Below are 266,935 nucleotides of genomic sequence, written 5' to 3'. Positions count from 1 at the left end.
TTCAAAGGTTTCACTCTGCGTTTCGTTTACTTCTCATGAAATCTGGGCTGTGTGAAACGTGACGTGCGCCACCTCGGCAGACAGATGTTTGCCCGTTCTTAATCAGCTGCAGTTCTTAAGGGAGCGTCGCTGAGTCTTCCGGGCCGCCTGTTTTCTTGTTTGTTTTCTTTCGCTTTATTATAACAACTTTTTGTTTGTTTGTTTGAATTTCCGAGGAGAGGAATACGGCTTCATTTCCCCCAGCACCTGGCTTACTTCATATAGACGAGGCATCCGATATCAATCACCCGAGTGAGAGGAGTCATATACGGCCGCCTCCGAGATGCAATTAGCGCAACGTTTAATTGGCTCAGATTAAAGGTAGCGGCTGGATTGTCTGCAGGACAGTCTGCCGCCCGCTAATGATTTCCAGGTAACGCGTTTTAGACAACTTTATGATTAAAGGGGTATTCTGGCTTTTCTGTCAAGCTTAATCACTGTATAATGCTCCTTCTCATTGAGGAGATGCAGCTGGTGTATGGAGGAAACATCACTAGTCATGCTTTAAAGGGGAACTCCAGGTAGAGGTAAAAATATCAACCTTCTGCAGAGGCATAAAGCATTACTTACCCATCTATTCCAGTTTGGAAACTACCAAAAATCCATTTGCTTTGGGGGGGTTTGTTCTGTATTGTGTGGCTGTACTTCCTGGTTGAGCAGTTGTACATAGTACTACAGGTTCCAGAATGCAATGCTTTCCCTCAGCAGTTCATCACAGTCCCCCATCCTGCCCAAAGCTGTTGCAGAACATCTAGGCTGTGTTCACACCATACAGCACGCAGTATTCTCTACCTGTAACACCACACAGCACACTGTATTCTCTACCTGTAACACCACACAGCACGCTGTATCCTCTACCTGTAACACCACACAGCACGCTGTATTATTTACCTGTAATACCACACAGCACGCTGTATCCTCTACCTGTAACACCACACAGCACGCTGTATCCTCTACCTGTAACACCACACAGCGCGCTGTATTCTCTACCTGTAACACCACACAGCACACAGTATTCTCTACCTGTAACACCACACAGCACGCTGTACTCTCTACCTGTAACACCACGCAGCACGCTGTATTCCCTACCTGTAACACCACACAATACGCTGTATTCTCTACCTGTAACACCACACAGCACACTGTATTCTCTACCTGTAACACCACACAGCACACTGTATTCTCTTCCTGTAACACCACACAGCACACTGTATTCTCTACCTGTAATACCACACAGCACACTGTATACTCTACCTGTAACACCACACAGCACGCTGTATTCTCTACCTGTAACACCACATAGCACGCTGTATTCTCTACCTGTAACACCACACAGCACGCTGTATTCTCTACCTGTAACACCACACAGCACGCTGTATTCTCTACCTGTAACACCACACAGCACACTGTATTCTCTACCTGTAACACCACACAGCACGCTGTATTCTCTACATGTAACACCACACAGTACGCTGTATTCTCTACCTGTAACACCACACAGCACTGTATTCTCTACCTGTAACACCACACAGCACACAGTATTCTCTACATGTAACACCACACAGCACACTGTATTCTCTACCTGTAACACCACACAGCACGCTGTATTCTCTACCTGTAACACCACACAGCACGCTGTATCCTCTACCTGTAACACCACACAGCACACTGTATTCTCTACCTGTAACACCACACAGCACACTGTATTCTCTACCTGTAACACCACACAGCACACTGTATTTTTTACCTGTAACACCACACAGCTCGCTGTATTCTCTACCTGTAACACCACACAGCACACTGTATTCTCTACCTGTAACACCACACAGCACACTGTATTCTCTACCTGTAACACCACACAGCACGCTGTATTCTCTACCTGTAACATCACACAGCACACTGTATTCTCTACCTGTAATACCACACAGCACACTGTATTCTCTACCTGTAACACCGCACAGCACGCTGTATTCTCTACCTGTAACACCACACAGCACGCTGTATTCTCTACCTGTAACACCGCACAGCACGCTGTATTCTCTACCTGTAACACTACACAGCACACTGTATTGTATACCTGTAACACCACACAGCATGCTGTATTCTCTACCTGTAACACCACACAGCACACTGTATTCTCTACCTGTAACACCACACAGCACGCTGTATTCTCTACCTGTAACACCACACAGCACGCTGTATTCTCTACCTGTAACACCACACAGCACACTGTATTGTATACCTGTAACACCACACAGCACACTGTATTCTCTACCTGTAACACCACACAGCACACTGTATTCTCTACCTGTAACACCGCACAGCACATTGTATTGTATACCTGTAACACCGCACAGCACATTGTATTCTACACCTGTAACACCACACAGTACGATGTATTCTCTTTAATCAGCTACCAGTGTGGCAGAACCGCACAGATATGGTAATATATTGTATAGACACATCTATATAACTTTTAATGTACTTTAAAAAAGAAAAGTTTTTCTTATGTAGAGTTCCCCTTTAAGGCTCTTCAATGGGGCAATGTTCCTCAATCTGTGTCCCTCCAGCCATCGCAAAACTACAACTCCCATCATGCCCTGACTGTCATGGGCTGCGCTGATACATTGAAACAAACCACCAGGAGCAGAAGGAGTATTGTCATGTTTAGGCCTTGTATAGACTGGACACAATCCTGAGATCCTGATGAAGGGTTATCAATCCGTAGAGGTCACGTCAGGTCAGGAAGTAGATTCCGTAGCTGGAGAGTTTCCTCTGGAGCGGAATGTAAGAACGTTGTCGGTGTGTATGGAGCTGTGCCATATGGAGGCCGCCATTTCTGTATATAGGGGAGATCTGGCTGGTTCTGTATATGGGGGAGAGCTGGCTGGTTCCTTATATTGGGGAAGTGGGGGGGGCTCTGACTGGTTCTGTATATGCGGGGAAGTCTATGGCTGGTTCTGTATGGGATGACTCCGGCTGGTTTTGTATATGGGGGGTCTCTGGCTGGTTGTGTATATGGGAGGTCTCTGGTTGGCTCTGTATAGGCGGACGCTGGCTGGTTCTATATATAGAACAGGGGTCTCTGGTTCTGTATATGGCTGGTTCTGTGTGTGTGGGGGGGGGAGAGACTCTGGCTGTTTGTGTATATGGGGGGACTTTGGCTGTTTGTGTATATTGGGGGGTCTCTGGCTGGTTCTGTGTGGGGGAGGGGTCCCTATCTGGTTGTGTATATGGGGGGACTTTGGCTGTTTGTGTATATTGGGGGTCTCTGGCTGGTTCTGTGTGGGGGAGGGGTCCCTATCTGGTTGTGTATATGGGGGGGGGGTTGGGGGGCTATGGCTGGTTGTGTATACGGGAGGTCTCTGGTTGGCTCTGTACAGGGGGACGCTGGCTGGTTCTATATATGGGACGGGGGTCTCTGGTTCTGTATATGTGTGTGTGGGGGGGGGGACTCTGGCTCTTTGTGTATAGGGGGGGGGGGCTCTGGCTGGTTCTGTATGAGGGAGGGGTCCCTATCTGGTTGTGCATATGGGGGGGGGCTATGGTTGGTTGTGTATATGGGGGGGGCTCTGCCTGGTTGTATATATGGGGGGTCTCTGGTTGTGTATAAGGAGGAGGGGTCCCTATCTGGTTGTGCATATGGGGGGGCTATGGCTGGTTGTGTATATGGGGGGGCTCTGCCTGGTTGTATATATGGGGGGTCTCTGGTTGTGTATAAGGAGGAGGGGTCCCTATCTGGTTGTGTATATGGGGAGGGGGGTTGGGGGACTCCCTCTTTGTGTATATGAGGGGAATCTGCCTGGTTGTGTATATGGGGGGACTCTGCCTGGTTCTGTAAGGGGTAGGGGTCCCTATCAGGTAGTGTATAGGGGGGGGCTATGGCTGGTTGTGTATATGGGGGGGTCTCTGGCTGGTTCTGTAAGGGGTAGGGGTCCCTATCAGGTAGTGTATAGGAGGGGGGGGGTCTCTGGCTGGTTCTGTGTGGGGGAGGGGTCCCTATCTGGTTGTGTATATGGGGGGACTTTGGCTGTTTGTGTATATTGGGGGGTCTCTGGCTGGTTCTGTGTGGGGGAGGGGTCCCTATCTGGTTGTGTATATGGGGGGACTTTGGCTGTTTGTGTATATTGGGGGGTCTCTGGCTGGTTCTGTGTGGGGGAGGGGTCCCTATCTGGTTGTGTATATGGGGGGGTTGGGGGGCTATGGCTGGTTGTGTATACGGGAGGTCTCTGGTTGGCTCTGTACAGGGGGACGCTGGCTGGTTCTATATATGGGACGGGGGTCTCTGGTTCTGTATATGTGTGTGTGTGTGTGTGTGTGTGTGGGGACTCTGGCTCTTTGTGTATAGGGGGGGGCTCTGGCTGGTTCTGTATGAGGGAGGGGTCCCTATCTGGTTGTGCATATGGGGGGGCTATGGTTGTTTGTGTATATGGAGGGGCTCTGCCTGGTTGTATATATGGGGGGACTCTGGTTGTGTATAAGGAGGAGGGGTCCCTATCTGGTTGTGCATATGGGGGGGGGCTATGGCTGGTTGTGTATATGGGGGGGCTCTGCCTGGTTGTATATATGGGGGGTCTCTGTGTATAAGGAGGAGGGGTCCCTATCTGGTTGTGTATATGGGGAGGGGGGTTGGGGGACTCCTTCTTTGTGTATATGAGGGGAATCTGCCTGGTTGTGTATATGGGGGGAATCTGCCTGGTTGTGTATATGGGGGGACTCTGCCTGGTTGTGTATATGGGGGGACTCTGCCTGGTTGTGTATATGGGGGGACTCTGCCTGGTTCTGTAAGGGGTAGGGGTTAGGGTTAGGGTGGGGGGGGAGAGACTCTGGCTGTTTGTGTATATGGGGGGGCTATGGCTGGTTGTATATATGGGGGGTCTCTGTGTATAAGGAGGAGGGGTCCCTATCTGGTTGTGTATATGGGGAGGGGGGTTGGGGGACTCCCTCTTTGTGTATATGAGGGGAATCTGCCTGGTTGTGTATATGGGGGGACTCTGCCTGGTTCTGTAAGGGGTAGGGGTCCCTATCAGGTAGTGTATAAGGGGGGTGGGGTTATGGCTGGTTGTGTATATGGGGGGATCTCTGGCTGGTTCTGTAAGGGGTAGGGGTCCCTATCAGGTAGTGTATAAGGGGGGTGGGGTTATGGCTGGTTGTGTATATGGGGGGAATCTGCCTGGTTCTGTAAGGGGTAGGGGTCCCTATCAGGTAGTGTATAAGGGGGGTGGGGTTATGGCTGGTTGTGTATATGGGGGGGTCTCTGGCTGCTTCTGTAAGGGGTAGGGGTCCCTATCAGGTAGTGTATAAGGGGGGGCTATGGCTGGTTGTGTATATGGGGGGAATCTGGTTCTGTATATGGGGGAGGGCTGTGGCTAGTTGTGTGTATGAGGGTCTCTGGATGGGTATATACATTAAGGGGGGCTCTGGCTGATACATATATATTGGTGAGCTATTCAATGATTCTATACAGTGACGCCAGGAATTACATAACCACACAGGACGTATTATTGCTGGATATATAATCGCCGTATTTCCTTATGGAAGTTGTAGTTCCCCAGCAGGTGCACACAATACCGCAGCCGCCGTCTAGAACTACAACTCCCAGGCCTCGCGGAGGTGGCGACAGAAGTCATGTGACCAACCAAGAAGAGGCTGTCCAATCAGGAACCTCATACTGTCTCGGGAAACAAGCAGCCAATCAGACGCGTAGAGCAGTTGGCGCGGTTTGTGTGGGCGGTGTCTGGCGGCGTCAGTGCGCGCAGTGTGCTGTGAGGTGAGGCGGCTCTGTGAGGTAACGCGTTATATAGGGGGAGCTCATGTGTATAAGGCTCGGTTCACACCACCAGAGTGACCATGGATTAAGTGGCTTTGGATAGAAGGAATGGCCCAGCGGCGTTTTTTATTGCCATGACAGTGTGAACAGGGCTGAGGCCCGCCTCATACATAACTCTTTATCGCAGAGGAAACTGAGCGTGTGAATGAAGGTTTAGAAGTGCTCTGTCGTGTCCCTGACTTCTGCCTGTCGGCCTAGTGTCTCCCAGACTGAGATTAAAGGGGTTATGCAGAATTAGATAAACATTGCTGCTTTGTTCTAGAAACAGCGCCCCTCATAGTCTCAGGTTGTGTTTGGGTTTGCAGTTCAGTTCCTTTGAAGAGAGCTGCGCTGTGATACCACACACAACCTGAGACAGGGGTGGTGCTGTTTTTGTAAGAAAGTAGCTGTGTTGTTTTTACTAATCCCAACCATTAGGGCTTCTCCTGTATCCACAGACTAGGGGATGAGTATAGTCACAGGGCTAATAACCGCCAGGACCCCACAGTATTGGGAATGGAGATCCGGAGCCCCCGCTGGTAGTCACAGACGGTCTGAGTAACTATAATCTCTCTAATAAGTGGTGTTATTTTTCTACTTTGCAGGATATTGTGGGGAAAAACGTTAAAGGGGTACTCCAGACGAGAGGCTTTTTTTTTTTTTTTTTTTAGTATTGCCAGGGAGGGGGTGGATAAAGACAATGACACATACCTTCTCAGCTCCAGCATCTTCCTTCCCTCAGAGAGGGTTGGTGGTAGTAGGGCTGGGCGATAATGGCCTAAATCAATATCGCGGTTTATCGTACATGTAGCCGCGGTAACGATAAATTAAACGATAATTATGACACGCCCCCTTTAAAAGCCACACCCCTTTGAAAACCCCATTTTCCGATGGTAATACAAACGTGAATTTACTCCATAGAACAATGTGCAGCAAACTTCACAAGTAATACACAATGTTTTGGCACCTCCTACACCATTTTCAAGTGGCATTTGAAAATGGTGTAGGAGACGCCAAAACATTGTATATTACTTGTGAAGTTTGCTGCACATTGTTCTATGGAGTAAATTCACGTTTTCACGTTTGTATTACCATCGGAGTATTTTTTACTAGCTGACTTGATCCAAGGTCTGGGATTCGTCTGCTGGCACCCACAGTTTGTTTATTGTGCTGCCTATATTTTTTGCTATATCTATCTTTATACTGTGGGGAGATTTATCAAACATGGTGTAAAGTGAAACTGGCTGTTGCCCCTAGCAACCAATCAGATTCCACCTTTCATTTTCCGGGGGCAAGTGTGTGTGTGTGTATATATATTATATATATATATATATATATATATATATATATATATATATATATACACACACACGTCCAAAATTAGGGTACCGGCACTCCAAATGAAGAATAAGTGTTTTATTTCAGCTCACAGGAACAAACTAGCCAAGGCTAGTTTGTTCCTGTGAGCTGAAATAAAACACTTATTCTTCATTTGGAGTGCCGGTACCCTAATTTTGGACGTGTATATTCTGCACTCGAGGATCCACAGTGCAGGGGTGGCACCCACTCTCCTTATTTACTGCCCGGGTGCCGTGGACTTTTGTTGTTTGTGTAGGAGATAGGAGATAGATAGGAGATAGATAGATAGATAGATAGATAGATAGGAGATAGATAGAGAGATAGATAGATAGATAGATAGATAGATAGATAGATAGATAGATAGATAGGAGATAGATAGATAGGAGATAGATAGATAGAAGATAGATAGATAGATAGGAGATAGATAGATAGATAGATAGAAGATAGATAGATAGAGAGATAGATAGATAGGAGATAGATAGATAGATAGGAGATAGATAGATAGATAGGAGATAGATAGATAGATAGATAGATAGGAGATAGATAGATAGGAGATAGATAGATAGGACTCCTATCTATCTGTCTATCTATCTCTTTCTACCCAATATCTGCCCCCAGTCACAAGCTGTTCTGGCCCCCCCCCCCCCCTCTCCCGCACATACACTTGGGGTCAGGTATAGGTCGGCACCTCCATGCTCCACCGGGCACCTCTCTCTCTCTCTCTCTCTCTCTCTCTCCTGCACAGCTACTTTGCATATCCTTTCTTCTCTCCTGCACAGGAATCCTCTGCCCCGTACCTCAGTGTTGTAGCACATATATCTGCCGGCAGCGTCACCGGCAGAGCGTCACACACGGCTGCTTCCAGCACTGCCAAAAGATAACGGGACGCCGAGGATTCCTGTGCGGGACAGAGTGCGGTGCCTGGTGGGGGGGGGATGTGCCGACCCATACCTGACCCCAGCAGCCACTTTATGTACGGGAGAGGGGAGGCAGGGCACACCGTGCAGCTTCCAGAGCCGCCCGGAAGCAGCGACAGCGCTGAGCACACAGCACGCCTGTGCGCAGCCTGTCACATCTCCAGTCTTCCTCCTCAGGAAGATTAAACGGAGTGGAGCAGAGCATGCGGCCGCCGGTGAGGAGGGAGGGGGGAAATACCGCAGATACCGTCCTGGCAGAGTTGAGGTCGGTTAACCGACGCCAGAGACGGTATCGGTATTTTTGCGGTATACCGCCCAGCCCTAGGTGGTAGTAATAAAAACACCTCCCGTCCGGAAGACCCCATTAAAGGGGTACTCCAGCGGGGGGGGGGGGCTATTTTGGGATCTGGCCGGGGAGGAGGTGGCTGAGAAAAAAGACGTCCACTCACCTCCCCGGATCCAGTGGCGGGTCTCGTATCGCAGCGCTCCGGTCCCCGATTCCCGGCCGCTTCCTGGTGTCGTGACGTCACTGAGCGGGCTTGAGACGTCACGTCTCGAGCCCGTATCAGACACCAGGAAGCTGCCGGGAACCGGGGAGGTGAGTGGACGTCTTTTCTCTCAGCCACCTCCTCCCCGGCCAGGATCCCAAAATAGCCCCCCCGCTGGAGTACCCCTTTAAAGAAACATGTCTGGGGTGCTGATAAAATAAATACTATTATACTACTCTACTATTACAGCTGCGGGGTAAGTGATTCAAAAACTATGCATCACCTCGACAACTTTTTTTGCCCCTACATAGAGCGTCATCAGGTTCAATCAAATTATGTGCGGGATTCTGTGCGGAGGTCAGGGTTCATCAGTGCATGAAGCATCGGTCTCCTGCTCTTTCACCATTTCTGTGTTGCAGCATGGAAGGGCCCTATTACACGGAACGATAATCGTCCCTATCCGTACGATTATCGCTACATGTAATAAACACAACTCACAGGCCAGAGCGGCCTGTCAGCTGAGACAGGAGCTGGAGCGTACGGGATACGGGGAGAAACTGCGCAAGAGGAGCCCTGCAGCATGGATAGGTAATGTATACAGTTTAAGCAAGGGCTGCAAGGTCATCTGTAACGATGTCCATGCAACCCTTGTTAAACAATTATCGGGCAGTGTTATAGGACCCTAAGTAAAGTTTGTGTCACATGCTGCAGCACGGAAAGAGTTAAAAGTAGCAAAACACTACCAGGGGTGGTCGGGCAAGTGGCGCATTACTCAGCCGCTAAGCTCCTAATAAGCCCTTATAGGTAAATACAGTACGCTCTCAGAAGTAAGGCTTCTTGACCTGCCAGGTTGGGTTCACATTGCGTTTTTGCAGTCCTTTTAACGTAATTGTTTTTTAATGGTTACTTTTAACGCACACAAGAACAGGGGAAAACATCTGTTTTGATTCATAATTTTTTAATAATAATAGAACTTAATGTAAAAACAGATCTAAACAGAAGCACACAATTGGATCCATTTTTACATAAAACTTATACATTAAATGGACTGCAAAAATGCTGTGTGCTGCCGGCAGCATTCTTCTTCCGGCCACTAGAAGCAGCTCCTCGGTGCAAGCTCCTCGGTGCAGGGGTGACAGAAGTGAAGTCGGGGGACTAGCCGGAAGCCAGGTGAGTATGTGTTGGTTTTTTTTTTCCCACAAAGTAAGTGATGGCTACAAAGGGGGAACTACCTACAGGGGAGAGTACTTACTGCTTGGGTGAGTGTGTGGGGGTCTCTTACAGAAGGATTGACGTGAGGTGGGTGGTTTACTGCAGGGAGAATTACTTACACAAAGGCAGCTTACTACACATACAAGGGGATAATCTTTATGGGGAATACAATTTACCTGGGGTGGGGGAAGGTAATTAACTAGTATTGACTATTGTCAAAGTCAAATATACAGTGTGACAAAATTGAAAACTTGGACAAAGTTGCTGGCAAACCTTGATATTTAAGCAAAATGAGAAAAAGACCAGGCACTCACCCATCAACGTGTCAGTTTCTTCTTTATTATCGATACAAAATCATAAAAACGCAGGGAGAGGGAGCATGGCAAAGAGGTCTCAGCGACGCACATTTCGTGTTACACAAACACTTCCTCTAGCTGATGATTGTCAACGTGCGTCGCTGAGACCTGTTTGCCATGCTCCCTCTCCCTGCGTTTTTATGATTTTGTATCGATAATAAAGAAGAAACTGACACGTTGATGGGTGAGTGCCTGGTCTTTTTCTCATTTTGCTTAAGTTGGATGAAACTATAATACCATTGAGCACCACACGGACGTGTTTTTTATGTGTCTATACACAGTGACTCTGCATGCAGGATCTGTAGTGCCGAGTTGTATCTATTAGACGGACAATTGGAGAAACCTTGATATTTATTGCAGTGTGCGAGAAGCATTTCTGGCACTTGCAGAGCGGCATGCAATGTTCCTGGCACTGTCAAAACAGGGCGTCATCCAGCTCTTCACTGTACGGTAAATTATATGGTAAATCCCTACAATGGTGCCCCATATAGAAATCAACTTCCCCCACTGGTGCACCATTTAGTGCCTCTCATATAGTGCCAGCCCCCACAATAGTGCCTCATATACGAGCCAGTCTCCACATTAGTGATTTAGTGTCCCAAATGGTAGCCAATCCCCTACTGCAAGAGTGGTCTAGACTTAACTTTCCTGGCTTCTCTGGCTGCAGGACGTCCCTTGCACAGGAAGTGTATATGATGAGGTTGCCATGCTTATATTAAGAAAGCGACGGCGTCGCGTCCTGGCACATATTCCACTTACTTTTTGTGCCAGGCTTGTTCTAGGCCGCAGGTCTGAAACTGTCTGCAGCCTAGAAGTTAGAACATTGTAATATTGATGTCACGATACTAGAGTTTTGAGTTCGATACCAATACCAACTTTTTTTTTTATTAATGCTCGATACCAATTCGATACTCAATAAATTATATTAAAAAAAAACACAGGAATAGAAATGCCCCCCCAACCCCACCCCGGCCAGGTCAGTATGAACCAAGTTTAGTTCCTTTAATTTTATTGCTTTAAAAATAAAGTTTTCATTATTTCAAATAAATGTGCTTAAAAAATTGCCCTACTCTAACTCCTAAAACTTTGTTATCTTTTAGGCTATATGGCTGTGATTTTTTGTGGCATGATCTGTAGTTTTATTCAGTAGCATGTTTTTATGTGGTACTGAATTTGGTAGGTTTTTGGGCTTGCTCTGTTTACCGTGCGTGATCAGGAAGGTGATAATTTTATAGTAAGGACAGTAACACTCCACCTATCTGGGGACAATGGGGTTTGTGGTCATGTAACACACATTTCAACTATCAGGGGGATGATGGGGATTGCAGTCATGTAATACACTTCAGCTATTTGGGGATGGTGGGAGTTGTAGTCATGTAACACTTCAGCTATCAGGGGGATGATGGGGATTGTAGTAATGTAACACACACTTCAGCTATTAGGGGGATGATGGGTTCTCTGGTCATGTAACACTTCAGCTATCAGGGGGATGATGGGGTATCTAGTCATGTAACACTTCAGCTATCGGGGATGATGGGGATTGTAGTAATGTAACACACACTTCAGCTATCAGGGGGATGATGGGGTCTCTAGTCATGTAACACTTCAGCTATCAGGGGGATGATGGGGATTGTAGTAATGTAACACACACTTCAGCTATCAGGGGGATGATGGGGTCTCTAGTCATGTAACACTTCAGCTATCAAGGGGATTATGGGAACTGTAGTCATGTAACACTTCAGCTATCAGGGGGATGATGGGGTCTCTAGTCATGTAACACTTCAGCTATCAGAGGGATGATGGAGATTGTAGTAATGTAACACACACTTCAGCTATCGGGGATGATGGGGTCTCTAGTCATGTAACACTTCAGCTATCAGGGGGATGATGGGGTCTCTAGTCATGTAACACTTCAGCTATCAGGGGGATGATGGGAACTGTAGTCTTGTAACGCACACTTCAGCTATCAGGGGGATGATGGGGATTGCAGTCATGTAATACACTTCTGCTATTGGGATGGTGGGGGTTGTAGTCATGTAACGCCAGCTATTTGGGGATAATGGGGGTTGTAGTCATGTAACACACTTCAGCTATCAGGGGGATGATGGGGGTTATAGTCATGTAACACTAGCTATCAGGTGGATGATGGGGACTGTAGTCATGTAATACACACTTCAGTTATTGGGATGATTAGGGTTGTAGTTGCACTTTTACTGCTGTCCAGGCATGGTGACCTGGATTTGGGCGGCAGGGTAATTTGAAGGTTACAGCCCCCTCCCCCCGTCAGAGAAAGGTCGCCCTCCTGTTCATCCCCCACTGATGTCTGCCCCGGGAGTAGGGATGGTCCGAACCCTCGGTAATGATTCCCGCTGTCTGCCCGCTCCGTGGAACGGGAGGACCGCCTGGAGAACTGGGATATAGCCATAGCCTGTATCCCAGTTTTCAGGGCGTTACTCTCGCTGGATCCGCCCGCTCCGTGGGAACCTGCTGCCGAGCGTTCGGGTTCATACGAACCCGAACCTCGGCAGGTTCAGACCATCCCTGCCCGGGAGTTATCTGAGGGCCCCCGGCCTGCTGCTCCTCCACATAATCCTGCCGCCCCCACCTCACAGTGCAGCCAGATGTAGTGGCCGCATCTCCTCCTCAACTCCAGCCTTCTCCTCTGACCTCCTCTCGTGGACCTCCGCTCTCCCTCTTCAGCCTCCTCATCTCCCCACCTCCAGCCTTCTCCTCCGTCCTCCTCTCCTGGGCCAGCTCTAGGGAATCAATAGATGGTTTTACTCAATGGGCCAAAATTTTTTTGACATGTCTGTACTAGGGGCACTACCTACATTGTGTATAGGAATAAAATGAAGATTAAAAAGGAATTCCCATAAAAAATAAGGGAGGGCAGGGGGGGTGCGTGAACACAATAAAATAAGGTATATTTACCTGTCCCTGTGCCTCCATTTTGTGGCTTGAAGTAATTTTTGGGCGACTTCTCCATACGTCACGGCTCCTGCTGCTGGACCGTCATAGCCCTGCTGATGGAGTGCCCCTTCAGCCAGTCATTGACTGCATTGAGTACACAAGGGGAGACATGGCCTCTATGCTGCCACCAATGGTGTGTTAGGGTCTGGGTCTGTGAACTCCAGTAGTTTCCGGCAGAAACATAATCACATGATCATCAGAGCGGGAAGCAGGAAGCCTTATGGTTGTGTATAGGGAGGATCAGTAGTACACTAGCAGTGTCTTCTCCCTTTTCCTCCTAGCTGTCTCTCCCAGGGGCCTTTCAGGAACGTCTCTGGAGATTAATTGTGGAGAGATCGGGCTCAGCAGCCTTTACGTTAATATTTTCTGATGTTGCTAATCTTTATTCATTCTTTTATTGATTTTACTTATATTTTCTTTGTAGAGACTTCAGTCATGTCATTTTCTGACGTCATGGAGGAGCTGGAGTGCTCCATCTGCCTCGACACATTCAGAGACCCTGTAACACTGAGGTGCGGACACAGTTTCTGCAACCGATGTATCCGAGAAGTGCTGAAAAGCCAGAAAACCTCCAAAACTTACTTGTGTCCCACATGTAGGAAAAGATTTAAGTCACGACCATCTCCTCGTAGGAACACCACCTTGTGTAACATAGTAAAACGCCTGAAATTTGACAAATCAGAGCAGCCCATGGACAACATCTTCTGCACGCATTGTGTAGAGACGCCAGTGCCTGCTGCTAAATCCTGCCTCCTGTGTAAGACTTTTCTGTGCGATAGTCACCTCCTCGCTCACAGCAAGTCACCGGAACATGTGCTCATTCCCCTATCGCAAAATATGAAAGAAATGCTGGAGAGGCTGACCTCAGAAAGAGAGGCCACTGTGAAGCACATCCAGAGTCTCCTGGTGCACAGGCAGGAAGTGCAAAACACTGCGGATAGTTACACCAAAGACACATACGTTTTGTTTCAAGAACTTCAAAGAAGTTTATTTTCCCTGGAGCAGCGTATCCTGAATGAGATCCTGAGGCAGAAGAAGCAAGTTTCCTTGTCAGTCGATAATCATATCAGACAGCTTGAGGTAAGAAAGGACAATCTGTCCATGCGAATCGCAGGCATGGAGGAGATCTGCAGTCCTCCAGAATTGGAGCCTGAGATCCAAGGCCGTGGTAATGGTGAGGGAACCAGTCATGAATGCCAGATAAGCGATGGGGGATTCCGTGTAGATCCTTTTGTTCCCATCCTCATTTCGGAGACCATACAGAGAGACCTACATGATATTATAACCAACATAAAACCTCTCTATGTAGGGACAGAGGCCGTAGATGTCTCACTCGATGCAAACACGGCCGGAAATAACATAGTTGTCTCCACAGACCAGAAAGCTACATATTGGTCTCGAGTAAAGCGGAAATTAAACAAAAGTCCACGGAGATTTCAAGCCTGCAACCAGGTGCTGAGTATCGAGAGGTTTCCTCCAGGGAGATATTACTGGGAAGTTGATACCTGTGACAGCCGGACATGGAGAATCGGGGTGATCTATCCGAGCATAGACAGGAGAAGTCCTAATGCCAGGGTAGGAGACAACAAGGAGTCCTGGTGCTTGTGTCGCTATAAGGACTCGTATTCAGTAAGACATGACAATAAGAAAACTACACTGTCTCAGAAGATTCTGGCCCTCAGACTTGGAGTTTATGTGGACAGCTGCGTCGGGGCACTGTCCTTCTATGAGCTTGGTGACCCCATTGAGGAGCTCTACACCTTTTCCGCCACCTTCTCTGAACCTCTCCATGTGGTATTGTGTTTAGGAGGGAAAGGCTGCTTAAGAATTAGGGAGACTCACTAACCCCCCTGGTTTACTAACATGGTAGATTTGGTAGTATAATAGGTACAGTAGACTTGTCTTCCTACAGATCTTGTTTATATGCTGCATGTAAGGGACAATGGGGGGATATGCAGACACCAGAGCAGTTTAGCTTTGGCTCAACATTAAGGGTATGTTCACATGTACGTTATCGGTTGTGTTTTTCATGATTGCAAGTTATTAGCTGAAATCTGCAGCATCAGATCTGCACTGGAATAAGTGTGGACGTACCCCAACAGCCTTTTATAGTTAGGTTCTGCATTTTTATGGTTGTTAACATAATGGTCAATGGGTTGTCGGGCAGCAAAGTCCAAATGTGATCTGTAGGTGGGGTGCCTTGTCTCAGTAGTTCATCTTCTCACTACCTTAAAGAAGCATTTCTCCCAAAATGTTTTATTTGCTCCATGGCTGCAGGCTGGCACATGTACTCACTCATGATGATCGCTTACCCATGGTGCGGCTTCATTCTAGTGCTATGGCGCCATTTGGATCCTGCTGACGCTGATGTCACAGCTCTTATGACCCAGAAGGCCAGAAATCAGGGTCTTTAATGCCTCTCTATGAGAGCACCTCATAAAGATGCATAGAAAATTCTGACTTCTCACCTCTGAAGATGCAGGATAGCCAGAAGAGAAGGTCACTTGGACGGCAGCATGATTTGAACGGCATTGTTCCAGAATGAAGCTGCGCCACCGAAAAGCATTTGGGGGGTTGCTTCTTTAAGGGCAATTCATGGATCAGTGTAAAGACTTTGTTTTACACCCATGTTACAGAAAATGTAAATTTACCGATACAGTTTTGGGGAAAGCCCTTCATCAGGCAGAACAATGACCGTGCTGTTCTGAACCGGCTTCTGAGAGCGCAATTACCGCATTTTTCAGCCTAATGAAGAGCTTTGCCCTAAACATTGCAGAATAGCACTGTATCGGCAGTTACAGATATAAGGTCTTCAGCGGGTGTGCAGTCTCTCCTGGTGCGTGAATTGACGTGCACAGACATAGATCTAAGTTTGAGTGTCAAACTTGTCAGAAAGTGACCTTTATTTAGTCACATTGTTGTTGGTAAACCTGGTTTCTGATCTTTTATTTATATATTTTTTTCTGTACTTTTCCATGTTGTTTTACTATTTTTGATAGAGAGTATTATGATGACCTCCATAGGCTGGAGGCAGATAACCGAGGTGAAGGGCACAGCTCACCCCCTAACCTATTTTGCATGTGTCACATGTCTGAACGCTCTCCCATAAGTTTGTTTTATGACTGAGGTGTGTTACAAGATGGCTGCCCAGAGCATACAGAAGAAATACACAAGCAGAAGAAAATGGATGAAAGTTCCAGTATGTGGTTTTAAAGGGGTATTCCTATCACAGACCTCTCCAGCAGGATATGTGGTTCCCACATCTAGAACTGAGTGAGCGTGCTCGAGTGTCTTCGTGAATATAGAGGATTGAGCACACGAGTGGCCACATACGTATGCAGCAGCCACGTCGCTAAGTTTGGGGGGTATCCCTGTTCTCGACACAGAGACTGGTCTTTGAGGTGGGACTGGGATCTATATTATGGCTTTTCCTGTCTGTAATGGGAATACCACTTGAAGTCACTCAGAGCAATAAAATGTTGTGTACAGTGAGCGCCACTTACTGGTGGTTGTGCGCTGCATGAAATATTTAATTTTCTTCTGATAGGGGTATGAATCTCAGTAATAGAGGAACAGAGCCCTGACCCCAATATAGATATAATAGGATATGGGACCTGTCCAGGTTTGGTTCTTCTCGTCTTTACCTTTTAGGCTCACTAAGAGCATTTCATAAACTGCCCAAGAACCCTTTTAGTACAAAGTTTTGTTGAACGAGGATGGGACTGCTGCCCCAAAGTAAAATGCTGCGTTGTTCAGTCTTGCAGTAAACGTTTGATGTTGCTGATTTATGTATGTTGGAAAGTGTTACCTGTATGTCATGCCTGGGGTGGGACACAGCAGTGTTTCTTAGTATTTTTTTCCAGTCGCTCTGTGTCCTTTTGTTTTGCCCCTCAGATTCTACGTTAATTTTAAAATACTGTAATAAAAGTTCCATCGTTCAGCCAGTCTGATTCCTGCTTTTTTTCTTTTTAAGAGCAGTTTTGATTAGTTATGTTGTTGTAATTATTGAGATTTGCTGTGTACATCCCTCTGTGCACTTTATATTGTGCTGCCATCTTGTAGTGCAAAACCTGGGAAGGGCATCACCAGTGAGTCTTATCCTGCCCCTGAGGGTATGTTCACACTTAGGAATAAGCCAGGAACTTCAAGCTGAAACTGCACTTAATTTTACATGTATTCTGTTAGAGAAATCCCATAGAAGTCATTGAGTAAATTTCCGCTTTCTGCCTGAATTCTGTGCCTATTCCACCAGAACTGAAGAAGAGGGAATTTGAAGCAGAAAATTTTCCTCTTCAATTCCTCACCTATTCCTCAGTGTGAACATACCCTAAGACTGTTATGGTGTAGGCGGATCTCCAGCTGTTGTACAAGCAGCATGGGACAGTATACAACAGCTCAGGAGCCATAGGCTGTCATATGACCTCCTTCATATGTAGTGCGGTCTTCTCTATAAGGAGAGCTCTGCTGTAAGACCGGTGATAGTAGCAGACCCATACAAAGCCTGGGGATGTTGTCTAAAAGTTTCCCAATGTCTTTCACCCTCTGGCTTTGTCCTTTTCTGTCTCCTTTCCTTACAGTCAGGACGGAGCGCTCTCTTGTAGAATCAGTGTTCGGCCATGCTTAATTAATCAACGGCAAGAACCAAATTTATCTGGATTATTTCTTACAAGACAGATTCTCCGCTGTAACCAATACAGGGGAAGGGAGAGCGCCGCGCAGTTAGGGAGAGAACCTGCCCAGAATTCCTATCGCGGATCCTGAGTTATTACCCAGCAGTGATGTATGTGGTGTGATCATGTGTAATAATGGGGCATCATAACAGACAGGTGGAAGTGTATCGGTTGTGGTGCGTGTACACAGACATTATCTGTCAGATTTTTGAAGCCAAAGCCAGGAATGGATTTGAAAAGAGGAGAAATCTCAGTCTTTCCTTTATGTTCTGTTCTCTGTTTATAGTCCATTCCTGGCTTTGGCTTCAAAACTCTGTCCGGTAGTCTGTGTAAACACACTGGTAAGTACACAATCTTGTGGTGTTGTTATTCCAACATTGTGTGTTCTGGAGGGGAATGGGTTTGTAAAGCCAATATACAACTTTATGATTTTGTTATACTTATATCTTGTTGGTTTAGTGGTGAATAACATTGAGACCATATCCACACATAGGAGGACAGTTTACTAACGCTGTCTAAGGCTATGTTCACACATCGTAAGAGACCGGTCTCTGAAAAGATCTTCCCGGCAGGTACTGCAGTACGAGCTGGATGATCTTTATGGCTGCAGAGTTTTGATTTGCATCCGTGTTCTCCCACATCAGAACTCCCCACGGCACCCCGGCCGTCTGCTCCACAGTGTGCACTGACATGGTTTCTATGTCAGAAAACTGACATGTCAGTTGTTTGCGGCGCCGCTAGGGATCCCGGCCGGAGCGCATAAATCCATAAACAGCAATGCAAAGTATATTCTCATAATAATCATGGCCGCTGTACAACGGCCGTGATTTTACGAAAATATACGTTGTGTGAACATAGCCTAAGGGTGTGTGCACACTGCGAAATGGCGGTGGATAACCTGTTGCACATTCCGCAGCACACACCCGCTGGCAGACTGATGCTGGCGTGTGTCTTCGCCCATGTCATAGACTCTATGACTTCTATGCACGAGCGGATTCCGTGGTCTGTCCAAAGAATGAACATGTAATTCTTTGGACGGATGAAGGAATCTGCCAGTGCATAGAATAGAGTCTGACATGGGCTGAGACGCGCGCCTGGCATCAATCTGCCGTCCGGTGCGGGCTGCGGAATGTGCAACGGGTTATCTGCCGCCATTCCGCAGTGTGCACGCACTCTAATTCTTAATGCAAACCTATACCTGGAATGTTTAAAGACTGTGCTTAAGTGCCATTAATTCAGTGGTTCAGGCCAGTAGATCTGTAGAGTGAAAATAATGGCCAGCACATTTAATACAATGATTTTCCCTATGCTGGTGCCGATACAATGGCTAAAATACAGACACAAAAACCAGAATGCAACAGCACACTGCAAATACTGAGAGATACTGTGTACGTAATGGGGGAGATTTATCAAACATGGTGTAAAGTGAAACTGGCCCAGCTGCCCCCGGCAACCAATCAGATTCCACCTTTCATTTTCCAAAGAGTCTGTGAGGAATGAAAGGTGGAATCTGATTGGTTGCTAGGGGCAGCTGGGCCAGTCTCACTTTACACCATGTTTGATAAATCTCCCCCAATATGCATATTTAGAATGGCAAAACTGCTCTAGAGAAAATGAGGTTCTTAGAAAACTATCTGACCAAATAGTGTGTACCATCCCACTACATTACAGTGTATGTTCCGTCCTCCTGTGAGGTCACCTTAACTTGGGATGGTACACGCTATATCAGGGGTCCTCAACTGGCGGACCGCGGTCCGAACCCGGACCGCGGAGGCCAGCTGTCCGGACCCCTGGTCAGACCTCCTAACCGCCCGGGACGGACCGGATCCGGGGCGGTTAGGAGGTCCCTCTCCCCACCGCACTGCCTCCCGCCCCATAGGCGTACTGTCCTTAGATGTCAGTACGCCTGTGGGGCTGGGGGCAGTGTCGGTCCGGCCCCCGGCTGATACGCGCTCTGTAGGGATGTCCCGGGGATTCCCCAGCAGAGCGTGCACTACAGACCTCAGTGTACGCCGTCGGCCTGAACTTCCGGGAAGTACAGGCCAGCGGCGTACACTGAGGTCTGTAGTGCGCGCTCTGCTGGGGAATCCCCGGGACATCCCTACAGAGCGCGTATCAGCCGGGGGCCGGACCGACAGGAAAAGAGGAGACAGCTGCAGCGGGGAACGAGGTGCTAGGTGAGTTGTGGGTTGTTTTATTTTTTTTGTCTGGGGGCCATCTATAAGGGGAGAGTGCACTGGGGCGCTATATACTACTGGGGGGAGTGCACAGGGGGGCTATATACTATTGGGGGGAGAGTACACAGGGGGGCTATATACTATTGGGGGGAGAGTGCACAGGGGGGGCTATATACTACTGGGGGGAGCTCAGATGGGCCTATATACTACAGGGGGAGAGAACAGGGGGCTATATACTACTTGGGGGGCTAAATACTACTGGGGGAGCTCACAGGGGGGCTATATACTACTGGGGGGGGCTATATACTACTGGGGGGAGCTCAGAGGGGGCTATATACTACAGAGGGAGAGTGCACAGGGGGGGCTATATACTACTGGGGGGAGCGCACAGGGGGGCTATATACTACTGTGGGGAGCTCACAGGGGGCTATATACTACAGGGGGAGAGCACAGTGGGGCTATATACTACTGGGGGGACCTCACAGGGGGGGCTACATACTACTTGGGGAGAGCACAGGGGGGGCTATATACTACTGGGGGACCTCACAGGGGGGGCTATATACTACTTGGGGATAGCACAGGGGGGCTATATACTACTGGGGGAAGCTCACAGGGGGGCTATAAACTACTGGCGGAAGCTCACAGGGGGCTATATACTACAGGGGGAGAGCGCACAGGGGGGCTATATACTACTGGGGGAGCAACAGTGGGCTATAAACTACTGGGGGAGAGCGCACAGGGGGGCTATACACTACTGGGGGAGCAACGGGGGGGTTATATACTACCAGGGCAGTCACCCCCTTTGTACCTAATATCAAAGGGCTGTTGAGAGAGAAAAAATGCCAGTTTTTCTGCTAACAAGCAGCAATTGTGTATGTAAATAGTTGAACGTTTGTGAAAATTAACAAAACACGTTTCCTATTGATGTTTAGCTCGGACCTTCACCTGACAATAGACCCCGGTAAGTGGACCCTCACTAAAAGTTGTTGAGTACCCCTGCGCTATATGATCAAATGGTTGCTAAGAATCTTGCTTTTTCTACAGCAGTTTTGCCATTCTAAATATGTATATTATGTACATCTTAGCTGTATACTGGGTAGTCTAAAAGGACCCCATACACTTCAGACTTATGACAGCTGTGCCCGCCCTCGCAGCATCAGTTAATAAAGGTGTATGGCCAACTTTAGTTTAGACCAATTCTGCTTATGTTTAAGCCAGAATTATATGCCAACACTTTGCAATGTCCCAGGTAAATCTAGAAGCAGTAATTGTCACTATGGGTCAGTTCACACATACAGACTTGCAGCATAAATCTCGCTGCGAGTCTGGCAGGTCCTGGCAGTTCACGGTCACTACATACTCGCAGCTGTCTGAACGACCGCTGTGTGTATGTAATTCTGCCGGCCCCTTAACCCCTTCGGCTCCCGCTCTGTATACATACCTCTCCTCGCTGCACAGGGTCCCAGCGTACTGCTCTCCTGCCCGGCCAATCAGTGGCTGCGGCTGGGCAACACACTGATTGGCCGGGCAGGAGAGCAGTACGCCGGGACCCCGTGCAGCGAGGAGAGGTAATGTATACAGAGCGGGAGCCGGGTGGCAGCTGAAGGGGTTGGCAGAATTACATACATGCAGCGGTCGTTCAGACAGCTGCGAGTATGTAGTGACAGTGAACTGCCAGGACCTGACAGACTCGCAGCGAGATTTACACTGCAAGTCTGTACATGTGAACTGACCCTAAAGATTTAATGGAGGTGAAGTCGATCATCCTGTGTCATGTTTTTTTACTCTTATCCAAATATATTTTTTGTCATCTCAGGTTTGCAAGGGGCCTACTCATAGTTTAGTGTAAAACATTCAGTGGTTGTTTCGCTGATCAGCTATAGGACAGTATTGTGCTTTAGGTCGTCTACCAGAGCAGCTTATATCACATCACATACTAGTCACTGCTGCAGTCTCAAGTCTCCAGTTTTCTAGGAACTCTGAGGCACAAGACTTCTCACTCATACACTTGTTTCATTTAGGATTTAGGGGCAGTGATTGCCTTAAAATGAGTCACTATATACATATATATATACACTTGTAGGTATACTGGGCTGTATATATATTATGGTATGCTGGGGTGTATAGCCTGATGTATAACCAGTAGGAAGAGGAGATTGTGATCCTGTTATATAGAGCTCTGGTGACATCACATCTGGGATACTTTGTCCAGTTCTGGAGACCTCACCTACAGAAAGATATTGATAAAATAGAACAGGTCCAAAGATGGGCTACAAAATGGTGGAGGGTGTCCGGCATAAACCGTATCAGGAAAGACTTAAAGGGGTTATCCAGCGCTACAAAAACATGGCCACTTTCCCCCTACTGTTGTCTCTAGTTCAGGTGCAGTTTGCAATTAAGCTCGATTTACTTCAATTGAACTGAGTTTCAAAACCCCACCCAAACTGGAGACAACAGTAGGGGGAAAGTGGCCATGTTTTTGTAGCACTGGATAACCCCTAAGGCTATGTTCACACTATGTAAAACTACGGCAGTAGTTCTTGACGCAGAACTACGGCGGTAGTTTTGCGGGGTGGGACATAGCTTTATTTTTAATGGGATCCCGGCCGGAGCGTACACACATCGTATACGCTCCTGCCGGGATCCCATGCGGCGCCGGAAAAAACTGACAGGTCAGTTTTCTGCGGCCGGAATTCAGTGAATTCTGGCTGCAGAAAGACCTGTCAGCTCACACAGTGAAGCGAGCGGCTCCAGCCGCTTGCTTCACTGTGGGCTATGGGAAGCTCTGATGCGGGCGCTCCGCGGCCGGAAAGATCACCCGGACGGTACTTAAGTACTGGCCAGGATGATCCGGGCTAAGACCGGCCGTTCCGTGACCCGGCCGGGGTCATGGAACGTCCGGTTGTTCACGTAGTGTGAACATAGCCTAAGGATGTAAAGCTGTATAGTCTGTAGGAAAAAAGAGACATGGTAGAAACCTTTATATATGGTGAAGGCTAAATAAGGCTTAGGAGGGAAGAAACTGAACACAAGAACAAGGGGACACATTCAGTAGCAACACAAGAAAATGTTACATTACTGAAATAGTAGTAGATACTCTGAACAAACTTAAAGCAGATGCGGTAGATAAATGTGCAATAACTGAATTTAAATCAGCCTGACATAAACATATCCTAAGCTAATAAGAAAGGAAATACTAAAAGGGGAGACTAGATGGAGCAGGGGGCTTATTCTGCCGACAATCTACTATGGTCTGAGGAGACAAAACACTTCTATGAGAGAAGAAAATTCTTTATTAGAACAGATTTACAAATAACTTATAACTGAGGCTTTATGGCTCATTTTCTTTGGGATTCTTAAAGGGGTACCCTGGAGACTAGAATTTTTTTTTTTTTTTTTGCTAATACATTGCTTTTATAGAGGTAGATTACTTTGTAATATAAATTCATTAAAATAAATGTATAGTTTTTTTTTTTCTTTACATTTGCACTTCTGTTGTGTTTATTTTAACTGAAGGTATATTACAAAGTAATATAACTTTATTAAAGCAATGTATGAGCAAAAAAAATGTTAGTTTTAGCCTCTGACATACCCCTTTGAGGGTACGTGCACATTGCGGAATGGCGGTGGATAACCTGTTGTGCATTACGCAGCTCGCACCCGCCGGTCGACTGATGCGGCCTCGCCTGTGTCATATACTCCATTCTATGCACGGGCAGATTCCTTTATCTGTCTAAAGAATGAACATGTTCAGTCTTCGGAAGGACGACGGAATCCGCCTGTGCATAGAATGGAGTCTATGACACAGGCGAGCCCGCATCAGTCGACCGGCGGGTGCGAGCTGCGTAATGCACAACGAGTTATCTGTCGCCATTCCGCAGTGTGCACGTACCCTAATACTGGACTTTCTCACAAGGTGCAAAGTGTCCTCCTCTTAGTGCAATGAAAGCTGAAAAGTGTCTGATAAAAGAACAACGTCAATAACCAGTTTATCATCTAAATCTGTAACAGTAGGGCCACCCCGGCCAGGACCCATTTTGAGGGGTTCTCCTTAGTCTTGAGGTTGAATGTCCAGACGTAGGTGGGTCCTCTCTGCCGTGTCTTATACACAGGACAGGCGTAGACGTTGCGGGTATCTTGTTTATCCACAGGGATGGCCTTGATGAAGATGACAGGCATTGCTGGGGTCAGATCCTTGAGTCTGGCATCTGTGATGATGCTGGTCTATAGAGGAGAGAGAACAAATAGCGTCAGGCACCTACAAGGCTGCTGCACCCTCACTCTACAATACTACAAGTCCCAGCATGCCCTGCTTGCAGTGACTGGAGCACACCGTTCTCATAAGAACTTTTCATGGGGATGAGGTCACTTTAAATGCGCTTTTTCATTAAGTAGTAAAATGTCATCTTCTCTAGCAAAAGGTTTATAAATCTTTTTTTTTTCTTCCCCTCTTCCTGAAACAGAATTACATCACATCTGATTATAAATCACCATGGAAACAATATCCGGAGAACTCGACTTTATATATTCAGCTCAAACACCCAAAAGAACGGCCTTATTTCAGGATAAATGATCTGATAATATTGAGATGAATGTGAGGAGACGCAGATTTCTGGGTCTTAAGCACAACAGATACTTTAATGATAAATGATGGTGTGCGGATGCCGGTGCTGGGACGGTTATTAATGTGTTTACCAGCCACCGGAGCTTAAATAGTTTTTTTTTTTTCCTTGGGAAATTTGTCAGATTGTTATAAATTGTTGAGGCTGTCGCCATCATCTTGCAGAAGAATTATCTGGAATTACCGGCAGATTACCCCTTGTCCTCACCCTTGGGGGATATTTTTTTATGTGAATAAGGTTTGTTGCATATTTGTGTTAATGTGACATAAACCTTCCCGCAATCGTCATTGATCCCGATCACTGACAACAAGCTCAGATTGTGAAACTAATAATAACCAGATGTTGTCTGAGCCAGAACTGCAGCTCCAACTGAGAGAGTATTATCACGTACCATATTATTGGTATTGGAATCACACACAGTATTTTACCAGACGCAGGAGTGCTTTCAAAACACAAAGTGGGACATTTACTATTGTGCCCCTATCTTACACCAGGGAGAAGGCTCAGATTCACCCCTTCTCCCTGTAGTACGCCTGCCATTTACCCCCACTCACCTGATGGGCGAACAAGGGGACGTGGCAAGGAGGAGGTGTAGAAGCAAGTGTAGATTTGTTGCGCAGGGCCAGCTGGGATTACTAAGAGGAGCGTGCCTCTTAGTAAATCCGTCCAGGAAAAAGGGGGTGGTACTTTATTTTAGACCGCCATACATGAATGTCCCCCAAAGCGTGCACATCTTTCCACTAAATTTCTTCTTGTCAGTTCCAGTCTAAAATCTTTAGCTTGTTCTGTCATTCTGTGCTGCCAATAACAGAGCTGCTGAGCAGATTATTGAAAGGTGACAACTAATGTAACTGTAATTGTCACTTTAGCATAAAAGAAATAGGCTGCCACAATGCAAGCAAAAAAGAACTACGTGTAAAAAGATTTCAGCGGCATCTGATTTCCTTGTAAAAAAAAAAAAAAGTACTGTCGTGTGAAATAAACTATGACGTTAAAAGTTACTGATTGCACTGGGTCTCACTACTGAGATCCACTGGGATCCTCAGATACAGCCGGGGGAAGAGTACAAACAGTGTGCATTGGTTCCACTCTTCTGCTTCATTATAGTCTATTAGGAGTGGAGTGCACTAACGCACTGGAAATCTGGGAATTTGCCTTCAGGAGACTGGACCTGGATTTCTGGTAAGTTCAGCCTTGTTTTACAGCAGAATAATGACATTATCAATGTATATTGCAAACTTGCTTCATTTCACAACTACCGTTGAATTTAAAAGTTATAACAACAGTGACACTTTGGTATTGGACACCTTTTTACAATATCTAATGGTTGGGCAGGATAAATTCCCCAGTGTAATCTGTGACAGACTGCTTCCTAGGGACATGATACCTGACTTAATCCCTAGTAACCAGCAGCATGGCCGCAGTCCCCTATGTCCTGACTTCCCTACTTGCGCTCAGTATGTAGTGCCGCCATCACACGCTGATAATTAGGAGCAGATTTATATTTTCACTTGGGTCTAAATAGCTTTTTGAGTCCATAAAAATCAAAGCAGAATTCCTCCCATGCTTCATCTTCTTTATGTCTGACAATGAGGCCTTGGTCTCGTACAGAGGAAAAGTTTGACGCCTCCATTGTCTTTGTGTTGAATCTTCACCTTGAAGCTCGTCCTTTGTTAATTAGCGATCGAGCTCGGCGCTCCTCCGCGTACGTTCAAAGAACGCTTACTTAGATATAAAAGGCGATCGGGGGAGGGGACAACTAATCGCTCAGATAATGTGCCAGATGACCCACTTTGATCAGTCCTTTACAATTGTAATGAAGCTTCTTGAAGATCATTGGCAAAGAGAGAAGAAAAGAGGAGACAATAGCCTGTCCGGAGTATTGCTCTACTCTCCTGATTGGGGGGGTGGGGGGCTTAGGCCTTCAAAGGCCATTACCCAAAACAGTTTTAACATCATTTTAAGGTCACTCTCTTTTAATCAGAATGTTCCTAAAGCTATGTTTCCATTTGAATTTAAACGCCAGAAAAATGCACCAAGATGCAATAAATCAGCTTTAGCCCCCCCCCCCCAAATACCTTGTGTGAACATAGCCTACATGGTCTACTGCAGAAATTGATGTATAGAGTGGTACAGTATAGCCACCATATGACTTTCTTGTGCCTCAGTTGTCATCTTTGATGCCTTTTGCTCTCTTTCAGCATACCATAGGAGGCTGAATGTCCCGCTTTGTCTTCATTTAGAGACCAAGCACCATAGACTATGGGTCCTTTAACACAGCCTGATATGGGTCTGTGTACAGCCACAAACAAGAGCCGATCAGCCCTCACTTACATTGCTTTTCAAGGCACGAATAATCGCGTGGCTGCACCAATAATCACTATCATTTGTGCGCCCATTGTGCGACCTTTACATACTTACAGATGGAGCGGGACACTGTCTTCTAAGGTTCCACTGTATGTAGCCAGGAGAAGGGTGTCGGGAATAGATGTGCAAAACATGGAGCCAGATCTGGGGTTGGAACGAGGGCTCCAGCATCTCATCCAGACATTACTATATGACATTATTGAGCTGGAAGAGATTCTAGTCTTTGTCTCTCACTTTTCACAAGATAGTCCATGACTTTGTGACCCAGTCTCTTTCAGCTCAATAATGACAATGAGGAAGGAAGCTCCAACCAAATCCATGTAGCTACAAATACAGGAGTTTTTATCCTGGGTCTTCAGCATGAGAGGCAGCAAGCACATACCCTGCACTCATGCTGACTGTGAATAGACTACACATGACAAAGACCTGAGGATGACTATGCTATTGAGGAAGATAAAGAGGAGCCTCTCCAGGGCTTTCACCCTATATCGGTATCAAATCAGCCCTTGATGTTTCACGTTCGTACAAATAAACCATCTGTAAGACCAGTTTTTCTCCACTTTCCCAACACTGCGAGTTATTTACGTAGCATTAGGCAACCGAGCCGAGAGGCAACTACTCTGAGGAGCGGATATCGAGTGCAACCAGGAAACAAGTCTTAACAAGTTTTAGATGTCTTAAGGCCGTATTAGACGGGCTGATGCGGGAGATAAGCAAGCGCCAATCTGCTAGTTTGCTGCTCACTTACCAAGCCTATTACACGGCTTGATAATCGTGCAGCCAATCAGATAATAATTGCTGTAATCAGATATTCACTCCGTGTAATAAGGCTTTTACCCAAGTAAAAGTAGGATTTACAATTAAAAAGATTATTATGAACAATTTAAGAAAAAAGGGAGGTCTGGATTAGAGGCACTTGGGCTCCTAATATTGGTGATCCCCCAATGCTGTGATCTTACATACATTATACTGTGATAGACACTGGATGTGCACTAACCCAGTTGATATCCATTTATCCAGACATGGGATTCAAAGGCCGAGCCAGGGTACTGCCCGGAATTCCGGGATTTAGTCTAGGTAATAGGCTGAATACCAGAATTTCAGGCGGTACCCGGGCTGTCTCCTCCTTTCCCACAGACCGGGAAGGCATCGGGAATCAAAAGCGGAAGGTTCGACAAGGTTCGAGTTCAATAGAACCTAAGATTTTCTGATGTTCGATCATCATCCAGTTGTCTGTAAATCAAGCAGGGATGGGAGGGGAAGCTAGGAGACATTACAGCTTCCCATCCTTCAGGAACGTGGGAACGCCCCTCTGACTCTTAGCACCAGAAACGAAAAAGACCTTTTGAAACACTATGGGCGCACAGACAGATGCTGTTAGGTCAAGGAGACATGGTACATTGAGTGTTTTCCATGTAGCACCATGTGGGCCTTTATCAGATCTTCGCTAAGTTTTTGGAGGTGCTGAGGAACTAGAGTGTATGGCAAGTAAAGCAGAGTATAATATACCATTATTTATCCTGTCACATGATCTACACAAGCAGACGATGCATTCACCAGCAGAAGTATCTTACCTGTGTGTCCCAGCGTGCACCCTCCATGAACAGTCCGTGGACATAGGCGCCCTCTCGCGGTGGACTGCTAAAGTCCTCTCTGTTCTTCTTAGTCACATCACACTGCAGGGTCATCTTATCCAGCGGCCACTCATTCTTCCTGGCCATAGACTGCATGATGGCTGTAAGGAACGACTGGGGGTTAAAGAAGCCAGCCAGCCACACAGCAGAAGGCAGAGCAAAGTCTCCTGTCCAGGTCTCTAACTCCTTGATGCGGCTGAGGAGGTCAACAAACCAGCCTGCTAGGCCGGCCATGGATGGGTAGGCTCTCTTGGTCCAGGAATCAGGTACCATGTCCAGGAAAATGGCATTCTGTAGATTCTCCATGTCGCTAGTCATGGTCAGTTCACCCTGATGGACGAGGAGAAAAACAAGTCAGTATTTCCACATCACAACGGATGCAGCTGTGGAGATACACTTTACATCACGTGAAGCCCCCATAATAGGGCAGGTTGGGACCACCCCTGCACAGCAACCACTCATGTACTTTCTATTTCCCAACTGCACTGAAAAAGATAAAACCATGAACTTGCTTTGTATGGCCAACATTAACCCTTAGAGTCAGAGTTGAGCAATGGCGCTAAACCAGGGTGTCTGCTAAGGCATCTGCTCAACCACCTGATTACCAAGGATCCATCTGAGGAATGATATGGAGTCCAAGAGGAGAATGGACAGCCCCACAGTAACATATATGACAGATGTTCTGTCTCTATGATAGTGGAGACCCCCTTTCCCTCCGCTCTGTAATGTGACTAAGATCCTTTTACCTTCAGTCCCAGGTCGAGCTCTTTCAGAGAGCGTTTGATCTCACTGGTGAGCATGTTCATCCTCTCACATTCCTGGAAGGCGACCACAATGTACGGCGTCCTCTCTTCCGCTTTCGCCATCAGTTCTGTGATATTGAACTCCTCTGGGAGTTTTTCGAGGATCTCATCCAGTGTGGCTTTGACCTGTCAAAGAATCACACATTTTAGTGTTAACAACAGGTTTACACTGTTCTGCAATGTCTAGCGGTGGTCCCTGAAGAAACGGACAATGGTCTGGTGTCACAACACTATCTGTGCTCGACCTCCATGTACCAACCCGGTAAACGGAGCGAGCAGAGCTCCACAGCTCTATTACTGCACACAATAGGCTCCATTAGCCGTAAACAGAGATTCATTATCCCAGAGCGAGAAGACGCGGTAACCTCATCGCCACGAGCGCAGCAGCGGGCATGATCTGGATAGAAGGCTCTTCCTTTTTAATAAAGTCCTAAGATTTCCAGCAGCAGCTTCTTAGCTTACGGAAATTATATTGCCATCCGCTAATACAAACAAAGCCGGTGTGAGTCTATCATAGCCGCTCAATAATTCAGCGCATCTCTCTAGTAAGGTAACGCGCTGCGGCTGGGGAATGTCTTGTCCTAACAAATGTTTTCATGTGCATTGATCCCGTGTATTGTGGGGGTTACAAAGCAGTAATACAGGCCGTGTCCCAGAACACCGCTATGAAGAAGAAGAAGCAGCTACAGTCCAGGTATCAGGGAGGGAGATGCGTCTATAATACACACGTCTTCATTTTATTTATTTTTTTTACTCATTCCTGAGAACTAATATTCCTGTTACTGGTTTCGCAGACGTCATATATGAGCTGACATGGCGGCTTCTCAAGACGTACAGATTGTCATCATTAAGGCCAAGTGTCACACTGATGCAAGTCTGGAACAATGTGATGTAACACTAAGAAGACTGGGAGCAGCAGTGAAGGATTCTGGGAGGCGATTGCTCTTGCACGCTCCGGCTCCCGTGTTGTGTCAGGATAAGATAGATTCAGGGTCTCAGATCTCTGACAGGCCTGCAGATGAGGCAGTGACAGAGTTGTGAGCACCCCCGTACTAACAAGGACTGTGTGTGCGCAGTCAGGCTAAGATCATTACTTTTCTGTGAGTCATATTATATAAGCTGTGGCCTTATCCCCAGTAAATACACATCCTCCGGGAGTCTACTGCTGTTTCTTAAGAACACTGTTACATCTGTTTTTGGGAAACCAATAAGAACATCGCTACTACAGCCGATGCCCCTCAGCGTTCCTGAGTCATGAACGTCGTCTCTAACATCGACTCCCTCGCTATTTGCTGCTGTGTAACCTTCGTTTAAAATTCTAGGAAAAGTCTTTGGGCCTTTCTGGACCAGAAACACGCTAGTCCTTCTTCCCTCATTCACTTTTACATACCTTCTCCTCCCGAGTGACTCCTCCACCCTCGCCCATGCTGCTATCGCGCGGTTGCATCTCCAGTACAGTGCGGAACAGCTTCTCCGATGTCTGGGTCAAGAAGCCAATCTCTGCATTTGGGTGTAGGCCGTACAGGTATGGAGACTCAGCGGGAAGGACGTCATCAATATACTGGAATTAGATGCAGGACAACACTGAATAGTGGAGGGGTCCACAAATTGTGACCTTTGAGGATGAGAACACCCCCTGCCTCATCATGGGCCACATTGCATGTACTCAAACCTGATCGATCAGCTGTTGATTAGTGCTGCCAGGAAAAGATGGATACAGTCATAGGTCTGCTAGGGCTGCATCAATCTTTTCCAGGCAGCATTAATCAACGACCAAACAATCAGATTGGGGTTTGGCCAAACATACTGTTCGCCCATGTCTGTTTCTCAGTTGCCTTTAATGGCTCTGAATCTCAGGATGTCCGGCAATGAGAACCATGTAAAGGAAGCAAAGTGTCCATCGCTGGCCAGGTAATGCCACCACCCCGAAACATCAACCTCTGAATACCTGATGGTAACCATTGTAATCCATGTTTCCGGGAAGAGGGAACCCAGGGGCCAGGTACAGCTCGCCTTCCATCATTTCCGGCTTTATGAACTCCTCCAGATATGTCCTGCACAGTCGACGGTCCCAATCATCCGTAATGTGACCGCCGTACATGATCTCACCAAACAGATAGCGCAGATCGTCATAGGGGACCTGAAAGAAAGTAAATAGGGCGTAAACGACGCAGAACAGCCGTCAATCAGACAGCGAGGCTCGGCACCAAGTTCTCTGTTATTTGGCAGCAAAGCTTGGGGATTAGTCTTGAATAGAGGACTGGAAGAGTCACTGAGCTAAATGCCCCTCACAGAGCTGCCAAGGAGGAGGATGCATCACCCAGACATGATGAATCATCTGTAGCAGAACTACACATCCCAGCTGCCACTCTGAGCAGGCTGGATGACATTTTATAATCTGTTTTAGGCTAAGTTCACACTACGTATGAGACAGGCCATTCCGTGATCCCGGCCTGGTCACGGAACGGCCGGTCTCTGGCCGGATCAACTCGGCCGGTACTTAAGTACTGGACGGATGATCTTTCCGGCCGCAGAGCTCTGATGTGGGCGCATCAGAGCTTACCATAGCACACATTAAAGCGAGTGTGTGAACTGACGGGGCTTTCTGCGGCCGGAATTCACTGAACGGAATTCACTGAGCCCCGTATGGGATCCCGGCCGGAGCGCACACGATGTGTGTACGCTCCGGCCGGGATCCTATTGCAAATAAAGCTATGTTCCACCCTCAAAACTACGGCCGTAGTTCTGCGGCGAGAACTACGGCCATAGTTTTACATAGTGTGAACATAGGTGATCTCTAAAGATATATTGGGTGTGGGTTTTGCTGCTCAGTTCCATTGAGATGAATACAGAGCAAATGTAATACCACACACAACCTAAGAACAGGGGTGGCGCTGTTTTTCCAAAAAATAGCTGTGCTTTTTCTAATTCTGGTTAACACCTTCAGTGCTGGTCAGAGAACAGCATAATTTTCTATATGGATAAAACACAGTTCTACCACCAAGACATTTCAGTCTAAGAAGCTTACACTTCACACACCTGCCAGGCTTTCACTTCACCTTCTGCAGCGTGCATTTATATTACTGGTGCCTGCCATAAGCCATGAAATAAAAAAAATACGCTGTCAGATGCCATCTAGAGGTCAGTCTGCACATTACCAGTGACATGTCTAGCATGAGTCACTACAAATCTGTTGCATTTCTTGTCCGGATTATGAGTTACTGCCCAGATTACACGTCAGAGATCTCCCAGCATTCCCTAACTGCTCAGTGTCTGCACAGAGGTTGCTCTGGTGCTGTGCATTCTGGGAACCTCATACCCCAACCCTCTTCACAATCTTCTGATGGAGTGATGCTGCAGATTTTCCCAATTAATTTCGAAAGGGGTACAAAAATCTGCAGTAAATCCTCCACATGTGAACTTATACTAAAACAGCGTCTGTCAGAGTCTTACCTTGGCATTGGCTTCCAGATAGTTGTACAGTACATTGACTGAAATTGTGAGGTCACCAGTGTTAAAGGGATAAGAGCGGTTCCAGCCCTGAGGTCCGAACTTCCTCCTCTCAGCCACCACGGCGTGGAAGTAACACAGAGCGAACAGAATGCTCTTGAACTCTGTTTCACGTGCGCACATCTCCAGGGTGTCCTGTATGTGAAAGCAAAGGAGAAAATGGGATGTAAGATGCCACTTACCCATCAGCTGGATACATATTGTGGCCGGTATGGTATTAATGCACACACAGGACCGAATTTGGGGATTCTTGTAGCAGATGGAGCTACGTAAGTCCAGCAGCAGACGTTACCTGGTTAAAGTTATCCAGTGCTTTGTGCAGGTTGGCATGCATGCCGGTTGGAGGCTCGTTGGTGATTTTGATGGAGTTCTCGAGGATACCCTGAGGAATGATGTGACCATCGGGTGAACCCGCAGGCTCGGCACTGATGAACACGCGGAAGTTCGGATGGCTGCCTTCACTGTTATGTTCCAGCTTCTTCTCCAGCGTGCTCAGCCACTTGGCCACTAGATGAATATTCTGTTACATATAATGAACATGTCAGTATGACACGGGCCATTGACAGCTCCATCAACGTACCGAGCGGCACAGAATACATTACAGATGTCAAACTCGCGGCACTTCAGCTGTTGCAAAACAATTCCAAAGTGGCTGTCCAGGCATGATGGGAATTGTAGTTTTACAACAGCCGGAGGGGCGTGAGTTTGACACCCCTAGATTACATGGAACTCTTATTTTATTTTTATTATGGCACCCCCACTGATCAGGTGACTGTCAAACAGTAGAGGACATGGGAGAGTATGTGGCCTTTCAGTCACAGCTTTGAACATGAAGTAGGGTTAGGCCTGGTAAACAATAAAGCCCCTTGGATCAGGTGATCACTGAAGATACCAAATCCAATAATCTGACACCGATCAATGGTCTACCATCCTTTCAAAAGGCCATCAAAGTGCTGGAAAAATCTGTTAATAAAAAATTTGAAGAAAAATATCTACAAAGTTTCTAAATGTTTCACGTAGCTCTAGGCAGACATTTTCTTATGTGTCTTTATCCATCCTTATGATAAACATTCAGTGAAGGAAGGGCCGGCATCACAAGGGCAGATCCACGTTACCAGTCACAGGTTAGTCATGAGAGGCTTCATCACCCCATCCCAGTAACTAATATGGACTTCACCAACCCTCCAGCAATGCAGACGGCTCAGTATAACCATTAAGGAAAACTTCTGCGCCTCAATTTACAACCTGATTGTAGCTCAGCGAAGCAACAATGTATGAAAATGAAGAAACTCCAGGATTAATTTAAGCGGCCTCTAACACAACTCAAGTGGCATTTCAGCTAATAGAGGCCGACGGCTCTTCAGATGGGAAATACACATTATGTCTTGTTCTACTGACTGGAAAAGAAAGTTAAAGTGCAAGGCCTGATGCACAGCGCCTCCAAATAGACATCATACACAAGATCACTTGTAAGAAATTGCCCTCGTCCTGGGAACAGCTGGATGTGATGTAGACAGAAGAGGATGACTTGGGGATTAGTCACATAAGTGACCATCAGGACAGAGCTGCCTCACATACTCGGGTCAAACTGGGACAGAGCTGCCCCCGTAATAAATGTCACTCCAGGACCACCCCTAATGCAGCAGGCTCCCTGGGGTGTTGTATACACTGTATTGTGGTTGCAGGCAATATCTATATTATCTAGTGTAGTAGACGCATGTGGCCAGAGAGCAACAGGCGCAGATCTCATCCATGTAATCCACATACTGGAGGCTTAATGTAACATCTGGGCTTGGAGAGCAGCTGGGACGCAGAACTGACACTTGGCCGAACATCATAGGACTTCTGCATAATACGGCCATGTCCCCGGCTGCTACAAGCTTTGTTTATGTTTTTTATCCAGAGCGGTCACAGATGTTACTGGAATTGGGTTATGCCAGAAGGTCAGTCAGTCAGTGACTGCAGTCTCATCGCCTTCAAAGAAATAAGGGAATGAACAGGGAAGAAGCTCAGTACCTGCAGGATGACCCAGTGTCCTTCTCGGGCCGCCAGATCCAGTGCTTGTTCAGCCACAATCTCCTGTCCCTGCCCCAGAGACACGTTATGGAGGTTGCAATTGTCAAATGTATAACCAAGTTTTCTTCCTGTGTGGAGGAAAAATAGTCAAGCACAACTCTTCTGGTGGGGTCACTGTGTACACACCAGTAGTGGATTACAATAGGGGCGTTTCGGGCGGCAGCCCGGGGCCTTGAGCTCCTGGGGGGCCCATGACCACCCAAAAAGACTTATACTTTCAGTGGTCTCCTGGCTACACTTCCGCCATGATTTGCAAAAAATCACAGTTTTTTTATGGCAATTTTGCACAAATCAGGACATCATGACATTATCTGTCCTGTACTATGAACGCCAGGCTAGTGCTGCCATAGTTACAGTGGGGTGGGGGGGGGCCCAGGCTTGGTGAACAGCCCGGGGCCTGTGGGAAAGTTAATCCGCCCCTGGACTACACACATTATATTACTGATCCTGTACTGATCCTGAGTTACATCCTGTAATATACTCCAGAGCTGCGCTCACTATTCTGCTGGTGGGGTCACTGTGTACATACTGTACATTACTGATCCTATACTGATCCTGAGTTACATCCTGTATTATACTCCAGAGCTGCACTCACTATTCTGCTGGTGGGGTCACTGTGTACATACATTACTGATCCTGAGTTACATCCTGTATTATACTCCAGAGCTGCACTCACTATTCTGCTGTTGGGGTCACTGTGTACATACATTACATTACTGATCCTATACTGATTCCCGAAGCAATCACCGGGATGAATAACACCTCCCTAACATCTTAGCTCTTCTAAGGCTGTTGACCATATCAGTGATTTATGAAGTAAAAAGCCACTTCGATGCCTGTGTAACGAGACATATGCCAGGGTCTTGTATGGTTTTGGGTGTGTGATTATTTATATTGTATCCCTCAATAAACTAATAGACTGAATATACTAGTTGACAGAAATAACATTACAACCATAGAGGAAGTATCATTACCTTGTTTCTCAACATCTTTAAGAGGGTCTACACCAGGAGACAGGATAAAGAACATTGGCGTGCTCGGCCCAGACTCTTCGAACGATGTTGCAAAATCGAGGGCTCTGCCCACCACATATTTACTGCCTAGCTTCTCCTCCACAAAGTCCCTGGAAAAAAAGAAATATCGAAAAATGATCTGCTGTATTTCACTACAGGATATGTACCACTTATAAATCAGTCTGTACTGTGTGTACACTACATGTACCACAATGCATCACAACAGGCTGTACAACCATGAGTGAGCCTGAGAGCTAACCGGAAATCAGCAGAAATGTACACAGGATAGATGTACAGACATGATGAGAAGTAATACAGTGACACACATTAAATGAGATGATGTGTCTGTGCCTGGCAGTGAGGGGCAGCCGTGCTGTGTACAGCTGTGCTTGCGACAGGCAGTCTCTCTGGAGATGGAGGACTGTACGGTAACCTTAGTCACGTCTACTCAGCTGCACACTTGGAAAATTTCCTTAGCTGCAGGCCGCCAGCTCCTCTGCTCAGCTGCAGCCTGGTTAAGTCTCTATACTCATAAGGTTATATGTTAGATGAGCTGAGCACAGACCTCAGGGGGGCGCTATAGCATATAGAAGCTGTTGTGACATTTTCACAATCTCAGGATAGCAAACCTTGCCCCTTATCGAATACATGAATGTTGTGTCTGAAATGTGGTGTCTACATCATGGCGTAGCCCTCACCTAACAGCGTAAGTCATGCGGTCAGGGCGCAGCGCCCTCATCATACACAGTCTTTGCAGAGCCGTCTTATTCTTCCATTCTTGAGGGAACTTTTCTTTTTCTGGACACTCAGACTCCACAAACTTCTTCCAGCGCTTGGCCGACCCTTCTATGTCTCGATCCAAGTTCCGGAACTCGTCCATGGATGAAAGAGCCTATGGAGGAGAAGAGAAGTGCGTAAGGAGAGGGGAATATGCTATAGACCACCCCACTTCTGTATGACCAACTGTATAACCTATGAGGGGAATAAAGCAATTAAAGAGTTTGTCGTGTTATGACCTATCCATAGGTTGAATGCTGGGGTCCAGCTGCAGGGTCCCCCCCAAGATGAATAAGGCAGCAGCAGGCATGCTCAGCCACCACTCTATTTGGCTTTTCAGGGAAGAGAAACTCTATACTCCATCATTGGAGTTCCCTTAGAGTAAATGGTGTAGCAGCATAGATGTGTATATATATATATATATATATATGTACCGGAGCACTGTATTTGATAGCGGATACAACTCTTCAACGTCCTATTTTATCCAAGAGAAAAATGGATTAGACTCACGTTTAGTCGTTCATTTTCTTACTTTATTTTCTGATATATTGGCATGCTGGTGTGCAATGGTAGCTCTGGGCTCTTTCAGGTGTGCATAGAACGGAGTGGGCGTTCCTTACTGCCGTGACGCAACGTTTTGGAGTCGCCCCCTTACTCATGCGTGTAGTTGAAGAGTTGTATCCGCTATCAAGTACAGTGTTCCGGTACATATATATATATACATGTTGAGATACAGGCTTGTGGCAGCCTAGATGACCGAGAGCACACCGGTATTATATATACGCCAATAAGAGACACTTTTTCTCTTGTAGCAGCATAGATGTTTGGCCTCCACTTCAGTCATGGGATTTCAGGTCAAGGAGCCCTATACTCTGCCATCATAACAGGTCCCATAGAGGTTGAATGGGGCAGCGTCTTTCATGTATCACAAGGATAAGTAATGATCCCTTTACATTTATGTTCTTCTCGTCTAGTGATGAACAAATGGCAACTTCTCCAAACACACTGCATTTTAACTCCCTGTATCTGGAAAAGTTGGTTGCTATCCTAGGGCTGTCAGGAAAGCATGGATATAGTCTATGGCCATATCCGTGTTTTACAGGACTCCTGAAGGCAGCAACCTACTTTTCCAGCCAGGCAGAGTTAAATGTCGAGAAGTTGCCAAACCCGGACCTAAACTTAAAGTTTGCTTATCTCTACTGTCATCCTTTGAGCTGTGCTTAACTTTATCCCATGTATCATAGTTTTAATCATCCTGAACTTCCTGATGCATGAATTGAATACCTGGACTACAGTAAGACGGAAGAGGAAGCATGGGACTGCTGCTCAAGGTTTATGGAGAGTTGGCTGAGAATTACTATGAGCTATATAATTGGGGGGTGTCTTTAGTAGACATGATCGAACACCGGATAAAGTTAGGTTCTATCGAACTTGAACCTTGTTGAACCTTCCGCATTTGATTCCTGATTCCTTCCTGTTCTGTGGGGAAGGAGGAGACAGCCCGGGTACCGCCTGGAATTCCGGGATACATCCTAGGTATTAGGCTATATTCCGGAATTCCAGGTGGTACCCGGACTGTCTCCTCCTTCCCCACGGAACAAGAAGGCATCGGGAATTAAATGCGGAAGGTTCGACAAGGTTCGAGTTCGATAGAACCTAACTTTATCCGGTGTTCGATCATCTCTAGTCTTTAGTAGCTGTCCGCCGCTGTCTGATACCCGTATATAAATCACAAGTGAGGGAGTAAAACATGAAGAGAGGGATTCAGGGTTATAGTTCAGTGATAAGAAGCGATACATAGATGTGAGTATCTGTCATGTGCTCCTGGCTCAGAGGTGGCCTTGTCTCTGGGTTAGTGCAGCGGCAGCCATCGGAGTGTAATAACGTTCTACAGACAGGAAGGATGCGCTTTTATCAGAATCTCCTGCCAAAGGCAACGTTACAGACAGGGAGTGAGAACAGCACCGCAGCTGTGCGACATGTCGGACGTGCTTCATTCACAATAACCAAGGGGAGAGTGGACATCTCCGGGACACCCACTGCTTACTAAGCAGGGAGCAAGCAAGGAGATGGGGGAAGGGGGGCATATTTAACCATTTAAAAGTGTATTATTCCCTCTGCAGTCTGAAAGCTCTTAAGGCCCTATTCCACGGAACTTTTTCGAACGATTATCGTTCATAAAATCGTTCAAACGACCGCTCGTTAACGATATTCGTTCTGTGGAATAGCTGTAAACGAGCGAACGACAACAGCGAAATCGTCGTTGAGTCGTTCACTATTTTTTTTCAACATGTCGAAAAAAAATCGTTGGTCTTTCAACAATAATTCGCTAATTTGGTTGAATAAAAAAATCTTTCAGTCGTTCTTGAAATGTCTACCTACATTTCCCCACGTTTTAAACGACCATGTAACGATGTAACGACCGCAAAAAAATCGTTACACTACAGATATTGTTCACGTTCCCACACGTATTATGTGTTATTGTTTGCTTAAAAAAAATCGTTAAGTGCTCGTTAACTAGTGGTCGTTGGAGCAAGTCTATGAACGATAATCGTTCCGTGAAATAGGGCTATTAGGGTCAGTTGTTTTGGTGGTAAATAGGCTAGACCACAATACAGCTCCCCACGCTGGTCAATTACATGGTAACTTGGCTGATACTAACCAAGCACTTAAAGGGGTTGGCCCAATAATTTTTTTTTTGTTTAATACACTTGCCCTGCCTAGCCCTTCTACACTCTACTTGGTTTCTTTTGCCAATTCTTTGTAGTTTTCTCGAGTAATCTCGTAGGAATTAGCTCCATCTGGTTGTTCAACCCCAGGGCCCGTATTCCTGGATCTGGCAATCCGTGATCTATTCCGGCAATAGGCGTTATTCTCTAAACCGTGAGTACAGGTAATCTTCTATCAGGTCTCAGGCCCAAACTCCGACAGCATTCTGAACTGACTAGACAAATCCCCCTCTTGTAGCCCCCTAGCTGCTCTATGAAGCCCTTCTACTTAAAGCCTACTTACAAGTCAAGCCTATGCTATCCAAAACTATCTTCAAGTATTCCAAGTGGCAATAATATTCAAGCACAAGCTGTTGTATTCTAATTTGCTTTAAAAATAACCCTGTACTGTCACTTTAAGATCTGTTCAGTAAAAGATTAATTTAAAGTGGTTAAGTTAACCTGGACTCAGTGGTTCATCTGCACTAAACCTACAACCTTTTTAAAGAGTATGTGATTGGGATCCGGAGAGGACATATACCACTTACACCCCGTGCCACAAGTGCTTAGCGCTACACCAATACCTGCCCTTGCAAGTTCCACCTAGCAACCCCCGCTCACCACACATATTACACCACACATAGAGTATTCATATGGAGCCTGCCATCATGTGCTCTGTCCCACTCCAGAAGTTATCTCTGCCTGGGGCTGCTCCTATGTATTCTCTCAGCAGCAGGGAGGACTTTCCTTCTCTGCTCAGACACACCCTGTACATGTAATGTCATTGGCGTGACCTATTGTGTACATGACGGGACATTTAAACTAGTAAACAAGCTGGGCCGCAGCTCTTTGACGCCACTGTGTCACCTGACCCCAAAACTACACAGAGTTGGCAAGAGAAGCCAATTAGAGTTTAGAAGGGCTAGGTATAGGGCAAGTGTATTAAAAAAAATAAATAACTTGGCCGACCCTTCAAAGTAAATGTACTCAGAGGTTAACTTCTCTATATGCAAAAGAAGAGTCAGTGGAGCCTCATCAAAGAGTCTCGAAACACAGGACTAGACAGATATCCCTCCGGGAAGGACCCAGCCAAGGGGTGGCTCCTGTAAGGAAACCACCAAAACCATCATATTAAGTGGCCCTATAAGTCAATGTAATGACAAGGGATAAACCAAGGCCAGGTAACAATCCACATACAGCTGTTTCTGGGTGTTGCTCCTCATCAGTGTGGAGCAGGATTCTGGCTAGGTGGGAGCAATGCCTAGTAGAGCCACAAGAGAAACAGATCGCCGATCTCAGGGAGAACAGCCAAACGACAACACTGCCGGCTGCTAGTGAAAGCGCTCAATGCAGTGAAGTCCAAGGTGCATTGCCCCCTGGGAAACATGAATATGCAAAAGAAGAGCCCGTGGAGCCTCATCAAACAGTCTCAAAACACAGAACTAGCCACCCAGCCTTCTCTATATAACCGCTTGCTCTCCCTGGAAATAATCCTGGTCTTACTACGTCTATCCAGGAGAGCTTCTCCTTGCATAGGACTTGTTCTGAGGCAAAGTGGCAATGCTCTAGCTGTACTGTAGGTGGTAGCAGTAAGGTGCTGTACAATCATTTTATAGGGTAACATGTATACACGGTATTCCTGAAGGCTCAGGCTTCACAGCAACCAATCCCCCCCCCCAGTGCTCAGACAGGGCTGTATCGTGACTTTTCCCCTCGCACCTTGTGCATACAGCCATTAACCTTTGCCACCCCCTCTGCCAGTAGAGCATTAGCAGAGCAGTCTGAAAGCAGCTTTCTGCATGTGCTGCCATATACATATAAAGCAGGGCTTTATAGAACATCACTACATCCCCCTGAACTGATGTTCTTTTTGGTTGCATGTGGCCCAGCTTTGATTGCAAGCTCCTTTGCCATTCCTCAGAGGAGTAAGCAGTGTGAGCTGTGATCTAATACTGGGAAGGGAGGGGTAAGCCAACTACTGAGCCATCACGTTGTTATAACACACAAAATGCCTACAGCTTCCTAACCTGGCCCTGGGGCATCTCCTCTTCCTAGAACGAGAGCTCACGTGACGTGACTGGTGGTGTCCCAGTTTAGTCGTCCTTGAGCGGTGACAGTGACAGAAGGCACACAGTCCAGATATATGACATCCGCAGCAGCAGGGGGCGCCCTGTGTCAGTCATATACTCACCTTGATGCCACCCCAGGACTGATTGGAGAGGAAATCTACTGGACTTGTCAGGCCGGGCTGGGCTGGGTATCTCAGCAGGAAGTCTAACTCGGCCGCGTTTATCTCCTTATTCATCAGCAGGATCTGAAATGGCAAAGAAGGAAAACAATCAGGTGGGTCAGGGCCAATACCCCAGGCCAGGAATATAAGTGGACCAGGCACCAACCTGAAAGGCGACTTGGGCAGTATACGTCAGCTTGTCACACTCAAAGAGACCCCTGGTTGTGTACTGGAAGACTGAGAAGGTGATGCTGTCAATGAGGTTGGTGACACGCTGCTTTAGAACCTCGTCTGCCGGAGCCTTCTGGACAGCCTGCTGGAAAACTACGCTGAATGCCTGGAAAGACAAAAGCCATGTTACAGAGAAGTTTCGACTACTGTTTGAATGCAGTGTGTGGTCATGACTGGTGGTGGTGCGTATATACATCATACAAGAGGCTTAATTGCAGCAAAAAACTGGCTAATGTTCTGTGTTATCGGTCATTTCAGTTTTGTCCCTGTTTCAGTGGTAGATGGGAAACCTCTAAAACCCCACAGGTCATGTGAGCCCTACCTACAGGACCCTCCAGATTAGTTAGGTGCCCATTGTGATATTTGCTAAGGGTTCCCACAGAATCCGCCCATACAATGAAGATTCTGACCTTTAGTGAGAACTGGTACATGGGATGGATCTTGTTGAGGTCGTTCATTATGAAGTAGAGCAGGGAGGCGCGGGCAGCGGCAGGGCGATAGTGCTCACGGGCTTCGTTCAGCTTTACTTCAGTCACTTTGGCTTCTTGAACCTGGAAGAAAAAAAAGACTTAAAAATTCATGGATAGTTTATGACAGCTCTATAGACAACACAGGTCAGAGATAAGACCACCTGTTATGACGAATCCCCTCCCAGTGTCTATAACCAGATACTACCATCCCATAAAGGAGCAGTGAAACGTGACTAGACTACCCGCCAACCAGACCCCCATCTGTAGGCTGCTGTTTTGGCGTTCTCATCCCTCATCACTACAGAGTAAGGTGCTGGTTAGGTGGATTTAAGGCTTCTGATACAGCTCTGGAGGTTCAGATTTGGCGTAAAGAATGGCACAGCAAGGCTTTTCTTTTCGTCAAACAGAAAACCCACTAGTCATCAGTAGGGACAGTCAATCTCTACTGGTGTCTGTGCGGCCAGTTTCTATGGTGTGAACACGGCCTCCATGGCAGTCCCTGATGGGAAATATATGCAAATAGTAGTATTCTACAAGAACTCACCTTCTCCTCTATTTCAGCCGCCGTCTTCTTGGTGATTTCAAGGTTCTCCACCAGTTCTATGTCCCCCAGGAAGTTTCCGGAGGCGGATGAAAGGCGAGACAGCAGATTGTCTTCCAGGGTCTTCAGGGTGATCTTGAACCCGTTCTGCTGCTTGGTTAGATTTGACTGGAAAAAAAAAAAAAATCTAAATTTTGGTAAATTTATTGAAAAGGAGGGATACAGGGCTCCTGGTGTTCTATGATTAGATTAACATGAAATAATTTTTGCCTCCCAATAGACATTTAAAGGCAGCTGTCATAGTGAGTGGTCAGATTGGATTTTATCAGCTTCATAGCATTAATGTATAGTCATTCAGCCATTGTTGGCTAAACAATAATTATTCCACTCCAGCGTAACCCTTCACGTTCTGCTGATTATAAGATGTGTTCACGTTCTGTCCTCACAGCAAACTGGAAAGTGAGATGTTCTTGTTTTACCAGAGAGGAGGGTACTGCACTGACATCTAGTGGTAAATGTAAAAACTAAAATGATTCTCATCACAAAATGGTTTAAAGGGGTTATCCAGTGCTACAACAACATGGCCACTTTCTTTCAGAGACAACACGACTCTTGTCTCCAGTTCAGGTGCGGTTTGCAATTGTGGCCATGTTTTTGTAGCGCTGGATAACCCCTTCAAAACCCACTTCTGGTGACTGTGTCCCTTTAAGGAACATCCTACCTTTAGATCTAACCAAAGGTATAGCTTGGGCCCTGATGATAACTCTTTATCAAGTGTCACAGGGCATTAGATCCTGGAATGATCGCACCTTCTACGCTCCCTGGGTACATGCCAAGTTTACAGAGTGCACTACAAGTCACAGCAGATACGACGCTGCTTATACAGGAGTACAGCGCTGCATGATTCCATTAAAGCGCCTTCGCTTCATGAAACTTTACTTTTAAGCAGTAGAACAAAGAAATTTGATAAAAATCAAGAGATTCAAGAAGTGCGGCGGCCTGGGCTGCGGACGTGAGTCCTAATCTGAACATCTACCCGGGCTGATTGCAGCCACATCTCCTGGATACGTTTGTATTGAAATAAAGAAGAAAAGAAAAAAAAAAAGAAAAAGAATTCCAATTTATCATCCGTCCTGCGCGGCTGATTACTGCAGATAAGGAACTTCTCACAAAGGAGAATTAGCCGTGTGCTGCAGTCACTGTCTCAGGCGGGAGGTTTCATCTTCATCATCCCCCCTCCTCCTCCTCACACATCTATTAGAAGGGCCCGCACAGTGATGGGCAGGACAGAGTTTGGGTTTTTGTAATTATTTTAAACGTTTTAAAGGGAAAGTCCCATCATTTTCTTACTGAGAAGCATGGGTGGAAAGCAACCTGGATCAACCATCTTATGGAACCTAATTCTGTGTCTGCGCCATGTCAGGTCACAACACTACACCGCTGTCCTCATTACCTTCAGCTCCTCCAGGTCCGGCCGCTCCATGCTCACTACCGCCGCCAGCAGCTGGTCCTCCAGGCCGTCTCGGGTGACGGTGAAGTTGATGAGGGTGCACTGTGCCTGCATCTCAGGCTGGTAATGTGGGTTGGCAAGCTTTGTGTGCAGAATCAAGCGGAAATTAGGACTGTACTCACACTCCTTGTCTCCAATCTTAATGTATCTGAAAGAGAGAGGTCACTGTAATGAAGACTTCTGCAAACTTTTCAAATAAGGGAGTTATACTCCCTTGTCATGTACAGTATATGGTGGCTGCTCACTATACTGTATGTCAGGGTAATATATTCCCTATTGTCAGTGTAATTTATTCCCTATTGTCAGTGTAATATCTTACCTATTCCTGTGATTGCTGGAGTTATACTTCCATGTCCTGTGCAGGGTATGGCGGCTGCTCACTATATGTCGGTGTAGTAGACTCCTATCCTGATGATGGCTGAGCTTATACTCCCATGTCCTGTGCAGGATATGGCGGCTGCTCACTATATGTTGGTGTAGTAGATTCCTATTAGGGTGATGGCTGGGGTTATACTCCCATGTCCTGTGCAGGATATGGCGGCTGCTCACTATATGTTGGTGGAGTAGATTCCTATCCTGGTGATGGCTGAGCTTATACTCCCATGTCCTGTGCAGGATATGGCGGCTGCTCACTATATGTCGGTGTAGTAGATTCCTATCCTGGTGATGGCTGAGCTTATACTCCCATGTCCTGTGCAAGGTATGGCAGCTGCTCACTATATGTTGGTGTAGTAGATTCCTATTAGGGTGATGGCTGTGGTTATACTCCCATGTCCTGTGCAGGATATGGCGGCTGCTCACTATATGTCGGTGTATGAAATTCCAATCCTGGTGATGGCTGAGCTTATACTCCCATGTCCTGTGCAGGGTATGGCAGCTGCTCACTATATGTCGGTGTAGTAGTTTCGCATTACTGTGAACTGCACATCATGTGAGTGCCTGTGGGTAATTTCTGATGTCTAAGTGCCTCTCGCTCCCACGCGTAGCAGCCTGCCGCTGAGAACACCATTGTCTCTTTAGCTGCCAGGGAAATGGGTTTCACTGCGACAGGAGCCAGAATGGATTTAGTGTGAGAGCGCAGCTTTTATGGAATAAAAAAAAGAAAAGAAAGAGCCTAGTTTATTGTGTGTGTTGTGTCTGCAGGCAGTGGAGTGCAGAGGCCGCCGGTTATCTGCTCCTGCAGACGTCTCTGCCGGTGTCCTCGGTCTTCCCGCTGCCGTCACATAACACAGTCATGGTAACGCAGTTAAAGGGCCCCAGAAATACAAGTTCTGCGACTTTCTATTATAACCTGCCCTCACTGTTTCCAAGAACTCTGCTTGTTTTCAGCTATTGGGAAGAGTCTTCAGCAACTACAAAAATCTCTCCTGCAACAGTGGTGGCAACTGGTGGGACAGACTGAACTGGAACTTATAACCTGCAGAGACATTACATCATATGTGACTGATATCAGCCGCTGCTCTTATAACGCTCCAGTACTGATATAACCTCCAGACATTACATCATATGTGACTGATATAAGCCGCACCTCTTATAATGCTCCAGCACTGATATAACCCTCAGAGACATTACATCATATGTGACTGATATAAGCCGCACCTCTTATAATGCTCCAGCACTGATATAACCCTCAGAGACATTACATCATATGTGACTGATATAAGCCGCACCTCTTATAATCCTCCAGTACTGATATAACCCGCAGAGACATTACATCATGTGACTGATATCAGCCGCTGCTCTTATAACGCTCCAGTACTGATATAACCTCCAGACATTACATCATATGTGACTGATATCAGCCGCTCCTCTTATAACGCTCCAGCACTGATATAACCTCCAGAGACATTATATCATATGTGACTGATATAAGCCGCACCTCTTATAATCCTCCAGTACTGATATAACCCGCAGAGACATTACATCATGTGACTGATATCAGCCGTTCCTCTTATAATGCTCCAGCACTGATATAACCTCCAGACATTACATCATATGTGACTGATATCAGCCGCTGCTCTTATAACGCTCCAGTACTGATATAACCTCCAGACATTACATCATATGTGACTGATATCAGCAGCTCCTCTTATAACGCTCCAGTACTGATATAACCTCCAGACATTACATCATATGTGACTGATATCAGCCGCTCCTCTTATAACGCTCCAGCACTGATATAACCTCCAGAGACATTATATCATATGTGACTGATATAAGCCGCACCTCTTATAATGCTCCAGCACTGATATAACCCTCAGAGACATTACATCATATGTGACTGATATAAGCCGCACCTCTTATAATCCTCCAGTACTGATATAACCCGCAGAGACATTACATCATGTGACTGATATCAGCCGCTGCTCTTATAACGCTCCAGTACTGATATAACCTCCAGACATTACATCATATGTGACTGATATCAGCCGCTCCTCTTATAACGCTCCAGCACTGATATAACCTCCAGAGACATTATATCATATGTGACTGATATAAGCCGCACCTCTTATAATCCTCCAGTACTGATATAACCCGCAGAGACATTACATCATGTGACTGATATCAGCCGTTCCTCTTATAATGCTCCAGCACTGATATAACCTCCAGACATTACATCATATGTGACTGATATCAGCCGCTGCTCTTATAACGCTCCAGTACTGATATAACCTCCAGACATTACATCATATGTGACTGATATCAGCAGCTCCTCTTATAACGCTCCAGCACTGCTAAACTTCCAGATATTCTATCATATGTGACTGATATCAGCCGTTTCTCTTATAACGCTCCAGTACTGATATAACCCGCAGAGACATTACATCATGTGACTGATATTAGCCTCTCCTCTTATAATGCTCCAGCACTGATATAACCTCCAGATATTCTATCATATGTGACGGATATCAGTCGTTTCTCTTATAACGCTTAAACACTGATATAACCTTCAGATATTATATCATATGTGACTGATCTTAGTTGCTCAGCTTATAATGCTCCAGTACTGATATAACCTCCAGAGACATTACAACATGTGACTGATATCAGCCTCTCCTCTTATAATCCTCCAGTACTGATATAACCTCCAGATATTATATCATATGTGACTGATATCAGCCTCTCCTCTTATAACGCTCCAGTAATGATATAACCTCCAGATATTATATCATATGTGACTGATATCAGTTGCTCAGCTTATAATGCTCCAGTACTGATATAACCTTTAGACATTACATCACATGTGACGGATATCAGTCGTTTCTCTTATAATGCTCAAACACTGATATAACCTTCAGATATATCATATGTGACTGATATCAGCTGCTCCTCTTATAATGCTCCAGCACTGATATAACCTCCAGAGACATTACATCATATGATATCAGTGGCTCCTCTTATAACGCTCCAGTACTGATATAACCTGCAGATATTACATTATATGTGACTGATATCAGCCGCTCCTCTTATAACGCTCCTGTACTAATATAACCTCAAGATATTACGTATCAGCCGCTCCTCTTATAACACTCCAGTACTCCAGTAACCGCCAGAGACCAAACATCATATGCAACCAATATCAGCTGCTCCTCTTATAACGTATGTAGTCCCCTCAGGAATCCACTAGTCATGCTGAATATTATATGACAGGAGGACGGCCATAGATGAAGCTCTGTGCATCTCATTCTCCCCCCATAATGAGCGGTGAGAGGTCGCTGCCATCCTCCTCCTCCTCACCCGCAGGGATGGCTGCTGACAGCTTAGTGAATGGGTGTCATTACATTAACATCCCTTCCCTTAATGATGGGGCTGCTTTTCCCTTTCTATTAATCAGCGATTCAGGACTCTGTCATCACGTCTCAGGTTCTGTCTACTGAGGTGTTAAAAAGCTGCGGTTAAAGGGAGCGTCTGTGATCTTCCTGCGGCTTGGCTCTGGCATTATCAACCTGACAACAATCCTATGGCACCCTGCATATGATGGCCCGTCTGCCATGTCACTTTCTGCCTGTGGGACTCGCCAACTGCAGCAGCTAAACAGCCATTTACAGCACTGAGAAGGAGGCCTGTCCTTGTCCCCCGACCAGTGACCTCGCATTGGTATATATAACCATTAACCTGTGGTTCTCCAGCTGTTGCTAAACTAACCAGACAACTTTAAGAAAGTGTTTCCCAACTTCCTGATTTTCAGCTGCTGCAACACTACAATTCCCAGTGTCCCCCGACAGTCCTTGGCCAATGTGTCCCAGTCTGTGGCTCACCCGCTGTTGCAGAAGTAAAACTTCCAGCTTGACCTGACCATGACAAATCGGTAATATGACGTCTGTGTGATGAGGCCGGGTGATGGCCCCTTATGGCATAGAGTAATATGACGTCTGTGTGATGAGGCCGGGTGATGGCCCCTTATGGCATAGAGTAATATGACGTCTGTGTGATGAGGCCGGGTGATGGCCCCTTATGGCATAGAGTAATATGACGTCTGTGTGATGAGGCCGGGTGATGGCCCCTTATGGCATAGAGTAATATGACGTCTGTGTGATGAGGCCGGGTGATGGCCCCTTATGGCATAGAGTAATATGACGTCAGTGTGATGAGGCCGGGTGATGGCCCCTTATGGCATAGAGTAATATGACGTCTGTGTGATGAGGCCGGGTGATGGCCCCTTATGGCATAGAGTAATATGACGTCTGTGTGATGAGGCCGGGTGATGGCCCCTTATGGCATAGAGTAATATGACGTCTGTGTGATGAGGCCGGGTGATGGCCCCTTATGGCATAGAGTAATATGACGTCTGTGTGATGAGGCCGGGTGATGGCCCCTTATGGCATAGAGTAATATGACGTCAGTGTGATGAGGCCGGGTGATGGCCCCTTATGGCATAGAGTAATATGACGTCTGTGTGATGAGGCCGGGTGATGGCCCCTTATGGCATAGAGTAATATGACGTCTGTGTGATGAGGCCGGGTGATGGCCCCTTATGGCATAGAGTAATATGACGTCTGTGTGATGAGGCCGGGTGATGGCCCCTTATGGCATAGAGTAATATGACGTCTGTGTGATGAGGCCGGGTGATGGCCCCTTATGGCATAGAGTAATATGACGTCTGTGTGATGAGGCCGGGTGATGGCCCCTTATGGCATGAGCTGACCACACAATGATCTGCCTGTTATCAATGTCATAAAACGATATGACGTTATAACCAGACTCATCACTTCTGGGATTTACCTTCCTTTCTTGATGGTTTCTCTGCCCAGCAAAGGTCCCAAGACCGGGTCCACGGTCTCCTCTAAATTCTCAATCAGCACCACATCCCCTCCACCGAGGGCTCGCTCTAGGGTGTCCAGGTATCTGCAAGAAGTCAGACAATGTCCTCTTTTATATAAACCAGATGATAGGGACACAGATATGAGAGTAGGACTCTGGACGGCCTGGGGGGGGGGGGGGGGGGGGGGGTCTCTGTACGGTCTGGGAGGGGACTCTGGGCGGTCTGGATGGCATTGGATGGGACAGTTTTGGAGGTGGTGGGGGGGGGGGGGGGACTCAGGAGGGTCTTATGGCTCTGAGTGTGACTAATTTCCAGCACTTGGGTGCTTAGTCCAGGGTTAGCCAGGCCTCAAGGGGCCTGTCCTAGTAACATACGTTCATACGAACCCTCTCTGTCCGATCCTGATCACTCGCAGGTCTTCTCCATACTTGGTCTTGATCCACTTGATCCCCTGTAACTGCGGGTCCACCATCAGAGGCCATCTCTCACAGTTGGTGAGGATGGTGGCGTTCTCTGTTGACATGCGATCGGCAGGAAGCCCTTCATTTTGCCAGGCTGCGATATCAGCGTCATCGGTTAGCATGGTTAGGGGGTCCAAAGACTCCGTCACTGGAATGGGTACCTGGAGACAAAACACAGGTAGTGGGGACCACAGCTGGCATCAGTGTCTAAGAGGAGAAAATGGACCAATGCTGTACCCACTCTGGCAAAGACTGCAGCCATTCTTCTGATAGGGACAGAAAAACCATGGAGGGCAAAGGCTGAGGTTTACATATAGAAAGCAACAGGGTTCACAGTAGGACAGAGTATTTCAGGAAAGAAGAGTGCTCAGCAGAGAGGTCATAGACTATTACACAATAGAAGGGGCTGAGCCTCCCAGCAGCACAGAGGATATCAGGGAGGACTGTGCTCATGTTGTGGCAGTTTAAAAAGAGTGAGAGTTACATAGAGGAAGGAGCAGGGTCCCAGCAGCACAGAGGATGTCAGGAGAGGAGTGTGCTGATTTTATGGTAGAGGTCATAGGGTAAGAGTTACATAGAGGAAGGAGCAGGGTCCCAGCAGCACAGAGGATGTCAGGAGAGGAGTGTGCTGATCTTATGGGGGAGGTCACAGGGTAAGAGTTACATAGAGGAAGGAGCAGGGTCCCAGCAGCACAGAGGATGTCAGGAGAGGAGTGTGCTGATCTTATGGGGGAGGTCACAGGGTAAGAGTTACATAGAGGAAGTAGCAGGGTCCCAGCAGCACAGAGGATGTCAGGAGAGGAGTGTGCTGATCTTATGGGGGAGGTCACAGGGTAAGAGTTACATAGAGGAAGTAGCAGGGTCCCAGCAGCACAGAGGATGTCACAGGAGAGGATTGTGCTGATCTTATAGGAGGGTAGCGAGTGAGTTTCATAGTGTCTTCCAGCAGCACAGAGCAACTCAAAGAACTGTGCTGTTGATATATTGGGGATTGATGCATATGGAATACATTGGTGCATTTTTCCTTAATTTCCTTAACAGCGAAGCCGCTATTATTGCTAGGGTTTGTATTCCCCCGACACTGGCTCTTACTTCCCATTCTGTAAAGCCGGATTTGACTGATACACTGCAGCAGAAGCCCCAACTGCGAGACACTTAAAGATCTGACCTCCTCTGTTCTGTCTTATTCCTCTCATGCATAACCAACAAACAAAGCCAACAAACCCCGGCGTCTCACTCAGCGCCCGCTGATCTTCTGCACACACAGCTCTGTCCCAGCGTGGCCCTCGAATGCAGAGTATTATCTGGAAACCCTGCTGACTCTGCCACCATTGTAAAGAGCCTTAAAAAATCTACAATGTGCCAGAGATGGCGTCTGCGCAGGCCGATCCCTCATCTTCATCATCCAGGTTTATGGTCTGACTATTAACATGGAAAGTATTATGAAATATAATAGACAACATCAGACGTGAAGGAAGGAGCAGCCTCATCACACCGGCCCCCTCCATTTAGTTCCAACATTTATACTGATACTGAAGTACACTGAAGCACTATACATCACAATTCTGCTAGTTTCCAGTTTGCATTAAAACTCCAAGGGCCCAAATCTCACTACTGCCTTATGCAGGGCTCCTCAGTTCTCTGCTTACAAAAGGCATTAAGGAATTGAACACAGAAAAAAAAAAAAAAAAAAAAAAGACAAATTTGATCAGCTCTCCTAAAACACCATTCACACTAGGCAGGAGCACGTTGCTACGGCTGAAGTTGCAAACACACAAAAAAAATGCAACAGCTCACCGCAATGGCAAGATACAGACCCACTACAGTAAATGAAAATAGTTAAAAGCAGCCCCCCCCCCCAACTGCCAAAAAAAAAACTTCCACAAAAATAATGAGGCTCTTGGTTACCATTTGAAAATGGTGTAAACTACCCCACCACGTTACGGTGGCCTCATGCTCGGGACAGTCCTTCTCTGTACCATGGCCTCTCCATGGCGTACAATACACCTATGCTCTGGGCATGCAAGATCCGTCTAATACCGGCACAAGTAATTACACCACCTGGGTGGGATGGGTGGAGTGCACGACCAAGTAGAGGCAGCCACTCCCCCATCTGGAACACAGAAAAAAAAAAAAAAAGACAAATTTGGTCAGCTCTCCTAGAACAGTGATTTTCAACCAGTGCGCCGCGACACATGGTTGGGTGTGCCGCGGGGAAAGTTCCCCAAACTATGGTGCCCCTGCAGATCGCCCCGCTGCTGCTGTCCGCCTCACCTACTGGCCGCCTGTAGCACCCGGACGTGCTCCTCCTATCCAATCAGCGAAGACCAGGAGAGTGGTGCGCCGCAGCACACCACGCTCCCTGTCTCCGCTGATTGGAAGAGCACGTCTGGGCCCTACGGGCGTCCAGTAGGTGAGGCGGACAGCAGCGGGGACCATTTCAGAGGAGGTGGGGGGGGGAGAGAAACCTGGGGATGGGGGAGAGAAACAGGAGAAAACAATGGGGGAGAGAAACCTGGGGATGGGGGAGAGAAACCTGGGGATGGGGGAGAGAAGAATGGGGGAGAAACAGGGGGGGGGAGAGAAGCATGGGGGAGAGAAACCTGGGGATGGGGGAGAGAAACAGCGGAGAGAAGCAGGGGGAGAGAAGTTTGGTGGAGAGAAGCAGGGGGGAGAGAAGCACAGGAGAGAAGCAGGGGGGAGAGAAGCACAGGAGAGAAGCAGGGGGGAGAAGTATGGTGGAGAGAAGCAGGGGGGAGAAGTATGGTGGAGAGAAGCATGGGGGAGAGAAGCACAGGAGAGAAGCAGGGGGGAGAAGTATGGTGGAGAGAAGCAGGGGGGAGAAGTATGGTGGAGAGAAGCAGGGGGGAGAGAAGCATGGGGGAGAGAAGCACAGGAGAGAAGCAGGGGGGAGAAGTATGGTGGAGAGAAGCATGGTGGAGAGAAGCATGGTGGAGAGAAGCATGGGGGAGAGAAGCACAGGGGGGAGAAGAAAACAGGCCCAGGTTTATAAATATATAAATACATTAAGAATCTATATTTTTAACTATATGTATAATATGTACTGTTTTAGTGTCATTTTGTGCCATTTTGGTTGGTGGTGTGCCCCGGGATTTTTTTAAGCATAAAAAGTGTGCCGCGGCTCAAAAAAGGTTGAAAATCACTGTCCTAGAACACCATTCACAATAGGCAGGAGCGCGTTGCTATGGCTGAAGTTGCAAACACACAAAAACACAAAAAGAATTGTACACACAGCTTTAGATGTGACCACAAAATAAATAAACCATAGTTGATGTTCACAAGCCGAGCTGCATCTAAAGGGGTATTCCACTCAAACATAACTTTTGAGAGGGTCTCAACGTTTCAATCCCACAAGAGACATTTGGTGTGGTCAGGGCCTCCTTTCCTTTTCAGTGGCATGCGGACTCTATTGTATATCTTGGTGTTAGAGTCCCCTCCGCTCTTAGCTCTCTCTTTGCCTTGAATTACACTCCCCTGCTGAATAAGGTCTTGTCGGAAATGACCTCCTACTTCTTAAAACCAGCTTCCTGGTTTGGGCGGATGGCTATTGTAAAAATGGATGTCCTTCCAAAGCTGCTGTACATCTTCCAGACTGTACCCATTGTCGTGCCGGTGGCCTTTTTCAGGACCCTGCGCCGTGCCATCTCAAAATTTATCTGGGGCAAGAGCAGGCCACGGATCAAATACTCCACTCTCACACAGTCCAGATCCCTGGGTGGCATGGGTCTCCCTGATTTACGCTCTTATCATGAGGCAGCGGTTCTGCGTGGGGTCCTGGACTGGGTACACGGCAGGGGTCTGAAGAGATGGGTGGACCTGATGTTTTCCCTGTGCCCGGTTGACCCCCCTGTCCTTCCCTGGATACTTCCTGAAGACCGTCAGGTTTTCTCCGGTCTCCCTTTTCTGATGTCTCATACACTTTGTGTCTGGGATAGATGGGTCGCTAAGTGGGGGTTATCTGTTACCCCTGGGCCGCTCTCCCCTATTCTCCAGAATCCGAAATTCCAGCCCGGACGGCAGACACACACGTTCCTGTTATGGGACCGATCTGTCAGTCCTAGAATACGTGACTGCATGACGGGCAGGACAGTTTCTTCTTTGGCTTCTCTCCAAGCCCAGTCTGCGAGAGGTCGGCTGTCCTGGCTGGAACATAATCAGTTGGTCTCTTTCATTCAGGCCCTCTTCCCGCGGGACACTTACAACCCGACACTCACTGACTTCGACAACCTAGTTGTCTCCACATCTGCCATTCCGCATTGCATCTCAGTTATTTACCAGATCTTGCTCAATACCGCTAACCCTGACAGAGCTTCTTTCTTTGATAAATGGGAAGCAGACCTCAACACCTCTTTTGATTCGCAGTCTGTCCAGACGATATGCGAACTAACCCACGGCATTTCCATGGCTGCTAAAGCTAAGGAAAAGAACTACAAAATTATCTCGAGGTGGTATTACTGCCCGGTCACCTTGCATAAAATGTTCCCTGAGGCTTCGGATCGCTGCTGGCGGTGCCTAACGGAGGCTGGTGATATGTTGCACGTTTGGTGGGCTTGCCCGGGGATCCGTGACTTCTGGGACAAAGTCTTGGGAATCTACAATGCGTACTCTGGACAGACTGTTGTCAACTCTCCTCAACTGACTTTACTATCTAAACTACCGGGTTCTCTCTCTAAGTCCAAAAAGGGACTCTTGCGACACTTTCTGACTGCTGCTCGCATGGTTATCCCCCGGCACTGGAAGACTCCCCTTGTACCTACCCTGGCAGAATGGATGAGTGAGCTTAGAGACCTTGGCAGAATGGAAGAGTTAGTGGCTGAGGCCCATGACCGATCTGACAAATTTGAGAAAATATGGTTTCCTTGGCGCTTGTTCATGGATTCAGAGGAGTTTTTTGTTCTTACCCGCTAAATCCTGACACCCGGAGATTCTGTGGTTCTGGGATTGGCGAGTCTAACTGACTGTAGTGGTCATTTTCCTCCCCCTGCCATCCCCCTCCCTCCCTCTGCTCTTCTTTTCATCTTTGTTTTCCCTTTGTCTTTCTTTTCCCTTCCCTTTTTCTTTTTTCCTACATGCATATCCATCAATGTTACTTTTTGCTGACTGTTGGTTCTGTTTGGTGCCATGTGCACCTCTAGCAGCATTATGCTATAATTGATAGCTGCTTCTATTTGTATTCTTTTATAATATTAGAAAACCTGACACCATGCGACTTGCAGGTCGCAGTTTATTGCGTGTGATTTAATGTGTATCTGTTCTTCTGCATGGTTGCCAATAAAATCAGATTATACATAAACATAACTTTTGATATGTTGCTGCCCATGGTGAGACTTACAATTAATTCCATACTTGTTATCATCTATTTAGTCTCCTTCTCCAAGTTCTGAGCTGCTGCTTTCTCTGTCTTCGCCTCCTCCCTTCTAAGATGGCTGATGTAAACAAGTCCCTGTTTGGCTTTATCTGCAACTTTGTAGCTTCTTTGTAATGCTGGGAGGGTTATTCTGAGTCAAGTTGCTAATGAACTCATTGTGATTAACCCTCCCAGCATTACAAAAAAGTTTCAGTGTTGCGGATACAGCCAGTCAAGGACTTGTTTACATCAGCTGTCTCAGAAGGGAGGGGGAGGAAGGGGAGACAGAGAGAAGGGCTCACACACAAATTTTAGTGTCTTCAGCAGAAAGCAGCAGCTCGGAACTGGGAGAAGGAGACTAAATAGATAATAACAAGTATGGAAGGAATTGTTAGTCTCACCATGGGCAGCAACATATCAGAAGTTATGTTTGAGTGGAATACCCCTTTATGAAGGAATGATGAACTCACCTTAAGCTGCTGGAGATATGGTTTCCAGGTGCGATCCATAAGGTCTTGTCTGTACTTTTTGGTGAAGTAGCCAAGGTATGAGACGAAGGCGGTGATGAGGAGGACGTCCCCGCACAGGGTGCTCTCCTGCAGCTTGAAGTTCCTGACGGCTTCAGCCCATCTGACATTCTCTGAGGCGAGTCCTCCGACCTAACGCAGAGAGAAGTGAGAAATGACAGGAGATTTGTGTCAGTGATAGACCCCAATATCAGTCACTCTCTCTGTTATCCATTTGTGTCCAGATTTCATATCTTGCTGACCATAGTAGCATCAGAGCCTATATTGTATCACCTACAGGTGTGTATGGAAATGAGACTGATGGAGAGATTTGGGGGGGGGGCACCATCCCAATTCTGCATGTCCTATTATGAAGGAAGTTTCTCTACATATGTTATGTGCATTACACAGACGGGCCCATTGATTGCAGCAGATGCCATGTAATGCTTCATCTTCCCGGCCCCAATCAACATTCAACACCAGCATCAGGAGGACCATGAGAACACTACAACTCATGATGTCAGAGACAGACTTACAACACACACAGTGAGCGCACATCAATGAGCCGGGTAATAACCATAACCTGTCACTTACCAGCCGGTTAGCGAGAGAGATGGTGAGAGCGGTGGCATCAGCTTCCTGCTGACATTTCAGCTTGTCGGCTGTTGCCTTCTCAAACTTTGCTGTTAGTTTGGCAAGATTCTCATTCAGGAGCTAAGAGCAAAAACCAGCAGATATTATAGCATATAGGATTATAATGATTATATGTGTACCTAGGAGGCAGAGTTATATTCTCGTATATAGGGAGCAGTATTATAGTAGTTATATTCTTGTATATAGGGAGCAGTATTATAGTAGTTATATTCTTGTATATAGTAGCAGTAATATAGTAGATATATTTTTGTATATAGGGGGCAGTATTATAGTAGTTATATTCTTGTATATAGGAGCAGTATTATAGTAGTTATATTCTTGTATATAGGGGACAGTATTATAGTAGTTATATTCTTGTATATAGGAGCAGTATTATAGTAGTTATATTCTTGTATATAGGAGCAGTATTATAGTAGTTATAGTCTTGTATATAGGAGCAGTATTATAGTAGTTATATTCTTGTATATAGGGAGCAGTATTATAGTAGTTATATTCTTGTATATAGTAGCAGTAATATAGTAGATATATTTTTGTATATAGGGGGCAGTACATTTTATCCATCCTATAGAAAATAACTTACAGCAATCTTGGCTTTGATGGTGGACAGTTTCTCTTGTGCGGCTGCCAGGTCAGCGTTTGCCTTGTTCAAAGCCTGGCGTTTTGGCTCCACCTCACAGTAAACCTCATAGAACTTGACAATGTTGATAACCCAGGAGCAGAGTCCAGCAGCAGCAAGGGATTTGGAAGTAATGAATTCTGGATTGAACTCAGGGTCTTGCAGGTAGGGCTGGATGGCTTTTATGCAATTTTCATGAATGTTCTCCTTATTAAAGTTTATTAAGGAGTCTAAGAAGCTATCTACTTTTCCCATCACCACTCTGGCAGCCTTCCAGCTCCTGTCTTTTGGAACTTTACCACCAGGGGCTGCGAGGACCATGACTGCTGCTGTGACGTTGGTGACGGCTGAAGGTGGGGAACCAAAGGACTTGAGTTCTGTCAAATTGTTCTGTAAAGACATATAATAGGCTCAGTTATTGTATAAATGACATGCAAGATGTGATTAGTGGGATTTCCCTATCATTAGTCAGGTGAGGCCTGTACTGAAAGACTTCCGAACCAGATGATGTTCATATCAAAGAGAAAAATCTATGGTGGATTCCTACTTTAGGTGTCAGCACCAAATTGTGTACAAGTGAAGTGTTATTACTGCGATATGATAGGACAGGGTGCCAATGTATGGTAAATAGACTCTGTAATATGGGTCTTCTTCATCACAATCCAGGCAAAACAAATAGGGTAGATTTGCACTACTGGACATGTATGTACTCACATAGTAAATGAGCAAATACTACAATGGTCATCTTGTATTGGTAAATCTCAGTTTTAGTCATGTAAACTGTACACAATTGTACCTTGTTGAGGGTGTTCAGGGCTTCTTGAGCAGCCACTAAAGCCGGTTCTGCTTTGGCCAAATCTGTCTCGCAATCTCTCTGCTTCTTTCCGACCTCTTCAGCTATGACGGCCACCTTCTTTTCCTCCTCATCGGCCACGGCCTTCTCCTTGCCCACTTTCTCAGTCTCCACACCGACCACCTGGATGAGTTTATCTGCATCCTCGTTCTTCTGTTTTAGCTCCACCTCTTGCGCTGCTAGTTTGGCTTTTAGGTCGTCCACCTTTAATGATAGACATTGTTATTACTGCATAAGTAACCAATATCTAAAGTGATCGTCCTTAGTTAACAAACTAGAGCCTGAACAGAGCGGACCAACCATCTAGTGTGAATGGCGGCCAGGCTATGTGCAGACAGCAAAAAAAAAAAGTCAGGCTCTTTTTTTTTGCATTTTGGTTGTTGTATCCTTAATTGTACAGTCATATTAATTCTGTCTGTATATTATACTAGTAAACAAACAGCTGTTTTACCAAGGATCACCTCTGTACTAATAGTTGCTTGTGAGACCTCATCATCTTCCTTCGTCTTAAATCCATAAGGCAATACAAGGCTACGCTGTGATTTTAGCAATTACAGTGAAAACATACGTCTACATTTTTTTTAACCTATGGAGACCACATAGAAATTGAAATGTTGGTTGTGGAGGAATAAGGGGCGAGGTGCGTCATGCCCGGCCGCGGCGGTGAGGTGCTCTGGAATCATGTAGGAGACGGAGATTAAAAGGGTAGAGAGTCATATGGGATTAACCTTATGGCCGTACTGCATTGTTAGAACAATTACTGTGAGGAGATGCTGGCTGTCGAGCGTCTCGGGGGGAATCTTTAAGGTTCTGGAACAGAGTATATTACTTGTTCTTGAGATATATATATATTTCTTTTATTAAATTAATTCCTTTCCAGTTGTCTTGTACAACCATATTGTCTTTATACAGGGTGAGATGGAGCAGTGAGTGGTCACCTTATAGCGGCTCTGGACTCCTGACCCTCCTGATGACCAAATGAGAAGAGTCCAGGAATCTTTGAAACTTGTCTATTCCGGTGCTGATCTCTGGTTGAAGAGACTGACACGGGTAGAGATCAGTGCTTATTTGTGTCACTTCCTGTTAGAGGGGTAGGAAGGAGAAAGCCAAAGGCGGCATCGACTTGGAAAATACTGTGTGGGTTCTATTGGATGAATCAATACTGGGCCACAGCAGGAGCCACTATTAGTGCAGAGGACAGGGATGGAACCAGGGTTGGGGTCAGGGGCTACATATAAAAAATCTGATGTAGCACATTATTTATTGTATTATACAATGCAAGGATCACATACCTGGGCAGAGGTGCTGTTCAATTTTTCCAAGCCATTCTCAAGACGCTCCATCTTGGCTGCCAGTTCCTTGCGTTTCTTACTCAGCAGGTTCTGGTAGAGCTTGATCTGCTCAAGAAAAGACTTGGGGGTGGTGTAGTTGTAGCGACGCTCGTTGCTCAGGTAGGATTTGGACATCTCATTCACGCTGGTGTGCACATAGGCCATGAATTTACTGATGGAGTCCTTGACAGGTGCCTAAGGTGAAGGGAAAGAGAAATAAACAACAAAATAAATCTCTTACCTGTTACGTAATGTTTCTGGCTATAAAACAAATCACAAAACGCTGCTGGTGGAGCCCAGATCTCACCTCAATGTTTTCTGTCTCTTGGAGGAAACGCAGGCTGACAGATTCCAGCGCCTCCTGTGGCCACTCGTGGAACCAATCGATCGCTGTGCAGTTTACCACTGCAGGGAATTTTCTGCTCCGAACGCGAAGCTTATTACCAACAGGGGAGAAGCACAAAGCAACCTGGGGAGAGATGAGGAATATCAGCAAAACTGTATAAAATAAGGGAAATCCAAGAAAAGTGGATCCTAGATACGGTAGTTATCTATACAGAGAATCAGATTGTCTTTTCTATCTGTAAGAAGCAGTATTATAGTAGTTATATTCCTGTATATAGGAGCAGTATTATAGGAGTTATGCCAGAGGAAGATACAGCTGGCCCGCACCACTATGTAAGGCAGCAATGTCTGGGGGTCTGCGGTTATGGACGTGCAGAGCAGGTGGCAGGTATTCGGCTGAAAGTCGGGGGTGCAAGACGGTATGGTAGCAATACAAACTGTGAATGTATTGCGCGTCCGCACCTTCCCCTCCCCGCCATCGCTGGCAGATGAAATAAAGTGAGCTGATACAAGCCATCGGGTGAGTGCTGATTTATCTACATTCACAGATTATAGGAGTTATATTCTTGTATATAGGGACAGTATTATAGAAGTTTTATTCCTGTATATAGGAGCAGTATTATAGTAGTTATATTCTTGTATATAGGAGCAGTATTATAGAAGTTATATTCTTGTATATAGGAGCAGTATTATAGTAGTTATATTCCTGTATATAGGGGGCAGTATTATAGTAGTTATATTCTTGTATATAGGAGCAGTATTATAGTAGTTATATTCCTGTATATAGGAGCAGTATTATAGTAGTTATATTCTTGTATATAGGAGCAGTATTATAGAAGTTATATTCTTGTATATAGGAGCAGTATTATAGTAGTTATATTCTTGTATATAGGAGCAGTATTATAGTAGTTATATTCCTGAATATAGGAGCAGTATTATAGTAGTTATATCCCTGTATATAGGAGGCAGTATTATATTAGTTATATTCCTGTATATAGGAGCAGTATTATAGTAGTTATATTCTTGTATATAGGAGCAGTATTATAGTAGTTATATTCTTGTATATAGGAAGCAGTATTAAAATAGTGTATGTATGTATGTATGTATGTAATTATGGGGTGGGTAGAGCCATATGAACAATCAATGGATTGTTAGTGCAGTCTTTTACTTCCATCATAGTCAATTGCACCTCCCTTGTTACACAGGGACTTGTTCGAACAACAAACAAGGATTTTTTAGCCTGCTTTAAATGAATGAACAAATAAATGGCTGATTGCCAGGCCTATAACATAGGGCAAGATCAGCCTATTTGGCTGCTAATCGCCCAGTGTAACCTTAGGGACGCATCATATTGTATTATATTCATTCCTGAGATAATGCTGTTTTACACAGGCTGACTTTTGGGCAAATAGCAGGTGCTGTAATTCTAATAGACATAGGAGATGACACCCAACACCCTGAATGTTAAATACGATGAGTCTGCACTGCTATGTGGGTATTCTCCGGCTGCCTCCCTCCTCTATCTGTGTGTCACTATATTCTGTAGTTCTGATTTTCTATTCATGGAAAGGGAGCTCTTGATTGCAGATTTATAGAATTATGGGGAGATTAAAAAAAGAATTTATATAGAAGAATAAATATTTTTGAGAATAAACCCTGTGATTATCATCAGTAAGATCAGCAGCATCTGTGGGGGCTGCCCCTGAGTAACCGGTTGAGAAGTTCATCTTCATCATCTGGGACTCGGGGTTCCCCGCTTTTAAGCAGATTCTTAGTTTTTTTTTTTTCAAGATTTGTAATATTTAAAGACGTTCTTTAAAAACACAAACATTTGTGCGATCGGAAGCATCGGAATCCCTTCTGCAGGAATAATGGCTGTCTGTGGCGTCTGAATGGGCTAATCATTGTTTCAGTCTTTTCTAAGGGATTGTGGTTGTGTAATCATGTTTAAGACGCGTCTTCAGAAAATGTATTGATTGGGTAATCACATTTCTACGTGCTTTTTTTTCTATATCAGGCGTTTGCACGTTGCCGCCACCATCTGTCGCCCCCCGCCTTCTCCATTATAAGCAGTGTGCGCAAAGAAAAGCGAGGCCGCCAGGCACTCCAATAATGCTGCCTCTCAGTGCTGAGGACCGGACGACTACATCTGCTCAGATCCTTTCTACAGAGGGAAGAATCCAACAAAGCTCGTACGTGACTGGTGCAAATTTATTCAAAGGCTTACTGATTACATGTCTGAACGGTGAATGGATATAAGTCTGTTGTCAGGGAAAAGCAGATGGAAAATAAGGACGTTAGAAGTTTAAAGAGGTTATCCGGCATTAGAAAAACATGGCCACTTTTTTCCATAGACAGCACCACTCTTGTCTCCAGTTCAGGTGTGGTTTGCAATTAAGCTCCATTCACTTCAATGGAACCGAGTTGCAAAACCTGCACCCAAACAAGAGACAAGAGTTGTATTGACTCTCGAAGAAAGTGGCCATGTACAGGCTTCACTTATGTGGATGTATATAGGCTCCAGTCTGTCTTTTCTGCTTCCTGTCCCTTTGCGGCTGGGAACCCTGCTCCTCCTACTATCCAAATTATCAGCAAACCAATCTCCTGAAATACTCTATGCTGCTGTAGGTCCTCCTGCTCTATAAAGCTATTACACAGGGCAATCTCTGGGAGCAAGCGTGCGCCTACCTGTCAGGTCAGCGCTCGCTTGCTCCTCGTTCCCTGCTCGCTCCTGGTGCTGTTACACGTGCTGACAGGGAGTGAGTAACGGCCTATTCCACGGAGCGATAATCAGCTGAATCGACGATTACACAAACAGCATACTTTACCTAACCATGCTGCAGGGCTTTTCCTGCGCTCCTTCTTCCTCCCGGTCCCCCGTGCAGCAGCAGCAGCAGCTGCGGTGCGGCCTGTCTGAGCTGCTGCTGCGTGCAGGACCGGGAGGAAGAAGGAGCGCAGTAGAAGCCCTGCAGCATGGTTAGGTAAAGTATGCTGTTTAAACAAGGGCTGCAAGGACATTGGTAACGATGTCCCTGCAGCCCTCGCTAAACGATTATCGGGCCGTGGAATAGGCCCAGTAAACGAGCGCCGATCTAGCAGATCGGCACTCGTTTACATTATTGATCGGGCCTGTGGAATAGGATCCTAAGTGCAGGGCGAGGGGGTTTGGGCTGTGTTGTGCTGCATAAGGGCTAAAGATTGTCCAGGGAGTCCATAGGAGATAGCGGCCTGTTACATGGAGCGGTGTCAGCAGATCGTCACTATGCTGATCGTTTGTGTTTAAACACGTTGAAAGACAATGATTATCTGAAATTGTGCATGTCGACTGATTATTGCCTTTTATGACACAAAGCGACTATCGGCCGTAATGGTCGGTAATCGGCTAAATACGGTCAATAACCGCTTTGTGTAATAAAGCCTACTCTCAGTCTGTGACTACATGTCTCTCAAGTTACTCTGTGCTGCTAGAGGACTTTGCTCTGACCAATATGCAACGCTCAGTCTGTGACCTCCCACAAGATGAGCACACTGTTCTTCAGCAGCACAGAGTATTTCAGATGTCCCTTCTCCTGCTGGGGATGAGAAGCCATGCTCAGGTGCAGACTCACTTTTAGTTGTCTCCGCACTCTGTCAATGAAGAATTTCCAGCAGTTTTCTCTTGTATCCAGCAAGCCTTGACTCTTCACTTCATTCCTGACACTTCCAATGATGTTTTCCACTTCATCGTCTGGGAACAGATCTGGGATCTCACCTTGTGGGAAAAGGAAGTCTTTCTCAGTTTATATTTCAGAGGTGGTCATCTGTTAGTTGAAAGCCCATAGAGGTATCCACTACACAGACTACAGGGAGTAGAAGGTATGACATGAGCATCTTCTGCTGTTTGTAACTTTACTCTTTTCTGCATGGCCACATCTAATGCAGGAATATAGGGTTAGGGGGCACCATTGTCCTTAGATTGTATTGAGCTCCCACCAATCTGCTTCACCAGGTCATGAAAGTCTATGGTAATAAGCCCCCGTATATTGGTTATAGATAAATAACAGACATCCAGAAAGTGATACTGGTGGTACATCCAGTTCTCCTATAAACATGTCTTAAGCTGGCAATACAGCTTCAATAACGGACAGCCGAATGATTGTTTGACCGTCAGTTATCTCTCCCTTTCTCCCCATATGCAGGAATCTACGGCATGGCCAAGCCATCCTCTGTTCTCTATAGGTAGGTGTAAGCTGCAGCCAGAGCACTCACTGCGGCTGTGATTTTCCATTGGGTGGTCATTTGGGAGAGCCCCATACACCTTATCCTGACAGCCAAATCAGCTGCGAACAGCGCGTAGGGCCGACAAAAGGTGTATGAGGACTTTTATGGTTCAGCTATACGGGGTAGAGAATAGACAGCTGCCTTTAGCACTCTAGACATGAGTATGGTAGCCTTGTGATAACTACTGGGGATAAGCAGGTCAGGTTGCAACTGCCTGATCCTTTTTTTCATGATGATAAAGCTGGTAGTGGTTTTCACTTATTTGCTGAGAAAGGCTGAGCATGTATGTGTATGGGGTGAGATATCTGCCAGTGGAATGAGCTTTAGGCTTATGTGTGACATGCTTACCAGATGCCAGCAGGTCATTGACTAGCACAAGGAACTTCTCATCAGCCACTTGAGCATCAGTCATGAGGAATACAGTCCCCACATTCTTCACACCTGCTTTAATGTATTGGTTTGCCAGGTCAGCCTGCGGATACAAGAAGGCAAAGAATAGATGATGTGGTGGATGAAGGTGGCACTGGTGAGAAAATGTCTACAGGTGCCATTGCTGACAGCATTTATCTCCATTGATCTCATCACACTCCATGGCAGCCTCCCAGTGACCTGGCATCACACTGGTACATAATGGGCTATAGGAGCTACTTCTCTGTATAGATCTGGACACAGAGATGAGATCAGAAAGCGACTCTCCCCCATACAGAACAGCTGGCTCACCGCCTTCCTCTCAGTGACAGCACCCGATGTAGCTGTGTGGGCCGGGAGCTGCATAGTAATGTGGAGCGCAGGATTCCTGTGAAGGTTGTGATAAGTCTCTTGTAAGTGGGAATCCATGCAGAATATTCTCTCCTATTCAGACTCTAATTATTATGCCAGGAAGGATGAGTAACCACAGACCGCCATTATGGGGAATGCAAAACGTTAACAACTGAGAATGAGCGACTTGTCTTGCTGCCATTCTCCTGTATCGGGGACTAAAAGCAGGGGTTTAGCCAATGAGCCACAACACTCTGCTTCATATAGGGTTTGTCACAATGTATCTGGCGTAGACAATCCTTACAATTGTCTTGGTGGTTTGTTACAATGTATCAGTATCAGACTGGAGTATAGGCCGTTCAACTCACTAAGGATTGTCTAGACTGGATACAATCCCTCAGCTGTGAGAAGTTTAGTGTTGTTTTTCAGGCTCTGGAGGCAAAATAAAAATGTGTCGAATCACTGACATTAAAGAGGGGGATTAAAATGGTCAAAATGGAGACCTGAAGTACACTCGAAAGTGGTCACACCGTGGTCTAGCTTAAGGGTATGTCCACGCTAAGAAATTCTCTTGGATAACTTGGCGCGGATGCCGTCACTCGTCCTCCCGCGCTCCCGCTTCACTCTCCACCAGTCCCATAGACTCCATTCTGTGGTCAGGCACATTCCACCATCCGCCCAAAGAATGAACACGTTTATTATTCGGACTGACGGTGAAATCTGCCTGACCATAGAATGGAGTCTATGGGACTGGCGGAACTTCAAACGGGAGGGGGCCAGCGACGGAATCTGCGCCAAGTTATCCGGGAGAATTCCTTAGTGTGGACATACTCTCACTCAGCAGTATGTGTATAGAGGCCAGCACACCAGAATGTGAGAGGGACATAGATGACGGTTGTAAAAAGTATTGGCCTTAAATATAAGATTTATATTTAGGTTATATATATAAGGTTTACAGTGTCTTCCTCTGTTGGTATTTGCAGATACCATACTATAGGTAGCAGTGGTGCAGGGTACTGTAGAGCTGTCCAGTTTACTTTGCTGGGACATTGCATCAGCAATACTAATAGTATGGTGACTGCAAACACTAATGGTGGGTTTACACAGACAGATTCATTTGCCAGATTTTTGAAGCCAAAGCCAGGAATGGATTTGAAAAGAGGAGAAATCTCAATCTTTTCTTTATGACCTGTTCTCTGTTTGTAGTCTGTTCCTGGCTTTGGCTTCAAAAATCTGTCAGATAAATTTGTCTGTGTAAACCCACCATAAGAGAGGTAAGTACGACTGTAGTGTTTACAAGGGTGCAGGGCCCAACTCCTGACACCCCCTACCAATCTTATATTGATGGCCTATCCTAACAAGCCATTCATTTTTAAATGTGGGCACATCTCGAGTTCCATATTACAGGGATATGTAAAAGTATAATCTCATTTATTGTTACTGTTCCCTCCATCCTTTATCTCGTGTGCCTTCACCCCTGAACATTGCTCGGTACCTTGAGATCCGGGATGCCGTAGCCTTTTCTGAGAGTGATCTGAAAGACCTCCAAGGAGCTGATATAAGCCGCCAGTCTCGTCAGACTCTGCTTCCCGCTTCCCCCGACGCCGACCAGCAGAGCGTTCCCCCTCGGGGACTCCAGAATGCGGTTGATTCTGCAACTATATCAGTGAAGAACAAAAAGAAAATGATGAAACCCTTCACTGAACACAAGTCTGAAAGAAATAGAAGAACACGTTTCCAAGTCTCTGGCGGCATGCCATGTAACCATTAAATAGCAGGACATTAACAGCCACCAAAGGTGGCTCCTAGACACCAGGCCATGCTTGGATCTATAGTCCCACAATAGCAGAAGAACCATGGACATGGACCTGTATAATGCTCATGTCAAGTCATATCTCTCTCTGGGAAAGCTGGGTAACTATCACTTATGTCACCAAGCTTTCCTACATGTAAAAACAGTCATTCAGTGATGTACATAGCATTAGATGTGGTTGACACCCTCTGTGGCGGCCATGTTTGTTGTCACCCAGAAACAAATAATAGAGGGCAGAAGAATACCTGAAACCCCACTAGGATGACAGGTGTGTATATGTGTGATATTATTTCTATGGAGCACTATAGGGAATGATAAAAAAAAATAAACTTGTGTTTTCATATAAGAATAGAAGCTTTTGCGGGTTATCTGTAGGGAGGTCATCCACTGATCCCTGAGCCAGAATCATGTTCCTTCTGAAGAAAAGATTTACTCTTTGGAGAGAGTGGAGAGATATTAAGGTGTCTCAAATCCAGTCACCGGCAGTACGTCACCTCCTCCAGGGAAATTACCAAGCGGCGTTTCCCAATATGATGACTCTGCACTTTGTTCCTGCGTGTATTTAGGCGATCAGAGAAGAGGGGGGAAAAGTGCAGAGAATCTCTATTACACTGACACATCCAATAAGTGCAGTTCCCCTTCAGATCCGAGCTATTGATCACTTCATGATATTACTGGTATGACGCTTTATTCTTACATGTGACTCATGGCGTCCTCAAACAGCACCAGGTTCATCGCTGCATTGACTTCATTGTGGTTGTCCAGAGCGTCCACAAGGATTTTGTTCAGTGACTGCCAAGATTGGACCGGCATATACTTGGGCTCTCCAACACCATTGGCGAAATGGCAAAACATGTTCATAGACCTTACTTGTTCCAGCGTTTCATCGATATCCTATGAGACACATCAGCAAACAATCAATACTGTTAATAAATTGCTAATACATGATGGGGGCTATAAAACAATGCCCTAAAAATGGCATCAAAATGGCAGCAGAAAGTCACTTAGGCAGAGTAGTCTGTTCTACTCACGTCATAGAACTTCTTCACCATGTCGGTCTGAATCTTATCGAACGTGTCAAAGTCCTTCTCTTCCACCATTTTGTCACGGTAAACGCGGTTCGACTCGTGCAGATAGAGCTTCACTAGGTCCTGAGGGGTTTTCAGGCAGTCCGGGGTGGAGAACAAGATGCCCTGAAACAAGACAAGGCTGGATTACAAATCCATAGTAATCTGTAGGGCTCCTATGCTTTTCTATACATGACATGCGGGTAAGCGCTGTACACAGAGGCATGTTTTATTAGTTGCCCTTATAAACCAGGAATATCCACAAAAATACACCTAAGAGTTAAGACTCATGTTCCAATTTGGGTTTTGGCAGTACACACATATGGCATGTACCATACTAGTCATTGGGTTAATGGCTGTTCCCAAATCCCCTATATGCCGTTACGACATGCGTAAAAGTACAGTTCCTCAACGCAGCAGTCACTTTAGTAACAGGCCATGGCCAAGTATATATATATAGCTTACCCAAAAGATGGGAGAATAACCCCTTTAGTTATGTAGGTGCCCCAGCAAATAGTATGGGGTCTTGGTATCGGATGTTGCAGGTAAAAAATTAAGCTGTGTACCAAGGGTGGGGAACCTGCAGGCCTTCTACAGTTGCAAAACTACAATTCCCTACAATAGTTTTGCAACAGCTGGAGGGCTGCAGGTTCCCCATCCCTGATGTATACATACAAGAAGAAGATGCTCTGGCTTAAAGATTGGGGGCCCTTAATTGGCCCTTGCGGACTACCCACCTCAAATAATACAACTTTACAGGGAAAGAGGGGAAAGTTTTTCCAACTGCAAAAGGTGCTTCTGGGAAATACGTTTTTAGTTTGTAGCTATAGTCTGACATTCCCAGTTAATTTCCTCATTATCCCCAGCACATTGGGTCAGGAGAAGGTGAATGTTTCCTCAACAAGCCAACAAGTCTGTAATATCTATATAAATGCGCTGTCATCGTGTCACAGAGTCGCTTATATCTGTCAGCCGCTGTTTGGGAGTTTTGTTCGCGCTGTCGCTTGAAAAGCCTAAATTGATTAAAGAGGAGCGCGGCGACGTCCGGAGGAGCCCAAGACCCGGACTGACAGCAGATTGCTAGATAAGTTTTTATTACAAAGTAATCCTGAATGACAGCGTGCTGTGAAGTGTAATAATCAGCCGGGGAGACGAGGAGAGACAGGCGGAGGCGGCGGATAATATGCTAATGATACAACGAGGGACAGAGGAAGCGCCGGAACAATGTACAAAGCCTTCTGCTGCCTCCAGGGCGGTCACCATACACCCAGGCTATGATTTTAAAGCTAATAATAAGCTAGATTAAGAGTCTATGGAAAAAAGCTGGAATTTATATATATATATATATATATATATATATATATATATATATATATTTTATTTTTTTTTGTACAATAAATGCACAGACTGACATTTTTTCATTTAATATAGCACATTATTAGATACAAAATATGGCTTCATTGTCTACTGTGTGAACATAACCATAGCGTTAACCCATATAGAAGCACTGTAAGGCTATGTGCACACTTTGTAAGAGACCAGCCAGGTCACGGAACGGCCGGTCTCTGAAAAGATCATTCCAGGCAGTACTGCAGTACGGGCCGGATGATCTCTAGGGCCGAAGGGTTCTGATGCGGGCGCATCCGTGCTCGCCCGCATCAGAACTCCCCACTGCACGCTCGCTCCACTGTGTGCACTGACAGGGTTATCTGCGGCCGCTATTCAATGAATAGCGGTCACAGAAAACTGACATGTCAGTTGTTTGCGGCGCCGCTAGGGATCCCGGCCGGAGCGTATACTATGTGTATAGGCTCTGGACAGGATCCCATAGACAGCAAGGTAACGTATATTTCCGTAATAATCACGGCCGTTGGTTTTACGAAAACATACGTTGTGTAAACATGGCGTAAATCTGTAAATGCATTACATTACCAAGTTACATCTTGTATTATACTCCAGAGCTGCACTCACTATTCTGCTGGTAGGTTTAGTGTGTATATACATTACATTACTGATCCCGAGCTACATCCTGTTTTATACCACAGAGCTGCACTCACTATTCTGCTGGTGGGGTCACTGTGTACATACATTACATTACTTATTCTGTACTGATCCTGAGTAACATCCTGTATTATATTCCAGAGCTGCACTTACTATTTTGCTGGTGGGGTCACTGTGTACATACATTACATTACTGATCCTGAGTTACATCCTGTATTACATTATACTCCAGAGCTGCACTCACTATTCTGCTTGTCTTTGGACCAGCAGAATAGTGAAAGTTTCAGATAATTGGTGTGGTACGTTGTACTATGTCCTATCAGCCCTGAGCTCTTGGCACCAGACGCCCCCATGTGGAGGGATCCCGTACAGGCGGACGTTCTGCTCTCCACCATTTCTTCTTATCAGGAATTTCCTGGAGCAGAATGTGATTTCCCATCTCCAGGATGTTCTGCTGGTGATTTATGACCCTTTGTGTGTGGAGGTGATTACTGACAGATTGCTGCCTGTTCCTCCATCTGCGATCAGTTGTCTGGTGACGGCCTCTTGCAGGATTAATACTTTTCTGTGAGGGTTCAGTGGTGACGGGAAGGCCCAACGCGATTCGCCTTGTCAAAACAGGTTGACAGTCCCCTCCGTTACAAATAGGTCTATGCTAATTGTCTCATTACCACACGGGCGAAAATCAGAGGCTCAATTAGCGATGCTGATGAAGGGGAAGAGGCAAGTGTCCCGGCAATGGCGGATCTGAATATGTATGAAACTTGACAAGTCACAAAACGCTTATAAGAAACCGGTGAGAAAACAACCCATGTTCCAGAGACAGCGGGATGAATGACTAACAGGTTTTTATTAAAAAAACCTGTAATTTATGTTACATAAGAGGAGCCCATTTCCAATTATTTGATCTCTGCTTGCCATCAGTGAATGCGTGCATCCAGAGTCTGACAGATCCTCAGGTGTGAGAGGGGTCCCAGTCCCAGCAGTGAAGAGTTTAGTTCTCAAAACTAACCACCTCACCCAATCCCCATATGCACGCTCAGCCGACAACTATATCTCCTGATCCCCACATATACATGCACACTCAGCTGACAACTATATCTCCTGATCCCCCATACACATGCACGCTCAGCCGACAACTATATCTCCTGATCCCCCATACACATGCACACTCAGCTGACAACTATATCTCCTGATCCCCAATACACATGCACACTCAGCTGACAACTATATCTCCTGATCCCCCATACACATGCACACTCAGCTGACAACTATATCTCCTGATCCCCAATACACATGCACACTCAGCTGACAACTATATCTTCTGATCCCCCATACACATGCACACTCAGCTGACAACTATATCTCCTGATCCCCCATACACATGCATACTCAGCTGACAACTATATCTCCTGATCCCCACATATACATGCACACTCCGCTGATAACTATATCTCCTGATCCCCCATACACATGCACACTAAGCTGACAACTATATCTCCTGATCCCCCATAAACATGCACACACAGCTGGCAACTATATCTCCTGATCCCCCATATACATGCACACTCAGCTGACAACTATATCTCCTGATCCCCAATACACATGCACACTCAGCTGACAACTATATCTCCTGATCCCCAATACACATGCACACTCAGCTGACAACTATATCTCCTGATCCCCCATACACATGCATACTCAGCTGACAACTATATCTCCTGATCCCCACATATACATGCACACTCAGCTGACAACTATATCTCCTGATCCCCCATAAACATGCACACTCAGCTGACAACTATATCTCCTGATCCCCCATACACATGCACACTCAGCTGACAACTATATCTCCTGATCCCCCATACACATGCACACTCAGCTGACAACTATATCTCCTGATCCCCCATACACATGCACACTCAGCTGACAACTGTATCTCCTGATCCCCCATACACATGCACACTCAGCTGACAACTATATCTCCTGATCCCCCATACACATGCACACTCAGCTGACAACTATATCTCCTGATCCCCCATACACACTCAGCTGACAACTATATCTCCTGATCCCCATACACATGCACACTCAGCTGACAACTATATCTCCTGATCCCCAATACACATGCACACTCAGCTGACAACTATATCTTCTGATCCCCAATACACATGCACACTCAGCTGACAACTATATCTCCTGATCCCCCATAAACATGCACGCTCAGCTGACAACTATATCTCCTGATCCCCCATACACACTCAGCTGACAACTATATCTCCTGATCCCCATACACATGCACACTCAGCTGACAACTATATCTCCTGATCCCCATGCACGCTCAGCTGACAACTATATCTCCTGATCCACAATATACATGCACACTCAGCTGACAACTATATCTCCTGATCCCCCATATACATGCACACTCAGCTGACAACTATATCTCCTGATCCCCCATACACATGCACACTCAGCTGATAACTATATCTCCTGATCCCCAATACACATGCACACTCAGCTGACAACTATATCTCCTGATCCCCCATAAACATGCACGCTCAGCTGACAACTATATCTCCTGATCCCCCATACACATGCACACTTAGCTGACAACTATATCTCCTGATCCCCCATACACACTCAGCTGACAACTATATCTCCTGATCCACAATATACATGCACACTCAGCTGACAACTATATCTCCTGATCCCCCATATACATGCACACTCAGCTGACAACTATATCTCCTGATCCCCCATACACATGCACACTCAGCTGACAACTATATCTCCTGATCCCCCATACACATGCACACTCAGCTGACAACTATATCTCCTGATCCCCCATATACATGCACACTCAGCTGACAACTATATCTCCTTATCCCCCATATACATGCACACTCAGCTGACAACTATATCTCTTGATCCCCCATACACACTCAGCTGACAACTATATCTCCTGATCCCCATACACATGCACACTCAGCTGACAACTATATCTCCTGATCCCCATGCACGCTCAGCTGACAACTATATCTCCTGATCCACAATATACATGCACACTCAGCTGACAACTATATCTCCTGATCCCCCATATACATGCACACTCAGCTGACAACTATATCTCCTGATCCCCCCCATACACATGCACACTCAGCTGACAACTATATCTCCTAATCCCCCAATACACATGCACACTCAGCTGACAACTATATCTCCTGATCCCCCATACACATGCACACTCAGCTGACAACTATATCTCCTGATCCCCCATACACATGCACACTCAGCTGACAACTATATCTCCTGATCCCCCATATACATGGACACTCAGCTGGCAACTATATCTCCTGATCCCCCATATACATGCACACTCAGCTGACAACTATATCTCCTGATCCCCCATATACATGGACACTCAGCTGACAACTATATCTCCTTATCCCCCATATACATGCACACTCAGCTGACAACTATATCTCTTGATCCCCCATACACATGCACACTCAGCTGACAACTACATCTCCTGATCCCTCATATACATGCACACTCAGCTGACAACTATATCTCCTGATCCCCACATATACATGCACACTCAGCTGACAACTATATCTCCTGATCCCCCATACACATGCACACTCAGCTGACAACTATATCTCCTGATCCCCCATACACATGCACACTCAGCTGACAACTATATCTCCTGATCCCCCATATACATGGACACTCAGCTGGCAACTATATCTCCTGATCCCCCATATACATGCACACTCAGCTGACAACTATATCTCCTGATCCCCCATATACATGGACACTCAGCTGACAACTATATCTCCTGATCCCCCATATACATGCACACTCAGCTGACAACTATATCTCTTGATCCCCCATACACATGCACACTCAGCTGACAACTACATCTCCTGATCCCTCATATACATGCACACTCAGCTGACAACTATATCTCCTGATCCCCACATATACATGCACACTCAGCTGACAACTATATCTCCTGATCCCCCATACACATGCACACTCAGCTGACAACTATATCTCCTGATCCCCACATATACATGCACACTCAGCTGACAACTATATCTCCTGATCCCCCATACACATGCACACTCAGCTGACAACTATATATCCTGATCCCCCATATACATGCACACTCAGCTGACAACTATATATCCTGATCCCCCCATACACATGCACACTCAGCTGACAACTATATCTCCTGATCCCCCATACACATGCACACTCAGCTGACAACTATATCTCCTGATCCCCAATACACATGCACACTCAGCTGACAACTATATCTCCTGATCCCCCATACACATGCACACTCAGCTGACAACTATATCTCCTGATCCCCCATATACATGGAGACTCAGCTGACAACTATATCTCTTGATCCCCCATATACATGCACACTCAGCTGACAACTATATCTCCTGATCCCCCCCATACACATGCATACTCAGCTGACAACTATATCTCCTGATCCCCCATATACATGCACACTCAGCTGACAACTATATCTCCTGATCCCCCCCCATACACATGCATACTCAGCTGACAACTATATCTCCTGATCCCCCATATACATGCACACTCAGCTGACAACTATATCTCCTGATCCCCCCCATACACATGCATACTCAGCTGACAACTATATCTCCTGATCCCCCATATACATGCACACTCAGCTGACAACTATATTTCCTGATCCCCCATACACATGCATACTCAGCTGACAACTATTGTATATCTCCTGATCCCCATGTGCATGCTCAGATTAGTTCATATATTCTGAACCTCTGCCATAAAGCCTTGTCAGCGGCCGTAGAACAAAAGAATTGGATATGTTGAAATCCAACACGCCTGACTGTTCTCTCCACTGACATATGTTGTTAGAGGAGAGTCAGGAGGCAACCGTGCATCTTAGATGGCTGACTGGTCTCAATAAAATCGATGGATCCGTCTGACATCTAATGTGTATGGCAAGAATCAGAAGTATGAAATCAGAAGTGTTTTTTATCCTATGTTAATAACAATGATGCCATTTACTGGTAGCAACAGAGATCTGAAGAATGGTGAAGAGCTGATACAGATTTTGCTGTGTCCATTCATCTCGGAGGACCCATGAAATAATCTGTTGGGATTATAATCCTTGGTGTTGGATTTTCCCTGTGAAAGTTCAGCTGTTCTCCTCTATAGAGGAGCATGCAGTCATCAGTTGGATTTACATCTCTAGGCTTCACAGGAAAACCTGCAGCTGCTCCATCCAAGTCTGTTTCCATCTACTGTCAATGGCTTCTCCATTACACAGATGTCCCTGGTGGTTATCACATAAATGGCTCATGGAGGACTGAGGACAGAAGACTCACCTGGAAGATGTTGGACAGGTCCCGCAGGTTAAAGATGTAGTGGAACTTGATGGCGGTGGGCAGGAAGGTGGAGGTGACTTTCTGGTGGAGGGACAGGGCCAGGTTGATCAGCTGTTGGGTGGTCTTCTGCAGAGCAGCGGGGAAGTTGCCCACCTTCAGATGCTGGGTTAGGATGGTGCTATAGATGGTAGAGAGGGCATCCGTGCCGGGGAAAGACAGAGCAAACACACTGAAGTGTCTCTGCAGGGAGACAAAAATTAGTAAATGTTAGGATTTATCTTGACAGTTTAAAAAATAAATAGTATCATGTGTGATACTGCCCGATGAGTCTCTATAACCAAACATGTGATACTGCCCGATGAGTCTCTATAACCAAACATGTGATACAGCCCAATGGGTCTCTATAACCAAACATGTGATACTGCCCGATGAGTCTCTATAACCAAACATGTGATACAGCCCAATGGGTCTCTATAACCAAACATGTGATACTGCCCGATGGGTCTCTATAACCAAACATGTGTGATACTGCCCAATGGGTCTCTATAACCTTACATGTGTGATACTGCCCCATGGGTCTCTATAACCAAACGTGTGATACTGCCCAATGGGTCTCTATAACCTTACATGTGTGATACTGCCCCATGGGTCTCTATAACCTTACATGTGTGATAATGCCCGATGGGTCTCTATAACCAAACGTGTGTGATACTGCCCAATGGTCTCTATAGCCTTACATGTGTGATACTGCCCGATGAGTCTCTATAACCAAACATGTGTGATACTGCCCAATGGTCTCTATAGCCTTACATGTGTGATACTGCCCGATGAGTCTCTATAACCAAACGTGTATGATACTGCCCAATGGTCTCTATAGCCTTACATGTGTGATACTGCCCAATGGTCTCTATAGCCTTACATGTGTCATACTTCCCGATGGGTCTCTATAACCTTACATGTGTGATAATGCCCGATGGGTCTCTATAACCTTACATGTGTGATAATGCCCGATGGGTCTCTATAACCTTACATGTGTGATAATGCCCGATGGGTCTCTATAACCTTACATGTGTGATAATGCCCGATGGGTCTCTATAACCAAACGTGTGTGATAATGCCCGATGGGTCTCTATAACCAAACGTGTGTGATAATGCCCGATGGGTCTCTATAACCTTACATGTGTGATGCTGCCCGATGGGTCTCTATAACCAAACGTGTGTGATAATGCCCGATGGGTCTCTATAACCTTACATGTGTGATACTGCCCCATGGGTCTCTATAACCAAACGTGTGTGATAGTGTCCGATGGGTCTCTATAACCTTACATGTGTGATACTGCCCCATGGGTCTCTATAACCTTACATGTGTGATACTTCCCGATAGGTCTCTATAACTAACATGTGTGATACTGCCCAATGGGTTTCTATAACCTTACATGTGTGATACTGCCCGATGGGTCTCTATAACCTTACATGTGTGATACTGCCCGATGGGTCTCTATAACCAAACGTGTGATACTGCCCGATGGGTCTCTATAAATAACATGTGTGATACTGCCCGATGGGTCTCTATAACCTTACATGTGTGATACTGCCCGATGGGTCTCTATAACCAAACGTGTGATACTGCCCGATGGGTCTCTATAAGTAACATGTGTGATACTGCCCGATGGGTCTCTATAACCTTACATGTGTGATACTGCCCGATGGGTCTCTATAACCAAACGTGTGATACTGCCTGATGGGTCTCTATAAATAACATGTGTGATACTGCCCGATGGGTCTCTATAACCTTACATGTGTGATACTGCCCGATGGGTCTCTATAACTAACATGTGTGATACTGTCCGATGGGTCTCTATAACTAACATCTAACACTGTGGTATCCTGCATAGATCATACTGACCCCCCCCCCCCCGCGCCCCCCTCATCTCTATCATAGCGGTATCCAGTCATCCTACTCAGACCATACTAGACCCTCATCTCTATCACTGTGGTATCCTGCATAGATCATACTGACCCCTCCTCCCCCATCTCCATCACTGTGGTATCCTGCATAGATCATACTGACCCCTCCTCCCCCATCTCCATCACTGTGGTATCCTGCATAGATCATACTGACCCCCCCTATCTCCATCACTGTGGTATCCTGCATAGATCATACTGACCCCTCCTCCCCCATCTCCATCTCTGTGGTATCCTGCATAGACCATACTGAACCCTTCTGGATGACTTGAGGTTTTTAAATAGTAATAGTAATTTACAAATCTATATGACTTTCTGGTACCTGCTGATTTGAAATTTTCGATGAAGTTCCCCTTTAAAAAGGAGCCTGACCTGGCCATGTGAGCCCCTTAAAAGATATTAAGTGTACTGCATCAGTGTGTTGTATCTGACCTGTAGCCGGGGGTTGATGGTGAAGCTGCCGGCGGTGGGGTTCATGCAGGACACATACTGGACGTTCATTATCTCTTTCATGGTCAGCTTGGTCCGGTCGTACCTTCGAAAAAAGTGAAATTGTTAAGACTCTGACTATATGGTGACTGCGACACATATCGTGATGCCAGGGATGGTAGTGTAGCTGTGCCCGTAGGCACCAGTCATCTCCCAACTTCTATGTCAGATATTCATGAAATGACCCAAAGGACTGCAGCAACAGATTCTCAGCACAGGCCCAGGGGTCGGAGCTCCTTACCAGTGGCTGTAGTCCATGTGTTGCCGGATCAGAGTGTGCGGCTGCACCGTCCCATACGTGTCCACCTCTGGCATGTTCATATCATCAATGAAGTAGATCAGCTTCTTGGTTCCCGGGGGACCGTAGTTCCTACCAGATTTCTTTTCTAATGGTTTCTCTAGAATGGCTGGAGGCAGAGAGGGTAATAGTATATCATCAGTATATATGAAAGACTCTGATCACATCACCGCCATGGAGTTTCTAACAATGGACCCACTACACAACAGGCACCAACTGTGCTGGACAGATCCCACTAATTTATAAAGGGGTAGATGGGAACTGGCCTGGTGTCTATCATTTCAAGCAGCATTATATTAGTAATATACTTGTACATAGGGGCAGTATTATAGTAGTTATATTCTTGTATATAGGAGCAGTATTATAGCAGATATATTCTTGTACATAGGAGGCAGTATTATAGTAGTTACATTCTTGTATATAGAAGCAGTATTATAGTAGTTATATTCTTGTATATAGGAGCAGTATTATAGCAGATATATTCTTGTACATAGGAGGCAGTATTATAGTAGTTATATTCTTGTATATAGGAGCAGTATTATAGTAGTTATATTCTTGTATATAGGAGCAGTATTATAGTAGTTATATTCTTGTATATAGGAGCAGTATTATAGTAGTTATATTCTTGTATATAGGAGCAGTATTATAGTAGTTATATTCTTGTATATAGGAGCAGTATTATAGTAGTTATATTCCTGTATATAGGAGCAGTATTATAGTAGTTATATTCCTGTATATAGGAGCAGTATTATAGTAGTTATATTCCTGTATATAGGAGCAGTATTATAGTAGTTATATTCTTGTATATAGGAGCAGTATTATAGTAGTTATATTCCTGTATATAGGAGCAGTATTATAGTAGTTATATTCTTGTATATAGGAGCAGTATTATAGTAGTTATAGTCTTGTATATAGGAGCAGTATTATAGTAGTGATATTCTTGTATATAGGGGCAGTATTATAATAGTTATATTCTTGTATATAGCAGTATTATAGCAGTTATATTCTTGTACATAGGAGCAGTATTATAGTAGTTATACAATACGGGGTAGGAGAATCAAAGAATGGGCACTCACCATAACAAAGCTATGTCTCTTTAATCATGATGCATATTTATTAGTTGCAGGGAGGGAAGGTGAAGGAGCAGGCACGCTCTCACTGCATCTACTGTGCACACCACACTGCTCACTCTAGAGCCCAGGTGCACGAGACACGTTTGGAGTGCTCCCCCACCTACTCTACTTGCCTGGATTATAGTAGTTATATTCTTGTATATAGGAGCAGTATTATAGCAGATATATTCTTGTACATAGGAGGCAGTATTATAGTAGTTATATTCTTGTATATAGGAGCAGTATAATAGTACTTATATTCTTGTATATAGGAGCAGTATTATAGTAGTTATATTTCTGTATATAGGTGTAGTATTATAGTAGTTCTATAGTTGTATATGGGGGCAATATTATAGTAGTTATATTCCTGTATATAGAGGCAGTATTATAGTAGTTATATTGTATATAGGGGGCAGTATTATAGTAGTTATATTCTTGTATATAGGAACAGTATTATAGTAGTTATATTCTTGTATATAGGGGCAGTATTATAGTAGTTATATTCTTGTATATAGGAGCAGTATTATAGTAGTTATATTCTTGTATATAGGGGCAGTATTATAGTAGTTATATTCTTGTATATAGGAGCAGTAATATAGTAGTTATATTCCTGTATATAGGGGCAGTATTATAGTAGTTATATTCTTGTATATAGGAGCAGTATTATAGGAGTTATATTCCTGTGTATAGGAGCAGTATTATAGTAGTTATATTCCTGTATATAGTGGGCAGTATTATAGTAGTTATATTCCTGTATATAGGGGGCAGTATTATAGTAGTTTTATTCTTGTATATAGGAGCAGTATTATAGTAGTTATATTCCTGTATATAGGGGCAGTATTATAGTAGTTATATTCCTGTATATAGGAGCAGTATTATAGTAGTTATGTGGCTCAGGGAAGAAACAGAGTGCTGCACATCACACCTATGGCTGATACTAGTGCCGCTTGGCTAAATAAAAAACACATCAGAATTTTGTGTATGAATTGATCAAGCCATACTGCCCCATGTACCTCGTGCCGGTATCTGATACACATGGGTCCCTACACTAAGTCCACACCGTGCCAGTCAGTGGCCACCAACCCCGCAGGCGTGCACAGCCAGGGAACGGGGGCCATGGGACGGCCCTGCGACCCCCATGCCACAGGACCAGACCCAAAAACACCACACCAGAACCCGGCCAGCACCGCCGGCGGAGAAGGTCGCCCCCAAGCAGCACAAGTTTGGATAAGGTATTGCGCTCACCATAGCTGCAGCAAACAGAATGGGAAAAAAACAGGAGGGATTAAAACCATGTGCACTCAGGTGTCTCCTGCTAATTGCGGTCATGTGGGTCTCACCAGGAGGAGTGCAAAACACGGAGAAAAGAGAGAAACAAAATGTGGCTCAGGGAAGAAACAGAGTGCTGCACATCACACCTATGGCTGATACTAGTGCCGCTTGGCTAAATAAAAAACACATCAGAATTTTGTGTATGAATTGGGATGTGCAGCGGTTCCATTCTCTCCAGTTCGTATTATAGTAGTTATATTCCTGTATATAGGGGCAGTATTATAGTAGTTATATTCTTGTATATAGGAGCAGTATTATAGTAGTTCTATAGTTGTATATGGGGAAGTATTATAGTAATTACAGCTGACTGATTATGTGTGACTGCTTAACCCTTTATTTCCATCACATAGAACATGCTGGAACATGTAGTTTATAATTAATTGGCAAACACAATAACTAACAGAACAATGTATAATATATTTAAAACACAAAAACATGAAAAACAAAATCCATGTGTTAACTTGATCTTTCCCCACAGCTTTGACAGGAGACCAGTGACTTGTTGGACTTGTGGGATTCAGCTTCTGATGAACTATGCGTTGGCTTTTGCTGTTTGTTGAGCAAATTGAGTCTAATTACGTTTTTTTTGTGAAGTTCAGGCTTTTTTGCCTCTCGAGTGTGTGATGTTCTTCCAGACAGTGATATGAGCGCGCTCTAAATTAAGGCGCTTGTACTTCTGCCAGGGGCTCATAAAGAATATTGCAGCCAGAGATGTGCAGAATGAGGTAGAAAACTGCAGACTAAGCAGATACCTGGGGCCTGCTGTGAGCAGAGGAAGTGGCACGCTCCTCATTCGGGAACTTAACCTACATTTGTGCAAAGGGTTGTAAATGAGGAACATAGCACTGAATGAAGAAGCTTCATAAGACGAGCTGTCACTGACATAGAGAGGAGGCGAAGGCCGGGGCAAGGTCAGGACGTACATCTTTAATAAATAAGCAAACACTGACCATTTACTGTACATGGAACTAAGATCCATGACACACTGACACTTGGGATAGACGATAATGATGCGCTGACACTTAGGGTAGAGAATAATGACACACTGACACTTGGGGTACAGGATAGTGACCCTCGGAGTACATGATAGTAACACGCTGACATTTGGGGTACAAGATAATGACACTTGGGGTACAGGATAGTGACACGCTGACACTTGGGGTACAGGATAATGACATGCTGACACTTGGGGTACAGGATAGTGACACCCTGACACTTGGGGTACAGGATAGTGACACTTGGGGTACAGGATAGTGACACTTGGGGTACAGGATAATGACACGCTGACACTTGGGGTACAGGATAATAACACACTGATACTTGGGGTACAGGATAATGACACGCTGACACTTGGGGTACAGGATAGTGACACCCTGACACTTGGGGTACAGGATAATGACACACTGACACTTGAGGTACAGGATAGTGACACCCTGACACTTGGGGTACAGGATAATGACACACTGACACTTGGGGTACAGAACAAGGACATGCTGACACTTGTGGTTCTAGGTGAATGTGTGCACTAATAATGGCAGGACGCTATAGAAAGGGATATATATATGTTTTGTTTTTAGGTATATGAGTACATAACACACAGAGCTCTCAGCACCACCCGCCTCTAGAAGAGAAGACAGACCACAGAGCCTGGTTGCCGTTTAGCAGTAAGCAGGGCATTTAAAGCAGACCTGTCATCTGTCATTACTGCTCTGTGTCCTCTCTCCAGCGCACTGCTCGCTGCGTTATATAACACTGCCATCTGCTGTATGTACTAGGTATTGCTCTCACAATGTGCATTTTAATTCTTACATCCCCAAAGATGTGGAGTTTACCTACTACTGGGATACATTGACACTCAGGACACAGAGCACACATTACCTTGCAGCATGGCAGATGTAGTGTAGTAGTTGAAAGGAACATTCTTGATCAGATACTCATCGGGGTCCAGAGATGACAGCTTCTCTCCCACCAGTACTGATTTCCCAGTGCCGGCATTGCCCACCAGCATGACTGGCCTCCTGTTGTCCAGTAGTTTGTCCATAAAGTAGCGGACGCGGATTGTCTCAGTGGTGTGGACCAAACAGGCCTGAAAATCACAGGGTAAAACTCTTATTAGATAAAATATAGAGGATGGAGCCTTTAAAGAGTCACTCTCATATATATATATATATATATATATATATATATATATTTATTTTTTTTTTTTGCAGCGATTTTAAAGTGACTGTACCACCAGGCCCAGGCTGAAGCACTGGAGGCGGGCCGACCCACCTTTAGTAGGAGGAAACCCCAGCCCCTCTATGATAGGGTTCCATAGCCTCCAGTGCTTCAGCCTTGGCCTGGTGGTACAGTCGCTTTAAGAAAGTTTGTAATTGGGTTTATTAGGCAGATATGCCATTATCTGCATTCAAAAAGACTTTCCCCAGGTCACCCCCCTCCTCTCTCTCATCCACTGCTCATTATCAAGAAATCTCGACTAGTTTACATCAGTCAAGCCCTGTGTAACCTATGGAGAGGGGAGGGGGGAGGAGGGAGATTAGTCGGCAGCAGAGAGCAGAGAACAAAGGCTTACACAGCGGGACCTGTATGAAAGCCGGTATTCTGAGGTCAGAGATGTCAGTGCTGACTTTAGAGGAGATAGCCCAGTGATGTAGCTGTCTTTGTTGCCCTGTTTTGGTGCCTCATCTCCCTCCACTCCTCCCCTCTCCATAAGAGGTCCATGAAGACAGGGGGGAGAGCTTCAAATTGCTTTTTCATGATAAAAATGCATTTTTCGGGTAATAAACCCAATTACAAAGTTTCTTAAAATCGCAAAAACTATTGATTTCTGTAAAAAAAAAAAAATTAAACCACAGTGACACTTTAACTGCGGTCAAGTAAAGAATAAACATTTCCTAAACTTTCTAACATACTTTATATAGTGTTTCTTCTTTTAACAAAGCAAGAAGAGATGTTGAAAACAGCAATGTCATAGTGTAATGGTAATAAGCATTTCTCACTCAATCTAATAGAGATGTGGTAGGGAATCTTGGCTCTCCAGCTGTTGCAAAACTACAGCTCCCATGAGGCCTGGACAACCAAAGCTAAAGCTGATGGGAATTGTAGTTTTGCAACAGCTGGAGAGCCAAGATTCCTTACCCCTGTAATAGAGGGTAGAAAGAAACTGCAAATCCCAAAGAGGTCCCACGGCAGCCATCTTTGATCATCTGTACACTAAAAGTGAACGAGACATCAAAACTGTGAACATATATGAAAAAAAAAATCTTGGGTCTCGAGACAAAAGGGGGTCGATGTGCAAACAATAGCGATCGGGGAGATGGATCCATCAAGCTTTGTGCTGCGCACACAATGGTTCCGGCTCTCCCTCTTGCGTTTCATCAGGCCTCTTTCAGAAATCTGAGCAGCATTTAACTGGTCTCAAGAGCGATAAAAGCAAAACGCAGCTGTATTGTGCGCTACCCTCTCTGTTGTATATATACAATAAGATTTTCAAATCATTTCCCTGCTGAGAATAATGTGATGTATATCAACAGTGCGGAGCCTGCGGATGAGCGGAGGAAGAGGTCACTCGGCAGAGTGTGGGGAACAAGCACAGCAAAATGTGTGGCGCTTTTCTCTTTTGTGCAGAACAGATCTACATATGAATGTTAAGTCGCTGCGTAAAACATTTGATTCCTTGAATGGTACAGATCAGTAGAGTCAGAATCTTTCGTACTAGTCACATTCAGAGCTGCATTCATAATGCTGCAGGGCTCCAGTTAAAGGGCTTGTTCACAAAAAAAAAAAAAATCTTTTAAATTAACTGGTACCAGAGATGTGTAATTTACTTCTATTAAAATCAGCTGCTGTATGTCCTGCAGGAAGTGGAGTCTGGAGAGCAGGAAAGGTTTTCTATGGGGATTTACTACTGCTCTATACAGTTACTGACATGGACAGAGGTGGCAGCAGAGAGCACTGTGTCAGACTGGAAAGAATCCACCACTTACTGCAGGACATACACCAGCTGATAAGTACTGGAAGAATTGAAATTTTCTAATAGAAGTAGATTACAAATTTCTGGCACTTGCTGGGACTAGTTGATTTGAAAGAAATTTTTTTTTTGCTAAAGAACCCCTTTAACTCTCAGCCAACAGATGACATTTTGCTACCAGTACAGAGATCAAATGCGAGCACTAATCCTAAGTAAACTGCATCTCCCTCTTTAAAATAATGAAGAGAATTTCCATGGAGCCGACCTGCAGGGGCATATCCGGATCAAACTCAAACTTGGGGATAAGTTTAGACCACGGCTCAAACTTCTTGGTCTCTGGGTCGATGTAATAGTCGAAGACGGTGCCCTGGGACGGAAACTTGATAGTCTTGAATTCTGTTGTCCACCATTTACTGAACTCCACTCTGTAGTCGATCAGCTGAGGAGCAGAAATAGGGAAACAATAATTGTTACAATGTGATTTCACGGGCATCAGAATATAATCACCAACCATACAACCATTATTAGAGGGGCCTAGACCATGGGAAGCTGGGGAGACATTTTCATCCAGGGAACGGACATGGATGAGACCCTCGAGGTGTGGCAGAAAAGGACCTGGAGGCTAAGCCATCAGTCATACAGTAAGGAGTAATGAGGAGGTATACAACACGTTACATATACGTTATACATAGTATATTTAGGGGAAAGGGTTCATTTGCGTATTCATGAAAAAACAGGACTCTGTACCCACAATCTGACCCCCCCCCCCCCCCCCCCAAACCGCTTGTATCTTCAGGTAGCTTTTAATCCAAGGTCTGTCCTGAGGTCTGTTCGGCAGGTGATGCAGTTATTGTCCTAAAAAAACAACTTTTAAACTTGCAGCCCTGAGTCAAATTGGTGTGGCCTAGATTGTGTATGCATTAGACTTGCACCAGCCCTCCGCTGTGCCCTGGGGTGGGGTGGGGTGGGGGGGGGGTGAGTGGTAGCAGGCCGTTTGGAGTCCCTGCTGGTTGGGGCAGCTCCAGGGGGTGACCTCCATTATACTGACTACTATACAAGATGCTAGGGAAGCGGGATGACCCCATTATACAGGATACCAGGGAGACTGACTGACCCCATTATACAGGATACCAGGGAGGCTGACTGACCCCATTATACAGGATACCAGGGAGACTGACTGACCCCATTATACAGGATACCAGGGAAGCTGAGTGACCCCATTATACAGGATACCAGGGAGACTGACTGACCCCATTATACAGGATGCATGGAAGCTGAGTGACCCCATTATACAGGATGCCAGGAAAGCTGACTGACCCCATTATACAGGATACCAGGGAGGCTGACTGACCCATTATACAGGATACCAGGGAAGCTGAGTGACCCCATTATACAGGATGCCAGGGAAGCTGGTGACCCCCATTATACAGGATGCCAGGGAAGCTGAGCCTGAGTGACCCCCATTATACAGGATGCCAGGGAAGCTGAGCCTGAGTGACCCCCATTATACAGGATGCCAGGGAAGCTGAGCCTGAGTGACCCCCATTATACAGGATGCCAGGGAAGCTGGTGACCCCCATTATACAGGATGCCAGGGAAGCTGAGCCTGAGTGACCCCCATTATACAGGATGCCAGGGAAGCTGAGCCTGAGTGTCCCCCATTATACAGGATGCCAGGGAAGCTGAGCCTGAGTGACCCCCATTATACAGGATGCCAGGGAAGCTGGTGACTTCCAGCTGGCAGTGATAGTTACCATCTTCCTGCTGTGTCTCCTCCTCAGGCCATGTGCGATGAGCGAATATCCCACCCGCGGTGGGCGTTGGGGGCGGGTCTTGCCGCGATGGGGCGGGGCTTAGCGGAACACATCGGGACTGTTCCACTTGTGGAGAGGGGGACACTGGTGCAGGACGCTCTGAGCCTGTGTCAGGGGGAGGTGCGGAGGTGTTTCAGAGGGGATTGCAGACGCTCCCTTCTGCGTCTCTGGCAGGGTGCTTAACCATCAGTAGCGTAGCTACCTTGAAGACAGGGGAGACAGGCCAGACGGGCCCCCAGGCCCCCTGCAGTGCAGGGCCCTATAGCAACTGCCTTCCCTGCCTTCATGGTAGCTACGCCACTGCATCTGTGCAATGTTCAGACAAGTGATGAATAGAAAAAAACCTGCCCTGGGGCATTCCTAATGGTGAAAAAGGCGGGGAGGAGGAACGGAGAGGCGGTGCAAGCCTGGGCACAGACACTCTAGGCCATGCCAATTTGACAAACTATTTTTTTAGGACAACAACTGTATCACCTGCCGAACGGACCCAGGACAGATCTTGGATTAAAAGCAGCTATCCTAAAGTACAAGTGGTTAGGAGGGGGCAGATTGTGGGTACAGAGTCCCTTTAATGTCTGTAAATGTCTTCCATGTTTGATTTATTGGAGGCATACTTGTGGGCCTGATTGGTTGCCAGAGGGTTTAGCTCTGGGTAAGATGGCAGCTTGGTCTTTGGCTAGAAAGGCCCATAGCTTAGGGGAAATTCTCCTACAATGCATTATTGTCTGTTCTCATGTCCTCTACCTAAACTTTATCCCTGGAGTATTCTGAGAATCAAAGGGTCCATCTTTAACCCTTCTACATGACTACTTGCTGACGGTCTCCACCACTGGCTGTGGTCTTCCGGCTTGTAGCCAGTGATCTTCCAGTCCAGCAGTACCACATGTGAGTGAAATGCTTACTATCTTTTCATACAAGGTGAGAGTCCAGTTGTAACTGGGAAGTCTCACCAGGTGAGATTCACCACTACAGGGCTACATGAGACACTGTCCTCCTATCTCACGTTTTATAGGAGTGGGGTCTGGAGGCTGTAACAGCTTGGACGCCTATGGCGGTGCATGATGCTCTGTATTGGGAGCTGTGAGCAAATGAGACAGGTGCCAGGGCCTAGGTGACAGGAGGTACCAAACAGCACTCTGACCAGATGCAATAGATTCATGCATGACAAACACATAAAGCGACTCTGTACCCACAATCTGAACCGCCCAAACCGCTTGTACCTTCGGATAGCTGCTTTTAATCCAAGATCTGTCCTGGGGTCCGTTCGGCAGGTGATGCAGTTATTGTCCAAAAAAACAACTTTTAAATTTGCAGCCCTGTGTCAAATTGGCGTGGCCTAGAGTATCCGTACCCTAGGCCTGCGCCGCCTCTCCTTCCCTCCTGCCCACCCTCTTCATCATTAGGAAAGCCCCAAGAACAATTTCTGCTATTTATCACCTATGTGAACACTGCACATGGGCTGGATCGTTAAGGCACCTGTGCAGTGTTCAGACAGGTGATGAATAGGAAAAATCCTGCCCGGGGGCACTCCTAGTGATGAGGAGGGCAGGGAGGATGGGTGGAGAGGCGCGGCAGGCCTAGGGCATGGGTACTCTAGGCCACGCCAATTTGACACAGGGCTGCAAGTTTAAAAGTTGTTTTTTTAGGACAAAAACTGCATCACGTGCTGAACGGACCCCAGGACAGATCTTGGATCAAAAGCAGCTATCCAAAGGTACAAGTGGTTGGGGGGGGGCAGATTGAGGGTACAGAGTCCCTTTAAAGGGGTAGATTTGTAATTTATTTCTATGTAAAAATCCCATACTAGCTGCGGCAAATCCCCATAGAAAACCTCTCCTACTCTGCACAGTTCCTGACAAGGACAGAGGTGGCAGCAGAGAGCACTGTGTCAGACTGGAAAGAGAAAAATGCACCTACCTGCAGGACATACAGAAGCTCATAAGTACTGGAAGACTGGAGATTTTTAAATAGAAGTAAATTACAAATACCCCTTTATGTGTTATTAACCCTGCATGTACGCCATGTTCTACTGCTGCTGCATTGAGGTCCTTGGGGGGTATTCTGGTGGTGTAGGAGCAGCGAGGTGCCGCAGAGGTCAGTGAGTGAAGTGCTGCAGAGTCATGACCTGGAGGACCAGAAGAATAACCTGCGTCCTGTCTATGTGATCTCTCAATTGTAAGAGAACTGTATATCTAAAGCCTTTCTTTCTCTTATCTGGGAGACATGTCAAGTAAAGCACCAGGTAAAGTTGTCCTAGAGTCACTGTACTCTGACCAGGTCAAGCAAATTATGTCCCTGGGGGCTGGAGCCTCAACCAGGCTTCCTGGTTCTTATAGTCCTACCCATATTCAGATGCTCACACTGTGAACACAGGAAACAACTATTTTTTAACCTTCCTTTATTAAACAACAAAGGGGCTGCCAGGTGGGCTGTCCTGTAGCGGCAGCATTACTGGAGACCCCCTTATACATAGATTGGCCACTATTCTACCGTCTATGAATACAGCGGCTGCTTCTCCCCCCGTGATCCCGGGATTAGCCGTCCTTCATCCAGGTGTTAAAGGGCCGGTGTTTGAGGATATGAGCGTTCTGCAGACGGGAGCTGCCGGCCCGATAAAGGGCTTAAAGTCATTTTATTTGCAGAAGCCGGTTTTAACCTTTTTTTTTCCCTTTCCCTTTTTACAACAAAAGCCTTGACATTTGCAAGCTTCTTAATATCGATTTAATGGGTTGGCAAGAGATTAAAACTTAAAGCACGGAATTGAAATGAGCGACCTTAGGCCGATCCGCTGGGAGGAACCGGAGCTGGGAAGAAATGCTATTTTCATTCAATATTTTTTTTTTCTTCTTTTAACATGAAATCCCAGGTGAATGAAAGGGAGGGGGGGTTGGTGTAAGTTTCTGCGCAGAAGGCATGTGCTCAGAGATTCCCTGTGATCTATGTCCTGCGGTCAGTCTGAGAATGCCTGTGCACAACTGACCCTAATAAAGGCCCCCTCCCCCATATAACAGATAGGGGGCTCTGATATATGCATATATAGGAGACTCTTCATTGCATCCTGCGACCACTCCCGGCTACGCTGAAAAGCTGTGAGACCTCTTTTGGGTTACAAATTAGCACAAGGATCAATTCAGTAAAAAATTCAGGACTCTGCTCCCCCTCCTCAGACTGCTCATTTTGTAGATACTATTTCCCCATTATAAATAGTGCCACCCTCTCTCCTACTGTAACTGCCCTTACTGTAGATAATGCCTCAATCCCTCTTCTTCCTGCTGTGACTATTGTCATTGTAAAGAAAGGCACACGTCCTCTCTTACCCATTGTCGTTGGTCTTCTAGTAGAAAACTCTGGAACCATTCTCCTACAGGATGTGACTACCCTTGCTGTGAAGAATAGCAACCACCACCCATTGTAACTGCTTTAACTGAAAAAAAAAAAAAAAAAACCCCTCTCCCTCCTGGTGATCTTACTGTAGAGGATGGTGTCCCCTCTGTGTCACAGTAACTGCTCGTACTATAGACAATGGTGTCGCCTCTCTATCACAGTAACTGCTTGTACTGTAGAGAATGGTGTCCTCTCTCTATCACAGTAACTGCTCGTACTATAGACAATGGTGTCCCCTCTCTATCAAAGTAACTGCTTGTACTGTAGAGGATGGTGTCGCCTCTCTATCACAGTAACTGCTTGTACTGTAGAGAATGGTGTCCCCCCTCTCTGTCACACTAACTGCTCATACTGTAGAGAATGGTGTCCCCTTTCTATCACAGTAACTGCTCGTACTGTAGAGAATGGTGTCCCCTCTCTATCACAGTAACTGCTTGTACTGTAGAGAATGGTGCCCCCTCTCTATCAAAGTATCAGGTCGTACTGTAAACAATGGTGCCCCCTCTCTATCACAGTAACTGCTCGTACTGTAGAGAATGGTGTCCCCTCTCTATCACAGTAACTGCTTGTACTGTAGAGAATGGTGCCCCCTCTCTATCACAGTATCAGGTCGTACTGTAGACAATGGTGCCCCCTCTCTATCACAGTAACTGCTCGTACTGTAGTGAATGGTGTCCCCTCTCTATCACAGTAACTGCTCGTACTGTAGAAAACCACTCTCCTGACCTATACAGGACCCTACCCTGTCTATTAAAACTTTGTGCAGTCATCTGTCCTTTTAACAAGATTATAGGAGGAGAACAGTTCCTGTCATTTTGGCTGGAGTTGATGCCTTGTTGTCCCATCCTTCCTCTCTTCTCCTCTGTAATCCCATTATCTCTATTGCCTCGGCCCGGCCTCTAGATTAAAGTTGTGTTGAAAGCGGAAGAAAATTGTAGCTAAATGGAAATACTACATGCCGGTTACAGTAATCCCCATCATTCTTCTATATTGTGAGCAGCCAATAATCTTGTGCCGAGAGCCGAGCCCGCCGCCGTGCCATAAGATTACATCTAAACAAGTGGTAAAACATTAGCCGGGGCTGGAAGACAATGGAATCACCTCCAGACAACAAGCCAATGCCCGCTGCGTACAGACCAGATATGTCATTAATACTGTGCGGGATTTCTAGTACACAATAGCAAAGGGAAGTGGTACTGTGCAGTGTATATATATACAGAATAAGAGCAGATACTGAGGATTACACCCAGTATACAGGACAGGAGAAGTGGTACTGTGCAGTGTATATATATACAGAATAAGAGCAGATACTGAGGATTACACCCAGTATACAGGACAGGAGAAGTGGTACTGTGCAGTGTATATATACAGAATAAGAGCAGATACTGAGGATTACACCCAGTATACAGGACAGGAGAAGTGGTACTGTGCAGTGTATATATACAGAATAAGAGCAGATACTGAGGATTACACCCAGTATACAGGACAGGAGAAGTGGTACTGTGCAGTGTCCATATATACAGAATAAGAGCAGATACTGAGGATTACACCCAGCATACAGGACAGGAGAAGTGGTACTGTGCAGTGTATATATACTGAATAAGAGCAGATACTAAGGATTACACCCAGTATACAGGACAGGAGAAGTGGTACTGTGCAGTGTATATATACACAGAATAAGAGCAGATACTAAGGATTACACCCAGTATACAGGACAGGAGAAGTGGTACTGTGCAGTGTATATATACTGAGGATTACACCCAGTATACAGGACAGGAGAAGTGGTACTGTGCACTGTCCATATATACAGAATAAGAGCGGATACTGAGGATTACACCCAGCATACAGGACATGAGAAGTGGTACTGTGCAGTGTCCATATATACAGAATAAGAGCGGATACTGAGGATTACACCCAGCATACAGGACATGAGAAGTGGTACTGTGCGCTGTATATATATACTGAGGATTACACCCAGTATACAGGACAGGAGAAGTGGTACTGTGCAGTGTACATATACACAGAATAAGAGCAGATACTAAGGATTACACCCAGTATACAGGACAGGAGAAGTGGTACTGTGCAGTGTATATATACTGAGGATTACACCCAGCATACAGGACAGGAGAAGTGGTACTGTGCAGTGTCCATATATACAGAATAAGAGCGGATACTGAGGATTACACCCAGCATACAGGACAGGAGAAGTGGTACTGTGCAGTGTCCATATATACAGAATAAGAGCGGATACTGAGGATTACACCCAGCATACAGGACATGAGAAGTGGTACTGTGCAGTGTCCATATATACAGAATAAGAGCGGATACTGAGGATTACACCCAGCATACAGGACAGGAGAAGTGGTACTGTGCAGTGTATATATATATATACAGAATAAGAGCGGATACTGAGGGTTACACCCAGCATACAAGACAGGAGAAGTGGTACTGTGCAGTGTATATACAGTATATACAGGGCCGATTCTGGGGTTTCGCCCGCCTGAGGCAAACCTCAGGCGGCCGCCCCGACCCGATCACCCCAGCGCGTCCCCCACGACCCCGGGCACTCACCACAGCCTGGAGGTCCGTGACAGCTGCAGGGTGACATCGCGGGACCTGACTGGATGTGGAAAGCGCGGGCGACGGGACAGGTGAGCGGCCGCTGTCATTTTTGTTAAGTGATACTTAACAAAAATGACAGCAAGGGGGACATAATGCCGCCCCCCTGCCGGACCGCAAAATCTGCCGCCTGAGGCGGAAGGCTCATTCCGCCTCATGGCAGAAGCGGGCCTGAGTATATATATACAGAATAAGGCTGGGTTCACACACAGTATATTTCAGGCAGTATTTGGTCCTCATGTCAGGTCCTCATTGCAACCAAAACCAGGAGTGGATGGAAAGCACAGAAAGGCTATGCTCACACAATGTTGTAATTGAGTGGCCCCCATTTAATGGCAAATATTTGCTGTTATTTTAAGACCATGGCTGTTGTATTGAAATAATGGCAGTTATTTACCGTTATATGGCGGCCATCCACTCAATTACAACATTATGTGATCATAGCCTTTCTGTGTTTTCAATCCACTCCTGGTTTTGGTTGCAATGAGGACCTGACATGAAGACCAAATACTGCCTGAAATATACTGTGTGTGAACCCAGCCTTAGAGCGGATACTGAGGATTACACCCAGCATACAGGACAGGAGAAGTGGTACTGTGCGCTGTATATATATACTGAGGATTACACCCAGCATACAGGACAGGAGAAGTGGTACTGTGTGTATATATATATACACTGAGGATTACACCCAGCATACAGGACAGGAGAAGTGGTACTGTGCACTGTCCATATATACAGAATAAGAGCAGATACTGAAGGGCCTATTACACGGGTCGTTTAGAGGAGCAAACGAGCGCTCTCAGCGCTCGTTTGCTCCTCGTTCCCCGCTCGCTGCCGCCGCTATTCAATGCGGCTGCAGTGAGCGGGTGAGTGCGGGAGGGGGCGCCGGGGAGCTGCGGGGGGGCTGCTCGGAGGATCGCTGATCGTCCGGGCAGCCCATAGGATATAGCAGCGTCTGCTGCTGATGCTCCTAATCAACGGAGTGCTGGCAGCAGATGGCTGCTATATCAGTCGCTTGTTTTTCAACATGTTGAAAAACAAGCAACTGCAACGATCAGCCGACATGAACGATGTTGGCTGATCGTTGCACTCTATTCCACGGGACGATTATCGTCCGTAGCGGCCGATATCGGCAGAATACGGACGATAATCGTTCCGTGGAATAGGGCCTTTAGGATTACACCCAGCATACAGGACAGGAGAAGTGGTACTGTGCAGTGTCCATATATACAGAATAAGAGCGGATACTGAGGGTTACACCCAGCATACAGGACAGGAGAAGTGGTACTGTGCAGTGTCCATATATACAGAATAAGAGCGGATACTGAGGGTTACACCCAGCATACAGGACAGGAGAAGTGGTACTGTGCAGTGTCCATATATACAGAATAAGAGCGGATACTGAGGGTTACACCCAGCATACATGACAGGAGAAGTGGTACTGTGCAGTGTATATATACTGAGGATTACACCCAGCATACAGGACAGGAGAAGTGGTACTGTGCAGTGTATATATACTGAGGATTACACCCAGCATACAGGACATGAGAAGTGGTACTGTGCAGTGTATATATACTGAGGATTACACCCAGCATACAGGACATGAGAAGTGGTACTGTGCAGTGTCCATATATACTGAGGATTACACCCAGCATACAGGACAGGAGAAGTGGTACTGTGCAGTGTCCATATATACAGAATAAGAGCAGGTACTGAGGATTACACCCAGCATACAGGACAGGAGAAGTGGTACTGAGCAGTGTATACATACTGAGGATTACACCCAGCATACAGGACAGGAGAAGTGGTACTGAGCAGTGTCCATACAGTACATACTGAGGATTACACCCAGTATATAGGACAGGAGAAGTGGTACTATGCACTGTATATATATACTGAGGATTACACCCAGTATACAGGACAGGAGAAGTGGTACTGTGCAGTGTATATATACTGAGGATTACACCCAGTATACAGGACAGGAGAAGTGGTACTGTGCAGTGTATATATACTGAGGATTACACCCAGTATACAGGACAGGAGAAGTGGTACTGTGCACTGTATGTATATATATATATATATATATATATATATATATACTGAGGATTCCACCCAGCATACAGGACAGGAGAAGTGGTACTGTGCACTGTATATATATACTGAGGATTACACCCAGCATACAGGACAGGAGAAGTTGTACTGTGCACTGTATATATATACTGAGGATTACACCCAGTATACAGGACAGGAGAAGTGGTACTGTGCACTGTCCATATATACAGAATAACAGCAGATACTGAGGATTACACCCAACATACAGGACAGGAGAAGTGGTACTGTGCACTGTCCATATATACAGAATAACAGCAGATACTGAGGATTACACCCAGTATACAGGACAGAAGAAGTGGTACTGTGCACTGTATATAGATGCTGAGGATTACACCCAGCATGCAGGACAGGAGAAGTGGTACTGTGCACTGTGTATAGATGCTGAGGATTACACCCAGCATACAGGACAGGAAAAGTGGTACTGTGCACTGTGTATAGATGCTGAGGATTACACCCAGCATACAGGACAGGAAAAGTGGTACTGTGCAGTATAGTGTGGTCACTTTTTTGATTGTTGATGTTTACTTGGGACAGACTGATGTGCACCCCAGGTTTAAACTTTGCACATCATGCAGTTTAGTGTAAGACACAAAAACAAGCTCCCTACCTGATCCTGGAACATGGCTCCTCCAAAGGCCCACACCGCTGCAAAGACAAAATACAACTCATAGAGCTCCTTGGGGCAGTCAGGGGGTGTGTTTTCTTTGGTCAGGAGACACTCCAGTAGGTAACACAGCATCTGCACCATGCTCTGCTCTGGAACGGGTATAATCTTCTTGAATCTGGTTTGTGGGAGCAATGAATATAAAATAAAGTTTAACATCAATTACAGCCTCTAATTCTTCAGCATTCAATCCAATTCCAGGAATAATTAACAAATGCACCATCACAGGCTGTAATCCTACCACCGGCAACTATACGACGACACAGACAGCCAAAGCTCCACAGATAGCCACACCTCCAGATAGCCACACCTCCAGATAGCCACACCCCACAGCCGCACCCCACAGACAGCCACACCCCCACAGACAGCCACACCCCCACAGACAGCCACACCCCCACAGACAGCCACACCTCCACAGACAGCCACACCTCCACAGACAGCCACACCTCCAGATAGCCACACCCCCACAGACAGCCACACCCCACAGACAGCCACACCCCCACAGACAGCCACACCCCACAGACAGCCACAACTCCACAGACAGCCACACCCCACAGACAGCCACACCTCCACAGACAGCCACAGCTCCACAGAACTCCACTACTCTACAGACAGCCACAACTCCACAGACAGCCACACCTCCACAGACAGCCACACCCCCACAGACAGCCACACCCCCACAGACAGCCACAGCTACACAGACAACCTTACCTCCACAGACAGCCACACCTCCACAGACAGCCACAGCTACACAGAACTCCACTACTCTACAGACAGCCACACCTCCACAGACAGCCACACCCCCACAGACAGCCACACCCCCACAGACAGCCACAGCTCCACAGACAGCCAAAGCGCCACAGACAGCCACACCCCCACAGACAGCCACACCCCCACAGACAGCCACACCCCCACAGACTGCCACACCCCCACAGACAGCTACACCTCCACAGACAGCCAAAGCACCACAGACAGCCACACCTCCAGACAGCCACACCTCCACAGACAGCCACACCTCCACAGACAGCCACACCCCCAAAGACAGCCACACCTCCACAGAACTCCACTACTCTACAGACAGCCACAACTCCACAGACAGCCACACCCCCACAGATAGCCACACCCCCAGATACAGCCACACCCCCAGAGACAGCCACACCCCCACAGATAGCCACAGCTCCACAGCCACAACTCCACAGACAGCCACACCTCCACAGACAGCCAAAGTGCCACAGACAGCCATACCTCCAACAGCCACACCTTCACAGACAGCCACAACTCCACAGAACTCCACAGACAGCCACACCTCCACAGACAGCCACACCCCCACAGACAGCCACACCCCCACAGACAGCCAAACCCTCACAGACAGCCACACCCCCACAGACAGCCAAACCCTCACAGACAGCCACTACTCCACAGACAGCCACAGCTCCACAGACAGCCACACCTCCACAGACAGCCACATCTCCACAGACAGCCACACCTTCACAGACAGCCACAGCTCCACAGACAGCCACACCCCCACAGACAGCCACATCTCCACAGACAGCCACACCTTCACAGACAGCCACAGCTCCACAGACAGCCACATCCCCACAGACAGCCACACCCCCACAGACAGCCACAGCTCCACAGACAGCCACATCTCCACAGACAGCCACACCCCCACAGACAGCCACATCTCCACAGCCACACCTTCACAGACAGCCACGCCTTCTCAGACAGCCACTGCTCCACAGATAGCCACACCTCCACAGACAGCCACACCGCCACAGACTGCCACACCTCCACAGATAGCCACACCTCCACAGACAGCCACACCTCCACAGATAGCCACAGACAGTTCAGTCCATTGCCTGAATGCACACTGTTTCTGCACAGGACTCATGCAGATGACCACTATGCATTTGGGTCCCACACCCAAACAGTATGTGTTCAGGAAGAGGTCACCAGTAAACTATTGTCATTCCATTAGATTCCAAGGGCTACTAGATGTCATATGCATGCATACAGTTATGATAGTGTCATAATACAGGATGTCAGTACTCACTATGGGAGATTTTATGAATCCTTATGAAGATGGTATTCCACAATGTTCCAGGGATCTGTTTGGTGTATAGTCCGATTGGTTGTGTGTTTGCTGGGAGCGTGCCCCGGCCGGCGGCACCGCTTCTACCAGCACACAATATCCATTGTAAACTGTTAATGACATCACTAGATTGTGCTACAGAGGTTGGTGTGGGTCAGAAAGCTGACCCTACGCATTTCTGCAGTCACTATTACCTGAACGCAGAAACATGTAGGATCAGCTTTCGCTCCCAGTACACATAACCCATTGGACTTTACACCAAATAGATCTTGTGGAATATCATCTTCATAAGATTTCCCATAGTGAGTACTGACATCTGTTATTATATATAGCAATATATTATTATATCTTATTATATATAGCGATATATCGCAACTCAATCTGCATGCATACATATGACATCTAGTGGCCAGACTGTATAACACACTTTATAGTACACAGTCAGTGGGGCGCTTAATGCAATATTAAATATCTCTGTATTTCCCTTATATTGCCAGCACGGGAATGGCAAACGGCATTTAGCAGTGTACATGTACTGTGAGCAGAGAGCTGTGTATAGACCTTTACCTTGTGTATTTATCCCTTTGCTGATATACTGACCTAAACCCTTTGTGTACGGCCCAGACGTGATGTGAATAAAGCCTAGGCTGTGTGGTGACTCTAGTGTTAAAGATACTGTGCAACTACAAACATCTGACATGAGTCTGTAACAACTTGGCAATAGTGAGCGGCTGGAGGACCATTAGTCTTTGATTATTTGCAGATTTCCTCAGTTTAGCACAGAGGACCTTAGAGAGACGGCTTTATACTGGGATATACTGTATGTGTCACTGGAGGAACATAATAAGCAGATGTTGGTTTCCTGTCTTTATGGAGAAATAAATGGAAGCTATAACGCTGATATGTCCGGTGAGGCGCGGGTGTGTGCCGAGACGCCTGGAGAACAGGTGCCTGTGATCACGGATCTGGGAACTGTAACCGGGAAGACGTCTGATGATTGTTCCTATTCTGTAAATGTCCCTGCTGTGCGTTCAGCGGAGAAATACGGAATCTGGATGCTGGGAAATACATTCTGTATCTAATAATCAGCCGTTCATCCCCCATCCACCCCCTCTACTCATGGCGGCTCCAGTACCGGGTTAATGGGTGGAAAAAATGAACCAGGGCGGCACATGTACTGATGTATGGTTATAAGAGGCCGCGTGATGTAAACAGCCAGAATTAGAAATACATTTCCTTTGTCCTTTTTCCACGATGGGAATAATTTAGACTTCACTCGCTGGCAGCAGAAAGTGGCTGTGTGGGCGCACGGCGGTGAGCGATAGTAAAAAACGTCAGGCAATCAGCTGTGCCGTTTAGCGAGTGAGGGGGGGGGGATAAGAGAATTATATGGGAACAATGAAGAGAAGAAAATAAAAGGCCGATCTTATTATGTATTATCACTCGCAAAACATTATTTTATACATTAACATAATCCAACAAGTAGGCAATTCAATGCTTTCTCCGAGCACTATCCTCTGCTGTAATACCCTGCAATACTCTGTGCTGCTGTGGGGGATGTGCCTACTACTGTCAGTACAATTCTTTTCTGAAATGCTCTGTGCTGCTGTGGGGGATGTGCCTACTACTGTCAGTACAATTCTTTTCTGAAATGCTCTGCGCTGCTGTGGGTCATGTGCCTACTACTGTCAGTACAATTCTCTTCTGAAATGCTCTGCGCTGCTGTGGTTCATGTGCCTACTACTATCAATTAACAATACTTTAACTTTACTTTACTTTACTTTTACTTTAACAATACTCTGAAATGCTCTGTGCTGCTGTGGATGATGCGCAGCATACTCTTATGACAGTACTTTCTTTTCATGGCATTACCTGGTCCGAAGAGTGTCCAGGCACCCAGGCAGATACTTGTCAAACAGAATGGTCAGGTTGGCTCTCTCCGACTGGACCTCTCGCTTGTCTATCCAGCTGGTGACTGGTGGATTCCAGCCCAGGTCTGCAGGGTTGATGTACAGGATCCCTATAGGAATAAAATGACAATCGGGTGTGAATGGAGTGTAGGATGCGGCATCAGGCATTATATCAGTGAACAGATCCGTTTTCACTTCTTAAGGTGCCCACACACTTACAATATTTCTCTCAGGTTCCCCTTACATAAAAATGGTTGACATGGCCGAAGGATAGGGGTAAAGTCTAGCCAGACAGCTCTGGTGATGGCTTATTGCTCCTAGGACCAAAGGGCAAAGCAACAGAAATCTATCATGTCCAACCCTTCTCTCCTCTGGCATCATCTGTCAGTGAAGAGTCAGGAGGCCCCATACATCTTATACTGGCATCCAAAATCACTGGTGGTGGCAGGTCTAGAGGACTTTAATGTAAGGTTTATGGGAATCTTAGGTGAGGACTCGGGTGGGGGGTCCTGTCTGTGGAAATGTGGTGTTTTGTGTCCCATATTCAGCTATTGTTATTGTATGGAACACAGTCACATACAATGTGTAGACAGGAGCATCAATCAAAGCCCCTACAGGCTCTGTGAAGGGGACACAATGTTCAGGACTTGAAGACCTATTCTAAAGACAGAACGCTAATTTCTGATTGGGGTCGTGGCACCCTGGACTGATAAAACCGAAGGCTCCAGCAAGTGATGTGGCCTCTGTATTATTTAGCAGGCATAGCGCTATACATGTTGTAGTGGCTGTGCCTGGTATTGCAGCTCACTTGAATGGGATTTGAGGAAAGCAGTACAGGTACTGTCATGATGGAAAGAAAACTACTGTAACTTGTATGACGGGAACCCTGCATCTCCTCTATATCACATTCATATACTGAACGTCCCTGCACTGCACCATAGATACCACTAAGGATGGTGACAGAATGATCTCCTCAATGAGCCCCTTTGGAACAATCTTAGATAAATGGCCTCACTTTTCATGTAGAATTGCTGAGGGTCAGCAAGTATTATCTGCACAACGGCCAATGGATCATCCCAATACCAATCTGCTGCAGTTCATCGCTATGTAGGATTTATTGATTCTTTAGGATTATTACAGCCATTGATTCTCCTGTGGACCAGGCTGCGGCAACAATCCATAAGGACAGTCCCAAGAAGAGAATTTTCTCTAAACAAAGTTTGATCACTATATCATGGAAAGCTCTGCAACTTTCTAATAGGGGAGAATGTATCATTCCTTGCAGCAGCCATTGCCACTCCTCAATAGTACATGGTAAAGTATATCCCCCTCTTTATGTTTTAATTGCTCACAGTTAAGATGCTTGCTGTCAATCAATAGGAACATTCTTGTTTACACAACACTTGAATCCCTTCACGTTATATACACCCAGAGCTTGAAAAAAATAAAAAGGGCTTAAAGTATCACTGTCGTTGTAGTACAGGCGATTATAAGAAACTTTGTAATTGGGTTTATTAACCAAAAAATGCATTTTTATTATGAGAAAGCAGTTTGAAGCTCTCTCCCTCGTCTTCATTGTTCTCTATGGAGAGGGCAGGGGTGGAGGGAGAAGAGGCACCAAAACAGGACAACAAAGAGTTAATTTACAGCTACATCACCGGGATATCTCCTCTGAGGTCAGCACTGACCTCTCTGACCTCTGAATAGAGGCTTTCACACAGCTCCCGCTGTGTAATCCTTTGTTCTCTGCTCTCTGTTGCCCCTTCTTCCAAGGCTTGGCCTTCTGTGGCATGTGAAGGAACTGCTGGTGCAGGGATAGGGACAGTTATGGTCCCTTTACATGGAACAATTTATCACTTAATCGTTTATTCCTAAATTATTTAGCCGATTTTTTAACAATCAGCGTTTACACGTTACAATCGTTCCAAACTGTCACCATTACAGACGTTTCAAGATCGTTCGTGCCTTTTAAACACACCCACACTGCTGCTGAAATCGCTGAAAGACTCTTTAGACGAAGCGATCGGAGAATCCAAAGCTAATGACCAACAACGAATTTAGGACAGGATGAAAGATCACGATCAGCGATTTATCGATCGTTGCTTGATCCTTTGCAGCCTTTACACGAGCAGATAATGGCTCACATACGATAGTTATCAAACAGATTTGCACCATCATTGTTCTGTGTAAAGGGACCATTAGCTATAAGTTAGGCTCCAAGCAATCTGACAGTGATTTCAGGAGGGATAGGGCCGAAAAATTCTCAATTCTGATTAAATAGGTATGTTTAAAAAAAATAAGAAACAACTCACTATAATGATGAATTTAACCACAACATCAACTGATAAGCGGGTATTTTTCCATCCGCCAGCTGATCACTTGCACTTATACACAGACTGATTAAATGGCCGAAAAAACGTTTCTAGGAATACTCGTTCCCATGTAAAAGGGTCTTAAGGATGCTATCAAGGTCAGAGTAAAAAACATTATGAGCCGGCACTGCTATAATCCACTGGGGTAGAGTGTGAGCAACTTGCAAATAATGGTACTTATAAAGATGGAAGGAGGTGCTCTGCAGTAAAGATTTGGACAAAATACCAAAATATAATCTCAAGGTCAATAGAAGAAAAAAATACAATGCGGCACTCATCAGTGGACGTAACTTTTTTTTATTTTATATGTTGCAAGGAAACTGAAACAAAACAATCAGCTGTGAGGCTGACTTGACTACAGCTGTTTCGCGGGAATGACCCTGCCAAGTCAGCCTCACAGCTGATTGTTTTGTTTCAGTTTCCTTGCAACATATAAAATAAAAAAAAGTTAGGTCCACTGGTGAGTGCCGCATTGCATCCTTTTCTTCGACTGAACTTGAGATTACCTTAAGGATACTATAACTGGGGCTGGCCAGATTGGAATATTTACATGCTGAAAACCCACTCAGTGCCAGTCATGTGCTTCATTACTTTAAGAAATCTCTTTCGCACTTAGGAGAAAAATTCCACTAAAAATACATGCATAACTTGATCTATAGTGCCCTTGTCACTTTAAAAAAGCTCGGTCGGAGTCCAAGGGTTCACACCCCCACTGATCATTAGAGGCAGCAAAAGCATTCAGCTAAGCGCTTCACTCCCAGCTTGCTGCAGGACATGGTCTCCATCGTTATAAGGGCCCTATTACACGGAACGATAATCGGCCCTATCCGGCCGATTATCAATCCGTGTAATAAACACAATGATCAGCCGATGACAATGATCATCAGCTGATCGTTAATATAGGCTTGGATCTTTAATTGTAGGGCGCCGATCGCACATCGCCACGTGTAAGAGCAATGTGCGGCCGGCGGCTGACGATTTCAAACCGTATACATTACCTATCCATGCTGCAGGGCTCTTCTTGCGCTCTGCTTCTCCCCGGGTCCTGCGCGCTGCAGCTTCAGAGCGGCCAGTCTGAGTTGACCGGCCGCTCAGCCAATCACAGGCCAGAACCGCAGCGGCCAGTAATTGGCTGAGTGGCCTGACAGCTCTGACAGGCCGCTCTGAAGCTGGAGCGCGTGGGACCCAGGAAGAAGCAGAGCGCAAGAGGAGCCCTGCAGCCTGGACAGGTAATGTATACAGTTTAAGCAAGGGCTGCAAGGACATCAGTAACAATGTCCATGCAGCCCTTGTTAAACGACTATCGGGCCGTGTAATGGGCCCAGCAAACAAACGCCGATTGAGCAAATTGACTCTCATTTACAGTTATTATCGGGCCCCCATTGGCCCTTGTAATACTACCCTAGTCTCTGGAGACCTATCTCAACTCTATTAAAATGTTTGACATCTGTGCACATCAAAATCCACGCAATGTTGTATGGATTTTCCGCTACAACTAATTGTCATTTACAACCAAGGTGAAAACACAGTAGGCTTTGCACCTTTACACAATTTTAGACCTCTTCGTATATAAAGAGCATTCAGGAGCCGATGGAGATATTACCTGCTCTGGACACTGTAGCTGGGGTGGCAGTCCTCAGGTGACTGATCTCAAACACCAGCCTCATGGTCGGGTTTAGTGGGATTCGCTCATTACTGGCCAGCGTTAGAACCTGAGAGGAGATTAGAAGAGAACAAGACCTGTTATCATCACATCATGGCACGTCACAATCCTGCACAAAGGTGCAGGATTATTTTTCCATCATTTCCATTAATGAACGTTGTGGAGTATGATTCTTAGAATGCAGGTTGGTGCAGCAGTGCTGTAGTTCTCTACATAGTATGTGCCTATGGCTCTTATTTTGCTCAGAAATACAGTGGTGCCTTGGATTATGAGCATAATTCGTTCCGGGACTGTGCTTGTAATCCAAATCCACTCTTAAACCAAAGCAAATTTTCCCATAAGAAATCATAGAAATGCAGACAATTGGTTCCACACCCCAAAAATAATGATTTATTATTCTGAATAACATGTAAAACAGATCAAACAAACATTCAGAAACAGCAGAATCTGTGATAATATAAGTTACTGTACAGTAATGGAGAGGATGGGAAACACAAGGGCTGACAGAAACTGCAGGGAGCATGAAGGAATGAGCAGGGCAGATGTGGGCACATACACGCAGCACTCTCTGTCTGGGGAGAGAGGGGTTACAGCTATGGAGAGATTACCCCCACAGTTCTGTCCCCTAATGCAAGCCCCAGCCTGAAGTGGGTCTGCTATGATTTGGAAGGTGAGGGAGACTTCCTGGGTCAGAGTACAGGGCTGTAGACCCCGCTATGCAGACCATGCCCCTCCCCCTTCCCCCCAGTACAGGGAGCTCTTAAACCAAAGCAATGCTCTTACACAAAGTCACAATTTTGAAAAACTGTGAGCTCTTTAATCAAAACGCTCTTAAACCAAATTACTCATAAACCAAGGTACCACTGTACTATGAAGCAGTCCTGACCATGTAATTAATAGAAACTAAAATGGCCGCTGGATTATTTGCTGACACACTGCCACAGACAGAAACTGTGAATGGAAGATGGATTTGACATTGCCATGCTCTCATCGTCATCACGTACCTTATTATCATCCATGACTGTATTCAAGGACTCGATCCACATTGGATCAATATCTCCATCAAGTACTATCCACTTGGGTCCATCATGTGTAACGTTGGCCAGTTCACGCATAACTGAGGAAAAGAGACCTACAACACATACAGAATATTAATGGCGGCGATCAGGGGCATGATGTCTCCTAAGAAGAACAAACTCATCTCCCCAATCTCATCTGCTTTCTATTCTGCAGAAACTGGAAATCTCAGCCTAGTTCTATAACATCAGGCAATTGCTGCAATGCCCCATATATTCCATTATAAGCGCTATCTACAGGGTCCAGGCCTATGTATACTTTCCTTATAACTGAGCTCATTGGGGACACCATTACAATACTCACAAATATATCTGGTTTCTAAATGAGATTTAAGTATCTAAAATTATATGTTCACAGGACTTATAGGGTTATTCTGTACTAAAACATCGACGCCGCTTTCATCCTTACAACAACAATTACTATGTTAGCCATAGAGGCTATACAGTGTGTACTTACCGTCTTTCCACTCCCGTGTGGCCGGATTTATAATGCCGAAGAGCTCATCATTGGTGACAGCTTTTGGATTCAGGTCGGTCCACACTGGACGCCTCTTCATGATGCCGTAAGTCTTGTTCAGGGACTTCAGCACTTGAGATTTCCCAGTTCCAGCATTGCCAACGATGAACACGGAATGTCGAACGGCAAGCAACTCCTCCAGCTGGACAACCTAAGGGGGACAAGTGGAATTACATCCGGACCCCTGTGATACCAAAGGTAAGCAATGAAAATACACAGAGGATAGAGTAGGGGCCTGCTTTCTTTATTTTATCTTAGTTAATTCAATGAAATTGCAGATATTTACGCTTTAACTTACACTGTCCTATTACAGTGTTATCTGACCTGTATGTCTTCAGTTGTTAGAAAACTGCAATTCCCAGCATGCTCTGACAGCCATGCCACAGTTTAAGGCTGGGTTCACACTACGTATATTTTAGTCAGTATTGTGGTCCTCATATTGCAACCAAAACCAGGAGTGGATTGAAAACACAGAAAGGCTCTGTTCACACAATAGTGAAATTGAGTGGATGGCCGCCATATAACAGTAAATAACAGCCATTATTTCAATACAACAGCCGTTGTTTTAAAATACCAGCAAATATTTGCCATTATATGGCGGCCATCCACTCAATTTCAACATTGTGTGAACAGAGCCTTTCTGTGTTTTCAATCCACTCCTGGTTTTGGTTGCAATATGAGGACCACAATACTGACTGAAATATACGTAGTGTGAACCCAGCCTAAGCTTGGGGCCCTATTACATGGGATGATTACATCGAGGAAACAGGCCAATAATCACTGTGTAATAGGCAAAGGCTTGTTTTTCGGCTGATCGCTTGGCTTTGACCTATCAAAAAAGCCACACTTGTTGGCCACACATGTCTGCGTGTAATAGGAGACCTGAAGCCAATTCCTATCCAAAGTTGAGAGTAAGGGTAGCTTCACACGTACCGGATCCGAAGCGGATTTCACGCTACGAGTTTACACTGGATCTGCTGCATGTATGGGACCCGGCCCCTTTAATCCCCCAGCCGCCGGCCACCTGCAGCCCCGGCCCTGAGCATACATTACCTGTTCGGCGCCGTGGCTGTGTCTGACTCTCCCGGGCTCCCCTCTCCCCATCAGCCAATCAGTGCTGCCTGATTGGCTGATGAGAAGCGAGGGGAGCCGGGAGCGTCATACACAGCCTCGGGGCCGAGCAGGTAATGCATGCTCGGGCCAGGGCTGCAGGCGGCCGTTGCGTGTATAGGACCCATTCCGCTTCACACTACAGGATCCGCAGCGGATTTCGCTGCAATCTCACAGCGTGAAATCCGCTGGGGATCCGATATGCGTGAAGCTACCCTTAAAGAGTAAAGTAAAGGGCTGCGTGAACAATCCGGCTATTATTTGTTTGGCCCTGCTTGTCCAATATTAAGCCATGTAGTTTTGATCCAGTTTAGATCTAGTTGGGGTTTTTCTGTTTTATACCAATAAAGCTAGAATGTTGCATAATGACTTGTGGTTTTGTAAAAGAATTGTAATTCAGTTCAGTTCAATTTCAGTCGTCTCTGTAACCAGTGAATGGGGATAATGTTGTTGTGCTCTTTCCGGTTACAGGGTATCAGTGTAATATGGTAACTGGCTGCTATTTGACTCCATAATGTTTACAGATATTTTACCTTCAATATGAAGTTGTCCTCCGCCTGCAATTTAAGGTCCAAAACCGCCTGTTTTACGAAGGACTCAAACTCCATGTCTCTCTTCCTGGGCACATCCAGTGCTGGGAAGAGATCTCCGATCAGACCCATGAAGACAGGCATGTCATCAGTGACTATCTTGGGGATGTTGAAGTCACGCAGAGCTCTCATAAGGACCTGATCTTCTGGGCGATCAGGGTCTCCTCTCTTCAAGGAACCAGCTACCACCAGTACAGATTTGATAGCTCTCAGACCCCAGTCGTAATGATCCTGAATAAAGCGAACAATTGAAAATATACAGTAAACAACATGTCACCTAAGTGATCAAAACAAGAGGACAACACAAACCCTTAGAGGAGCCTTTCATAGTTTTGTATTAAGAATAAGGTGTGTAAAACTATAAACTGATCACTTGCCAATGCAAACGTTAAAGGGGTTTCAGAAAAACTGGTTTCAGAAAAATATATAGATTTGTAATTTACTTCTATTTAAAAATCTCCAGCCACCTCTGTCCATGTCAGGAACTGTCTAGAGCAGCAGCAAACCCCCATAGAAAACCTCTTCTGCTCTGGACAGTTTCTGACATGGACAGAGGTGGCAGCAGAGAGCAGTGTGTCACACTGGAGAGAATACACCACTTCCTGCAGGACATACATCTGCTGATAAGTAATTGAAGACTGAAGATTTTTAAATAAAAGTAAATTACAAATCTATATAACTTTATAAAAACCAGTTGATTTGAAGGAAAAAGATTTTCACCAGAATATTAAGGTTTGCTGCATTGTGATTAGGGATGGTCCGAACCTGCCGAGGTTCGGGTTCGTATGAACCCGAACGCTCGGCAGCAGATTCCCGCTGTCTGCTCGCTCCGTGCAGCGGGTGGATACAGCGGGAGTAACGCCTGGAAAACTGGGATACAGCCTATGGCTATGGCTGTATCCCAGTTTTCCAGGTGGTCCTCCTGCTGGATCCGCCCGCTGCACGGAGCAGGCAGACAGCGGGAATCATTACCGAGGGATCGGGTTCGTACGAACCCGAACCGAACTCGGTTCGGACCATCCCTAATTGTAATGTGTTATTAATGTGTTCCCATTCAACCACAGCAAGCAGAGTACATGAATACATAACGTATGTTAAAAAATTACCCTCTGAACTTAGTAAATGCAGTAAAAATCATCCCAGTACAGATCCCAGCCATGTGATGTAGATCTCCTGACGCCCAGCTGCGATCATTATTTCATAGTCATCCTCACTTTAGCTCCCGGTAAAACTGGAAACACTATAAACTTGAGACAACCTTTAACCGGCCGTACTCGTTTCCCTCACAAAAGTGTCTGCTTTAAATCAATGGGACCTTTTGTCATATACAGTATTGTACTAAAGCGGCAGGACTGGTCGCTTCATTGAGCCACGGAAAAAAGGATAGATTGTTCTGCTCCGGTGCTAAATTACAATGTCACACCGGCCCCAGCAAATCGGGTTGGATACTGTAACCTTTATGTAGCAGAAGAAAGATGAACGAAGTTACAGATTCAGCATTAAAATACAGGAGTGACTGTCTGGCCAAGCATGCCGCCTGGTAATGAGTCCTTTCAAGTGTGTTCCGCCAGGCTTAGCATTACACGAAGGACGTGGTGTGCATTAACGGAAGAAGGAGAATCGCAAATACTGGGGGGATGGGGCCCACAATAAAAATGTCATATGTCTGTAATAGAGTAATGAAATGGAATGTGAGCACAACTGAGGGGTGAAGATACTCAGACAGGGGTGCTTAGTGATTACAGGAACATGGATTAACCATTATGTACTACAGACAAATGACGTGCTAGAATGTGCACTACGGGGATCAGTGTGATGTAACACTTTATTTATATATATATATATATATATATATATATAGTGACATTCTGTATTAGTGTGAAGATAATGACATCACTTACCAGACCCTGTCCCCATATGGCTTACCCAAAGGGAATCCCAACAAAGAAATATTACTTAGTATACTCCAGAGCTGCACTCACTATTCTGCTGGTGAGGTCACTGTGTACATACATTACATTACTGATCCTGAGTTGCATCCAGGAACCAGATATGAGACAAGCCCCAGCTGCTGAGACTTGTAGTGCACACATACCTGTTTAGAGAGAAGTTCCTTGCACAGTTGGTAGAGAGTTATAAACTTCCTGGCCAGAAGTCTGGCTTCAATAAATCCTTCGGCCACCAACATAATCTCACAGATCAGCTCAAAATCAGGGACCACCATAGCACAGGGCCTGGAGGAAAGAGACACAGAGGTAACACAACTATTGGTAGCATAATCTTGGAAAAAAGAAGTATATAGAGGGCACTCACCATTTAAAATTCAATCTTTAATCAAAAATCATCATTAAAAATCTCAAAGCAGGACAAGCACGGAGCAGAACGCCAACCCCTCAAAATCAGCGCGGCAGCGTGACAGCTGTTTCGCATGACGTCAGCACGCTTCTACAGACGCGCCTGTAGAAGCTTGCTGACGTCACGCGAAACAGCTGTCACGCTGCCGCTCTGATTGTGAGGAGTTGGCGTTCTGCTCCATGCTCGTCCTGCCACGAGATTTTTAATGAAGATTTTTGATTAAAGATTGAAGTTTAAATGGTGAGTGCCCTCTATATACTTCTTTTTTCCAATATTGTGCACCAAAGACTGTCTTTTCTATAGAAGTGAGCACCCCATATCTACAAGAACGAATTCATATCCACAATACTATAGTCTGCGGACACAGACAGTGGGAAAAACATTGTTCTAGTAGTGCCGGTGGCTGTTCCTGTGATAGAACTATTGGTAGAATGAAGTGACCTCTCCTCATAGTCTGCAAGCTCTTGTGAGCAGGGCCCTCACTCCTCATGTCTTGATAATTACATGTGTATCTATGGAATGTCTGAGTTTTGTCTATGTATGTACCCCCAGAATTGTAGGATCTGTTGGCGCTATATAAGTAAAAATTATTATTACTATTATTATTATCATCATCATTACTACTACTACTACATAGCAGCAATCTACTGGGGAATGTGCCCCTTTCACTATGTCAATGGCACCAGCAATAGTAATTACAAAAAGCAATAATCATCCCATTTGGCCAATCGGTGGCCTGGCAGGACTAATGACCAGGAAGTGTTGTCATAGGGACCTAATAATAGAGAAACTAGGAAAAAAATAAAGATTTATAAAAAAAGATAAACTAAAGAGATGCTGTAGGCGGCTGTTACTGATAGATCACAGGTGACTGGTCACAACACAGAGACACATTGTGGGACCCTATGTCTACATGGATCCATTAGCTTCCCTGTATACTAAGGCTCTATTATAAGCTCTTGCTTTACATGGGATAGCTAATACCTAAACAGAGCCTTGAGGTTTTCTGGAAGCTCGGTACGGCCGGCATAGCCTGGATTCATAGTGATGAAGATCCCCACAGACGGAATGAGATTGATCTCTTCTCCAAGGAAGTTAAATCTCTTTTTCTTGTCCCTGATGGCATCTTGTATACACTTCACCTGTTGATGAGATCAGATACAGCAATGTTTATAAGGATGGATTCTTGTTTAGGCTGGGTTCACACTACGTATATTTCAGTCAGTATTGTGGTCCTCATATTGCAACCAAAACCAGGAGTGGATTAAAAACACAGAAAGGATCTGTTCACATAATGTTGAAATTGAGTGGATGGCCGCCATATAATGGCAAATATTTGCTGTTATTTTAAAACAACGGCTGTTATATTGAAATAATGGCCGTTATTTACTGTTATATGGCGGCCATCCACTCAATTTCAACATTGTGTGAACAGATCCTTTCTGTGTTTTTAATCCACTCCTGGTTTTGGTTGCAATATGAGGACCACAATACTGACTGAAATATACGTAGTGTGAACCCAGCCTCACAGCGTTTCAGCTATTTTGTGTTTTCATTTTGTTACATTTAATTTTCCTGTATACAAAAGCTAAGTAAACTATGGCTTCTGCAGTATGTGACAGAGCAACAACTGTTTTATGTATATGTATTATGTATATGTTATTTGTAATCACAAACACGGTGTGATCCTAGCCTTACTGTGACTGCACCGTAGTCAGGTGTCCTAGCCTATAAACTAGTAGGATATATATATATATATATATATATATATATATATTTCCAGTCTGCCTTTTCTCACTGTCATCCGTCACCAGTTGCTGAATATTTGCATCAGATTTTTTCCATCCTTTAAAATATATGAATGCATTTGCTTTGCTTCTGGATTGCCTGTTTGCCTCTTACATGCAAAATTAAACAACTAAATAAATTAAACAATCAATAAAAATTTCCTCCCATTAGAGAGAAGAAATCCTTCATGGGCTGTGGTGGGAGAAAAAGCGCAAAGAATAAAGCTGTGCTGATACAAGAACAGGAGAAGAAAGCAACATCCTGATACTACAACCTCACATCTCGCATATTTAATAGAGACGGGACATGATCACACGAGAAAGGTTTGAAACTAACCTGTTATAATCTGCATATAAGGGGACTGAGACAAGGAGCAGGTTATAACCTACATATCAGGGGTCTGAAACAAGGAGCAGGTTACAACTGACATATAAGGGGTCTGAGACAAGGAGTGGGTTATAAACTGCATATAAGGGGTCTGAAATAAGGAGACTGCATTTCAGGGGCCTGAAAGGAAGATGTTATAAACTACATAAGTGAATGAATGAATGAATGAATGAATGGACAGATGAAGATTGAATTTTTTTTTTTACTTTCTCAACTAAAAGGGACCAAAAACAAATGTCAAAGATGTCAATGGCCTTTAATCATATGGCTAACACAAAGCAATTTGGATGTTAGCCAGACAGAAAAGGATGTAGTTTTGGTACTTTACAGTGTATATAAGTAGAGAACATAATATTGTCAGTATAAGTACTGCTCTAAGTCACTTCGGAGCTGAAAGTCCCCTGTATTTCCCCTATATATGGTGAGGCAAAAGTCTCAGGACCCCCCTTTATTTAAAAAATGGAAAAGAAAATTACATATCTGAATCCCTCAGCAAGTAATGGGTATAGGGGACTATGCTTTAGGCTATGACCGAGACATGGCTGCCATCTTGAAAGCCTTAAAGTAGTCAGGTATCATATCAAAAGGAGACCAGAATTGTCTCTGAAATTAATTGCCACAATGAGATTTGCCATTTCTCTTGCGGTTCAATGATTATTAACACAGAAAGTTGCAGCAACAACTAGGAATGTTCCCTGTGAGGCATAGAGATTTGATATACTGTCCATGGTGCTGAACACAGAGCTGAAGATGATGAATCCAATCCTTATGAACCCACAGGAGAATTTCTGTAATGTTAAATTTTGAACCACAAGAGATATTGCAAATCTGACTGCGGCAATCAATTTCTGGTTTTCTTTGCCCATTACTTACTGGCGTATTCAGATTTGTAATTTTCCCTTTAGTTTCTGAAATAAAAAGGTGTCCCGAGACTTTTAACGGGTGGTTAGATATGGATTTTACAGCTTGTTCGATAAAACTTTTCTAACCCCAATTTCCCGCTTTCAGGCAATCTAATAAGTGCAGACTGGTGGAAAAAAACTAACGTTAAAACGTCTACAGAGAAGCCTGACAGCCAAAGTGATTGGAAGTAAAAGTGGAATAAACCGTGACCTTTACACTGTCTTCTGCATCTCTCCAGGGCCCCACAGGCATCACTGAAAAAAGGTTTCACATTTGTAAAGGTTGTCATTTGAAGCCCAAGAACCACCCACAATGCCTCTGATGGGAAACCCCTCGATAATGCTTGCTAGTAGTGAAGAGAACACATAATGTGTCCGCTATCCACCACCAAGCATAATGCAATGTGATTAATCAGCTGGATCAGTCCCGACACAAGTGTCACTTTGTAACTACACAGTTCTACAAAACTTTACCATCTACAGTGACTTTCCCTCCTTGAATCTGTACATCTGAATACATTTGAAGCACTGTATTTTAACTAGATTTCATTTTCTTCAAGTGGCTGTATTGAAGGTAACTAGAGAATAAAGGCCCTATTCCATGGAACGATAATTGTCCTGTCAAATAGAAGGCAACGAGCAGCCGACATGTCAACCATGTTGAAAAACAAATGACTGTGATAGCAGTGATCTGCTGCCATTGCTCCGTGGAATAGGAGCAGCGGTAGCAGGTCGCCACTATCCTCTATGGGCTGCCCGGACGATCTAGCGATCACCTGGGCAACCCCCCCCCCCCGCACTCACCCGCTCGCTGCTGCCACGTGTAATAGCAGTGGCAGCGAGCAGGGAACGAGGAGCAAATCAGCGATGACAGCGCTCGTTTGCTCCTCACAGCCGGCCCGTGGAAGAGGGCCATAAGAATGGTCAGAGTAGCACAGAGACGTTTAGGTTCTTGGTATAGGACACCTAAAGCTAAATAAATAGATAGATAGATAGATAGATAGATAGATAGATAGATAGATAGATAGAAGATTGATTGATTGATAGTTTGACAGATAGATTACACTTTCATCTGTTCTTCCATAATGTGTGCCCAATAAATGTTCATGATGTACATACCTGCACAGCGACCACAGACAACACCTCGACTGAGATTCGGTTGAACTCATCAAAACAGCCCCAGGCTCCAGTCTGTGACAGACCCTTATAGATGTTTCCACAGGACTGGAAGATAAAATAACAATACAGTACTGTATTCAGTGAGATCCCTGCCAGTGTCTTTAGGTAGGTTGTGGCCAGGCTACCTACCTTGTAATCCATCTGTTCAGAGCAGTTGAAGACGTATACCATGATGCCAAGAGCTCGTCCCAAGTCCTTAGTGGTTTCAGTCTTACCAGTACCAGCCGGTCCAGCAGGGGCTCCGCTCATGGTGAGATGAAGGGATTGGGTCAAAGTGATGTAACATCTAGAAAGGACGAGGTTACAGTATTATTTTGCAGGTCTCTAGATGTAGCAAATATGGTACATCTGTCTATATATAAGAGTGTGCCAGGTCTTATATCTACTGATGAGATTTATTATTATTATTATTATTGGGGAACAGGCGCTTTAGATGCTAGTTCACTTCCAAAGACCATCTAAATATTTATTCTCAGGTTCATGGATTGAGAAGAAGTTGTGTCCTATATGTTTCCTATTCCATCCCTATTAGCTGGACGGAAGAGAACACTTCTTGTACTCCCTCCTACATATCTAGGACAGCTCAGCTCTGACGCTCTGGTACACTGTCACATACCTATCTGTAAGAGGAGTGATAACCAGCCGAGGAGTGTTGCCAAGATATTCGTAAGAGTAGAGGAACTGGGCATCACAGATGTTGGCAAAACAATGCTTCTTGTCATCGTCCCAGCGGTGCCTGAGCTGTGACAGCCACACGAAAGCCTGGGCATTGTCAACCTGTGAAATGAGGACATGACACGCAGGTTAAGCTCCATCTGTAAAGATGACACTTAAGGACTAAAACGTTCCTGTCACGACATCTCTGGATGACCGCACACCTTGAGAGAACTGTCTGTATAGGGAATCTGATACCAAGGCTGAACAATGGGACATAGATATAGTAATAATTGCTTTACAACCTAGGCTGGGTACCGCTGCCAGAATACAATATCCTGGGTCTTAGAGGGGAAGTCCACTTAGTACAGCTCCAGTCCACGTGCACTATAGTATGATCATGTATGGGGTTTTGTAACGCTACATTCATCACTATACATGAAATGTGAACACACTGGAAGCTTTACTGCGTTAACCCTAACCTAGGATCCGACTTACCTTCTGTGCAATCATTTTAGAAACCACGTCACGGGCGTGAACATCAATGGTACATATAGTCATGATTTTCTGTCTGTCGCCCTTGGAGAGCTGACCGATCAGCATAGTGATGAGTGTATTTAACTGGTTGACTTGTTTCTTGTAATACTCCTTCATGGCGTTCTCATAGCCTTCCTCCAGCCGAGCAAAAGAGATGCCAACCTCAGTGGTCCACCAAATCTGTGTGCAGGTAAGAGCCACCTGGAAGGGGAGCAGACAGTAAGGCTATGTTCATAGAATAGATTGCTCCATTGCAAAAATGTAACGTGGAATCTGTGGGAGAAACTGGCGGAGTAGTGTAGGATTTCACTTTTCACGTTATGGACTATGCCCACTGAATGGCGCCAATCTCTGTCTAGACTACCTGTTAAAGTTTCCTTGTAGACGACATGAATACGTGGGCAGTCACTCATTTCTACAGGTAAAACAATTATAGCCGTATAAACTAAGGTTTGTATTTCCAATGAAAACCATAAGATGGGGATTTTACAAGGACTGCATTTAAAAAACTTAAAGTTAATGTACCACTAGTACATTGTTATTAACATGAATAGATTGATGCAGGGATACCGGTGCTGCAGTCCTATTTTTGAACCGCGGTCTGGTTTCTGCGCGCATCGCGGACCTATTACTGAGCAGCGGTTGGGCATGAAGCACTGGGGGGAGGCCAGCTGGCCCCCAGTGTGACGATTTGCCCAATGGAGCCATGTCACAGAGGGGAGGGCAGATCCCCACGCCAGTGCCGGTCTATTCACATAAGAAAAAAAAAAAGCGATGTACTAGTGGTTAATTTGCTTTAATGTGAACAAGGCCTACAGCAATTCACAAGGTGAATGTAGGGGCTTATCTGCCTATTCCACCTCCAAATCAGCATCTTTTAACACCTGATGACATGTTCCTGCCTGTTTTCTACTGAAATGAATGGGGCCTTAAAAACCTGTACATAATCTGAATCAAATTCAACACAGATTTCCAATGGATAATTCAACAATTGCATTTTGCAAGCTTCTATTTGCTGTTTGAACAAGCCCTCACACTTACTAGACAAAAGGCTACTAAAGGCCGTATTACACAGCACAATTTGCAGGGGAAAGCAAGTGACAATCTGTCAGGTCAGCGCCTGCTTTCCCTTCGCCCCCTGTTCGCTGCCTGAGGTATTACACAAAGACAGCGACCGGAGGGCTGCCCAGACAATCCTTAGATCATTCCGGTGGCCCACTCATGTCCACAGACTGTTGCTGTCATGATTGGGGTGTTTCAACATGTTGATAGACTACGATCAGCTGACAACGTGCATGTTGGCTTATCGTGGTCTTTTCACATGTGCTATTACACCAAATGATTATTGGCCGGTAATCGGCCAAGTACGGATTTGGTGTACTAGGGCCTTTAGCTGAGGGTCCTTGATCCTTTACATTATGCTGCTTCATCTTAAAACATCAATGTTCAACAAGAAGGATGTAAAGCCACAGTTCTATAAATTATTTATTCTCATTTTAATTAACTTTGTATTCTCTTAAAACATACCTGGGCGGGGTAGTCAAACAGCCATTGCTCCCTGGGCTTCTCTTCATAGGCAGTGACGGCTTCTGTCATTTCATGCCTTACAGTGTCCCTCATGGAGTCCAGGACCCGGTTTAGCCACGTCTCCACCTGAAGACACAGGACGTTTATGATGTGATGATACAGCAGCATCAGATAAAGGACCATGTTGGTTTGGGACAAGTTCTCAATAAGTCACATTTGTTTGGGGCTGCAGCAGTGACAACCTTGGATAATAGTTGTCTTTATATTTTGTATTAACAGAATACTTGTTGTCTAAAGCCTTATAGGAAGTTGCTAAAATTCTGCCGTTTACACACATTTATCATATGTAAAAGATGCCGGGCGACAAACTCCAGCAACCCTGAAGAACATTCATTCTATATTGTTGTATGAAAGTATATTCATTCTGCCGCCTTGTTGTCTGTTGCTATGTCTTTCAGCCATGAATCAGGCAGCTCCGGATGAACAGAGCTAGAGATATGTCCCTTATATGAGAGTGATACAGCACATGAAATTGTGGGAAAGTGACAGGAGTTATGGGTTACACAATACATGTGGATTATGGGGCGTCCATGATATTGCTATCAATGTGACCCTGCCTGAACGCTCCATCCCAGCTCACCTGGCCGCTGCAGTCACAAGGCTCTTTGAACGTGACGTATTCATCCTCTTTGCTGTACATGCCGAGGCCGTTCTTGGACTCCCCTTCTTCGAATTTCATCTTTGCCATGTTGTCAAAGAGTTTGGACAGATGGCGCATGACCTGCAGTGAAGCGTGGATATCATTGGAATGCACACCCAATAAATTTGCGCACGATTTGTATATCGTGTTCTTAATAACCATGAAATCACAAGTGACCCCCACAGAGGAATCACTGATGTAGCAGATGGCACATCAGCTGTAGAGTTGTGGAAAGGGAAAGGTCTGTCTCTATAGGGTATATATACCATAAAGAAAGTGAAAATGATTCCTAACATGGCAACCATAGACATCAACAGACAGACATCTTGTAGAAGGAGACTGATCAGGTTCATGCTCTGTCCAAAGTTTGTTCACAAATAATCGGTAACTGCTTTGTGATGACTTCAAACATCTGTAGAATCAATCCATATAAACAGCTTACTGGGTAAATATATGACAATATTTATTATATGTCTAGATACATTGCATTACTGATCCTGTACTGATTCTAAGTTACATCTTGTATTATACTCCAGAGCTGTAATCACTATTCTGCTGGTGGGGTCACTGTGTACATACATTACATTACTGATCCTGAATTACATCCTGTATGATACTGCAGAGCTGCACTCACTATTCTGCAGGTTTTTCTCTTAGTGTGTACATTGCCAGGATCCTATATCCTCTACCTCTCTCAGAACCGTGCCTGTCCCTTTAAATTCCATACATATTAACCCAATATCTGGTTTAGAAGTTACGTCGCGCTGGTGGGGTCATTGTGTACATACATAACATTACTGATCCTGGGTTACATCCTGTGAGAGTTTAGCTCTGAAGCCTAAGTAATGTACCATACACAATGTAATATGTTAATGCATGCATAGTAATACAAATGTGCATTATGGTAGGAGGGGAATGCAAACATTTGTTAAAGTATTAGGTCTTCGGTGTTTAACCTGGATTTCTCGACTCAACTGTGGCTCAATGGCTCCATGAGGGATTACTGGCTCCACTCTAATATTCCTGGTACCAGTTCAATCTTTATAGTGACTAGATGGAGACTAACCAGTTGCGGATTGGTTCCATTTGACAAGATGTCCAATAGATCAGCTGAGGATATGAAGTAAAATCTGGGAAACGCCAGTCTCTTGGTGTCCAAGTACTCAGCCAAAGCTTTTTCACATAGAGACAATCTAAAGATGATATAATTGATAAATAAACAGAATTATTAACTCTTAAATTACAATGTATGAACCAAAAAACTTGCATGATATGGCCGGGGTACATTCCCTTCTATCTATATTCTCTTTTTCACTGGTAGATATGTCATGGTGCAGGCACATCTATGCCAACATTATCGTTCTGTACATTTATGGTGCTGGCCCAAGACGGCAGGCGTGATCCCTTCCAGCACACGGTTGGGTGATTGGTCACCAAAGGAGACATTACCTTTCCTGAATATCCTCCAGCTTGTCGTACAGTCCTGGCTTGTTGGTGGCTTCAACAACATTTGGAGTCCCTTTGGCATCTTGAGCCAATTCTTTGAAATCGGTGTCGATACCTTCAAATCTCTTGGAGTCCTGGGAAGAAAAATAATAATAAGTTTTAGTGAGATCTTCTATTACCCAATACCTGGAAGTGCTTTAAGATAAAGCATTATTCCTATGCACCGTATCAGAGGGACAGCAAACGTCCTTCATCAGGTATTAGTTTTGTATAATTCCACTGCAAACAATGTCATACACAGCTTTTTCCCCAAAACTTTACAGGCATCAAAAGGGGTTTTCAGGACTTTTAACAGTGGCCATAACGGATATTGAAACTCATATCACTGAAGTGAATGGGACAAGCTGCAATAGCAGGTGCAGCTGCTATTCAGTGTAGGGCACTGTGCTTGGTAGCAAATAACCACAACCAGGAGTCGGACCTCCGCTGACTGAATACAAAGGCCTATCCCAATATTAGACAATCAATACAAGGCTGTGTTTTCACATGTATGCAAACATATGCATCTAAAACCACACCTCCTTGCATTACCTAATGGCCGTGCAATGTTGCTAGGACTTCCGGCTACACCACACACCCATTGGAGAATGTAAAGGTTGTGCTTTCAGACCCATGTGGGAAACCCCTCTGACTAGTTTAGGAGCTGTCACCGAGCTGGTGAGATATCCATACAGCTGCTCTGTTTTGCATATATTGATACGCTGTACCAAACTCTCACCAGGATGAACTTTTTGACATTTTTACACCAGGGCTTAGCAGAAGGGGACATGGCCTCTCAGTAGGCCTACTATAATGTATAGTTATAGCTAAATACTTACTGTAGTCCATAGCTGGCATAGATTTTAGCCCAAAGGCCTCAGGACAGCCATAGATGCACCAAATGTTAGAGGCCTGCACTTCCTAATATATTTGGCAAATCTTACTCCAGGTCAGTCTTACATAAGATGAGAGTCTTACTAAATTACCCCCAAAGTTTATTGGAAAACTACAGAAATTCAATGCATGAGAGATGAGAATCATTTGTGCAATTTACAGAAGACAGGACAAGTAAAAAAAAAAAATAAAAAAAAGAAGGCAGAAAGCATGTGCACAGCACAGACTCCTCTCCTTCCCATCCGCACATTAACCACGTTACATCGAGGCTATTTCCCCTGACAGGCGGCAGAGTGTCTCTCGAGTGTCTGAATTCTCAGTGTCTTTCATTTACTTGATGTGAACTTGTAAAGTAAGAACATATTTCCTGCTTTATGTGGATTTTATTACTGTCGGATTACGATTCTCTGACGGTGCACTAAATGCTATTTTATAAGGCTTCGGGCTGTTGCTTCATGAAGAGACGAAATGATGGAATTTTTAACTTTTCAGCAAAAAATTGGCTGGTAGTGACATCTCTACAGCAAATAAAATTACCTGCAAAACAGACCGAGCGAGCAGGAAGAAAAAATCCACAACCACGGTCTGTCAGTCAGGATCAGATAAGGACAGCTCAGAGAACAAGTCCCAGAGGTAGCTTCCTCAAGAGGAAACAAGAATCTTACTTAGAAGTTATTAAATTGATGCTAGCTGTATCTATTATGTACGGGGTTCAACAACTATGAGGCCCATTTCCACTCTTACATAAGGTGGAGCGAGTGATGACTATGAAAAATAAAAAATTTTATGTTGTGATGTCATCTAAGAATACAAAATGGCCCTAAGGGCCCACAAAAACCCCCTACTCACTTTTACACCATAAGGCTATGTTCACACTACGTATGAGACTGGCCGTTCCGTGAACATAGCCTAAAACTTACACTGTTGGGTATTAAAAGTAAATACTACAAAGTGAAGTATACATACACACGTGAGCCAGAATTTATAAATATCCTATATCATCAGTGGTGTTAGGGAGTCAAAGTACATTGGTGGAAGGACACTGTTAGGATCATTGATAGTGATGTCATTCAAATAGGACCATTATCAGGGGTCAGGATAAATAGCAATTGAGCCCTGATGACCTTCCTGTTGGAATAGTTTAGAATTTTTAATAAATCCAGCATTGTTGGGGATAGACTGCAGCTACCCCCTTTGTCTACTAGTTACAAGGTACTCCTGTACTGGACCATATACAGTTCCAGTGGTTTACAATAGAACTGCTATCATTGATCAGTTTCAATCAGTCGGGGTATCAATGCAGAAACCACCAATGACCATTAGATACAGTCAGGAGAAGTGCTCGGCTGAGCTTTCCTCTTCCCGGTTTGCTGCAATCTCTGGCTCATTGCAGGAGACGATTCAAAACACTTGCAATGGAGACTGTATTCGGCAGCAAAGTGCCCACAATCAGTGATGAGACCTCGATGGATTAAAACGCCTTTGACATCTCTAGTACATGTCTAAAGTTTTTTTTAAAATGACAGTGCCCATTTAAGCTTCTTATATTCTGAACTTACTGCTGAAGTTGGTCATGGTAGGGGGCCTATTCCAAATTTTGCTATGAGTCTCATGGATTTATGACCTCTATGTGGGCACATGAGGTTACATGGTGAAGGAAACATGATGCCCAGCAGCACAGAGCATTTATGGAGAGGAGTGTGCTGATTCTTTGCTACACACTACACGATTACCTACCTCAGGAAGTTGTGCCCTGATGTCGTCTGAACCAATGAATATGCTTTCAAGATGGGACCAGGTGCGCTGAACCTCAAACCAGATGGAGATTACAGAGTCGGCAGTGGAAAGCTTCTTCTGCCAGCCAGACACTTCTTCTAAGAAGAAAGCGATGTACTTGGAAGTCATCAGATTCTGAAGCTGGACTTGATTGTCCTCCAAGGTCTCAATGAGCTCTTCATCTGATTTAATCAAAGGCACACTGGTACGGGGATGGGGTTCGTACTGAAAGTTCATGCCACTCCAGGTGGTATCCAGCTCCTTCAGAACCTTCTCCATGCCCATTTCTTTCACAGCTTTGTCCACAATGCCACGCACTTCATCCTCAAAATTATGGAGGTTGAGTTTCAGCAGGTCAGCAAGAGTGGTTCCTTCATCCATGGTGAAGCGGACACCGGTGGCTTGCATGAGTTGACTCCAGTGCCTTTCACGGATGGCTGGATTTTGAAGTTCTGCAACGGCCCTTAAAGACGTCAGTATGTTCTTCACTTGGTTGTCAAGCCCTGTGAAGGCATCCCATGCTCTCATCTCCTTGTCCAGATTACGGATGTCCTTTGCGAACTTCTTACATTCCAGATCCATGTTCTCCACATTGATCTCTCTCCACCTTGTCGTTTGCCAATCGTTCATACTGGATGTCACCAGGCTGATCATGTCCCAGAGCTCCTTAAGCAGACACACTTCCTTCCTACATTGCTTCACTTGCCTGTAGTCTGGAACGCCAACTTCAAATAAAGCTGCAGACTCGTATAGAGAAGCCATTAGGGCCTCCATTTTTTTAATTTTCATATGGTTCATGTCAAGTGACTGGTATGGAGAGATGCTGTTAAATCTGGGGAAACAAATAGAGACTTGTAATTCACCAAGACCCAAAATGTTGTGGATGAGGCTGCTACCTACTATACCACCTGATTACAGCAGTGGTCTCCAACTAATGTTGTTGGAAAACTACAACTCCCAGCATGCCTTGATAGTGTCCCTACACAACCCCTCTACAGATTACATACAACAACTCCCAGCATGTCCTGACAGCCAGCAGCTGCTCTAATCAATACAGAGGTTGCATAGAGAAGGTATCAGGATCTAACAGCACACTGGGAGCTGTAGTTCTCTAATAGCTGGACAGCCCCAAGTTGTAGATCACTAAACTAGAAAGGAAAACTAGGAAAGGCAACCTGAAAATGACAGGATATTGATCCCAACTGTACATGGGGAGGTTACTATGTAGAAAAATATTTAGGCATTTTATAGGTTAAAAAAGAGCCTTGAAAGATGGGAGAGGGGATGAGTGTACCAATGTGACTTCATGTACAGTATAGTGAAGGTGGTCACCTGAAAGGCGCATTCTGGCGGAAATTCTCTCTGAAGTTATATTGCTCAACATCAAAAGATGCACATTTCCTGCGGAGAAGCGCCACTTCATTGGCTTGCAGCGGAGCTACATGTTGCTTTACGGTAACGGCCAACTTTTTTATGTTGTTCCATTTCTCTGGAAGTTCCTGTAAATCAAACAAAAAAAGGAGATGGATTAAAAAAGGAGCGGATGACCTAAGCAGCTGGAACGCCCCAGTGATATTACAGTTTGACATGGCAGCTATTGACGTCAATATTGAGTCCTCCAAAGCGAGAAGTACTCTACGCATTGGCTTCCCGCCAAAACCAACAGGTCACTGGACGCCAGAACAAATAGACGCATCTAGCAAATATACTGAATTATAAATCATGTTCTTGGGTTTGCTTCAAATATTACACGTATTGCGTAAGGCTTTATTGTCTCGTTCAGACGGCACTTTGACCAAGTTCAGGTGATGGATGGTTACAGCTAGTTCTGATTTACTAGAACCAACACTGAGAAAAACCCTTAGAGACCATATTTCATTTTCTCATCGGTTTTCAAAGTATAATTAAGAAATCATCCAGAAGATATTGCACTGACCTCAAGCTGCTTGTAGACTTCATCGGGGAGTTCCTGCTCGTAGACCTTCAGCAGCTCTATGGTTTGCTTCAAGGGCTCAAACAACTCATCGGTGCTGCTCTGCCGATCCTTCACGGCCATTAAGTGACCCATTATTTCCACCAGGCCATTGTAGTCCCCTTCCTTTAGCTGTTGACTTAAACCTCGTTCTGCCACCTTGATAAATTCTTCTAGACTAGCCAAACTGAGAAAAGAAACACAGCAAGAAAATTATATAAGACTGCACTCTATTCTGCTGGTGAAGTCACTATGTTTCTACATTACTGATCCTGAGTTACATCCTGTATTATACTCCGGAGCTGCACTCACTATTCTGCTGGTGAGATCACTGTTTACATACATTACATTACTGATCCTGAGTTACATCCTGTATTATACTCTGGAGCTGCACTCACTATTCTGCTGGTGGGGTCACTGTATACATACATTACATTACTGATCCTGAGTTACATCCTGTATTATACTCCGGAGCTGCACTCACTATTCTGCTGGTTGGGTAACTGTGTACACACATTACATTACTTATCCTGTACTGATCCTGAGTTACATCCTGTATTATACTTCAGAGCTGCACTCACTATTCTGCTGGTGGGGTCACTGTGTACATACATTACATTACTGATCCTGTACTGATCCTGAGTTACATCCTCTATTATACTCCAGAGCTGTAATCACTATTCTGCTGGTGGGGTCACTGTGTACATACATTAAATTACTTATGCTGTACTGATCCTGAGTTACATCCTGTATTATACTCCAGAGCTGCACTCACTATTCTGACCAGTGAAAATATGGTTGCAAACATTATTGTCCTCTTATTCCAGGATTTCATTGTGTTGCAGTGCAGACCCTCGCCTTTATGGTATCTCACCTGTTTGTTACATGGTCAATAAGATGCTGCTTGAACATCAGGCTCCATCTCTTGATCACATTAAGAAGGGCAGATTTGAAAGGCTGGGCGTCCACCTTCATCCAATAATCAAACACATTGACTGGCTCCATTTGGCTGACTTCTTCATAGATTTTCTCATAGGAGTCTATCTGTTGTCTGAACTGTAGTAAGGTGGGTGGTGTTTCTGGGACCCCATCATCAGCATGAGCTTCGATCTCTTCGGGGGTCAGTACATGGCCATACAGGAGGAACTGACGCATGAACTCCTTGCGGTCATCCACATACAGGTAGGCGTGCTGGTCAAAGGAGTTTCGATATTCAGCGCATGTGGTCATCATGTTTTGAACACTTTCCATCAGGAAGTTACGCATGTCTGCCAAGTCCGCCATGTCCTCCATATCCGCTTGGTAATTGGGGAAAGTGCTGGTTTTGGAGAGGCGAGGCACCAAAGAGGAAATTCTGTAGATATCGTTTATGAGGCCTTCTATGATGTCGTATAAGCCATCGCTGAACCCGAGATCCAGGGATGGTCGGAACACCATGTCAGGTATTACAAGGTCTAACTGTACTTCAAATAATGGAGACAGTCCGGCCTTGGCATCTGTAAGGGAATGGTGAAGGCCATCACAAATGGAAAGGAAGAGCACAACCGAGAACACCGATATATATTAGATGAAAATCCCGGCACTCATCATATCCATCATCATATCATTTTATTCGGTTTCATAACCACAATAGTGTGAACAGCAGAAAGCGTTTCGACCATATGCCTTTGTCAACTGGCAGTTGACGAAGGCATATGGCCGAAACGTGTTCTGCTGTTCACACTATTGTGGTTATGAAACCGAATAAAATGATATGATGATGGATATGGTGAGTGCCGGGATTTTCATCTAATATGTAGGTGTACACAAGCTGCTAAGATGTCTCCGTACATAAAGAAGAAGGGCTCCGGCTGCCTTTATATCTCTGTCGAACACCCTCAGAAACAGCATGGAGGGGGTTATAGAGCACTAATGGGCGGTATAAGCTTAGAATCCAGACATATAACACTTACTAAAGCTTTTCTGTGTGTGTCTCTTTCTTTCTCAACCCTCATCTCTCTATAGACTACTCGGGCAGCAAAAAGAGCATTAGAGTAGTACTGAGTAGTGTAAGCAGTGTAAGTGAACCCAGTACTGGGCGTAGATATAACACTAAAGGCCCTATTCCACGGAACGATTACCGTCCGTATTCGGCCGATATCGGCCGCTACAGACGATAATCGTCCCGTGGAATAGAGTGCAACGATCAGCCGACATTGTTCATGTTGGCTGATCGTTGCAGTCGCTTGTTTTTCAACATGTTGAAAAACAAGCGACTGATATAGCAGCGATCTGCTGCTGGCGCTCCGTTGAATAGGAGCTTCGGCAGCAGACGCTGCTATATCCTTTGGGCTGCCTGGGCGATCAGCGATCACCCGGGCAGCCCCCCCGCAGCTCCCCGCCTCCCGCACTCACCCGCTCACTGCCGCAGCGCCGAATAGCGGCAGCGAGCGGGGAACGAGGAGCAAAAGACCCTCTTAAAGACCCGTGGAATAGGCCCTTAAAGCTTTCAACAGCTTCCCTGTGTCTCTCAGCCTATGCCTCAGGGCCCTATTCCACCGGACGATTATCGTTCGCATAATGGTTAACGATCTCAAACGACCGCTATTGCGAAAGACCTGAAAACGTTCACTCATTTCCATGGAACGATAATCGTTACTTATGATGGTATTTGCAATCGTTTTTTCTTCACTATTTCTTCGCTATTGCGTTCGTATCTACTGCGGATGACCGAACGACGTCTTATTCAATGCGAACGATTTGGGAATGTTTTGCAAACGAGCAACGATAAAAATAGGTCCAGATCTTATGAAGCGATCAATGATTTCTCGTTCGGTTGTTAATCGTTAACTGCATTTCAACCGAATGATTATCGTTTAGATTCGAACGATTTAACGATAATCTGAACGATAACCTTATTTATCAAGGTTTACGTCTGGAAACGTGCATAAACCAGGCAAAAATCGAGGGCCGGACGGCTGAACAGAGAGGTTCTTTCCAGAGCACTGTGTCAGACTAGAAAGAATACACCCCTACCTGCAGGACATACAGCAACTGACATGATTTTTTTAATAGAAGTATATTACAAATCTTTGGCTAGAATCAGTTGATTTGAAAGATTTTAATTTTTTTCGGTGAACTACCCCTCTAAGAAAGCTTTGATCAAATCTTGAAGCATTGTGGTCATTTAACAAAACTTTTAACAGTTTGGATCTGAATGTTAAGACCCCCACAAATCACTAGAAGCCAGAAGAAGGACTTCTGAGCGCTTATCTCCTTGGCTATCTGCTCTCCCCATCTGGCTACAGGAGACAGGATTCACAGACTTACTATAGAATGGGTCTCCTTCAGCTGTGTACTTCTCCCATCTTGTCTTACAGATGGGTGGGAGTCTGAACACCCAAGACCCCAACCAATCAAAACGTTTGGCATGTCTCTACGATATGTGGAAAGTTTTTATAAATGACAGTAACATTTTATGTCACGAAGGCACGTCCAACAGGACACAGAGTATCAACACCCCAATGTGTTAATGATTGTGGCCCCCACCCGCTGTTAAGCTTTCCGGTGTAGAACTCCACCTCTATTAACAATTGAGGTCTGCTTACCCATGTTATCCATGATAAACTTCAGGGAACATTCAATAGCATTAAAAAACCCATCAAGAACCATCTCATCTATATAATCCACGTAAGCTTTCCACACGTCGGAGTCCAGGTCCGCAGAGAAAAGTTGCATGTTTTCCTGAAACAGAAAGAATTCTAATCAGAGGAGACAGACACCATTATACCTCCCCGTCCCCCATAGATATAGTTTTCATTTCCATTGGAAATGTAAGAATGAGAAATGGATACCTAGAGGGATCGGGTGAATGCATCTCCTCCATTAAATATCAGTGTTTCATTATTTTTTACAACCTTACATAAAAATTACCCACATAAGGCTGAACAGGTTGGTTTTAATTGAATTTTATACTTGAGGATGTACATAGTCCCCAGATCACATAATAACCCTGTATATTCCTACCAGGAGGCAGGTGGTTTAATATCTGCAGATTTCTGGTAATGATTCTGTAGTTGCTGGATGCAGGACGGTTAATATTCATCCGCACAGCTTCTGTTTTCTTAAAGGAGAAGTCTGGCCAAAAAATTTATTAAAGTATTGTATTGCCCCCCCCCCCCAAGTTATACAAATCACCAATATACACTTATTACAGGAAATGCTTATAAAGTGTTTTTTTCCCCTGCACTTACATCAAGGCTTCACTTCCTGGATAAAATGGTGATGTCACTTTATGGAAAACATGGTGATGTCACTTCCTGGATAACATGGTGATGTCACTTCCTAGATAACATGGTGATGTCACTTCCTGGATAACATGGTGATGTCACTTCCTAGATAACATGGTGATGTCACTTCCTGGATAACATGGTGATGTCACTTCCTGGATAACATGGTGATGTCACGACCCGACTCCCAGAGCTGTGCGGGCTGTGGCTGCTGGAGAGGATGATGGCAGGGAAATGCTTAATGTCCCTTCAGCGCCCTGTGTCCCTCAGCGTCCCCCTGCCATCATCCTCTCCAGCAGCCACAGCCCTGCACAGCTCTGGGAGTCGGGTTGTGACATCACCATGTTATCCAGGAAGTGACATCACCATGTTATCCAGGAAGTGACATCACCATGTTATCCAGGAAGTGAAGCCTTAATGAGTAGTGCAGGGAAAGAAGCACTTTATAAGCATTTCCCGTAATAAGTGTATATTGGGGATTTGTATAACTTTTGGGGGGCAATATTTTACTTCTATATCACTTTATTATTTAAAATCACCTTTTTACAAGTCACTTTTTTCACAACTTTCTTGTGCTCCACTAAGTGGAAGAGATATATATATATGTTTGTTCTTTCTAAGTTTTCTGGTTCAAGTACATAATAATGTATAAAATTCTGTCACAGCCACAAAGTCATGCCACTATGGCAGTATATAAACTACTGCTGCAGGCCACAATGGCGGCAGATTTATCATTTCCACTGACTAGTATAATTTCACCTGCACAAGTTGGTGAATTTTGTTGCCGGATTCCCGTATGAGGTTATATCTCTTCTCCAGGCGTTCGCTTCGATCATCAAGGTTGAGGAGACTGTCTTTCTTGCCATCCTTTCTCTCAAATATGGGCAGCACCCAGGTCTTCATAATGGACTGGATTTCTTCCACATTGTCTCTGGCCTTCTGCACCCTTCTCTCCAGATCGTGGACACTATCTCTAACTTGCTGGATGTAATCCCAAACTCCTTCACAAAGAGATAATCAAAGACACTGTAAACTTTGCTCAGATACACCATTAAGGCAGCGGTCCGCTTTGCATTGAAGATATACAAGATACAGTACAATATGTGTCGATGTGTGATGCCTTGTTTTTTTGCAGAGTGAGATGCTGTGTTTATGGATGCCATTCAAAATACCTAAGACTTTTTAAAATTGCTTTTTAATCCATGTTTTTCAGGCAGCGAGGCGACAAAAAAATACATTTTGGTATTACATTGGTAAATACATTTTTTCTTTTAAATCAACTGGTTTTATAAAGTTATACAGATTTGTAATTTACTTCCAGTACTTATCAGCTGCTGTATGTCCTGCAGGCAGTGGTGTATTCTTTCCAGTCTGACACAGTGCTCTCTGCTGCCACCTCTGACCATGTCAGGAACTGTCCAGAGCAGGAGTTGTTTTCTATAGGAATTTGCTGCTGCTCTGGACAGTTCCTGACATGGACAAAGGTGGCAGCAGAGAGCACTGTGTCAGACTGGAAAGAAAAAAAATCACTTCCTGCAGGACATACAACAGCTGATAAGTAATAGAATTTATTTTAACATTTTTAAATAGAAGTAAATTACAAATCTATATAGCTTTCTGAAACCAGTTGATTGATTGATATTTTTTGGCTGGAGTAGCCCTTTAACAGCTAACGCCTGTCACATATGTATTGGGTACAGTTATGAACCCCATCCCATGCTCCCCTTATGCCACCATGATGTAACAATATGGCTGGGTTCACACTACGTTTTTGCAAAAAACGGATGCAAGTGTGTGCATTGAATTCCATTGTAAAGAAAACAACATATCTAAATGGATCCGTTTTTTTTAACGGACACAAAAATGAGGTCGACTACGTTTTTGTGTACGTTAGAAAAAAACGGTATTTAATGGAAAAACGGATCAAAACGGATTCACACACATCCACGGATTCACATTATAAACTACTGTTAACCCCTTAATGTCCTGTAACATAGGCTGGGTTCACACTACGTTTTTGCAATCCGTTTTTTTGCCAAAAACGGATTGCAAAAACGTAGTGTGAACCCAGCCTATGTTACAGGACATTAAGGGGTTAACAGTAGTTTATAATGTGAATTCAGTATAATGACGCAGCATATTCTTTGTTGAGATTTTATACAGACTGTCATTCATTAGTGTTACCAATAAGGATTTTAGACATTTCTATAACCGCCTGACAATCCAGACACCCAGTAGGAACCATAGTCAAATTAAAAGGAGTTTTAAGACTAACATTTACACAGAACCCTACCGTGTGCTTTCCAGTTTAATGTTTCTTCTGCTGATTTAAGGCGAACATCAATGGCCTTAAGCTGCCCCTCCACCAGGGGGAACTCCACCTCCAGTATGGTGCTTATTACTTTGTTGTACCAGTTGGTGGTGAGTTCCAGGTTTGCAGTGTACTGTCTGTAGGACTCCTTGGTAGAGAAGATCTCTTCAGCCTCCTTTGGTATGGTATCCATACGAAGTGTTTGGAGGTATTTTACTTCCCGAAGCACAGACACCAGCTGTAAAAAGGTGACAGAAATATTTAGCTTATGCCCTACCTGCACATACATAGGTTATATATAGGATAATAATAACTTGCAAGTGGTAAGAATACACTACAGGGCCCCCCCGTAATGTGTGCTCCTTGATGTTTGCTATGGCGCCTCCTTTTAATTGTCATCTGCCTACAGACATTTATGTTAGACTTCTTTATAAAATGACCTGGATTGAATTTTAAGGTACTGTCTGGGTTACATAACACAGCATCATATTTCCTATTAGGAAATTAAAGTGGTTATCCGTGATGAGAAAACCATGTCCGCTTTCTTCCAAACCAGGAGACACCTGTCCACAGTGTGTATGGTAGCAGTTCTGTCCTATTCACATCAATGAAGCAGAGTTGGAATTCCAGACACAGCCCGTGGACAGTTAATGTATCTCACTGAACACAGCCTTGTCCTTCTAATACTTGCTGATTCCCTGTTCAGGATCCCCCTCAGAGTGTAGCACAGTTATAGAGCATCTGGAGGACCCGTCCTGCATTACACACCACCCACTGATTTCATTGAGAACTGTAATGCCTCATTACCATTGCGGTGGTGCTGCAGGAAAACTAAACACCAACATTACAGCTGACCACTGGATTTCCTAACCTAATCTATATACATTGAGACAAGACCTATACATTGTAGTTCAATATTAAGTTACCTGAGGGTCAAAATTGACTTTTATGAGCTTGGAGCCTTCATCACGAGTGAGGATAGGTCGCATAAGATTATACTGAGACTTCTCCGATACTGTCTGGCACCATTCTTCATAAAGCTTCTCTATGTACCTGTAAAAAGATAAGTATAGATACTTCATGTCTACATCTGTCTTTTGGAATGTGAGGTGGTCTGAAATACTCTGTGCTGCCGAATAACTGCTACATGCTCCTTCCCCTATTGGGGCCCCCCAAGAAGATCACACACCCCTCCACAGAAATACTCTGTGCTGCTGTGGACCCTGCCCTTTCCACTATGCAATTAGCAGTCTGTGACCTTCCACAAGATCAGCACACTCCTCTCCTGAAATACTCTGTGCTGCTGGAGAACCCATCTATCTTTCTTCACTACTTCATTCCTCTGAGCCTTTGTACTTGTGTTTTCATATGACCGTCCCTGCAGCCATTGTTACTATAGACAATTTATTCCCTGCATACAGCAGTGCCTTTATGGCCAGCGGCTGCACTCTTGCACTTTGGGGCTATGTTCACACAACGTAAGTTTCCGGCCGTAGCGCGTTCCGTGAATAAGCGGCCGGAGATTTACGTAGTTTGCGTACAATGGAAAGTATACGATCTACGGCGGCACAGTTCACACTACGTAAGAACTTACGCCCGGATCGTACGCAGCGCCGTAAAAAATGAACCAGACCATTGTTTGAGGATGAAAATGCTGTAACTTACGCCCCTAGCGTAACATGCGGTCCCGTACGTAGTGGTGATTTCTTCATTTTAGCACTTTGATTTGCCAATCCAAAAGGTTCTGTGGGGTGTCCGGGGCTAGGCGAAGATTTCCAAGTAAAAGACAGCTGTCAGATCGCTCCGTAGGGCGCTTGGGAAGCGTAAGTAGACTACGGGCGTAAGTTCGCGGACCGTTCGTAGCCGGCCACAACTTACGTAAATCCCCGGCCGGAGTTTAACACGTATATGTCCAGCCGCGAAAATATGCGGCCGGACATATACGTAGTGTGAACATAGCCTTAATGCTACATGAAATGTAAAATACACAGCCTGCAATCATATGGAGTTGTGTGACTCCGGGAAACTTTATTATGGTCAGGAGATCTTTTTATCAGGTACAACAACATATCTAAAGAAATACACACGCATGTACAGTATATACATACAGGAAAGCACAAGGAAATCCTGATTAGTTGACTGCACGGTGGAAGTTTTATTGGCTGTAATGTGAGTTATTGAAGACATTACGTGTCTATGGAGCAGGTTCCCCAGATGTGGTAGCAAGACATAAATCCTTACCACATATTTAGTCCCGAGTAAAATGTGTCAAAGACTGTCATACAGCAGTATTCCCAACAGTCTACATAGCTGGCTGTGTAACACCGCTTTTTTTCTCTCATTTCAGTCAGTCATTAGATGGGATCAGAACTGCAGAACGATTATTGGTTTCCCATATTCAGAGAAATTAATTTTTTTTTTCAAGGGGGGGCATAGACTAGACAGATAGTATGGACAGATAGATAGATAGATAGATAGATAGATAGATAGATAGGAGATAGATAGATAGGAGATAGATAGATAGATAGATAGATAGATAGATAGATAGATAGATAGATAGATAGGCAATGGGCTTCCTTCTCTGGAGAGAGGGACATCTGGCTATTCCCGTGTTTTGTGACTCGTAACTGAGGCTCCACGGACCCCTTTTTTGCATAGATAGATAGATAGATAGATAGATAGATAGACTATACAGCTAACAGCAGATTGCATGGTATATTCCTTCCCACATCCGTCAGCCCAGAAGTAAATCCGGACTTTACGGCGGGTGTGCAGCCATCAGGATTCTGTGTTGCCCATTGATCTGGAGCTGTAATTAAGATTTCTCATCCTGCCCACAGCCCAATTACCGAGCTCTGTCTATATCAGCCTCTGACTTCACACGAGTCTCCGGAGGACAGGACTTTGTAGAGAACCAATTAAACCTGATAAACTGCACCGTGTGCCTGTACGAAGCAAAACCGCGGTCGATCCCCGGTGTACGCAGGAGGCAATGCAACTACTGCTGGGTTTAAAGAGCATTTCCTAGTAAAAAAGCTTGGAATCCCCAGTGACTATAGAAGCCTGGGAGTTGTCTAAATTCATCAAGTTGCAAAATAAAGAGAGAAAAAAAAACCCAATCCAACTTTGGGAAAGTTGGGTGGTAATCCTTACAGAGGTTCTCATGTACTTCAGATACGTGTAGTTATATAACACCCGCATAACTAGACAATTTTGCTATCCGGGGCTCAGTAAAGCTGGGTGCCATAATGGTTGCCACTCAACTTATCTGGAAACTGAATGAAATCTTCTGCCCAACTTACCCAGTATCAAACCTCATGGACTGGTTGAGGAGCACAAATTAATACTTACCGGTCCAACAGAGACATCATCTCCTCGTACTTCTGCTTCATTCTTTCACCTTCCTCAGACTCCATACATCTGATAAAATAAGCCCAAAGTATTCATGAAGATGCACCACCATTATGGCTGCCGTACTAAGTATATCAGTACTTCAAACACCAGTGCACAAAACAGTGGAACTGCCGCCCATAGCAACCACACAGATAAATTCTATCAGGTATACGAAAACTGGCATGTGGCGAATAGCTAGCACCCCCCTCACACTTGTTCACACTATGTGACTGGCTGCTCCCCATTATTGCCTGATATAATAAAATGGCCGAGGACATGGGAAGACTCACGGGTGTGTGATATGGCGGAAGTTGCTGTACGGCGCCTGCAGCCTCTCTCTCAGTTCTTTCGCCCAGTTCAGATTCCCAGAGACCAACGGCATATTCTTGTTAATCTGTGGATATCCTACCAGACAGAATTATGCAATGTAAGAAAAATGTAAGGTACGTTACGGCAATATTTACATGTATTTGTATATTATATTCTGATGTCAGACTATACAGAATTATGGGGGGGGGGACAGGCCACACATCTTGCAGTTCCTCCTTCTCTTACTTCAGGAAGAGAAAGTGAGCAGGTGAGTACACACTGTCTGCTATATTCTGTTGGCTCATTATGGTGAATACTAGATGGGAATGAGGACATCCTATAGGTGCATCCTGATTTGATTACATGAGGATGTTTAGATGAATTTTTGGATGGCCCTTTCTTGTAGCACTGTATTGAAGATACATAGATTGGCTAGGTCTAGGTCATGTGGCTACAAAATGTGGGTATACTGATTGAAATTACATAGATGAATATGTAGAAGCAACTAATTGCAGAGCACTAGAGTGCTGCTGTTTCTGGAAGAAAGAGGTCAAGCTTGGATAACCCCCTTTAAGAATATTAAAAGTCACTTGTGGCATTGTGATTTTGTTGTGACTAATTTTGTATATTTTACAGTAGGATAAGTTTTATCTTGTAAGTACGTCAGGATGGCTGCCATATTGTAGGGTGTCAGAAAACATTTCTCGCACAATGACGCAATAACAGACCTTGTTCTGTGATCTCCAGCACGTGTTGGTCATAGATGGCTTTTGAGGTGTCCAGTTCTTCCTCAAACATGGTGATAAGCAGTGGGTACTTATCAAAGGCATCCTGTGCAATGATGGGCCTGTCCAGGAGGCTTCCAAACATATCCAGTAGCTGGCAGAAAAACCAAAACCATGACACAGTTACGGCAGGTAAAACTCACCAAGCACTAAAACACAGACAAGTGACCCTGATTATTGATTGCCCGTTACACAGAACAACTATCAGGGATAACTACATACCCGAAACGCATGCTCCAGGCCGGAAGTGTCTTCAAATGCCAGGCAGAATACCGTCCCCAGCCTCCTGTCCATGTCCTTAACATTCAGCTTGAAATCCGAGACATCGTCCTCAAATTCCTACAAAAAAGGAACAATAGACAATGAGCAGAAATACCTGTATGGAATAAGCATTTATGGTGTCTCCAGCTCTCTGATGGTGGATTTTATTCTGGTCACTAGATCTCTATGGTATCATGTTTTGCCTTTGCATTATAGTTGCTTCCTACTAAGGATACATTTCATACAGGACTATAGAGTGTAAGGCCTCATTCACACATCCATAGTAAGGCCTGTGATTGCCGACACCACTAAGGATGTGCATTCGTAGTTGTCCACAATCCAGATGTCTACATAGTGATCCATGCTGTAATTGCAGATCCATACTAGGACCTGTCCTTTTTTTTTGCAGCACGGATAACTATCTGTGGACGTGAAAGAGGCCTTTAAAATGTAGGAGTCCATAGTGCGGTCTGTAATTATAGGCTACATTAGAGATGTGTGAATGAGACCTAAGAGCTGGAGAGCACAGTGACTTTTCCTTACCATCTTCTTTTGGTTGTTAATTAGAGATGAGCGAACCTGGAGCAGCTGGAGTCCATCCGAACCCGAACTTTCGGCATTTGATTAGCGGTGGCTGCTGAACTTGGATAAAGCCCTAAGGCTATGTGGAAATCATGGATATAGTCATTGGCTGTATCCATGTTTTCCAGACAACCTTAGGGCTTTATCCAAGTTCAGAAGCCTCCGCTAATCAAATGCCGAACGTTCGGGTTCAGATCGACTCAAACCCAAACCCGATTCGCTCATCTCTATTGTAAATCAAAGTTTGTCTGTTCATCCGATACTCATCAATTTAACAAGCTGCCCGTACACTGCGGGTGAAGAAGCTATACCCCTGTCCTCTCAGCACAGGGCCATCAGCCTAATCAAAGTCTTTCATTAGCTCCTTAATAAACTGGTGTCAGAGGTGACTTACAGAATCACAATTGAGATGTTGTTTAAAAGAAAAAGAGACTGATGAGAACTGGTCACCGTCTGCACTCAAGTGAAGTGGAAATCTAACCAGGAAACCACATAAGAGTGCAGTGATGAGGCTCAGGTCTGCCACCTGGTGGTAATTTTAAATGCTGCTGACAGGTCCACATTTGCTTACAGAAAATGTTCTGACTACAAACTTGTTGTCAGTTTCCAATAACAACCAGCAAAATCTGACTGTAAAATGTTGTGCACAAGAATCCTGCAGGAAGCAAGGCTGGCATCTTCTGCAGGCCGTCCTCACCTTGTTCTCTGTGTCCAGGCAGTCGTACGTTCTCTCAGAGAACACTTTATACGCATCTTGGAACTCCAGGTACATATCAGCCACCGTCCGGCTAAGAACTTTCCCTTTAATGCCGCCAAACTCTAATTTCTCCAGTTTCATCATATCCGCAGCTGTAAGTAATAAATCCTGCAGAGGAAACAGAAAAAATACAACAATACAACTAAATAAAACATTGCAAGAGATATGAGCAGCTGATACACTGTTGCTTATTGCAGCATACTCTGCAGAACAGCTGATCATTGTCATCCATTAAGTATTGGGATGTACTGATTTGTGAGTTGTAGTTTTACAACATTGAGGTTCTGCAACAGTTTGTCAGGCCACGATGGGAGTTGTAGTTTTTCACCGACTGCAAAGCAGCAGGTTGGGGGATATTTATTGAAGCAAAACCAAACCCCTTAGAAGACTCGTACCTATGCTGAACCGTACTACATATAGAAGGGAATTGTTTACTCGTAAACAGCCATCTGGGGCTTTACAAACGTATTGATGGAGGATCCTTCTGCCCACACTGCTGTAAAGGGTAATGGGAGACTGTGTGACGATCGATAGACTTTGTATTCAGCCTCTGTGAATCCAGGAGGAGAGAGCACAATGTTCCTCGACGTGTCCATTAGTTTAAGAGCGTCGCAGCCTGAGCCTTTCTGCCATGCAGCAAAATACAAAGGCAAAAACTACACTAAGAACATGAATAATTAAAATCTGGAGCGTTCACTGTTATAAGTCCTACCGCGGAACATGCCAGGGAGCAAGCTAAAGAGAAATACACAAAAAGGATGGGGGCTGAAACATTAAGCCTTGATACTCTGGCGATCTTGGAGTAAATGTCCGCCCACCTATTAAAGGGTTTGTATTTTCAGTACTACGGGGAAGGGGCAGATTTTACCCTTTTCCGTGGTATAAGCCAGACATAAGCCCGGCTCACCTGATCAGGGAAGGGGGCGGGGGCCTGGCGGGGAAGCATTTAATTTATTAAGGTTTACGCCTGTAAAAAATGGGGCAGGGCTTTATTAAAGACCAGGTGATAGATTTCTTAAAGGGTTTAGCAAAACATGGCCCCTTTCTTACAGAGACGACACAACTCTTTTCTCCAGTTCAGGTGCGGTCTGCAATTAAAGGAGAAGTCCCACCAAATTAAAAGAAAGTCAGGAAGCTAAGGGGGTGCGGCAAAATAAAAACATACTAAACTTACCCCGTAAGTGCCCCGTAGCACCGCTTCTGGCTTCTGTTGACAGACGCTGGTGACCTCCAGCTTTCCTGGCTGCAATGTCCCGTCCCGTCCCGTTATTGCCCGCTCAGCCAATGGTTAATTTGTATTGTTTTATGTTTATTTGAGTACGGAATAGTGCAGGGTTTTTTTTATGGGAGTCTATGAATGATGGAAGCCACTAAGTGGCATTTTTAATAGTCATACATCCGAGCTACACGTTGGGGAAATTACCCAAATGTATACCTGATGCACACTGCTTAATACACTGATAGGAAAGCTGAATGACAGGCATGGTCACACTGTAGCGCTGACCATATGGAGAGTCATCCAGCTTTCCTAAAAGCAAAAATAACACAAGAAGAAGGGGACAACTCTATTGGTGGAGTATATCGATGCAGGACGAGGGCTGCCCTTTACTATTAATGACAACAATATCCTCTCTGGCAGATTACAGCCCTCCATATCATGAGAAGGCAGCAGACACATTAACCACCGCTGTGCTCTTATATTAATGGACTGCCGTGGAAGTCATAATGACGCACAGCTGTTTTTTAGAGCCGCTCTGACAAGAGAAGAAGGGGGGGGGGGTCAAATGCTTTAATTTAGTCATTAGGACTGACTGCTAAATGGTACATATGACAGGGTTCATGTGTCGCCGGTCTTCTCCTCCATCCAGAGCAGCAGCGGGATCGTCTGCAAACCTCTAAAAATATCCTACTCTGGAAAGTAATTACCTCTGTGCAGAGAATTGGATTGAGGTGCAATAAAGCGGCGGCTGAGCGGGGTTATATGTACGGAGAGAGGTCAGTCCTATACAAATGAGTGGATTTCAGTCTTCATTAAAAGGTGTCTGGAGAAAGTGACTGCTGAGTCCTGCTTCACATCAGACTCTGGTTGTAGCTACTTGAAACTTAAAGAGCAACTAAAGTCCATATTATGATCATCAAAGGTGCAGGAATAATAAAAAACACAGATAGACAGATAGATAGACAGGAGATAGATGGATAAATGGATGGATGGATGGATAGGAGATAGACAGCAGTATCTGTATATACTGACAGCAGCTCCCTGTGTACTCACTGTATATACTGACAGCAGCTCCCTGTGCACTCACTGTATACACTGACAGCAGCTCCCTGTGTACTCACTGTATATACTGACAGCAGCTCCCTGTGTACTTACTGTATATACTGACAGCAGCTTCCTGTACTCACTGTATATACTGACAGCAGCTCCCTGTTTACTCACTGTATATACTGACAGCAGCTCCCTGTGTAGTCACTGTATATACTGACAGCAGCTCCCTGTGTACTTACTGTATATACTGACAGCAGCTCACTGTGTACTCACTGTATATACTGACAGCAGCTCCCTGTGTACTCACTGTATATACTGACAGCAGCTCCCTGTTTACTCACTGTGTATACTGACAGCAGCTCCCTGTGTACTCACTGTATATACTGACAGCAGCTCCCTGTGTACTCACTGTATATACTGACAGCAGCTCCCTGTGTACTCACTGTATATACTGACAGCAGCTCCCTGTGTACCACATAGACCTAAAATCAGACTCCCCTCCTCCAGGCTGTGCTGTCCTGCTCTGCTTTATTTCTGTCCATAAAATGGCCGACATGGAGGAACATGTGACCATGTATAGTTTTACCAAAATCCCAATCTAGTCTTTATTGAAGACAAAAGGAGGATGCAAGTGGCGGAAAAAAACTGGGAGACTGGGCACTGACAGACACTATGGCGTCAGGGATGATGAGAGTTGTAGTGGTATAAATAATGGCTTTAGTCGGACAATGCGTTCTGATTGGGGTCCCTCTCATCAGGTCCATATCCATCGTAGAAAGAAGGGTTTTACCCATATGCTTTATGTGTCAAATGAACCGTCTCCCCCTTGCAGAACTCACCTCTATAGTTTCCAGTCTCTTTATGAAGCACTCCAGTCTTGCAAACACAAGTATGGAAGGAAAATCCCACATTTTCACTTCTTGTCCATCTTTAAAATAGCTGGGAAGCTTTTCTCTGCTCTCTTCAAATGTGCTCATCAGAAATCGCAGGATGGAGAGAACCTCCTGGACTCGGCCCACGCTTTCTTCTGTTTCCCCTTTCAACAGGTCTTCTGGGTTTAGGTAGTTCCGAGCCTGCGCCATACCAGAGATTATACATGAACATTTAAAATTAAGGCAAGTTTTCAGCAGGCAAAGTTAGGTGTCAGAAAGTTATATAGATTTGTAAATTACTTCTATTTCAAAATTTCCAGTTTTCTAGTACTTATCAGCTGCTGAATGTTCTGCAGGAAGTGGCGTGTTCTTTCCAGTCAGACACAGTGCTCTCTGCTGCCACCTCTGTCCATGTCAGGAACTGTCCAGAGCAGATGAGGTTTTTCTATGGGTATTTGCTGCTGCTCTGGACAGTTCCACTACTTCCTGCAGGACACACAGCAGCTGATAAGTACTGCAAGACTAGAGATTTTTTTTAAATAGAAGTAAATTACAAATCTGTATAAGTTTCTGACACCAGTGAATCTGAAAGAAAAAAAAAATCACTGGAGTACCCCTTTAATGATGACTGTCTAAACCAGATGCAATTGTAGAAAACCCTGGTTGTCGCAGCCAAAAAGGCATTAGTTGTCATCCGGATTTCTACCCTTTTTTTCCATCAAAGGGCCGGCCATACGACAGAACGCTGTAAGACACATTCTGGCGTAAGGCGTGTCTGGTGTTCTGAGCGCACTACTAGGCCATGCTCACATGTTCTCTGAAAAGATCTTTGGCGCTGCAGAGTTCTGATGCGGGTGCATCCATGCACGCCCGCATCAGAACTCCCCACTGCACACAATGAAGCAAGCGGACGGAGCCGCTCGCTTCATTGTGTGAACTGACAGGTCTTTCTGCAGCCGCTATTCACTGAATCGCAGCCGCAAAAAACTGAAATGTGAGAGATCCCATCCCATAGAAGGCTAAGCAGTGTAGCTTTTTGTAAAAAGTACGGTCGTTGTTGCAAAAAGTTACATTGTGTGAACATAGCCTTAGCACACCAGATGCTTTAAACTGTCCCATTTAAATGAATGGGATCAGTTCAAAGATGCGTTCCCCTCTGGTGCTTTTCCGCCGGATGAAAGTAATCCCATCTAAGACTGAAAAATCCAAGTAGTTATTGCATTAATTTTGGGTGGCACTAAAAGACGTACCTGCTGGATGAACAGGTTGCAGATTTCTTGCATCAGGACGATAATCCGCACAGGGGTATTGTAATATTTGGACTGAGACCACACCAGGGACAACACGTGCATTAGAGGAACAATCATTGGTTTCACTTCATTGAATTCAACATTCTCTATTTCTTCAAAATGTCGCTGGAGGGGCTTCAGATAGAGATTGATATCCTGAGCTTCTGACAGGGCTGGAAATAGGGACAAGATATAGATAGTTGGGATACAGGTTTAAATGGGTATTTCAATCTCAAACAAAGGATATTCCCTAAATGTCTGGTAGATGTGAGTTCAACCTCTGGGTCCCAGACCCCTCCGGCCTGCTGCTTCCAATTATAAAGCTTTGTAGTAGGCCCAATTGTCTACAATGGATACAGCCAATACGCATTGTCAGACTGATGCTGCGATTATCGTTTGAATTTGCAGGATAACGATCGAATTCGAACGATAATCGTTTGTGGAAATGCAGCGAACGATCAAACGACGAGCGAGAAATCGTTCATTTCGTTCACCGATTTTACCTATGTGCGAGATAGGGTGCGTTTACACAGAGAGATTTATCTGACAGGTTTTGGAAGCCAAAGCCAGGAATGGATTTGAAGAGGATAGATCCCAGTCTTTCCTTTATGACCTGATCCCTGTTTATAGTCTGTTCCTGGTTTGGGCTTCAAAGATCTGTCAGATAAATCTGTCTGTGTAAACGCACCAATAGGCTTAAGTGATCGCAAAACGATCGCAAAACAAATTTTCCATAAGATATATTGTTCCGTCTAAACGCTGATCGATATTAAAAAAAATCGTTACTTCGAAATCAGTCCCACAAGTTTACAATCTGGACCGCTGGTGATTGTACAGCCAGTACAATTATATATTGATGGAGCAAGTGTCACTTTACCTGCCACAACATCCCTGAACAAGGCTTTGAATGCTGGAAAATAGCTGCTCTCCACTTTCTCAAGCAGCTCGGCCATCTTGCGCACCTTCCTGGTTTTCAGCTGATTGTATATACATTCTAGGTCTGCATATCTGCAAAAACGAAAATAAATAAAAAATAGTGCAATGATTAATAATAATAATAGTAATAATAATAATAATAATACAGATTTAGAAAGACAGTGAAGTAAAGGAATAGGCGGAATATTTACCATTAAAGGGGTACTCCAGTGAAAATCTTTTTCTTTCAAATCAACTGGTTTAAGAAAGTTATAAAGATTTATAAACAGGTGGGTGTGTACTCGAGCGCTGTCTGTGTGAACTAGCTGCGTACTAAAGACAGATGGGATCACCTGAATATCCCAATAGTAGTACAAACAAAAAACAAAGTAATTGTACCTGTTCCTCGCGGAACAGGTACAATTGCTTTGTTTTAAGATTTATAAATTACTACTATTTCAAAATCTCCAGTTTTCCAGTACTTATCAGCTGCTGTACGTCCTGCAAGAAGTGGTGTATTCTTTCCAGTCTGACACAGCGCTCTCTGCTGACACCTCTGTTCATGTCAGGAACTGTCCAGAGTAGCAGCAAATCCACTCAGAAAACCTCTCCTGCTCTGGACAGTTCCTGATATGGACAGAGGTGGCAGCAGAGAGCACTGTGTCAGACTGAAAAGAAAACACCACTTCCAGCAAGACATACAGCAGTTTATAAGTATGGGAAGACTGGAGAGACACTGACAGTTTGTGTGTGGTATTGCAACTTAGTTCCCTGAGGTGTAATACCTCACACATACTGAGGACATTGTGGCATTATTTTTGAAGAAAGCACCTATGTCCAGGAAAACCCATTTCAGGGATTGTATGAATCATGAAAAACATAGCTGTTTTTTTTCAGAAAGAGCGACACTCTTGTCCATAGTTTGTGTCTGGTATTGCTGTTTAACACCAAGTACTACAATCTCGGATACAGCCAGTGGAGGGTGTGGGGCTGTTTCTGGAAGAAAGCGATAACCATTTTCTGAACTGCATTATTTTATTCATGGATGAACAGTTATCCTCCAAACACATCCAAAGCTGCATCCACACCTGTGGGCACCCACTCAGATGCTCCCTGGGATCTCATATCTCCAGTCAGTGTTATCTCACCTGTTTTTCCAGAAATCGAGCTCCACACTTGGGTTTGGATTCTTTCCCAGTAATAGTTGCTCGGCTGACTCTCTCTTGAGCACCCCGCGCACCTGATGGCTCCAGTGTATGATGGCAGACTCAATGGCGTGGACGATCGTTTTGTCCAGGTTGTCACTGAAGATGAAACAAATGAGATGTAGATAGACATATTTTATAGCAGAGGAACCTTCAACCCTTCAGCTGTTGCAAAACTACAATTCCCATCATGCCTGGACAGCCAAAGCTTCGCTTTGGCTGTCCAGGCATGATGGGAATTGTAGTTTTGCAACAGCTGGAGGGCAGAAGCTTCCCCGTCCCTGTTTTATAGCATGATGATTTGTACCGCTGCAGGGTGCTACTCTGTCCTCTGTAATGTCAGTGTGTGACCTCCCACAGGATCAGCACAGTCCTCTCCTCAAATACTCTGTACTTCTGGGGACTCTGCTCCCAACACTATGTCTTTTTCAATGTGTGACCTCCCACAGGATAAGTTTACGTCCCTCTTAAAATGTGCTTCTGGGGTGCCCTTCCCCTAACACTATGTTGAAATCCCACTTTTCCCCTGAAATACTCTGTGCTGCTGGTAACCTTGCTCCATTTACTGTTTAACTCTAAGTCTGTTTATTAACATGGCCAGCATCTTGTTCTCCTGAAATAATCTGTGCTGCTGTTGAGGGACCATACTATATTGCTCCTACCCCCTTGTGGTAATGAGAAATAAAACTCCTTTCCTGAAATACTCTGTGCTGCGGATGTGTCCTATTACACACCCTACTGTAGGCCTCCCAGTGCCAAGTATAAGAAGCAAGTGTGCCTGACTTGCATTTCCAGAGCGGGTCCTGGGATCGCGGTTTATTTTCCTGCTCTCTCCAGACCTCCTCTTGGCAGAGATCCGACTTTTTAATGCTTCTCTGCTATTTGATTTGTAACATATCAATAATCCTCCTTTTCTAACTGAGCGGCGTAACCGGATCAAATGAAATCAACATAAAGCGCAGATCAATAGCCTCATAAAACCCAGAATGCAGAGCAAAACTGCCATTAGTCGGGGCGGGATGTGACAAATATTTTTATAGCTCGGGATCGGTAATGTCAGTAATTATCAGACGTCGCCTGTTGAGTCTCTCCGGTGCTGCGAGAGTTAAGCCGACACAATGCTGCCTTGGCACCTGCCCGGTAACAGCAATGAATGAGATTACACCGGGTTCTGTCAGCCGTGGTTACACAACCGAAGTCTGGAAAGTTCACTCACTAATAAAGCACAAGAAAAATTCTGTAGCCTGAAACTATGACAAGTCCACAAAAACAAACTTCATGAAACGATTGTGTTTTTTGCTTGGAGTCTCACAGAGACTACGAGAACCTTCTGAGAGCAGAAAAGAGACTGAGGGTAATAGGAGCGTATATTTCCATCCATATTACAGGCCATGTTCCTATCTACAACCCGGTCTGACAGCACTATAGTCTATAGGGATCTATGATGTTGTCACAATGGGTCTCTACACCCACAAACAAGCCAGACCTGGGGCCATAATGTGGATGAAAAAATCCATCCGGCCCCAATCTGTAATTTACATCTGAAGTGTGTTCACCGGCACTAGAACCTTCTTGATAAATAAAGATGCTCCATCACAAACTAAGAACCAAAGTCCAATATAAACCTTGGCTGTATTTTGCAAGTCTTTCCAGTTCTCTGAATGCAGTGTAAGGCTATGTTCACACTACGTAAATCTACGGCCGTAGTTCTCGACGCAAAACTATAGCCGTAGTTTTGCGGGGTGGAACATAGCATTATTTGCTATGGGATCCCGGCGGGAGTGCACACACATTGTATACGCTCCGGCCAGTTCCCATACGGCGCCGCAAACAACTGACAGGTCCATTATTTGCGGACGAAATTCAATGAATTCCGCCCGCAGAAGGACCTGTCAGTTCACAGAGTGAAGCAAGCGGCCAGAGCCGCTCGCTTCACTTTGTGAACTGACAGGTCCTTCTGCTATGGGAAGCTCTGATGCGGGCGGGCGCTGATCTCTGCGCATCAGAGCTCCACGGAGGAAAGATCATCCAGCCGATACTTAAGTACCGACCGTGATGATCCGGGCTGAGACCGGCCGTTCCGTGACCCGGCCGGAGTCACGGAACGGCCGGTCTCATATGTAGTGTGAACATAGCCTAAAAAAGTCAGGTTGGTCCAGCACCATGGTCCATTTCAGTGGAGCATTGCATTGGATCCAGCTTGTTGCATTTGGATGGCTGTATATATATATTATATATATATATATATATATATATATATATATATATATATATATATATATATATATATATATATATACACATATATACGAACCCAGCCTCTACTTACTTCTTTTCACTGTCATAGTCAATGTATTCCACTTTCTCTGATCCTGAAGGTAATGGCAGCAATGTCTTCCCCCGCACCTGGCCAACCATGACAAAGGTGCTGCTTTTTAAGTTATTTACATGACGCATGACATCCTGAGACACGACGTGCGGCCAGTTCTGATGGTTCTTCTGATTGGCCAGGACTGGAACGATGACCTGTAAAGAAATGATGGGAGAGAGATTGTTCGTACATTCACATCACATTACAGAGGATATTACAGATACATGAAAAAGGAGCAGCTCCACATCTTTGTGTCTGTCACCCTATAAAGTGTCATTGGCGTTTCACAAAACTTTTGACATGTCATAGAGAGATGTCAAAAGTTTTGATCGGTCTGGATCTGAGTGTTCAGTCCCCTATCGATTGGGAGATAGAGCCGGAAGAAGACGACTCTAAGTTTTGTGGTCTCCCGGCTCTGTGTCACGTGATCAGTTGGACTTATCAGTCGGGCACCAAAGAGATCCATTATAAGTCTGACTGATAATGTGACACAGAGCTGGGAGAGGACCGGGCTTAGTGATCTCCCAATTGGTACAGGTCTGAACACTCAGACCCGGACTGATCAAAACTTTTGATATGGCTTTATGACATGCGAAAAGTTTTGTGAAACAAGGTAGGGGGTAGTTTGCTAAAAAAAAAAATCTTTCAAATCAATGGTGCCAGAAAGTGCCAGAGATTTGAAATTTACTTCTATTAAAAAATCTTAAGCCTTACAGTACTTATAAGCTGCTGTATGTCTTGCAGGAAGTGGTGTATTCTCTCCAGCTCTCTGCTGCCACCTTTGGTGAACAACCCCTTTGAAGCGGTTATCCAGCGCTACAAATACATGGCCACTTTTTCCCCACTCTCTTTTCTCCATATTTGGGTGGGGTTTGGAACCCAGTTCCATTGAAGTAAATGGAGCTTAATTGCAAACCGCACTTGAACTGGAGACAAGAGAGGGGAAAAGTGGCCATGTTTTTGTAGCGCTGGATAACCCCTTTAACTTAAGTGCTGTAATGTTCCCATGCAAAATGACTATATTGGGTAGTCTCTTATGTTGTCACTAAGCGTTATTCACTGGAACATAACGTTTAGGGGTGATAACCATGACTATGACTATAAACATGACTATGAGTGACTATGTATTATACGGTGCTTACAGACATTGTCTCCTCTGGTCTTTTAGAGTCTGGAATAGTCAGAAAATCCATCTCCATACTTTACACTGCAGTTTTGATCCATTATTGATCCATCTACAATTCCAGAATAACTGTGCTGTCCATTAGTCTGCAGCAATCGGGGGCTTCCAGAGTTACAGGGCCCACACAATGCTAACATGTGTCAGTCCTATCTGTGGTATTACAGTAGCTTTTGGCTTAGAGCGGTGATGGAGACAGATGGATCCTATCATGGGTATTAATTCGGTACACTGAGACCACATAAACAAGCAGCGCGTTCATATCCATTTTTCATGATAAGAAACAAAATAAACTGGAGACACATTGCGGCTGGCTAAGCTTTTCTGAAGAAACTGATTTTATCTGCTTGGCTGCGCTGCCCCATTAAGAGAAGCTCGATGAGCGGCTGTCCAATCATTAATTTCCCCTAATTCCTTCCAAATGAGAAGAGGAGCCAAGAAGAGGAGGATACTCAGGACAATGCTGCCATCTAGAGGCCAGGACAGGGAGGTGCACCCACTACCTAAGGGAAATTATAGGGGACACTTCTAGATGGTACCAAGCATTACTATCAGGATTGGCTTCATTAGGGCAAACCCACCTTAAGGTGCCAGTCTTATGGCTGCCCCTAACTCCCTCATGATCAGCTATTACTGCTGCTGCTGATCACATCCACTGCATGGTATATGCATCCTCCAAAGCAATGGTTCCTCATGACACTGACCCTTCATTCCCCCCCATTATCGTATGGGAATCTGATGAAAGATACAAATTAGGGGGTGTCTGTCTGCAAGCTTGCTGATTGTTTCCAATAACTTCTAGATCTGGACTATAATACAGACTGTGTCTTATGTTCAGTGCAGTTCAGTGAGTTTCTATAAGAAAAGTCAGCTTTTCTCATCATCAGATAATGGTACAGTCCCTATGGAGGCAAGCTATGGCCATAGACCCGTTCTATCAACACAGAAGCTGTCAATACAGAGGTGGACCACTTGTAGATTGACCCATAAAGATCCCCAGGACCTTCGTAAAGCAGCGAATCCAACTTTCTATAAGTTTAGAGTCTGAACCTGATTATTTCCCAGAGTCAGCCAATATGGCCGCTCCCTATCATAATTGTATTGTCCGCCATGGTGACACTGAATAATGGACAATGACGATGATCAGCAGCAGCAGCATCACACACTCTATTCACTCAGTAAATATGAGAGTGTGAATAGCTGCCAGTGACCTCAGTGTTCTCTGCAGGGGAGGCCGCAGGACAAAGCATCGTCCCTGTGGAAACTGTACACAAACCTGTCACCACTAATACCCGCTGCCCCTTTACCCTTGAAATTCCACTGAAGAAGTGAAATGCATCAAAGGCAAGTGATCCCTGTGTGACTAGAGGAGCAGAGCTGGGAGTATATGATCAATGGGCTGGGGCTGTCTATGGCTTCATGGTGATACCAGTCAGAATACAGAGGGTCAAAAGGAACAGCTGAGCCCAGTGTACATGTGTATGGAGGAGGAATAGCTGAGCCCAGTGTACATGTGTATGGAGTAGGGGGAGGAATAGCTGAGCACAGAGTACATGTGTATGGAGTAGGGGGAGGAATAGCTGAGCACAGAGTACATGTGTATGGAGGAGGAGGAATAGCTGAGCCCAGTGTACATGAATATGGAGTAGGGGGGGGGAAAGCTGAGCCCAGTATATATGTGTATGAAGGAGGAGGAACAGCTGAGCCCAGTGTACATGTGTATGGAGAAGGAGGAATAGCTGAGCCCAGTGTACATGTGTATGGAGTAGGGGGAGAAATAGCTGAGCCTAGTATATATGTGTATGGAGGAGGAATAGCTGAGCCCAGTGTACATGTGTATGGAGAAGGAGGAATAGCTGAGCCCAGTTTACATGTGTATGGAGGAGGAGGAATAGCTGAGCCCAGCGTACATGTGTATGGAGTAGGGGGAGGAATAGCTGAGCCCAGTATATATGTGTATGGAGGAGGAATAGCTGAGCCCAGTGTACATGTGTATGGAGGAGGAGGAATAGCTGAGCCTAGTATATATGTGTATGGAGAAGGAGGAATAGCTGAGCCCAGTTTACATGTGTATGGAGGAGGAGGAATAGCTGAGCCCAGCGTACATGTGTATGGAGTAGGGGGAGGAATAGCTGAGCCCAGTATATATGTGTATGGAGGAGGAATAGCTGAGCCCAGTGTACATGTGTATGGAGAAGGAGGAATAGCTGAGCCCAGTGTACATGTGTATGGAGGAGGAGGAATAGCTGAGCCCAGTGTACATGTGCATGGAGGAGAAGGAGGAATAGCTGAGCCCAGTGTACATGTGTATGGAGGAGGAGGAATAGCTGAGCCCGGTGTACATGAATATGGAGGAGGAATAGCTGAGCCCAGTGTACATGTGTATGAAGGAGGAGGAATAGCTGAGCCCAGTATACATGTGTATGGAGGAGGAGGAGGAATAGCTGAGTCCAGTATACATGTGTATGGAGGAGGAGAAGGAAAAGCTGAGCCCAGTGTACATGTGTATGGAGGAGGAATAGCTGAGCCCGGTGTACATGAATATGGAGGAGGAGGAGAAATAGCTGAGCCCAGTGTACATGTGTATGAAGGAGGAGGAATAGCTGAGCCCAGTGTACATGTGTATGAAGGAGGAGGAATAGCTGAGCCCAGTGTACATGTGTATGGAGGAGGAGGAATAGCTGAGCCCAGGGTACATGTGTATGGAGGAGGAGGAATAGCTGAGCCCAGTGTACATGTGTATGGAGGAGGAGGAATAGCTGAGCCCAGTGTACATGTGTATGGAGGAGGAGGAATAGCTAAGCTCAGTGTACATGTGTATGGAGGAGGAGGAATAGCTGAGCCCAGTGTACATGTGTATGAAGGAGGAGGAATAGCTGAGCCCAGTGTACATGTGTATGGAGGAGGAGGAATAGCTGAGCCCAGTGTACATGTGTATGGAGGAGGAGGAATAGCTGAGCCCAGTGTACATGTGTATGGAGGAGGAGGAATAGCTGAGCCCAGTGTCCATGTGTATGGAGGAGGAGGAATAGCTAAGCTCAGTGTACATGTGTATGGAGGAGGAATAGCTGAGCCCAGTGTACATGTGTATGGAGGAGGAGGAATAGCTGAGCCCAGTGTACATGAATATGGAGTAGGGGGAGGAAAAGCTGAGCCCAGTGTACATGTGTATGGGGGAAGAGGAATAGCTGAGCCCAGTGTACATGTGTATGGAGGAGGAGGAATAGCTGAGCCCAGTGTACATGTGTATGGAGGAGGAGGAATAGCTGAGCCCAGTGTACATGTGTATGGAGGAGGAGGAATAGCTGAGCCCAGTGTACATGTGTATGGAGGAGGAGGAGGAGGAATAGCTGAGCCCAGTGTACATGTGTATGGAGGAGGAGGAATAGCTGAGCCCAGTGTACATGTGTATGGAGGAGGAATAGCTGAGCCCAGTGTACATGTGTATGGAGGAGGAATAGCTGAGCCCAGTGTACATGTGTATGGAGGAGGAGGAGGAGGAATAGCTGAGCCCAGTGTACATGTGTATGGAGGAGGAGGAATAGCTGAGCCCAGTGTACATGTGTATGGAGGGGGAATAGCTGAGCCCAGTGTACATGTGTATGGAGGAGGAATAGCTGAGCCCAGTGTACATGTGTATGGAGGAGGAGGAATAGCTGCTGAACAATCACGTTTGAGTTGTCCATCTTACGGCTTTCTCAGCTGTCGGCTCTCGGCTGACATTGATATGACCTTGGCAGCACATCTATACAGAGCAGGGAGCGCCAGTGCTTTGTGGACCTGTTCTATCAATCAGTGGCAGCAAACATTTAGTGACTGAATAAACATCATCTGTGTTGCTTTTTGCAGCTCGATCACAATGAGTCAGTGGCTGCTGTTCTACCCATTAACCCACAAACTGCTGGCCAGAAAGCAACGGTGACCCGAGGGTGTCTGTAATTTGGACAGATGAAAAACACCATGAATAACGGACGTCAGTGATAATATATTTGTGACATAATCCGTGTGCCGAGAGTGCTGCTTCTATGGTAATAAAGGGCCTCAATCACCTCTCTTCCCGCATCTCCCTAATATAAAGAGTTGCATCCTAGTGATTACTATGACATTGAGTTTCAGTTCCTCTACATTTTCAATATGTCGGCTTGCTGTCAATGAATGGGAACACCAATGTTTGGAAACATTTGAAGATATTGTCTCCAGTTGTAGTTCTTCAACTTGTCCGTTTAAAGTTGAGTAAGGCGATGGGTCCCAATTGTGTCCACCCCAGAGCTCTTAAAAAACTCGGATCTGTGATTGCTGCCCCCCCAACAGATCTGTATAACAAATCCCTCTTAACAGGAGATGGTTGAAGAACAACCAATGTTATTCCCATCCACAAGAAGGGTAGTAGAGAAGAGTCCAGTAACTACAGGCCAGTTAGCTTGACATCTGTTGTAGTAAAAATTATGCAAACTCTAAAAATAGGGATAATTGATCAACTAAGGGGACATTGACATGGCCGCAATTTTGCCGACGTTACAGGCGTAGGAGAAGGTTGGTTATATAGGAGAAGGTTTGGTAGGTAAGGTTTGGCTGTTTGCTGATGACATAATAGTGTGTAGTGTGCAATAGGGTTGATATTCCTGGAGGTGTCAGTAATATGGAAAATGATCTAGCGTTACTAGATAAGTGGTCCAAACAGTGGAAACTAATGATTTTAATGATTCCAAATGTAAAATGCACTTGGGGGGGGGGGGGGAGAAATCCTCTACCTGAGTATCATATCAGCAGTTCTGTGTTATTGAAGACTTCAGAAAAGAAAGATTTAGGGGTAGTGATTTCTTACAGCATTAGGCTATGTTCACACCCTGCCGGGTCACGGAACAGCCGGTGACAGAAAAGATCATCCCAGGCGGTACTGCAGTACCGTCCGGATGATCTTCACTGCAGTTGAATTCGTTGCTGCACTTAATGGAGCGTGCAGCCGGAGCCCCACACTCCATTGTGTGCACTGACAGGTTTTCTGCGGCCACTATTCCGGCCGGGTTACATATACGCAGTGAAATGAAAATTCCGCTGCGGATATGTAACCCCATAGACCTTCACACTACCAGGATCCACAGAGGATTTTGCTGCAAACTCGCAGCGTGAAATTCGCTGCAGATCCGATACGTGTAAAGGCACCCATACTTGGCAGTAGGGATGTTCCGAACCCGCCGAGGTTCGGGTTCGGCTGAACCCGAACGCTCAGCATCGGATTTGCCCGCTCCGTGCAGCGGGCGGATACAGTGGGAGGACCGCCTGGAAAACTGGGATACAGCCTATGGCTATGGCTGTATCCCAGTTTTCCAGGCGTTCCTCCCGCTGGATCTGCCCGCTGTACAGAGCGGGCAGACAGCGATAATCGTCCGAACCCCGTCCGAACTAGGTTCGGACCATCCCTACTTGGCAGGTTGTGAGCATCACTTCTTGTACACATCCACAGAGTTTAAGAGAACTGCATGATGAGGGTGAGCAGAGGAATGGGGATAATAGCTGCCAAAGCAAAATACAACAGGGTCTAGGAAGGATCACACTGCCCAAGCTAGGCTGCATGTCCCCCCCCCCCCCCCCCCCCCCAAACACTAGATGACAGGTAAGCTAAATAACTTTCAGGAGGGAAGTGTTTTTAATAATGAAAAAACTAAACTCAATAACAAGAGAAAACAGTGAGAGGTTAGTTGGGGCAAAGGGATCAGAAGCATACTTAAAGAGTAGTAGATGCTTGGAACAAAATTCCTGCAGATGTGGTAGGTAAATTTACAATAACTGAATGTAACCTGCCTGGTATATACATATATCTATCCTAAGATAATAAGAAGGGAAATACTAATAGGACAGACTGGATAGAGCAGGGGGGGAAATTATCCTGCCGACAATCTTCTATGTGTCTATGGCTTTTACAGTTTGCTACAATGTATGAAGACTTGTCTTTACCTCGTCCTGCTCACAGAGAAGATGTTTTGTTACAATGTATCAATCAGGGTGGATATTGCTGTGTGGGATAAATTATCTCAAGTCTCAATCCTTCCCTATCCTGGAGTTTATATTAATATGTAGTCCCATTTAACCCATATAAGACTCTGATCAGACATACCCTGGTTAGACTGGTTTACTATGCAGATACTGGGTGAAGTCGCCTAGATGTAGTCATCCAGCTTTCTGCATAAAATCGTCATTATTAAGGAGTCCCCCCCCCCACACACACACACACTTTCTTCTGCTCTAATGTATAGCAATGTGTCAGTCTTCACTGCCATATTGGAATTCCATTCATGAACCAGGAAGATCAGGATGAAGACCATTTATCCCTGGCTAATGTAACTCAATACCTATAAGCTGCTCTGTACTAACCCGGCGACCTGCTCACGTCTGCTACAGCAAGTAACACATAGATGCTACCTCTGTTTGCCCTGAATTGAACAGAACCCTGCAAGAAGCAGAGTAGGCCACCGAGCCTGGCAGCGGCGTGTAACCGGAGACGTCTTATTATGATATGAAGCATTGTTGGCGTTCTCATCTAATCCACTAATGGGTTGTGGAGTTCGGTATAAAGCTGCGGAGGCGGGTGCAGGGGGCTCTGATGGGGGCTCCTTATAATCAGGCAGTAATAGGAGTAGTGCATTATTCATTGTTAGAGAATAGGCGCAGTCTGGCTTACATCCACGCCTTACTGAGGGCAGGAGGGCAAATAATGGGTCAGTGATCTGGATCAGTGACCAGACGAGAACAAGATCAGTCATTAAAGTTCCTACAAAGATGACTGAGCTTTCTGCAGACTCTGAATGGCATCTGCATTACTCCCTCTCCCTAATAATTTGAGCAGGTGTCAGTCTTCACTGTGATACCAGAATTCTATTCATACACTGGTAGGCAAACCAAGGTCAATAGCAACAGAGGGGGGAAGCCCAACATTGTGTCTATATAACTATACTGCAGTATACTGTATTTAATCTGTATTCCATCAATATCTTCATTCATTTTGGCATCTGCTTATAAAGGCCCCCATATACTTCATACTAAAGTTGTCCAAAACCACTGCTGTCCGCGGGTTCGGCCAATAGTATAAGGTGTATCGGGGTCTCCTAAGTCTCCACTGACAAATGATGTCGCGGATCCGCGATCACGGGCAAGATACGGAACGTGTGCATGTAGCCTAAGTAAATAAGGAATGGATTCTCATGTATAGGAATCCATTTTATGGGTGCCTTCACACACACTGGATCAACAGTGGATTTCACGTTGTGAATTTGCAGCAAAATCCGCTGCAGATCCAGTGTCAGTGGATCCCTATGAGAATACATACTCGCAGCGGGATTGACATGACCCGCTGCGAGTATGTAAGTTAACCCCCTGCCGGCCAGAGAATACATCACGTCAATGCTAATCCCACCCGGAGTATGTATTCTCCTAGGGATGAACTGATACTGTATCCGCAGTAGATCTCGCTGTGAATTCGCAGCGTGAAATCCACTGCGGATCCAGTGTGTGTGACGGCATCCTTACAATTTAACGTATTTTTCCTTTTTGAGTTCAGAAAACATATACATTAAATGGAAACAAAATCTCAATGTGAACCCAGCCATATGTTATTCTATGATCAAGGTGATTCAAGAATTTTTATTAACAAATGTAAAATGAAAAACACAACATACATGTACACAAGCCTTTATAAGATGAGGGAAAAAAACTATGAAGGGCCATAAGAGAACAGACTGGGGCTACATGGCAATTCCACGTGGCACAACTACGAATGATTGTGTCGTGTGACTCCGCTTATATAGGTGAAGGGGTTGTGCGACAGGTAGGGTGACAGAGTGATTCCTGTTCATGCAACTGGAAGTCACCATGTAGCCCCAGCTTTATCCCAGTGGTAAGAAATATGGAAACACTTTTAAAAAAGAAGATAATGGATCACCAGCATGGCTTTACTGAGGGCCGATAATGTCAGACTGATTTCATTGTTTCTCTGATTACATCACAATAGTGTTGGATGAAGGTGGTGCCGTGGATATGACCTATCTGGACTTCAGCAAAGCATGTGATACAGTTCACTATAAAGAGCTGATAGAGAAGTTACTGAGAATTGGACTTAATCTTGGATTTGCGGTTGGAAGGATTAATTGTTCTTGTTAAAGGGGTACTAAGGCAAAAATCTTTTTCTTTACAATCCACTGGTTTCAGAAAATTATATAGATTTGTATTTACTTCTATTCAAAAATCTCCAGTCTTCCAGTACTTATCAGCTGCTGTATGTCCTGCAAGAAGTGGTGTATTCTTTTCACCTCTGACACCTCTGTCCATGTCAGGAACTGGGTGCTGTTCTTTTTAATATGTTTGTAAGTGTCATAGAAGGAGGTTTGGTGATGACACACAAGTGTGCAATAGAGTTCATATTCCTGGAGGTGTCAGTAATATGGAAAACTAGATAAGTGGTCCAAACAATGGAAACTGCAGGCCAATGTTTTCAAATGTAAAATAATGCACTTGGGGAGGAGGAATCCTCTACCCGAGTATCATATTGCCAGTTCTGTGTTAGGCTAGGTTCACACTGCGTTTTCAGCATCCGTTTAACGGATCCGTTTTTTGCAAAAAACGGATGCATTTGTGTGCATCCGTTTTTGATCCGTTTTTCCATTGACTTCCATTATAAAAAAAAACGGATCAAAACGGATGCGTTTTTTTTACGCACAATAAAGTACTGTTGACACTACTTTTTTGACCGTTAAAAAAACGGATCCATTAAACGGATGCTGAAAACGCAGTGTGAACCTAGCCTTAGCAAAGACTGCAGAAGAGAAGGATTTAAGGGCAGTGATTTCTGACAGCCTCAAAATGAGTCACCAGTGCAACCAGGTGGTAGGCAAAGCTAATGGTATGCTGGGCTGTATTTATAATGGTATGCTCGGCTGTATATATACAGATGTAGCCAGGGTTAACATGATCCCCGACGCAACAATTGTGTCAGGGAGCTATGCTAAGTCAATTAGAGTGTCGAGTTAAATGCGTCAATGCTGGGCTGTATATATAATGGTATGCTGGGCTGTATATATAATCAGTAGAGGATTATAATAGGGGCGTTTTGGGCGGCAGCCCGGGGCCCTGAGCTCCTGGGGGGCCCATGACCACCCAAAAAGACTTATACTTTCAATGGTGTACTGTCTCCTGGCTACACTTCTGCCATGATTTGCAAAAAATCACTGTTTTTTTTATGGCAATTTTGCACAAATCATAGTACAGTATAGGTAATGTCATGATGTCCTGAACGCCAGGCTAGTGCTTCCATAGTTACAGTGGGGTGGGGGGGGCCCAGGCTTGGTGAACAGCCCGGGGCCTATGGTAAAGTTAATCCGCCCCTGTATATAATGGTATGCTGGGCTGTGTATATATAATGGTATGCTGGGCTGTATATATAATAGTATGCTGGGCTGTAGATATAATGGTATGCTGGGCTGTAAATATATATAATGGTATGCTGGGCTGTATATATAATGGTATACTGGGCTGTATACATAATGGTATGCTGGGCTGTATACATAATGGTATGCTGGGCTGTATATATAATGATATGCTGGGCTGTATAGCTAGAGGTATGAGCAGTAAGAAAAGGGAGATTGTGTTCCTGCTGTATAGAAATCTAGTGATATCACATCTGGAATACTGTGTCCCCTTCTGGAGACCTCACCTACAAAAAGATATTGATAAAATAGAACAGGTCCAAAGACGGCTACAAAACGGTGGAGGGTGTCAGGCATAAAACATTTCAGACTTGAGGGTAGCTTCCCACATACCGACTCGCAGTGTTAATAACGCTGCGAGTCGGCTAGGACCTGGCAGATCACTTTCATTACATACACCCAGCGGTCTGAACAACCGCTGCGTGTATGTAATTCTGCCGGCTCTGTTTACATTACCTGTCCACGCTGCACGGGGTCCCGGCGTACTGCTCTCCCGCCCGGCCAATCAGTGGCTGCGGCAGGGCAACACACTGATGCCGGGCGGGAGAGCAGTACGCCGGGACCCTGTGCAGCACGGACAGGTAATGTATACAGAGCGGGCGCCGGGCGCAGCTAAAGGGGTTAAGTAACCGGCAGAATTACATACACGCAGCGGTCGTTCAGACCGCTGGGTGTATGTAATGAAAGTGATCTGCCAGGACCTAGCCGACTCGCAGCGTTATTAACGCTGTGAGTCGGTACGTGTGAAGCTACCCTGAATCTGTACAGTCTGGAGGAAAGAAGGGAAAGGGGGAGTTTTTCTGCCGACAATCTTCTATATTTCTATGAAACCAAAAACAGTACCGCATATCACATCCAGGATATGTCCACCAGAGGGAGATGTGTCACTGGGATACAGCAGGTCTAGACATCCTCCCAAACATTCTGCACCCATGGGCAGGATCACATTCCATATTACAGATCTGCTCGGGATATGAGACATGAGGAGGAGGAATAAGAATAAATTCTCGCTTATGACATAGTGTGTCTTACTATATGTCATCTACTACTTTTGTAGCATTGTTGGAGTGGCTATCTGCACCTAACATAACACTGCTGGATGCCAGCATCTAATCTAGTGGTCATCCAGCTTTCCACAGATACTGAATGATACATGAAGCCTATTAGTTTAGCAGATTTACATTCCTTTTCCCCTCTATTACTGTTCTGCTAGTCAGCAGCTGTCATGGTTCAGCGGGCTATACACATAACATAGCTGTCCATACTCTTGTCATGCTCCTATCCCCCTGTTTAGCTCGGGTGAGCACACTTGCACGCAAGCGTAACCATAGCAAAATGAAAAGTTCCAAAACTTTCTGATATACTTAGTGTTTTAGTTCCTCCCTATGGTTTATATCCATTTATTAAACTCAAAGCCAAAGTTTTGCATGTAAGTTTATGGCCGTTTTCAGACTATCATGTCAGTAATACAGCTGCAAGTGCCGACTTCACCGGGTTTAAAGGGGTAATCCAAGGTTATAATATATTGCTTAAAAAACAAAAAACAAAAAGAAACAGCGCCACTCTTGTCTTCAGGTTTGGTGTGGGATTACAACTTAGCTCCATTCAGTTCAATTAAACAGAGCTGCAATACCACACACAACCTGAGGACAAAAGCGGCGCTGTTTCTCTAATCCAGGTTTTCTTTTTTTAATGGTGCGTTCACACCTACAGGATCTGCAGCTGATTTTCTGCAGCAGATTTCATTTAAATAACTGAACACAGCATCAAATCTGCTGCAGATCCTGAAGGAGTGAACTATCAGCATCATAGATCCAGGTCACAGAGTTCAGATCGTTCAGATCTACAATATCTAACTTTATTAGGCACTTACCTCTTCCACCAACGCAGAGAAGTGATCCAGGGGCGCGTATGACAGATCCCCATAGATTAAACTACTCTTCATGGAGTCCACGGTGAGGAAGGTATTGGCCCTCTTCAGGAAATACACAGCTTTATTCTTGATGGAGTTGGGGAACTCTAGAAGGGGAAACAGCAGCCCGGCGGGGTTGAGGGCCACCACCAGCACCATCTGATCCGCTTTCTCCAAGAACTCATGAAACATGGCCTTGTTCTCCTCGCTGGACAGGCATTTCTGCCAGCGGTCCGGCTTCAGTTTCAGAGTCTTTAGGACATATTCTTCTATGAACTGCAGCCTCTTGTCTGTGGGGGCCACCGGCTCATCCATGTTTGTGTGTAGGTGGCAGAGATTTGTTCAGTTCATGTGTGCCGGGGCTGGAGAGAGAGACGACTAACTAGTCTCTGGGCTTAGATGCCTCCTTCTTCTGTCTTGGCTGCTATGGTAACTCTGTTTGTATTCAACTCGCTGCAGAGAGTTGTGGTTGCTGCAGTTGGGACAATGGTCGTTCTCTCCCCGGGGAGGCTGTGAAGACACATAGGTGGTTAGGTTACTATTGTGCTCCAAACTCTGTAACTACAGAACTACTGAGACTCTCATTAACCTGTCAGACCAGGTGAGGACTGGACTGGAGCTATAGTGGTGATGCATGCCTGAGACCTCACATGGAGTCAGGAAACCACACAACCATTAGCAAACTCATCTGACAATGCTGTACATGACCCATCTGTACTCTCAGAGTCTATGCACACAGTGCAGTAAAATCACAATTTATTTATAGAATCAAAATAACAAAAACTGCAAGATACTATGTGATTTTTCTGGTAATCATGATCAGATTCAAGCGCTGCGGAATCTGTTGGCGCTATACAAATAAATATTATTGTTGTTATTATTATATGTTAAATCACAATATGATCGCTCAGAGTGGCTAAGCACTGATCATACCCTGCGCCAGGGCAGAGAGGCATAAACTACACACATTTTTTTTGTGCAATTCCCATTTTGTGCAAAAAACATTGTTAGGGTATAAACCCACACACCTTATACGCAGCAGATATGCAACAAATACGCAGCAGATTTGTTGGTACAGATTTGATGCTGTGTTCAGTTATTTAGATCTAATCTGCTGCGAGTTTGCTGCGAGTTTGCTGCGTATCGCAGCAGTAAATACGCTGCATATACGGTGTGTGGGTTTATACCCAGACTCTGGGTACAAACACACACACCATATACACTGCGTATTTACTGCTGCGATACGCAGCAGATACGCAGCAGATTAGATCTAAATAACTGAACACAGCATCAAATCTGCTGCGTATCTGCTGTGTGTGTTTGTACCCTTAGGGTACAAACACACACTCCGTATATGCAGCAGATCTGCAGCAGATACGCAGCAGATTTGATGCTGTGTTCAGTTATTTAGATCTAATCTGCTGCATATCTGCTGTGTATCTGCTGCATATCGCAGCAGTGTATACGCAGTGTGTGTTTGTACCCTTAAGCTTGTGCATTAGACTGGGTTTCACAATGCGTTTTTGCAATCCATTTTTTTCATCCATTCTATGCAAAAAACAGATGCATTCGTGTACATTCGTTTTTCTACTGACTTCCTCAAAATGCAGCTTTTTTGTGCTGTACGCAAAAACGTAGTCAACCACGTTTTTGTGTACACTAAAAAAAACATGCATTTTGGTCTTTTTTTTTCATAATAAAAGTCAATGAAAAAATTAATCAAAAAGGAAGCACACAAATGCATAAATTTTTTTGCATAAAACAGATGAGAAAAACAGATTGCAAAAATGCAGTGTGAGCCCTGCCTTACTAATTTTGTGGCACTGCACTGGTGCAGGGAATGATACTTCGACCCCTAAGGATATATTCAGATGACACGTTTTGTGCTGTGGTTGTTGCCATAGGGACAAGAAAACAATGCAAACAGTTTTTACCATTGAGTTCCGTTCACACTTTTTTTAGCTGTACGTTTATGAACACGTTTCTGTTTTTGTGTAGATTTAGGCTGGGTTCACACTACATTTTTGCAATACGTTTTTGCAATAAGTTTTTTGCAAAAAATGGATGGAAAAAACGGATGCAACTGTGTGCATCTGTTTTTCCATTGTCTTCCATTATAATTTTTTTTTTTTTTATAATGGAAGACAATGGAAAAACGGATGCACACAGTTGCAAAACCGGACTGCAAAAAACCTAGTGTGAACCCAGCCTTAATGTATGCGTTTTTACGTTATAAACATATGCAGTAAAAAAACACATTTCCAATTAAAAATACACAAAGCCTACAAAAATTTTAAAAAAATATGGCAACAATTCTGCATCTGACAGAAAAATATGATAGAAACGTATTCCAAGAACGTATGCAAACATACAATACGCGTCTACATACATTACTCCTTAGAGGTCAACGCCTATGTTCTCATATTTTATTAATGACCTTACCGCAGGCATGTCCAAACTTTTTTCGAAGAGTGCCAAATTTGATGAAGTGAACATGTGCGAGGGCCGACCATTTTACATGCTACATGCTATATGCTTTATAACACAGGCAGATAATAGCAAGCTGGATACCTGGGGGGCCGTAAAAGTTCGGAACGCGGGCCGCAAATGGCCCTCCGGCCGGACTTTGGACATGCCTGCCTTACCGTGATTGTCATAACCTTCACCTGTGCCAGGGGTAGAACTGGGATAATGGTCCTTTTACACGGGACGATTATCGTTCGTTTTTGCACAATAACGATCGAATGCGAACGATAATCGTACATGTAAACTCTGCAAACGATCAAACGACGAGTGAGAAATTTTGATCTTTCAACATGTTCTAAAATCATCGTTGATCGTTCGCAAAAAATTCGCAGATCGTTCAGTGTAAACAGTCTTTCAACGATTTCACCTATGTGTGAGATAGGCTTAAACGATCGCAAAACGATTGCATAGCGAATTTTCCGTACGATGTATCGTTCCGTCTAAACGCTGATCGTTATAAAAAAAAAATCGTTCCTTCAAAATCGTTAACCGTGCGATCGGGCGAATTATCGCTCCGTGTAAAAGTACCATTAGCATGATGGCAATTGTAGTTTTGCAACAGCTGGAAGGATGCGAGTTTGACCCCCTTGCTCTTCAGGACCTTTCACCACATTTCTCATAATTTACCGCAGTCATTGCAGACCTGCATTGTACAATGAAATCCATGTGCCTGCTGTGGCGTTCCCCAACCTGCGGCTCTCTGACTGTTGCAAAACTACAACCCCAGCATGCCCTAATGATGAAAGTAGTAGTTTTGCAAGTGCTAGAGAAACACTGGTTAGAGAACAATGATTATAGAGGTACCTAGCACTGTTGTGTATGAATAGAGTGCCCCCTACAGGAAGCTACTGAACGCCGCATCCTGAACAGATTATACACAGAAGGGTGACAGCGATCTCCTCATATAAGTTACAGGAACACATACCTACCGATTCATCAGACGCCCTGGATCATCAGTGTCCATGAGATTTTACTGTGAATTAAAAAAAAAATAATTTTTGTCATTTATTTGTCCTGCATTTTATGGACATGACACTGTAAGATGGAGATTTAAAGGGGTCATACACGCGTACACTTTGTTTGAGAAACAGCGCCTCTCCAGTCTCCACACCCCCTTGGGTGAGTTTTGCAGCTCGGTTCCACACACAACCTGAGGACAGGGGTGCTGCTGTTTTTGCAAGAAAGTAGCTGTGTTTTTCTTATGCTAGATAACTCCATTTAAGGGTATAAACACACACAACGTATACGCAGCGTATTTACTGCTGCGATACGCAGCAAATACGCAACAAATACGCAGCAGATTAGATCTAAATAACTGAACACAGCATCAAATCTGCACCATCAAATCTGCTGCAGATCTGCTGCGTATTTGCTGCGTATACGGTGTGTGTGTTTGTACCCTAAAGGGGTACTCCAGAGAAAGAAAATTGTTTCCAAGTCCTCTTCCCCATGTAAGAGCCTGTCTTTTGCCTTCATGTAATGTGTCCTGATCTTGTACTGTTCCTGCTTGTTACCCCTATCTATTGTATAGCGCTCTGGAATTAAGGGCGCTTTATAAATAAATAAATAATAATAATAATATAATAATAATAATAATAATAATAAATCAACTGGAGTCAAAAAGTTATATGTATGTGTAATTTATAGTGGTACCTTGGTTTAAGAGTAACTTGGATTAAGAGTGTTTTGGTTTCAAGGGCCCTATTACACAGGACGATTATCGTGCGAAAAATCGTTAAATATGAACGAATTTAAACGATAATCTTTCTGTATAATTGCAGGCACCGATCGAAAAATCGTTCATATTTCGTTGATCGTTGATTTAGATCTGAACCTAAAATTATCCTTAATCGTTCGCTGTAATTCCACATTCGTTCGCTCAAGTTCTGCGTTTTTTCAGTAATTGTTCAGTGTAATTGCACATTGTTCATTGTTTTTCTGGGATCAGAAGGAATAAACGATCATAGTAACGATCGTAACTAACGACCATCGTTTTGTGTAATATGGTGAATGATTTCAGGTTAACGATAAACAATCTCGTTTGTGATCGTTTATCGTTAATCGTTAAAAATTGATCAGTGTAATAGGACCCTAAGAGCTCACAGTTTTTCAAAATGTTGACTTGGTTTAAGAGCATTGCTTTGGTGTAAGAGCTCCCTGTACTGGGTGGGAGGGGGAGTGGTGGAGGGGCATGGTCTGCATAGCGGGGTCTACAGCCCTGTACTCTGACCCAGGAAGTCTCCCTCACCTTCCAAACATAGCAGATCCACTTCAGGCTGGGGCTTACATCAGGGGACAGGACTGTAGGGGTAATCTCTCCATAGCTGTAACCCCTCTCTCCCCAGACAGAGAGTGCTGCATGTATGTGCCCACATCTGTCCTGCTCATTCCTTCATGCTCCCTGCAGTCTCTGTCAGTCCTTGTGTTTCCCATCCTCTCCATTATGGGGATCTGCAGCTCCATTCTGTATCTACAACCTGCAGTGTTATCAGGTATATGCCATTACTATACATATACACCACATGCTGCTATACTGTACAGTAACTTATATATCACATATCCAGCTGCTGTGTTATCAGGTATATGCCATTACTATACATTATACTCCACATGCTGCTATACTGTACAGTAACTTATATATCACATATCCAGCTGCTGTGTTATCAGGGTTATACAGTTACTATACATTATACACCACATGCTGCTATACTGTACAGTAACTTATATATCACATATCCAGCTGCTGTGTTATCAGGGTTATACAGTTACTATACATTATACTCCACATGCTGATTGCTATACTGTACAGTAACTTATAATATCACATATTCTGCTGTTTCCAAATCTTTGTTATATTTGTTTTACATGTCATTCAGAATAATAAATCATTATATTTGGGGTATGGGAACGATTGTCTGCATTTCAGTGATTTCTTATGGGAAAATTTGCTTTGGTTTAAGAGTGGATTTGGATTACAAGTGCTGTCCCGGAATGAAGGCACCACTGTACTTCTGTTTAAAAATATCAAGTCTTCCAGTACTTAGCAGCTGCTGTATGACCTGCAGGAAGTGGTGTATTCTTTTCAGTCTTACAAAGTTCTCTCTGCTGCCACCTCTGTCCATTCCAGGAACTGTCCAGAGTAGGAAAACTTTTTTATGGGGATTTGCTGCTGCCCTGGACAGTTCCTGACATGGACAGAGGTGGCAGCAGAGAGCACTGTGTCAGACTGGAAAAAATATACCACTTCCTGCATGACATGCAGCAGCTGATAAGTACTGGAAGACTGGAGGTTTTTAAATAGAAGTAAATGACAAATCTATATAACTTTCTGACACCAGGTAATTTGAAGAAAAAATAAAACTTTCTCCAGAGTACCCCTTTAACCTACAGTTTCCCAAGTGCAAATTCCATTCCTCACCACTATGAAGTTCTCTGCTTGCTGTCACTGAATGAACACATGCTCCACCACATACAGAGACACTGAAAACATGTACAGACCTGGCTTGTAGCCATGTATCCAGGTGACAGATCCTCTGAACAGCCAGAAGCTCTGACTGATACACTGTAACAAAAACTGCCAGGACAGAGCTGTGAGCAGCTGATGTATTCCGCTCACAGAGGACAGTATAGACTGGATACAACGGTAACCAATCCTCCGCTTGTGGTTAGCATAGCTTGTCAGGCATTAAATGTAAGGTTACATGATAGCACAAGATACACTGTTGGAAACCCAGGGGACCCCATCAAAGCCATCAAACCCTTTTAATAGAACTGAGCTGCAAAACCGCAAAACATCAGAGGACAGGGTGGCAGTCAAGGCTCGAAAATTCCTTTTGGGTAGCTTCACACGTACCGACTCAGCTACGAGACGGCTAGGTCCTGGCAGATCACTTTCACTACATTCACGCAGCGGTCTGAACAACCGCTTCGTGTATGTAATTCTGCCGGCCACTTAACCCCTTCAGCTGCGCTTGGCTCCCGCTCTGTATACATTCTCTCCACGCTGCACGGGGTCCCGGCGTACTGCTCTCCTGCCCGGCTAATCAGTGGCTGCGGCAGGGCAACATACTGATTGGCCGGGCGGGAGAGCAGTATGCCGGGACCACGTGCAGCGAGGACAGGTAATGTATACAGAGCGGGAGCCAGGCGGCAGCTGAAAGGGTTAAGCGGCCGGCAGAATTACATACACGAAGCGGTCGTTCAGACCGCTGTGTGTATGTAGTGAAAGTGATCTGCCAGGACCTGGCCAACTCGCAGCGTTATTAACGCTGCGAGTCGGTACGTGTGAAGCGTAATGTATATCCTGCCCGCCCCCCTGCAGCCCCGATCGCCCCCAGCCGCATGATTGCCCCCAGCCCCGCAGCCCCCGGCCGCACGATTGCCTGCAGCCCCGCAGCCCCCGGCCGCATGATCGCCCGCAGCCCCCGGCTGCATGATCGCCCCCAGCCCCGCAGCCCCCGGCCGCACGATCGCCTGCAGCCCCGCAGCCCCCGGCCGCATGATCGCCCGCAGCCCCCAGCCCTGCAGCCCCCGGCCGCATGATCGCCCCCAGCCCCCGGCCGCACGATCGCCTGCAGCCCCGCAGCCCCCGGCCGCATGATCGCCCGCAGCCCCGCAGCCCCCGGCTGCACGATCGCCCGCTGGGGGCGATCGTGCGGCCGGGGGCTGAGATGCTGGGGGCGATCGTGCTGCCGGGGGCTGGGGGCGATATACATTACCTGATCCCGGCTCCTGCTTGCTTCAGCGGCTCCCGACACGTTCCGCCCGGCCAATCAGTGCGCTGCCCCGCCGCAGCGCACTGATTGGCCGGGCGGGCCGTGAAGACACCGGGAGCCCCGAAGCAAGCAGGAACGGGGACCCGGTAATGTATAATGTCCGGCGGCCGGGGGGTTAATGGGGCATGTACATGCAATGTACATCCCTGCTGCGAGTTTCTCTGCTATTGAAAGTATAGGGCCAGGATCTGCAGCGAGTCTCGCTGCAAAAACGCAGCAAGGAGACTCGCTGCAGATCCGGCAAGTGTGTTTGTAACCTTAGGGTACAAACACACACAGCAAATACGCAGCAGATTTGATACTGTGTTCAGTTATTTAGATCTAATCTGCTGCGTATCGCAGCAGTAAATACGCAGCGTATATGCCGTGTGTGTTTGTAGCCTTAGGGTGCGTTCACACCTACAGGATCTGCAGCAGATTTGATGCTGTGTTCAGTTATTTAAATGAAATCTGCTGCAGATCCTGTAGGTGTGAACGCATCATTAAGCCTCAATATTTTCATGTTTTTACTGAAACGTAATGTGTAAAATTGGTGTTCCGCTGAATAACGTGATTGTCTGTAGCCTGCGCCACTGACACAGAGAGGACAGCGATATGCTGTAACCGCGTGAAGACAAAACCCGCCACCCCATGGATTCACCAGGGTTGGTAGCAAAACGCCGCTATTAAACACATGGGGGCGTAGTTTTGGCTGCGTGTTTATCGTAACGTGGGAATGTGGCCTAAGGCCCACACGGAAAGATTATTGTGCGCAAAATCGTTATAGCGATAACCTTTCCGTATATATAAAGGCAACGATCAAACGACTAGTGAAAATTCCCTCGTGTGTTGTTGATCACGTCTTTTCAGCTGACCAGAAAATTACTCCTGTAAATGTCGCAAATCTTTCGGTATATGTACACACAGATTCATAGATCAAAGTAACTAACGATTATTGTTTTGTGTATTACAGTAAATAATTTCACCATATTATAATAGCACTTTTTTTTTTTTTTTTTTACTTCAGCCGGATAATAAATTTGCTTTCCCACATTATATTGCTCGGTCGCCATCTTAGAGGTGCCTGTTGCCATTAGTAACCCGACCCATGACTAAATATCGGCTTTATCAGTGCTCACGTGACATGATCTCCCTCACACCAGACACCTGGACACTTTCCCGCCCTTTCTCTCCGCCGCAATATTGTGCAGAAGCGCAGGAAGCGACTGCAGCTGAGATGCGCGCCGTGTTATACCGGCCTCTAGGTGGCGCCCTCACCTCAGCAGCGTGAATAGCGAGGAATACCAAGGCCGACGGGACGGCGTGTGGAGGAAGTTCCCGCCCACTGGAGTGGGGGGAGGGGAGGGAAACAGCCGCACATACAGCGTTGTTCTTGGAAGACTGGACCCTGTGTACAGCCAGGAATTGTAGATAATGGAGGAGGCGGGGTTACTTTGATAGGTCATGTATAACGGGCGTGGTTATGTAAGTTAGGAACCTGGACTGGTAGAATGGCATCTAGACTGGTATATACTATATACAGGGCTGCAGGAGGTGCTGGCACTAGACTGGTATATACTATATACAGGACTGCAGGAGGTGCTGTCACCTAGACTGGTATATATCATGTACAGGGCTACAGGGGGTGCTGGCACTAGACTGGTATATACTATATACAGGACTGCAGGAGGTGCTGTCACCTAGACTGGTATATATCATGTACAGGGCTACAGGGGGTGCTGGCACTAGACTGGTATATACTATATACAGGACTGCAGGAGGTGCTGGCACTAGACTGGTATATACCATGTACAGGACTGCAGGGGGTGCTGGCACTAGACTGGTATATACCATGTACAGGGCTGCAGGAGGTATATACTATATACAGGACTGCAGGGGGTGCTGGCACTAGACTGGTATATACTATATACAGGACTGCAGGAGGTGCTGGCACTAGACTGGTATATACTATGTACAGGACTGCAGGGGGTGCTGGCACTAGACTGGTATATACCATGTACAGGGCTGCAGGGGGTGCTGGCACTAGACTGGTATATACCATGTACAGGGCTGCAGGGGGTGCTGTCACCTAGACTGGTATATACCATGTACAGGGCTGCAGGGGGTGCTGGCACTAGACTGGTATATACCATGTACAGGACTGCAGGGGGTGCTGGCACTAGACTGGTATATACCATGTACAGGGCTGCAGGAGGTGCTGGCACTAGACTGGTATATACCATGTACAGGGCTGCAGGGGGTGCTGGCACTAGACTGGTATATACCATGTACAGGGCTGCAGGGGGTGCTGGCACTAGACTGGTATATACCATGTACAGGGCTGCAGGAGGTATATACTATATACAGGACTGCAGGGGGTGCTGGCACTAGACTGGTATATACCATGTACAGGGCTGCAGGAGGTGCTGTCACCTAGACTGGTATATACCATGTACAGGGCTGCAGGAGGTGCTGTCACCTAGACTGGTATATACTATATACAGGACTGCAGGGGGTGCTGGCACTAGACTGGTATATACTATATACAGGACTGCAGGAGGTGCTGGCACTAGACTGGTATATACCATGTACAGGACTGCAGGGGGTGCTGGCACTAGACTGGTATATACCATGTACAGGGCTGCAGGAGGTATATACTATGTACAGGACTGCAGGGGGTGCTGGCACTAGACTGGTATATACCATGTACAGGACTGCAGGGGGTGCTGGCACTAGACTGGTATATACCATGTACAGGGCTGCAGGAGGTATATACTATATACAGGACTGCAGGGGGTGCTGGCACTAGACTGGTATATACCATGTACAGGGCTGCAGGAGGTGCTGTCACCTAGACTGGTATATATCATGTACAGGGCTGCAGGGGGTGCTGGCACTAGACTGGTATATACCATGTACAGGGCTGCAGGAGGTATATACTATATACAGGACTGCAGGGGGTGCTGGCACTAGACTGGTATATACCATGTACAGGGCTGCAGGAGGTGCTGTCACCTAGACTGGTATATATCATGTACAGGGCTGCAGGGGGTGCTGTCACCTAGACTGGTATATATCATGTACAGGGCTGCAGGGGGTGCTGGCACTAGACTGGTATATACCATGTACAGGGCTGCAGGAGGTATATACTATATACAGGACTGCAGGAGGTGCTGGCACTAGACTGGTATATACCATGTACAGGGCTGCAGGGGGTGCTGGCACTAGACTGGTATATACCATGTACAGGGCTGCAGGGGGTGCTGGCACTAGACTGGTATATACCATGTACAGGGCTGCAGGAGGTATATACTATATACAGGACTGCAGGGGGTGCTGGCACTAGACTGGTATATACTATGTACAGGGCTGCAGGAGGTGCTTGCATTAGACTGGTATATATCATGTACAGGGCTGCAGCAGGTGCTGGCATTAGACTGGTATATATCATGTACAGGGCTGCAGCAGGCGCTGGCATTAGACTGGTATATACTATGTACAGGGCTGCAGCAGGTGCTGGCATTAGACTGGTATATACCATGTACAGGGCTGCAGGACGAGGTCAGAGTACCCCGGCCAAGCTGGCATGTTTAGCATATGTTCCCATGGGTGGTGACCTTACACTTTTTCACATCACAGACCATACAGTTTCCCATTTAAAATAATCCAACTCCTATTAAAGATTACAGTGCCACCCCTGTCCACAGGTTGTGTGTGGTATTACAACTGAACTCCATTTACTTCAGTACCACACACAACCTGAGGACGAGAGTGGCTGTAAATGTGAGGGGAGTGCCATATAAACCAGGTTGGATTACCCTGTGTTGTCTCTGTCCGTCACAGCTATGTACAGTATATGGTCAGCAGTGGGCACTAGGTGACTTTTTGGGTGCTACCGATTACACTAGTGTCTATTAGGATGCGGCCAAAATCAAGTCTAGTTGACACTTTTTAGGCTCCGGAAATGAATGGGTCCCATTGCTCTCCGTCACAGTCTACGTCAGTGCGACATTAATGGATTCCTGTTGTGGTCAGACAAAGTACGGTAAAGCAGATTCAATTCAATTATGCCGTATAGTTGGCCTCATGGCACCTTTTTCTGAGCGGTGATGTCATGTGAGGTGTTGAGTATAGTTTTTTTGTGTTATTTTATTACATATTCATATATCACCAGTCCATGTGCACTGGTCTGTTCTCTATCGTCCTGGTATTTCAAATGGGGAAGAGAGGCTTACGAGGCAGCATCCTTAATATGAGAATGCGTCACATCATAGGGACCCTAAACCATGGATGGGGAACCTACTGGGATTTGATTCTGCTCTGGACAGTTACTGACACAGACAGAGGGGGCAGCAGAGAGCACTGTGTCAAACTGGAAAGAGTACACCACTTCCTGTACTATAATACTGCCCCTATAGATAAGAATATAACTACTATAATACTGCCCCTATATACAAGAATATAACTACAATAATACTGCTCCTATATACAAGAATATAACTACTATAATACTGCTCCTATATTCAAGAATATAACTACTATACTACTGCTCCTATATACAAGAATATAACTTCTATAATACTGCTCCTATATACAGGAGTATACTACTATAATACTGTCCCCTATATACAAGAATATAACTACTATAATACTGCTCCTATATACAGGAATATAATTACTATAATACTGCTCCTATATACAGGAATATAACTACTATAATACTGCCCCTATATACAAGGATATAACTACTATAATACTGCTCCTATATACAAGAATATAACTGCTATAATACTACCTCCTATATACAGGGATATAACTGCTATAATACTCACCCTATGTACGAGAATATAACTACTATAATACTGCTCCTATATACAGGAATATAACTACTATAATACTGCTCCTATATACAAAAATATAACTACTATAATACTGCTCCTATATACAAGAATATAACTACTATAATACTGCTCCTATATACAAGAATATATAACTACTATAATACTGCCCCCTATATACAAGAATATAACTACTATAATACTGCTCCTATATACAGGAATATAACTACTATAATACTGCTTCTATATACAAGAATATAACTACTATAATACTGCTCCTATATACAAGAATATAACTACTATAATACTGCTACTATATACAAGAATATAACTACTATAATACTGCTCCTATATACAGGGATATAACTACTATAATGGATCAATCAAAGAGAACGTAGCGCCCGCACTCTCGGTGTATAAGGGTAATAGATGCAGGTGAGGCACAATGGAAAGACGTACACAGGCAAGTGTGTCAGACTGATATCGGGGTGCTGCGGCAGGAAACACAGTAATGTAGTGGCACAAGCGAGGAGATGAAAGATCACCGAAGCACTCACCGGTTTGTAGTAGTCTTCAGAAGTTTATTACATAAACATCACAGGGAGGGGAGATGGTGGATAAGGTGCGGGTGTTTGCAGAGACGCTCCCGCACCTTATCCACCATCTCCCCTCCCTGTGATGTTTATGTAATAAACTTCTGAAGACTACTACAAACCGGTGAGTGCTTCGGTGATCTTTCATCTCCTCGCTTGTATAACTACTATAATACTGCTCCTATGTACAAGAATATAACTACTATAATACTGCTATATACAAGAATATAACTACTATAATACTGCTATATACAAGAATATAACTACTATAATACTACTCCTATATACAAGAATATAACTACTATAATACTGCTCCTATATACAGGAATATAACTACTATAATACTGCTCCTATGTACAAGAATATAACTACTATAATACTGCTATATACAAGAATATAACTACTATAATACTGCCCCTATATACAAAAATATAACTACTATAATACTGCCCCTATGTATAAGAATATATTGGACACTTTTCTGCATTATATGCTGTAGTGTGAATACAGTAATAGCAATATTATGGGGCCAGGATTTGGCTCATTTCTTCCTCTAGTCTTATCCCCGCCCTGCATATCCCCTCCCTGTGCAGTACACGTAAAAGGTCTGTGACATCTTATTGGTCGGGTTCTTCTTCCTCTTAGTTTTGTTACTATTGGTTTTTCCTCTCTGCTCTCTTTTTCCCTATCGGCTGCACGGTGCATCTGGATATGAGGACAAATCAATCCATGTTTTAATCGTGGGCATTAGAGGAACATAGACAGGTATGGAGCTTTTTGTACTTGACTTTTTGTACTTTCTAGTCTATTATGTTTTGTGGGTATGTAGTTTTTGGAAAATGAAAGTAAAGTTCCTCACTCTGGGGGAGGGGGAAGTGATATCCGCAGATTCAAATATTTTTAACACTTTCCTTCTCGTTCATTCGTCAATGTGATGAAACTACAATATAAAGCACCTACAGCATATATCTTTATAGGTGGGTCCCTGCTTTATTGTATGACACAAGACAATGTGCAAATTCATCACGTCCGCACTCAGCGTGTGGCATGTCAATCACATTGTGGAAACATTGAAAAATATGATGTATGGGCTGAACCCCATACTGAATGTATCAAGCTCTTATGCCAGATAAGTGGGCGGGGCTTCAGAATGACCCCACCCACAACTCATCAGCATTTTTGTTTATTTTACCAATTAGTAATGGTGCATTAAGATGCTGATAAACATTACTTTTACGGAAGGGGTGAAAGGTCAAAAATATTGTAGCGTGTTATATAGATCTACAATATGGGCTGCTAAATTTTAGTTAGGGGTTTCTTATATACACAGACATCATATAATGGCAAACTAAGTATCTATAGTGTGCGCTATATATAGATTTTTTTATTAACCTTTTGTTTCCTGGGTGTTCTTTCCTCTCAGCCATGGCTTCTGCAGATTTTTTGGAAGAACTGAATTGCTCCATCTGCCTGGGCATTTATACTGATCCGGTCACCCTGAGATGTGGTCACAACTTCTGTCGGGGGTGTATCGATCGTGTGCTGGATAGCCAGGAAAAGTCTGTGGAGTACTCCTGTCCTGAATGTCGAGAAGATTTCCAGGAACGTCCAGCTCTGAGAAAAAACACGACTCTGAGTAACATAGCCCAGCGCTTTTTGTCTGCTCAACCTAAAGTGGAGCAAGGACTAATATCCTGCACCTACTGTATCCAATCTTCAGTACCAGCCATTAAGTCCTGCCTGTTGTGTGAAGCTTCTCTTTGCGAGAGTCACTTAAAGGTCCACAGCACGTCCCCAGAACATGTCTTATCTGAGCCCACCACCAACTTGGGTATCCGAAAATGCTCCATCCATAAGAAGATCCTGGAATATTACTGCACAAAGGATGCCACCTTAATCTGTGTGTCCTGTAGGTTGGATGGTGATCACAAGAAACACAAGATTAAAACAATGAAAGAGATGGCGGATGAGAAAAAAGAAAGGTCAAGGCAACTTCTGAATAACCTGACCACAAAGAGTAAAGAAGCCAAGAAGAGCATCCAAAAACTTCGAGAGCACGAGAAGAAAGTACAAGAAAAGATTGACAGCGAAGTCAATAAAGCAACTGTGGTATTTAGAGACATTAGAAAACAACTGGAAGACCAAGAGAAGAAAATCTTGGGTGAGATCCACAGACAGGGGAATCGGGTGTTGCTCCCAGTCACTCAACTTCTCAAGCAACTTGAGATGAAAAACGAAGAGCTGTCCTACAAGATAGATCATGCCACCAAACTGTGTAACATGGACGATCCCTTTAATGTCCTGCAAGAACAGGAACCCAACAGAGATACATCTGACACCATAGATGGTGAGATCAATGATGTAAGAGAACTGGACATAGGTCTAATCTCAAAGTCTTTAAACACAAGTCTATCGGAGTTTGTCACTAGTCTGAAGACACAAACCCATGTGCCGGAAGCTTTGCCTCTATCTCTAGACGTAAACACGGCTTGTGAGGACATCGACATATCGGGCGACTTGTTAACTATATCGAGATCAGAAATAAAACAGTATCATCCTGAGAGATTTGAGTACTATCCTCAGGTTCTCAGCATCAGGAGCTTCTCCTCAGGACGACACTCCTGGGAAGTGGAGACAAGCGAATCAGGGAACTGGAGGATTGGCGTCAGCTATGCCAGTGTAGGAAGAACAGGAGATCACTCATATTTCGGAGAAAACAGCAAATCCTGGTGCTTGAGGAGATATAATATTAATCTGTACTCAGTCCTACATGACAGTAAGGAGGTGCAATTAAGTCACAAGGTCTCCTGTAACCGTCTGAGATTATGTCTGGATTATGAGGCTGGGCAGCTGTCCTTCGTCGAGTTGACCGACCCAGTTACACATCTACATACCTTCAGTGCCGACTTCACTGAACCATTGCATGCTGCATTTTGTGTATGGGATGATTGGGTTAGAATACTGAAGTAGAAAGATTATATTGATAGTCAGCATTGTTTTTAGTAAAGAGTTTTCACATCGACCATATATCTATATATGTTCCTACTGCCAATGCCCCGTGCAGTAGGAACGTGTATAAACCTTCCTGACAGGAAGGGTTTAAGGGAGTAAGTGAACGGAAAAGTACCTGTAACTGACTAATCAGGACCCCCGATCACCTACACTGACAGAGATTTACTACTTACCTCCATCCTGATGGATCTGTCATTTTCTCTTGGAGTCGGCCTTAGGTAGACTAACAACTAACAGATTACCTCTCCCAACCCCGTTTCCCGTAGTGCCGCTGGGTCCGGTTCGCCGCAGCCAGGGTTGTGAAGCTCTGCTAGCTGCAACATTAAGACCCCGACTGAGTCATTGCCTGCTCAGCCATTCAGTCACCGACTGGCTGAGCGGGCAATCACTCAGCCTCCCCGTGAAGTTGCCAGTGCAGGAGCCGGGTAGTGTACAATGTATGGGACTCTCCTGACCAACAGATGATGTTGATGGAAATAGGGATGAGAAAAAAATCATGGCTCGACCCTTTTGTTATTGGGAGAGATAAATCGCCACCAGAGTCTGGCTGTGGCTTAACCCTCCCCATATAAAACACAGTAACGCTCAGTCATGCCTAAAGCACAGACACACATAATTTCCAAGGGGGGGTTACCATGGGATCACATGACTCAACCGAAAGAAAGGATTCCAAATTTTTTCAGAAAGAAACAACTGAATGAGGTAATAGTAGCTGAATTACCGTATTTTACGAAGTATAAGACAACTGGGCGTATTAGACGACTCCTAACTTTTGAGAAGATTGTCAGGGGTTTGTCTTATACGCTGGAAAAGGTTAACCGCTGCCTGACTGCAGCCCTGCTGCAGTCAGACGGGGGTTGACTGCAGCTAAAGAAAAAACAAAGTTAACTTACCTGTGACCAGTCCCGTTCCCGGCGCAGACAGTGTGACGTACACTGCCTGCGCCAGAGATCCCCTAAGCTCTTCCGGACAGCTGAGCGTCTCCGAGCTTCTCCGATGAGACGCTCAGCTGCCCGGGAGAGCTTCGGGGATCTCCGGCGCAGGCAGTGTACGTCACACTGCCTGTGCCGGGAACGAGGAGGGAGATGCGCGGCTCCCGCAACGGGTCATAGGTGAGTTAACTTTTTTTTTATTTTTATAGTGGTTGCCTCATATGGTGGGGATGCGGCCATTTTTGAGCGCCCCCACCATATGGAGTGACCATACCCGGCATATAAGACGACCCCAGACTTTTAAGAATATTTTTAGGGGTTAAAAAGTCGTCTTATACGCTGGAAAATACGGTACATATATATATATTGGCTGACTAGCTGTGTAGTGAATAATACAAATAAATACATGCAGGGGTGCTTCTTTAATCTACTGTGTATGGCAGCATTATAGAAGTGTGGGCAAGATACCCGACACTCCAAAAAGGGAGACCTCACCCTATCCGCATTCATAATCCCACCTTGAGCTTTTGAGATTCTTTTCCTTATGCTTTTAAGAAAATAAATACTTTTATTACATTAAAGTCTCTTCGTATTTTTACCAAAAGTGAAGGATATTTGGACGTAAGAGAAGGCGGAAGGAGTAAAACAAAAAAAGTCATGTGTGAAAAAGGCATCACCTTAAAGGTACATTAAAGGGGTTTTCCAGGTCACCTGGTCTACAGTTTGCTCCAATAGAAGGTAAGCAAGCTGCAGATCATGTGACCGCCTAAACCCACGTCACAAACGGGCAAAAACATGGCTGCTCTCTTCTAGAAACAGCTCCACTCTTCTGTTTGAGGTATTGCAGCTAAGTTTCATTCAGGTGAATGGAGCGGAGTTGTAATACTACACACAACCTGAGGACTGGGGTAGCGCTGGTTTTGGAAGAAAGCAGCTGTGTTTTTTTTTCCTAGTCTCTGTAAGGGTTCTATGCAGCAGCTATGGGATATGCTACAATTTCTCTGTACATATGTATAAGGCATATAGGCAGAGAGATATAGTATATGTCAGTAGCAAAATTTGGTGGGGGCAAGGGGGGCTGTCGCTCCCGGGCCCACTCAGACAGGGGCCCACTGTGGTCTCAGACAGTTAATGCTGTCTGCAAAAGCTATTGCTTTTGCAGACAGCATTAACACGTCAGTAGTGGCCGGGGCCTCCAAGCAGGGTCGGACTGCGTCATGGGAGGAGCGGGGATCCTCCGGTGGGCCCCACTCCCGATGACCGACCGGCAGCTGCTGGATCCCTGGCTCCAGCCCCCACCTCGTCCCCGCAAATTGGTCGGAACTGTATGCGCTCGCACTCCTAATGAGCGCATACAGTTCCAACTGGGCCAGGATGTGATTGACACAGCACCAGGAGCCATTGGCTCCTGGCTGTGTAAATCATTCTTGTGGTCGGAGGCAGCGTTATGCCTCCAGCCACAAGAGGCTGCGCTCTGCATCGGCGCACGCCCCCCAAACTGCCATGCCCACCCCCTCCTTTATGTCTCTCTTGCGACCGCAAGCATGGACTTGTTTGCGGCCGCAAGAGGCAATCTTGCCCCTGTCTGATGTGTCGCTCCCTGGGGGATTCATGTACCGGAAGTCCCGGCCCGGGCGCACACTCAGCTTCCGTATGTGTGCGCTGCCCGGGAATCCCCCAGGGAGCGACGCATCAGCTGGGGGCAGAAGAAGAGAGGACAGCAGCGACGGGGGAGCGCTTGTTAGGTGAGTTGTGTGTTTGTTTGTTTTTAATCTGCTGTGCAGGGGGCAATCTATAAGGGGGGAATACAGGGGAGGAGAGCCATCTATAAGGGGGGAATACAGGGGAGGAGAGCCATCTATAAGGGGGAATACAGGGGAGGGGAGCCATCTATAAGGGGGGAATACAGGGGAGGGGAGCCATCTATAAGGGGGGAATACAGGGGAGGGGAGCCATCTATAAGGGGGGAATACAGGGTAGGGGAGCCATCTATAAGGGGGGGGATACAGGGGAGGGGAGCCATCTATAAGGAGGGGGATACAGGGTAGGAGCCATCTATAAGGTGGAATACAGGGGGGAGCCATCTATAAGGGGGGAATACAGGGGGAGCCATCTATAAGGGGGCAATACAGGGGGGGAACCATCTATAAGGGGGAATACAGGGGAGGGGAGCCATCTATAAGGGGGAATACAGGGGGGGGGGACATCTATAAGGGGGAATACAGGGGGGGGGGACATCTATAAGAGTCAGCCCATCCACTAAACAAGGGTGTAAAGCGGCCAATACAGATGTGCAGTTTGTTGAGAGATGACAATGGTGTCAGTGTGAGGAGCCTAATATGTCTGTCTGGCAGATTCTGTGGATTCGTGGCTCGGAGAAGTCCTCATAACGGCCCAGGACAGATGGAGAAGAAGATGAAAAGGGAAGAACTCCGATCAGAGAAGACATCCCCTGTGAGTCACTAAATATACCTGCACTGTAATGTATATAGTGTAGAGCCTGTGTAGAGCTGGGGCTACCGCTAAATGACTGGAAGAGGTGATATTGATCTGTGTACAGTGGATTATTCAGTAGCAGCGGTGGGGTTAGTCAGTATGTGCTGGTATTAGTTGGTATGTGGTGGTATTAGTCAGTAAGTAGTGGTGTTATTTGTTACTTGTAATCTGGTACTGTGTTTTATTGGATTTAGTATAGAGGATTTAGTCAGTAACAATATGGTGGTGATGGTAGTGGTTGTAGCGATAATATTTCCCCCTTGTATACTGGTATTATTGGTAATACAATATATATATACCAGTAGCATGCGCTTGGTCGAGGAAGGGGGGCCCCAGGTTGACAGTCTGCAGCCCTCAGGATATGCTGGGAGTTGTAGTACAGTAGTACAATCCTCCGATAACTGCCGCTGTAGACAGATGTATTGCTGGAACTTCAGGGCTGATGGTTGTCACCCACAGGTTGCAGCCACCAGGAGAATCGAACTGAGGACAAGAGTGATGCTGTCTGTGGAAGAAAGCAGCTATATTTTTCTAATCTTAAGCATGTTTACTTTTTTTGTGGTTCTATATTCCAGATGTAGAAGCCTCTTACACTGCTCTTTATCCTTATTCACTATAAGAAATGTAGAAGAATATACCCTTTATTATTCCAAAAAATCCTTGTCACCTGCTGGGGTTCCCTATGGGTAACGTTGGTTGGGGGCCCACTCAGACTCCCTCGCCCCCCCTAGGCTGAACCCCTAGCTACGCCCCTGGTATATGTACATAACAGGTTATTCCCCTCTTATTGCACATTCATATAGCAAAGATTGATGCATAAAACTTGAGCAATGTCTAAATATGACTGGGATGAATACATTGAATATATACAAAATTTAATGGACCTCTTGGTCTTTTTCTGCTGTCCCTATATTTTGCTCAGAGGGAAGATCGGAAAAGTCTCTGGAGCCTTGACATCATCGGTCCTAGTGTTTCCCTTAGGGGCAGACAGCTCTGGCCTCTAGTGCGGAACCCTAAATCCCCCGATGAAGTCAGCCAGTGCCTGTCCTCATGTAACCATCAGTACAGCTGCTATAAAAGCCTCTGTACGTGGAGTTCAGTGCTGAACAAAGAGAACTATTGTGCATTATTCACTATATGTGTTCTCACTGGAAGATGAACCTCGGCCCCAGTCTCAAGTCTTTTGTAGACTCTTAACAGGTTCACCTCCAGGATTGCCCTGTATTTAGCTCAATCCATCTTCCTGTAATACACTTTGGGGCACATCAAGGAGCGGAATCTAAGTTCCTACTAGGTCTTCACTCTTTATCCATGGTATGTGGAAGCTGGACTTCTGCGGCTAGAGGACACCAGATCACTCAAGTGTGGCCAGGACAGGCTGACTAGGTGTCAGGAAGCTAGGTTATCAATAGGAGAATCGGCATGGTACCAGGGATAACATGGCAGTGTAGTCAATCAGGCTGCTTCAGATGCAGGTCAGACAGTCCGAGTTGGCAATGGGAGAGAAAAACGATACAGAAGGGGCAGTCAGTTATAATGTGAGGAACAGTCATGGGTCAGATACATGGAAGAGACAAGAACAAACCATTGCTCGGGATCACAATGATCCAACAACACTCAGGCATGAAAGCACAGGCGGAACAACTTTAAGGTTACAAACCCACTTGCCGGATCTGCAGCGAGTCTCCTTGCTGTGTTTTTGCAGGGAGACTCGCTGCAGATCCCGGCCCTATACTTTCAATAGCAGAGAAACTCGCAGCAGGGATGTACATCCCTGCTGCGATTTTGTCTGCAGCCCGCCCATTAACCCCCCGGCCGCCGAACATTATACATTACCCGGTCCCCGTTCCTGCTTGCTTCGGGGCTCCCGGTGTCTTCACGGCCCGCCCGGCCAATCAGTGCGCTGCGGCGGGGCAGCGCACTGATTGGCCGGGCGGAACGTGCCGGGAGCCGCTGAAGCAAGCAGGAGCCGGGATCAGGTAATGTATATCCTGCCCGCCCCCCTGCAGCCCCGATCGCCCCCAGCCCCCGGCCGCACGATCGCCCCCAGCCCCGCAGCCCCTGGCCGCACGAATGCCCCCAGCCCCCGGCCGCACGATCGCCCCCACCCCCCGGCCGCACGATCGCCTGCAGCCCCGCAGCCCCCGGCCGCATGATCGCCCGCAGCCCCGCAGCCCCCGGCTGCACGATCGCCCGCTGCGGGCGATTGTGTGGTCGGGGGCTGCAGGGCTGCAGGCGATCATGCGGCCGGGGGGTTAATGGGGCGGGCTGCAGACAAAATCGCAGCAGGGATGTACATCCCTGCTGCAAGTTTCTCTGCTATTGAAAGTATAGGGCCGGGATCTGCAGCGAGTCTCCCTGCAAAAACGCAGCAAGGAGACTCGCTGCAGATCCGGCAAGTGGGTTTGTAACCTAAATAGGTAAAGGTGGAAAAGGATTGGTGAAGGCAGAATAGAAGACATACTGGTCCTTTAACTCTCCGACAAGCAGCTGCACACACCGCATGGTGGACAGAGGTGGCATTACAGTGATGTCCAGAAGGAAACGGCAGGGCTTAGGAGGAGTGAGGATGCCAGGGGACACCAGTAGACCCAGGATAAGCCGTGGCTGAGTGAGCAGGACTGAGCTGGAGATGGTGAGCAGCACGGGCAGGACTGAGACTGGCATGGTGCCGCCCATCAACTCTCACCAGCTTCCTTGTCCCAGCAGCAGAAAAGCCTCTTCACAGCTAGGTACTGCCACCAGGTGTTAGGGGTTTCAGAATTTTTGTTTCTTTCACCACATACAGAATTTTGCATTTGGTTTTATCTGACCAGACGCCTTCTTCCACTTGTGGACTGTGTCACTAAGGCTCCATGCACACAGAGTAAAACTGGCCGAATTCCGCAGCAAATAATTACAAGACAATTTTCTATCTGCCTCTGTGTACACCTTTTTTTAGTATTATGCTTATTTTGCTTTCTCTTAAGGCCTTGTGCACAGATCTGTGGCCATTTTCGCAGTCAGTAAATACTGATCAGGAAGCCTTTGTGGAGGCTTCAGGAAATAGCATTTCCTGTCCGTAAAAAAAAACAAAAAAAACAAACATACCTGCTGCAGAGATGCTGTACTCTTGTTTCTTCCTCTCCCTTTCCAATCTGTAACATCATTTATACGCTGCAGAGAGCGGCCTCTTGTGGTCAGAGGCATAATGCTGCCTCAGGCCACAAGAGCGATTGATAAGGCAAAGTGCAAATGGCTTCTCACTCTGTCAAACACAGTGTCACATTTAACTGTCGCATCATTAGAAATGCTCCAGGCAGATTGTCTCCTATTCCTCACCTGTGTCAGCACAGCACATGGGCTGGATCGTTAAGGCACCTGTGCAATGTTCAGACGGGAGAAAATGTTCTAGGGGCATTCCTAATGATGAAGAGGTGCAAAATTAGGGCACAGATATTGTAGGCCACGGCCGTTTGACACGGTGCTGCCAGTTTAAAAGTTGTTTTTTGGACAATAACTGCATCACCTGCCGAACGGACCCCAGGACAGATCTTGGATTAAAATCAGAGCTATCCGAAGGTACGAGTGGTTTGGGGGGGGGGGGGGCAGATTGGGGGTACAGAGTCACTTTAACTTATCCCCTATCCACAAAGACATGTGTGTGATTGTAGGTGTCCCACCTCTTGTCTCCCCCTCCCCTCAATCTCTATAATGTCAGCACATATGCCGCTGCTCATCCCCAGCAGTCTCACATTTATCCTCTATCTTTCGGCTTCTTTTTCTGCTTCATTGGTCTTAGTATTTTTTATTAATTAGTTTTGCTTGAATATTTTTTTTGCCGTCTGTCCTAGAAGGAAAAGGAGACATAGATAACCATATTGTGTGCTGCCTCCTGACTAATGGAAAGAAGAAATATTGGTTAGTACATTAAAATCAATGGAAGAAGCCATGATTTTCTAATCCCCAACAACACTTTTAGTAAACATTGGGGACAGATTTATTAATGCTCCTCCACTGTGTAATAAACCATGTCCGCTGCACCTTCCTCACTTTTTTTTTTTATTTTTAACTTTAGATCTATGGTGAAGGTGGCTTATTGTACTCTGAGTTTTTGTTAAGTTTATGAAACTTCTATTTGTGTAATAAAACAGGTGCAAATTTAAAAGCGAATGGTGCAAAGTTAGTGATAAAGCTGCTCCTGGTATTGAAAGGACTGTGTAAACTTTAAGGGAGTGGCTAGTGTGTTATACAGGCAGGCACACCCCCTTCAGCTCAAAGGGAAAGCCAGAAGGTTCCTTCCTGCTGACAATGGCGTCTACAGATCTGAGAGAGGAGCTGAGCTGCTCCATCTGCCTAAACATCTACAGCAATCCGGTCACCCTGATGTGTGGGCACAACTTTTGCCGGGGGTGCATCGATCGTGTGCTGGATACACAGGGAGGGTCTGGAGAATACAGCTGTCCTGAATGCAGAACAAGTTTTATGGGGCGTCCTGTCCTGCAGGCGAATTGGACTCTGTGTAACCTAGCTGAGAGATTCCAGTTTACTCCATCGGAAGGGAACAGTGGAGTCATGTGTACACACTGCATTCATGCTCCAGTCCCTGCTGTCAAGTTCTGTCTGCATTGTGAAGCTTCTCTGTGCCTCGACCATCTCAGGGTCCACAGCACGGCTCCAGAACACATCCTATGTGACCCCAACGCTGCAATAAATTCCAGGAAATGTACCGTCCACAAGAAGATCCTGGAATATCACTGCTCCGAGGACTCTACACTTATCTGTATGTCCTGCATCGTGGAAGGAGAACACAGAGGACACCAAGTGGAGTCCATCGCTAAAGCCAGCGAGAAGAAGAAGAGAGAAATGTTAAAACTTCTGCAGCAACTAACATCACAGAGATCAGAGATGGAGAAAAGTTTTCAAAGTCTGGAGGAAAACAAGAAAAGTGTCCACGATAAAGCCGCTTGTGCCGTAAAGAAAATAGCTGCCATGTTTGATGACATCAGGAGACAGCTGGAAGACATGGAGAAGAGGGTCCTGATGGTGGTCTCCAGGCAGGAAGAGCATGCATCGCTAATAGTATCCAACCAGATCCGACAGATGGAGACAAAGAAGGATGAGCTGTCCAAGGTGATGAATCGCATCGACGCCTTGTGTCACATGACCGACCCGATGACTGTCCTACAAGAACAGGTACCATGTTGGAGTGAATTTTTTGAGCAAGGTTCAATAGGAGATTGCAGCAATAATGGACAAAGCCATGAAGATGTCGATTTGGGTATAGAACCCATCTCTAATGCGTTACACACCCTCTCTGATATCATAGGAAGTGTGGCAGCTGGCCTTTATACCCCACATCGTGCCGCCATTATACTGGATGTGAACACTGCTGGAGATCACATTACTATATCACAAAATCTTAAAGGGGCAGCTTATTCTGAAAACATAAATGATCTCCCCAAAACACCGGAGAGATTTGAGCCTAATCAGGTATTGAGCAGACAGAGCTTCTCATCGGGGACACATTACTGGGACGTGGAGGGTAATGGGTTGGGGATGTGGAGGGTCGGAGTGTGTTACCCCAGTATAGACCGGGCTGGTGTCAGCGCCGTCATTGGTGATAACACCAAGTCCTGGGTTCTGGAATATTTTATCAATGAATATTCAGCCGTACACAACAATGAAGATGTCAATATAGCTCAAGATGTATCATGTAATCGGGTGAGGATATGTCTGGATTATGAGGCCGGAAAGTTATCCTTCTACGAGCTCAGTGATCCCATCCACCACCTCCACACCTTCTCTGCCACCTTCACCGAGCCCCTGTATGCGGCTTTCTGGCTGGGGTGGGATACGATCCATAAAGACAGCTGGGTGAAGATTGAGGATTGTGAAACATAACTAGATGAAACTTAAAGTAAACTCTGCAATTAAAGAGGTTATCCAGCGCTGCAAAAACATGGCCACTTTTCCCCCTACTGTTGTCTCCAGTTCAGGTGCAGTTTTGAAACTAAGCTCCATTTACTTCAATGGAACTAAATTTCAAAACCCCACCCAAACTGGAGACAACAGTAGGGGGGAAAGTGGCTATGTTTTTAGTAGCGCTGGATAGCCCCTTTAAGCTCCATTGACTTCAATGGAACTGAGCAGCAAAACCCCACCCAAACTGGAGACAAGAGTGGGGCTGTCTCTGGAAGAAAGTGGCCATGCTGGATAACCCCTTTAACCCCTAGACGACCCTGGGCGTACCTGTACGTCCAGGGCCACCTACGGGTGTTCAGCATGTAGCCCGGGACGGCGGCTTTTAGCGGGCACGGTGCAATCGCCATGCCCGCTAATTAATCGGATGCAGCTGTCAAAGTTGATAGCTGCATCCGATTATTTTATGCAGCCCTTCCCCAGTGTCTAGTGGGGTGGATCATTCCTCCAGATCATTGTCCTGGAGAAGCGATCCACACGTCCGGCTCGGGCCGGAGTCTGCTCCGTAATGGCGCTGAATTCCGCTCGGCACTCGATTGCTTCCGGCTGCAGCAGCCTAGATCTCAATGAGAGATCAGTGTGCTTATACTAAAAGTCCCCCAGGGGGAATAACCCTAATCCCAGGGTGGAATAACCCTAATCCTAGGGGGGGCTTCTAGTATAAGTGTAAAAAAAAAACAACAAAAAAAAAAAACCTTCCCTTAATAAAAGTTCAAATCACCCCCCTTTTCCCATGTTATAAATATATATAAATAAACAAACATGTTTGCTATCGCAGCGTGTGTAATCCCCCGAACTATTAATTAATCACATTCTTGATCTCGCACGGTAAATGGCCTAAGCGCAAAAAAATCCCAAAGTGCAAAATTGAGCATTTTTGGTCGCATCAAATCCAGAAAAATTGTAATAAAAAGCGATCAGAAAGTTGCATATGCGCAATCAAGGTACTGATAGAAAGTAAACAATGACACCTGACACAGCCCCATAGATCAAAGGATAAAAGCGCTATAAGCCTGGGAATAGAGCGATTTTAAGGAACATATATTTGTTTACAATGGTTTGATTTTTTTACAAGCCAGCAGATACAATAAAAGTTATAATTGTTACATATGGTTGTAATCGTAAGGACTTGAGGAACATGCATAACATGTCCGTTTTACCCCAGGGCGAATAGCGTAAAAAAATACTCTCCAAATAAAAGAAATGCGGTTTTTTTTTTTCAATTTCACCACATTGAATTTTTTCTGCTTTTGCAGTGTACTTTATGCAAAAATTCAGCCTGTTATTGCAAAGTACAATTAGTGACGCAAAAAATAAGGGCTCATGTGGGTCTCGATGTAAAAAAATACAAGTGCTATGGCCTTTTAAGCACAACGAAAATGCAAAAATTTAAATTGGCCCGGTCCTCTAAGGGTTAAAGGGGTTGTCTACCTGGGAAGTTTTATTTTTATTCTAATAGACTCGGACCCCCTGCTAATGTATGTAATTGAGACACACGAATTCCAACAGAACCTGTGTCATCCCCAACAGTCTCTGCCGGGACTGTGTACTTGTCCCGCTCTGCCACAGCTGTCCTCAGCTCTCAGTCGCTGTCATCATTCTGACAACATATAGCAGTGTTGTCTCCCTTAGAGCCCAGGAAGAAGCGTAGCTTTGTAACTTAGGATGGACATCCCCTTTAAGGCAATTCTGCATGCAGCAATATAATTGCGTTTTTTGGGGGTTTTTTTTGGACAAATCAGTAAATGGGGTATTTGCATTTTTATTGTAGGGGACTTTCATGAAAAATAATTAAGAGATTACATGAATGCAATACATATGTACTGCACTGATCTGTGATCTCAGCACTGTTATTACAGTTTGAGGGCCTTATTACACGGGACGATTATCGTGCAAAAAATCGTTATATCGTTCGAATTTAAACTATAATCGTTCTGTGTACTTGCAGGCAACAATCGAAAAATCGTTCGTATGTCGTTGATTTATCGTTAATCATTCAATGTAATTCCACATTCGTTCGCTCAAGTCCTGCATTTTTTCACTAATCGCTCAGTGTAATTGCACATTGTTCATTGTTTTGCTGGGATCAGAAGGAATAAACGATCATAGTAACAATCGCAATAACGATCGTATCTAACGACCATCGCTCTGTGTAATATGGTGAACGATTTCAGGTTAACGATAAACAATCTCATTTGTGAACGTTTATTGTTAAAAATGTGTAATAGGACGCTAAGAGTGAAGTCTACGTGGGATAGAGATCTTTAGGTCCAGTGGGACCTGTACTGGTGTTGCACCAATCATTTAGTCTTTTTAATGCTCTGATCGGTATTGATTTTGGCCTTTAAAGGAGTTAAACTGAAGCCATTTAGGGCTGATCCTGGCTCCTCATAGGGCGCTCCAGAGCCTGCTCCCTATGTAGTGACCTCGCCACCAAAACATATGGCTGGTGAAGGGGTTAATTTTACATCGAAAATAGTTATTCATGTGAAATTACGTGAGTGTGCCAAAACACAAAACTTATTATCTCCCCTTATGGAGGGATGGATCCCCTTCTTTGTGGTGTGTGGTGGGTTGGAGGCCTCTATAGGAACCTACTATGGCAAAGTCCACAGTGCCAGGTTTTAGTGTTTGGGCTGAATGGGGGACCAGCGCTCTGTACTAGATCATTTATATCAGGACTAAGAATCATTTAGATTACAATGGCAGATGCGGCTTACACATGGCCAAAATCAACCAACTTTATAACCCGAGGAAACAGTTTTAAAATACATTTACTGTTCTTGTACTAATCCAGAGCAATGTCATCTTATACTCCAGCCACAGTGCAAGCTGCATTCACTGATTCCTCATTGGATCAGGTTACCCACTCTCACGCCTCTCTGCTGCCCTCTGCTGGCTTAGTGTATTTTTTGTATCACTGCGCTGATGGACTGTAAAAGGAAGATAAAAGACTTGGAACTGTAATTCTGGCTGTGACTGGAGGATATGAGTATATATAATCTATATATAGATATACACCCTAACTACGTTCCTGTACTATGTTCAAGTGACTCAATTTATTATATTGAAATAAAATATATTTTCCCTATTGTACTGAGTGCTTTTGTCATGGCTTCTTACAGTATAACCAGAGCTGCAGAAGTTTGTTAGGCTACCAAAGCACCGGATCACGGGTGCAAATCCATATCTGTAGGATCTTACCGAGTCTTGCAGCTCGCTCTCACACTCCATACACTTTATTTCTAACATGACCTCTATTCAATTTATTGACACATGTAAAGTAGCGTCTCATCCAGCACAGATTAGTATAACCCGAGTGTATATAGACGACAAGAGACGCTTATCAATGGGCCTCCCATAACAAAACAGATGGTGGAAGATACGGGCAGTCCGCTATCTAACGCCCCTATTCCACGGGTCGTCTAGAGGAGCAAACGAGCGCTCTCAGCACTCGTTTGCTCCTCGTTCCCCGCTCGCTGCCGCCGCTATTCAACATGGCTGCAGTGAGCGGGTGAGTGTGGGAGGGGCGGCGGGGAGCCGCGGGGAAGGCTGCCCGGGGGATCGCTGATCGTCCGGGCAGCCCATAGGATACAGCAGCGTCTGCTGCCAATGCTCCTATTCAACGGAGCGCCGGCAGCAGATCGCTGCTATATCAGTCGCTTGTTTTTCAACATGTTGAAAAACAAGCGACTACAACGATTAGCCGACATGAACGATGTCGGCTGATTGTTGCACTCTATTCCAAGGGACCACTATCGTTCGTAGTGGCCAATTACGAACGATATTCGTTCCGTGGAATAGGGCCTTTAAATTAGGGATGGGGAACCTTTGTCCCTCCAGCTTTTGTAAAACTACAATTCCCATCATGCCTGGACAGCCAAAGCTTTAGCTGTCCAGGCATGATGGGAGCTGTAGTTTTGCAACAGCTGGAGAGCCAAAGGTTCCCCATCCCTGACTTAAATGGTTATTCCTAAAACACAAGTGTAAAACCTTTGGCCTTCCAGCTATTGTAGAAATACAATTCCCATCCTGCATGTATGATGGGGAATGTAGTTTTGCAACAGCTGGAGCTACGGGTTGGGGAACACTACTACCTAAGGGTCCATTTACACAGCAAGATTATCCAACAGATTATCTGCCAAAGATTTGAAGCCAAAGCCAGAAACAAAATATAAACAGAGATCATGTCATAAAGGAAAGACTGAGATTTCTCTTCTTTTCAGATCCATTCCTGGCTTTGTCTTCCAATCTTTGGCAGATAATCTTTCTGTGTAAATGGACCCTTAGCTACAGAAATGTTTCCTCAAGACACATTGCCACTCCTGTCCCCTTTGTGTGTAGTTTTGCAGTTCAGTTCCATTGAAGTAAACAGAGCTGAATTGTAATACCACACCTAACCTGGGACAGGGGTGGCGCTGTTTTTGCAAGAAAGTAGCTGTAGTTTTATAATCCAGGAAAACTCCTGTAAGTGACATACACTTCAAATGGTGAAAAAGGAATAAAAATCACAACCAAAAGCGCCTTTTATTATACTTTCATAAGGGCATAAATCCCAAATAACCCAAATTTATTGTGGGTGATAGGGGTACATTCACATGCACAGCTGCAGTGTGGGGAAATAGAATACCTAATCTACAAAAATACATTTTTGGCAGCAGAAAATAAACAACTTTTTTCAAGGTAAATGCTCATTACCATGCAGAAATTCAAAATAGAATATTAAAAGAAAGTTTTGTACAGCCCCATCCATCACTAGGAGTAAAGCTGGTCATACAGACCATACAGGCTAGCTGAGAGGGATGAAAGCCGCCGCCGGACTCTCTGCCCTGACAGTCAGGAGGCTCCTATAGACATTAGGGGGACATTTATCAAGTCTGGTGTACGACTAGTGTCTTAAATAAAGTCCCGCCAACAAACTTTGTTTCATGATTTGAGCCTGCGAGCGAGTGTAATGGTGCATTTACACAGAGAGATTTATCTGACAGATTTTTGAAGCCAAAGCCAGGAACGGACTTTAAACAGGGTGCATGTCATAAAGGAAAGACTGAGATTCCCTGTCTTTTCAAGTCCATTCCTGACTTTGGCTTCCAAAATTGGTCAGATAAATCTGCCTGTGTAAACGCACCATAAGTCAGGATAAATCTGGCACAGGGGAGGCCACACCTCCTCCCCACCTGTCCTTCAGGTGAGCGGGGGGATACTGCTGGTATACACCAGAGAGAAGGCAAGTATCTGCACCTTCTCCATGGCACAGCCGGGGCAGAAACCTTAGTAAATCTCTACTTAGATGATGAAATTGTTTAAAGGGGTTTGCTTTCAAATCAACTGCTCTCATAAAGTTATATAGTTTTGAAATTACCTTCTATTTAAAAAAATCTCAAAGCTTCAGTACTTATCAGCTGCTGCATGTCCTGAAGGAAGTGGTGTATTCTCTCCAGTCTGGCACAGTGCTCTCTGCTGCCACCTCTGTCCATGTCAGGAACTGTCCAGAGAAGTAGGAAATCCCCATAGAAACCCCTCCTGCTCTGGACAGTTCCTGGCATGGACAGAGGTGGCAGCAGAGAGCACTGTGTCAGACTGGAAAGAATACACCACTTCCTGCAGGACGTACAGCAGCTGATAAGTACTGGAAGACTGGCGATTTTTAAATAGAAGTACATTACAAATCTATATAACCTTCTGAAACCCGTTGATTTGAAAGAAAAATATTTTCGCCGGAGCTTTCCACAGACGCAGCACAAGACCCACAGGACTGCAGCCCGAGCACTGCTCCAATGCATGTTAACATGAAGCAACTTAGTGCACTGACTAGATCCAGACTCCTCTACTATTCAGTGTATACAGCTCCTACACACGTCCCTGAGGTTAAGGCGTGCCTGTCCTGATGGAGGCTGCCCAATCAGCCGGAATGCAGAAGTTTGTGTCTCCATGGATGAGGCCATGTAATATGACCATAATGCACATTACTCCCATTGGAGACAATGGGGGTCATGTGCACTATGGTCTCATTGCATGTCCTTATTATCCATGGAGACACAAACTTCCAGAACAAGAGGAACTTGACAGAAATACTTAAAGGAATATAAGTGTGTAGTCCAATTTTCAGTCATGTATTATTCTAAGACAGAACAAGGGTTTGTCTGGAACCATAGAGGCACATGGGTCTGTTTAGGAGATGCATATAGAACATGGACGCTTACTGCAAAGCTGCTTCATTTTTCAGAACTGGGCAAGGCCTCAATTGATCGCCAAGGAAAAATGATTCGGTCTGTGTATTGGTAGTTGTTGGGTTACCACCCACCGCATGTGGGTGACAGCACCAGTGGGGGATGGTTTGGGATTTCTCGAGTTTTCGCAACCTTAGGCAACTGACACTATAAAAATAATCTCTTAGGATTTTATTCTCCTAGAATAAATATCTCTCGGCACTGTTCCTTTAAGGCCTTACATATGCTGGCCCTCAGAACCAGGGATCATGTCTCCCGGACTGGTCACATTGCTGCAGCATGGTTCTCACGATCCCAATAAGATCTCAGGAGATCTTGCGATGTATCCTGGAACCCAGGACGAGACTCACCTGACTGCGAAGGTAAAAATAAAAGCCCCAAAGCTTTAATTTTTCATACATGTGAGATGGACGTTGACCTCTCTTCCGCAGTTCTGGGATCACATGACCTGAGACGCTTCATCTCAGACATTTCATCGCTCACCAACCATACAGGCTCTCAGTTGGCCTTCAGCTTCTTGACGTTGCTGGAGGTGTTGCCGTCGTCCAGCTCCCGTTTCACACTGGATGCATCAGTTTTTGAGTCGCTTGACGCAAACTCCGTTTCCTCCAGCTGTCGCAGTTCCCTCTTCTGCTTCCGCTCCTCCAATTCTTCCAGGTGTTCAGCAAACAGTGCCTTGAGGGGGGCCATCAGCTTGGGGAGAGTTTGCAAGTCGCTCAGTCGGATCTGAAACACAGCAATCAATATGGTGTCTAGAATGTTCTATTTAGACAGAACACAACAGGTTAACAGTGCTGAGAGATCCTATAGGTAACAAACACTTATACTTCAGTCACCTACAGATCTGAATTCATAGCGAAGCCTCGACAAGGCCACGAATCTAAATACTCACCCTCATGTGATCGAAAGAGACTCCAACCTTGTTACTGAAGCTGTCGCTCATGAGGGGCAGCTTGGCGTAGCGCTGACTGAAGTGATTCAGCATCATGAACTCGGCGTTCATGTTCATTCCTACAGCGATGGCCTGGGAGGTTGTGCTGTAAGAGATGGACAAGAGACTGATATAGCAGCACTATACGTGTGTCCTGGATTACCCCAGCTCTTCTATACCAGCACTGTACCTGTGTGTCTTCTCAATGGCATCCTGCTCCAGCCCATCCTCCAGCGTGGCCTCGTGGATCACTAGAGTGGCGTCCTTACCTGAAAAAGCAGGACGAGAAGTACTGAGAAAACTCCTATAGATCACCAATAGCTATTTAGGCAACCCCCTTGTACAGTGCTCACTAACTTCTCCAGCTGTTGCTAAACTACAACTCCCAGCATACCTGGTATGTCTTAGAAGTAGTGTTCTCTAATCTGTAGCCGTACAGCTGTTGCAAAACTACAACTCCCAGCATGTCCTAGCACATTCTGATACCCACTAGGGGAGTCGTGTAGCTATTACAGCACCACCCATGTTGTCTTACCCATCTTGATGAGGGCATCACAAGGCATGGTGTCCCCAGAAAACACCAACTTCCAGCCGGACTGATGAACAATCGCACAGCCGAACGCATTCTTACAGTGACGGACATAGCAGGTCTGAAACTGGAGGAACAAGTTTTATTCAACCTAAGAGTCATTAAGGTGCAGCAGCGACATGACATCTCTTATACTCCAGTCACATCCAGAGCTGCGTTCACAAATTTGCTGTCATTTGGAATCCATTACTTCAATGACCTTACCATAATGCACTGCATTGTATGCTACCCCTAAAGTCATGATTCAAGGCTGGGGAACCTCAGGAGTATAGGCTCCCTAACACCAGCATCATCTTTCCCCCCCCCATCACCACCAGCTAGCCTGTCCACTAAAAAGGGAGTCAATGAAAGACCATGGAAAGCCATGTTGTCCTAGTCCTGGACAGCCCTTTTAATTAGCAAAGTGCTAAAGAGGCAGAGGTGAGGCCAACATAATAGTGAAAGCAGCTCCGTATGTGACTCGAGGATACAACACTGTACACATTATAACACAAGCAGCGTACTTTTTCTAATTGGAACGTCTTGAGGAGAGAAGCGATCAAGCCTTGCGTTTTAGGACAATCCACCTGTGAGGTTTCTAACAAGCTCCATGACGGTATGAAGCTGCAGAGGAACAAGATAGGGTAAATATATGTGTAAGCCAGAGCTATTAACCCCTTAGGCACACTCCCCATTACATATAAATATTATACTGCTACGTGTGAAAGTGTCTGACCTAGGGTCTGATCACAGTGTAGGACCCCTTTACAGACACCTAATAGCCCAACCCTGTGCGGCCCTCACCGGATATTGTGGAGAACCTCCTGGCAGTGGTCGTGGTATTGATTTAACCAGGTCATTAGGGTGGTGGGTCCTATAACCAGCACAGGGCTGAACGGCTTTCCAAGAGACGCCTGCAGGAAAACACAAAGTATAAAAGAAATAACATTGTACTATAAAACCAATTCAATAGAAAGCGTGCTATAATGTGGCCCCTACAGGAGCGTATAGGTGAACTGGAGTGAGCGACACTAAAGTGTGAGTAAATTGTGGTTTGTCTCCAGAACCAGTGCCACTCCTATTTACTTGCTATGACTAGTATCGCAGTGTAGCTCAACCCTGTTTCATTGAAGGGACAAGTTGCAAGGCCATACACAACCTACAGTATTCTCTGAACTTCATCTCCAATCACCATTAATGTATTCCTGATGATGATCATATACTTACCAGCGCTCGCTCTCTTTCCAGCAGCATCTGGAGGAGACCCTGAGGAGAGAAACGATAGCGGTAAATACACTGTACGTGCCAACAGACCGCACATCCTGAGAACAGGACTCAGGCGTGATTACCGTGTGGTGGTCGGCGTGAATATGGGATATGAACACGGCAGACAGCCGGCTCAGGATGTCGTCCACAGCATCTCCATAGTGTCGATACAGCTGGCCGAATGTTCCTTCTCCACAGTCAAGGAGCATCAGGGCCGATGGGCTGTAATATATAAATAAAGGAGTGGTCTACTATGATGTATAGGAAGAGAAGAAAAGCATCAAATAATAGACATTATGCATCAGATTGATAGAATTAATTTGTTTTGGAGAAGAAGTAACCAAAAAAATATCCAATTGTTCAGCTAGATGTGCAGCCAATTCAGCCAATGCTCCTCTCTGGGAAGGATGAGTGGCAATCACAGGTTCCAATGACAATGGATAAAAGGAATCAGTATGGCCTCACTACAAAGATAACGGTATTCCCTGCAAAGTTCTGATGAGGTAATCGTTCATATATAGACGGTTGTGATACAAGGACATTACACATAATCAGTTACATCATAAGAGTTCCCCAGTGTTTCCCTTCTGAAAGCCACCAATACATCTCCTTGTATGCATATATCACAGGATAGGACGCACCTTCTGCCAGGGGTATATTGTCACTACTGCTAATACTGTATATATCCCCTATGGAAGTATAAACACACACAAACACATACACAGCACATATGAAAGCTCTTACAATACCTGGCGTGCACTAGTGTACCACTGACGTTACGAGTCTTCATGGGAACGGCAGAGCCCGTCCCTAGAAACACCACTTCTGGATAGTGCGTGGCACCCTCTGCAGAAAGAAAGACAAGCCAAGGGATCACAAACATCATGTACAGCCGGAGCGCTGCCCCTCCCCTATTAACAAAATTAAGATCAAATAAAAAGATCCACATCCCTGACATGGTAGACATAGATGATGTCGGGCTGCTCCCACATATGCGACTGACAGAAGATCAGACAGGGCTGGTTGGGATCTGACAGAAGATCAGACAGGGCTGGTTGGGATCTGACAGAAGATCAGACAGGGCTGGTTGGGATCTGACAGAAGATCAGACAGGGCTGGTTGGGATCTGACAGAAGATCAGACAGGGCTGGTTGGGACTGACAGAAGATCAGACAGAGCTGGATCTACAGATCTTAAAGGGGTAGTGCGTCGGTAAAGAATTATTCACAGAATAAAACACATTACAAAGTTATACAACTTTGTAATGTATGTTATGTCTGTGAATGGCCCCCTTCCCCGTGTCCCACCACCCCCACCCGTGTACCCGGAAGTGTGGTGCGCTATACATACCTATCACGTGCCGACTCGTCTCCGATCTTCAGTCATTGAAGCCATCTTCGGACGGCCGGGCCGAATCCCTCCGACCGTCCTGAGTGCCGCCCCCCCTCTGCCGCGTCATCGGCTGCTCAGCTGTGATTGGCTGAGCACAGTTATGCTCAGCCAATCACAGCTGAGCAGCTGATGACGCGGCAGAGGGCAGCCGGCACTCAGGACGGTTGGAGGGATTCGGCCCAGCCGTCCGAAGACGACATCGCAGACGAGTCGGCACGTGACAGGTATGTATAGCGCACCACACTTCCGGGTACACGGGTGGGGGTGGTGGGACACGGGGAAGTGGGCGATTTACAGACATAACATACATTACAAAGTTGTATAACTTTGTAATGTGTGTTATTCTGTGAATAATTCTTTACCGCCGCACTACCCCTTTAAGAGTAAAACCCCTATAACCTTAGACCTTTACTGACCCTTTGTCGGCTTTCCATCCGACCGCAGGAGACGCTGACATTCCTCCAGTGCCATCTTAAATTCGGGCAGCTCCATTGCCTCCTTCACAAATTCTGCAGTCTGGTTCTGTGCCACTTGATCCCTGCAATGTGAAACACTAAATCAGCACCTGAAGACTGGAATAACCTTCCCCACGTCCTTGTTATTTGCTCCACAAGCTTAAAATAGAGGCACCTGCTATGACTGCTCTTACAGAGACTAGGGGCACTCTGAGAATAATATAATAGCTGTCAAATGTTGTCTCTATCCAATGATGTAAAGAGCTGCATCTGGTCTCAGCAAATCTGCAGCACCAAGTAAAAAATGAAAGCACAGAGCCCCACCCCTGAGGAGCCAGCTACACCCATCCACTCACCTCTGCCATTCCACTTTGGGTCTCAGCTGGTATTTGAGGAGAGATTCCGCCCTCACCCAGGGAACATCAGAAGCTTCATCCTGCAGGAACACCGAGGAACCATGAATTACTCTCAGGAAAGTCCAAAGTGATAAACAGACCAAACTAGTGGAAACCAGTGACTTTGCCTCCCTGAATCCACTCACCTTTGGTCGGATCTCGGGAAGCTGTGGAAATATCTCTGGATGGATCAGGTGCAGCTGGCTCTGGATCCTGTAGCTGCTCAGGTTGTGTACAGTGGAGGTGTGCTCATTCAGGAGGAGGTGCTCAGTGCCGGGGCCAAATCTGAGGACAATTTTACATTAATATTCTCTTTTTTTTACTTTTTTTCTGTTTCTTTATGTGATTAAGTTCTGTAATTCAGGGATGAGGAACCCAAAGCCCTCCAGCTGTAGCAAAAATACAACTCCCATCATGCCTGGACAGCCAAAGCAAAGCCCCTGTTGTAATCCATACTATGCCTGAAAGTGTAAGGCCCTCTAGGAGTCTCTACGGAGGATGTTGCCATAAGGTTAAAGTGGGGATGGGAACCTCCAGCTGCTGGAGCTGGTGGAATTACACTGAACGATTAGTGAACGAATGTGGAATTACAGTGAATGAATGTGGAATTGGAGCAAATGAGTGCATAATTACAGCTAACAATTAACTATAATTTTGGTGTCAGCACCAAACGAACAATGAACAATATCTCGTTGTTTAAATTTGAACGATATGACGTGGTAATGCGCACGCGTCACGTGTTATAGGGCCCTTGGTGGCAGCAGACTGCTCTATAGCTATAAACAGAGCAGGTCATTCTCAGGACTCTGCTGACACCTAGTGGTTTATCTGTGGTATTACACACTGCCGCTGCGCTCACCTCTCCATCCACTCTCGGTAGTTGCTGTTCTTGAGAATGTGTTCAGGGGTCATGTGTATTACTAAAGCCGCTGAGGTCTCTGCTTTACCTTCCTGATACCTGCAAAAAAACAAAAAAAAAAAAACAAAAAAAAGAGATGAATTCTCTAAAAATCTACTAATACACTAAACTCTCACATTCATGTCCTGCCCTAGTCAGATGGCCGCCTCAGCCTAAAGCGTACCTCCTCCATTCCACATTCTCAGTGACAGGTGTTATAAAGTCTTCGCTTGGACATTCCACTACGATAAAGGTTGGACCTGGGACATCAGGGCTCAGGACGTCCTCAGGGAAGATCTGGTGGGTGAAGACAACAAATCACTGACACATCACAAGACAGAAAACCATCAGACACCAGCTCTGAGCTCCAAGCACGCAGTTACCTCTTTTCCCTCATATGTGACACTTTTTCCAGCCTTCAGCTCTTGTATGATTGGGCCGATCTCTCTGGTCCCTCTGCGTTATAGCAAACATTGGTGAGGTCACAACAGACATCATGGGGGGGGGGGGGTGAAACGACAGAATGGAAATCACCAGCAGACACAAAATAAGCAGGGAATGCTGGGAGATTTCAGCTCTGAAGCTAATAAATCTCTGTAGAAATACATACACTGGAAGTCCACATTCCTTTGCCTTCAGTACCAGGAAGTGTCCTTTCTTGTCATGAAGCTGCAAGGGAGATGGAGACAATAACAGCCATATTATAGTGGTTATTTAGGATTAGAAAAACACAAACAACACCACCCCTGTCTCCTGTTGTGTGTGCAATTCAGCTCCATTCACTTCAATGCAACAGAGCAAAAAAAACAACACCTAAACTGAGGACAGGCGTGCTGCTATGCTGGAAGAAAGCAGCCATGTTTTTCAAGCTGGGCAACCCCCTTATTTTAAGCTGGTGGCTCACTGTAGTGTCTGTGTGTGTGTGTGTGTATATATATATAATATATAATTTGTTCCGGGACCGTGCTTGTAATCCAAATCTACTCTAAAACCAAAGCAAATTTTCCCATAAGAAATTATAGAAATGCAGACAATTGGTTCCACACCCCAAAAATAATGATTTATTATTCTGAATAAGATGTAAAACAAATGAAACAAACATTCAGAAACAGCAGAATATGTGATATTATAAGTTACTGTACAGTAATGGAGAGGATGGGAAACACAAGGGCGGACAGAGACTGCAGGGAGCATGAAGGAATGAGCAGGACAGATGTGGGCACATACATGCAGCACTCTCTGTCCGGGGAGAGAGGGGTTACAGCTATGGAGAGATTACCCCCACAGTCCTGTCCCCTGATGTAAGCCCCAGCCTAAAGTGGATCTGCTATGATTTAGGAGGTGAGGGAGACTTCCTGGGTCAGATTACAGGGCTGTAGACCCCACTATACAGGCCATGCCCCTCCTCCGCTGCTTCCCCCCAGTTCAGGGAGCTCTTAAACCAAAACAAAGCTCTTAAACCAAGTCACAATTTTGAAAAACTGTGAGCTCTTAAACCAAGGTACCACTGTGAGTGTGTGTGTGTGTGTGTGTATGTGTTATATACACATACACCCCCCAAGTTGCCTCCTCCTCACCCTCCAAGGACAGACACGAGTTCTCACCTTGCAGACATAAGCGATCACACAAGGAGGGGGTCTGGTGGAACGTCTTATCCTGTGATCTAGAAAAAAATAATAGAACAATCTTTTTCATTGGTTTTAGTCATATCAGTTTCTGGAGGAGCTAGAAGACAACCAATGGGACCAATATGGCACCCAAATGGCTGATAACACAGTCCTTAAGGCACATTAGTGTTATTTACACCTCCCACATTACAAGGAGGGATTCAGTGTATTACTCTCAGTTTGTACCGGCCGACATGGGCTTTCGTTTCGGTTCTGACTGACTTTGATCAGCTTCAAGTTTCGGAGATGGAGACCTCGGGGGACTCTCGCTGCCTGCTTTACTGCCTGCAATATAATAAAAATATAAAATGAAAATTAACAGGAGCACATAACTTTACAGCTGCTGCAAAGAGTCACACAGCCTTCTCAAAGCCAAACGCAGAGAATGGCATAACTTACTGAAGATGGGCACTTGTGTGACGGACATGGTGTCATCGCTGTAGAGGGGATCGGTGTAAGGACGCACATCTGTCAAACAGGACAATGGTTAAAGGACAACTCAGGGGAAACTTTTCCCCAGCAATTAAAACACATTACAAAGTCGTCAGGTAAGTATTAAAATGTATCCCAGTGAACCAAGGCCAGCACAATCGTGTGTCATTGACGTCTGCACAGAGGAGGGTTGGCATAACTAGTTAAATAAAAATGAACAGGGGATGTGGTATAAAGAAGGTTGGCAAGTTACATTCAATATTAAATTTAGATTTTTTTTTTGTGTGAGAGATTAAACACACAAAGTCCCGGTCATCTGAGCACTCACAGAGAGAAGACAGTCATGTGATTGATGGACACATTAAGCTGTGACTCTCTGTACTGGTCGGGACTTCATGTGTTTAGTCTCAGGAGACTGGGCCTGGATACAGTAAGTATAGCTGTTATATAGCAGCCTTCAGGAGACTGGACCTGGATACAGTAAGTATAGCTGTTATATAGCTGCCTTCAGGAGACTGGGCCTGGATACAGTAAGGATAGCTGTTATATAGCAGCCTTCAGAAGACTGGGCCTGGATACAGTAAGTATAGCTGTTATATAGCTGCCTTCAAGAGACTGGGCCTGGATACAGTAAGTATAGCTGTTATATAGCTGCCTTCAAGAGACTGGGCCTGGATACAGTAGGTATAGCTGTTACATAGCTGCCTTCAGGAGACTGGGCCTGGATACAGTAAGTATAGCTGTTATATAGCTGCCTTCAGGAGACTAGACCTGGATACAGTAAGTATAGCTGTTATATAGCAGCCTTCAGGAGACTAGACCTGGATACAGTAAGTATAGCTGTTATATAGCAGCCTTCAGGAGACTAGACCTGGATACAGTAAGTATAGCTGTTATATAGCAGCCTTCAGGAGACTAGACCTGGATACAGTAAGTATAGCTGTTATATAGCAGCCTTCAGGAGACTGGGCCTGGATACAGTAAGTATAGCTGTTATATAGCTGCCTTCAAAAGTTATGACAGTGACACGTTAAGCCAGCCACCTTCTCCTTTTCTGTCAGATGACTCACAGCTTGCTCAGCTCCGTTTGGCTGTCAGTCATCTGACACTCCCAGATGAAGATGCAGGAAGAAAAGAAGACGCTGACCAGAACCACAGGGAACCATGAACGGCAAAAAATTCAAATGAAGATGGAGCCAGGAGTGAGTGTAAGTATGAAAACTCAGGAGCCAGAGTTGTCCTTTAACGATATAATACTCGAAACCCAATAACCTCCCCCTCAGGCCCAGGTCTGGGTGGTCTTACCTACTGTCATGCCGTCCATGGGACCACAGTATGTTTTTATAGCGTGAAGGAATTTTATCTATCAAGAAATGAAAAATACAGAAAATTATGTCCAGCAAAGCATCGCTGTACACCTCCACCATGCTTTACACTGGCCCCCTGCTCTCTAACATGGCCTAAACCCCCACCCCATGCTTTCCAATGCAGCTCAGCTCCCAGAAGTCCACCTTTTGCTGCCCTGTCCCTCCCTCGTGCTTTACACTGCAGCAGGGATAACTCACCAGCTGTGGGGGTCCAGAAAGTATACAGTTAGGGAGCCCCACATCCCTCAGGGTCAGGAGGACACCTATAATAGAAGCAGAGAACAATTGTCAGAGTGGAATACAGCACTGGTGGAAACCATGACCGGAGACCCCACAACGCTAATGAATATTCATTAGTCAATAAAATAATTAGCATAATTGATTAATGATTTGGGGTCCCTCTGCTAGGGCTGGTTCTCACACCCACCTGACAACCCCCCCACATTGGCCCAGTCCATCCTGGTAATGAAGACGTTATCAAGCCGCGACAACTTCACCCTGAAACACAAGAGGCGTCCAATCAGAGGCAGAGGTGGAAGTCACATGACAGATTTCTTAGACTGACACACGGCCTCTTACTTGTTCTCGTGCATAAGTCTCTGCGCCCCCTCTCCACAGTTAAACAGATACCTGTGGGAAGAGGAAACATTATAGGGTTAACCCATACTGTCTGAGGAAGATGCTGCCTGAAGACCCCTTTATTTCCCGGTCACTTCCGGAGACCCCCTCTAGCTCTCCTGTGCTGCCTTAAGACCCCGGACCTGCTTAAGGCAGCCACACTTAGCCCCTCCCCCTTTATACTGGCCTAAGAAGACACTAATAGCCCCTCCCACATTCAAAGGAAATAGTATAGACCCCCCTTAAGTTGTCCAAGGATAACCCTACCGCCCTTTCCCACTCTTTCCTAAGACCATCCTGCCCCCCCCACTCTCTATAAATAGGACCTCAGTGACACCCCACCCACCCAATGGCCCTCAGATAACCATGAGGAGACCCCATTATATCAATGTGTTTATTTCATCATGAACTGTAAAGAAAACCTGTTCATCCCAGCAGGTCTATGAAACTTTAAAAAATCATTAGATCTTTATTACACTTGTATCCTCTTTGGTAATAATGTTCAATCTTCTTCATCATTCTCTTTAGTATGTACCCTCATACTCCCACCCCCCATACTGAACAAAGTTTCCCCCCCCCCCCATGCTGTCCTGAAGAGACCCCGTAGTCTCCACTGTGCTGTCCTGAGATGACCCTGCTGACCCCTGTGCTGTCCTGTCCTGAGGTGACCCCGCTAACCCCTGTGCTGTCCTGTCCGGAGGTGACCCCGCTAACCCCTGTGCTGTCCTGTCCTGAGGTGACCCCGCTGACCCCTGTGCTGTCCTGTCGTGACCCCGCTGACCCCTGTGCTGTCCTGTCCTGAGGTGACCCCGCTGACCCCTGTGCTGTCCTGTCCTGAGGTGACCCCGCTAACCCCTGTGCTGTCCTGTCCTGAGGTGACCCCGCTAACCCCTGTGCTGTCCTGTCCTGAGGTGACCCCGCTAACCCCTGTGCTGTCCTGTCCTGAGGTGACCCCGCTAACCCCTGTGCTGTCCTGTCCTGAGGTGACCCCGCTAACCCCTGTGCTGTCCTGTCCTGAGGTGACCCCGCTAACCCCTGTGCTGTCCTGTCCTGAGGTGACCCCGCTAACCCCTGTGCTGTCCTGTCCTGAGGTGACCCCGCTAACCCCTGTGCTGTCCTGTCCTGAGGTGACCCCGCTAACCCCTGTGCTGTCCTGTCCTGAGGTGACCCCGCTAACCCCTGTGCTGTCCTGTCCTGAGGTGACCCCGCTAACCCCTGTGCTGTCCTGTCCTGAGGTGACCCCGCTCACCCCTGTGCTGTCCTGTCCTGAGGTGACCCCGCTCACCCCTGTGCTGTCCTGAGGTGACCCCGCTCACCCCTGTGCTGTCCTGAGGTGACCCCTCTCACCCCTGTGCTGTCCTGAGGTGACCCCGCTCACCCCTGTGCTGTCCTGAGGTGACCCCGCTCACCCCTGTGCTGTCCTGAGGTGACCCCGCTCACCCCTGTGCTGTCCTGAGGTGACCCCGCTCACCCCTGTGCTGTCCTGAGGTGACCCCGCTCACCCCTGTGCTGTCCTGAGGTGACCCCTCTCACCCCTGTGCTGTCCTGAGGTGACCCCGCTCACCCCTGTGCTGTCCTGAGATGACCCCGCTGACCCCTGTGCTGCCCTGAGGTGACCCTGCTGACCCCTGTGCTGTCCTGTCCTGAGGTGACCCCGCTAACCCCTGTGCTGTCCTGTCCTGAGGTGACCCCGCTAACCCCTGTGCTGTCCTGTCCTGAGGTGACCCCGCTAACCCCTGTGCTGTCCTGTCCTGAGGTGACCCCGCTAACCCCTGTGCTGTCCTGTCCTGAGGTGACCCCGCTCACCCCTGTGCTGTCCTGTCCTGAGGTGACCCCGCTCACCCCTGTGCTGTCCTGAGGTGACCCCGCTCACCCCTGTGCTGTCCTGAGGTGACCCCTCTCACCCCTGTGCTGTCCTGAGGTGACCCCGCTCACCCCTGTGCTGTCCTGAGGTGACCCCGCTCAGCCCTGTGCTGTCCTGAGGTGACCCCGCTCACCCCTGTGCTGTCCTGAGGTGACCCCGCTGACCCCTGTGCTGTCCTGAGGTGACCCCGCTCACCCCTGTGCTGTCCTGAGGTGACCCCGCTCACCCCTGTGCTGTCCTGAGGTGACCCCGCTCACCCCTGTGCTGTCCTGAGATGACCCCGCTGACCCCTGTGCTGCCCTGAGGTGACCCTGCTGACCCCTGTGCTGTCCTGTCCTGAGGTGACCCCGCTGACTCCTGTGCTGTCCCGAGGAGACCCCGCTGACCCCTGTGCTGTCCCGAGGAGACCCCGCTGACCCCTGTGCTGTCCCGAGGAGACCCCGCTGACCCCTGTGCTGTCCCGAGGAGACCCCGCTGACCCCTGTGCTGTCCCGAGGAGACCCCGCTGACCCCTGTGCTGTCCCGAGGAGACCCCGCTGACCCCTGTGCTGTCCCGAGGAGACCCCGCTGACCCCTGTGCTGTCCCGAGGAGACCCCGCTGACCCCTGTGCTGTCCCGAGGAGACCCCGCTGACCCCTGTGCTGTCCCGAGGAGACCCCGCTGACCCCTGTGCTGTCCCGAGGAGACCCCGCTGACCCCTGTGCTGTCCCGAGGAGACCCCGCTGACCCCTGTGCTGTCCCGAGGTGACCCCGCTGACCCCTGTGCTGTCCTGAGGTGACCCCGCTGACCCCTGTGCTGACCCTGTCACTCCTCTCCCTTGCTGAGCCTGCACCTTCCCTCTTCATACAGATCGCGGCCTCTCTACCTGTTGTGGTCAGAGAACAGATAGACCGAGGCGCCGGCATCTCTGCTTCCAGCCGCCACCACCTGCACATAGACCACGGCCGGGCTGTGCCGCTCCTCCTGCCGCGCCCGGTTCTTTATGTGCCGCAGCGGCTCTTTAGGCGTCTTGTTCTTACGGGCACTGTAGGCCCGAGCCTCGGGTTGGGACATGACGAGAAGCCGTGACAGGCGCCTCCACAGCAGGCCTGAGAACCCCATACACACGCCGCAGCCTCTGCAGGTCACCGAACCATGTGCTTTACCGACAGCCAATCAGCGCCGGCCACTCCGCTGCCACACAGACAACCAACCAATCACCGGGCGCTGCCAGAGAGAAGCGAACCAATCACCGCATGGATTTGTGGTTGCTTGGCAGCCAGTAGCTCTCATGACAGTTAACCAATCAGCTGTGAGCATCGCTTCCTGCTTTGGCGACATGCAGTGACGTAAACACCGTGCGCCTTAATAAAAACTTTATTGACAATGACAAAACGAATATTTACGGAGATTCTGCTGCACGTTTTTTCTATGGCGTGTCAGTTATGCTGGGAGTTGAAGTTTAGCCAGAAGTTTAAGATCACGACTGTATATCAGGGATGGGAAACCTTCGGTCCTTTAGCTGATTCAACACTACAGTTCCCATCATGCCTGGACAGCCAAAGCTAAAGCTTCGGCTGCCCAGGCATGATGGTAATTGTAGTTTTGCAACAGCTGGAGAGCCGCAGGTTCCCCATCCCTGCTTTAGGGCACTGTGGAAACGCTTGTGAGCAGCATGCTAGTACAGAACATAAGCTGCTACCTATAAGTGACAGCCCCATATATTGCTGGATAGTGCAGAAATGAAGCAAAATCCTTTTTTCAATTAAATATCCATTAGTGATGGTGTAAGACGCTTCTCAGGTTATTATATAGTGAGACAAATTATTATAGGATTACAGATAAATCCAATAGTGTCTTAGGTAGTAGTATCCAGAGTGCCTAGTCACAATCCAGTGCCTGTCAGAGAGCTGCCCATTAGTGTTAAAGTATTGTATTGCCCCCCAAAAGTTATACAAATCCCCAATATACACTTATTATGGGAAATGCTCATAAAGTGCTTTTTTTCCCTGCACTTACTACTGCATCAAGGCGTCACTTCCTGGATAACATGGTTATGTCACTTCCTGGATAACATGGTGAGGTCACTTCCTGGATAACATGGTGAGGTCACTTCCTGGATAACATGGTGAGGTCACTTCCTGGATAAAAAGGTGATGTCACGACCTGACTCCCAAAGCAGTGCGCATAGCTCCTAACTGTCCCGGATTCCATGGGCCAGTCCCGTTTTCAGGGTGCTGTCCCGCGGTCCTGGAACGGCACCCAGTGTCCCGTATTATATGTGGCCCCACCGAAAAAAACAATAAACCAGTAACTCACCTGTCTGCCGGTCCCAGCAGCTCCTTTCCCGGCAGAGCGCGCACTCCCGTCATCCTCTGAGGCGGGCAGCGGGGTATACAGACACTGACTGTGCCAGTAGTGACGTGCAGCCTCTATCATGAATTACTTCCGGCACACTCAGTGTCTGTATACCCCGCTGCCCGCCCCGGAGGATGATGGGAGTGCGCGCTCTGCCGGGAGAGGAGCTGCTGGGACTGGCGGACAGGTGAGTTACTGGTTTATTGTTTTTCTGGTCGGGCCACACAAATGGGAGGATTGGCTACTATGTGGGGCGCTATATGGGGGATTGGCTACTATATAGGGGGATTGGCTACTATGTGGGCACTATATGGGGGATTGGCTACTATGTGAGGCACTATATGAGGGGAATTGGCTACTATGTGGGGCACTATATGGGGGATTGGCTACTATGTGGGGCACTATATGGGGGCATTGGCTACTATGTGGGGCACTATATGAGGCATTGGATACTATGTGGGCACTATATGGGGCATTGGCTACTATGTGGGGCACTATATGGGGGCGTTGGCTACTATGTGGTGCACTATATGGGGGCGTTGGCTACTATGTGGGGCACTATATGGGGGCATTGGCTACTATGTGGGGCACTATATGGGGCATTGGCTACTATGTGGGGCACTATATGGGGGATTGGCTACTATGTGGGGCACTATATGGGGGCATTGGCTACTATGTGGGGCACTATATGGGGGCATTGGCTACTATGTGGGGCATGTATGGGGGCATTGGCTACTATGTGGGCACTATATGGTGGATTGGCTACTATGTGGGGCACTATTTGGGGATTGGCTACTATGTGGGGCACTATATGGGGCATTGGATACTATGTGGGGGATTGGATACTATGTGTGGCACTATTGGGGGGATTGGATACTATGTGGGGCACTATAATGGGGGATTGGATACTATATAGGGCATTTTTGGGGGGATTGGATACTGTATAGGGCACTATTCAGTCAGCAGCATGTGGTGACTGTAGGGGAATGGCTATGGAGGGTTGCTATGGGGGCGTGGCTATGGAGGGTGGCTATGGGGGCATGGCTATGGGGACCACGGCACACATGTCCCTCTTCGCAAAAGTTGGGAGGTATGTGTGCGAGCTGTGGCTGCTGGAGAGGATGATGGCAGGGGGACACTGAGGGACACAGGGCACTGGGGGGACACTGAGCGTCCCCCTGCCATCATCCGCTCCAGCAGCCACAGCTCGCACAGCTCTGGGAGTCGGGTCGTGACATCACCATGTTATCCAGGAAGTGAAGCCTTGATGCAGTAGTAAGTGCAGGGAAAGAAGCACTTTATAAGCATTTCCCATAATAAGTGTATATCAGTGATTTGTATAACTTTTGGGGGGCAATACAATACTTTAATAAAAAATTTTGCTGGACTTCTCCTTTAATTCTAGCACCACCATTACAGTGCCAGGTAGGATTCCTCATTACCACAGTTCCCCCATTCATATTATGAGTTCCCCAATAACATTATCAGTCAGTGTCAATGGTAGACATAATGTAAGTCAGTGAAGCTATTGATCAGGAAGGATGATACCGTGTAAGTGAAGTTGTACAGGGTTAGTCCTTTATCCTCAACCAGCCATTGCACACCCAGAATGCAGCATGAAGGGGCTCGGTGAAGGTGGTGGTGACAGTGGTGGAGAAGGTGTGGAGATGCACTATCGGATCCTGCAGCTCATAGAAGGACAATTGCTTCATAATCCAAAAATATCCTGAACTTCTCATAGCTCACACCAGATAAGGGGATCGCAAGGTGATTATGTTTCAGTGCATAGACATTGTTATGTCTTTTTAGACCCCAAGACCTGTCATTGTTACCCACATATGACTGGCGCCCGCCTCGTTTTATACTAGGATACGTCACCCCAATGATCCAGTTCCCAGATTCGCTGGTCTCCACTTCCCAGCAGTATTGTCCTGTGATAAAGTTCTGGGTGCTTATAGCTTGACAAGTCTGAAACCTCTCAGGAGATTCCATATAGTCCTGGTTTTCCACTGTCCAGCATATTGTTTTCAGATCTCCAGATATATGTAAGTTATTGGCAGCCGTGTTTAGATCCAGTACTATGTTGTGAGCTTTGACCAATGGGATCCTGTCTTTAATGCCGGTCACAATATCGGATAGACCCTTCTGTAGAATTTCTAGAATGTGATCTTGATCCAGATCTATTCCATCATCTACAGTTTGTTGGCTTCCAATGGAAAGAACCTTTTTGGTTTCAGATAGAAGATGGTCGCTAATGGTTTGGTCTTGATGGTCAGCTCACCTATGTGAAGCTTTTTCCTAGATAGCTCATCCCTCTCTTCCTCCAGATGGTGGATCAGATCAGAGACCGAGAGCAACGCCTTCTCTTGGGACACACATATCTCACTCATCACTTGCTTCTTTAAGGCTTTGGATTGCTTGTTAATCACATCAAAGATGGACCTTACCCCATTGGTGATTAGGATCGTCTTGTCTTGAAGTTCCTTTGACTTTTCCTGCAATACGAGAAGTTGTCCACCAATCTCTTCTTTCCTCCTAGTCAATGTTGTTAGTACTTCTCTAAGTTCATTCTTCTTTTTGGCCAAGGCCTCCTCCAGTGGTTCTACCTGATGATTCTTGTGTTGGTCCTCTAGGCAGGAACCGCAGATACAAAAGTTGTCCTCAAGGCAAAAACAGTCAAGTAGCTGCTTGTGGATTGAACACACTTTACTTCCGGAGGGAATGAGAAGATCATTCAGGATATGATGATCTGACCTGCTGTGGACTCTTAGGTGGCCATAACACAGAGAAGCTTCGCACATAAGGCAGGACTTGACAGCGGGCACATGAGAGTGAATACAGTAGGTGCAGAACACACCATACTCCTCCTGTTTTTCTTGAGTAGAAAGGAAACTTTTTGCTATGTTGCTCATTCGAAGGTTCCTTCGGACTTGAGGTTGTTTACAGAACCTTTCCATACATTCGGGACATGTTTGTTCTCCTTCCATCTGGTTGTCCCATGTTCTTGAGATACAGAGCTGGCAGAAGTTGTGTCCACAAGGCAGCGTCACTGTGTAGACATTCATACAGATGGAGCAGGTTAAATCTTCTCGAAGGTCTATGGTTGCCATCTCGGACTTTAAGGAAGGTGTAGTAGGTGGAAGAATTATGACATCCTGAATGTATTTGTTACCTGCCTCAGTATTATATCATGTTACATTTCCTTGTGGGTGTGTTATCACTCGCCATATCCTGGATGAAGTCCTTAACATTAATATCCTGTGAATGACCTAGTGCTGTGCCTGGACTCTGCCGGCACCCTTACCACACTTATCATCTGCCTGGATACTGTAGTACTACACCCACATTACTAGAAGAGATTCTTAGAATAAAATAACACTGAAAGGGTTATCCTAATATTGCGTTGGTGGGTGCCTCAGTGGCTGCTAATACTGCAATAATAAAAAAAATTGCAAATACAGGTAATCAATAAAAATACTGCTGTCAAAGATTTGCTGCCTTCTCCGACCTCATTCCAACCCTGTATTAACTGTATGTGCTCTGTTCTGCTCTTACTGGAGGCACGGCCCACTGACAAGCAATAAGGTTATGTTAGTGGATCTTTCTGTGTAAATGGACCCTTAGGCCCCCTCTTTATGTCCCCATCTGTAGTCATTCTCCCTCTTTGTGCCACCATCATTTAGTGCCACCTTTTGTACTTAGGTCCCCTGCTTTGTGACACCATATGTATTTAGGCCTTTTCTTTGTGCCCTATCTGTACTTCCTCTTTACTCCATCCATCTGTGGTTAGGCTCTTCACAACTGGAGACTTTACACAGTAAGGCTATGGTCACACGTAGTATGAGACCGGCCATTCTGTGACCCAGCCAGGTCACGGAACGGCCGGTCTCAGAAAAGATCATCCGCCAGATGATCTTTTGCACGGAGTTCTGATGCGGGCGCATCTGTGCATGCCCGCATCAGAACTTCCCACAGCACACAATGGATTGAGTGGCCGGACCTGCTCGCTCCATTGTGTGAACTGACAGGGTTTTCTGTGGCCGCTATTCACTGAATAGCGGCCACAGAAAACTGACATGTCAGTTTTCTACAGCGCCGTTAGGGATCCCGGACGGAGTGTATACTATTTGTATACACTCCGGCCGGGATTCCTTCAGCCTGCAGCACTACGTAAGTACCACAGAAATCACGGCCGTTGTAACAACGGCTTTGATTTCTGCGGAACTTACGTAGTGTAAACATAGCCTAATAGTGTTTGAACTACTTGTCCACTGTTTGGCACAGTACAAACAGAGGTGACCCAAATTTCTGTGCAAATTTCCACAGCAAATCTGTCTAGTGTGCTGTATATGGTGAGGATAGCTTTGTCTTCATATTTTCGGGTCCGTTACTGAACCTTTTCGTATTTTCAAGATGACTTTTTCCTCCTACCATCTGGTGGTCCCATGTTCTTGAGATACACAGTTGGGAGCGTCACAGGATCTGTACAGACATTCATACAGATGTACCAGGTTAACTTTTCTTGTAGTTTTGCTATTGCAGTCTCAGTCTCAGACTATAAGGAATAGATAGAAATATTATGGTCATAGGGCATCTTGTTTCTTTGCTTTGTGGGTGCGGTATCACATTACATAGCCTGTTGTTATTGCTTGGACATTGGACTGTTACACTATCTCACTGCTCCATGATTCAGCACAGTTCTCTCTGTCCTTCCTGTTAAGCAGTATTCATCGTCTGCTTATGTGGTAAGGTTATCGGGATGGGTAAATAATCCTGCCAAGTAGGATGGTGGACAGAGATGAAGGAGGAGATGTAGGGAGGTGCCGCACTGTGAAGAGCTTTGTGGGTGAGATTGAGATTTTGTTTTGTATCCTGAATCTCATAGGTAACCAATGTAGTCATTAGTACGAGAAAGACACTGGTGTAGTGACTGGCACGGGGGAAGGCACTGATGAAGTGACTGGCACGGGGGGAAGGCACTAGTGTAGTGACTGGCACAGGGGGAAGGCACTAGTGTAGTGACTGGCATGGGGGAAGGCACTGGTGTAGTGACTGGCACAGAAGGAAGGCACTGGTGTAGTGACTGGCACGGGGGAAGACACTGGTGTAGTGACTGGCACGGGGGAAGGCACTAGTGTAGTGACTGGCACAGGGGGGAGGCACTAGTGTAGTGACTGGCACGGGGGAAGGCACTGGTGTAGTGACTGGCACTGGTGTAGTGACTGGCACAGGGAAGCACTGGTGTAGTGACTGGCACAGGGAAGCACTGGTGTAGTGACTGGTACAGGGAAGCACTAGTGTAGTGACTGGCACAGAAGGAAGGCACTAATGTAGTGACTGGCACAGGGGGGAGGCACTAGTGTAGTGACTGGCACTGATTTAGTGACTGGCACAGGAAAGCACTGGTGTAGTGACTGGCACAGGGGGAAGGCACTAGTGTTGTGACTGGCACAAAGGGAAGGCACTAATGTAGTGGCTGGCACAGGGGAAGGCTATGGTGTAGTAAGTGGCACAGGGGGAGGCACTGATGTAGTGGATGGCACAAGTCGGGCGGCACTGATGAAGTGACTGGCACAGGCGGAAGGCACTAGTGTAGTGGCTGGCACAGGGGAGCACTGGTGTAGTGACTGGCACAGGGGGAAGGCACTGGTGTAGTTATTGGCACAAGGGGAAGGCACTAGTGTAGTTATTGGCACAGGGGGAAGGCACTAGTGTAGTAATTGCCACAAGGGGAAGGCACTAGTGTAGTGACTGGCACAGGGGGAAGGCTATGGTGTAGTGACTGGCACAGGGGGAAGGCTATGGTGTAGTGACTGGCACAGGGGGAAGGCTATGGTGTAGTGACTGGCACAGGGGGAAGGCTATGGTGTTGTGACTGCCACAGGGGTATGCAATGATGTAGTGACTGGCACAAGTGGGGGGGCACTAGTGTAGTTACTGGCATGGGGTGACGCAGTGGTGTAGTGACTGACACAGGGGGAGGCACTGATGTAGTGACTGGGCACAGGTGTGGGGCACTGGTATAGTGACTGGACTGGGAGCCTGGATGTTACATTTAAAATGGACGGAAGAAGGGAAAGCTTAGAAAGGAGAAGGCTAATTAGTGAAGAGTTGCCGTAGTCTCAAGATGAGAGTGAATAAGAGTTTTAGAGGCTTTAACTATAAGGAAAGGAAGGATTCTTAAGGTTTTGGATTCTTTCAAGTCTGACACAGTGCTCTCTGCTGCCACCTCTGTCCATGTCAGGAACTGTCCAGAGCAGTAGTAAATCCCCATAGAAAACCTCTTCTCTCCAGACTGGTAAAAATACACCACTTCCTGTAGGACATACAGCAGCTGATAAGTACTGGAAGGCATTTTTTTTGAACAGACTTAAATGACAAATCTCTGGCACTTTCTAGCACTAGTTAATTTTAAAAAAAATAGTGAATTACCCCTTTAACCTCTTAAGGACTGGGCCTGAAATGGCCTTAAGGACCGGGCCAATTGTCACTTTTGCGTTTTCGTTTTTTCCTCCTCGCGACCATAACTCATTTTTCCACCTACAGGGCCATGTGAGGGCTTGTTTTTTTCAGGAGTCGGTGTGCTTTGTAATGGCATCTTTCAATCTGCCATAAAACGAATGACGGAACCCCCAAAATATCATTTATGGGGTGAATTTGGGTCAAAGAATGTGATTCTGCAAATTTTGGGGGGGTGGGGGGGGTACCATGTTTACGTAATGCACTTTACGATACAGCTGGCATTTTTCCTTTATTCTATAGGTCAGTCTGAACACGGTGATATGCATGGTTACTAGGTTTTCTATCATTTTACCATTTTTATTAGCAGTAAAACATTTTTTTTTGCAAATAAGCATATTTAAAATGGTCCTATTGTAACTCTTATAGCGCTTTTATTTTTTCACCTAAGGAGTCGTATGGGGTGTAATTTTTTGCGTCATGATCTCTAGTTTTTATTAATAAATTTTTTTTCTAGATCAAACGTACTGATCGCTTTTTATTATTTTTTTTATACATAAAATGTCATTTAAAAAAAGCAATCTGCTGTTTTTTACCGCTTTGTGTTCACGCCGTTCACTGTGCAGGAATAGTATTGTTTTATTTTAATAGATCGGGCGATTACGCACGCTACGGTATATTATATGTTAATTAACTTTATTACTTTTTATGTGTTTAATACATGATATGGGAAGGGGGGGTGATTTTCACTTTTATTGGGGAGGGGCTATGGGGCATTTTGTAAAACATTTATTTATTTATTTTTTTACACTTTAAGGCTATGTTCACACTGCGTATGAATCCGTCCGTAGATCATACGCCGCCGTACATGTGCGGCTGAAACTACGGGCGTGGGAAAAATAGACATGTGGCCGGATGCGTACGAACCGCGAACATACGCCCGCAGTACAGTTATGCTTCCCTAGCTTGTTTCGAAGCGATCTGAAACAGGTCATTTACTTGGAAATCTTCGCCCAGCCCCGTAAACCACACAGAACCTTTTGGATCGAAAAATCAAGTTCAATTTGGCTGAAATAAGTACTTCGTACGGGACCGCATGGAAATCCACGGCCGTGAGTTGGAACATTTCCGTCCTCAAACAATGGTCTTGTTCATTTTTCACAGCGCCGTATACGATCCGGCCGTAAGCTCATACGTAGTGTGCATTGTGCGGGCGTATATCGTATACTTTCAAGCGAACGCATCAACCTCAAAACTACGTGCGTATATTCGCGGTTCGCACTACGGACGGATTCATATGCAGTGTGAATATAGCCTTAGGCTCATATTGCAACCAGAACCAGGAGTGGATTGAAAACACAGAAAGGATCTGTTCATACAATGTTGAAATTGAGTGGATGGCCGCCATATAACAGTAAATAACGGCCAGTATTTCAATATAACAGCCGTTGTTTTAAAATACCAGCAAATATTTTCCATTAAATGACGGCCATCCACTCAATTTCAACAGTGTGTGAGCAGAGCCTTTCTGTGTATTCAATCCACTCCTGGTTTTGGTTGCAATATGAGGACCACAATACTGACTGAAATATACGCAGTGTGAATATAGCCTTATAGTTCCCTTACTGACATACATTAGATCAGTAACTGTCATACATTAGATCACTGACATACATTAGATCAGTAACACTGATCCCTGCTATGCCATAGCATAGCAAGGATCAGTGTTATCTGTGATTTTCTGATAGAGCCTGCCTGTGGCAGGCTGAATCAGATGACCGATCCGAGGACTGCACAGAGGTAAGGAGCAGACCTCCGGCAGTCAGGAAATGCGATCGGGTCCCCCGCAGATACGTTGCGGGGGTCCCGATCGCTAAGAGATCATAGATGCTCCGGTCACTTATACTCGAACGCCGCAGCGTTTAAGGGGTTAATGGCGGACGGCCGCGCGATTGCGGCGGCCCGCCATTGAGGGTGAGGGCCTGGCTGCAGATAGCAGCCGGTCCTCACCCACTATGGGGCGGGCTGAGCTTGTGAGCCTGCTTCATAGCCAGGGACCGCGGCAGGGCGTACCTTTACGCCCTCCTGCCTTAAGGCCCAGGCAGCGGGGGCGTAAATGTACACTCGCGGTCCTTAAGAGGTTAAAGGAGAAGTCTGGTGAATTTTTTTATGAAAGTATTGTATTGCCCCCCAAAAGTTATACAAATCACCAATATACGCTTATTACGGGAAATGCTTATAAAGTGCTTCTTTCCCTGCACTTACTACTGCATCAAGGCTTCACTTCCTGGATAACATGGTGATGTCACTTCCTGGATAACATGGTGATGTCACAACCCGACTCCCAGAGCTGTGCGGGCTGTGGCTGCTGGAGAGGATGATGGCAGAGGGATACTCAGTGTCCTCCCAGTGCCCTGTGTCCCTCAGTGTCCCCCTGCCATCATCCTCTCCAGCAGCTACAGCCCGCACAGCTCTAGGAGTCGGGTTGTGACATCACCATGTTATCCAGGAAGTGACATCACCATGTTATCCAGGAAGTGACATCACCATGTTATCCAGGAAGTGAAGCCTTGATGCAGTAGTAAGTTCAGGGAAAAAAGCACATTATAAGCATTTCCCGTAATAAGTGTATACTGGTGATTTGTATAACTTCTGGGGGGGCAATACAATACTTTAATAAAAAGAAATTCCGGAAAAGGTTTGGATTAACTCTGGGGTCTGACTTTATTTTGGCAGCTAGTCTGGGGTGGTGTTCTGAGGTCTGCATAAGCTTTTTTTGCATTAGGATTAATTGTAGCATCTGGGGGTTTGAGTTAAAAGTTTGGCCTGAATAATGTGGGGTCTGAAATAATTTTAAAGCCTCAATTTAAGAATGAGGGTTCATAGCTAATCCTGCTCCTCTTCTGCATTTTCTTTTTTTTCCCCCACAAGCCACCCTTTCCCCACAGATTGGGTTTACTAATGTCAAAAGCCCACTGGATGACTTCTGTAAGGAGAGTGGGAGTGCATGATAGACAACCATGCATGTGATCAGAAGGGGCAAGTCTGGATCTTTTGCTTTAGAAACCAAGACATTTTTGATAGTCTTAAAAATATTTCTTATCTTTACAACTTTACAGATCTTGACTGGTTAAAACATCTTCTGACATCTGGTCGAAATTTGCCCTTTGAGTTCCTGTATACTCCTTTCCTGAGTATGACTCTCCTATCTACCCCAGACTGGGTTTTCTGCACATATTGTATTCACTCACCCGTTCCTGCGGTTAGATCTTGTCTGGTGTGTGATGCTCTTCTGTGTGACGACCACCTGACAGCCCACAAAACAACAGAACATGTCTTATCTGATCCAGTAGCTTCCCTGGGGAAGAGCAAAGTCTCAGTCCATGAGAGGATCTTGCAAAATTACTGCTCAGAAGAAGTGGCGGACTCACAGAGTAAGGTGATGGGCCAGAAGCTGAAAAATGCTCACAAGATACTGATCGATCATAGAGAGAAGACCGAGAAAACAGTCTACCATCTCCAGGAGCGCAGGAGAAAAATACAAGAAACAGCAGTGAATACAACTGAGAAAGCAGCTGTGATGTTTAGGGACATGCGGAGATATCTGGAAGACCTAGAGCAGAGAGTCTTTAGTGAGATCGCCAGGCAGGAAGAGCAGGCGTCACTGTCAGTCTCTGATCTGATCCAGCAGCTTGAATTGAAGAGGGAAGAGCTGTCCAGGAAGATTTGTCATATTAAGACATTATGTCACATGACTGATCCATTGATTGGCCTACAAGAATCGCCCGAGGAAGAAGATATGGTGAAGGACACAGAAAACGATGAGCTGGACTGTTATGTGAATCTGAATGGGGATCTTATTTTGGACACTTTATACCAAGATTTATCGGACATTGTGATTACTTTGCAAAGAAGTCACCGATTCCAGGAGCGGTCACATATCTCAATGGACATGAACACTGTTGTTCAAAAGTTGTACAAATCGCCACAAATGGCATCCCCAATATCACTGAGCCATAACCGCCTTGAATTCCCATTAACATCTTGGTTCAACCAAGTTTTCAGCAGTCAAAGTTTTTCCTCAGGGAGACACTACTGGCATGTGGAGACAAATGTGTCAGGAGAATGGAGGCTTGGGGTGTCCTACTATGGTCTAGATAGAGATGGGGATCAGGCCTATATTGGGAGTAACAGCAAGTCCTGGTGTTTGTGGGGGTACTATAATAATTATTATGTATTACATGACAGGATACATAAGTATATACCCCGGAAGATGTCCAGTTACCTGTTTCGGGTCTACCTGGACTATGAGGCTGGGCAGCTATCCTTTTATGAGATGAGTGATCCAGCGAGACACCTATACACCTTCTCTACCAAATTCACGGAGCCGCTCCATGCTGCATTTTTTGTGACCGGTGGGTGGATTTTGATCAGAAACCAGGAATAGCATAGATAGAGCGACATCCTTTGGGTTGTATGACTTCTGATCATCATCCTATGAATATGAGGAGGTCAAAACCAGCATCACTTTCTCTGACAGGCTGCCCGATGCAGCTCCCCCTGTCTGCCAGTCCGTACCCCCTGACACAATCATGTGGTGCCAATGGGTTGTTATGAAAGTCAGGGGTCTAATGAAGGCTCCTATGTCTGTCATAGGTGTCTGTCTTTCTGCCTGTATCACTGATGGACAATAATGCAACAAAATAATATTTATTTCAAAACACAAATCAATAAAAAAAAAGTGAGATATAAAATTAGAAATGTTAAGTTCTTTAACAAATAAAACTTTTTTCCTTCACAAATATTTTATTGTATGGTGTTGGTAGTAGCCGAGGCTGCTCTATGTATAGTGGGTCAGGTGATTACTGCACTCCACACCACTGGGATTGGAGATAACTCTGATCATTACATATTTAACCATTTAGATGCCACAATGAATAGCAACCACAGTCTCTAAGCAGTTAGACAGGGGAGAGGCTGGTCCTGTCAGATCAATTCCTTCCTTCCCCTTCAGTTGGATTATAGTAGACTGTGCCTATATACCAGAACTGTGAAGCATTGTGATTGTGTATGTATGTTACCGTAACCACTAAGATAGATAGATAGTTAGATATAAAATACTGTAGATAGATAGGTGTGCCACTTAGTTTTTATTCACTCAGGTTCTCACAGAGGGGAATAAAGGAGATGGTATTGTGTATTTTTTCCCGGTAGATGTCTCTGTATTTATTGTATGTACTGTACTATGAAGAGCTGAAGGTCTAATGGGTTAACTGCTTTGTGTCACCTGCACACACACAGACCACCAATCACAGGCTAGCTAAGGTGCACCTATAAAAAGGAGTTAGATTTTGGTGGGAGGGCCTTTTGTCAGTAGAGGTGGAGAGAGACAAATGCAGAGAGTACAGTTCCTGTTTCAATTAAGCCAGGGCCTGGCTCAGGGACCAAGAGACTTATTCTTTCTTTATGCAAGTAACTAACCCTAGCATGCAGTGCTAGATCCTCAGGAGGGAGAGATGTCTTCTCAGGAAAACATTGTCCACAATAGGGATACCTTTAACAACACACAGGGCAGTATACCTGAGGTCAGGTGCTGACCCTAGTGGGACAAAGCAGTGTGTAAGCCTATGTATCCTACTGTAACGCACAGCTATTCTGGAAAGTCTTGGAAAGTGTGCTCAATCCAGTGCAGGGACCTGGGACCTTGTACTACCTTAGCAGTACGGGTAACCTGACACTATAAGGCAAACGGCGGTCAGATCCAAAGTATCTGTATGTGAGTATGGGTATGTTCTCCTTCTGTAACTACTCCTCTCAACTACGTTATCCTAGTAGAGTACACTACTACATTGAACAGGACCCTCAAGACGTACTTCTACTCTACTTTGTTGTCACAACTCTTCCTATTAATACCTCCTGCCTGCAATTGCAGTTACCAAAAGTGTAAAAGTAAACCAAGTTATCCTGGTTAAGTCATTGGACTCTGGTCTATTCTTTCGCACTTATACACCTGTTCACACTTGGGTTATCCAAATCTCAAGCACAATGCCTGTTCGTCCATGGTTGGGTTACAACACCACTCCTGGCCACCGTGACAAGTGCCCAAGTGACCCGACACCCACAGAGCTGCCACAACACAACACAGCACAGCTACCTCGGCATACGGCATATAGATACATAGGAGATAGATAGATAGGACATAGATAAATCGTTACACTGATAAAATGGTAACTATGTTTTGAATGTTTGACTTTCAAGCTCCATATCTCACCATCCACTTCAGCTTTGAATATGACACTACCATCATTTTATAGACAATCATCTTGGCTATCTCATGTATGACTTTGACTTGCAACAGTTAAGCATATGCTTAGTTATAAAGATTCGTGTAACTGCATAGTTACTGTTTTGCTCCTTTTTCTTTTTGTATACTACAAATTGCATTCACTAAAAGCTCTGTCTGTTCTTAGGTTGCTTCCCAAGCGACAGGTCATTGGTTCTAATCAGGTAGCAGCCATGAAGAAGATTTCCCAAGTAAAGGGAACTCATTGATATCAGTCTCTTGGTCAAAAAAAAATTCCAAACTGCATCATGTGAGTGCCATGACAGCTGGAGGGATACCAAATGAAGTCCATCTATTCAAAAGCCATGAGGTGGAGGTCCTGGCAAAATATCAGAGGCAACAAGGCGTCTCATCACAAGTTCTATCAGTTCTGGTGTGATGAATACAGCAGTGAAGGTGGCTTGTAATGAGACCACAGACGTCCATGCCAGCACCATGTGACGCACATTACACAAGTACGAAAAGTGAATCAGTAGAAAATGGGAAATGGGAGACTTGGAGCAATGAAACCAAAGTCAATAGACTGGGCTCTGAACAGGTCTTTGAGAAGGGGGCTAATGGATCAAGAAATTGAAGGAAGTGGTAAAGGGGGATTGCAGACTAAAACTAACTTGTCGCCTATCCACAAGATGGAAGATTGCTGAGGGTCCCACCTCCGTATTCCCTGGCCATCTCCATATTGGCCCCCCTGCTCCTTTGTTTTGTATAGAGCTGCGGGTACAGCACGTCAACCGCAATTCTTTTCATTCTCTATGGTTCCATAGAGAAGGAATAGATCCACAAGTCATGTGCCGTTACTGTGGCTCTATTCAAAACAAAAGAGCCTCTGGCCAATATGATGATGGTCAGGGGGTACAGATTTTGGACTCAGAACAAGAACTGTTGGCAACTATGCTATATGTACCCTACAAGATGAGTTACTTTGTATGGGTATGAATAGGATGGCATAGTGTTCCAGCACTGACCCAAAGCATATGTCAAGATTGTCAAATAAATGAATCAATGACAATGAAGTAGAGTTGCCGGTTTGACCCCCACAGACCCCAGACCTCAACTCCATTGAGCACTTGTGGGTAGAGTTGAAGAAAAAGCTGTATTTGTACCGTATTGTGAGTCAACCAGTATGCACCAACTATGGGAACGTGTAGAAAAGACCTGGGATCCGTTTTCGGACAAGACATGCTGGAAACTGATCGGGAGCATGCCCAGAGGGATTCAGTCAGTGCTGAAAGCCAAAGGTGGATTTATAAAGTACTAACAAAATGATATAAATTAAAATTTAGATTTTTATTCAACGTTGTCTATAAAATGATGGTAGTCCCACGTTGAAAGCTGTAGTGGATGGTGAGATATAGAGCCTGAAAGTCAAAAGTTCTAAACTTGGTACCATTTAACTTGTCAGATAGATTGTCACGGCCATGGCGGCAGTCCTTGTCTGCTAGCGCTCTCCCTGCTGGTCTTGCCTGGCGAATGCTGGAGCCCACGTGCAGGGGCCTCACCTGCTCCACGTTCCTGCTCTCTCCGCCGTCACCGACACGCATGCCAGTTTAGTTAAATTTAAAAGGACGGTAGGTCCCTAATTCAGTCACTATAAATGTGACCTGTCTTGCCCTTCACCTGTCCTATAAACATGTGACCTGTCCTGCCCTTCCTTGTTGCCGCCTCTGCATGCTTTCCATAAGTGTATGGTCTCAGCTCTCCTGTGATTCCTGACTGGGTTCCTGGTTCAAGTTATCTGTGGTTCCTGCCAGTGGTTCCAGCCGTGAGTCCTGCTGTGTTCCAGCCTGCCTGCCTACCTCCAGCTGCACCTCACCTGCCGCCACTAGCAGCCATGCCAGGGGTAGCGACCTGAGGGTCGCCTAAATCCATCCCACCTTGCTGTGGCCACTGGTGAAGACCAGCGGCCCCCTAGACTCCGCTTCCTGGTGCAGCTTACATCATCGCTAGCAGCGGTACAGTCGATCCACGACTCCAGTGGTTACATCGATAGAGAGGAGGTAGAAATCAGAGGTGATACACACCTGCTGTGTGTGTGTATTCGCTGAGCTTGAGAAAAGTCCACATTGAAGGACTGAAACGTCGCTACCGCTGTTCCGAGTGTTTTTCTTTATGGAATAAATTTTTCACAGTTTTTCATCACAAGACTGGCGTGCTGCAGTTATATCGTTTTTGATAGATAGATAGATAGATAGGAGATTTATCACTGGTGTTATTGTTCTCAGTCATAGAATAGGCTTGAGTACCTCCTGCTGCAGCTTCACTTGGAGGACGTACATTATAAACCCATATAACTCACTCTATATAAAACACACTGCCCCTTTAAGATCACATGATACCTTTCCCCCAGAGGATACATTGACAATTTCATCTGGATTAAATATTTACATTGCCCACCCCCTGCCATCCAGCAGTCATGCCCAGTATACACAACTTTCGTCAGGCCTGGCCGCAGCTCCCCATCCTGACATAACGCAGGGTTAGCTACTGCTGGTGCAGGCACCGCAGGGCAGGTTTATCTCACTATCTGGTTTGATTATAAATACTCCGCTATTAATTGTCACCCAGGAATCTTATTGCAAACAAAATATAAAACCCCGGCCGATGGTTTAGCTGGAAATGTTTTTTTTTCTTACTTTGCCAGGTTTTCTGTTGTGTGGCATTAGGGATGAAGAATGGCAGCCGTGCAGCTGTGCTCTGTCTGCGTAGTAGAAGCTTCCTGGTAACGTGAATTTAAAGGGGAACTCCACATCGGACCACCTTCCTCAACACTGGTGATTTTCAAACCTCCAAGAATACTCTAACAAAGTGGGGCAAATCCGTTACATTCAACATTTTCTAATTTTTTTTATTTTATTAGAGAATCTTATTTGCATAAATATTTACATCCCATTGGTAAAGTCTGCAGTGTACCAACCCCAAGCTATGAGCAAGATAGGATAGATAGATAGATAGATAGATAGATAGATAGAAGATACACAAACATATTTGAATAGATAAAGATAGATAGATAGGATATAAAGGAGATAGATAGATAGGAGATAGCTACATAGGAAATGAATAGATAGATAGATGCTAGATAGCTACATAGAAGATGAATAGATAGATGATACATAGGAGATAGATAAATAATAGATAGATAGGAGATAGATACCATATAACAGGGATGAGGAACCTTGGCTGTCCAGCTGTAGCAAAACTACAACTCCCATCATGCCTGGACAGCCAAAGCTTTAGCTGGAGAGCCAAGGTTCCCTACCCCTGCCATATATATTCGGCCACTTTAGGTAAGGTGGGCCCCTTTAAGAAAACCAGTCCAGGTTTTTCTTAATTTGATTCTATGTTATAAACTACAGACGGATTCTGTTTATAAATACGAGCAGTTCATTTGGAACAAGGTTCCTTTCGGTAAGCGGCTGCCAAGTCCCGGTATGGGCCATAGACTTGCCACTATCGACCCCATCCGAGGCTCGGTTCATCGATGACCTGACTGTAGCCTCACATGACCTGGACAAGCTGCGTTATATTACAATATGGAAACATTATGTACTCCAAGTACTATAGTGTACTATTGCTGTTATAAGGAACTCATGCTATTATATTAAAATAACTTGAAAGGAAACAATAAAGTGGGGCCGGGCATGCTGTGCTCATGTATTCTGGAATGTACTTATTAACTTATAACACCCAGATAGTCATAATAACCCTCAGAATGTCTACAGGACTCATTACACTAATATAGTATTTATTAACCTCGCAACAATATAATTATAGGGTCTATGCAGGCGATGGCTGCTGGAGTCAAGGTGGGGGCGGTGGTGGTGGAATGTCAATTCTAAATATATTGTAATCTGGTGATCAAGGCTGAATCCACAGGGGGGTCGCTGGGAGTCATGTTGAAATACGTTCTAAGTAGGGGAATCAGGTTGGACCCACAGTCCAAGTATGTGCTAAGAAGGTGATCCAAGTTGCACCTACATTAAAAGATGAGGTGGTTGGGGTCAGGTCTAAATATGTTCTATGTAGACGATCAAGGCTACAGTGTAGGTGGGTAAGTGGGTGGTGCGGGGTCATATGTACATAGTATAGTCAAAATGTGTTGTCTTGCATGTATCTAACATCTGGTATCACTTGGCATACTATTAATGTTCTCCAACAGCAGATCGGGTCAATAAGCAAGAATGTATGACAAAGGTGTTAGCTGATAAGTGATGTAACCAAGGCGAGAGCAGTACAATCAGTAATATAGGCAGAGGCCCAGGTTCATCAGTCCTGTCCCCGTTAAAATTTATGGGTGTAGAAAAGTGTGTTAAACCCCAAGATTAGACCGAGTTGCTGGCTCTTTATTCGTGAAAGGTAGAATGGACTTTGTTTACGACAGGGGTGGGGAACCTTTGGCCCTCCAGCTGTTGCACAAGTACAATTCCATGAAGGGAAGTGTAATTTTACAACACCTGGAGGGCTGGTGGTTCCCTGTGCCTGGTTTAGAGGATATATCTAGCTTCAGGGAATGGAATCTCACAAGAGCATATCCAGATCATGTTTATGGAGAAGTCTCCTATCAGTGGTGGATTCTAAAACATGTGGTGACCAGAAAGACCATAGGATAGAGAGCAGATGACCCAAAACAGGTGTGGACACCATAGCCATAGTAGGGAACCTTACAGTGGTCTGTAATGACAGGAGACCTATGCAGGATTTTACAAGAATATGGCGCTGCTCGACATCTATTAGTTAAAGTTACTTCTTACCATAAAGATGATCCAAATTACTTTCTCAGTCTAGTCAAGAGGGTCTACATAACTCTACAATGTGCTAAACTTCCTCAAATTTCAACTCTTTATGAAATTAAATTCGTCTTGGCACCCTATAAATAAGGGCCCTATTAACTGGCTATAACATGGAAAGTGACTGTGAATAAATAGTACCTCCGTGTAGAGCCCGTCTACGGGGGTCACATTTATTGAGTCTTTCAGTTTAATTGGTTAGTAATTTTCCAATAAATGTTCCTTCTTTCGGGACTTGAGATCCAGCTAATTGGTTACACATGGTCTCGGCGCTTCAAGATTTACAGTATTGGAGAAGACATTGAACCGGGAGAGCGTCGTAGCCAGTGAGCATCAACCTGCAAGGTATATTTTTCTTGGAAGATAAGAAAATTGTGAAATTAAGTTCTTGTTTTTTCTTGTAGTTTTAGTGAGGCGATGGGTTAAAGAGAGGTCAACGTGGAGTCGTGTATAAGAGAAGACTGGGATAAACTGTGATTTACATCTCAGTGTTTTGTAGACACGGTTGGAATGGCCCCATTTATGGGTGTGGGTGATGGATGAGGCTCTAGTCGGAGAGGAATGTACACAGTAAGATCTTTGTGAGGCTCGGCACCTCAATATTCCACCTGGAGAAAATTAACAACAATGTCAAAATATGGATATTTATGGGGGATTATCTGTACCTTTGAGGTATTGCACTAACATAGTCATTACATGTCATGAGTGGTGCTGTCCATATTTTGAACTGCCACCCAGTTCGCGTGCACGGCAACGGTCTATTACTGAGCACTTACACGCTAGCCCCCAGTGTGACGATCAACCCTCAGTGACGCTGCTCCATTGATTCTAATGGAGCTGCGTCACAGAGGGGAGGGGGGTTTCCTCACATCATAGCTTGTTGGCATGCAAGATGGTAGCCCACCCTTGACTGCATTAACCAGTACCCCATTTTATGTTACATGTTAAATGGTAAGACTTTTACGCAAAGGTTTTCCAATATTGGGTCAAATCTGACCTTTAAAAGGATAGAAAATTGTAAAAAGTCCTCAGCGTAACATAAGATTAATGTATGGGCATCGGTTGTCTTCACTTCATCTTCGAAAGTCAAATCTAAGAAAGGGTCGCTAGAGGGCAGTAGAGACCTCTGTACGGAACAACAGCCGTCCAGTCACCGTCTAGAAATATTTTTCTAAATGTCAAAGCCGCACGCGCCGTAAAAAAAGCATTTCAGGGAAAATAAATCCGGCTGGACAGAGACATTGTCCAGGTCCTTTATAAGGTGTCATCTTTCCAAGGAGAACTCCAGCAAAACACTGAAGAAAAGGCCCATTACTCTCTGGCAGGGGAAGAAACAAGGAGAAATCTGGAATAAGTAGTGAAGGAGCGAAAACATTTTTCACACAAATTAATTACAAATCTCATTAATTACAGTAAATGAGATCCCCCGCTCCAGATGCAGCAGAACGTACGGTAAAACTGGATGTGTTTTTTTAAAGGGGACCACTCCCTCAGAAAGTTACCATTTAAATTTAGATAAACAGCTCCCCCCAAAATATCAGTCCATAGGCCAACACAAGGAGGAAGACAAGATGGTGGAACTTGTTGGGTTAGGACTAGAGGAATGAAACGTGGCGGGGATGGTAGGAAAATGCAACCGGACAGAGGCTTGGTGGAGCACACTGTGTTATTGTGTTTGCGATCATTGTGCACCGAGTTATGGTGGTCTGGTGAACTATGGAGAGCAGCCCCAGAGTCTCCTTTTCCTTTACATACAACACCCATGGGAGCAGTGTAGTCTCCAAACAAGATACCAAAATTATTTTAGATAACAGACCAGACCCCAAAATGAATCCAGACTTCAGACCTATTCCAGAAAAAAACTTCGTCCCTATCCACAGTTGAATTATTGATTGGCGCAAGTTGGGTTAGTGAGTTGGGTGCCTTGACTGGTGTTGACGGTGAGTTAAGTAAGTGATGGTGAGGAGTTGAACTGGGGATGGTGCTCAGTTGGTGATTGTGGAGAGCTGAGCTGCTGTTGGTGGTGAGTTGAGCTGGTAATGGTGGTTAGTTGAGCTGGTAATGATGGTAAGTTAATCTGGTAATGGTGGTTAGTTAAGCTGGTAATGATGGTGAGCAGGGGCGTAACTAGGATTCATGGGGCCCCATAGCAAAAAAGTGTATGGGGCCCCCCAACATATTACCTGTATCGGCGATATGGAGCTGTCCCCCTGCCTTTGGCAGCTCTGAGACGCTGGGGGGGGGGGGGGGGGGGGGGGGGGGTAGCAGGCCGCCCGGAGTCCCTGCTGGTTGGGGCAGCTCTGAGTCCAGGGGGGGTGACCTCCATTATACTGACTATTATACAGGATGCTAGGGAAGCGGGATGACCCCATTATACAGGATGCTAGGGAGGCTGAGTGACCCCATTATACAGGATGCAGGGAAGCTGAGTGACCACCATTATACAGGCCAGGGAGGCTGAGTGACCCCATTATACAGGATGCCAGGGAGGCTGAGTGACCTCATTATACAGGATGCCAGGGAGACTGAGTGACCCCATTATACAGGATGCCAGGGAGGCTGAGTGACCTTATTATACAGGATGCCAGGGAGGCTGAGTGACCCCATTATACAGGATGCCAGGGAAGCTGGTGACCCCATTATATAGGATGCCAGGGAAGCTGAGTGACCCCATTATACAGGATGCTAGGGAAGCTGGTGACCCCATTATACAGGATGCCAGGGAAGCTGGTGACCCCATTATACAGGATGCCAGGGAAGCTGAGTGACCCCATTATACAGGATGCTAGGGAAGCTGGTGACCCCATTATACAGGATGCTAGGGAGGGTGAGTGACCCCATTATACAGGATGCCAGGGAAGCTGGTGACCCCATTATACAGGATGCCAGGGAAGCTGGTGACCCCATTATAAAGGATGCAGGGAAGCTGAGTGACCCCCATTATACAGGATGCCAGGGAAGCTGAGTGACCCCCATTATAAAGGATGCAGGGAAGCTGAGTGTACCCATTATACAGGATGCAGGGAAGCTGAGTGACCCCATTATACAGGATGCCAGGGAAGCTGTGTGACCCCATTATACAGGATGCCAGGGAAGCTGGTGACCCCATTATACAGGATGCCAGGGAAGCTGAGTGACCCCATTATACAGGATGCCAGGGAAGCTGGTGACCCCATTATACAGGATGCCAGGGAAGCTGGTGACCCCATTATACAGGATGCTAGGGAAGCTGGTGACCCCATTATACAGGATGCTAGGGAAGCTGGTGGCCCCATTATACAGGATGCCAGGGAAGCTGCTGACCCCCATTATACAGGATGTCAGGGAAGCTGAGTGACCCCATTATACAGGATGTTAGGGAAGCTGGTGACCCCATTATACAGCATGCCAGGGAAGCTGGTGACCGCATTATACAGGATGCTAGGGAAGCTGAGTGACCCCATTATACAGGATGCCAGGGAAGCTGAGTGACCCCATTATACAGGATGCCAGGGAGGCTGAGTGACCCCATTATACAGGATGCCAGGGAGGCTGAGTGACCCCATTATACAGGATGCCAGGGAAGCTGGCAGTGATAGTTACCATCTTCCTGCTGTGTCTCCTCCCCAGGCCCTCTGCACTCTGCCATGAGCGAATATCCCACCCGCGGTGGGCGCTGTGGACGGGGCTTGCCGCGATGGGGGCGGGGCTTAGCGGAACGTCCCGGGACTGTTCCACTTGTGGAGAGGGGGACACTGGTGCAGGACGCTCTGAGCCTGTGTCAGGGGGAGGTGCGGAGGTGTTACAGAGGGGATTGCAGACGCTCCCTTCTGCGTCTCTGGCAGGGTGCTTTATTATCAGTAGCGTAGCTACCTTGAAGACAGGGGAGACAGGCCAGGCGGGCCTCCGGGCCCCCTGTAGTGCGGGGCCCCATAGCAACTGCCTTCCCTGCCTTCATGGTAGCTACGCCATTGATGGTGAGTTGAGCTGGTAATGGTGGTTAGTTGAGCTGGTAATGATGGTGAGTTGAGCTGGTAATGGTGGTTAGTTGAGCTGGTAATGATGGTGAGTTGAGCTGGTAATGATGGTGAGTGGCAGTAAGCTGAGGGCATGATGGTTGTGAGTTGAGTTGATGATTAGGGTGCATTAGGCTGATATTGGTAGTGAGTCCAGTTAATGAGGATGGTGAGCTTTAAGCTAGTATTGGTGGTAAGTAGAGATGGTGATGAAAATGGTGAGCTGGTGATGGTGGTGCGGTGAGTTGGTGATTAGGGTGCATTAGACTGGTATATGTGGTGAGTAGAGATGATGATGGCAAGCTGGTGGTGGTGGGGTGAGTTTGGGGATTAGGGTGCATTAGACTGGTATTGGTGGTGAGTTGTGCTGGTCATGTTGGTGGATCTAGTCTAGTCTCCAGGAACAACTTCAATCAACAATCAAAACTTGTTTTCAATTGTTCCAATTATTATGTTTTTATGTACGACTGTGTTGGATTTTTTGTTAGGCAAGGATTTTACAGCATGTAATGATGATGGTGTAATGAGTATTTATTCTGAGCTACACAAAGCATTGAATGGAATCAGTGGACTGACTCACAATGTCTGGAGCCCAGTGATGGTGATGAGCCTGATCTCCAGACTCCGTGAGTCAGTCCGATGACTCCTCTCACTGCATTGTGCAGCTCAGAATAAATTCTAGTAACAATACAGTGAATACTTGGAAGCAAGATTTGATTGTAGGAAAATTGCATTACGTGTATTCTTGTACAAAAATGATGTAAATTCTCAATGTTTTGACTGTTCAGGAAGGTGGGAGTGGGCCCACTGGTGTGGTAAAACTGCCCGCTCTAACCAGACAACTAAGGTAATTCAGACTAGACCCCAGACTACATCTTATATTAAATTAAGGCCCCAGACCCTAAAATGACTTCATACCTGAAACCAACACTTTTATTTACCAGATACCAGACCCCAGGCCGTTTTGCGCACATGAACATTCACGGGCCTAATAGTACATTACACTTGCTGACGCTCTGTATACCTGCTGGGATTCCAATGTTTGATTCACAACAATAAACAACTTGAAAGATATGGTGAGTGCCACTGTCTTCTTATACTTTTTATACATTGTGGACATTGCTGGCATATAGCAGAGCACCGCCTTTGGTCATCCGGAATAGTCCTATGAAAGAGGATGCTTCACGATATCCATTGTGATCGTTGGTGCAGCGCCATGTTTACCTATTAGACAGTGCCTAGTGTTCCTTCTTACCAAAAAACTGAGCCTTGCAGATTTTACTGAGTACCCCCATAACAGTGCCACCCATAATATAGCCAAAGTGTCCATCAGAGTAAGGGTATGTTCACACAACGTAAGTTCCGTGGGAATCACGTCTGTTGTTACAATGGCCGTGATTCCCATGGACCTTATGTAGTGCTGCCTTCTGAGGGAGTCCCGGCCGGAGTGTATACACATAGTATAAACTCCGGCCAGGATCCCTAGCGTGTCAGTTTTCTGCGGCTGCTATTCATTGAATAGTGGCCGCAGAAAACCCTGTCAGTTCACACTATGGAGCGTGCGGCTCCGGCCGCACGCTCCATAGTGTGCTGTGGGGGGTTCTGATGCAGGCGTGCACGGATGCGCCCGGATGAGAACTCTGGGGCGCTAAAGATCATCCGGCAGGTACTGCAGTACCGGCCGGGATGATCTTTTCTGAGACCGGCTGTTCCGTGACCTGGCCGGGTCACGGAACGGCTGGTCTTTTATATAGTGTGAACATAGCCTAAGAGTGCATACATTACATAGCAAGTCATAGTGTCCCCATATTAGAGTCATCCAATTTGCTCCCATAACAGTGCCAGCCAGCATGCCCCCATAACAGTTCATCTATACAAAGCCAGCAGGAATGTCCCCATAACAGTGCAATGCCAAAGTGCAGCCATTAATAGCTACAAATTATAATTAAAGGGGTAGTCCAGCAATTTTTTTTTGCTTTCAAATCAACTGGTTTCTGAAAGTTATATTGATTTGTAAATTACTTCTGTTAAAAAAAAACAATCTTCCAGTACTTATCAGCTGCAGAAGTGGTGTATTCTTTCCAGCCTAACACAGTGCTCTCTGCTGCCACCTCTGTCCATGTCAGGAACTGTCCAGAGCAGTAGAGTTTTTCTATTGGGATTTGCTGCTGCTTCTCTGGAGGAGAAAACACTGTGTCAGACTAGAAAGAATGCACCACTTCCTACAGGACATACAAGTACTGGAATAAATTTTTAAAGATTTTTTAAATAGAAGTAAATTACAAACCTATATAACTTTCTGAAACCAGTTGATTTGAAAGAAGAAGATTTTATAAAAACTTTCCAGATTTATCAACTGGGGCGCCAGGTTATCCCCTTCCCTGGCGCCCCACGTCATCATCATCTAGTCTCATTTCCATTGCTCTGTATTACATGGAGCCCTATAATATCTCAGAACAAGGAACACATTATACAGCGAATAAGACTCCGATCATGAAACGCGCCGTGCATTTTACATTACAGACCCAAACCACAATTAGTCTTTTTAGAGACGTTTAATTCAATTTTGGGGAAATTTCAGTAAATAATCAGGTGAAAATAATTGGTAAATCCTTCGAGCTGCGGGGCCACCAAATAAGGAGATGAGGGGCGAGCTGCGAAAATCAGAACGACTGACGAGCGCTAAAGAGTCAAACCGTAAACACGTCCTCGGCCAAGTGTAAGCGACACCGTGATGTCTTATTAGATTCCCAATACGAGAGGCTGAACACCACGTAGAGGGTTATGCCGTCCGTTGTTACTGAAGACTGATGGGCATTTACCTAAAAAATGACCCTAGAAATTATACTAAGTGCAAGTCTGCACTTTAATGTTTATGGTTGATAAAAAAAATATGTTTTTTAAATCATTTAGCACAAATGCAATTAACAGGACCTGGAGCACATATGGTTTGCTAAAGATACAAAAATGTATCAACTACTAGTAGTAACACCTATACTGAAAGAAAAAATAACAAAAATACCACCACCAAAATAAATATATATTTTATATAATTATTTATATATATATATATTTATATATATATATATATATATATATATATATATATATATAATGAAAACCCTACCACAAAAACAAAAATGCTTATAATTAGAGATGAGCGAACCTGGAACATGCTCGAGTCGATCCGAACCCGAACTTTCGGCATTTGATTAGCGGTGGCTGCTGAAGTTGGATAAAGCTCTAAGGCTATGTGGAAATCATGGATATAGTCATTGGCTGTATCCGTGTTTTACAGACAACCTTAGAACGTTCGGGTTTGGATCGACTCGAACCCGAACCCGGTTCGCTCATCTTTACTTATAATACAAACACTACAACAAAAGAGAAAAAAAAGGAGAAAAAAAGTATGCATAATAATAAAAACATTCTGTAAACATAAATTCGGGCCACCATTCAAAGACGTTATAAACCCACCTACCCCTCAACAAAACATAAAAAAGAAATAATCCAGACCATCTTCCAAACCTGGTACACATGTACTGGTACCCCACAAAAAATATATTTATTAATAAGGTGAACTGTACAATTATACGATATTCTGGAGCACTTTTCGAACATACTGATATTATTCATTTTTAAAAATATTTTTTCACAATTTTCATAATTTTTTTTACCCCAAAGACGGCACCAGGAGCAATTTAACCCCATGGGAAATGACTTGATGGGAGCTAGGTGTGGATTCAGAATTCGGAGCGGGGGTGAAGGGGTGGCAGGGGTGCAAGGGGTGGGGAGCGGTCTTTTTTTTTTTTTTACTAGATTCATGGAAAAAAAAAAACACACAAAATAAAAAATAGTGTATGTAAATTAGTTCAGATTATCACCCAATTCTGGTACACATGTGGATTTTACAACACAGCTGCATTTATGTCCACCCAAAAAAAAAATAAAAAAATTTAAAAGTAAAAATAAATACATTCCAAGAAGAAATTTTTGGTGGAAGCCTGATGGTAAATGATCTGAAATGTCATTCTCTGTATGCATCTCATAACATAGTGTGGAGCCATCCCTGCGTTCCCCTTCTAAATGACCCCCACCTTTTTTCCCGTAGTTTTTATCGCTCAGGTCTACAATAACAAGGATATAAAACTAATAACGGCGTGGGACATGAATCTTGATGGCCGCGATATCGTAATCTTTTTTGTAAACTTTCTCCATGTTCTCCCCTTAATCCTTTCATTTTCCCAACATTTGCTTCATGTTTGGAATCTATTAAAAATAACCCCAGTGTTTGTTTGTGATGACGCTGCGCGATAAAAAACAGAAACGTATCAGGTGCATCCATTCTTATTAGAGTTCTGATAGATACAATGTAACTGTATGGGGTGAAAGGTCAGGGTGTCAGCAGAGGGATACCATGAAGCTTATGGGGCTTTAATGGGAAATATGTAATGGGGCCCTCTACCCATATCCCACAACTCTTATTAAATGGAGAGGGTGCCGCATTATATAGTGCACACAGCCATCTACAGCCTAACCATGCCCAATCAGTGTCCAAGCATGGCTACCCCATTAGATGCTTTGCAGATCTTGCATGAGACATTACAAGACAGTTACAGCCAATGACTATGAGAGGCGTCTTCTCTGATTGGATTGGTGAGGTTTAGTAAGTAGGTGGATGTAAAGTAAGTAAGTAGGTAAGTAGTAGATTGGTTGGGTAGGTTGGTAGGTGGGGGTTAGATTGGTTTGGTAGATAGGTAGGTGGGTAGGTATGTATGTCTAGGTATGTAGGTTGGGTTGGGAAAGGTTGGGTTGGGAAAGGTGGGGTTGGTGGTTAGATTGTTTGGATAGGTTGATAAATAGGTGGATGGTTAGATTGGTTTGGTAGGTAGGTGGGTAGGTATGTAGGTTGGGTTGGAAAAGGTAGGGTTGGTGGGTGGGTGGTTAGATTGGTTGGGTAGGTTGCTAAGTAACAACACTGAGAAAGAAAGAAAGCAAAATGCACTACAGGAGAGAAAAGAGCGCTGCACCTCACACCTATGGCTGATACTAGTGCCTCTCGGCTGCATAAAAAACACATCAGAATTTTGTGTATGAATTGATCAAGCCACACTGCCCCATGTACCGCGTGCAGGTATCTGATACACATGGGTCCCTACACTAAGTCCACACTGTGCCAGTCAGTGACCACCACCCCCGCAGGCGTGCACAGTCAGGGAAGGGAGGCCATGGAACGGCCCTGCGACCCCCATATCACAGAACCAGACCCAAAAATGCCACACCAGAACCCGGCCAGCACCGCCGGCGGAGATGGTCGCCCCCAAACAGCACGAGTCTGGACAAGGTATTGCGCTTGATCAATTCATACACAAAATTCTGATGTTTTTTTATGCAGCCGAGAGGCACTAGTGTCAGCCATAGGTGTGAGGTGCAGCGCTCTTTTTCTTCCCTGAACCGTATTTTGTTTCTCTCTTTTCTCCGTGTTTTGCACTCCTCCTGGAAGACCCACATGACCGCAATTAGCAGGAGACACCTGAGTGCATGTGCTTTTATCCCTCTTGTTTGTCCCATTCTATCTGCAGTAGCTATGGTGAGCACAATACCTTATCCAGACTTGTGCTGTTTGGGGCAGCTTCCTCCGCCGGCGGTGCTGGCTGGGTTTTGGTGAGGCATTTTTGGGTCTGTTCCTGTGGCATGGGGGTTGCAGGGCCCTTCCATGGCCCCCCTTCCCTGCTCATGCATGCCTGCGGGGGTGGTGGTCACTGACCGGAACAATGTGGACTTAGTGTAGGGACCCATGTGTATCAGATACCTGCACGCGGTACATGGGGCAGTGTGGCTTGATCAATTCATACACAAAATTCTGATGCTTTTTTATGCAGCCGAGAGGCACTAGTGTCAGCCATAGGTGTGAGGTGCAGCGCTCTTTTTCTTCCCTGAACCGTATTTAGATTTCAGTGCCTGAAATCTAGGACTGTCCCACTGGATCCAGGACGCTTAGGAGGCCTGTAATAATTTGCCATGGGCTGTTTATTATATGTGGTAAACTTGGGGACCCTCAAGCACAAGGGCCTGAGTGTGACTTATACTCCTGTCCCATCTATAGCTGTGACCCCGATGGTTAGAATACCACATTGCATTTTTGCTGATTTTCATCTCCATGTTTATTTGAGTGTATTGTAATATTATTGGATCCCAGTATACAACATCACAAATATTGGGCATGTGACTGTCAGCTCAGGCCATGTTGGTCACACCGCTGAATAACTACCACTAATGACTCCTCCCCCAGTTAGACCTGTCATCCTATCAGGTCAGGCCATGTTGGTCACACCCCTGAATAATTACCACTAATGACTCCTCCCTCAGTTAGACCTATCATCCTATCAGCTCAGGCCATGTTGGTCACACCGCTGAATAACTACCACTAATGACTCCTCCCCCAGTTAGACCTGTCATCCTATCAGGTCAGGCCATGTTGGTCACACCCCTGAATAATTACCACTAATGACTCCTCCCTCAGTTAGACCTGTCATCCTATCAGGTCAGGCCATGTTGGTCACACCCCTGAATAACTACCACTAACGACTCCTCCCTCTGTTAGACCTGTCTTCCTATCAGCTCAGGCCATCACACCCCTGCTTATCTTCCTCTTCATACTAAGCAAGCAGAGCTTTTTCTAGGACATTCATAGGCCTCATATAAGAAGATCATTCCCTTTAAATGAAGGACTCTCTAAGCTTCTGCCTCGCAGGACTGGTGTCCATGACCTCTTGCTCGTCGTGGTGATTGCCGTGGCCTCCTTAGGAGACACAGGGACTCTTACTTATTTCCATACTTGGATCCGGGAGTCGATTGTTTTCCCTTAATTGTTTCCAAATCTAATTGGAAATTGTTATATAAGTAACCAGCGTGCGTTCAGGGGACGTGGATCGGTCACGCTCATCACCCAACCAAAGAATGGGACGGCTTGATGTCTAAATCATGGGGAAAATGCTCGCAAGGAACCACAATGACCTCCTAAGTAGAAGTAATCTGGCTTCAGTTCCAGGAGGAGGAAGGCCAAGAAAGCAGGACACGGTGAGGTAGCAATGACATGAAATATCACAGCTCAGATGTCAGCCAGAGCGGAGCGTATTACTGCAGGGGGATCCGGGGGGACATCGAAATACCCATATACACACCCAAACCACCACTGATACCTAACTTATAACTATAGATCCTGAACAACACAGAAATCTACATGGTATATAGACCATGTATTAACTCCTCTTCTCCCTCTTGGCCTTGTCAGTCGTCACTGTAGTACTGGAATTCTGTTCATCAATGCTCAATGCAACTGCGCAATGTGTTTCAGGAGAGGATAGTGTTCTGTGGAGCACAGAGTATTTCAGGAGAGAGGTGTTCTGGCCTTGTGGGAGGTCACAGGCAGAGAAGGTGCTGTCCCCAGCAGTACAGAGTATTTAGGAGAGGACTGTGCTGTTTTGATAGTTGGTCTTTCTTTCTTTCATGTCAAGATGATGGGATCTATCTATCTATCTATTATCTATCTATCTATCTATCTATCTATCTATCTATCTATTATTTATCTATCTATCTATCTCCTATCTATCTATCTATCTATCTCCTATCTATCTCCTATCTATCTATCTATCTATCTATCTATCTATCTATCTCCTATCTATCTATCTATCTATCTATCTATCTATCTATCTCCTATCTATCTATCTATCTCCTATCTATCTCCTATCTATCTATCTATCTATCTATCTATCTATCTATCTATCTATCTATCTATCTATCTATCTCCTATCTATCTCCTATCTATCTATCTCCTATCTATCTATCTATCTATCTATCTATCTATCTATCTATCTATCTATCTATCTATCTCCTATCTATCTATCTATCTATCTATCTATCTATCTATCTATCATCTATTATCTATCTATCTATCTATCTATCTATCTATCTATCTATCTATCTATCTATCAATTGAATGAAGAGCGGCCAGTAGACGTAGTCGGCGACCAGAGACCTCCAATAACTAAATATGCACAATAGTCCACAACACTCCAGTTCAGTGAAGAAAATCAAATTTAATGTGAATTAAACCATAACATAGTGCAACACAGCAAAGCTTGCATAGCTTTGTGCCAGCTTTGCTGTGTTGTACTATGTTATGGTTTAATTTACATTAAGGGTGCTAACACACACGACCGATGCGCAGCAGATCTGCAGCAGATTTGATGGTGGAGATTTGATGCTATGTTCAGTTATTTACATACGGTGTGTGTGAAGCTACCGTAAATTTGATTTTCTTCACTGAACTGGAGTGCCGTGGACTATTGTGCATATTTAGTTATTGGAGGTCTCTGGTCTCAGACTACGTCTACTGGCACCCACCTGCTGGACTCTGTAGTGCCGCTCTTCATCCCATTTAGTGCGAGCTTTGCTGTGTTGCAATATGTTATGGTTTAATTCACATTAAATTTGATTTTCTTCACTGAACTGGAGTGTCGTGGACCATTGTGCATATCTATCTATCTATCTATCTATCTATCTATCTATCTATCTATCTATCTATCTATCTATCTAGAAATAGGAAAAAAGCCGCACATCCAAGAGATCATGAAGCAGGTGCTGTACAAAGTCAGTCCCCTGGCTTGGGGATCCCCAAAAGTATGCAAAAATGTTCCGCAGCACACCAGCATAAGAGTGAAGGGTGATTTATTCCAAAAATACAAAGGAGTACAAAAGATGCGACGTTTCGACCTCCTCACGAGATAATGCTTGATAATGATCTCGTGAGGAGGTCGAAACGTCGCATCTTTTGTACTCCTTTGTATTTGTGGAATAAATCACCCTTCACTCTTATGCTGGTGTGCTGCGGAACATTTTTGCATATCTATCTATCTATCTATCTTCTATCTATCTATCTATCTATCTCCTATCTATCTATCTATCTATCTATCTCCTATCTATCTATCTATCTATCTATCTATCTATCTATCTATCTATCTATCCATCATCTATCTATCTCCTATCTATCTATCTATCTATCTATCTATCTATCTATCTATCTCCTATCTATCTATCTCCTATCTATCTATCTATCTATCTATCTATCTATCTATCTATCTCCTATCTATCTATCTATCTATCTATCTATCTATCTATCTATCTATCTATCTCCTATCCAGGGGCGTAACTAGAAATGGCTGGGCCCCACAGCAAACTTTTGATTGGGGCCCCCCCCTCCTCGACCAACCACTATGCCATCAACACACCCAGCTCTACACAGGTTCTATACACCATATAAATTACACTGCAGTTATATTAAGTGACTCACAGGGGACGCCTTCTCTCATTAGAGTTGTTTCCTTTTCATTTTCTTCTCCATCTGTCCTGGGCCATTATAAGAACTCCGAGCCACGAATCCACAGAATCTGCCAGACAGACAAATTAGGCTCTGTGTAGACAGCTTATAGATTGCCCCTTGTTCAGTCCTCCATATAGATGGCCCCATGTGCATCTACTATAGTAGAGATCCCGCTCTGTGTAATCCATTTATAGTAGATGACACCCTCTGTGCATCACCTATATCAGAGGTAGGGAATCTCTGCTCTCCAGCTTCTGCAAAACTACAACTCCCATCATGTATGGACAGTCAAAAATAAAGCTGTAGTTTTGCAATAGCTGGAGAGCCAAGGTTCCCTATCCCTGCCCTACAGTATATGGTCCCCTCTGTGTAGTCCTCTTAGATGACCCCTCTGTGTCAACCCCCCCAGTGTAGTTCCCCTTATAGATGCCCCCTAGTCCCCTTCATAAATGGCCCCTCTGTGTAGTTCCCCTTTTAGATGGCCCACATTCCCCATAAAAGTAGCCCCCAGTGTTGTCCATCCCCGTCCCGCATATAGGTAGCCCCCAGTGTTGTCCATCCCCGTCCCGCATATAGGTAGCCCCCAGTGTTGTCCATCCCCCATATAGGTAGCCCCCAGTGTTGTGCATTCCCATCCCCCATATAGCCCCCAGTATTGTGCATCCCCCATATAGCCCCCGTATTGTGCATCCCCCCATATAGCCCCCAGTATTGTGCATCCCCCATATAGCCCCCAGTATTGTGCATCCCCCATGTAGCCCCCAGTGTTGTCCATCCTTAGCCCCCAGTGTTGTCTATCCTTAGCCCCCAGTATTGTGCATCCCCTTCCCCACATAGCCCCCAGTATTGTGCATCCCCTTCCCCACATAGCCCCCAGTATTGTGCATCCCCTTCCCCACATAGCCCCCAGTATTGTGCATCCCCTTCCCCACATAGCCCCCAGTATTGTGCATCCCCTTCCCCACATAGCCCCCAGTATTGTGCTTCCCCTTCCCCACATAGCCCCCAGTATTGTGCATCCCCTTCCCCACATAGCCCCCAGTATTGTGCATCCCCTTCCCCACATAGCCCGCAGTGTTGTGCATCCCCTTCCCCACATAGCCCGCAGTGTTGTGCATCCCCTTCCCCACATAGCCCCCAGTATTGTGCATCCCCTTCCCAACATAGCCCGCAGTGTTGTGCATCCCCTTCCCCACATAGCCCCCAGTATTGTGCATCCCCTTCCCCACATAGCCCGCAGTGTTGTGCATCCCCTTCCCCACATAGCCCGCAGTGTTGTGCATCCCCTTCCCCACATAGCCCCCAGTATTGTGCATCCCCTTCCCCACATAGCCCGCAGTGTTGTGCATCCCCTTCCCCACATAGCCCCCAGTATTGTGCATCCCCTTCCCCACATAGCCCCCAGTATTGTGCATCCCCTTCCCCACATAGCCCCCAGTATTGTGCATCCCCTTCCCCACATAGCCCCCAGTATTGTGCATCCCCTCCCCCACATAGCCCCCAGTGTTGTGCATCCCCTTTCCCACATAGCCCCCAGTATTGTGCATCCCCTTCCCCACATAGCCCCCAGTATTGTGCATCCCCTTCCCCACATAGCCCGCAGTGTTGCCCCTCTGATTAAAAAAACAAACACATAACTCACCTAACCCCACGCTCCCCCGTCGGTCGCCGGTCTCCTCTTCTCTCTGCCTCCGCCCGATGAGCAGCCCTCTGGTGAAGTCCCGGCAGCGTCATCGCTGAGCGCTCAGTGTGCGCCGCGGCGGCTGGGACTTCCGGTTTGTGTTCTTAGTACCGGAAGTCCCAGCCGCGGCGGCGCACACTGAGTGCTCAGCGATGACGCTGCCAGGACTTCACCAAAGAGCTGCTCATTGGGTAGGACACTCTTGTGATCGCAAGCAGAATGCTTGCTTGCGGTCACAAGAATGATTGACAGGGCGGGAAGCCTATGGCTTCTCGCGCTGTCAGTCAGAACACTGAACACCCGGGAGGCCCGCTCGGCCGCCAGGTGTTGCAAGCGGTCATCTTCGGGGGGCCAAGGCCACGGGCCCCCTGATGTTAGGGGCCCCGTAGCAGCCGCTACGGCTGCTACGGCGGTAGTTCCGCCCCTGCTCCTATCTATCTATCTATCTATCTATCTCCTATCTATCTCCTATCTATCTATCTCCTATCTATCTATCTCCTATCTATCTATCATCTATCTATCTATCTATCTATCTATCTATCTATCTATCTATCTATCTATCTATCTATCATCTATCTGTCTATCTATCTATTCATTATTTATCTGTCAAGATATTTTTTGTTCTTTTTTGCGCCATTCTATCTAATGGACTCTGTGCTAACCCAATGATGTGAATGGAGCCTCGCAGATGTATTTCCATCTCACCATCTACATTCACATGCTCCTTTATTTGGGGGGCTCCTCTGGGCCTCGTCGGGGGGGATTACACAGTAGAAGATTTGCGCTGTAGCCATGTTTGCTTTGCTTATTATTCCTGGAAGCCGTCACTAGAATAATACAGACTTGTATCTTCAGTCCCTGTGGGACTCCGGCAGACATGACACCTGTTATAAATGGCTCACATGAATAGTCGGCAGATCTGGAGTCTTGGCTGCCGGTTGGCGACTATGTAATGTCCGCTGAATGCATTGGTGGTAGAATTGGATTACATTTATTTTTATTATATGCTGTTGATTCTTGGCCGCCATATTATCTCTCATGGTGCTGCTCTCCTAACTACTGAAGTAATACATTTCATATCACAGTGAATTGGTCACAGTGTGTATACACATCCACAAAAATTGGATCAACACCTGTATAAAAATTAGATATCTTTATTGTTAACACTAAACATTCAATTAAAACAACCAAGAGGCCATTCCAAACATGAGATACTCCAGACAATGTGATTCGGGACAGGTTAGGTAAAGCTATGTATAGAACACAACCTTCTAAAGCAATCTGTACTCTACACCTACATATACATGTTTTATCTGCTGTATCTCATTAGTATCTCCCATTAGCAGCACTATCAATGAGTCTCTCTAGTGCGTAACGTCCGCCCTATGCTCATATATAAACATACTCGTAATTATTGCACAAGCCACATATAAAGTCATTGCATCTTACCCATAATATCACAAGTCTGGTCAAGTCCCCAACGCACATTTCACAATCATAAAGCGACCTATTTGCTTCCCCAGGGGGGCGTTGCCTATTCAGTCATGTGGGCTCTCTTTTATATCCTGGTCCACTGATGTCATCACTACTTCCGGATCAATCAGCGCTGACCTTGCTCCTAATACAGCCCTTAGTCCTGACTCTGCCCGTGAAACAGTCTAGTCAGCTGAAGCGGTCAATGTCCCGCCAATTCTAATAATAATTAATGAAGCGGGCAGGCCGGATCGGAGCTCTGGGGGCAGGGCAGTGCTCCTAACGGTGCTCCAGACCGAGGAGTACACTGCTAACAGCACGGAAACGCGCAGAGGAGGAAGATAAGAGACAAAACATCCTCCTTGGCGCCCTGTACACAATAGGGACATATCAGCTGGTTAGACTATAGCACTTCCCCTATAAAGTGTACCTGTCGTTTAAATTTTTTTTGCAGAAATCAATAGTACAGGCGATTTTAAGAAACATTGTAATTGGGTTTATTAGCCGAAAATGTCATTTTTATCATGAAAAAGCAGTTTGAAGCTCTCCCCCCGTCTTCATGATTTTCTTAGGAGAGAGGAGGGGTGGAGGGAGATGAGGCACCAAAACAGGACAACAAAGAGTCAATTTACAGCTACATTACCGGGCTATCTCCTCTGAAGTCAGCACTGACCTCTCTGACCTTGGAATACCGGCTTTCACACAGCTCCCACTCAGTGGCGGATTAAATGTACCCTGGGCCCCGGGCTGTCCACCCAACCTGCCCCCCCCCCCCCCCAGTCAATTCGCCCACATTATAATCTGCTACTGCGTCCCCCCCCCCCCACTGTCCCCAATAAACACTGCCTGCCTGCCTCCCCTCCCTGCTGGCCCCAATAAACATAATGTTTGGTCCCTTGCTGCTACCCCCAGTAAGCATTGCCCACCCCACCTCCACTGCCCCCAATAAACATATCGCCACCTCACCTGGTCCCCTGATGTTGCCCCCCCCCCAAGGTCACAGCAGCACAGAGGATGTCAGGAGAGGAGGGTGCTGATCTTATAGGAGAGGTCCAAGCAGCACAGAGGATGTCAGGAGAAGAGGGTGCTGATCTTATAGGAGAAGTCCGAGCAGCACAGAGGATGTCAGGAGAGGAGGGTGCTAATCCTATAGGAGATAGTCCCCCTTTATAGATGGTCTCCCTCTTTCCCCCTCTATAGATGGTCCCCCTCTTTCCCCCCTTATAGATGGTCCCCCTCTTTCCCCCCTTATAGATGGTCCCCCTCTCCCCCCTCCCTTTATAGATGGTCCCCCTCTCCCCCCTCCCTTTATAGATGGTCCCCCTCTTTCCCCCCTTATAGCTGGTCCTCCTTTCCCCCCTTATAGATGGTCCCCCTCTCCCCCCCTCCCTTATAGATAGTCCCCCTCTTCCCCCTCCCTTATAGATGGTCCCCCTCTCCCCCCTCCCTTATATATGGTCCCCCTCTCCCCCCCCTTTATAGATGGTCCCCCTCTTTCCCCCCCTTATAGATGGTCCCCCTCTCCCCCCACCCTTATAGATGGTCCCCCTCTCCCCCCTCCCTTTATAGATGGTCCCCCTCCCCTCCCTCCCTTATAGATGGTCCCCTCTCCCCCCTCCCTTATAGATGGTCCCCTCTCCCCCCTCCCTTTATAGATGGTCCCCCTCTTTCCCCCCCTTATAGCTGGTCCTCCTTTCCCCCCTTATAGATGGTCCCCCCCCTCCCTTATAGATAGTCCCCCTCTCCCCCCTCCCTTATAGATGGTCCCCCTCTCCCCCCTCCCTTATAGATGGTCCCCCTCTCCCCCCTCCCTTATAGATGGTCCCCCTCTCCCCCCTCCCTTTATAGATGGTCCCCCTCTCCCCCCCTCCCTTTATAGATGGTCCCCCTCTTTCCCCCCCCCTTATAGCTGGTCCTCCTTTCCCCCCTTATAGATGGTCCACCTCTCCCCCCCCTCCCTTATAGATAGTCCCCCTCTCCCCCCTCCCTTTATAGATGGTCCCCCTCTCCCCCCTCCCTTTATAGATGGTCCCCCTCTTTCCCCCCCTTATAGCTGGTCCTCCTTTCCCCCCTTATAGATGGTCCCCCCCTCCCTTATAGATAGTCCCCCTCTCCCCCCCTCCCTTATAGATGGTCCCCCTCTTTCCCCCCCTTATAGCTGGTCCTCCTTTCCCCCCTTATAGCTGCCCCCCCCCTTATAGATGCCCCCCAGTGAGTAAATAACACAAAAATAACAAAATACAACTCACCTACCCTGCGTTCCCCCGTCGATCCTCTCTCCGTCTGATGCGTGGCTGCTGGGGGTGTCCGGTCCTCTCCCCGGCAGCGCGCGCATCACACAGCTCCTAGTGCCGCCTGGGCCCTGACTTCCGGTACGTGCGCTTCCAGTACCGGAAGTCAGGGCCCCAGGCGGCACTAGGAGCTGTGTGATGCGCACGCTGCCGGGGAGAGGACCGGACACCCCCGGCAGCCGCGCATCAGACGGAGGCAGCCGGAGACTCTTGTGACCGCAAGCGAAACAATGCTTGCGGTCACAAGAGTGCAGTGGCGAGGGGGCCTCCCGGGCGGCATTATAATCTGGGTGGCAAGGCATTGGCCCCCCTGGAGCCTCGGGCCCCGGGCGGCCGCCCAAACCGCCTACATTATAATCCGCCATTGCTCCCACTGTGTAATCCTTTGTTCTCTACTCTCTGCTGGCAACTAATCTCCCTCCTCCCCCCTTCCTTCTCCATAGGTTACACAGGGTTTAACTGATGTAAAAGAGTCGAGATTTCCTGATAATGAGCCGTGAATGAGAGAGAGAAGGGGGAGGGACCTGTGAAAAGTCTTTTTAAATGCAGATAATGACATATTTCCCTTATAAACCCAATTACAACGTTTCTTAAAATGGTCTGTACTATTGATTTCTGCAAAAAAAAAAAAAAAAAATGACAGGGACACTTAAAGCCCTACACCCTGCAATAGGACATTGTAGCACACAAAAGCATGATTAACACAACTAAGTTTTATTACCGTATTATCCACAAGGAGCCAACCTGTGAAGGTCTCTTTATAGCAGGGTATACATTTGGACTGTATCTTTAACCCTTGAAGTAGTAGAGGAGTGACTGAAGAGTTAGCCATCCCTAGATACCCTCTAAACATGTATTCAAGCTACGAAAATCTCCCAGTGCGAAATCTGTAATGGTAATGGTGTCCCCATGTGTAGTGGGCTCTGTACACTCTATTGCTATATAGCTAGTGCTTTGTGTCTTTTGCTGAGCTCTTGGCTCTCAGGGTTATTTTTCTACAGCGATTGGACCGTGATAAGTTACTCGCCCCATCTATCACCCATCTATTTACAGCCGGTGTTATAGGAGACGTCAGCGTTCACCTTTACAACTTCACTACAACAGATTCTTCTTTTATTGTATGACAGAATAGGAGCCATTGTCGTTTGGAAGCCGCTGCCCCTCAGCCATTGTCCTTATTTAGGCTGAAGCCTGCAGTTCACCTTGAAGAATTTTTGGATCTCTTAAACAGATCATTTTGAAAAATTGCGTTGTCAACTTTATGGGAAATGATGTCATTTATATCGAGCAGCAAAAAATCCAAAACATTGCGCAGGGCGAGCTGGGGCCAGGAACGACGTTCTACCAGGAGTGATTGCCCATTAATGTCAATTAGTTGTTTTTACAGGAGATTTAGGGGTTTTCTGCCTCTCGGGATGATAACTCGACTCAAGTTGGGAGGAGTGTTGTGTTACTACAGGTGAGCCAGAAACCGAAATATCACTTTGACTCTTGGACTGCTTATATCCCCAGGTCTTTTCCACAAGATCTTGGAGAAGGGCAGGTGTGGTCATAGAACCAGAACACTGTGTGACCAAGACCTGTGATAAAAACTCATAAAAAGTTGACTGTAGAAAAGTAAAAAAAAAATAAAAAAATAAAAAAAAATTCCAACTAGAAGCATTATTTCTATAATATAGTCCATATTGGAGGCATCTGTGATGTCACATACATCTACAGAGCCATAGGTATCTGTGTTCTGCCTAAAAGTTCCTTGCTCAAGACCCCAATACTCTTTTTTGAACCTTAGGATATCTGAATGTGAACATCTACTGAAAATTTTCAATAATTCCTCAAAAGTCAAAAGTGTCCAATTTTTTTTCAAAAAGTTGAGAGATTTCAGTCTGTTGGATCCTATTATTATGGTGTCACGGACTTGGCAAATTTGCTCTCTGCCAAAAATTTTATCTGTGTATTTTTATCTACGTTCTATCTACGTTAACATGGCACCAATGGGACTCTAGGAGCTGGGGCCATGGTGCTAGAATACCATAGGCAAACTGTGAGTGGGCACATTGTTTTCATTAGACAAAAGCAGCCTTATTTTGTTCATTTTCTCATATTCTCTTTACCCTTTGTGCTACTAATGTACTATGTGTATCCAGAAAAAGGTAGCTCCTCTGAGAACATGTGGATCATTGAACCATTCGATCTGGTGGTCAAGCAGGGCAAGCTGTTCAAACAACTTTTTTTTCGTACAGATAGTTAAACCCCAAAATGTCCCTCTATCGTAGGTCTTAATGCTGATCATCATTCGACATTAGTCTTGCCAACCCATTTAATCTGATATGTGTGAGTGGACAAGACAGAGAACATGGCGTACTCGGCGATAGCCCAACCATGCCATTACTCGAAAGAATGTAGCTCCATTTTCCTTCTCCTTGTTGAGAGATTTATGGACTCATCTCTGCTTTCTTTTCTTTCTCTTTCCAATTGGAGCCAAAAATAGTCAATATCCGATAATCCAGAAGACTCAAATGTTGGTTTTCCTGGACTGCTCCGAGCTTTTCTGCTGCTCTACGACTCAAAGCTGCCACTAACTACTGCTAATCCCTTTCTAGACTTTATACTTAGGATTTGGGGTTTTAAAGGCATTTACTATGGCTTACTTGGAAGCTACTCCCTGCAGCCTTCATTGGTTTCATAACCTCCATAGGGAGTGATTACCTCGACACGCAGAACATTTGTATCTGTTATCATGTGGTTTGCCTCAGACATCAGCATTTCCTACTTTATGTAAGGCGTTATGGAAGGTCTGGGTTCTTCCCTAGTTCTTCTACATCCCTCTGTGTGTATTCTGGCACCTGATGAGACCACAATGGACTGGCTCTGGGAGATACACATTTCTATCTTCCACACCATGGAGCTCATCCAGTATGGTGCCTGAGTGCTCCTTCTGCTGGATTTCATTATGTTACATTATAAACCCAAGAGAACTTTAGTTGGACAGAGATGCTTAGTACTGGAAGTCATCCCGTCTTTACACGTACAGGAGATGCTGGAGTTGGAAGCCATTACCACAGGCTGCTTATGCCTTTGTATATCTGTCATTTACTTTTTATAGCGTAAACATATTCCATAGCACCATGCAGACCACATCTGCAATTTTATAAAAAATGTGGGAAGAAACTTGAGAATCCGTAAAAAGCCTGAAAGGTGCCCTTACACACACTGGGAGGATATCTAAATTCTAGGCAGATGTCATGGTTTGATGATGACTTATTTCTATTTCTAGGTGTCTGGTTCCATCATATTCAGAGATAGGTTAAAGTCTCTTGTCAGGATGTTTTCTGCCCCCTTCAGTGGAAGTTCAGGTGACTATGGGTATGATCACGCTGGGTCAGTTCTTTGCACAAGCCCTATTGGATCAGAATGCGGCTCGTGCACAGCACAGACCCAGCAAAAGTAGCGGTCTTGGGCACCAAGCATCCCACGCAATTGCGTGGGGCCCCCGACATCCAGAGGGGCCCCGCTCTGGTGCCCAAGACCGCTGCACTGACAGGGTGAGAGCCTGCCGTCACAAGAGGCCGCTCTGTGTCCCTGGTGCCGGCGCTCGAGGCGTCACTGGAGCGCCGGTGCCATGACAACGGGAGAGCGGCCTCTTTTGACCGCAGGGAAAACACTTCCTGAAGAGAAGAGGAGAAGCCTGGACCCAGGTGAGTATGTGTGTTTGCTTTCTTTGTGTTATACACTATATGGGAGGGGGTACACACAGCGGGGGTCTATATAAACGGGGGGGGGGGGAGCGCACAGGGAGGCTATATAAACGGAGGGGGGAGCGCACAGGGGGTATATATAAACAGGGGGAAGCACACAGGGGGTCTGTATACTTATGGGAGAGCACAGGGGGTCTATATAAACGGGGTGGGGGGAAGCGCACAGGGGGTCTATATACTTATGGGACAGCACAGGGGGTCTATATAAATGGGGGGAAGCACACAGGGGGTCTGTATAAACGGGACGGGCACACGGGGGCTATATATAACTCGGGCAGCACACAGGGGTCTATATATAACTGGGGGAGCACACAGGGGGTCTATATAAACGGGGTGGGGGGAAGCGCACAGTGGGTCTATATACTTATGGGACAGCACAGGGGGTCTATATAAATGGGGGGAAAGCACACGGGCTATATAAGCGGGGGGAGCACACAGGGGGGCTATATACAAGTGGAGGAGCACACGGGGGCTATATACTAGTGGGGGAGCACACAGGTGGTGTATAAAACTGGGGGGAGCACACAGGGGGTATATACAATTGGGGGCATGACTTCGCTTGGGGCCCCAGAAATGCCAAGACCGCCCCTGCCCAGCATGGTCATATCCGTGCTTACCAGAACCTCCAGGAATGAGCTTGAGGTGTTAACTAGATTCTTAGACTTGGATGAAGTAGTTGGGAAGTTTTAAAATATTGTAGAACCAGAGCTGTCTACAAGGTCTCAGACCCCCCACTGTTTCCCAACATCACGCTGTTTAGATGCTTATTTATTTCCTAACTCCCCAGTCGAAGCTGTAAAATTTATCTCTGGTATTTGACCAAAATCCAATATACTGTCGCCCTGAAGATAAATCAGCCTCTTGAACGCTTTCTAGAAGGAAAGTCATTGGATTGGCTGTGAAGTGGGAATCTCTATACTCCATATCAATGCATTGATTCCAATCACATTCTCTTTCTCTATAAGATTGAATATCTTTAGACCAAAGACTCATAAGTACATACATCAGATGGTGACCTAGTGTCGGCAAAACTGAGAAGTCTGGCTAACACATATCTAATGTTTACAGCCTGCTTAAAGGAGTAGTGCTGCGCTAAACAATTATTCACTAAATAACACACATTACAAAGTTATAAAACTTTGTAATGTGTGTTATGTTAGTGAATGGCCCCCTTCCCACCCCCCACCCACGCCACCCCCGGAAGTGTAGTGCAGCTGATGACGCGGCAGAGGGTGGCCGGCACGAGGGACGGTCGGAGCGGTTCGGCTAGCCGCCTGAAGATTACATCATTGTCGCAAGATGCGGATGGGGGTCGACACGAATCAGGTGAGTATAGAGCACTACACTTCCAGGGGTGGCGTGGGTGGGGGGGAAACACGGGGAAGGGGGCCATTCACTAACATAACATGCATTACAAAGTTGTATATGTGTGTTATTTAGTGAATAATTGTTTAGCGCCGCACTACCCCTTTAAGTGAGGTGTAAGTGTGTCCTCTGAATTCTAAGAGAGTTAGGGCTTATTCACATGGTTAATATCTACATGGTTTTTGCCATGAAAACCAATTTCTGCTGCAAAAGCCGCCTGGTCTCAGTGTCAGAAACCCTGTTCCTATTTACTGTACATCAGTGGGAGGCAGGGAACCGTGCAGAAGTCAATAGTAGCTTCAGAGTTGGCCCTCCATGCAGCCCAGGGCTCTGATTGAGTATGCATTATACCCATGTGCATATGCTCTTTAGACATTGCCAAACCATTGACTACCTCACACTTGAGAGCCAAATCCATATACAAGCAGTATGTAGACCTGGGTAAATTTTACAGGGATTAGAGTTGGCCCACCAAGACCTTTAAGGGGTTATTCAGCGTTAGAAAAACAAGGCTATTTTCCTGCAGGGACATTCCGACTCTTGTGTCCACAACTCAGTTACATTGAGGTGAATAGAGCTTAATTGCAAACCACACCTGAACTAGAGGCAAGAGTTGTATTTTCTCTGGTGGAAAGTGGCCATGTTTTTCTAATGCTGGATAATCCCTTTAAGGTAGTAGAGGTTATGGGCATGTATCTCTGGTGTACATCCTACATACCAAAACTGGGAATATAAGACTGTCCCCTATACAACAACATTTTTTTTTCCTAGCTAGCTTAGTTGGCAACTTGGGTATTCTGGTGTTCTGAAAAATAATTCATATATTCTGCGGGCTGGTGACAATGATACCCACCCTAGTCCCTTACAGATCCCATTGTGGTTCCTTCCAGCCTCCTGCTGCTTCACTTTTCTGCCTGCTTCCAACATGAGAGGTCCGAGAAGGACCTGCCTGCTCAGCCAATCACAGGCCACAGTGGTGTTGTGTCTTGGCCAGTCATTGGCTTAGCAGGTAGGCCCTGTTCCGAACTCTCATCTCAGAAACAAGCATAAGGGGAGCACAAAAAGCTGAGAGAGGTCATAATGGAAGCTACAGAGCACATGCAAGGTATTGTAGGTATCATTTTTTTTTCTTTATTTCACCTGTCCCAGTAATATATGTATAATTTTACAACCTCGGAATACCCTTTAATAGTATCCACCAAAATTCATCTTCTCTCTGGTCTTGAAACCTTGTCTTCCACAATAAGGCAACAAGTATGGGATGCATTACACTCTAGACTTTGAAGTACCAAATCACAGCCTCCTGCTGTTGTTTATCTACTCACACACCTCTTGGACTGTAATATTATATGAACATCTATTTTCTTCCTTTTGATGAAAATCCAATAGAGCAATAAAAAATTTCTCCAAGTAAAAACTGATCTCCCTGTATCTTAGATGTGTCAGCTAATGAAAAGTGGTCAGACTGCCCAGGAAGTGGTAATTGAACTCTAGACACTAAGGGAATGTTCACACTGTGCAATCAAATTGTATCTTTTACCTTGATTACTGCTCAACCAGTGGCGTAGCCACCGTGGTCGCGGGGGTCGCCGCCGCGACCGGGCCCGCCACAAGGGGGGCCCGCGGGGCCCCCCGATCAATCACTCTTGTGACCGCAAGCATTGTTTTGCTTGCGGTCACAAGAGCCTGGCTCCGTCTTCCCCCGGCTGCTGCGCGGCTGCCGGGGGTGTCGCGTCTTACCCCCGGCAGCGCGCGCATCCCAGAACTCCCTGCGCGCCTTGGGCCCTGACTTCCGGTTCCGGCGCGCAGGGAGCTCTGGGATGCGCGCGCTGCCGGGGATAAGACGCGACACCCCCGGCAGCTGCACAGCAGTCGGGGACAGACCAGGAGGAGTGAGAATCAACGTGGGAGCGCCATGTCAGGTGAGTTAAGTTTTGTTTTTTTTTATCAGCCTGTACGGGTGGGGGGAAAGGAGGGGGCCATCTATGAGGGTGGGGGGAAAGGAGGGGGCCATCTATGAGGGTGGGGGGAAAGGAGGGGGCCATCTATGAGGGTGGGGGGAAAGAGGGGGCCATCTATGAGGGTGGGGGGAAAGAGGGGGCCATCTATGAGGGTGGGGGGGAAAGAGGGGCCATCTATGAGGGTGGGGGGAAAGGAGGGGGCCATCTATGAGGGTGGGGGGAAAGAGGGGGCCATCTATGAGGGTGGGGGGAAAGAGGGGGCCATCTATGAGGGTGGGGGGAAAGGAGGGGGCCATCTATGAGGGTGGGGGGAAAGGAGGGGGCCATCTATGAGGGTGGGGGGAAAGAGGGGGCCATCTATGAGGGTGGGGGGAAAGAGGGGGCCATCTATGAGGGTGGGGGGGAAGGAGGGGGGCATCTATGAGGGTGGGGGGGAAGGAGGGGGGCATCTATGAGGGTGGGGGAGAAGGAGGGGGGCATCTATGAGGGTGGGGGGAAGAGGGGGCCATTTATGAGGGTGGGGGGAAAGAGGGGGGCCATCTATGAGGGTGGGGGGAAGGAGGGGGCCATCTATGAGGGTGGGGGGAAGGAGGGGGCCATCTATGAGGGTGGGGGGAAGGAGGGGGCCATCTATGAGGGTGGGGGGAAGGAGGGGGCCATCTATGAGGGTGGGGGGAAGGAGGGGCCATCTATGAGGGTGGGGGGAAAGAGGGGCCATCTATGAGGGTGGGGGGAAAGAGGGGGGCATCTATGAGGGTGGGGGGGAAGGGGACCATCTATAAGGGAGGGAGGAAGGGGACCATCTATAAGGGGGGGGAAAGGGGACCATCTATAAGGGAGGGGGGGAAGGGGACCATCTATAAGGGAGGGAGGAAGGGGACCATCTATAAAGGGGGGGAAAGGGGACCATCTATAAGGGAGGGGGGGAAGGGGACCATCTATAAGGGAGGGGGGGAAGGGGACCATCTATAAGGGGGGGGGGAAGGGGACCATCTATAAGGGAGGGGGGGGAAGGGGACCATCTATAAGGGAGGGGGGGGAAGGGGACCATCTATAAGGGAGGGGGGGGGGAGGGGACCATCTATAAGGGAGGGGGGGGAAGGGGACCATCTATAAGGGAGGGTGGGGGGAGAGGGGGCCATCAATAAGGGAGGGTGGGGGGAGAGGGGACCATCCATAAGGGAGGGTGAGGAGAGAGGGGGCCATCTATAAGGGAGGGGGTAGAGGGGGCCATCTATAAGGGAGGGGGTAGAGGGGGCCATCTATAAGGGAGGGGGTAGAGGGGGCCATCTATAAGGGAGGGGGTAGAGGAGGCCATCTAAAAGGGAGGGGGCCATCTATTTGGGGGGGCAACATAGGGGGAGAGGGAATACACAGAGGGGGGCATATATTATTAGGAGGTCACATAGAGTCAGGGCTACCCACTAAATGAGGGTGTAAAGGGGACAGTACAGATGTACAGTGTGTATATAGATGGAGATGGTGTCAGAGTGTGGAGCCTAATATGTCTGTCTGGCAGATTCTGTGGATTCGTGGCTCGGAGAAGTTCTCATAACGGCCCAGGACGGATGGAGAAGATGATGAAAAGGAAAGAACTCCGATCAGAAAAGACGTCTCCTGTGAGTCACCTGATATATCTGCACTGTAATGTATATGGTGTATAGAGCCTGTGTGGCACTGGGGCCACCTCTATATGACTGGATGAGGTGATTTAGTGTACTGGATTTGGTCAGTAACAATATGGTGGTGATGGTAGTGGTTGTGGTGTGGCGGTAATGTTTCCTCCCTATATACTGGTATTACTGGTAATATTGGTCTCAGTATACAGGATTTGGTCGGTAACAGTATGGCGGTAATAGGTAATATCTGTCTTGGTGTGTGTGTGTGTATATATATATATATATATATATATATATATACATACAGTGGTACCTTGGTTTAAGAGTAACTTCGTTTAAGAGCGTTTTGGTTTAAGAGCTCACAGTTTTTCAAAATTGTGACTTGGTTTAAGAACATTGCTTTGGTTTAAGAACTTCCTGTATCGGGTGGGAGCGCGAGTGGAGAAGGGGCATGGTCTGCATAGCGGGGTCTACAGCACTGTACTCTAAACACCTTCCAAATCATAGCAGATCCCCTTCAGGCTGGGGCTTACATCAGGGGACAGGACTGTGGGGGTAATCTCTCCATAGCTGTAACCCCTCTCTCCCCGGACAGAGAGTGCTGCATGTATGTGCCCACATCTGTACTGCTCCTTCCTTCATGCTCCCTGCAGTCTCTGTCAGCCCTTGTGTTTCCCATCCTCTCCATTACTGTACAGTACAGAATAATAAATATATTTGGGGTGCGGAACCAATTGTCTGCATTTACATGATTTCTTATAGGAAAATTTGCTTTGGTTTAAGAGTGGATTTGGATTACAAGCACGGTCCTGGAACGAATTATGCTCATAATCCAAGGCACCACTGTGTGTGTATATATATATATATATATATATATATATATACACAAACACACACAACAATAGCATCACTTGGTCGTGAAAGGAGGGGGGGGGGGCCCAAGTTGGCCTCTCGCACCAGGGCCCAGGAGACATTAGCTACGCCCCTGTGCTCAACTATGGGGATTTTTTTTGCAAGTTGTTGTAAGGACATGATCTTACCGAGTGAATGATCCTGCTGAGCTTGTGTGGAGTCCTCACTGAGAATCTCATTTAAATCATATAATTCCCGTGAAGAACATCAACCTGATGAAGAGCCCCTGCCATGAGGAAAGAGACGGCAGGTCTTTCCCAGTGGATGGTTCGAATAGTTGGGTCTTTTCCAGTGTCTCGTTGGCACTCGGAAAAGACAGAAGAAAGTGCAATATTTGCTGGATCCTGATGGAAAGACGTCAATACAAGACACAAAATCCATAAAACCTTATGAGGAAAGGAACATCTTCATCGAATCTCTCGATTATAACTATAATCTACACTAACCTCACATAACACTGTTGAACCACCACCAAGCATATCTCAAATATCTGCGGCTTCTTGTTGAGGCCTAATTACTTTTTTTTTATTGCCTTTTAGCCAAAAAACATAAAAAAGTATGAAATGATAAAGTATATTGTTAAAAAAAATAGGCTTCAAAAAGTATAACAAAAACTAATACTAAGGTCTGGGGGTATTCTTCCTGGGACATTTGTGTACAAGGAGAACAGAAATCTGGTGACCCTGTTTGACTGTCCTCATAGATTTCAATGAGACGTGGCCATACTTGTGTGGCCCCTGCTGTTGGAAAGAGCTCATCACTGTCAAAAATTTCTATACTTGACTTCTGCGGGTTAACCTGATACGGCAAACAAGGCAACCATATTCTCCTGATCAATGAAGGTCCTGTAAATATACCATAAATGATGGGTTATGCCTTCAAATAATGGTAGGACGTGGTAGGTCCTCAGAATCCCTCCACGATATTGAAAAATTTTCTAGGACAAGATAATGTCCATGATGGGGGTGTCCTTCACTGAATAAGAGTTTTCAACCATAGGGTAGGGGCACCACCTAGGGGGAACAAGAAAGGTCAAAATAACCCCTCATATGTTACTTACAGTAGTTTTTGTTTTCTTTGTCCTAAGCCATAAGCTGAACCCATGTTATCCCTGACCCCCTATGACCACCGGTATTAAAATTCTGAAAGATCAGACTTGAGAATGCTTGAGTTGCGCTCCTCTCTAATCATGACTCTTGGACCAATTTTCTATTCTGTGTACAGTTTCTTGCTACCAAAAATGGTTAGATGAACCAACCAGGACAACAACCAACCAGGGCAAGCCCCTGAACCTTTTCATCAATAATGGCAGATATCCAAAACTTGCAGACCTTATCAAAATATATCTCAACCCAATGGTTTTTCCCAAGAAAGTTGCAAAAATGACCAACCAATGTGAAGGATGGGAGAGAGTCATGGCGGCTATGTTTTGAGAATAAGTATTGAAATCAACTCATGGACTCAGCTCAAATCAGCTAAAATCCGCTCAAGCTCATGGATTGCTATTTAAACCCATTTTACACCATTGGTTGATTCAAGATAAGCCCTGGGGCCTGTCTTAATATATAGTCAATCTACACCTAACTTTCAGTAGTAAAGGAGCAAAAAAATTAGGCCTGAGACTTCATAAGACACTGATCACACAGCTCACATCAAAGTAATCCTTAGCTCTAGGCTATGATGTTTTTGGAAATTCCTCAAACATTTTAGATATGGAGAAACATTACGGCTAAAAACTGAGAAACCATACACTATTATGGCTCCTATACAGCAGATGATAACTTTTACCACCAACTTGGTGAATCTAAAGATGTCTTGAGGCGCCTTCCCCAGTTTACACACATTCTCTGGGACCCGAACTCCTCCTTCTATATATATTTTTCTTTTCAGTCCGAGCCGTTGCCAATCTGAAGGTCGTCATTGCAATCTGGATTTGACAATTAAAATTCCAGCAATGCCTGTAGGACAATTGTTTTCCGTGACACAATTCTCCTTTGTTTGGGCGCTCAGCTGGAATATTACAGAAGTCTATTGTGAAAGGCGTCTCTATACGTTCTAGTGGGCAATGTACCCACAGTTGGTTGAACTATATTACGATTTCCCCCTCGGCACGCATGATGGAAACTTAAACTACCCTTTAAATTAAACATAATCCAGACCTATATAGAAAAGCTGGACACAGTTTAATTTTTTGATTTCCGTGTTGTCTCCAGCAAGGGTTAATGAGACAGGAGGATTCTGGGTCACTTGGCTGCTCTGTTTTCACAGGAACGTAGCGGCTGGACTTTTGAAGTTCAGCAGATGTTGTTGGAGAGTATTCTTAGCACGGACGGACCTCGGCTTTGTTCTCACCATGAATGTGTTGGCAGCCACGCCTCGGGCCATGGCGTGTTGATTTTTTTTATTTTTTATACATGTGTGTGTTTAACTGTTCTGATGAGTCCAAAAATTCTATTGTAGAAGCTGATAGGGAGTTGTGCATTGGTCAGAGGCCTACTTTGAGGGATTCTGAGCAGAACTGCACAGAGCTTGTAAGGGTGGCCTGCCGGTGACCCTCCTGAGGTACTGGCCTAGCCTTATTTACTGTATACAGCTAGCAAAATTACTGAGATAGTGACGGAAGGAGTGGAATACAGGGCCAAGACAGGCATGTCACTCACCTCTGTCATATGTGCCACCTTTACTCAGACCTCTACATTGTCATCACAGAAAAAAAGTACATTGGTAAACCCTATCCTCTTAGGGGCTCATCGCTCGTTACTAGAAAGCATTACTGGTTTTGATGGCCTGAGCACTGGAAAGAGGTGTCTGGTGTCTTCTTATGTGGAAGATGGTTCCCTGGTGGTCCAGATGTAACTTCTTCCTCTGCACCCCCTATGGCTACACCTTTCCTCTGACCATGAGTGTCCCCAGTTTAACAGGATGATAGAGGAATTGGGAGATGGGTGAACTGGATGAGATTACAAAAGCTCACAGAATGAGTTGGAGCCATTAAAGTGTTCACCATGAAGTATTTTTTTTGGTCAGAACCCATTCTTCTAGGAGATAGAACAACACTTTGGGTCCTATTACACGACCTGATCATAATCTGTTAAAGAGCGCCAATCTGCTAGATCGTCACTCGTTTATTGAGCAATTAGACGGGCCAACTATGGGGCAGCAAGGGCTGCACAGACATCGTTAATGACGTCTGTGCAGCTCTTGGCTTTTGTATAAAATAGTAAAGTAATAAATCACCTTACCACATTCCCTGGTGTCCTCATAGGCCTTCCTGGTGTCTGCAGCTCTGCCTTCTCTGACTAACAGGCTGCCAGCCAATCACTGGCCAAGACAGGCCGCTGGCTGTGATTGGCTAAGCAGCCGGTGGCCTACCTCGGCCATTGATTGGCTGAGAGGCCAGCGGCCTCCAAGTACACCGTAGAAGGCCTGAAGACACCAGGGAACATGGTTAGGTGAGTTATTTCTTTATTATTTTAGATTACAGTCATCAACGTCATTACACGTAGCCATGCACGGTCGAAACCCGATGATTTCCATCAGCTGATTGTTCTCTCTCTTACACAGAGCAATAATTGGCCGAATCAGCCTAATTTGGCCAATGATTCCTCCGTGTAATAGGGCCCTTACTTGAAGCACCGGGTCCTACTGTTGGCGTCCACTCCAGTTCTAAATGATTTTTTTATATGGAAAAGCAGAGAAAAATCCCATAAACGAAACAACACCGAGATAAACAAAATCTTGTTGCATGGAACAGAGACGAAAGAAGCGATATAACAAATAATCCAGAGTGGTGGACTCATAAGGATCGGAATATTGTAACGAGGACGGCTAATTTTAGAGCAATGTTTGGCACCGATTACAATATTTGTATACTTGTCTTAATCCGAACCTGCTGCATTGAGCCCGAAATAGAGAAACTACCCGAAAATGCCAGGAACAGAAAATACCAGCAGCCCGGAGGTCACATTGTGTAAACTGAGTGTGACGTCTGGCGAGAAAAATGTAGCCTGCTGGTGAAAGACATCACTGGTCATGTAATGAGGATCGGAAAGCAGGGCCGGACTGGGACTGAAAATCAGCCCTGGCACTCACACCCCTCCAGCCCACATACCATATCACACTTAGGTCGTGTTGTGTTGTATTGCACCTCAGTTCCATTGATGGGAATGGTGCAAAGTCTATCTATCTATCTATCTATCTATCTATCTATCTATCTATCTATCTATCTATCTATCTCCTATCTATCTATCTCCTATCTATCTATCTCCTATCTATCTATCTATCTATCTATCTATCTATCTATCTATCTCCTATCTATCTATCTATCTATCTATCTATCTATCTATCTATCTCCTATCTATCTATCTATCTCCTATCTATCTATCTATCTCCTATCTATCTATCTATCTATCTATCTATCTATCCTATCTACTATCTATCTATCTCCTATCTATCTATCTATCTATCTATCTATCTATCTATCTATCTATTATCTATCTATCTATCTATCTCCTATCTATCTATCTATCTCCTATCTATCTATCTATCTATCCTATCTACTATCTATCTATCTCCTATCTATCTATCTATCTATCTATCTATCTATCTATCTCCTATCTATCTATCTATCTATCTATCTATCTATCTATCTATCTATCTCCTATCTATCTATCTATCTCCTATCTATCTATCTATCTCCTATCTATCTATCTATCTATCTATCTATCTATCTATCTATCTATCTATCTCCTATCTATCTATCTATCTATCTATCTATCTATCTATCTATCTCCTATCTATCTATCTAGTATCTATTTATTTATCTATCTATCTATATATTTAGTAAGACAATGATATTGTTACAAGTTGAAACCCCCAAAAATTTAACAAAATTGATTTTTATACATTTTTTTTGCTTCTGGTCCCTTTTTCCCTCTGGTTTTTGGTCCCATACACCAGCCATTATAGAGTTTAAAATGGCCCTATATACTGTGTGTGAACAGAGCCTATTTGTTTGCTCATAATCCACTTTCCTTGTAGGACTGGATTATGTAAGAGTTACAAGTAACAGATAATACCTCAACACTGTGACCACCACCATCATCACTACAACATGACTAATACCACTATACTGTCACTGAATAAAATCCACTATGTGAACACAAGTATTACCAATAAAATAAGTATACACAGGACAAATAATACAGCACACCATGACCACCGCCATCATCACCATACAGTGACTGGATAATACTGCTGTATTAATATCCCCTTTATACCACCAGTATATAAAATGCAATATTCTACCTCAGCATTGAATAGAGATGAAGTTCAGAGCATTTGGGTTCATGTGAAGCTAAACTTACTGTAAGGTCACTCATCTCTAGCAGTGACCAAATAGAGGTAGAGATCCAGCTATACAAAGGACCTACAGGCCTTAGGAGTGTGTTCACACATACAGGATCTGCAGCAGATTTCATGCTGCAGATATCATTGTTACTCAATGACGGAACCCAGCATCAAATCTGCAGCAGATCCTGTACGTGTGAATGCACCTAAAAAGTGATTATGCATGATTGTGCAGTTACATCCAGTGACTTACAGGAGGCGTCTTCCTACATGAATCATAAGAGACGTTCTTGGTAGTCAAAGCTGTCTGTTTTTTTCCTTTTCTTTCCATCTGGCTCAGCCCATCATGAAGATTTCTCCAGCCATGACTCTTCTCCCCAGAATCTGTGGGACAAACACTTTAGGCTCCACGCTCCAGCACCAACCTAACCTTATACCTCATCATAACCCTATATTCCCCATTGCTTTACACAGTAACAGTGCCCCCTCTGTGCTCCCACATAAGCAGTCAGGCCCAATATGTGCCTATATAGTATTAGACCCTCTGTGTTATGTCATTATATAGGCAACATCAATGCTCCCCTATAGTAAGCTCCCCTGAGCAGCAGTCCCCATATACCATAGGTCCCACTGAGCAGCAGAACTTATATAGCACAAGTCCCCATGTGCAGCCCCTAAATGATATAGCCCCCCACACATAATATAGATGCCCTGTGCAGTCCCACATAGTATAGCCCTTTCCCCTGTGTAGCCCACAAAGTATATCCTACCTTTGTAGCCCCCACATAGTATAGGTCCCTGTGTAGCCAGCCCCCACATTGTATAGCCCCAACATATTACCCCCTCCCCATGTAGCCCCGCACATAGTATAGGTCCCTGTGTAGCCAGCCCCCACATAGCATAGCCCCAACATATTACCCCCTCCCCATGTTGCCCGCACATAGTATAGGTCCCTGTGTAGCCAGCCCCCACATAGCATAGCCCCAAAATATTACCCCCCCATGTAGCCCCCACATAGTATAGGTCCCTGTGTAGCCAGCCCCCACATAGTATAACGGCAACCTATTATTCCCGCCCCCTGTAGCCCCCCACATAGTATAGGTCCGTGTGTAGTCAGCCCCCACATAGTATAGCCCCCAACATATTATCCCCCCCTCCGTGTAGCCCCCCACATAGTATATGTCCCTGTGTAGTCAGCCCCCACATAGTATAGCCCCCAACATATTATCCCCCCCTCCGTGTAGCCCCCCACATAGTATAGGTCCCTGTGTAGTCAGCCCCCACATAGTATAGCCCCCAACATATTATCCCCCCCATGCAGCCCCCCACATAGTATAGGTCCCTGTGTAGTCAGCCCCCACATAGTATAGCCCCCAACATATTATCCCCCCCATGCAGCCCCCCACATAGTATAGGTCCCTGTGTAGCCAGCCCCCACATAGTATAGGTCCCTGTGTAGCCAGCCCCCACATAGTATAGCCCCCAACATATTACCCCCCCATGTGGCCCCCCACATAGTATAGGTCCCTGTGTAGTCAGCTCCCACATAGTATAGCCCCAAAATATTACCCCCCCATGTGGCCCCCCACATAGTATAGGTCCCTGTGTAGTCAGCTCCCACATAGTATAGCCCCAAAATATTACCCCCCCATGTGGCCCCCCACATAGTATAGGTCCCTGTGTAGTCAGCCCCCACATAGTATAGCCCCCAACATATTACCCCCCATGTAGCCCCCCACATAGTATAGGTCCCTATGTAGTCAGCAACCACATAGTATAACATATTATCCCCCCCCATGCAGCCCCCCACATAGTAAATGTGGCCCTCTGTAGCCCCCACATGGCATTTCCCCCTGTACAGCCCCCACATTGTAAAAAAACAAAACAAAAGTATACTCACCTCGGATCCAGCAGATTCTTCCTGGTCCTCTCTGGTCCGCTGCTGTTATCTGCTTACATCTTCCGTCATCAGCAGCCCGATGCAGACCGGCCCCGGAGTCTCATAGCTCCAGCCCCGCGGCGCCTGCACCTCTCTCATGTACTGCACGTCGGCGGACGTGTGACGTCATCCGTTACTGCCGGCCACAGAGCAGTAGATGAGAGAGATGCAGGCGCCGCGGGGCTGGAGCTGTGAGACTCCGGGGCCGGTCTGCATCGGGCTGCTGATGACGGAAGATGTAAGCAGGTAACAGCAGCAGCAGCAGATGCAGAGCGGCGGCGGCCGGTAGGGCTAGCGGAGGGGGGTTGGTCGGCGGCCCTCGGACTGATAATCTGAGCAGCCCAGCGGGCATTTGCCCGGCCTGCCAGATTATCAGTCCGGGCCTGTCGGAAAGTGTGGAGCCGGAGTCATCCATCCGATATATTATACAACTAACATCTATTATCCTGTACCCCAAGTGTCAGCGTGTCACTATCCTGTACCCCAAGTGTCACTATCCTGTACCCCAAGTGTCACTATCCTGCACCCCAAGTGTCACTATCCTGTACCCCAAGTGTCAGCGTGTCACTATCCTGTACCCCAAGTGTCATTGTGTCATTATTCTGTACCCCAAGTATCAGTGTCAATATTCTGTACCCCAAGTGTCAGCGTATCACTATCCTGTACCCCAAGTGTCACTATCCTGTACCCCAAGTGTCATTGTGTCATTATTCTGTACCCCAAGTATCAGTGTCAATATTCTGTACCCCAAGTGTCAGCGTGTCACTATCCTGTACCCCAAGTGTCACTATCCTGTACCCCAAGTGTCACTATCCTGTACCCCAAGTGTAAGCGTGTCACTATCCTGTACCTCAAATGTCATTGTGTCATTATTCTGTACCCCAAGTATCAGTGTCAATATTCTGTACCCCAAGTGTCAGCGTGTCACTATCCTGTACCCCAAGTGTCACTATCCTGTACCCCAAGTGTAAGCGTGTCACTATCCTGTACCTCAAGTGTCAGTGTGTAATTATCCTGTACCCCAAGTATCAGTGTCAATATTCTGTACCCCAAGTGTCAGCGTGCCATTATCCTGTACCCCAAGTGTCACTATCCTGTACCCCAAGTGTCACTATCCTGTACCCCAATTGTCAGCGTGTCACTATCCTGTACCCCAAGTGTCACTATCCTGTACCCCAAGTGTCACTATCCTGTACCCCAAGTGTTAGAGTGTCATTATCCTGTACCCTAAGTGTCAGTGTCATTATTCTGTACCCCAAGTGTCAGCGTGTCACTATCCTGTACCCCAAGTGTCACTATCCTGTTCTCCTAAGTGTCAGGGTGTCATTATTCTGTTCCCCAGGTGTTAGTGTGTCATTATCCTGTACCCCAAGTGTCAGTGTCACGATCCTGTACCCCAAGTGTCAGCATGTCATTATCCTGTACCCCAAGTGTCAGTGTGTAATTATCCTGTACCCCAAGTGTTAGTGTGTCCTTATTCTGTACCCCAAGTGTCGGCGTGTTATGCCCGGTACCTCATAGTGTCAGTGCAGTATGTCATTGGCTGATACCTCCTAGTGTCAGCGTTTCATTGGCCTGTTCCCCTACTGTCTGTGTATCCTTTTTTTTTTTTTTTTCTTGTTGAATATTTTTTCCATATATATGATTTATGTTGAATTTGTCAGATTTTGGCCTGGTTTCTGCTAAATTCTGTATCTCCATTGATTGTTCATTTCCGAAATTTAGCTAACAGATTAACAGGATGGCTCCATTCAGTGACGGGAGCAGTGAACCTTCGTTCCTCTGCCATGTTTAGGGAATGGCAGGGATGGTGACAAGGAAGAATTTTCAGAGACAATGAGGCCGGCCCGCTCCGTACTGCATTGATTAAATCCATAATTTTATTACAAACATCTCTAACAGAGGCTCTGGCACAGGCCGCCATTCCTCTCCAGCCTTGGAAATGGTTTTAATCAGTGCTATGAGGGTCTGGCGCGGCTCCACCAAAGCTTTGTCTCCACCATGCCGCCATCTACAATTACATCCTCAACAGGATATGTGAAAACCACGTTCTTTGATGAAGATCTGCAGGAGGGCATGATGTTGATACCTACAAAGTTGTCAATGAGTTCCTCAAAATCTCCATGGGGTTTCTTTCATATGCTGATGAAACTTCATGGGGACACCTCCATAAGCTAATGAAACTTCATGTCGGCACCTCCATATGCAGATGAAACCTCATAGAAGCACCTCCTTATGCTGATGAAACTTCATGGAGGCACCTCCTTATGCTGATGAAACTTCATGGAGGCACCTCCTTATGCTGATGAAACTTCATGGAGGCCCACCTTCTTATGCTGATGAAACTACATGGAGGCACCTCCTTATGCTGATGAAACTTCATGGAGGCACCTCCTTATGCTGATGAGACTTCATGGAGGCCCCCTTCTTATGCTGATGAAACTTCATGGAGGCACCTCCTTATGCTGATGAAACTACATGGAGGCACCTCCTTATGCTGATGAAACTACATGGAGGCACCTCCTTATGCTGATGAAACTACATGGAGGCACCTCCTTATGCTGATGAAACTTCATGGAGGCACCTCCTTATGCTGATGAAACTTCATGGAGGCACCTCCTTATGCTGATGAAACTACATGGAGGAACCTCCTTATGCTGATGAAACTTCATGGAGGCACCTCCTTATGCTGATGAAACTTCATGGAGGCACCTCCTTATGCTGATGAAACTACATGGAGGCACGTCCTTATGCTGATGAAACTTCATGGAGAGTACCACCCTATGTTAGTGAGATATAAAGATCCCCTACTTATGCTGATAAGACATTATGTGGGTTGCCTACATATCCTGGGGGTCTACCCATGTGTATGAGGTCTACCTGCTATGGTGCATTACTTTAAGTGATCTTACACTCTCGAGAGTGTACTGCCTCCTTCTGCTTTTTTTCAATGTGTCTTCCATCCCTTACATTGCCAATTTACACAGGGTTTGTTGGACATCCTGGAACTCTGTACCCAGGAGCAGCCTATAGTATCACTTTATGGTCAATTTTCTTGGGATCAAAATATTGGGGCAAATGCAATCCAAAAAGGCTGGTGCCTCGTGAACTGTTTTAGGCACACTATATGGCTATCTAGGCACTAAAATGGAGAAATCAATCATAAACATAGTTTTCCCACTCACCATCCCTCCAGAGTCTGTCCCCATTTAAATTACCTGTTGTTTGCAGGTCCCTGAAGCTCCACTTGGTGGCTTCATTTTTTCTTCACTTCCTGGTTTGGGGTTTCCCATGATGCACTTTGTCTCCTGTGATGTCTAACTGACTCTGTAAAACTGTTAGATGGCTTACATCTTGTTCAGCCAATCAGAGCCATCTGACAAAGGGAGGCTGGCTTAACAGGACCCACCTCCCTCTTGATGATGTTATTGTCACAAAATGGCTGCCACAGAAAGCCCTGGAGTCAACAGTCATTAGGTAAGAATTGGTTTACTTCACTTCCTGGTGGGGGATTGAGGGGGGAAAGATAGGGAAGTGGGGTAGATAGGTGATTGAAGCATATTACAAAGTTACATAATGCTGGGAAAAAGCTTTTAGCTGGAGTACCCCTTTAACCATGGCTACGTCACAGTACTTCTTTACATGTCTATAATAATTGGTTGCCAATAAATCATTCTCAATAAAATTCATGGTTAGACAATAGCAATACTCCTTCCCCACCCATGCCATCGACTCTGGGTTATTTCACATATGTAAGGGCAGCTCCGCCCACTTTATAGCTTTTTAGTCCCCCAAATCCCTGGCAGTCGTAGTTTATATGAATGGTGAATGTTCCTTGCTTTTAGGTCAGAAGTGAGTACCCCTTTTTGAAGTGTAAATGAGTCACTGGCTTGGCTATTACCAAACCTCTAAGAGTTCACTGGAGAACGCCTCTCCTATAGGTGGTTGCTTTAAAAAGTCAGCTTTTTGCATAAGTTAAGATTTTTCTTAGCCCACAAAAGTACCATCTACACACACACACAAACAAATGCATGATACCTGTCCCCCTAAAGGTGGACCAGCCATGGCTTCACTGGGAATTTTTTTTTTATTTCTCAGTATTTATGGCACTGGATTAGTTTTTGAGTTTCATCAGAATTTTTTTCAAATTTTCTATTATTATTACTTGAGGGAGCTTATCAAATACTCCATCACAACATAAGGCGTGTAGCCAACCAACATCTGCCAAGTCTGTACCTCCTGCACTTTATTTTCTGGTACATGGCTGCCTCCGGGTCCTTGTAATTGCTGATCTGTTGTACAATCTACACGGTCAAATACAACTTCGTTATTTCAAGTTTCGGCAATTATCGGTACAACATGGATCATCCAAAGTGTTCTATTCTGCAAGGAGCTGTGCCCAATGGGCAACCAATGGAGTAAAAGTCTCATCTCGGCCTGCGTACTTGTCGCTCTGCCTTCAGTGAAACACAAGCCTGATGTAAGGATTAGCTAATATCAGCCCTTGGTCACAAGGACATAAAACAGGACATTTTCGAGAAAGAGACACCTGTTTGGAAGTCGTGACATCTCTACTCAATAACAAACCTCGAGAGAGTGTTTATTGAAAAAGCACTTTGTAAACTATTTATGTGACCCAACATTAAGCAAAATGCTTCCTTCCACTCCGTCCTTACCATTACTAGATGGATGTAACATTTACATTCCGAAAATAATTTTTTTTTCTTTTTGCTCCATTACTGATGCTGTAACAAAAACAAATGAGTTTTAAGTTGTGGACTGTAAGACGTAATGTATACAGAAGATATTATGTTACAGGTATAATGGAATCCTAATGAATTTTACCTACTTTAAATACACGGCCATAGAAGGAAATTTGGAAGAAAAAGTAGTAAAAAGTTTTATTTTCATTTTTTATATGGTCAGAAATAAATTTTATAAAAATATGTTGTTTTTTTTTATACAATAAACAATTCTTGACTCTTCTTTACTATTCTTTCACAACACCTTTATCTCCCACCCAAAGAAAATTATACGCACAATAGCATTTTGTAGAAATTTATGTAGATTATCCTGTAATGATGGGTGTTGTGGATCCTCTGTGCCACCACTAACAATGACGTAAGCCGCACCAGGGAGTGGAGCCTAAGGGGCCGCTGGTCTTCACCTGTGCCCGCCACAAGGCAGGGTGGGCTTGCTGTGACTGGCAACTTCCCAGGTCGCTACCCCTGGCTTTGCTTGCTAGTGGTGGTGGCATAATACAGCTGGACACATATAGGCTGGAACTCAGCAGGAAGCTCGGCTGGAACTGAGACAACAGTGCGATGACAGGAATGGCTGAAACCAGCCTTACGGGCAGGATACACGGGAGCGGGGCCACACACTAATGGGAAGCATGTAGAGGCTCCAACACATGTGGTAGGCTGCAATTTATAGGAGAGCTGCAGCGCATCAGCCAATTAAGGGCACACTCCACTGGCCCTTTAAATTAAAGCAGAGTCGGGCCGACAGGGAGCCGGAGGAGGCGGAGCCCCAGCACAGAGCAGGAGATGGGGCAGCAGTGGCAGAAGACGTGCGGCCAGGAAGGAGATTGTGGCCGCGGCTGTAACATACCCAATTAAAAACATTTAAAAATACCCCATAAAAACAGTGATGGTCTGGGGTAACTGTTTGCACATTATCATGGTATCCATATAATGTATGGATATATAATGTGTGGCTAGATAGAAAGGGAGTGGAGTGGATTATGCATAATCTCGTGTCTACTACTGTAATAAAGAGTCAAAGAGGAGTTGTGGCTCAGCATTTGTGCCGCACTCTAGCAAGCCTCATCACCAGCCTCCCGCTTGCTCACGTTGTCAGCCAGTGTATGCCTACATAGCACTCATCTGCAATAAAATATAGTTGAATCTTCTAGCGTAGCTGTGTAGGAGCTATGGTCTGGGGTAAATCGCCACAACAACAACGACACTTCCCCCCCCCCCTGGATTTGATTCCCCAGATAGAAATGAATATATAGTTCTTTCCCCCCCCCCCTCATTATTGTATAATTTTTTAAAAGTGCAAAGAATTGCTACTCCAAATTAGTTTAAAAATTCTGGTTTTTTTTAATACAATAGTGATAAAAAAATAAAAAATAAACAACTATATTTAATTTCCATCATGGGATTTGAACCCAGATTTTTTTTTTTTTAAAGTTGTCTAGACAAGTGATTTACCCCTATACCATGGGTCTAACACACGTTTGGAGAGGTGGAAAGAATACGGGGCAAACTCCTCTTTGACTCTTTATTACAGACGGAGACCTGTGTATAATCCACTCCATGGACAAAGTACCAAAAGCAACATGCTCACAAGAGGACTGACAGCTACAGCACAGAGTCCATTTATATTTAGTTATCATTATAAAACTAAATTAAAATGTATTCTTATTTATTTTTTGTGGAAAAAATACAAAAAGATATCTATAGTTGATATAGCCTAATAAATAGCATCCACTGCTAGACAAGGCCAACTCCTTGATGGATATTCCATTTTAATTTATACAATTTACAAAAATTTATTTTGAAAAAAAATGTTGCTATAATTTTTGTGCTCAGCTCAATTTTGGAAAAGTTACAATAAAAGGAACTCACAAGCAATAGACAGAGTGGAAAGAAGCCCCCTGGTGGACGGGGCTATACGTAGATGCATTGACAGTTCAGATCTCATTATGTAGTAAACTGAATTCCAATATATTTTTATATATTTATTGTTTCATATTTTGCATTTTTCTCCCCTTGGTTATAGAAGACATAAATAAATTTTTTGCATTTTCTGTTTTTATATGGTTTTGTTGTGATCCTGATGAAAATATTTCATGTTTTATGCATGATGTAATTAAAAAGAAAAAAAAAAGGGCCCATTTAAAGGGTTACTCAATAAGTGTGCGGATCTTGGCCCGCTCTCGCTCTTGCTGCAAGGCACACGAGCAACAAAAGAAAATTAAATGTTCTGTGAATAAATAGTGTAGTACTTTGGGATTTGGCCAACCTTTCGAGATTTATGTGAATCAGATGTTTCATGATGTGCTTTCTCCAACCCATTCCCCCCTCCCCCATCTCCAGTTCATCTACTTTGGCAGAAAAAGTGAAAATCTCAAATTAAAAAAAAAAATACAATAGACATTTGGGTTTATAATAATGAAGAGGCACAATAGGACTGGTATTGATAATTGCTACAAAATACTTGGAAATTTATTTTATTCTGGAATAGAGAAATAACAGGGAAATTTATGAAAAATGTGAAAACTGGTTGTTGGTCAGGCTCTGTCTGAGGAAAATACACTGACAATCTTAATTGGAAGCAAAAATTCTGATAACGGATTAAAATAGAACATTTTTGTTTAATTTTTTTTCTTTGTTCTTGGGTCCAGAAGAAAATCCCGTTAAAGGCATTATTCACTTTGGAGAATCCCTACTTGTTAGGAGCGTTCCCTTGTGGGGAGCTCCTGTGATCAGCTGTGATCTGTGAGGAAACATGGCAGTAAGTGTTAAGTTTCCCTGCAGCACCACCACAGGCGAAATCAAGTATTACAAGGTGCTCATTTAAATCAACATACTGTCTGTGTAATAGGACAAGACATCCTCTTTAGCCAAGGGATGATGGTGCCCATCTATTAACTTAGATAAGGTATGTTGACATTAGTTTTGCAATATGTACATACCCTTTAAGGGGCTTGGTTATAGGCTTGGTTGAATAGATGCTGTTGACTGATCAGATTTTTAAAAATAAAGTAGCTAGAATATTCTGAAACAAAAAAACAGCAGTGATACACCACCACTTTGAGACACCATACACTGAGATGTTTACTTTTCTCTTAACACTTCTTTTCATTTACCCCTTTACCCTCTGGAGAAGGTTTTCCTCCAGAGTTTTGAAATCTAATACCATAAGTTATGAGGCCCTATCCTGTCATGGACCCTATCGCAGAGTACTAAGGGGTACCTAACTACTTACTGGGGGACACCTATCTACCTACTGGTGGCATGTACCTACCACAAAGGACACTATTATAGTTTCCCGACTTACTATGGATGGGAAAATGTGAGGATTGTATTGGAAAATTGTGAAACCTAACATGTAGACGGGATTATTGTGCTCTGGGCCAAATGGAGCAGAAAGGGAAAGAGAACGTCTCTGATCTGCACTGTGGTCACTTATACAGTCTGCAAAGCCTGTGCAGAGCTGGTGCCTACTTTTTATATAAGCCATAGTTTGGTCTTGGTCCCAGTCCTGATACTACCTACTATACTCTTGTGCATTGTAACTTCTAGGGTCCAGGGTGACTTGATCTTTGGCTTCAAAGAGACCATTACAACATTATACCCATCAAACCCTCTTACATACAGATACCCTAATTTTGTAAGGTCTCTAATTCTTCCCTTAACATACATTTAGAATCCATGGTCTTCTTGATCCAACGCATTGTTAAAGCAAACGTTCTATTAGGTACATTCACTTTAAGTATTGCCTGTGTATGGAACGTTGGAACTTTCTACTTATGGGCACCAGTTCGGGGGTGAAGCACTGGAGGCGGGCTGGACCGCCTCCAGTTGTAGGAAACCCCCACCCCTCTATGACGCAACTCCATTGATTCTAATGGAGCCGCAAACGCTTAGTCTGGTTATGGACCAACTGCGTGATTTCACTCAATTATGAGCAATGTATCGGATACAACCAATTCCCACTTCCTTGGCTCATACAACTTCATTCATAGTGTATCCTGCACTGACTTGACATATATTCATGTGAGTATATAGTATTTGAAAAACAACAACTCACGTTTAGTAGTCTTCACTTCGACTTGGATTTATTTTTGCTTGATTGCAAGGTTTGGCTGCGTGTGATCAGAACACTGGAGCTCGCTGGAGGCTAGGCATCCTCTCCCTGCTGCGCTAATGGAGCCGCGTCATAGAGGGGATAAAATGGTGATGTCACGACCCGTCTCCCAGAGCTGTGCGGCTGTGGCTGCTGGAGAGGATGACGGCAGGGGGACACTGAAGGACACAGGGCACTGGAGGGACACTGAGCATCCCTCTGACATCATCCTCTCCAGCAGCCACAGCCCGCACAGTCTGGGAGTCGGGTCGTGACATCACCATTTTATCCAGGAAGTGAAACCTTGATGCAGTAGTAAATGCAGGGAAAAAGCACTTTATAAAAGTATAACTTTTGGGGCACAATACTATACTTCACTAAAAATTTTCCCCGGACTTCTTAAAATTTTGAATCCATGTAGTCCCTCCTCACTTAAAGTCCAGTATATTATAGCTACTGTACTGTCTAGGATACAGGTGCCATCATGTTCCCCACCTGGTAACAAGTCACCTCTACTTAACTTTTAGAGTCCACAGTTATAGGGTTTGTCCTAATCCTACCTCTACTTAAAGGTCTTCAATCATCATTCCTACCATAACCTCTGATAAATTAATTTATAATGGTGGGCTCCAGTATCAGATCACTTATGGTCCATGGTCATCTTCATCTTGATCCCAACCCTGCCAACTGGCATCAACTGGCATACAGATACCCCCATTTATGAAGGTCCATCTTGGAAAGAGACCCCTTGTATTTATTGATAGGATTGATACTCACTATAGTCCCACCATCGCTGAAGGTTCTTTAGAACATCATAACTATCATAATGTACATACATACATACATACCAAGATAGACCAGAAGGTCTATCTTGGTAAGTAACATATAGGGCTCATGGTCTTCTTGATCTGGTCCTTCTCTTAAATCTCTGAGAATATCATGCCTAATATAAAAAAATAGAATCCATATGCCATAATTTCCTATTAAGGGAATACATATGACAGAATTTCCTTTTAAGAGACACCCTTTAAGTACTAGTTAGAGTCCTTTTGATCCTGCTCCTGATTAAGGCTCTTTAGAACATAACACCCACCATAACTCCTTGTGTACGGTTGTTTTGATCCCACCCCTGATGAAACTATTTGAGAAGCTCATGCCTGCCATACCCTCGTAAGGTTGGCATCTACAAAAATGGACCAAAAACTCTCCCCCAGCGAGATGAAAACACTTTATGTCTCCTTTATTTTCTATTGTACTGTAGATCAGAAAATTCTTGAAGACACGCAAACTACGATAACAATTTTATTGTGTCCAAGCCATCCTTTCAACTTTTTATGAGTTTTATTTGAAAGTATGTCTGGACTTCATGAATAGTAAATATGAGACATACAGAAGAGGCGTCCGCCCGGTGGTCGGTGGGCTCCATGGACAAAAATGACATTTGATCAGGTCATCTGTAGGTCAGTCTCAAGTGTCCTCCTTCAGAATGGTCTTTGGTTGTATACAAATAAAAAAGATTGGGACGAAATTGTAATCACAGTCATTGGGTGGTCCGTGACAACAACGAGAGACATCATGACCATCAACACGAAGACGAGAAGATGGTGGAGGGAACACACGGGAGGAGACTGAGTCAATGCCAAGACATTCTACAATACTGGAATACTAACAGCAACCCAACATATAACAAACACTGAAAATACATTGTATTATAGGTGGTATGTTAAGCACAAAGGGGGCAGTACTATAATAATTAATTTTTGGCACATAGGGGGCAGTAATATAGTTGTTATATTCTTGCATAAAGAAGCAGTATTATACTAGTTATATTCTTGTATATAGGAGCAGTTTTATAGTAGTTATATTCCTGTATATAGTAGGCAGTATAATATTAGTTATATTCTTGTATATAGGAGCAGTATTATAGTAGTTATATTCTTGTATATAGGAGCAGTATTATAGTAGTTATATTTCTGTATATAGGTGTAGTATTATAGTAGTTCTATAGTTGTATATGGAGGCAATATTATAGTAGTTATATTCCTGTATATAAGAGGCAGTATTATAGTAGTTATATTCTTGTATATAGGAGCAGTATTATAGTAGTTTTATTCTTGTATATAGGAGCAGTATTATAGCAGTTATATTCCTGTATATAGGAGCAGTATTATTGTAGTTATATTCCTGTATATAGGAGCAGTATTATAGTAGTTATATTCTTGTATATAGGGGCAGTATTATAGTAGTTATATATTCTTGTATATATGGGGCAGTATTATAGTAGTTATATTCTTGTATAGAGGAGGCAGTATTATAGCAGTTATATTCTTGTATATAGGAGCAGTATTATAGTAGTTATATCCCTGTATATAGGAGAAGTATTATAGTAGTTATATTCTTGTATATAGGAGCAGCGTTATAGTAGTTATATTCTTGTATATAGGGAGCAGTATTATAGTAGTTATATTCTTGTATATAGGAGCAGCATTATTGTAGTTATATTCTTGTATATAGGGGCAGTATTATAGTAGTTATATTTTTGTACATAGAAGCAGTATTATAGTACTTATATTCATTTCACTAGGGGGCAGTATATAGTGGTTTTGCACTTATACAATGTTAACATCTATTTTCCTGCAGTTATCAGCCAAAG

The 266,935-nt window shown here is 45.5% G+C and overlaps 6 protein-coding genes and 1 long non-coding RNA gene across 12 annotated transcripts in view; 5 read left to right on the top strand and 2 right to left on the bottom strand.

The window, feature by feature from the left end:
- The window catches only part of LOC138772074 (E3 ubiquitin/ISG15 ligase TRIM25-like), a 22,707-nt gene extending 5,607 nt beyond the window's left edge, over positions 1-17,100 (top strand). The window contains exons 1-2 of one of the 4 annotated variants that reach the window (XM_069952178.1): positions 5,746-5,809; positions 13,575-17,100. In XM_069952178.1, the coding sequence (XP_069808279.1) occupies positions 13,586-14,995 (1,410 nt within the window). In that variant the 5' untranslated portion in view covers positions 5,746-5,809; positions 13,575-13,585 and the 3' untranslated portion in view covers positions 14,996-17,100. Of the gene's footprint in view, positions 1-5,745; positions 5,828-5,912; positions 6,021-13,574 lie in introns of those variants that run through there. The other 3 variants (XM_069952177.1, XM_069952180.1, XM_069952179.1) reach the window with 3 other exon arrangements.
- Positions 17,101-23,851: 6,751 nt separating this feature from the next.
- Positions 23,852-165,065, bottom strand: DNAH9 (dynein axonemal heavy chain 9). 2 transcript variants are annotated; one of them, XM_069952168.1, is made up of 70 exons: positions 165,002-165,065; positions 160,038-160,081; positions 156,544-157,092; positions 143,973-144,169; positions 141,587-141,742; positions 140,401-140,531; positions 139,485-139,696; positions 138,202-138,435; positions 135,034-135,201; positions 133,716-133,832; positions 133,437-133,587; positions 132,690-132,804; positions 132,358-132,426; positions 129,933-130,059; positions 128,989-129,244; positions 127,455-127,696; positions 126,015-126,150; positions 123,302-123,923; positions 122,392-122,614; positions 121,788-121,954; positions 120,417-121,287; positions 117,750-117,880; positions 117,367-117,493; positions 116,241-116,381; positions 115,601-115,726; positions 114,035-114,274; positions 113,499-113,659; positions 113,012-113,168; positions 112,823-112,927; positions 109,611-109,768; positions 108,367-108,505; positions 106,215-106,502; positions 104,512-104,722; positions 103,983-104,110; positions 102,919-103,027; positions 98,906-99,053; positions 94,885-95,059; positions 84,614-84,787; positions 82,257-82,464; positions 77,878-78,043; positions 77,580-77,682; positions 75,183-75,422; positions 67,750-67,911; positions 67,416-67,612; positions 66,401-66,563; positions 64,495-64,618; positions 63,495-63,637; positions 59,849-60,010; positions 59,503-59,736; positions 58,154-58,414; positions 57,322-57,747; positions 56,682-56,801; positions 56,052-56,240; positions 50,139-50,374; positions 49,713-49,835; positions 44,433-44,637; positions 42,983-43,147; positions 42,379-42,519; positions 41,904-42,074; positions 41,699-41,821; positions 36,721-36,914; positions 35,984-36,132; positions 34,950-35,077; positions 33,226-33,453; positions 32,877-33,068; positions 31,372-31,563; positions 30,814-30,984; positions 29,367-29,549; positions 28,561-28,950; positions 23,852-24,221 (listed from the first exon to the last, which is right to left on the bottom strand). In XM_069952168.1, the coding sequence occupies exons 3-70, from the start codon at positions 156,895-156,897 to the stop codon at positions 23,994-23,996; spliced, it is 13,383 nt and encodes a 4,460-aa protein (XP_069808269.1). In that variant the 5' UTR covers positions 156,898-157,092; positions 160,038-160,081; positions 165,002-165,065; the 3' UTR covers positions 23,852-23,993. The 2 variants fall into 2 exon arrangements, with proteins under 2 accessions (XP_069808269.1, XP_069808270.1); XM_069952169.1 differs by lacking the exons at positions 94,885-95,059; positions 98,906-99,053; positions 102,919-103,027; ... (32 more) ...; positions 160,038-160,081; positions 165,002-165,065 and adding an exon at positions 89,480-89,536.
- LOC138772069 (uncharacterized) lies at positions 59,876-62,090 on the top strand. The gene is made up of 3 exons (XR_011359706.1): positions 59,876-60,084; positions 60,165-60,406; positions 61,904-62,090. It is a non-coding gene; the product is annotated as an uncharacterized lncRNA (long non-coding RNA).
- Positions 165,066-169,655: 4,590 nt separating the features above from the next.
- LOC138772068 (E3 ubiquitin/ISG15 ligase TRIM25-like) lies at positions 169,656-173,212 on the top strand. Its single transcript, XM_069952170.1, has 2 exons — positions 169,656-170,058; positions 170,717-173,212. Exon 2 carries the CDS (start codon positions 170,719-170,721, stop codon positions 172,261-172,263), a length of 1,545 nt encoding a protein of 514 aa, XP_069808271.1. The 5' UTR covers positions 169,656-170,058; positions 170,717-170,718; the 3' UTR covers positions 172,264-173,212.
- A 6,786-nt stretch (positions 173,213-179,998) lies between these two features.
- On the top strand, positions 179,999-181,711 carry LOC138772354 (E3 ubiquitin/ISG15 ligase TRIM25-like). The gene has a single exon (XM_069952696.1). It carries the CDS (start codon positions 180,024-180,026, stop codon positions 181,614-181,616), a length of 1,593 nt encoding a protein of 530 aa, XP_069808797.1. The 5' UTR covers positions 179,999-180,023; the 3' UTR covers positions 181,617-181,711.
- Positions 181,712-188,080: 6,369 nt separating this feature from the next.
- On the bottom strand, positions 188,081-205,258 carry ELAC2 (elaC ribonuclease Z 2). Of its 2 annotated transcripts, none has more exons than XM_069951889.1 (24): positions 203,664-205,258; positions 197,875-197,925; positions 197,723-197,793; positions 197,494-197,558; positions 197,234-197,291; positions 195,896-195,964; positions 195,683-195,781; positions 195,434-195,492; positions 194,440-194,498; positions 194,213-194,285; positions 194,014-194,126; positions 193,791-193,889; positions 193,078-193,216; positions 192,893-192,972; positions 192,498-192,619; positions 191,439-191,535; positions 190,773-190,911; positions 190,651-190,689; positions 190,228-190,337; positions 189,948-190,047; positions 189,391-189,511; positions 189,046-189,124; positions 188,817-188,961; positions 188,081-188,650 (listed from the first exon to the last, which is right to left on the bottom strand). In XM_069951889.1, exons 2-24 carry the CDS (start codon positions 197,886-197,888, stop codon positions 188,423-188,425), a joined length of 2,178 nt encoding a protein of 725 aa, XP_069807990.1. In that variant the 5' UTR covers positions 197,889-197,925; positions 203,664-205,258; the 3' UTR covers positions 188,081-188,422. The 2 variants fall into 2 exon arrangements, with proteins under 2 accessions (XP_069807990.1, XP_069807989.1); XM_069951888.1 differs by lacking the exon at positions 203,664-205,258 and adding an exon at positions 200,644-201,041.
- Positions 205,259-206,876: 1,618 nt separating this feature from the next.
- LOC138772396 (E3 ubiquitin/ISG15 ligase TRIM25-like) lies at positions 206,877-214,488 on the top strand. Its single transcript, XM_069952761.1, has 2 exons — positions 206,877-206,961; positions 211,694-214,488. The coding sequence occupies exons 1-2, from the start codon at positions 206,901-206,903 to the stop codon at positions 213,019-213,021; spliced, it is 1,389 nt and encodes a 462-aa protein (XP_069808862.1). The 5' UTR covers positions 206,877-206,900; the 3' UTR covers positions 213,022-214,488.
- Positions 214,489-266,935: the final 52,447 nt, after the last annotated feature.

Source organism: Dendropsophus ebraccatus, chromosome 14 (genome assembly GCF_027789765.1).
Source record: "Dendropsophus ebraccatus isolate aDenEbr1 chromosome 14, aDenEbr1.pat, whole genome shotgun sequence".
In the NCBI taxonomy this organism is placed as follows: domain Eukaryota; kingdom Metazoa; phylum Chordata; class Amphibia; order Anura; family Hylidae; genus Dendropsophus; species Dendropsophus ebraccatus.
The sequence above is the reverse complement of the archived record's forward strand: the minus strand, read 5'-3'. Positions and strand labels throughout refer to the sequence as shown.

What these genes read in the sequence shown, in the direction of transcription:
- LOC138772068 (XM_069952170.1), top strand. Translation starts at nt 170,719, where the DNA reads ATGGCTTCTGCAGATTTTTTGGAAGAACTGAATTGCTCCATCTGCCTG.
- LOC138772354 (XM_069952696.1), top strand. Translation starts at nt 180,024, where the DNA reads ATGGCGTCTACAGATCTGAGAGAGGAGCTGAGCTGCTCCATCTGCCTA.
- ELAC2 (XM_069951888.1), bottom strand. Translation starts at nt 200,879, where the DNA reads ATGGGGTTCTCAGGCCTGCTGTGGAGGCGCCTGTCACGGCTTCTCGTC. An exon ending in CACACAAGTGCCCATCTTCA is followed by an intron (nt 195,782 to 195,895) that starts GTAAGTTATGCC and finishes ATTATATTGCAG; the next exon opens with GCAGTAAAGCAGGCAGCGAG. An exon ending in AAGGAATGTGGACTTCCAGT is followed by an intron (nt 194,286 to 194,439) that starts GTATGTATTTCT and finishes GCTATAACGCAG; the next exon opens with AGGGACCAGAGAGATCGGCC.
- DNAH9 (XM_069952168.1), bottom strand. Translation starts at nt 156,897, where the DNA reads ATGGATGAGCCGGTGGCCCCCACAGACAAGAGGCTGCAGTTCATAGAA. An exon ending in GAGCCATGTTCCAGGATCAG is followed by an intron (nt 84,788 to 94,884) that starts GTAGGGAGCTTG and finishes TCTGCTCCTCAG; the next exon opens with CTGATCGACTACAGAGTGGA. An exon ending in TGTACCAGTTCTCACTAAAG is followed by an intron (nt 42,075 to 42,378) that starts GTCAGAATCTTC and finishes TTGTCTTTCCAG; the next exon opens with GCATTCAGCGTAGTTTTCCA.
- LOC138772396 (XM_069952761.1), top strand. Translation starts at nt 206,901, where the DNA reads ATGGTGGACAGAGATGAAGGAGGAGATGTAGGGAGGTGCCGCACTGTG. An exon ending in CACTGTGAAGAGCTTTGTGG is followed by an intron (nt 206,962 to 211,693) that starts GTGAGATTGAGA and finishes ACAACTTTACAG; the next exon opens with ATCTTGACTGGTTAAAACAT.